The sequence below is a fragment of the Rhinolophus sinicus genome, chromosome 7 (genome assembly GCF_057876585.1).
Source record: "Rhinolophus sinicus isolate RSI-liver-muscle chromosome 7, RSI-T2T, whole genome shotgun sequence".
NCBI lineage: Eukaryota > Metazoa > Chordata > Mammalia > Chiroptera > Rhinolophidae > Rhinolophus > Rhinolophus sinicus.
The window spans coordinates 1281374-1543038 of record NC_142507.1 but is presented as its reverse complement, the minus strand read 5'-3'; the positions used below and the strand labels follow the sequence as shown (position 1 = coordinate 1543038).

Below are 261665 nucleotides of genomic sequence, written 5' to 3'. Positions count from 1 at the left end.
AGTAAGACAGAGATGATAGAGATAAAGACAGAGAGATAGACAGATGATAGAGAAATCTAGAGGTACACGGAAAGACCCGATAGAGATAGATGGAGACAGAGAACATCATGAGAGGGATCATAGGCGAGCAAGAACGCCAGAGGACCAGGTGGACGCTTCACGATCTTTCTTGACAGAGCCTCAGAAATCACAGTCAGCTCCATTGCATTTGTCAATCACCAGCAAATCACTAAGGGGCCCAGATTCACGTTGGGGGAGGGATTACACTCCACCCCTTGATGTGGGTGTGGCAAGGTCACATGTCAGAAGAATAATTGGGATGGAAGGTATTGCTGAAATACAATCTGCCACCAAAGGCAACCAACAGTACATTCATATGTCATCCTCTAAGTAGTGTACCAAAGGGTCACATCATGCTTCTTTTCCTTTAATACCCAATCTGGAAATCTCTCCCATGTTAACTCTAGATCAGACTCATTCCAGTGATTTCAGGGCATTCCATTACGTGAAACCACTGTTATTTTTTAAATTACTGTCATACTTACTCATGGAATTTTAGGTTATTCCTTTTTTTTTTTTTTTTGCTGCTATTAGAAAACCACATTGTGATGAATATCCTTTTAGATATGCTCCTGGACTTTTGCAAGATTATCCTTGTGGTGAATCCTTTGAAATGGAATTGGTTAATCAAAGCATATCTGCTTTTAAATTTGTGATAGATATTGTCAAATTAACTCTCCAAAGGCCATGCTAATTTACATTCTTATCAATAGTGTGTGAAAGTGCCTTGTTCCCACATCTTGGTCTGCATTTGGTATCATACAACTTTAACATTTTTACCAATCTGACATGGAAAATAGTATGTCTTTATTTTGATTCCAATTTCTTTATATATGAGTGAGGCTGAGCATTTTTCCTTAAGCTTACTGGTCTTTTAAAATTTATTTATATTTTTTTTGGGGGGGCAATTATCTGTCCATATTATCATTTCTTATTAATATGAGCCTTTTGAATATTACAATTAGCTTTTTGTCTGTCATAAAAATTGCACACTTTCATCCACTTTGTCATTTGCTTAAGGTATTTGTTTGTCATAAGTTTTTAAAAAAATTTCTGTAATTTAAGTGATTAATCTTGTATGTTTTAGTGTTAATATTATGTCTTCTCATCAAAATTGTAAATACATGACTTTACATTTTTTCCTAGAACTTTAGTAACTTCATGATTTTTAACGTTTAAGTCTTTGAAACAAATAGAATTTATTTGTTCTCCACTACTAATGTATTGATGAGGAAAACATCACCCAGAGAGGGTAACTGACTTCCTTCAGTCAGAGCCAAAACAAGAATCACAGCTTTTTGATATCTAGAGTCTGACATTTCCATTAAGGATTGGAAGAAATGGAAGCCATCCTGGCAGGTTTAAGTAGGAAAGGAATTTATTTATTTTTATTTTTTAAAGATTTTATTGGGGAAGGGGAACAGGACCTTATTGGGGAACAGTGTGTACTTCCATGACTTTTTTTGCAAGTCAAGTTGTTTTCCTTCAGCTTCAAGTTGTTGTCCTTTCAGTGTTAGTTGTGGAGGGCACAGCTCAGCTCCAGGTCCAGTTGCAGTTGTTAATTGCAGGGGGTGTAGCCCACCATCCCTTGTAGGACTCTAGGAGTTGAACCAACAACCTTGTGGTTGAGAGCCCACTGGGCTCATGTGGGAATCAAACTGGCAGCCTTCAGAGTAAGGAGCACAGAGCTCCAACCGCCTGAGCCACTGGGCCGGCCCTGGAAAGGCATTTATTAATGGAGCTTACATAGCTCACAGAATCTCCAGGAGAGTCACAGAGGAGCCACGATGTTTGGTAGTCATGATTGCCCAACCACACGTGGAGGCTTCTGTAATGAAGACACTTGCTACTGCTGTTTCACAACCGGTGACAATTGGGCTGGACACCAGCGGCTCTATTACTGCCACTAGAGGCAGCCAACTAGTGAGTATTACACACACACTCATATGTCGTCCTTTAAAAAGCTTACCACATACCTTTGCCGCCTCACTGGCCAGATCAACTCCCCAGGGTGCAGCCTCTGTTTTCACATTGCTAAATTGCAAACCCAACTCCATGTGATGCATTCAACTGGAAAAATTTAGGCCCCGTGTTTCTGATTTTGGTGCAAGTGATCCTGGGAATGCAGAAAATTGGACCTAAAATAAGTTGGCAGCCATGAAGGTTCACTTCAGCCTGGATCCTTTCTCTTCTGATTTGATACTAAGTTTTATGTCTTCTTTCTTGGGAACAGAAATATCTGTAGCCTACATAGTTACTGACAAAAGTAGAATTTTCTGGTACATCATGGAAGTCAGAAAATCCTCTTAGGCTTTTTTATTAGGAGACAAAAAGCTTGAACAGATCTACTGGTTTTGCCTATGATATGCAGATGAGGCAAATGGTACTCATAGTAGATAATTTCAAGTTGAATAACTTGTCTGAAGTTGTAGTTTTAGAATTCAGCATAAGCAGAGTTAATTCATATATGATTTAGTTATTTTTACTCAAAACATAGGTCCAGTTTAATACATACTTGTTAAACATCTGTTGTGAACTAGGCCTTGTGCTGCTCTCTACAATCACGGAAGTTGGGAGAATGCTTTTACATCCTATAATAACGTTTTCAAGTTATATAGTTTAGTGTTCAGAAAGAGAATGAGAAAATACAATTGTTTGTATTAAAAGGATCCAGTTTTGGCAACTTTTGAGGGTCTTTTGAACCAAAGCATATTTACTTACTACCATGAAGTAATTGAACTGTCATAAAGAAATTATATAGTATATAAAATTAAATAGAAGGATTCATCTCTTACAGTACCCTACTTGTATATTGAATTATTGAGTGGAAAGAAAAGTATTGACAGTAGACTTGTCAGCTTTTAAACTATGCTTTTCTTTATAGAGCTACTAAACGTGAAGTAGTTTTGAGAATGTTTAGCCTTCCTAAGTCACAATTTAGACATTCAGTTGGCACATATGAGGTTCCTACCCTTATATTTATTACTTTGACAACTTTCATTTATTACTTTGACTACTTTCCTATAAACATGAATAGTTCTTAAAGAGCGTCACATCCAGGTACATGAAAACAGAAAGAGTCTGTAACAGAAATGCAATAAGAAATTCTAATCGCCCTTTGGATTTCCTGAATTTTCATGGAAAAATCTATTTTGAAATTGAATATCTTTTGATTAAAAAAATAATTATCATCAACTCTATTATCAACTCTAATGAAGGGTATTTTGAAGTGGGTGAAATAAAACAGAAAGTAAATCACTTTTGTCTTCGGTTACCAGGGCTGCATATTTTTCTGTGGATGAGTGTTTGGGAGTGGGTCAGTTATGGTCAGGTGTACAGCTGGACTGCAGTCAATGAAGAGAAAAGAAGTAGAGGAAACAGAAATAAGTTACAAAATATGACTTATAAAGATCACATCCTGTTCTTAACACAGAATCATTATTTTAATAAAGATTCTAAAGGCTTCACAATAGCACAACTAGAATTTGACTCAGTAAAATCAAAGCATGGCTGTGCATCTATCTAATCATTTATCCTACATTCCAGAGAAGTGCCTTAGAATACACTCGATCAGTGTGGTGACAGGTTCCAGGATTACCAAGATTTTGAGCAGGATGCGAACACGATTTTGGACCTTGTCCAAAGCACAGTGGTCGTGGCTGTGCTCTCATTGAATAGTCTCGGATGAAGGTATTCTGGGCACTGAGAGTACGGATGCCTGATCTGTTACGTGAGTTGTTACAATTGCCTTCAAACTGGTTTCTTCACTTTAGAACCTCCTCCCTTTAATTCGTTCTAAACAGAGCTGAGGGGTTAAGCCTCCTAAATCACACACTTGAACACTTAATACTTATGCTAATAATAATAACACCAACAGCAATAACAACAACATTGAATTGCTTTCCATTTTCTTCTGAATTTCTTTACCTAGTAGCCACAACCCTTCCACTTTCGACCCAACTATTTTCACTTGTATTTCTCACTTTTCTCTTTCATGCATCCTATGTGCTTTCTTGTTTTATTCCCTCTTCCCATGACCTCAGGCTTTTCCATCCCTATCCTTTTATGTTTTTTCCCTTTGTCAGAAAGCCGATTCTCTCTAATCTTTGCCAGTTGAGATCTTGTCTATCATTTAAGTCTCATCCAAAATTCTATCTTCTCTATGTTTCTTTCTCATATTCCCTGATAAATCAACTCCCTCTTATGAACTGAGTTTTGAATTTTTTTTTTGTAGAAACAAGTTATCTGAGCAAAAGTTTACTTCTGATCTAGTTGTTTTCTTCTGCATAAGTTCATTAACATAAGACATTTTGTAGAGACAGGCTGATTGGATTTGGCTGGACTCAGAAACTTTAGCTGTAGATGGAATATTTTGGACATTATCATCATTGATTTACACAAGGTCCCCACTTGCTTATTTATCCCCCTCATCCCTATTCCCTTTTGCCATTTCCCTCTGCTCATATAATATGTGCATAAAAGTACATCCTTTATTTATGTGTTCTCAACTGTTGCTTGTGTACAGATATATTTAAATGGTTTTCTGCTATGCATCCCATTTTATTTCTTATTTTTACATCTATGTTGCTATGTGACCATGTAGTCTACTTATGCTAAGCAAGGCCTCGTACCTCCATATGGGGCTGTTTTTCAGTTGGTATACCCATGTGTGTTTATTCAGGTTGTTAAAATATAGAAATGTCTCCACGTGGATTGGTAAATGCTGTCTACTTAGGGTCTCCTGCGAGCTCCTTCCCTAGATCTCTGGTTCTCTCCACAATCCAGCATCTGCAGGGTTAACCCCAAGCTCTCTTTTGGGGGGCGGAGAAGTGGAAGGTCTGTAGGAGCCTGCCCCAGTGCCATTGCTGCTATTCATTTTGACTGACTGGGTCTGATGCCGTAAAATTTGTTACATATTTTGAAGATCACTCTGATTGGTGTGAATCCACCACATTTCGCTCATGTGTTTTTCCAGTGACAGACAACTAGATTGCCTCCAATTTGCTGCTGCCTCAAACAATGCTTGATGAGCATCTTTGTATGTTACCTTACGGACATGTGTGAGAATTTCTAGGGTTGTATTATCAGACACAGAATTTCTGGGTCATAGGTTGAAGCTAGGTTGCTGACTGACCCATCATTGTTCCACAGGAATCATCAACAAAAGCCCAGCAAAAGCAATTTCCTTTTAAGCGGTGTAGTGGGATTTTCATACCAGGGGTGCCAAAAAAATGTGTACAAGTGGACATTGGTTATGGAATAAAAACAAAACAAGGGGTGCCAAAAAAATGTATAAAAAGTCAGTCCTGAAACAGGCACCACAGGTCTGTGTTACTGACCCCCCACGAAACACCCTGGGCTTCAAGGCTCCGGTGAACTTCCCTCGTGGGCAGCAGCGGTGGCACTTGCCACACAGTTTTGCTGGGAGAATTAAATGCAGATATAGATATGCGACTCCCCTGAGAGAAGACACCTGGAAACTTGAGTCTGGTTTCTCCTAGAATTTGCCCCATAAGCCTTTTTCCTTTGCGATCTTAGTTGATATCTTTTGGTTATAATAAACCAGAAGTGTGAGTTTAACAGTTTTTCTGAGTCTGGTGATCTTCCTAGTGAATCATTGAGCCTGAGTGAGGTCTTGGGGATGCCTGACTCAGACCCAAATTTCATCCTTAAAATACTGAAGAAGAAGAAATTCAGAACTCTAAAATACTTACAACCAAATGCATAAATAAATATAATTTCAGAAAAAAGTCTTTCCTTCCTCTCCTTTTAAAGTTTCTGGGAAAGCCTGGTGTGTGGGAAGTTGCGTTAACCCGCGAGGTACTCTGTATCTCAGTGCATCTCGCACTAGTCCCATTAGAGGGTTGCACAGCATCAGATATATCCATCCAACTCATTCTGAGTCGATCTGATCAGGGCTCAGCAACTGCGATCGGAGGGGGGCATGGTCAAGCACCACTTTGCCACACTTGATAAGGCTCACTGTTCACTGTTGAGAGAGCCATCTCAAGGAGAGAATTGGAAAAATAACACCCTTTTACTACTCATTACTTGAGTTGGCATGGAAACATTGCTTCAATAAGTTGGCATGGCAACCTCCTTCTGCATGATCCTGAAGGACCAGAAGACGAAGGCTAGAAATTTTGGCACATATTTCAGGTTGCTGGTTTCCGATACAAAGCAATACTTTCCTGATTTGGATTCTTATTTTTTCTCCTATTTATAGTTGCATAGTTTTCTTGAAAAGAAACATTTCCTGCTTACTATTCTGGATTTATTGCTTTAACTTTAGCATTTAGCACAATCATTTTGCATGATAATTGTCTTTGAGGCTATTCAATTTATTTATATAGTAGTCATAGACAATTTTTCTCTTGGGCTAATTCCCATTGGCTAAATAGTCAACTTTGTATTCTCCATAATGTCAAATATAAAACATGCCACAATATTATTATTTTTTTAGTCTGCAGATAGCACCAAAATTCTATTACTTAGGTAAAAAACATTCAGGTGAACGCTTGGGTAAACAGAGGTCAGTCAGTGTTGACAACACTCCGTGCACACTCAGTGTACTGGAACTAGTATAAATTCGGGAAGAATGGTTCTGGAATAAAGACAAAATATGAATTGCTTATTAACTCTCAGGAGTTGATAATTTCATGGTTTGTTATCTGTTTAGCCTAGGTTAGGTTGACCCATATGAGACTGCCATTTCTATAAGTTTAAAAGTACTGAATATTAGCGATTACATACTCAGTAGACATTTATTGAGTATTTAACATGTCCCAAGCATAGATACAAGGTTAAGTCAATAACACGATCATGGCAAGTTTCCTGTCCTATGGAGGAATCAGTCTAGTAGTGAGGGAGAAGTACATAAAATGAAATAGTATAAGCTTCGTGTTGGAGTTTTGAGCACCTAAGTGTGTTCTGGGAAGGAGGAAATTAAGTATGTCAAAGCAGAGAAGGTGATAGTTGGGCTCAATATTGAAGGAGGGAAGAGGTTTTTATAGGTGGGAAGAACAAGAAGTTATGAGATAAAGTTGATTAGACATCAGGAGAGGTCACAGACAATGGGCATGTCATTCAGATAAAGTTTAGTGACTTCATACAAGTATTTTTAAATAGATGAGTAGATTGATGAGTAACGTTGTACAGGTTACACTGACATTTTGAATTAACTGTGGTTTTAAGGGTTCTAACTTTCCCTTTTATTAGTCCACGTACCTAAACTGTGAATTCAAGTTGAGAAATTTGCCTGGCCGTGGTACACAAGAACGATAGAAATATATCACAAATAAACCCTGATATTTCTGGAGATTTTTCTGCAGAAACTCAGAATTTTACTTAATCTGAAAATGGAATTACCTGCTATAAACAAAACTGAATTTGAACACTAACCATGTTCCACTCTTTTTCTTTTTTTTATCTGGGAAGGCACACGTTGTCTCAAACTTTCAGTCATTAGGCTAGCTAGATTATCAATTATATGTGGTTTCCACATTTATGCCCAACTTACTTGAACCATAGAGGAGTAGTTTAAAATGAAATTTTATTTTCTCTGGACGCCACCTTGAGTGTACGTGATTTTGGAGTGGGAGGGAGCGAATTGGGAAGCACTGATGGACATATTCCTATGCTGTCATGATGGTGCTAAAGGTCTTATCCAGGATGTTTGCAGGCAATCAGGAAATGTCTGTCTTTCTCCGCATTCATTTGGCTTAAACATGTACAAGGACTCTAACAGTGTGCTCTGTCAGTACGTACATTATATACTTCCTTTGTCTGTGTTCCTTTCTGTCTTCTATCTATGTGGTGGGAGGTTTTGTTTAGCCAAAATCACTTACTACGTTATCAGTCCTGTTTAAACGTGTGCATAAAATGTATACAAATGACAGGAAAAGACTGGCAGACGACTATTGTTGCTAAGAGTTGGAGGCTTTAGTTACTATGACTGTAACTGAATGTGGCTGCTCACCCTAGGAAAGAAGGGGTTAAACGAGGCATGCCAAAATGTCTCACATTATTAGTATCTGCACTCCAGGAATACAGGACAGCTGTCCTCTGAAAGCTGGGGCACCCTTAATGATGGAATGACCCTCTGAGCACTGTGGTTATTATTGAGATGACTGTTTGTTACCCCTCCTCTTCAGAGAGTGTTGTGGCTCCTGCCTAGGATATGGCCACTGAGTTACAAATGCCCATCCACTGAGAACAGAGTGGGGTGATTTACACCAAAGGGTGGGGGTTGAGGGAGAGAAAAAGATGCCAACCAATGGCCACCCTGCAATTTATTAATTGCCTGAGAAGGGACAGTAGGTTGGCCAGACACACCAGTTTTATTTGGTTGAGTTTAACACTCTAGAACTAGGCTACCCCTCTACCCAAATGATATAAAAGTATTTATGGCCCTAGAAAAAAGGGAACTTCTTATTGGGGACAGGGATAGTGAGGAAAAAAAAAAAACGGTGAGAAAGAAGTAGTCATAGTGTGGTCGCTGGGGGACAAGCCATCTGAGGGAGGATCTCTCGGCTTCCACATTTGCCTTCACGGTGGCGCTTCATGTGTGTCATGTTACCCAGAGCAGGTGTTTGGTGAGCGTGCCCCAGGGAGAGGCAGCTGGGGTTTCAGTGGTCCACAGGCCCGTCTCTGCAGCAGACAGCCTGGGTCTGTGTTTGGATGGATGTGGCTACTCCAGCCACAAGCAAAGACAGAGGAGACGTCGGAAGACGGATGTGCCCTACACTTGATTGTGTGTTTGGGGAATGGGAGAGATACTGGGACTTCCCCATTTAGAAGGAGAGATCCCTTTCTACTCATTTTTCCCTGGAGGCATGAAACACATTTTTGCTGAACATCTTATAGGGTTATGTAGAGAAAAACAACTCTGAAACAGATAATTCAAGTGCTTCTCTATGAAAACTTTCAATTTGTTCTGAAATTTAGACAATCATCTTCATATAGTATTCATAATATTCTACTAGTATCTTCTTTTGGAACTCAAAATCAGGAAGAAAGCATCTAGTACAAAAAAGTTTATTTTTTATTTCTGGTCAAAATACCCTTAAAATTTTACTTACAGCTCAGTTCTTTAAAGAAGTAATTTTTAACGCTTTTCTGTTTTTGTCATGTTGTAACAAAGAGGATAATAGCATGGAATTGAACAGTTTTGACAAGTAAGATTTCTGAGTCCAGTTAGCAAATAAATGGCTTCTTGCTTTCTTCCTCATTTTTTTCTTCTTCTGGAAAACATGTACATTTATATCTTATTTTTTATCTTAGATTAAATTCACATCTTTTCCTCTTTAAAATGCCTTTTCTCTTTGATTCTTTTCAGCAAATACCCACATTCATTTAACTTTCTGTCTCGTCTTGCGAAGCCACTCTTATTTGTGGTGCATTGTATTTGATGTTGGGCTGGAGACGTGGCCTGTGTTTGTGAAGAACTTGTAGGAAGTTAAATATATGCTTTCCTTTCTCAGCCACCAAAAGCAAAAAAATCAATGGTGCTTTTTTTCTGACTTTAAACATCAGGACTCAGCCACAAGCGACCAGGACTTAGATCTAAGAAATCTGCTTTCTAATCCCAACTCTGCTACTTACTGTAAATCAGTTGTACAAGCCACTCAATCTCTGAGCTTCAGTTTACTTACATCAATGGAATGATGATTATAATTCCTATTTACTTCGGAGTCCAATGGGATAACATTGGTGGGAAAGCTTCATAGATTGTATTACATATGAGTGAAACAGTATTGCTGTGGTATTTTGGAAAGGCCCATTGACTGCATTGAGCCCTTGAGGACCTAGATACCTCTGATGACTTTGGGTGCATTGAGTACAAATATTTATTGTCTACTCTGTGCCAGACACTGTTTGATGGGCTGGAGACATACCACGGAATAAAACATGTTCTCCAAGAGTTTAGGCAAGATGAAGTGGCCTCAAGTGGCTTTAGAGGATTAGAAATGAGTCTCTTGTCCCATGGGGATCTTCCAGAGAGAGAGAGGATACGTCCAATTAGGCCGAGCCTCTGCAGTAAAGGTCTCAGTCTGTCCTCGTCATTTCCAAACTGCTCTTGTCCCAGAGAACAAGCTAACATGCTGCGTTTTATTGTGGCCCTTTTGGACCTCACCTGATTCTTTGGGTTGCAGTGAATTTTGTTCTCTTGGCTTCAGTATTACCATGTTTCTCGGAAAATAAGACCTAGCTGGACCATCAGCTCTAATGCATCTTTTGGAGCAAAAATTAATATAAGACTGGGTTTTATATTATATTACATTACATTACATTATATTATATTATATTATATTATATTATATTATATAAGACCCGGTCTTATATTATAGTAAAATAAGACTGGGTCTTATATTAATTTTTGCTCCAAAAGATGCATTAGAGCTGATTGTCCGGCTAGGTCTTATTTTCGGGGAAACATGGTAGCTCTTTCCCCATGCCTTATCTGCTTTTGACTCTTTCTGATGTCAGTTGTGTGCTTTTGTCTACTGATTGTCTGACTTTAACGAACAATTGTGAGTCATTTATTCTGATTTAAGCCACAAATGAATTTCACAACCATGCCCCACTCCAATAATCCCAAGGACCTCGCCTTGTTCCCAATTTTAAAGTAATGGGAGCATTGTAAATTCACTGTCCCTTCTTTAGGGGTATTTATTTCAGCAGTCCAGTTTTTGACCAAAAGCATCAGATCACCTGAAGAACAAGTGTAACTGTGGGGACAACGTACACTGTATTTAGGAGGAGGCAGTGCTGAATACTCCTGAGTACTCAATCGTAATTTCATCTTTCCCATTTTGCTATGCAGAAGTTGTATGATTATAATTTTAAAGGGCACAAATATTAATAGGAAGCAGGATTATTTATGGGAAAGAGTGATGCTGTACCTTTTTATACTATTACATTATTGTGAAAACTCAGGTGATTATTAGCTTATTCATGTTTCTCTAGTTCGTATTCACCTATGAAAAAATCATATAATAATTGGCTTAAGAAGTACTTCCCTTATCAAAGTCTTTGGGACCTATCTAACCATCAGTGAATAATAGCTTCTTCACCCTAACAAATTTATTCCAGTCCTTTGCTCCTATGTGATGAATGTCGTGAGGAATTGGAGGAAGGCTAACTCCATCTTCCAGGACCAGAATTGCATGGTGCAAACGCTGTCAAAGACACAAAAGAAGAAAGAGAGTCCACATCGTTAAAGTGATGGATATAACTGATACCCAGAGGTAATTAGAACTATCACTGTCTTGGATCTTTTCATTTCTTCCAGCAGTAGCCACAGATGGTATCATACAATCAAATATTTTCCAGTGGTGCATTTACACAAAGGCTCAGCAACCACGTCCGTGTCTGAGGCTGCCCCAGTCAGACTGGCAGATAGGTGCAGAGACCAGCGCAGCTGGCTTGTCAGAAGTTCCCTCAGAAGTTCCATGCTTGCTGCCGGTGCCTGGTGCTGGTTAATAATTCTCTTTGACTTGCTCGAATCCTTAGTTTGCACTCTTGCCTGGGCTCCTATTGTCCTGTGACCTGCCTGTCTTGCAAGTCACTGGGTTATTCTACCTCACTCTGTGGGGAGGAATTTGAATGACTATTCCGCTGCTCATTCTGGGACCCTCATGTTGTAATGTTCCCTTAATTGAATTGAGGGAAAGAAAATTACTTACCGGGTTTAGTACTTTTTCCCCCTCTGTATAGTTTCAATTTGAAGTTAGGTACTTAGGTACATCTTTATTCTCAAGATATTTTAGTGCTGAAGTGCATTGCAATGCCTCTTAAATCAATTGGTCCATAAGTAGTAATTCTAAAACTGTAAGTCTTAGGAGATGATCTCTTTTAACTTAAAATTGTACATTTGTTGAAGACTTAATTGTTTCAGATAGCTGCTATAATGTTTTCTGAAATTTGCTTTTTTGTAGAGAGTAATTCACGCAACACATTAAGAAGGTAAATGCTCTTAGGAAAGAAAAAACACCCAATGACTTCTCCTTGATGAGAACTTAAATTCGAAGGCCAAAGTTTATTGGTAATTTTTTGTTTCTTAACTTTTCATAAATAGACAGATATGACTGGAACCTAATAGCAACTCCAGACAGATTTGACAATTTACCAGGAGACCACAGAGTGACTTTGATGCTTTTGAAAATGTAGCTAAGAACAGACGTCTCAACTAGGGTCATCATCAGTCAACTGTTCAGCTTGACAGTCCTTTTTCAATGTGTAGCCAGGACTGCACTGGAGTATTGTTTTTTCTTTGAAGAATCTTTATGCTGTTTTCCCCAGAGCACCTGCTTTTAAAACTTAAAAATAGATATGGCATTCTAAATTGGGGCTCAAAACATGTCTTAGACTTGATTTCAGATCAATAAGCATAATGTAATATGAAGTAGTGAGTATAACCTTGATGATCTTTTTACGGTTTTTAAATGATTCATAGACTGCTAATACATTCTTAGCAATGACTGATGCTAATGCAACCCCACAACTTTTAAAATCAAGTGATTTCTTTTTTGAGCAGTTGACAAACTAAGGAAAGAATTATTGGTGCAGGTGATTTCAGAACACCTGCAGTGCAGTAGGAAAACGGTGATGGGCATGGGTCTCTTTGTCCGTCCCACTGGGAAGCCACAGCACGGCTAAGTTGAAGGCAGGCAGTTTCCAGTACACAATTCATTTTCATGGCCCAAGAAAGAAGTACACTTCAAGCTGAGAGATGAAGTCCCAAGCCCAGTTCCCAGTTGAAAAGACAGAATAGAAAATGATCTCAATCAGTTGAATTTGCTAAGAAGTGCCTGACACACAGTCCAATTGTGATGAAAGTCCTCTTAATTAAATTGCCAGTTAAGTCAAAAGTAAAATTAATTCTTATTTAATCAAGAAACAACACATTTATGTAAATTACACTGAAAATCATTAATAATGAAAAATGTAAAAATAAAATCCGTAAGACAGTGCTTTGAGAATTTTAGAAAAATAACGTGGTTAGGTCCGACATACACCAGTAGTAAAGCTTTGCGAAGGTAAGCTTCATGAAATATAATGAAATATAGCAAGAGTTATGGTGAGATCTTGGGATATGTAGGCAAACTCTTTTCTCAAATAACCAACCAGCCATCTGGAATGATGCTATATATCATCTCTCTCTCACACCCACATACATACGTATCACTCTGTATATCTATAGTCTAGCTATCTCTGTATATACACATCGGTATCAGTCAGGACAGGAGCTCCCCTGGGAGGGGGCATCCTTGGGAGGGGCAGCTTTGTCTGTAGCTGAGTCTAAACCTGTTCTGCCTCTGGCAGTCTGTGTCCATGTTCATAAATATCATTGTACTACACCAGCTTAGCTGATATCCTCGGACAAAGCTGGTTAGAAGCAACACATTAGCAGGAGAGAAGTTGCCACATGAACAGATGCAAGGAATCACTGGCAGAAAAATTGGAAAAAATTCTCCCAAACTAAAGAATGAGTCCATTTACATAGATTTTGACAGCATTACACACCTTAATAGCTTCCAAAGGCACTATTACATTACTATAGTATAATAATTGATGTTCTAATGATAATTTTAAATCAACAAGCACATCAAAAATCTATTCAATATCTTCTGTTATTTGAATGAATTTTAAAATATTTTTGAAAGATTTCCATCTAAAATGGTGAAATTAAAAAAAAAAAAGTTTTGGTGCTTAAAAGTGTAAGTTCAGTTACCCAGAACATTTTTATTGGTCTTTTTATCACCTGATGATACTGTTTTCTTATGTGGCTGTCCCCAGGGTGAGGGGCAGCAAGCACGGGTGGTTTTCCAGGCGCGTGGTGCACGCACAGAATCAGTGGACCACATTGTGCAGTGTGTTGGGGGGGCGGGGGGGGGGATAAAGACAGAGCTGGGGCGGCGGGGAGAGAGTCCAGAATCGAGCTACTAGTGAAAAGAGCCAAATCGAAGTTGGGGGCCAATTTGGGAATGAAAAGAAGAGAGAAAGTGGGGGCAGCTGGTGAACAGGGGTTACTAGAGCACACGGACAAGGCAAACCTGAGGTATTTGCAAAGCAGAGGATGGGTGCTCCTGGGGTTGGGAGTGCAATTCACACACCGACCTGAAGAGGGCGGCATAGGATGAAGGATACAGTAGAAAGAGCTGGCGTAGGACCACATTGGGAATTACAATTTGTGATGACCCGGGTAGTGTATCAGTTTCCTTGGGCTGCTATAGCAAAGCACCAAAACTGGGTGACTTACCACAACAGAAATTCCTTATCTCACAGTTCTAGAGGGTACAAGTCCAGAATCACGGTGTTGGTAGGGCTGTACTCTCTGTCAGCTGTAGGGGGAGTCCATCCTGCCTCCTCTGGCTTCTGATGTTTCCTGGCAATCCTTGGGGTTCTTGGCCTGTAGAAGCATCACTCCAGTCACATGGTCATCTTAGCCCCGTGTCTTCATGTCGCCTTCCCTCTGCAACTGTCCCAATTCCCCCTTTTTAGAAGGGTACAAGGCATATTGGTGAGGGCCCATCCTAGTGGCCTCACTTTAACTTGATTATCTCTGAAAGTCTCTGTTTACAAGTTAGGCCACAGTTGGAGATACTGGGGTTAGGACTTGTTGAAATAAATTTCTAGGCCCAAGATGGAGCCACTTCTGCTGTGGTGCCACGTCACTGCAGCAGAAACTCAGATAACTTTCATGTTCTTGTAAATGATCCCATTGACCAGAAAGGCAAAATAGCCAATTAATCACCAACTGCCAAGAATCTGTAATGATTTCCTTGTTCTAAATAAGGTCAGATATGCAGCCCCAACCAATTTGAGCTGAATGCGCTTCCCTTATTCCCTGGTTGCTATCTTCTGTAGAAGCTTACGGCCCTGTCCCTTGTCTTGTGGAGAAAGTGGAGACTGCCTGCTCCATGAAGCCTGACCTACAGTGTGCTTAGATAGACTAAGTGGTCCTCTTTAAGTATTTTAACAGATTCAAACTTAACATTTCGAGGGGGACACAGTTCAACTTATAACACGTAGAGTCTCATCAATCCTACTCCATATGCTTTAAAATTTCATTGAGTTCTCCCAGGTTTTATTATGTTATTTATCATTTTCAATTTTTGATATTATACATTTTGTCTTTTATGGAATTTTTGACTATTTTATGGAAAGTTTGAAGAATTATCCTGGAGTTGGTACCCAGATACCATTGTGAACTATATCGTTGCTCTGTTCTCTCGAATGTATCTCACATGGTGATTTGGTAGCTTAAAGGAAAAATGGAAATCAGATAAGTTAGAAGATTAGCAATGAGTTGATGAGGTGGATTTGTATTGTGTCACTGGGTAAGCTCAAATCTCTATAATAAATCCCTTATTCCATATATCTCCTAATGGTTCTACTTCTCTGATCAAACCCTGACTGATATAGTTGATAGAGGAAGCAGCAGTTCAAGCTCTGAAAATCAGCTAGGATTTTTGCTTTTTTCTTTTTCTTCTTCTTCTTTTTTTTTTTTTTAGATTCAACCCATCAAAAAAGTGAATCATGTACAATTTTGGAGGACAATTTGTTATATCACAGAAAATAGATAAAGCATCAGAACTGATGTGCTCCAAAGCTGTGCTTCATCCAGCTTGTGCTGGATAGTTGTTCCTGTCTTATATTTAACCTAATCAAGTCAGGGATGTGCTTTAGCTCAGCCCTGTCATTGGCTATCAATCTGTTCTATACTTGTTGCAGATACCATATAACAAAATAAGGGTTAATAAAAATATTCAAATGGGCATCAGCTCTCTGTCATGTCCCCTACCATTTACTAATGTATGAACACATATGCATGTTTTTGTGCAACGCTTTGTGCCTAGCAAGCACTAAGACGTAGTTTTAAACAACAGCAGCCACCAGACAACAAAAGAAACCTGGAAAAGTGTGAATGGTAACAGGCTTTCTTTCTGAACAATAAAATGTGACTAATACTTCTCTAGAGAAAAAATGCACAATGGATATTTACCTAAGTAATACTTTATGCCAAAATAGCACAATGATTTATAATATTATAGACCATTTCAGAAGTTGCTACAGGACACCTCGTGCAGACAGTGAATTGTGTGGTGCAAATTATAGTGATTTGTGGGAGTGTGGAGTGGAAGACTAGAGCGATAAAGAAAGAAGAAGAATGTTCTTCTTTGAATCACTGCGGAGAGCATAGCTCGGCACATGTTCCCAGACAACTTTGGATAGTACTCTGGATTGAAGTTCAGATCTCTGAAATGTCACCCCTAAATGGCAATGAGAGGAGGAGGGGACCAAGATGATAGGGGGCTCATTTAATGTTATGAGTGGTACCTCCGTAAAAGTCACTGATGGTGTGGTAAAGTGGGAAGCACTGCAAGTTATTGGGTGAAGAGGGAAATAATATTCACTCCTTAAATGAGGGAGGGAAGGGACACCAAGCAGGAGGCAGAACTTGGTTGGGCAAAGAATTTGTAATCTTTGCTTCAAGCATGACTCTGTTCCTAATTCATTACATGACCTTGAGAAACTTGACCCTAGACTGGATGAAGCAGTAAGTCCAATTCCGTCTGCCGCACAAGTGAAAAGGAGAATCATATGTCGAGCAAACAGAAGGTACTCAGTAGGCTCACCCCAAGAAGGAGGAAATAAATGCTCATGCCGTTCACAGGTTCTGTGAGCTGGAAAGTAAGGGTGTGTCCAGGACAGGACTGGACAAGGAATCACGTGCCAAGCACACTTCTGTGACCCTTCTAGTGCTCTTCTCGGCAGTTGTGAATATAGCCAAGTGAATCTCTGAGAATATCTAAGTCACTAGAGAAACTGCAAGAGAGGGAGAAAGAGAAAGGGGCATTATTTTTTTCCTTTTTTCAGGTCAGGAAGATATGGTTCACTTCCTCCTGGGCTTACAGTGGATATTGTACTTCTAAATTTAAATGAATTTTGAGCACCTGCAGAGTAAAATGTGAATTCAAAGTAATGTATCTGGAGAAAAGTCAAGAGACAAAACTAGATTGTGCATCCAAGGAAGGCATGCCAGCCAGTATTCACAGCACGCAAGAACCACGGGGCAACACTTGTCTATGTTAAGAACACTTACTTGCTCAAATTTAAAGGGAATTCCTTCTAACAAGAGGCATTCGCATTTGTGATAGGTCTGGGAAAATGACGGTTAAACATGTTTTCCTTTGCTCAAGTGGTGCTGAGCTAGTGGGCTGAAGAGTCAGCCAAAATTTGAATCCTGGAGGTGCATTTCCATGGCAGGAAGACCTGGGAAATTATTTATCATCACCAAGACTTGTTTTCAAATTTGTAAAATGAGAATACTATCAGTTTCTGTCTCATATCGTTTTGCAAAGATCAAATTAAATAAGAGATAATACATGGAAGTCACTTAGGTTGGCAGTGGGAATACAGTCCACAGATGTGATCGGTCATTCAGTTATTACTCTTCTGAGATTAGAAATTCGAACAGAAATGCAATGAGTTTGCCTTCCCTCACCACGTTACGGAGGTAAACTATGATCTGATAAACTCAAAGAGCTTGGAGCACAAATGGCTTTATGACTTTTCAGAGTGAATTTTGAACAGACATTAGAAAAACTAGGGCACTTCATAATCTAGTGAAATGAATAGCTCAACATGCTATTCTGGTTAAAATTCTTGGTAATTTTGAATTCTTCCTCTATTTTATTTAGGAAAAAATCTGTCTTCAGTGGGAGACTCCATTTGTGTGACTGCCCATAAAGGGAAAGAATTTTAAAGTCAGCAAGAGGATATGTTTGTAAAGTTGGTGATATCTTGAATGTGTTTCGAATAATTTTATCTGAAAGCCATCATGGGAACTGCTAATACCATCAAATCTGACAGGGGTTCTGATCTCCGTAGTTTTCCAGACTATGTAGCTGTTATAATGTTTAATTATTTCCTTGAACAGTTGATTTCATTTAAGTTGTTTTTCATTTACACTCATCAAAGTTGATAACATCTTGCTCATTTTGAACAGTCATTCTCCATGACTGCCTTTCCTGCTCAGTATTTATATGTATTATAAAAAGGGCTGGGATGGAGTCTTACTATGATCCTGTTGGTTAAGATTATTCAGAGTTATTTAAGAAAGGTAGTTTATTTGTATGTTTTAAGAAAGCATTTGTCTGCTGTTATATCTTTTGAGAACTATCCTCAATTTTTAAAAATCAAATTGCAACTAGATTCGTCTTCATGAGTGATTTCTATATTAAAATGACATCCTTATTTATACATGAGATCCCAGAATAATATAATTATTTTCTGAAGGATGTAGACAGAGAAAGCAATTGTTGGGCTTCATGGATAGAATACAGTTTCATCATCGTGAGGAAGGAGAGGGGGCAGGTATCCTGTGTCTCATCTTTTCCTAATCCACCCATTCTTCACGAACTCCTCTAAATCCCGTGTCAGGTGCAACCTCTCTGGTCCTTTTGCTAGGGGTGAAAAAAGTAAGACCTGCTCTGCCTTTGGTGATCTTCTCAAGTTAATTACCTCTACATATCTCAGTTTTCTCAGCTAGAAAATAGGTCTTATAAAGTGTACCAACCTCATGGGGTTGTGAGGGATAAATGTGTGTGGAGTGTCTAAACTGATGCCTTGAAAAAAGGTGCTCATTAAATACTGGCTGTGTTATCAGCACCATCAGTTCATTGGAATATGATAATTAGAAGGGATGCTTTACCCTGTGTAGGTAGCCATGGGGCACAGTGGAAATATCCTGTTGTAGCTGCTACAAGAAGGGTCTCTGATACTCAGTGTAAACATTTAGTAGGCAGGAAAAGAGCTCTGGACCATGGAAGACTGGTGAAAGGAAGTCTTCTTTCATCTACCCCAGACTCAGGCTTGCCATTGATTCTGCTGTATCTGCTTTGTGGCTTAGCGTTTCCTTCTTCGCTCCTACTACCCGCTATAGCTCACGAAGCCGCTTCCTAAGTTCCCCCGGACTGGGAGGTAGTTGTCCCTGGTCGAGACTTCCCTTTCCAAAAGGCTGTGCACACACTGTGAGGTTCTGTGCGCCCAGCCTATCAGAGCGCGCCCTGGGGCTCTGCTTTGTGACCTGCAGGAAAAGTGCTCCTTTGCCGCTCACGGAGGCTCTGCTCAGCTGCCGTCGAGCCAGCCAGATGCCTCTGTCTTCGTTGTCATCAAACTTGCTGTCCCACATGACAGCCCTGAGGAGTGTGCCGCCGCCTCCACTCCGCGGTGTCCCAAGTGAGTGGGGACCACGTCCAGGCGCGGCCGCTGTTCTCTGGGGCTCAGCCCAGATGTAAGAGGTGGCGGGCCGCTGGGTCTTCCTGACGCCCCCGAGGGACGCGGGAAGAACATAGTTGTGCACTTTCTGATTTGTCACCGGGAGCCTTTTCCGTTCTCTAGGTCCCGAGATTTCCCTTTGTCCCGTGAGGGTCTGTATCAACTCTCAGAGCTTCAAATAAAGACTTTTAAAGCGGAGAGAAAACAAAGGCGTAACGAGGCCACCCGGCTCCCCAGCGACCAGGCCCCTTGTTTTTTGGCAGGTCTTCCCGTGACTTCCCAGACTCAGTCTTCCTGCCTCCGTGAGCTAAGTAGTACTTATTTTTCACTAGGAGAATTCTCATTAAATTTTTTTTAAGGGAAAACAAGAGACAATTCCCGTTACTCTTGCTCTGACGTTTGTTCCCATTTCATTTTATTTTTATTTTGTCGTCATTGATTTACAAAACCATAAGAATTCTAAATATACAGGTAAATATTTTGAAGTTGATACAATTGACCTTATTTTCTTATTTTATATGGTTAGTCTAAACTCAGAACATTTTTCTCATGCCTTCTTGCCATAGCCATCAAATTCGCAGACCTCTTATTTGATCACTAATGTGCTGATTAATAATATGTAATAGTCCTAGTAAAACATCTTTTAGATAATAACGGTAATAATTGTGACCCTTTCCACTTCAAAAAAGCATTTACTTTATTGAATAGGAAATAAATGAATAATAAATGAATAGTGACTGTTAAGTAAAACATTTACTTTATTGAATATTATTTTATTGAATATGGGTATTATTTTAATAGTAGGGTACACTTAGTATTGATTGAAGAAGTTAGCCCATCTATTATTTTATCTTCCTGTGAGACTTAGCTCTACTAAATATATATATATTTCAAATGAATGATCCTAGTGTCCAGGGAAAAAGGTGTCACAGGCAGCAGTTGACACCCTTTGAAGAGGTATACTTACGTTTTGAACAGTGTCAGACAAAGTTCTTATGCTAAACCAAATTAGTTCCTACATATGTTACTTTAAATGTTTGTATCATTGTGAAAAAATTTTTGAGCGTAGTCCCAAGTTTTGTAAATATTTCAGTGAGAGTTGAAATAAGTATTAAGTGTGATTTTGCCCAAACCCACAGCTTCCACTATACAGGTTTTATTTGTACAAAAGAAAAAAGAGTCCCCCTAAGGCAACTTTTTTAGCAGCCTAGGAAATGCAGTAGCTGGGAGTTAGGAGATCAAATTAATTTAGAATCAATAGGATGAGACATGTGCTCCCCTCTGCAGTGTCTCCCAAGGACACTTCACTTGTGTGAAGTGATTAAAAGATGGAAAATCAGGAGCAATTTAGATCTCGGCACTGAATAGAGCATAATGGGAGGAAGCAGAGCCCCGATTTCCCCTTTAGAGGTTCCCACTTGATGTTCTGTCTGTGACTTCTCTTTGGAGACGTGCCCTGCTTGCTTAGTAACCGTGTCTCGGTGCTACTTCTAGCATGTCGTCAATTTCCCTTAGCAGGCTCTGTCTGTCACTGCTGAAACAATGATGTGGAAGCGATTGTGAGGATGCTTTCCATCTGTGATAGGACTGGACCTGAATTATAAAGGAGATATAAGGTGTCCTGGGTGTAAACAGGAAGGTTCAGTTACGGACCTCACCAATACCCAGCTATTGTCTCCATCCCTGTTTACTTTAGAAAAGGTTAGTCAGGTTACGTTTAGTGAGTCATGGCTGCCTTCTCTATCAGTTTTGTAGGTGAGTAACGTTGACTGAGGACTTTCCATAGTGGTGTGTAAGTATTTTGCACAGTATGTTGTCATGTCATTTATTTCTCACAAGAACATTATGAGGTCGGCTATAGGCAGAGTGATGGATGGCCCACAGTGAATCTGTGAATCCGCTATGCTTCGTGGCCGGGGAAGTAAGGCTGCTGATCACATGACCTTGAGACGGGAGAGGATCCTGCATCACACGGCGGGCCCAGCGTACTCACAAGGGTCCTTCCTCGTGTGTGGGAGGGGGAGGCATGTCAGTCAGGGCCAGATGACCCGGTGGCAAAGGCTTGGCTGGCCATTCCTGGCTTCGAAGATGGAAGGAGGGGGGACATGAGCCAAGGAATTCGGTGCCTCTAGAAGCTGGAGAAGGCAAAGGAATGGATTCTGTCTTCGAGCTTCCAGAAGGAAGGCAGTCCTGCTGACAACCTGACTTTAGCCCAGTGAGAGCTGTTCCAGATTTCTTACTCTTAGAACTGTAAGATGATCAGTCTGTGTTGATTTAAGCCAGTAAGTTTGTGGTAATTTGCTACAGCAGCCATGGAAAACTCATACATGGTCCGTTTTGCAGTGAAGGGTGCTAGGGCTTAGGTTTCCTGCTAAGGTTCTTGCAGTTGTCCTTGCAGTGGGGAAACTGGTCATAGTATCCTCCAGGCAGTGAATTTTCTCCACTCCTAACACCAACTGCAAGGGCAGCAGCACCCCAGTTTCTTCCTTCCTAACACCCTGAAATGTGCTGCACATTTCACCAGGTAAACGACATGTATGCATTTGTTCTCTCTGGCATTTTGGCTACATCGGCACTCTTGATTTCAGGGAGAGAATATAGTGCACATCTTTAAATACCCTCCGGTCCTGTCTTCTGACTCTGAAACTCAGACTCCCAGACCCCAACTAGTTAAGCTTCCTGAGTCACTTGTGTATCTTTTTCTTGCAAACTTCCAAGTCTTCTCCTGTAGTGTCTCTGACTTGTGTCTCAGATTCTTCACAGCTTCCTGCCCTGGGAAAAAGATGATTGGTCTGAAAAGCAAAAAAGACATGATGGATGGGACAATTAAAACAATTCTGGGTGAGAATTGTTGTAAAAACCTTACAGTTAGCAAAGCCTATAGTGGTTTCCCCAGCTCGTGAAGCGTCTGGTTTAGGTACACATATGACCTGTTATATTAGACATTGATCTCCTGAGGAGACAAAAGGAATGAAAATGTCTTAGAATTGTTATACTAGAAGGCACGGGCTGTCCTTGAGCATTTGGCTGCAGGAAACCCCTCTTACGCTTAGGATAGGAGTGCGGTCTAGTTAGCCGCCTTTGTTTGGATTCACATGTTATGCCTCTACTTTCTTTATGCTTTTTAGGCGTATCCTTTTGAGAAAGGGCAATTCCAAAAATGCACTTCATATTTTGACCACTAGTTTTCTGGGAGAAAGAATTTCTCTGCTTTAACAGAAGGGTTTTTGTTGCTGGTCTTGTTCCAGTAATAAAAAGGGTCTCAGCTTCACGAGATATCTGTAGGTGCATTTTGCTTGTTCCAAGGTATGAGAACGTAGACGGGGAAGAAGCACACAAGAGCCGAGACCTTCAGGGAAATTAGACACATGACAGAGCTCCTTCTGTGAGTGTTTTCCTTGGCTCTCCTTTCATTTTATGGCGTACATTTACAGAAACGCTGAAAAAAAAAAACACCCCAAAAAACACGGTCATCATTCCTAACCCTTCAAGGGCATTTCCTGTAATTTGAGAGCCTTTCAGTTCTTTAGTAGCCAAAGACGAAAGGAGTTTCAAGATACAGAATTATCTGGAAAAGTGAATATTTCTCCATTTAAAAACTTTAAACCATTCAAATCCTAGGAGTGCAAGCTAGAAAAAGGAGGGGTTGCCAGTGGAGAAGAAAGACAGAGAAGCAAACTGTGTAATGTATGAGAAAACAAGGCTGAAAAAAAAAAAAAAAAAAAAAAAAAAACAGCTAAAAGAGATGAAAATGGATATTTCAAGAAGGAATAAAAGATGGCAAAGATGGTTGAATGTTTGTGCATGTCTCTGTTTGTATAATCCATTAGTCCCTATGGCCATCAGATAATTTAGGAAAGGAAATACGGGAAAATTGTTTTTTCAACTTTACTTTCTACTGTAAAAGTAATTTCTTTTTAAATCTCAAAGGAGAAAAAGGTCCCCCCACCCCAACCCCAGCTCAGGCGGTGTCTCTCAGAAGCACTGCCCGCATTAGTCCTCTACAAACATCCCTCCGCCATCCAGACCGGTCGTCCATCACCTTGGACTGAACTGACCCCGGTCTCCCTTCCGACATACAGTGTGGACTGCATTACTTTTCTGATATGATGATTTAAAAAGGAATTTGAGCATGTAAAAATTCCATAGGTACTGTTTCCAAGTTCCCGGAATCACTGTACCCAGGGAACTCATGCCAACGACTCTCCATCAAGTTTGCAGATCATCTGGCTTTTCGTAGTCCCGATGCCACTGTCCGGTCAGGGATCACTATCATCATAACAAGTGTCACCTAGCCAGCTATTGACACCCTACCTGTATCTGGGCTCCAGGGAACAGAGCTGGAGCGTTCCCACGTGAGGGGGAAGTTACTCCTTGAGTTGCACCATCATACTCCTCACCACAGTCTCCTGCCCCCGCTCCTGCTTCCTTTTTATCTGCTCTCTCTGTTGCTATTATTCCAGTTCCTCGAAGTTCTGCTCAGGACTGGCATCTCCAGTAGGAAGTAGGCCCTTCCTTATCTCGGAACTTCCCTAGCACTTTGTCTCCACCCCTGCTATTACTCTGGTCACCTTTCACCTCATGTCAGGTACTGTATGTACGTGTGCCTTCGGGGAAGTTACGATTCTGATGAGATGAATGCACGGAGATAAGTCGTTATCCTTTACGCATCTTTGTCTCTCCAGTGCCTAGCACACAGGTGATTATTAAATGGAAAGAAGAATGAGGAAATCTCACATAATTTATGGGAATTTTTGTGACTAAGTCTCTACTGAAAATTATTATGTAAATAAAATATGCATCAGGCACAAGAGAATATTGAAAAACTGAGTAAGTTATCATATTTGAGTATTATTATTTAGCTTGCTTCATCAAAGAAATTTGGAAGCTTTTTTCTTTGTGTTCTGAATTTAACTTCCGTTAGAATTATTTCTTCCATAAAGATTTGACAGAATTCACCTGTAATAACACCCTTTTTGGTTGTTTGGTACATTTGTGTCTGTATGTGTATGTGGCAGAGAGTGTGGTAAGATTATTCTCTGTGTCTTTCAGAGCAATTGATATATTTAGGTTTTCTCTCTTCTAGGGTCAATTTACGGAATATTCATTTTCTTGAAAAAATATTTTTAGTTGGAGTTTTAATTTTTTTAGTATATAGTTGTATAGCATACTCTTTTGATTTACTTTGTAGTGATGTTCATAGTTATTTCCCAATTTTATTTCTGACATTGAGTACTTAACGACATTTTTTTTTTCTGGTTAGACAAGCCAATAGTTTGTTTTTCCCTTCAAAGAATCAGCTTTTGAATTTGTTTACTTTTCTACAGTTTTTCCTCTTTCATAAATTCATTAATTTCTATTTTTCTGTTTTTTCCTTACCATTTCCCTCATTCAAAATTTATTTTCCTAAATTCTTGACTCAAATGCTCTATTCTTTTGATTTCATTCTTTTTCTTTGCATGCAATATATAGTGGGCCTTATATTAATAAAGATAATTGTTTTTTTTAAATTGCACCATGGATTTCTAAGTTAAGGATTAACTTTGTATCCATCTTTTATATCAGCTTCTAATCCTCTCAGATTTACTCTGGTTAAAATCCTTGATTTTATCCCCATTACAGGGTTTTAAGCCCCATCTACTTTTGTCAAAACATATTTATTCCATCTAAGACATATTTATGAAGGGAAAGCAAGATGGGAAAACAAACATAAACTTAGTACTCTTTGAAACTCTTTAAGCTTTATCCCTGTATTAAATTTGATCACCAGAAAAGCTCAATTTCTGGTCTTTACAAAGTTACAATTTCATGTTGAAATCTTTTGGCTTTTTTGTTTTTATTGAAACTGCTTCAAAGATAAGCTCCATTAAGCTGCTCAACACGCTTTATGAAATGATCCCTTGTGACAAATACCTCTTGGAAAGGAGGATCAGTGAAGAGGAAATTTGTGGTGACTTGTAAAGTGTCCTTATAGGCTGTGAGTGCCACATAGTCTATCCTGGATTTGAGTTGTCTTGGCTGTGCAAAGCCTAGTGTGAAGCCTTACCTTCAAGTGCTGTAGCTTTTCTCAGGCGATGTGATTTTTCAGTTTTTCTATTCTTTGCTAGCAATCCTTAGACATAACATCCATCCTGTGAGTTTTATTTTTTTTTAATAAGGTATTTTAGCTGAAGGATGAAGATATTTACTTTCTTAAAGTCCTTTTTTTTTTTTTTAAGGGAGAATTTCTCAACTCTTTTTGACCTTTTCTCAGATCTCTATGGTACCACCCCTCTTCCCTGTCCACACCAGTCACCAGGGCTATTTCTGACCCTGTACTAAACTGGGTCAGGAAAATGTACTAAACCAATAGTTGGTAGAAGCCTTTTCTTAATCCATGTATCTAAAAATCTGCTATCATTAAGGTTTTATATAATATCCCGTATTAGAAACATGAGTATTGTAAAAGTATTTTTGATATAATCTAGCTGTAACTTGTCTCATTTAAAATAATTATTTCATATGATGAGAAAATGCAGTTAGGTAATTTTTGGTTTCCTAAGGCTTAACTGGGTAATGTAGACAAGAAAATGCCTAAATCATGTAATTAGCACTTTCATGTTTATTAAATGGTATGATTTATGTAGATAGCAATCAGTTTTTTGTTTAAATTTCCCTTAGTTCAATTTCTTATTTAGGACAGTGGTATCTGTTATCGATTTTAATTTTTATATCAACAAAGGCTTAAATAAAATGTCAAATTTTGTGATTTAATTTAACCTGAAATTAAAATGGATACCTTTGGACATATCAAATGCCAATTCTTCATTATTGGAATGTGGTCAATGAATATATTTTTTAAAGTTTTAGAAATGCTTTCAGCTGCTGATTTTCTCAATACCTTTTCAAGGAATAATGTGCATGTTAGTGTTTATTACCGCTTTCTGTTTTATGGGATTTCTAACAGCATGCCTTCTCCTGGAGTAAGTAAGGAGAGGGCCAGTGAGGTGAGCGCCCCTCATTGTAATGATGCTGGTTATACTCACTACTCTACTCTACCATCCTTCCCATCTCCTTGCAAGGATGTCAGTTCTTTCGGGCACTGAAGGACCATCGCTGTTAGTCTGCTTCTTGGCTGTGATCACTATCTTTCTTTTTTTTTTTTTACATTTATTGGGGTGACAATTGTTAACAAAATTACAGAGATTTCAGGTGTACAATTCTGTATTACATCATCTATAAATCCCATTGTGTGTTCATCACCCAGAGTCAGTTCTCCTTCTATCACCATATATTTGATCTCCTTTACCCTCATCTCCCACCCCCCACACCCCCTTACCTCTATTCTTCTGGGATCTTGTGTGATTTGCTTACACTTGAATTTCAGAAGGGATTGCAAACTGAATTCAGATACTGAAAGGGGCCTGCTTAGGACTGAATCAGAATTGCCAGAGAGAGAGAGAGAGAGAGAGAGAGAGAGAGAGAGAGAGAGATCAAGAAAACTCGTTTTTGAATTGTCACATCTGGAGTTCTGGAACCAGTGTACATTCTAACGGTATTGGATGGGGATTCTGGAAGGCCCGCTTCCAGAGGAATGACGTTATATGACACACATAGAAACTCCAGCTTTCACTGGAAGTAAACAAACAATGCCAGACCAAATTTGACACCAATGAAAAACATTCAATTCCTTCCTCATTTTAACCCCCCTATTCAATTCTGCTTGCACGTCAAAGACTGTTATTACCTCACTTTCATAGTCATGGAATTCTTTTACTATGATGAATGTTTGCAATTAAACTCTATTTACACAGTTGGTTAATAAGATTACAGAAAATTACTCACGTTTTTAATTGATTTTTTTTTTTTTTTTTTTTTTTGCAGGCCTGAAAATGTCTAAGCACATTGATTACGGTCAGTTGAATGCATTATGCCACACGAGAGGACTACAAAGCAGGTAAGATATTCATGCATTTCTTTTTTGTCACTCAAATGAATATTGATATGTTTATTTCACGGATAAAGTATAGTAATAAAGCATTGTTGACTCTCATAGATACCGGATTTACCACACAGATAAAAAGATTTGAAAACCGGAGGTTATTTCTCCAGATGGAAGAGGCAGAATATGTATGTCATACTTTAGGGAAACAATTTCCTGTGAAACAAACATAGCTCATCCCTAGCCCTGTCCTTCCTACTCCTTAGAAAGCAGTCACAGGGGAAAAAGCTTTAAAAATGTGTGTGGATTGGTATTGAGATGATTTCACATCCACCTGTTTATAACTGACGTGAAGTTATTTTAATCCCCCTGCCTGTGACAAAGACGAAGACAAGGTCGTTTTCAGCAGTGAAGTTCTTTTGCTCTAAGAAGGAAGTAAGTGGTGTCTCCTTTGTTGCCCATCAGCAGCCTGTGGCCCAGCTACCGAGGAGCCCAGCCGGGGCCTTAGCGATAGAGGACCTGGAGAGCAGCTACTTCCAGGGGATGCGTTTAGACTATAAATACTGAGAGCTAGCGAGGACTGTTGGAGACTTTCGGTCTGGGCATGGCACACTTTGTTGACCTAACCTGCTATCTGAAGACTGTGAGACTCTCGTCAGCAGTGGCTCTAACCTGCGTGTGCATCAGTCTTAGGAAAAGATGGGACATCTGCCCCTCCCTTGCCAAGGTGACTCTGGTTGCCGTTGGCCCTAAAGTGCACTGGTCCCTGGACTGATAACCCTGGAGCGGCCTAGCCTGCCCACCAACACCAGCCCCTTCGTTCCCTAGCAACGTGCTCTAGCAAAGAGGGACTTGTTTCTAAAACTGTGAGGGCCCCTGGAAGGCAGCTCTGGATTGGTTAAAGCTCTCCCAAATGCTTCCCATAAAAAGGTCCACCTCAGTTAAATTTGGAGTTTATTCCTTTTCTGTCCCTTGGCCTGGAACAATAGCATGATTAATTTATTATTAATTTTGAGTATGTTATTTCTTTATTGGCTCATTAAGCGACATTATCCTGTGCGCTATTGGCTTGTGAAATTTCCACAGTGAACATGTGTTAAATAAATTGCTGGAAAATGCAACCTCAGTCTCTAAGCATAATTTGCCACCCGGAACAAAACAGAATGATTGAAATCACAAATCCTGAATGTATAGGAGATGCCGAGTTGAAATATACTGAAGCCAAAGAACTGGGAAATATCATGATTCAAAGCTCAGGATCTCTTAGATATGTTATATTTGAAGATATAATTTTAAAAATCTATTTTTCTTGCCAATGCATTCACCCAAGTTGGATTTTTTTGAAATTATCAAACTAATTAGTTTCTTCAGTATCCATCAGTGTTCATTCACCTTCCTTCACTGAGAGGACCTTGCCTCATCTTTTATGGGACTGCTGAGAAAATGCCCTAAGTGTGCAGACTTTCTCTAACTTAAAACATTTCCATATCACATCCCCTTAACTACTTATTTCTGTATTTTCATCAATCTTCCTGTTCTTTATTTCTCGGAGAAAGGGAGGAACGCGTGCTTCTCCGATGTTCCTTGGATGTCTCCTAAGAATGGTTTTCTTCTGTGCACGCGTGCCTCTTCCTCATTCAGCACCTTTCCCTGTCTGATAAAGAGTTAAGTACTTGCCCTCTGGAGTCGGGTTGCCTGGTCTGAACCCTGGCACAGCCACTTACCAGCTGTGTGACCACGGACCACACTTTTGTACTTCTTTAGGCCTTAGTTTCTGTATCTACAAAATGGGGAAGATAGAATATCAGCTGACAGTTGTTTTGTAAAAGTTAAATGATCTGGTAAATGGCCTAGACTAGTGCCTGGTACATGGTAAGAACTAGCATGTTTTATTATTTAGGGGGCAATATATCCAGAAACTTAAGAGAATGAGTTTTGAATTCAATTCAGTTTTCATTTGTACCTTGTATCCTCTGCTTCCTAGTTATATGAATTAGGCAAATTATTAAGTTTTCAATTTCTGTATGTGTGAAATGGGCAATAAAGTATACCAACCTTGTCAGGTTGTATAAATATACAATGAGACAAAAACAATGTAAACATCTTAGTATAATGTTTGGCACATAATGAGTATCCGACACATAACAGGTAAATGTGTAAAATAGAGGATTATAGAATGTGGGTTCCAAATAGAAAAAAAAGGAAAAAAGATCTTGGGAAAGTTTCCAGTGATATCAATGGTTGGATTTAAAAAGAGTAGATTTTTGGTCAATGTATCTCTATAGTGTGAGAGTAGGAATGAAAATGCCAAATGCCATATTAAATTACATTTATATGGCATTACTTGAATCAATTAAGTTAAATAGTATTCTTAAAATATATAGTATTCATTTTGTTTATAGAATTAATAAGATGTTTTAGGAACTTTGGCCAAGAGAAAAAAAAGCTGTTAATGAGTTACTGTTTACACTGACAATGAAATAAGAAAAGCCTTCTCTTAAGGATTTTTATATTCACTACTACTGTGTTTCCCCGAAAATAAGACCTAGCTGGACACTCAGCTCTAATGCATCTTTTGGAGCAAAAATTAATATAAGACCTGGTATATATTATATTATATTATATTATTATATTTATTATATTATAAAGACCCGGTCTTATTTTACAATAAGACCGGGTCTTATATTAATTTTTGCTCCAAAAGATGCTTTAGAGCTGATTGTCCAGCTAGGTCTTATTTTCAGGGAAACACGGTATGAGGCAAATGTTGACTAACATGTTTGTCATTGTTCAATTTTAAGTATGATCATTTTTGATAATTATTGAATTGAAATAAGCTGTCAAAATGAATGTTTAACATTGTTAAAAGTTGTAGTGGTGTCAACTGAAAATTGAATGAGGCAGATTTGCCAGAAACAAATATCATTACCTGACACAGAATGACAGTGGGCCTTGTTATTGACATTTTAAATATTTGAAGTGGATTGAAACCTGGCTGCAATTAGGAATCACCTGGAGGAGGAGATTTAAAGTAGAGAAGCCCACTCAGACTCCATCACCCTTAGAGATCTTGCTTCATCAGGAAAAGCGTCAGAAATCTGCACCTTTAGAGGCACCCAGACAATCCCAGCGATCTGCTGGCTTTGGGAAACGCTGGTCTTTCGGTCTAACACATCTTTATTCCCGCCCTAAAAAAATCGTGCACAAGATTTTCGTAAATCATTGCAAAGATTCAGATAAATATACTTTCCAGTAAGGTATATGTAAACTACATGTGAATCATTTTGGAGGAATTTTAATTATTTGGTGTGTTTTATGCAAGACTTGACTCAATTACAGAAATGCAAGTTTTAAGAAGGCTCAACTTAAAATTAAATTTTTAACATAGACATTGCCATAAATTTGATATTCTTAAACTAGTTCTCACCGAAGCACATGATAGACAATTTTTATAGTGGGTACTTTTGAAGCATAAACTATGTTTCACATTTTTGTTACTTGCTTCTTAGATTAGATAGTATAGAATTAAATTGTATATATTGAAATAAAGATCTTTCCTTTGGAAGCTATTATCTTATTTTTAAAAATTATTTATTTCAGTTACAGTTGACATTCAATATTATTTTAGTTTCAGGTGTATAGCATATTGGTTAGACATTTATATAATTTATGCAGTGATTCCCCTGACTAGTACCTACCAGGCACCACACATAGTTGTTGCAATATTATTGACTATATTATGAATGCTGTACTTTACATCCCCATGATTATTTTGTAACTACCAATTTGTGTTTCTTAATCCAGTCACCTTTTTCACCCATGGAAGCTATTATCTTATGATACTTACAATTTAATTTCTCTCTCTCTCTCTTTCTTTTTAAAGCTGGAATACGTGCACCATCCTTTCAGTTCACAATAAGTTTATAAAGCAATATCCTAAAATATTTCTGCAGGGGAGAAACAGACTGCCTAAGCTTTTCAAACAGGAGGGACAAAGGTAATGACATCTTATTTTGAAAGTAGGGTTGACGTGTGTGTTCACGATGCATGAAAGAGCAAATGGAACTCAGCCACTGAGATGCTTTGATTAGTTCCCAGCACTCCATACTGGGAGTAGCCAAGGAAGTAGAGATCAGTAGGGAAGGGTAGATTCATACAATCACTTTGGAGGAATTTTAAGTATGTGGTATGATAATTGGGACTAACAAATGTGTGTTGCTTCCTGAATATTATCATTAAAATGAATAAACAACTAGCCTTATCGAATAAACATAATAAGAGAAAATACTATTAGGAATGAGAAAGATAATATAATAAGTGATAGAGAAAACTAAGAAAATTGTAAATTAAGATATAGTACTTTATGTAACAACGCTAACTTGATAATCTAGATGTCATTGGTTAATATTCTAAAAAATAGGTCCTAAATTTATTCAAGAAGATAGAAATTTTAAAAAAATGATGGTGTAAGTAGAAGTTGTGAAAAGTATGCTTTAGAAGTATTTTTTGATGCAAAAAAAAGGGGGGGAAATTAAAAACCCATAGCTCAAGTAATATCATTAGAAGTTCCTTTTAAGAAAACGTAATTTCTATGCAATTAAATTTTCCTGGAGTATACACATTGAAAAATAGGTTGTAAGTTTGCCATGCACACATAACCCTGATATAAAAATTTAACAAGAATAACACAAGAAATATCAGTTTTAGTTATGACTAGATAGGCAAACATACAAAATAAAATATTAGCAAATGAAATAACACAATAGTGTAGTAGCAAATTTGTACATCATTGTTGCCTTCATCTTACGACTAGAAAGAAGGTTCAACATTAAAAAAGCTATTATAATTTTGTAATATTAGTGGTTCAAAGAGGAACTATACGATACCATCTGTAGATGATGAAAAAGCATTTGATATGATTCAGTATCCATATCTCACAATAAAAGTAAAATCATGCTTTTATCTGTAATGTGTGTAGTAAGGGGGCTGTTAAGAAATACAAAACATTTATATGTTCAGCTAGAAAGTAGCAATCTACTCTAAAGTAGCAATAAAAATACCTTAAACTGAATTAAAATAAATTTCATAAAATGTATTAAGAAATTATAAATCTTCTCTTGGCTTAGCTTAGACCGGTCCTAATGTAATGTGAGGTACCCACATATGCCCAGAAGATGGGAATAGAGCTCAGGTAGCTCAGAGATGCTTTTGGCAGAATGAAATCAATGAGGAACCATGAATCTTAGCAGACACTAAATGCCTACATGATTAAAATGATTAACAGCCTTTATCTGTTATCACTGTCATAGTCAACATTTTATAATTCATTTAACACAAATGTCATGTGACAGATAACCCTAGCAAGACTTGGAAGAATGGCATCTGCCTGGCCATGGGCTGCTGGTGAGAATGGCTGAGGTCAGGGCATTTGCTGAATATCAAAGGAAGACAGTCATGTGCAAGAAGGGTAGATGTCCTTCAGACACCGTTAACTGAAATGAAGAATCCATCAGAGGGAATCAGTAGTAGATTAGATGAAGCAGAAGATCGAATCAGTGATTTGGAAGGCAAGGTAGCAAAAAACACCTAATCAGAACAGCAAACAGGAAAAAAAAAAAATCCAAAAAAAAAAAAAAAAAATGAGGCCAGTTTAGGGGGACTCTGTGACAACCCCAAACATACCAATATTTGCATCATAGGGTGACCAGAAACCATGAAGTCCCCCAGGAGCCATGCCACTTTCATGCAAATAAGTGGAAGGTCTGGCTGAGACACAGGGAAATGATTCTACTTGAGCAAAAATTGTGAGGGCAGGAGAAGAATGAGATGAAGGGCTGCTTGGAACTGTGATCATTATCTGAAATTTATTTTATCCATGGATCAGGTAGACTAATCCTTTCTAGATGAGTCAGAATGCCATGTTAGACAGCCAATAGGAAAAGTTTCAGAACAACTTTGATTTTTGCCTTTATCAGCTCTGGCTTCCTTTGTCTTCTCTGGAACACCTTTCAGGTTTTCTTTTGAATCTGCAACTCCCAGATTCAAATCCCTAAACACTCCAGAGAAACTTTTGTTTTACTTTGCGGCCTCAGTTCTTTCTTATTTGACACCGTTGTTGTTATTATTCCATGTAATGTTTATCTTATATTGAACTTCTTTTTGTCTTCTCGTGTATTGTAGTAAAGGTGAGTAATCTATGATCACTTGGGTTTTTATCATCTCCTCCACTATTTTTTTCTTAAGGATGGACAATGTTTATTAGATTATTTACCCTTAGATTTTCAGTGACCTCTTAATAGGAATGGTTGGAACTAAAGAAATGAATTGGAAATGGTCATTCATTCATATATCTCTTGGGCACTTAAGTGTATAACATATTATAGCACAAGAATAAAGTATGGTGGCTGCTTTGAAGATGTTCATAATTTACTAATTGAAAACAAAAGTTAAAAAAAGTACTTATATCATTGGTGCTAAAAAAAACACAAAAAAACAAACAAGTGTTTGGGTGTAAAGAAAAGGGTGTTGACTATTGATTTGAAATATTTCCCTAAATTATGTACACCTAACTTACTATGAAAAATGTTTCAATCACTTAGTTGTAATACCTATAATCAAACTCTGTATGTAGAAAATATTTTATGTACGCTAATTTTTAGACTTAACACAGTGAAGTATTTAACTGCACTACTAATGATTGAAAAAAAAAAAGGCATTGAAAAGGATGACATTTTAATAATGTATTAAAATGCCAAATTATTTCAGAACAGTGCATTTCTACTCTTGACAACAAAGTAAACATTCATGTTAGTAATTTTTGTGCGATATGCAATGCTGGAAAATATTATGTTTCCTTTTCAGAAACCCTACTAAAGGCACGGAAGAAAGTCAGCCCCAGCAAGTTGAAGACGGCTCTCACGATATAGCTGTCTATGTTAAAAAAGCACGAGGGGGCCACAGTCTATACAGATCCAAAGAATCCAAAGAGCAGTTAGAAGAACTCCTGTCTATCTTAAAGAAATTGTGAGTATTTTTAACATATTACTTGTCGTAGTTGAAGAATTCTTTTGAATGGCTTCTTATGTTTTTCAGTTAGTTGTTTGCAGCTACGTGTACTGCAGCTGTAATCTAGTGCTAATGGTTCATTCAGGAGGAGACTTGGTTTCTAGATGAATGTAATCCTTCATGGCATATCACGGATATATGGGTGATCTAGCCACTTGTGGCACATCATTTTAATTTTAAGTTGCAAGCAAAATGGGTGTTATGTACTGATTACATTAAATCAAAATTATGTGTAAGATTTCCTTAGCTTATGGTTATCTGTCAGTTCTTCAGAGAATTTAAATGGTCTTCCCCATCACAGGGATTTTAAAGAAACTTACCTCATATTCCCTTTAATTTCCTGGAGTGCTTTATGGTATGGTTAGGGCACAGCTGCCTGAAGAGGAAGGGGGAGGGGAAGGAGAAAGAAGGAATTAAATCTGAGTAGTGTCTGGTTACCAGAGATGATATTGGATTTATGATTAAAATTCAAGTTAAAAGGGAACCCTGGGAAAAGGTGATATTGGAATTGAGATTGACAACAGGAAAAAACAAAACAAAACCCAAGAGTAAAAGTGTTAAGACTAGAATTGTGCCTGAAAGAAAGACCAGTAGCATGAATGAGAAATTAATAATCTAGCACTTATACCTGGAGAAATGAACTAAGAATTTTATGCTATAAGCACTTTTCTTCACAATTATAATTGCAAATTAGAGAAAATGTGATCAGAACTTTCAGGAAATTTGAGAATGATCAGATTTGTGATGCTTTTGCTCATAATAACAAAAAATAAATGCAGCAATTCCTAGTCACTTTATGGGGAAATGGGTGTGAGAGTATTGTAGAGAAGGAAATCATATCCACCTGCCATGCAGGGGTATAATTAAACGGGTAAGTTGTAAAATAGGAAATTTAACTGGAATGTGTTCAGGGAATATGTTAAAAATATCCACTTTAACTGGTAGAAAAATCACTAAAGCCCTGAAAATTATAGGAGCTATAGGATGCTACCGCCACTTTCATTCCATTAAAACATACCGCTGATTAAAATTGCATTGAATTACAAATTTTAAGAGTCTAGACATACTCATGAACCACTCACTACAAATTTCAGATTGTGCTTGGCTGCAGGACTTTCTGTGGTGATGGTAATCCATTTTTCTGAAAATAACAGTGAACAATTTCCGTATAACAAAAAGGTTCTGATCTGCGATGTAAACGGGCTCAAGTGACTGTGGTTCTCCCGCAAGGTATAAAAACATGGAGGGTAAAGCTAAGGCTGAAGTCACGCTGGAAAGCACGAATGGACAAGAGTTCGCTCCATGGTTGCAGTGGACCAAAGGGAAGAGCAGGAGCCGTGGTGGAAGACCGTTCCAGCACAGGGAGGAGAGACGAGAAGCCATAAGCTTCCTTCCACATACGCGATTTCTGACTTAACCCTCACAGCAGTGCTTTGAAGGTGACATGATAAGCTGCTACGTAAAAGAGCAATGCGTGTGCTAAATCCACAGTCTGTGTCTGCTCTTCTGCAGAACGTGTGTTTTATCTTATCTCCTTGGTGCACTAGTGCGTTCACTTCCTATTGCTGTGGGATGAATCATCACAAACAGCGGCTTCAAACAACATACATTTAGTATGTTTCTGGGCAAGGTTTGGCCGGGTTCTGGCCTCATGTCCTACAGGCTCCCATTGAGGTGTCTGCCGGGCTGTGTTCCCATCTGGGGCGTGGGTCCTCTGCCAAGCTCACCTGCGCTGTTGGCAGAATGCAGTTCTGTGCGGCTGTAGCACTGAGGTCCCTACTTCCTTCCTGGCTGTGAGCTGGGGGCTCCTTTCAGCTCCTGGAGGCCCGAGATCCTTGGCACGTGTCCTCTCTCAGACCTTCTCACACTGGAGCTTCAGTCTTCCAAGCCAGCCAGGGAGTCTGTCATTCTGCTCAGATGAATTCTTACCTGACCTGAGCACGCGCCTGCACATACGTGACCTTTGCCACATTCTGGTGTCAGAAACAAAGCCTTGACTTTGCCCCCAACCCCAAAACTCAGGGAGAGGAAATTTGGCAATACTATAAATCTCTTTGTGACTGTTAATCACATTTGAAATAGGCTACGTGCTTTATGTACACACACACGAGAGTAGTTCAACTAAAATCTGTTCATTGATGGCTAAGTTGTCCGGTCAGTAGCTGTCGGTTTATCTCTGGCTAACGGAACCGTGAGTAGAGCGGTGTGCTACTTCAGTGATGTGACAACACGTTTTTAAAAGCAGCACTTTACAGTCTCTAAACGTCTTCACTTTGCTATCCTGCCTACAATTAATATTGAGTAACAGTAGCCTCTTTTGAAAGAAATGCAAACAGGCCGGACAAGATTAAGAAGCTATTGATTATTGATGAGTTGGTGTGATTTGGCTTAATCATGCTGATTACTTAACTGGCACTTCAATTCAGCAGTTGTGAGTAAACAGCGCTCGTTGGGAGGAAGGGTAAATGATTGTGAAACATTAAAATCGTTGGAAAAGGCACATCTGGGAGATGTCACTGGAGAGGAAAGGTTTGAGCAACTAGAGGACAACATATAACTGGGATGTGTGTGCAGAACAGACAGTGGGAGGGGGAGATGAGAGAGAGAGAAAAGAGAGTTGGGAGACCTTCTGTTAAATAACGTATTTTAAGGCATATGAGATTGAATGTGATGTGAGTTTATCATGTGTGTTAGTTAGGTTTTAGACTGTAAGCAACAGAAACTGACTCTGGTTAAAAAAAAAAAAAAGAGAGAGAGGAAATCTGTGGGAGAGTATTGACTGGCTCCCCAAATGGAAGAACTACCAGAGGCTGGAGATGACATGACCAGAGCAACTCTGGAGGTCTCTCCAGGATGCAGCTTTGGATTTTGTCCGCGACAACTGTTTTCACTGGGGTTATTCGGCTCACGTTTTAGTTTCAGGGGTAGGGAGTCAGATTGCTGTGGTTTGTGTTTGTTCCCACCCCTTGAATAAATGCTGAGGGGGCAGGACACCTTGATTGACAGCTTTGCTGAGTTTACCTGCAATTGGTAAAGGGATGGCATTTCAAAAGAGAGTTATTTCGGAAGGAGGGGGAGATAAATCATGAATACACATTAAAAGCTAAAACATAACTGAAATTTTAATTTCTAAATAATTGTGATTGATTTCATTTTTCACTCATGAGTTAATGAATTGAATGAACATATACTTTTGAACTCATCTATTTCCGGCAATATTCTAGGCGTTGGGACTGCAGTGCTGAGCACACACTATCATTGCCCTCGTGGGAAGCTTACATTCCCACGTAAGAGAGAGAGAGAGAGAGAGAGAGAGAGAGAGAGAGAGAGAGAGAGAGAGAGAGAAAGAGAGAGAGAGAGAGAATGAACACACATAGTATGTCAGTGACAAGTTCTAGGAAGAAAAACTAATGCAGAGTAGGGGGTAGACATGATGGAAAGGACCAGAGAAGTCCCCTCTGAAAAGAGCCTTTGATCGGATAATGCAATGAGGTGAGAGAGCTGGCCAGTCCCATGTCTCCAAGCCGTGCCTTCCAGGCAGAGGACACACATGTGCACGGAGGTGAGGATTGTGCTGGAGTGTGGGTAAGAGCTGGTGCCAACGAGGCTTCAGAGGAAGGAAGGGACCAGGTCGTCACCCAGAGTCTTGTAGGTGTGGCAGGTCTTGTGTCTCGCTGTGACTGGAGGACGGGAGGGACACGTGGGGAGTGACACGGGATGGGTCATGTGTGCAGTGTTGGCTGTGGGTGCCAGGAGGAGATTTCAGGTGGCCCATAGGTGAGAGGTGACGTGGCCCAAGTTCTGTGGTAGGGAATTTGATATTTGATCTGACACGTAGAGTTTGATTCTGTTTCTGTTTCAAAGACACAAGCTGGTCTCAGTTCACAGCCTGGGAGCCTCAGATGCTCTGCTCAGCTGGCCACTAACAAGGAGAATGCTGGGCCCTCACGTTGGCCCTGGGCTGCCTTGCCTATACCACCGCCAGCTTTAAAAATGCAGCTATAGATTGCTTTGGTGAAAATAATTGGTTTCTTTATAAATGACTAATTCCTGAAAACAAAGTGACATGCCTGTGTATTTGTGGCAGTTGTAGAAAGGGGAGGAGAAGAGACAAACTTATAAATGAGCTGTGAAAAGCAGTTTAAGATCCTCCGAGGAAACTTGCCCCAATTGTTTCTTCTACTACTTTCTCCAATTAAAGATGTTTCCTTTGAAGGAATGAGGCATCTGAAGATCATTATGTTTCCAAGGAGCAGTGAGGCGAAGCCGCTTCTCAGGGGCGACTTGGAGGAATGGCTCCCTGAGAGCACATCAGGAGTTTTGCTTTCTAAATGCAGGCTGTTTAAAACCCAAGAGCCATATGGCTCTTCCACTGCTGTGTCCCAGTGAAATGGCAAAGAGGATGAGGAGCTGCGATCTCAGACTATCTGAGGGGGTATATGCAGATGAGAGAAAAACATTTTGTGCTGCTATAATTCTGTTAAAAATACAGAGCTTGGAGGAAAACTGACTGAAATTGGGAGCCTTTCCCTAGAAAAGAAAGCCTTCATCTGAAGCTCAAAGGGAACCTAGGTTAATAAAGAATGGTGTGAATACCAAAAGTAATTTAGGTTTCTGACAGGAGCTGATCATGTATGACATAAGAATGGGAACTGAAGCAGAGCGTTATTTGTGTTAAGGAGATGGGTTAGCTAAGGTCAGGGACGAAAAGCCTAAGGGAAGCAGGTTGGTAGTGGAGCAGAGGAAGGCACTGCTCTTGGTCTGTCTGTGGCAGTGGGAGGCAAAGTACATCCGGGAGCACAGACTGCAAAAGGCCTGGACTGTGGAGTCAGAAAGAACTAGGTTTGAACTGACCTCCTCTAAATACTAGTTGTTTGGCCTTGGGCAAATCTCTACCTCTTGAAGCTCATTTCACTGATGTGTAAAATGGGCACGATTATTAACCTTGTAGGATCACGCTGTGATATATAAGTTAGAAATGTAAGCCTTGTAGACCCTTCGTACATGTCAGTCATCCCTTTCCTAAACAGTCTTCTACATCTGGAGAGGTTTGAAGATAAAAGACTTGGCGATGTATTTCCTACAGCTGGAGTGTAAAGGGGTCCCTGGTGTCTCAGAATAACAATGTGTTCCAATTTTTTATTCCTTCAAGAAAGAATATGCACATGTCTTTTACAGTTTATGAATAAATAGCAGCTATTAATTATTTATCATGTATTTACATTAGTTCACAAAATTGCCAGTGGTATTTTTATACTGGAGTTTCAGAAATTACTATTTGGTCACAAATTAACTAACATTTAAAATAATTGTACCTTTATACCCTTGTTCTATTGTTTGGAAATAAGCAAATATCCTCGATTATAATATGTCTTGTAAAAATTATTTTTTTCACTGTGTAGATATGTCTTATCCATTCAGGTGGCTTAAACAACGGAAATATGTAAGTGTAAGGTCAAGGCACTGGCAGGTTCCGTGTGTGGCGAGGGCCCTCCTTCTGGGTCATAGATGGCCGTCTTCTCGCTGTGTGCTCACAGGAAGGAAGGGCTGAGAGATGTCTCTGGAGTCTCTTTATAAGGCACGGATCCCATTCCTGAGGGCTCCATCCTCATGACCTCAGCACCTACCAAAGGCCCCGCCTCCTAATGCCCTCACATTAGGGATTAGGATTTTAACACAGGGATTTGGGGAGGACTCAGACATTCAGTCCTTAATAAGATGTATGTTATTTCAACATAGATGTGCTGCTAAAGCTGAGACTTCTTGTCTTGGGTGACCATTTCATTTTTGCATTTCAAGTTAGAATCGTTTTTTTTCCCCATAGAAATTTACCAGTTTGTGTATTTTCTTTCTCCTTATTTTCCTGTTCACTGATTCTCTCTTTAGCTGGGTGAGTGATATTTTGGGGATGTTAATCTGATTTCTACAGTTCTTAATTTCAGTTACTGCATTTATCATTTCTGAAAGTTGCCAGGGGACTCTTTTTTTATAGTATACAGTTCTTAGCCAAAATCTTCATATTATCATTTAAGTCCTTAGACATTTCAATCACAATTATTGATCTGTGATGGAATTTTATCACATTTAAAACTATTATGTACTTGGGGTAATTATCATTTCATTGAAATTTTTCCAGTCTTATGCCAATTTTGTATGGATTTAAAAATAACTTGAGCTTTATGGTGTGCTTTGATATCTGGTAAGGTAATTTCTTATAATTTTGGAAATTTATTAAATCTATAAAATTGTAACTTTCTCATTCAGGAACATGATGTATATTTTACATTTATTTTACTCTTTTGTGACTCTTATTAGAGTTTCATATAGGTCCTTTATTTTTTTAGATAATTTCCTAGCTTTTATATCTTTTTGTGAAAGTTATAAATAGCATTATTTTCTCTTTTTTTCTTTTTTCTAAGTTCAGTTCCAAAGGAGATTTGTGGGCAAAATTTATTTGAAGAAAAACTTTTTTCTTTCAGTTTTATGAAGATATAATTAACATAGAGCACTGTGTAAGTTTAATGTGTTCAGCACAGTGACTTGATTTAATGTATTGTGAAGTGATTACAATAAGTTTAGTTAACATCCATCATCTCATATAAATAAAAGGTAAAAAGGAAAAAAAAGTTTTTTTTCCTGGTGATGGGAACTTTTAGGAACTACTCTTTTAACAACTTTCAAATCATTGTATTTTCTACGTGTTGGTAGTGTATGTGAAAGCTGTTTAACTAGGTTTATATATATTTATAATTGGCTGCCTTACTGAACTTACACATATATTAATTCTAATATTTAAGTTGACTTTCTTTTAATTATTTTTAGATGCCATCATACTGTCTTGGAATAATCATTATTTTATTTCCTTTGAAAAACATATTCTGTTTTCATTTATTGTCTTAATGTGTTACATATAACATTACAATAGCATTAAATAAATAATTGTGGGGATAATAAGCAGCTTCTCATGTATTTTGTTTTAAAAGTATTCTGCTAGTGATTTATCAAACTTGTTCTTGGTTTAAGGAAGAAAATATGCTTTAGAACAGAAGCATTCTTGTCAAAAAGTCTTGAGTTGAAAACCCGGCTGGCACATTGCTAGATATGTAACCATGAATAATTTATTTAACCTGAATTTCTTTATTCTTAAAAAGGTGGTAAATATATGTAGTTCCCAGGATTTTTATGAAGCTTAAAGACAGTGCATGTGAGCATACACACACACACACACACACACACACGCACGCACACACACACACACACACACACACATACACGCACACACGCACACACACCTTCATTGTTTCCAGCCCGCTCTGTGCCCCAGCAGGATGACCTTTAGAAATGGCATCAGCCACTCTGCCTGGACACCTTTTCTGGCTGCATGCAGTACAATGGGGACACTAGAAGATGAAAATGGGTGGCAGGAGACTGAGGTCGCCGTTGTTATTCCCCTGGCTCCACGCAGACAAGGTGGGCTGTGTGGCAGTCGCCCTCCTTCTACAGCTTCAGCCCTGTCAGGATAATAACAGCCCCCCTTTCCCTTGCGCCTTCCGGCCTATGAGTGCTAACAGCTTCCTGCTGTCCCTGCTCCCAGTTCCCACACTGGTCCTGCACTCCCTGCTGGGCGTCCTTCAACTCTGTCTGTACTTTGGTAAATAATCCTCTCATGAAATTCCTCTTAGTTATGCCTGGAGTGTGTAATCTCCTTCCTGTTTGATTCACTATGTGCGTTGTTCTGTGTATACTACACACACACACACACACACACACGACGTCTGACAGTGAAGTTCACAAACTCACCCTAGAAAAAGTACTACATGCCTCATTGCTGAGTATCACTACAGTCACCTGCAAAGCACTCCCTTTGGGGAGCTGTGCACTGACGCCAGCGCCTAGTCCACCCTTCAAAGCAATTTTGGAACTCTTTTTCTGGAATGGCCATCAGAGCTGTCATCCATCATATTACCCTTGATGTCCTGAATGTCATCAAAATGTCTTCCTTTCAATATTTCCTTTATCTTCAGGTAAAGAAAGAAGTCATTGGGGGCCAGATCAGGTGAGTAGGGAGGGTGTTCCAATACAGTTATTTCTTTACTGGCTAAAAACTCCCTCACAGACAGTGCCGTGTGAGCTGGTGCATTGTCATGATGCAAGAGCTCCTTTGGGACCATGTTTGCGCACACTTTTCTCATGCCAAGAGTTTCAGTTAAGATTTTCCTAACTGTTTTTTTACTGATGTTTACTTGCTCTGCTATGCTTCTCACAGTCAGCAGATGATTTTGATGCGCAATTTGATGAATTTTTGCAATTTTTTTTTTGCCAGTTCTGCTCATTACTGGCCTCCCTGACCTCTCTTCATCAATGACGCGTTTCCTCCAGTCAGAAAAACATTTAATCCATTTGTACACTGCTGTTTTTTTCATGGCATAATCTCCATAAACTTTGCTTAACATGTCCTTGATTTCATTTCTATTCTTGCCAAGTTTAACAAGCAATTTAATGTTTCTTTGTTACTCTAATTCAAGCTGAGACATTTTCGCGACGGCACACAAAAACTCGCAACAACATAATGAACACCACTCAGCAAGACACCACAACACATCATCAACATGAGCACAGCTGTGAGACACTGATATACCAAGGTTATGAAACCTTACCGAGCTGTTTGTACAGGGCTGCCAACGTAAGTGCACGGTGGCGAGTGCGCGAACTTAATTGGCAGACCTCACGCGTGTGCGTGTGAGTGTGTGTGTGTGTGCACGCTCGTGCGCACGCCTCCACTCCTGTCCACTGTTCACCTGCCTCTGTGATATCTTTCTGATACTCTAGGTCAGAATCTACAATCCCGTTTGAGGCCCTACTGGCAGATGTGTATGTAAACTTTTCTCTTAGCACCATACCAGAAGTTTATTTGCATGGCACCTGTTATATACACTCTTGTTATTAAACTGGACTCTCCCTGAAGGATGGGGACTTGTCTCCTCATCAGTGTTTATTCCACAGCTAGCATATAGCTCCTGGTATACAGTCGGTACTGCAGAAATAGTTACAGAATACGTGAATCTAGTTATGAGTAGAAGTTAATTCATACAATCTCCATTAGAGCTGAAATGTGGAAAAGATTGTAAGCTACAGTGACTCAGAAGTTATGTTTAGGGTGAAAATAGGTCTTAGGTGTTTCCACTGCCCTGACATGATTTCCTTTCAGAGTTGACACTCTGTTTTATATGACCACAGGGCTTAAATAGACAGGAATTAACAGTTTGATTAGGGAGCTCTTGACTCTAGTCGTGGTAGAACGGAGGCCGACGGTGGGAGGTTTGAGGAAACTTTCGTTCTTGCACTGATTTTAAAACAATAATCTACTGATTTTAGATAGTTACCTGATACCATGGAATTTTAATTTACTAACATATATTCTGGAACAATGTAACTTTTCATCTTTTTATTTACTTGAAGAAGTGTTAAGATATATCTTCGAATCAATTCAAGTATTGAATCTTTCAGTGAGTTATTAATTCAGAAAATCAAATGAACAGTCATGTCACGTTTTCCCTTTTGCAGTCTCCAATGCCGTTTTCATTAATCACTGAAAAACAAGAATGTTTGTTTTCTTGTATATTTATAATACGGACAATATATTTTTCCTTAGTTTAAATAAGAAAGTGTCACAAATGAAAACTAATAAATAACACTGACTATCTAATTTCAAATGATTACTCTCCTAGAGCTATTTCTTAATAGATAGATATTTCAGATAAATTAGGTTTTCAGTAGAGGAAAGCGGTGTTTGCTTGGTTGTAACCCGTCTGATGGAGGAGGTCCTGTAGCATGTATACTTCTGAGGCCCTTTCGGTTCTGAAGGCTGCCGTGGTCTCAGAGCCTCAGCCTGGACCACCTGCTGTTTGTTTCTCAGGTTCATTATTTGTATGTCTTTCCCCCCACTCTCTCTTTCCAATCATTAAGTTTATTTTTCTGGCATGCCAAGTAATATTAGTTTGTAAGCCAGACACTGAGTATGAAACATTGTAGAGACTCTGGATGATGATATCTTTCTGGGGGGAGGATAAAATTATTTTCTGACAGAGAGAGTAGGAGCAGGTCACCATGTTGCAGTCATAGTTGGAGGATTTAGGGCTGATTCCATTTTTCCTGGGGCTGGTTTAATTTGTTCTGCCCTTATTCCTAAAGTATACCTTTTGGGGTTTTCATTTGAAAACATGGGCCATTTTCTAGGGTCTTTTCCTTCTTGGCAGTCCTTGAATTCCAATATTTAATCTCCCTAGCATAGTGAGAATGTAGAAATCTCTGCTCAGATTTTATCCTGTTAGGTTTTATTTTCTGTTTAGCTTCACGGCCTCTGCCTTGTGCAGCTCATGAATCATCAAATGCCTTGAGGAGAAAGCAGTGAAAACTCGTGGGCTTGCGTCTGAGTTTCCCTGCTCTGCATCATTTTGACTCCTGGTCCACTTTGGTTTTGATATATTCAAAATTCTGTTTTTGTATGTATGCTACATTTATCCAACTTTTATGATTTTTCTTTTTTTCCTGTTGGGGGTGGTTATCTGAGAAGAGCTACTTTATCGTAGCTAGAGCAGAAGGACTTGTTTAAATGTTCATGTACCATCCTCCAGATAAATAAAGAAATAGTCGTTAAAGGGGTAAACCTTTATTTTGTTGCATTTGAATAAGAACAAAATACGCAGTTTGATTTAAGAAAAACATTTTGTTGAAAGCACATTTTTTAATTTTCCATTTTGAGAATTATAATACTGGATATTGTCAGTTTGTTCTAGGACAACAACTTAAAGAATAAGCATGAGGCTCACAGAAGACTAATTGAAACTCTGGAGAAGATAAACAATATTAGACCAATAGCTCAGATAATTAACATTAAGAAAAACTGTACATGAAATAATTTGTGTTTGAAGGAGGAGAGCAAATTAATTGGAGTACAAACGCTAAGGAACACCTGGGAACCGTGTTTGTGGACTTTTCTCTATGAAGCTAAGAAAATTCTAGTGCTGGAGTATAGATAAAGCCACGCAGGTGACCATCTGTAGAGGACATCCAGATGTGCTGTAGGACAGTTTATTGTGCTTTGAATTTGAAAGCTATACAGAACTAGAAAGACCATGATTAATGGCAGATGAACGGGCAGGGAAATTTGTTGTCTAACTTTATAGCAGAAATGTTGATGATTTTGTTGGGTATCTTGATGCTGATTTTTGTTGGGGGCAAGGTTGTGCACAATATGTGTAGCTTGTCAGACATCTTTTATTCTTTCAAAGTACTTTTATAAATGTTCGTTCAATAACCTCTCCTACCGTCTGAAAATGCTTTTGTTATCAGTGTATTTCTATTCCTATTATATGTCGATGGATTATTCATAATGCATAGACACAAAAAGGTGTATGGATAATTAAATATTATCTGGGAGCTATATTTCTTACATGTTTCAGCTACTTTGAATTACAGATATTCTCGTTTTTTGTTTTTTTGTTTTTGGGGGGGGGCATTCCGATGGCTACATTTTATTTGATCAAAGGTTAAAATTTAGATTCATTGATTTAAACCAGTGGTTCTCAACTGGGGACGATTTTGCCCAGGTGACATTTGACAAATATCTGGAGATATTTGTGGTCATCACACTGGGGTGAAGGTCCCAGTGCCACCTGGAGGGTGGAGGCCAGGAAAAACTCCTTAATACACCGAAGTACATGTGGGTAGCCCCTTACCACAAAGCATTTTGGGGGCAAAATATCAGTAGTGTCAGGTTGAGAAACTGATCTAAAGATAAAATTAATGTAAATAAAATGTTAGAGAAAATACACATAAATGTACTGGTCAAATTGGTAAGCATTATGAGTGTCTAACATTTACCTGATATGTACTTTTTCAAAGTGAATAGATGTAGCTCTTATGTGAGAGAAAAATTAACATAACATTTTAATAAATGAAAATCAGTATTTTTTCATGAAAAAGAGTTTAATTATATTAGAAATGACAGTAACATAACAGCAAGAATATGTGCACGTCAAGGGCTGCTCATATTTTGACTTACAGATTGATTGTAAAATTCATCTCAGGAAATATTTAGCACTAGTTTGTCATCTAAATGATTGTGGAGAGGTCTGAAATGGGGAGATCGTATCTTTCTCTTGGTGAGAAGAGAAATAAGAAGTTATGTCAAATGGCCCAGTGAGGCAAATACAATGAAAAGTAGTTCATCTCAGGTGGTTCCGAGTGGCTTACTCTACCAGAAGGAAGTAAGGAATATGGGAAGCTTTGAGCTTTGAAGTTTGTGCTTGAACTTTCAGATGACCTTGGTTATACTTTGTTTACTCTGGACCATAAATTTATGAAACCTACAAATTTCTAGGTGAGCACGCATTTATACTCTAGCCTTTTGTAATCATTACTGAGATCCTAGCTCTGAAATCATCTTACCTGTTTTTATCCTATAGATTGTCAATTCTATTACCCACCCTCCCCCAAAGTGAGGGGGATAAATACCAAATTTATTCTTAGTAAATGTCAACTGGTAATGATTCTGAAAACATTTAAATAGTTTATTAGATAGAGACAGTTTGAAATTTAAAGACAATTTGAATTTGCTTGCTTTGAGCCATCAAATTTGGATTCCAAACTTGCCAGAAGGGAGGGAAGGGAGCTGGTATAAGACGAGAGCGATCCTGCAAGCCCAGGCATTTTCAAGTATTTGTAGTATCTAAACCTTACAGTAACCCTAGGATGTGGATATTGTTATCACTATTACATAAAAAGAAACTGAAACTTGTGTTCTTAGTGCCACTCAGCTCCTAGTTAGGGAGATGAAACTTGAGCTCAGGTCCTTTGAAGCAAAGGATTATGGTTGTTACTGACTGAATGTGTGTGTCCCCAAATTCATATGTTAAACATTAATCCCCAAAGTGGTGTTATTTGGAGGTGGGGCCTTTGAGAGATGGTTAGATCATGAGGATGGACCCCCGTGAATGGGATTAGTGAAAAGAGACCCCAGTTTGTGCTTTCTAATCCCCTCACCTTCTCCCTCATCCCCACATCCCTCCCATCTAGCTACCATCAGTTTTTTCTCTATGTTTCTGAGACTGTTTCTGTTTATTTATTCAGTTCTTTAGATTCCACATAGAGGGGGATTATCACTTTGTGAGGGGTGTGTCTAACTATTACATTTTTTTTGTACACCTGAAACTAAAAAAAAAAAAACCCACCAAAACAAAACAAACAAACAAACAAAAACATCCCAGAGAGCTCCCTTCTGCCATGTGATGACACAGAAGATGGCCGTCTGTGGACCAGGAAGTGGGCTCTCACCAGACACTGAGCCTGCCAGCGCCTTGCTCTTGGATTTCCAGACTTCGAAGTGTGGGAGAAAAATCCGTGTGGTTTATAAGTCACCCAGTTTATGGTATTTTGTTATAGTTGTCCAAGCCAACTAAGACATGGTCTTTCCTCAAATCATGCTTCCTCTATTTGACAGAATATTACACTTAAGTGGATGACTTCACTGAATCTGTTTTCTGAGCGATTTGCCAAGGATAACGTGAAAAACGCACAAACATTGCCGATGAGGGACTCACAATGCAGACTTTATGGATCTTGTAGATGGAACACACATGTGCATGTTAAAAATAAAGATAGACTAAGAGACCGTGACAATAATACCTTGACAATACCTTTAATATGTCTGAAATACGTAAAATAATCGTCTCTTACATGTAGTTATAGAATTTGCAACCTACTTTATTTGATAATGTATTTTTATTTCCTCTGTGTGATCTTTGAATCTGAAAAATTAGTGTCATGTGTCCAAACACTATTTTTTTTTTTTTGACTAGTTGAGGCTTTTATATACATTCATTGCTTCTAACATATTTTTAACAACAAGAAAAATGAAACATAACTACTCTTAGGGTGAGCGCAGCCACAATCTGATACAGTTCTGGGGTCAGGTAGCTGGGCACATTTACCATTAAAACCAGATAACAAAACCCCACAGCAAAAGGAAACCAGCCAGAAGTTAGCCCCCATGAGTTTTTGCTTCTTGTTTTTAATATATATATACATTTTTAGAATATTCTGCAAATCCCAGTTTAAACAATAACAACAACAAAAACAACAATAAAAGACAAACGGCTTTATATTAAAAATGTCCATGTTCTTCATTTGTTACTTCTAAAACACTATTTTTATAATTTGTGTTTTTGCACTATTCCCTCATTCTTAGAAACCCTTAATGCTACTTAATTTATACAAAACAGTAATCCGATCATATGTTTCTTAGTAAAATTCAATTCAAGTATCCAATTACCATCTTAACCCATCTCTTCCTGTATTCCTGAATGCCAGTTGGGCTTAACCACACTGAGGTAGAATTCCTCACTCCTCTCCTGATAATGAGCATGCTTTGTTAGTCTGGCCTGACCGGCCAGAAAACCTGGGCTGTATCATTCTTGATACTTATTATGGCATCTGATAATGTTCTTGGAGTTATTTGTTTTGATCATTAATTGAACAGGTATTATCATATATTTTAGCTTCAAATTAAACATTTTATGTTGAGATAGACTATCTACCTCCCCCCTTTTTACTTCGTCCCTCCCTCCCTCCTTCCTTTTCTTCCTCCTTCCTTCCTCATCATAGAGTATAGGGTACCTCTATTTGTTAAACATTCACTTTAATTTGAGGGGAAAATGTGATATTTCTAATCTTTAAAAATATTTGTGTGTAAAAGTATCTATTCTAAAACCTGTCTAATCTTCAGATGATAGGTTTATATTTTAAGATGAAATATGGGGTCTATGGAACTATTTTGTGATTTGAGAGGTTTTTGGGCCCAATAATCACTCCTGATGTAGAAACAATATCAGGAAGCAGAAGAGTAATATTAGAATATTATAGTAAGTCTCATCAAAATGACTATGTATGAATGAGAGGACACTTTTAAAAAATACTTTTGTAATATCTACTCTAATTTGAAACATAAGCAAATATTTGGTTTTAAATAGGTGACTTAAATAGAAGGGGAGAAAAGCATTTGTTTGTCCTGATAATTTTTTTTTTTTATAATGTGTTCTCACATCTATGTCCCAGTCTCCCTCTTTTTTCTTCCCCATTTTGAAACCTGAGTATGTTTCACCTAAAAATATTCTTTCAGATTACATGAAAAGGGAAGCACAGTGCATAAGAGCCCAGACAAAGAACGAGAAAGGGTCTCACAGTATTGTATTATAGGTTTTTTAGTACTGTTTGGAAAAAAAAAACATCATTGGGAAAAAAGATTTATGGAAAATAATTTGTATATCATTTTATGTCTTAATTTAATTTTTAATTAGTTTATTGGTATAATTGTTGTATTTAAATTGTAAGGTTATGAGATTTTATTTTTAAGATGTATTTTCATTTTGAGGGATTAATTTCCTAAAATACAAAGCCTGAGCCTATTAACATAAAGAATAATTATAATCTATCATAAAAGTGAAGACTTTGACTAATTCATGTCAATCGAATTTTTAATATACTCTGATAGGCACATATATGTGTCTTCTGCATTCCATATAGAAATTGGAGTCACAAATCAAGAATAAACGTGATAAATTTAGATACGCATTTTCTTAGTGAATGCTGTACATTGTTCATTCAATTTAACACATCTGCTGAGTTTTCAGGATTATTATCATCATATGACAGAGATGCTTAGTAGTCAAGATAAACATTTCTAAAAAAAAATTTTAAATGCTTGATGGCACTAATTTGTTTTAAACAGCTTGCTAAATGTTTTATGGCTGCTGGGGTTAAGGGAAGTAACCATGGAAACTGCCTCACAATGCTTTCTGGTTGAATGGGATTTAAAATATCCACTTAAAAACATAAACACTTTGACAGCTGTAAGAATATTTACATTTTCTCAAATTTTGATTTGATGGCATGGCTTGGAAAATGGGAGAAATAAGCATTAAAACAGAAGTGGTTTTAGACATTCTTGTAATTCTTATGAAGTACCCCAGCACTTCGGTTTATCTTTATACACTGGCCTACTTTTGGGGAGGTATTGAAGGAACTTGGAAAATTATAAAATTGCAGCCATCTGACCTGGCACACGGAAGCCGTCTGTTCCTTGTTCTCTTATCTCCATGGGCTCCATTTCTTTTGCTCATTCTCCCCTCCTCCACTCTCCTAAGCTACCTGACTAAATATATTTTCAATATTTCAAAATGTTTTGCAGTACAATTATCAGTGTACTTTGGTGCGCTCAGAAGTTACTCAGTGATGTGGCATGTCATTAGTATTCTTGAGAAAAATGCACGTTTGTCACATCATCTGAAGCAGGACCTGCAGGGATTCGGCTGCACCCCCGAACGCGGTGGAGGGAGACAGCTCCGGCCCTAGTGTCTGTGTTCAAGGCAGGAAGGCAGGAAGGAAAACAACTTTCCCAGAAGCCCTTTGCCAAGCCCCATTTCTGGTTGTTTCACAGTTGAGTCTTATGGATGCTCCTAGCTTTAAAAAGGTTTGGAAAAAATATAAACAGGCCTTTCCACCATCAACATATAATGAGCTATGGCAAAGGGACAGGGGTTGGAAATCGCATGTGTGTAGTCAATCAACAGTGAATTCTCCCAGGAGATTAGCGATGGGAAAAATGGTGAAGTCAGAAGTGACATTGCATTTTAGTAAAAAATAAAAAATCACCAAATGATCACTTTTGAATATAGAGTGCCATGGAAATGTGTCCAAAGAGCCCTGCTAATTAGGCATATGACTCTTAGGTAGTCCTGTGTCAGGCAGCAACCTCCATGTTTGCTTTAACAGGCTGGCAGGGTGGGTCACAGTCTCACAGCCAGGACTCCTGGACCTGATGATGGGGGCTGATTGGGGGTCTCACAGTTGGGTATGCAGACTTGCACCCCGTTTTCAGTAACATGCCTCACTCTGTCTTCTGCCCAGAACCTGCACACATCATGCCCATCGACAGTCGTCGGGGGGTGGGAATGTAGCCTTCTGCCTGCGTGGGACGAAAAGGAAATCTCGAGGTCTAAGATTTTATGCTCTTGTTCAGTCCGTATCCCATCTTGGTTGTTTAGCAGTGCCCCCTCCTTCCCACTATGCCTTCAGTGATGCCAGTTCCTCTATTTCCTGAGTGTTTCCTGCGGTTTGTGTAGTACATCTTTTACTCTTGTGGGCTTCTTCCCAAGTGTACACTTTCAACAGAACAAAGAAAATTGAAACTTACTTACTATTGTCCACTTTGTTTTCATTTTCTAAGATTTTGTGGACCTCTCTTGTCTTCTTTTAGCTCTTCATTCAGAATTTGTGCTTGTTTGAATTTGTATATCTTTCAAAATTCTTTTATTTTTATGTTGTGTTATTTCAGGAGTGAAGATAATATATATCTTCAACCTGCTGTGTTCAACTGGAAGTTGATTACCTATTGAATATTCATATTTTAATAATCTTTGGTGCTGTTATGGGTATAGGTCTTTCAAATTCAAAAATGATTTTTTTTTATTTTACAGTGCCTACCTCTTCCTGAATTTGTCTTACTGACTTACTTAGTGGATGACCATTTACTTAAGTATGTTTGTATTTATAGGTTTTATCCTTTTCCTTAGGTATAATCTTGTTTTGTTTTGTTGTTGTTGTTTTGTCAGATTTACCACAGGTTTATCTGTTTTATTATCCTTTAAAAAAAAACCAAAACTACTCTTGGTTTTATTTTCATTTCTGTTTCTTTCTTTTATTTTTTTAAGTATTGACAAATGCGTTAATTTTCTTCTTTGTCTTAATTCTTAACATGTAATTTATTTTTATTTTGTGGTTCCTATTCTTGATTGTTGAGTTGAATGTTTAATTGACTTATTTTTAATGTTTTTTACGTAGGGTTAAAATAACAAAGCTTTTCTATCTTCTACTGAGATGTGAAATGTTATATTTGATTTGTAAGTATCCCTCCTATTGTTAATTTCTATGTGGGACATTATCGTGGTTTCTAATTAAAACAATGTATTGTTTTAGATTACCAAAGTAACACAAACCTGTTTTAACATTCACATATAGAAAAGAGATTATATTTTTAGGGAGGTTGTAGGCAATAAAAGGTACAAATAAAAAATAGTAAAAAAAATGCTACAGCAAAAATAAAACAATAAAATAAACTAGTATCGTCTGCAGCTGTAAACACTGTGAAGGAAAAAGAAGAACCTGTAGGAGTGGGGAAGACAAGTGTAGACATGCTGTTCAGAAAGGCCTCTTTGGTTTGTTTGCTAAGAAATGTTTGAGAAAAATCATACAACTTATTTTTATTTTTTTAATTAAAGTTTATTGGGGTGACAGTTGCTACTAAAGTTACACAGGTTTCAGGTGTACAATTCTGTATTACATCATCTGTGTGTCACATTGTGTGTTCACCACCCAGAGTCAGTTCTCCTTCCATCACCATATATTTGATCCCCTTTACCCTCATTTACCATCCTCTGGTAACCACTAAACTATTGTCTGTGTATATGAGTTTTTGTTTCTTCATTTGTTTATCTTGTTCTTTTGTTGCTTTCAGTTTTATATCCCACATATCTGTGAAATCATACGGTTTCTCGACTTTTTCTGTCTGACTTATTTTGCTTAGCATAATAATCTTAAGATCCATCCATGTTGTTGTACATGCCACTATTTCATCTTTTCTTCTGGCAGAATAGTATTCCATTGTGTATATATACCACATCTTCTTTATCCATTCATCTATGGATGGACACTTTGGTTGTTTCCATGTCTTGGCCACCATAAATAAAGCTGCAGTAAACATAGGAAGACACATATCTTTATGGATAAATGTTTTCACATTTTTTTGGTTGATGCCCAGAAGAGGGATTGTGGGGTCATATGGTAATTCTATTCGTAATTTTTTGAGGAACCTCCACACTGCCTTCCATAGCGGCTGCACCAGTCTACACTCCCACCAACAGTGTATGAGGGTTCCTTTTTCTCCACAGCCTCTCCAACACTTGTTACTATTTGTCTTGTTGATGATAGCCATTCTAACTGGGGTGAGATGATATCTCATTGTGGTTTTTATTTGCATTTCTCTGATAACTAGTGATGTTCAGCATTTTTTCATATGTCTATTTGCCATTCGTATGCCCTCTTTGGAGAAATGTCTCTTCAGGTCCTCTGCCCATTTTTAATGGGATTGTTTGTTTTTTTGTTTTTGAGTTTATGAGTTCCTTATGTATTTTGGATATTAGCCCCTTATTAGAGGCGTTGTTTGCAAAAATCTTCTCCCATTCAGTTGGTTGCCTCTTTATTTTGTCAATGGTTTCTTTTGATGTGCACATGCTTTTTGGTTTGATATAGTCCCATTCATTTATTTTAGCTTTTACTTCCCTTGCCTTTGAAGTCAAATTCATAAAATCCTCTTTGAACCAAAGGTCCATAAGTTTAGTACCTAATGCTTTTTTGCAGGCGGTTTATTGTTTCAGGTCTTAGGTTTAGGTCTTTGATTCATTTTGAGTTCAATTTGGTGTGTGGTGACAGATAGCAGTCTAGTTTCATTCTTTTGCACATGGCTTTCCAATTCTCCCACCACCATTTATTGAAGAGCCTCCATTGTATGTTTTTGGCTTCTTTGTCAAAAATTATTTGTCCATATTTATGTGGGTTTATTCCTGGGTTCTCAATTCTATTCCATTGGTCTGTGTGTCTGTTTTTCTGTCAATACCATAGTGTTTTGATTATTGTTGCCCTGTAGTACAAGCTAAAGTCAGGGAGTGTGATACCTCCAGTATTGTTTTTGGGTGTTTTTTTTTCTTAGGATTGCTTTGGCTATTCGGGGTCTTTTGTGGTTCCATACAAATCTGATGATTTTTTGTTCTATTTTTTTTTTTTTAAATGCCATTGGGATTTTGATGGGGATTGCATTAAATCTGTATGTTGCTTTGTAATATGGCCATTTTTAACTATGTTGATTCTTTCAATCCATGAACATGGAATGTCGTTCCATTTCTTTGTGTCTTCTTCAATTTGTTTTAAAAATGTCTTATAGATTTCAGTGTATAGGTCTTTCACATCCTTGGTTAAGTTTATTCCTAGGTATTTTATTCTTTTTGTTGCAATTGCAAAAGGAAATTTTTTTTTTAATTTCTTTATCTGAGATTTCATTGTTAGTATATAGGACTGCAATGGACTTTTGTATGTTAATTTTGTAGCCAGCGACTTTACTGTATTCGTTTATTTTTTTCTAATATTAATAGCTTTTTGGTGGAGTCTTCAGGATTTTCTATATATAACATCATGTCATCTGCAAAAAGTGACAATTTAGACAATTTAACTTCTTCCTTCCCAAGTTGGATGCCTTTTATTTCTTTTTCTTGCCTGATTGCTCTGTCTAGGACTTCCAATACTATGTTGAAAAACAGAAGTGATAGGGGACAGCCCTGTCGTGTTCCTGAATGTAGAGCAAAGGGCTTCAGTTTTTCACCATTAATTATGAGATTAGCTGAGGGTTTGTCATATATGGCCTTTATTATGTTAAGGTATTTTCCTTCTATACCCGTTTTATTAAGTGTTTTAATCATAAATGGAGGTTGTGTCTTATCAAACACTTTTTCTGCATCTATTGATATAATCATAAAACTCACTTTAAAACAAATATGTGGTAGGCAGAATTCTCACACGGCCCTCTTGGTCTCTATCCCTAGTGTTACACCCATGTCTCCACTTGTGTGTGGATGGAACCTAGGACTTACTCCTAATCTATAGAATATGGCAAGGGTGATAGGTGTCACTTTTATGATTTTGTTACATTTTGTAAACCTTAATATTAGCGACTGGAGAGAAAGATTCTCCACCTTGGAGAAGCAGCCAGCCATGTTGTGAGTGCTTATGGAGAGGGTCACGTAGTAGGGAACTCATTAGGTGGCCGCTAAGACCAGAGAATAGCCTCCACCTGATGACCAGGAAGAAATAGGGGTCCTCAGTCCCACAAATGCAAGAAAATAAATTCTGCCAACCCCTGAAGGACTCTGGAGTGTGTTCTTCCCTCATCAAGACTCCAGGTGGAAGTGCAGCCCATCCGACACCTTGATTGTAAAGACTCTAATTCACAAAAGATTAACAAAACTTGAGGTCAAGAAAGCTTTCCCGATGAAGGAAGAAGCTGGTCAGGAACAGATGCCATGAAGGGTGTGAACAAGGGGAAATACCCTACTGACTCCCTTTTGCCCCTGGCTTATCCCGAGAGTAATTTGGAGAGTCCAGCTTTCAATAGCAATGAAACTCAAATTCCTCTTTTAATGCACGATTCCTTTCCAAAAAGCCAAAATCACAATTGTCAAGCTGGCGATAAAACTTTCTGTGGCTACTCACAATAAGTATTGTCCTGGCTTCTCTTGTCCTCCGGGAAGAATGTTCCGATCCACATCTACCAATCAGTGCTGGCTCGCCTGGAATCAGGGCCACGCACCAGACACGCAGGAGCCCTGAGATAAGACCTGACTAAACAGGACCAGTGTCCTAATCAGGGCTAATCAGTCATTTCAAGTGGAAAATTCATTTGGATCTGGCTGACTAGGATTGCGCTGGCAGCAGATTGCAGAATAATACTGCAAACAGTGATATTTTTATGGTGCTCTATGATCCCCATAAATTGCCCATTTATTGTTTTCCTTCCAAATCTTTCTTTCCTAATCATAAGGATTTAATCCTCCTGCTCTCCATCCCCACTGACCTCCCAGAATGGTTTTATAATCATTTACACTCATGTTGAACTTACTAATATTTTTAATGGCGCCTCTTTCACAACTTGAAATAGCTGTTTTGTACGAGTTCATCAGGCCTGAATATGTTATGTGTGCCCCGGTCTGTGAGTGAAGGAGTGTGGGGTAAGCTGATGATAATTCAAATAGCTTAATTTGTCATCATTTCATGCATTCCATGCAAGTGTATTTCAGAGAAAACTATTAGAAAATATGTTTTCAAAATAAACTGCACTTTTCCCCTAGTAGTTACATATATGTGTAGAAAAGAAGACGCAGCTCAGACAGAGGGCCACACGACTGTCCTAATGGCTTCTCTGCAGGCATCTCCCTGATTACCCCACTCGGCGGTATGTCCTGTCAGCACAGCTAAGTCTGACAGTGAAAATGAAATGATCGGTGTTATTCAGGATCTATTTTCAGCTGAGCAGTGATTGCTGAGCACAGATAGTCGTCCAGTGGTGAGAGTAGGCCATTAGTGACATCACGGATGTGACACCAGCCAAATGATCGTGAACAGAGATTGTTGCTAGCCAGCAAGTTAGCTCCCAGGCAAGTGGTAACATTCACTCAGACACATTAGCCAACTACAGAGGTCCGCAATGACAGCTAGGGTTAGTACCAATTTCCACAAATCACCTTTCTGATTCAAGGTGAAGTTAATTTCCATGAAAAATTCTTGACAGTGCCAGCTTCTTTCAACACTCATTTTAGGCTTGAGAAAAATTGACACATCAGTGCCCGTGTGTGTATCTGTGTTGTGTGTTTGCATGTAAGTGGGCTCTGTTTGTCCTCTTCCTAGACTATGCCTAAATTATTAAGGAAAAATTAAGATTTTAACAGCTAATATTGGGATTGCTTACTGTAAACCAGGTGCCAGGTTAAAGTGCTTGAAACATCATACCTTACTTTCCCCTTAAATATCATAGGGTTTAATGTAGACCTTGGGGCTTAGGTGAAAAGCATTTTGCAACTCCACAGTTCAAAATGAAGGACATATTGTATAAAACAATATATGTGGAAATAAAAAAGCATTTTAGCTGATTATAGCCTTAATATGCGCCATCTACTGGTATGGTCCCAAGAAAATTAACACACAGCTGTATTAATTGTATCATAAGGGAAACACAGGAAATTCCAATATTCCAATGCGCATTTCACCCACTTGGAGCATGTGTCTACTTCCGGTTGTGTTCTGAAAGAGAGATCGGCAAATTGTGGCCCATCGAGAATAAGACAACCATAATAGTGAGTGGTCTACAAGCTATCTCGTATGACGAGCAGTTCAAGGAGCCTTGGAACTTAGCTAGAGATGAGAACAGACAGAGTGGTACGATAGGTGATGGCGAGATCTCCTTACCGCAGGGACTGTGTACCCAGAGGGAGGAGTGTTGACTGAATCAGTGTCATCAGGGCTGTGACAGCGTGTATGGACTCCGCATGGATATCCAGTTGCCCCAGCACCAGTTCCTGTAAAGACCACGAGTTTTCAGTGCTCTGTAGTACCCTCTTTGCTCTAGATGAAGTGCCCGTACCTTCAGGTGGTTGGTCCTGGCTTCTGTTCTCTTATACAGTCTATTGGTATAACTTTATGCCAAAATTGTATCACCTAATTAACTTTGTAATTAGACTTGATATCTGATAAAGTTCTCAAATCATGTTCTTTAACGTTGAGATTCATAGCTATTCTTATTCTTTGAATCTCCCCATACAAAGTTTACAATCAAACTGATTTCCAGAACAGAAGATTTGGGATTTTGATTAGGATTGCATTATTGGTACATTGATTTGAGGAAAATTGACATATTTTTAATATTGATCTTCCAACTTATGAATAAATTTGTCCTTTCATTTATGTAGATCTTTCAGAATTTCTCTCAATTACATTTATAATTTTCTTAAGATAGGACTTGATTTTTTTGTTGTTGTTAAAATTATTTGTAGGAGTTTCTTATTTTGATGCCATTGTAAATGGTATCTTTTAAAAATTATATTTGATTTACTCAGGCTGCTACTATATGGAAATGCAGTTGATTTTGATATAGCGACCTCATATCTAGCACCTTGTTAAACTCACTCGTTAATTCAAATAATTTATTTGTCACGCTCTAAGTGTTTCCTATGTATATAATCTTTATCATCTGTGAAGGTAGAGAATTTTTCCCATCTTTCCTCTCTTTATACCATCTCCCAACAGCATTGTTACATCACTGGTTTTATCTTCAGTGAAATGTTGCTCTTAGCAACCAGGATAGGGATCCCCCTACCTCATGCAAACTTTATTACAGATGTTAGTCTGCTGATATTTACCCAAATTCCAACATCTGGTTTTAAATCAGTCAGCTCTCTTGCTTCCTATTTAAAATTTTCTATATTCTGTTTTTCTCCTATCTTGTCTTCCTTTGGATATTTCTTAGTATGTGATTTTCCAGTATATTAGCTTTAAAATGAATAGATTGTTTTATCCTTTTTGTTTCTCTAGAAATTACTGCACAGATCCTTGACTCGTCAAAGTATAATACTAATTGATACTTTTATTCTCTTCCTAGGGGAGGAAAGGGCATTAGAATATTGTAAATCCACTCTCCTGCATCCTGAATCACACGTTATTTTTTCATACATACTAATTTCTTTATTATATTTTAAGCTCCAAAGATGTTATTTTACAGTCAATCTTATATTTTTGTTGCTCTTTATTTCTATTCATATACCCAATTTTATTTGTCTTTTAGTATTTTTTTTTATTCATATGTTCCATTTTATCTGAAGAATACCCTCTTAGTACTTTTTTGGATGACCAATTTACCCAATTTCTTTTGTTTGCTTGTTTGAAAATGTTATTACCTATCTTCATTTTTAAAGACCATTTTCTTTGGGAATGGGTTTACTGGATTCTGCTGTGGTGTAGGTAAGTTTTTTCTTACTTATCTTGTTTTGTCCTCCATGGCTTTTTAAATCTGAGGCCTGTTGTCTTCTATCACTTCAGTAAAACAGGCATTATCTATCCCAAATTTGCTCTGCTCCCTCCTCTTCTTCTGCAGCAACACTTACATTTACGTTAGATCTTCCCACCTCCTCCTCTGTGTCTCTGCCGCTCTCTGTTGTCCATTCTTTTGTGTCTGCACGCTTCAATTGGCCTTTTGTCCTCTGATCAGCTTGGTGTATAAATTCTACATCTATGTTATTTTTCTGTCACTCCCATCTTTCAGTTAACTTGGTTGTTGTGTTTTTTTAGTTTTATAATTTCAAATCTTCCATATACTTTTTATGGATTTTTCAGTTCTCTGCAGAAGGTTAGCTATGCCTCTTTTTATGCCTCTAATTATGCCTCTTTGAAACATAGTAAGTATAGTTTGTTTTATAGCCTATGCCCAATAACTCTGATATCTGGAGTTGTTATGGTTTTATTTATATTGTCTGTTTTTCTGCTGTTTTGTTGGTTTATGATGTCTTTCTCCTTCTGGGCCTGATTATTTATTTTATTTTATTTTATTTTTTTTATGTGCCAGCCACTGCATTTGAAAAATTGTAGAAACACTGTGAGCCCTAGTGATTTTATCTTTCTTCAGAAAGATTTACATTGCTTCTGCTGGAGCACTAGTAATCTAGACTTCTTAATTCAATTTAAAGAACTGGAATGATCTAACATTGGGCTATAGTCCCTCTGTGGTCCTATTTCTAGTTTATTCTTACTCTGAAAATATAGCCCTTTGGGCTACCAACCGATTTGTAGGGTATTTACTAGGCAACTTTGAGCAAGCCTAGCCTCCAATTTCTGTTCCTCATTTTCCATTTCAAAACTTTAGAAATTGGCAGATTTCTAAGAGAAAGGCAACTCCAAATCCTGGGCTCCCTTTTCTTCATGGCGTTATTAGCCCTCTGATACCTTCATGTAAATGTTTTCATGTTTTGTCCAGGCATTTGAGTTGCCTCCAACTTTTCCATCAGATTTAGGAGTAATCTGGGGCTGGCCCACAGACATAGGCCTTTACATGGGGATGCTGGACTCACACCCAGTTCTCTCAGACTCGGAAGCACATATTCTTAACCAACATGTGAGCCTTCCCTGCTGGCCCCTATGTTTAAGTTCCCAAGAACAATGCACAGTGACTCCAAGATGTGTCCAGAGTCGTACAGAGGACCAGAGGCTCTGACCTGCAGCACGGCGCTGCATCCAGGCTGAGGCTTCAGCTCTGCAGGCTTAGAGGTCCAGTGTTGTCTGCATAATGGTGGTTGGAATTCTTGGACACAGGTCACAATGCCGAGCTCATGGAAGGTAATGTGTAAATCAAAGCACCAACTTACTCATTTGTAGTTAAAAAATCAAACTATCATGAAGGCTAGAACGTTCGTGTCAGCTGTTTAATGCTTTCAATTACTGTTGGTAAATGACTGATAAAAGATGAACTGGAATCAGAGGGAACAGACAATCAGAACAAGAATTATTTGGACGGGACGTGGGCTACCCCAGTCCTGGGGCCTAGCGTGCGTTAAGTCCGGGGGCCAGAGAGCCCTCTTCCCTGGATAAATTTCGAGGCTTCCATTTGCTACGCGCTGGGTGGCCAGCTTCTTATCCTAGTGGTGCCTTCCTGAAGAAATATCCGGAACACTTGACTGGAGATTGGGGTATTACAAAACCTCTTAAGCAAAAACTTACAGGCACTCTTGTTTTGTTTCTATAGTGACCGATTGCAGGGATTGTGTGGGCGGGTTAATTCCAGAGAGGGGTTATGCACGTCATTGTTGCTGGATGTACTGATAAACCCACGTATTTAGAACGTCACAGATTCTGCAAAGTGCCTCTGTTAGATGTAATTTAATATTTTAAAAACTAAATAGTTACTTCAAAAATTGGGAATAAAGTGATATATGTTTATGTTTGTATATGTTAACACAATCATTAAGTTTTATTTTATTTTTATATTCTATAATCTAATTGTGTTACAGTCTGTAATGTGATCACTTCTTCATGTCTTCAAGCTAGAGAGTTGGCATCTCTGGGTTTTGTTTGTAAAATAAAAGTCAGACTAGATGACATTGAGGGTTTCTTCCAGATCTAATATGTCATGATTCTGTGATTCATGTAGATTTGGGAAAGAACACTGCACTGGTACGTTTTTTCTCAGCTACAGTGCGGTTGCGTGCCACCGTCATTTGTGGGAGGCGCACATAGAGGCCCCGTCTCTTCTACAGGATGACGCACTTGAGATTGAGCTCATTTGTTTAGAGACGGAATATTAAACATGCCTACATCTGGTGCTCTTCTGTGAACAAAGTCTTCAAACATCGATAATTTTACTGGATTAATCCCAGTGAATAAACGTGGGGAAACATGGATAACAAATCCAAGGAGAAAGCACAAACTTTTCTCAGAGGGCAGATGTGCTAGGTTTTAAACACAGAGGTCCACTCTGATGATTGTGCCATCATCATGGGATTACTCAGCCTCGTGGTGGAGTTTTGATTTCAGCTTTGAGGTCTCAAACTCCCTGGGGCTCCTAGAAAGCATCCCTTGTACACAACTGGGAGATTTCTCCTTTGATTTTTGAAGACGTTATTAAGTTTTGTGACATGTAGTATTCTTGAGCACATTTCAATAATTGAAAAAATTAATAAGACCGATAAGGAAGCTTTTAAAGTAAAAGCCAGTTGTATTTAGTCATAAATATTTAAATCTGTTCCCATGTTGTTCCTTTCTTCAGAGTAGATGCTTTTAGAGATTTCACAGCACTCTTTTCACTTTTCATTCTTCACAAATTAAAATTATTGAGCAGAGCCATCTGTTTTCACTCAGTACTTATCAGTACTTAGTTCATAACCTTGTGTTTTTTAATTTGCCTCTTTAAAATGTGATCTCCACTAGTGTTTTATTTCTCTGTGTAATTTTTTTCATGCCTCGTAATATACTTAGTGTTTTCACCCAAAGACAATATTCCTCTCCAATAAGGAATTTAAATAATCACTCAAAAATAGAAGAGACTAGTTTGACCTAAGAATACTTATCAACAGAGTTTTCCTTGGAAATAATTACCCCCAAATACTGAGTAACTGTTATATACTAAAAAGATACACAAATAATCTCTACAGCTTTAGCAAATTAGACTTTGAAAATACGTGAAGCTTTCTGAGGTGTGGACCAGTAATCATCTTCTGTTCTTTCAGTATTTAATTGCTTTTTTAATTGCATCAGTGATTCTGACCTACAGCACAAAGCAAGCGTGATTTCCTGGGTCACCCATGCAGCCTCGGAAGCTCTCAGAGATGGATGCCATCTTCTCATCATGTTCTGACAAAGCTCTTAGTTAGCTCACAAATGACTTGCACACACAGGGGCCCTTAAAATGTGTTTTCAGAGAATAAATGTAATGATGTTTTAAGTAATATATTCTTAAAATGGTAAGAAAAATCCTTTTTCTAAACTTTTTTTAAAAATTTTCAGTGGGTTAAAAAGTCTGAGAAGGAAATATCAATTGCTTTTTAATTTTAACCTAATTTAATCTTCACAGCAAAACTTTGAGGTGGGTTTTTTGTTAAGAAACGTAAGAAAACTGAGGTTCCAGGTGATGAAATAACTTACTAATATGTCAGTGTTTATATGTGCTCTCGTTATGTGTTCTTAGGCCAGGATTTTAGCCTGAGCCTGTCTAGTTAATCTTGTTTGTGTTTTAATAAGCTTATCAATTTTTTTTTCTGGAACCAAGGGGTATATCAATGAATAAGTACATGTATAAAATTATCAGAGGGAAAATATAGTTGTTCAGAACCCGGTTTGTTGGGTTTGATGTTCAACACATGTAAACCATCATTAAAACCTACTACCATGCTTGGTGTGTAAAATGCTAAAGAATTTTCAGGTAAGAACAATAAACACTAATTCTAAAAATAGAAAGAGGGAGTTAGGCAAGACAGTCTTATTTGTAAGAATTGGCGATTTCTGAGAATGGCATGATGCATATTGTGTGTCTTCTCAGACCCTCAAAAACCCCTATCTGGTTTCTTCAGCGGTGGCTGGAGGTGATGGTCATCGTGGCGGAGTGTGTATAAGTGAGGACTAGTCAAATTTGGAAGATTTGTTCCAATAAAGCTTTGTAAGACCTAAATTATTAACACCAATTTTGCTATCTTTCAAAGCATGGATCTATCAAATGTTTTAGTTTTCTTTCTTTTTTTTAAATCTCAGCGTATCTAACTTAAAAGTTTGCATTTCTTGGAATAAATGAAACCAAGCCTCTCTCCCTCACCCTCTCTATCTCTCTTTCCCTCCCCTTCTCTCTCTCTCTCTCCCCCTCCCTCCCTCCCTCCCTCCCTCCCTCCCTCCCTCCCTCCCTCCCTCCCTCCCTCCCTCCTATCTCTGTCTCTATCTCTGTCTCTTACAAAGCTAAGCATAGGACCTTTTTTATTTGTGTGTTAATCAGGCATTATATAGGTACTAATTTTAGCCATTTATTTTGTTCATGGAATTTCTCCAAAGAATGTCTTTTAATTAAAAGAAAGTAAATTACATAAATGGAAAGAGCATTAATGCAGAGCTCAAAATTTTTCACAAGAATGAAACAGCAAGGTAATCAGCACCTACTTCAAACAATAGAGCATACCAGCGCCCCAGAAGACCTGTTCTTGCCTTTCTGAGTCACCATACTCTCTGTCCTCCCAAAATAACCAGTTGCTGGATTTCTAATATCATAGCTTAGCTTTGTATGTTTTGGAACTCCTCTTATAACGGGATCATGAAGTGTGCATTCTTTGGTGTGTGACTTCTTTCATTCAACATTGTTTATGAGCTTTATCCATGTTGCTGTATGTAGCTGTAATTGGGCTATTCATTTCCATTACCGCATGAAATTCCTTTGTCTGAATATACCACGATATATTTATCCATTCTACGCTTGCTGGTCAGTGGGCTGGTTTCCAATCTAGGGCTATTATGAATAACACAGATGTCTTTTAGCTCACACATGCGTGTACTTTTGTGTATATGCCTAAAAGCGACACTTAGATTCTAGTGTAGGTGAGATTTTAACTTTGGTGGATACTACCAATTGGTGTCCCAAAGTTGGAACAACTATTTCAGATCTAACTGTTGTGTGTGAGTTTCTGGAGGTGGTGGTCATCGTGGCGGAGTGTGTACCACATCCTCCCAAAACTTGATATTGATTGATCTTTAATTTTAACCGTATTGGTGGGTGTGGAAATATCTGATTGGGGTTTTAGTATGGCCTTCTCTGATTATTAACAAGTTTGAGCAGATTTTCATTTGTTTACTGACAATCAAATATCATCTTTAATGAAATCTCTGTTCAAATATTTTGTCCATTTGTAAAATTAGATTGCATTTTTCTAATTGAGGAGATAAACTCTTTGTTGGTTATAGTGTTGCAAATATCTTCTCCCACTGTGTGGTTTTTCAGTCTCTTAATGTTATTTAATGAACACAGGTTTTAATTTTAATGGAGTCTAATGTGCTGATCGTTTTCTTTCTGGTTAGAAAATTTTGTGACTTGTTTAAGAAATATTTTTCTACCAGAGGTTTAGGAAGACATTCTGCATTACCATCTAAAGTTTATGGTTTGTTTTTCACATTTAGACCTATGATTCACCTGTAAATGTTTGGGATTTTATCCCAGTTAGAGAGTAATCGGGGGTGAATTTGCACCTTTATAGTATTTAGTCTTCCCATTTATGAAAATCTTAATAATTTGTTTCTCTGTTAATTAGACATTTTCTAGTTTCTCTCAATAATTTATTTTTTCTATATTGAATTTGATAAATTCCTTTGATTTATATCAATTTGATCTTTTTGATGCTACTATGTATAGTATCTTTACTTTTTTTTGTTTGTTTCAGATCTGGAAGTACAATGGATTTTTATATTGACCTTGTATTCAGCAATGCTAGCACACTATTTCTGTTAAATTTCCTTTAGATTATTTTGTATTTTTTACAAGTGTAATCATACTATTTGCAAACAATGACAGCATTTTTTTGTATTTCCTATTCATATAAATTTTATTTCTTTTCCTTATTACATTGGACCTACAGTCCACTGCCATTAGGAACAGTGACAAGTGGCATCCTTCACTGTGTCACTTATCAGAGGGAAAGCTTTCAGTTTGATGTGTGATAGATGTTTGTTTTTAAACATATTTCCTTTATTAAAATAAAGATGTGACCTTGTATTCCTGGTTTCCGGATTTTTTTTTTTTAATGTGTTGAGTTTGATTAAATTATTTTTTTCTACATTTATTGAGTTGATCTTATGGGTTTTGTCCTCCTTCATTCTGTTAATAATGAATTACATTGGTAAGTTTTTGAAAATTAAAACATCACTGATTCTTGTTATAAACCCAACTTGGTCTTATGTGTTATCTTTCTGATTATTACTTGGGTTAGTATGCTAATATTTCATTTAAGATTTTTTGGACTCATTTTCCTGAGTGGATTTCATCTCTAATTTTCCTTTCTTTGTAGTGTCCTTGGCAGGTTTTGTTTTGAAGGTTATACTGGCCACATAAAATGAACTCTGAAATGTTTCCTCCTATTCATTTTCTAGAAGTATCTGTGGAAGCTTGGGCATTGTGTGGCAGTGTCATTCAGTGGTTAGGAGCATGGCTCCTGGCTCTTCCAATTACTCACCGTATCCTTTTGGGAAAAGCACATAACTTCTGGCTTAGTTCGCTCATCTATATGTGGGAATAATAGTAGACTCTATCTCTTGGGAATTTTATGAGGATTTAAACAAGTTGAAATTTGTAAAATATTATTATTTAGAATATTCTCTGGTACATAGTAAGCATATATGAAGTTAGTCACTCATTTAAAAATATTCAATGAGAAAAAAAGTTGCTTTTATTTGCACTTTTGCAACTATTTAGACAGGTAATAATATATAGTATTTGTATATGAACTGTACATATACGGGCATTTGGGGAATAGTTTTTTTTTTTGTTTATTTTGTTATTTAGGGCTTTAATAACCCAAAGTAGAGAGAGACTTCTTTAGCCCATGAGTTTAGCTCCTGTCTTTCAAAGTTCCCCTGACATGCTAAAGAAAAATACACATGCCGGTGGTATAAATCAGGATACATTACACATGCAGCAACTTCAAGACATTTCTGAAAGATGTGCAGATGGGACCAGAGAGAGGGAGGCAGTGGCTTGGCACTTCTGAAAAGCTGTAACATCCAGCATGAATTGTGTGGGAGCTACAGACGAGCTTGAGTGACAGGGCAGGGAGCAGCGAGCTCGGCTTAAATCTTTGAGCATCGCCCTGGTTTCTAGAGTCCACACAGTGGTGACCCATGATGGTAATGAATCACAGCCTGCATCTGCGTGTGTTCAAAGGGCTGATTCAATGTGCCCCGAGATACGGGCATCCTCCTACTAGGACGTCTGGCTGGTGTCATGGGTGGGCTATACTTTTTATAACTTAAATTATAAGGTGCCTGATTGTAATAAAGTATTAGCTAGTGTTATGGAAATGTTACTTCCATTAGTTAACTACTCACCTCGTTATATACAGTGAAGTCCTGAGTGTCTTCTGTTAGCACAGAGTAACTGAAAAATTTATTTGAGAAACTTAGGAACGAACATTCATGGTAAAACATAGAGATTTTATGAATTGACTTCTTTGAGACTGTCTCATTGTATGTGATTTGAATGAGGAATTGAGTGTTCTAAAGCTTCTCAGCTTTGCTGATGTCAAAAAGCCATAGAATGTTCGCTCCTTGAAAACATCACGAAAATAACCTGTTGAGGAAACAAATGGGAGTTTATTGCTCCTGCAGAAAGGCAGATAAGTAGTGTCTCAGAAGGAGTAGGAGAAAGGCAAGATATTTATGGATTTTTTTTTTCAGTTTGGGCTTGACTAGGATTCGGCAAGGTTCAGGGGATAATATTTTATGGCCTATAGACCCAGAGAAGCCAGTGTTTGTAAGTGAGTCTTGGAGAGTCCACGAGACTAGTTCAGCTATCTACTGTTTTTAGATGAGTACTTTCAGAAATTTCCTGAAACACCAATTGAATGTATATGCAATTTGACTTTTTGGGGGAAGAGATCGCTGGAATTGTAATGTTACTGTTGACAGCAGTGTGTAAATGTAAGTGGTTCCATTTCTCAGAGCACTGCATGTGTGTATAAAATACCCATTCCAAGCCAAGTCACAAGGAACAAATGCCATGGGAATAACTTAATAGATGCCAGAGCCAATGGGGAGACCAGACTGGTTTTGGTGGGGGGGCGCAGGGTTCGCAGTGGTCGTGATTCAGCCTGGGTCTCAGGCAGGCTTGTCCCTGGCTCCCAGGAGTGGGACTTTCTCCGTGATTCTGGCCCCACCCAAGGGGAGGGTATGTCTGCTTGTCTGGACCCAGCGCCTTTTCCTGCTCAAGCCCAGAGATGGCAGGTTTTATTGTGTCTTCACCGCAGTCCGCAACTGCAGTGGGATGGTGGGGTCTGCTGCTTCCCCTCAGACGCCGGGCGCTTTGCTTTAGTTCCACAGCTGAGAGAGGGCACAGGGACCCGGGCAGGACCTCACTCTCCCTCAGCAGCCGTGCCTCTCCTTTTCCATGGCTTCCTGGGAGGGGCGCTCTCTTCATTCTGTGCCACCACTAGACTCTCCCCTGAGGTCCTGGGCGGTCAGGAAGGGGCTGAGAATGGGCGCGAACTCTCCATGTGTCCAAGGGTTTTATACTCTCACCACAGTCCTCCCTCAGCCCTTTCAGAAACATGTGAGTGGCTTTTAGCTGGATTCTTCTTATAGCCACGTATGTGCCTCTTCCTCGCTTGCTCTGCCTCACTAACCTCTCTCCTTGGAGGCATCTGACTTTCCTCAGCTCTCAGGTGAGCTTTTGCCCTGTGGCCTCAGCAATCTGATTTATTTATTTATTTTTAAATGCTACTTTTGTAGATTATTTGGCTTTTCATTCTTTTCAGCTTTGTATCACTGTGTTTCTCTGAAACTAAGACCGGGTCTTATATTAATTTTTGCTCCAAAAGACCCATTAGGGCTTATGTTCAGGAGGTGTTATACTAAAAAATCATGCTAGGGCTTATTTTCCGGTTAGGTCTTATTTTTGGGGAAATGGTAAGTTGGAGCAAAAGTAATTGTGGTTGAAAAGGTTAAAAATAATTGCAAAAGCTACAATTACTTTTGTACCAACCTAATACTTGCTAAGTGGCGTGCAAATAGGATTTTAAAAAGTACAGAAGGAAGGTAAATGGGCAGTAATAGAATATTTTGTAACAAGTGTATGGAGATATTTCTAAGGCAATGTTTATTCATGTTTTCAGATGGTACTGTTTTGAAATACTGTCCCTTGGGCAAGACAAATATTATAAGCCTGCTTTTAGAGGCCAAAACATTGTTTTCAAAATGATAGTCTTATGAAAAAGTGAAGGACTCTTTAAGTTATGGGATTATATTTACTGAAAAAAGAAATTATAGATTCAGTGTCAAACCATAAAACAAAACGAAGTATTAAAGCGATACATTTTTATGGCCAGTGTTTAGTGTTCGAGACACCCTGCGATATGGCTGAATCAGGTCCTTTACAAGTTCATCCATTGCCTGCACTCAAACACTTCAGTTGCACATAAAAGAAAATCCAACTTAAGCTGCCTTCAACTGCAAAGGAAATTCACTTTCTCATACAACCCGCCCTCTGAAGGCAGTAAGAGCTTTGAGCACAGGCTGAGCCAGAGGTTCATGAAGCTGGACAGGGCTTGGTGGCATGCCTCTGCGATCCCTCCCCTCGGCCTTCCTTCGGATGTCAGCGTCATCCCTTGTCAAGCTGAGCCACTCCAGGCTGAGCCAGAGGTTCGTGAAGCTGGACAGGGCTTGGTGGCATGCCTCTGCGATCCCTCCCCTCGGCCTTCCTTCGGATGTCAGCGTCATCCCTTGTCAAGCTGAGCCACTCCAGGCTGAGCCAGAGGTTCGTGAAGCTGGACAGGGCTTGGTGGCATGCCTCTGCGATCGCTCCCCTCCGCCTTCCTTCGGATGTCAGTGTCATCCTTTGTCAAGCTGAGCCACTCCAGACCTTATGTTTGGGCAAAATGCTGTCAAACAAAGGAAGAGGGCTTGGCCTTCAAAGCAGAAACTCAAGGTCCACTCTGTTGAAATCAGTGTTGGTCACACGCCTACCTTCTGAACCAATGACTGTCCCCACGGGGATGCCATATGCTTCTGGATGGGCCTCAATCAGGATTGTTTCCTGGAAGTGGCAGCAGATTCAACTTCCTTAGAATAAAATCGAATGCGGATGAGTATTAAGAATACCTGCGAAGCAGAAACATGGTTGCCATGGGAACACCTGTACCCATTCTGCACAGTTTTCGAGTGCCCAGTAGGTGCAAGGTTCCAAAGTAGAAACTTTGGAGGTCTGGAACACACAGAGAAAACACACTGTCTACATTCACAATCGAGCAAAATATGGTAATATATGGCAAAATGCAGTAAGCGTGCTGTTGCGGGGTATGGGCACAGCAAAGTCTTGGCGATTCTTCATTTTACAGATGAGGTAACTGAGATGGAGAAGCTGAATGAACTTAGCTTCTTTGGCTTTGAGTCTGCGGCTCTTTCCATCAGCCTGTGTTTATGCTGAAAAAGAAAAACATTGTGATCACATTATGTGCACATAGTCGTTTGTCACTATCAGCCTTTTTGAAGTGATAAATTAGTTGCAAAAGTTCTATCCTTCTTTCCAAAGGCCAAATTATATGTGTGCCTGCTTAGGAATGTAACTTTCAGATTGAAAGTCATATTAGTTTTATTCCCCTCTGGTTCAAAGACATTTTTCAAATGTTTCACCTTTGCCATTGCCACCTAACACTTACGAATATTAAGCGATGTTAGAGGTTAATGCACTACTAATGATAGATTGTTGTAAGTCAATTGGCCCCTCTTGGCATGAAATGCCCAACAAAATGCTCTTTTTATGGCAATGCTAAGTGGTGTTAGTTATATTGTGCCTGACTGAGGACATAGGATGGTTTGTATATACACGTGACATAGCTGTCTTTCAGGATAATATGAAAAGAACATTTTATAAATCCTTCCATAAATTATTGGTAATTTTACCACTTTTCCTGTACCCTGACATTCATAGTTATGACTCTCTTAAGTAAAGCTTGTTTTTAAAATAGCATGCTAAATAATTTAACTTTTAATACTATTTAATCAAGACACTAAAATTACACTTGAAGGAGATATTTTTATATGTTAATCAGTAATAGTATTACGATTAGAAAAACGAGGTAGGAGTAAATTTTAACTTTGGGTTTACTAGCTTTTGGTTTCCAAAGACTCATCAACCCCACATCTCTTGATATTAAAGGTAAAAGAGTATTTTTTTAAAAAGAAATGAATCAATATGCCAAGTCTCCTTGAAGGAAAATTGAAATGTTTAATGTAATATAACTAAAAAAATAATAAAGCACTTATATTCTTGATATTCTGGTGGACAAGTATAAGCAAAAGAGAATTTCTGTCTTAACAAAATTGACAATCTTATAGAAGAAATAGGGCACGAACGTAAATAAACGTATACAGTCACGTGTGATATGGGCTGTATGCGTAACACACAGGATCTTAAGTACACAGAAGACATGACTTCACCAAAGGAGGTTTAGGGAGGACGCGAAGAGAAGAAAGTTGTTGGCTCAGCCTTCAGGAGGCTCAGTAGGAGATGGTGAGATCATATTGCAAAGATTTGAGGGTAAGGGGCAGGTGAGAGCATGGGTTTGGAATTATAATTTATTCTTGCTTTTTCTCCCCCAATTTTTTCCTTTCCTTCAATTTAAAATTTTTTATAGTATTAGATTTTGGTAGTATTGAAAATTTCACTTGTTCATACAGAATGTCTTTAATAGCTCGTAGATATTTGATAATACAGCTCGTTAGTTCCTCAGATTAGGTATTCAGATACAGTCTTAATTTACAGGTAGGAATAGGAAATTCAGGTTGGACATATTTCTTTTTATTTTCATTTTATTTGTCTCATTCTCCTATGCTATTGATTTTCTATAAATGCAAATGTAAAGTGAATACACCTTTATAACATTTTCATTTTTAATCACTTGATTCCTCTGCACACCCTTTCAAAGAATGTAATGTTTCTAGTATTTTATTTAATTGCCGTTTAGTTAGCATGCAGTTTGTGAGTGAGGGGGATAAATAATACACAAGAGATAAGCAAGCAATGATTTGAGAATGTGCAAGGCAGTGCATGTTTCATAAAGATAGCTTCAAATAAGATTATTTCCTTTTTGTTGTTCTCTAATACGTTCTCTGGAGAATGTTAATTTATCTTGAGTAAGTGCCTTGTGTAGAAGTTAATAACCTGCTAAGTTGGTTGACTGATGACAATGCAATGTTCACCAATATCTGCTGAAGATGAGGAAGTGATTGGAAATATATTAATTCATCAGAATGCATCAGTTTCCAATGATCTACTGATTCACAAATAATGGATTTTTTTTATAATAACACACTGATAGTTAGATTCAATTGGTATAAAACATCTACAACAGGATTCTTAGTTTGCTTATCTTCAAAGTTAATTATTTTTATTTTTAATTTTTTCAACTTTATTGAGGAATAATTGACAAATATAATTATATCATTAATGTAGTTAGTGAATGTCGCGTGACCAGTGGAGCCTGTCTGAATTCTAGGTTTTTTACGTTAGTTTGTGTGTTAAACGCTTCCGGTACTGATGAGTATGTTTGTTCAGTCTGTTCCCTTCTAGGCAGTTGAGTCCCCTAGGCATGCGGTAACTAGTGAATTCACGGCTGGCGCCACTTCAGAACACACTTGCCCCACCTGGTATCCGCCACGACTTTCTAGTTTTCTGAGCGTGGCATCCATGACAATCTGCCTCTGCCCCCCATCCCCACCCCTCCCTTAAAAAGGGGAAGGATACTCTGGATTGGGCAGGCCCGTGGTGCTAGGAATTCGGGTAAGCAGAGGTATTCAGTGCTCAGACTTCCGGGATATGGTGCCTTGGGACTCGCTTTGCCACTTTCCTTCTCTCCTGCCCAAGGAAGCCAGGTCAGTGAGAAGAGCTGGAGGCCACTGCGGGTAGGAAGGGCCTGAGCTTTGCATTAGGCGTAGGCTCTTAGCACAGGCTCTTCTCAAGCTGTAAGCACATGTTTCCTGTGCCCGTTACCCTTCTTGTTTCTGTCTTCTCCAGTGCTTCCTAAAAATTAAATTGATTTTTTTCAGGTTTGCTTTCATAGAGTGGTAGAAATAATCACTAAAAAGTAGGAAGGAATGTCCTATTTATGCACTTATTCACTTCATAACGAGAGTGCTAATTTTCAACACTTTCCAATCACTTCTAGCCCTGAGATGTCTGATGACATACCTGGTCCCCTTGCTACAACTATGAAGTGTTTTCTCCTGTAATTCTTGTGTGCACAGAGGCTGTGGGACCCCATACCTTTATCCAGAGTCAGATTGCCAGGGGTCTTTGCCCAGTTCTGTTAAATCCACCAAAACAATTTATGCATCGTGAGCAGGTGTCTACAGCCTACTAACTCATCACACTCACAACAGCGAACACTCTTCATCAAAACTGTGAAAGCTTCATGTTAAATGAAGGTTAATTATGTTTCCCACTATGTTTTGTTTTCAAAACAAAGTGCAAAATGCAGAGCAAAATAACCTAGAAGCTACACATGAGAATTACCTTTCCTTCCCTTTTGGGGGCTAAGAGGTTGTCTGGTTTGTTGTTGGATTTCTGGAAAACGCAGCACTTTCTTAAGCTAACACACCTGACCGCCTGCACTGAACATAGTGAACTGATTAGGTGATAAGCCTGTGCTCTTTTGGAAGCTTCTGATTTGCATATCGTCCTTTTCCTTGTTTTCCTTCACTCACGTCGGATGTCTTTTCTCTCTGCTATTATAACAATCGCTTTTCTTTTTAACTTGCGATTTTTGCATCATGATCACCAGATTATGTGTCTGTGCCCTCCACCAGATTGCCTGTTGGCAAGGCAACGATCTCCTGTCCTTGTGACTGGGCCTGTGGTGGCCCTCAGTCCTTACCTTCCAGTGAGTGAATGAGTCACTGTGCACTTGTTCTTGTCTTTGAAACACCCTTCACTTCTTTGTAGTACTGAATAGGACCATCTCAGGGGTTGTTAGGCGACAGTTGTCAGGCAATTGGTCTTTTTCCGCTCCTGGAATCACCCTTATGCTCTGAGGCAGTCAGTCCTTGGATGCATTTTTAAATACCACTGTGACGGACTGTTTTGTGGGAAGTCAGGCTCCCATAATGAATACAATCCCGACTGCGTGGGATTCTGGAGGCTGGAAGTCCAAGGTCGACGTGCTAACCCCTTCAGTTTCTGGTGAGAGCGCTCTTCTTGACTCATATGTGGCCCCTTGCTTGAGTGTCCTCACATGGCGGACAGACTGAGCTCTCTGGTGTCTCTTTCTATAAGGAAACAAATCCTGTCATCTTTCTTTGAATTCTGTACTTAGATTGTTTAAGACTAATTTTGGAATCATTAGTTGGGTTCAAAAATGAGTCTGAGGAGGAAAAAAATATTTCTGCAATTGACCAAAGAAGAAACAGGCTCATGTTTTATGCAACACGTGCGAGGGCACATACCTCCCAACGGGGGAAGCTGCCTCATACCCAAGAGAGACTGACGCCAAAGATACTGTCTTTCGCAGAAACGCTTCAGTGTGCACCGAGGAAAACATTTGTTTCTATACTTGACAAGCACCAGCCCTGTCTTTATCAACCATTAGAAATAATTATAGTCTTCACAGTGGGGCAGAAAGCAGTTTTCTGCTTTGATGTATGTCTTGTAGGGAAGAATAACCTTCTAACGATGATTTTGACTTCGTTCATCATTAATTTTCATCATGTTGAGCTTTGCGTCTTACTGCTGCCCTCTGAAGAATTTTAGTGCAATGCATGCTACTGCAGATGTGCATCCACAGGCTGGCCTTTGACTGTGCTTTGCCTCAAAGCTTCTTCTGCGTTGTCTCCGGCTGGTGTTCCTGCAGTGATCCGCAACTAAGATTTGCACCCATGACACCCTCACCGCTAAATTAACTTCATCAGCTGTCAAATTCCCCTGGAGTCGTCATAATTCTGTGTTGTGACATGCAACCCTAGTAAAGTATTTTAAGTGGTTTGAAGATTGATGAACTATACACATGTATGTCTGAAGAGGAAGTAACATTGTATGCCACCCTTTGCAAAGCACTATAAAAAAAAATCCCTAGGAATGATCAAGACTTATATGAGAAAAAAAGGTACTATATGCTATGATACATTGTTATTTAAGCACTCCTGTACAAAATTATATAACTCATGAATATTTTGTGTGAAAAGAATGTGGTGTTAGAGAGACTTGGGTTCAGATACTGGCTTCTCTACATCTTGGTTCTATAGCCATGAAAAAGCCTTAGTTTGCTCCCTTCTAAAAACTTTAGGTTAACAACAGAAGTGCCTTGCAGGTGTTATATTTCACAAATATTAATGAAAATTTTTGACAAATATTCTATTGACCAAATATGTGGCATATAATAGTGCACAAGGGAGGTGGTCTTGGCCCTCATGACTTAGAGTGTTAAGTCTCAGCTGAATCCCCAAATGCTACGATGAGTGATGGAGATCCTGGGGACGATACAGGACCAGCCCAGACTAGGGGTGCGCGGTGGTTCTGAAAAAGCCAGAGAAGACTTATTGAAAGCCAAGCCTGAGTATCTGTTGTCATGAATATATGTTACCCGTGTGGGGAGAAAGCCTATTACTGAAGACATGGAACCTGTTAGAGGCAAACAGAGGTAGTATTATGCAGAAAATTATAGAACGTATTAGGAATTGGGACTTTATCCAGAGGTCAAAGAAGTCATATAGGATTCGATTCATTGTTTATTTATTCATCCAATACCTGCTCATTACCAAATTTGTGTTAGGCACTATTCTGGCTTCTAGGAACATGGAAGCAAACAAACAAATAAAAACCCCAAATTATTATCCTCATACTTACATTTCAGTGGGGAAAACAACCTGAATATAATAAAGAAATGGATTGTATTTGCTGCAAGAAAGTCAGTGCTATTGGGGAAATCCAGATGTAAAATATGGGGCAAAGCTAAGGGCCTGCAGTTTGGAAAAAATAATCCAGAATGGCAGCCACGTCTGAGCAGAGAGGAGAGCAGGGAACCGGTCAGAGAGGGCCAGACTGTACAGGCTGTGCAGACGTTGTAAAGACTGTGGCTTCTACTGCAAATGAAATGGAAAGCCATGGAACAATTTTTTGTTTGTTTGGCATGACAGTAAAATTATCCTTTATATTTTAAAGGGGTGACTTAGCTACTGATTTGAGGAAAATAGTGGGGTGGCAATGGTACAAGTTGAAAAATCAATGAGGAGGCAATCACAAATATCAAAGCAAGAGATAAAAACCAGGGTGTATTTGACCTGCTTCAAAGCAATCAGTAGACATCGTCTTGGATATATTTTTAGGTTTGAGCATTTAAAATATTACGACATTTTGAAAACATTCAAGGAAGACCTGAACATTTTTGTTTTACCTGAGCAAATGGAAGTTTGGAATAACCAATAATGGCATTTTGAAGAATGCAGCTTAAACATGTCTCGGTGATGCAATATTCAGAGTTCAGGCTTTGACATAATTAGATTTGAGATCTCTAACAGATTTTCAAGTAGACCTGGTAAGCAGCGAGTTAGATATGTGTCGGGAACTCAGGGAGAATAGCTATACATTCGAGCATTTTTAAAACCACTTGATTGGTTGACATCACCAAGGAAATGTTTGTCGACAGAAAAAAAGAAGTTGCAAAATTGATTCATGGCAGATGTTTAATGTTAAGAGGTCTGGAAGAAGAGGGAAAACCAGGAAAACAGCCTAAGAAGAGGCCAGTTAGGGAAGAAGAAAGCAGAGGAGAATATGTTCCTGGAAGGCAAGTGAGGGAAGTGTCCCCAGGGCAAGGAGTCAGATTCTGCTGAAAGTTTGAATAAGTTGAAGACTGACAGTTGACCATTGGATTCGTGGATGTGGGGCCACGGGTGATGCTAACACATTTTTTTCTATAGAGTTGGGGCTGTGATTTTTGGCACTAGAGTGTCTTGTCATACTAACCAGTCCAAAGGTAATAATATCTGGATAAAATATTTTAAAATGTCTTAAAACAAAACAACCATTTGAAGGAGCTGGAGAATAACCCAAAATAGGCAGAAAGTAGAGGGAATTGGATCTTTGAAACATGAAAACTAAATTAGATGAGATTTGTGTCTTCGCAATTTTCTTTTCTTTGCTTTTTGTCTTGATGGGACTTCCCAATCTGGGGTGGGAATAGCAGTCTTAAAGGCTTAAGTTTTCAGAGGCCAGAGTTGAGATCTGGTGGAGTTGCTGGAAAATTGAAGCGAGAAAACCACAGATGAGATGAGCCTAAAGTAAAATACTATTGCTATGATTTCAAATAAGACGTCACGTAAAATTGTGTTCTTTGTCTCTGAGGTCAAACTGGGATGTGTAACTCTACATTTTTTTTTCAGCAGTTACTAATTCTTGGGGGGGGGGTACTTTTTTCCTTCACAGGCTTTCTTTTTTCAGCTTTATTGAGGTATAATTGACAAATAAAAACTGTAATATATTTAAAGTGTACCGTGTAATGGTTGACATACAGATACATCATGGAAGGATTCTTGTGGGGCTTTTAAATTACACAGGTGAGTGATTCCAATTTGGGAGGTTATGAATTAGTGGGTCTGGAAAGATAGCGGCTATTGGTGTTTGTGCATTATTGAAAACCTTCACAGATGGTTCTGATACATACTCTTCAGAACCGATACGCTAACCTCCTCTTCAGATTGTTCCACGTTCCTTTATTAAACGAGCTTTGGGGAGTGTAAGGGAGGAAAAGCTTAAGAGTTCTCACTGAGAGAACATTAAAACAATCCCAATATTTGGGGTGTGAGATCATTTCCATTCTTAACCTACTTCGTATATTTGGAATTTTGGTACTGTCTACATATAATATACGACTTGCCTTTCCTTCACCTGTAATCCACTCCTATTTTTATGATAACAGTGGCGTTTCTGGTTTGTGTGAGGATGTTTTATAGCTTTCCTTGGTTTGCAGTGAAATAACTCTTCTTGGGTTTTAGTTCCTTTCATCTGTTGGTGTATGTTACAGCCAAACGACTGTTTTGGCCTCTGTAGGCACACAGTGGAGGCCTTCATAAGTAACAAAACAGCATCTGATAAAAGCTCTTTATACAGCTGGCAGGATGTTATTTTGATTTACCCTCTATTCTGCTTATAGATTATCGTTTTTAACTAACTGACGAGTTAATGTATTCAGCTTATCCAAGTACATAATCAAAACTAGATCCAATTACAGCAAAATTTGGAATATATGAAGATGGCAAAGAAGTTAAGATGAAATTTAGGACATCTCAGCTCCTGTAAATTATGTTATTGTCTCTGGTTGCTGGGAGATAAATAAAGGCGGCAATGAAATCCTAAGTGTATCCAGCTGCAGGGAATGGTGTGCTTCCAGGCCGCCAACCCTGAAGGGCAGTTCAGTCTGAGCACACGTCCCTTTGGTTGACCTTTGACATCAGTATTTCTGCGCAGAGACTGATGGATAGTGTGTTTGTGTGAGTAGCTTTGGCACACTGTGGGTAAGAAAGAGGAGCACTGCACACGCTTTGGTTTACATCCGATGCGATAGAAATATTTACCATATTCGGCTCATGTAACACTCATAACACAGACCTGTGTTAGTACGCCGGAGCTGGGAAGAAAACATGAAAGTCAGACTTTGTTCTATGCAGGATCCTGCTAGATGGGTGTCAAGATGATGGGTAATGAAAACGAACAATATGTTCCTGTCCTGCAGTTTGTTTACAATTTGTCTTGTCCCCAGGCCCCCTGTCCCTGACATTCCAATTTCTCCTTCCGGCTGTTTGACTCAGCAGGCAAGTCATTAGTCACTGCCAGGAACTCTGCTCGTGTTCTTCTCTTGGGGCCCTTTTCTCTTCCTAGAGAGCAGACCCCCTGACCCTGTTGGGAGCCCTCCCCTCACCCGTCTCCAGGGCTGTGGTGTGCTGACAGTGCTTTCAGGAGGTGTAGAGTTCTCTGTCGCCGGCACCCACTTGCTCCAGTGTGAGCGTCTGCCCTGTGGGGGTCGTTGTGGGGTGTGGCGGGGATTCACACAGAATTCTTACCTATCATGGATCCCTGCGTGTGTGGGATCTGCGGGCGTCTGACCTAAGCACGCGGACAGCTTGGATCTGCTCCCACACCTTTCCTGCTCTAGCCCCACTCACAAGGGACGCGCGCAACACCTGAGAAATGGGTCCGAGTCATAACCCCAGGGGGATGCACGCCCCCTCCCACATCTGAAGAGGCCCAATAGGTGCTGCGCTTCTCTCTTTGTGGGTGACAACAGGTGCAGGTGCGAGAGCTGGCCCTTCACCCCGGAGGCTTCTCCCAGCGAGCCTGACAGTGACCTCGGAACCCTTTGCTGATGAGGCGGGGTCCCCTGCCCTCTGGAGCAGGCTGTGACCAGGGCTTCCAAAGTGCATGTCACTTGTTTATCAGGTACGACTCACGTGGTATGGTTGACAAAGGGGCCTGTCTGTGCTGTGGGACTATGTTGTGACTGAAGGTTAAATTAGACCTGGTGCAAAACAACCAATGTACCAGGTCTGACAATTAAGTTCTTGAACTTGTTGCAACGATGTTGCTAACCTTTTTTAATATCAGAGGGATTCTTCATTATGAATTTGTGCCAACTGGACAAACAGGTAACCAAGTTTACTATTTGTAAGTGCTGAAAAGGCTGCGTGAAAAAGTTAGATGAAAAAGACCTGAACTTTACGCCAACAATTCATGGCTCTTGCATCACGACAATGCACCGGCACACAGGGCACTGTCTGTGAGGTAGTTTTTAGCCACTAAACAAATACCTGTATTGAAACACCCTCCCTACTCACCTGATCTGGCCCCCAATGACTTCTTTCCTTACCCGAAGATAAAGGAAATATTGAAAGGAAGACATTTTGATGACATTCAGGACATCAAGGGTAATAGGATGACAGCTCTGATGGCCATTCCAGATAAAGAGTTCCAAAACTGCTTTGAAGGGTGGACTAGGCACTGGCATCAGTGCACAGCTTCCCAAGGGGAGTCCTTCGAAGGTGACCGTAGTGATATTCAGCAGTGAGGGATGCAGCACTTTTTCTAGGATGAGTTCGCAAACTTAATTGTCTGACCTCATATATGTGGTCCATCACGTGAGAATGTCACATCGTAATAATTTAGGATAATGGAAAGTCAGGAGCAATTTTAAAGAATGAAAGACACTAACAAAGCTTTTTAAAACAATGTCTATCTATTTGTTTATGTATGTAACCTGTGTATATAAAGACAATCTGTATATATGAACATTCACTTCTTCAAAGGCTTTTAGAGGACACAAAGCACTCCTTGCTTTAGAAGTCTGTATTTAATCCACATATGGCCTTGATTTGTTCTGCTGCTCACAAGTTATGAGGATTTTCTAATGCTGTCAAAATATTACCCACATCACACAGACACAGTAATGGAGAAACTCCAATAACTTTTGATGGCTGTGTAATGGTTTCGAATGTTAATATGGATTATGTTAGAGGTTTAAACCACTGCTCAAATCAATAGCACTAATCTGATTTCTCTAATTCAGTTCTGCTTTTCATTGAAAGAAGACTGAGTATATATGTGTGTGTTTATTGCAAGAAATATTTGTAAGTGGGCACAGCTGTGATGTTTGTGAGTGTGTAAGGAGAGCTTGTTTGACTAACACAATTTTACTCTGTGTCTGGAATCACTACGCTGAGCACATAAGATGTGTATCTTTATAACTTAATGAAAATTAAAAACAGGCACAGAAGAAGAGGAAACACTGACATTAAACAAAAAAATGTACATTTAGTTTTTCACATTAAAGATGACAACAGCTGTTTATCATGTAAGTATTTTTAGAAAAAAAGATTACTTTTTATACACAGCTTTAGCTATATTCCATAATTTATGTTAGGTTATTTTATTATCATTCAATTTAAAATATTTAAAATTTTCTTTCTTGAGTTTTCCTTTAACCAATTATTTTTTTCAGATGTGTTTTTTTTTTTTTTTTGGGGTGGGGTGGGGGGTTGGCCTTTATTTAAGATACATTGTTGTTATTGATTTCTAAGTTATTTCATTCAGTCAGAGAACCTATTTTGCAGGATTTTAATGTTTTTAAATTTATTGAGACTTGTCTTATGGTTCAGTATTTGGTCTATCTTGGGGAATTTTCTGTGTGCCCTTGAAAAGAATGTGTATTCTGCAGTTTGGTCTCGGGTGTAGAGTCTTGTAATTGTCAAGTAGGCCAACAGGGATAATACTATTTGAATTACACATGCGATTGCTATTAACATCGCAATTAATGTGGAAGATACGGCTATTCTCTTCTGTGGAATTGTGTGCTTAGAAAGCTATCACCCATTCTGGGGCATGTGAACAAGAAGGATACATTGTTATTGCTGATGATTTTACTCCTTATTTTATGGGAAGAATGGGGAAAACATACAGCTGGGAAGAGTTAGATAAATAATAATGACGGGATATAGAAAAAATCTGTGCTCTAGGAGGAGGCTTTTAACTAACAAAGAAAGCTGTTTGGTGGTCAGTGTGTATTTCATCCATGCGGTAGTAGAGTAACATGATAATCAGCTGATTCAGCTTCTTGTTCTTGAAACCCTTGGGGAAAAAAGAGAAGAAACATAATCCCTATTATATTTTAAATTCACCCCACTTAAAAACAAAAATATCTAATTAAACTTATTTCTTAGAAAACCTGCTGTCTGTCCCCCTGACTGTCAGCAGAGAGTTTAGTCGGCACAGAATGAGGAGGGACGTACCATGTCCGGTTAGGCTTTGCTTCTCACCAGTTTAAGAACACAGAGGCAGACAGTTTTCTTCCTGTTGTTCAACATTTGATTCAACAGCTTTCACTTAGAGCCTGCGTTCTGGCTGTTAGTCTGACAGAACAGGAGGTTACAAACCGAGTGCAATGGAACTTAGTGACATGGAACAGCAAGAGGACACCTTGGAGGCACAGGATGTGAGGTGTGTGGCCGTCCATGGGGAGCTTACCAGTGGGCAGTGAGATCCTTCCAGTTCCCTGCTGGGTCGCTCTCAGAGGTGTCTCAGTGTCACCCTAGAGGAACAAGCCACGTTCGTGAGGTGGTGACTGGTGCGGGCCTCACCTACACCCCCTGGGTGCTCATGCACGTGGCTGTGTCCTCTGTCCTGCTGCTCGCTGGCAATAGTGCGTCGTCAGTCCCCGCCTGGTTAACAGCTGTCAGTCCCTTCCCATGGGCTAGATAGCAACTTCCCCAGGAAGTCCTCCCCGGCTCCTCAGTTTGGGTCGGTGCTCCCCTTCCGCATTCGCACGGAAGTGCAAATGTAACCTGGTATTGTAACCCTCTGTTCCGGGGATTGTCCTCGCCACGGGGCTACGGGATGTATGAGACAAAAGGCCACATCTGTGTGTGTGACTGCCGTCTTCCAGGAGAGGTCCTGGTCCGTAACGGAGTCTTAATAAGCGCCGATGGCTGAACCAGGAAATGGATGTCAGTGAACGATTCATAAGCCATTCATAAGGCGAGTTAATTATGATTAACTGTAGGAGGCTTTATTGAATAAGAAAGATTGAGCTTCTCCATGAAAGAATCGTTGGGAAAAATAATGTTTAAATTAGCAGGTTAGAGAAGAGAGAATCTGACGCCTTTCGGATGCGGTCATGCCCTCTTTTTCACACTTCTTCATTCTAAATCTCGGGGTGAAGGAATGATGGTGTGAAAGTGTAAAACCTTCACTTTTTATAATCCCTGCAATGCCTTTGTCTACTTCTTAGTTTTGCCAGCGCAAGCTGGGTGTTGGCTTTCCCTGGCACAGGGAAGGGAGGTCGGAGCATAAATATCAAGTGCAGCAGAAACAGTTACGGGTTGGTCATTGTTCTTACTATTACTCCAAAGGTGGAAGACAGACTCTCTCATAGGGCTGGATGAAGAGCCGAGAACAGAATAGGGTAGGGGTTGCGAAGGGCTGTGTCTCAGGGAGGAAGCTGCCCACCGCAGAGACAAATCCCAGGCTTGTGTGGGAATGTGAGGGCAGGGGGGGGACGCCGGTAGCCAGCACGCTCCTGAGTTTCGTTTCCCTGAAGCATGTGAGCAATGTTTGGCCGCAGGAGAAGACACTGTGCAGTTGGCCCGTGTAGGGCGCCATTGGTGCCACCAGCGACAGACCTGCTGCCAGCACGTTGTGGGGGAGCCACTGCAGTGTCCAGTGAGCCAAGGAGTTAGCTGAGCTGGCAGCTCGTGGTGGCCGTGGACGCGGCAGCCACAGATGGCAGCACAAGCAGGCCTGAGGCCCAGAAAAGCTGGTGTGGGCGGAGTACAGGCCACGGGCATGTCTCGCTTCACCATTTGCTGATGCTGTGAGAATGCCAGCCCCTCCGCTAGAGCACCAAAGCCAGAGCCTCTCGTGGGAGCCAAGGTCCAGGGAGCAGACCACCAGTCAGAATGACCGTTACCCACCCTTGGTTGGCGTGGGGACTTGTACTAGTCCTTTTAGGAGAGACGAAAAGTTACATTTGCACTTCTGAGTGCTTGGGGCAAACATGTCTCACTGGCTGCACTGGTCTTGCTTGCTGCATTGGTTTTAGCAAGATGTGAGCTCTAAAAAGGAGAGGAAGATGCTTTTGTAATTACTACCCACACAGCACATTACTCTGATGCTGACAGACTGCTCCTCCTCCTTGGTGGCTGGGTATGTGGTGACTCCCCCTCTGCGTATAGACATTCCTACTTAACCAGGGGAGAGCTGAGGCTGTTATGTAAATTGATCTAATCCGCGTGGTAAATGGCATGAATAGGATGTAAATTTGGGTCTATTTTCCTTCAGAGAGTTTGCTCTTCTCATTTATTATTCTAGCCTCCAAGAATTGATACTTCCTCAAACATAATCTGTTTTATTTTCTTACTCACTGATGGCAAATGACTTTAAAACATTGAAGATAAAGCTTGAAGATAACTATTCTCTAAAATATTAAATCTGAAAGATCCTCCAGGATAGGTGATTTGTTCATATTGAACAGAATGATTCACGGAGATACTGATATTTATTAGAGTCTTGATATGGAATGAGATTACAACAGAATTTTTGTCTAGAGAAATAGGGGTTTTTGTTGTAATTTTTTATATTCAATTCTTAAAATTATTGTGTATCAAGAGGTTTATGTTAAAAGTATTAAAAATTCGAAGATTCAGGCATTTCAGTTGTTAAGATACCATAGTATATATAATCAGAAACTTTAATAAGAAAAAAAGAGCCACAGGGTGAAATGGCACAGAGCCCCAGAAAAGGTATAACTTGTGACTATGTCTAGCAGCCAATACTCCACTTCACCTGCAGGACTCAGCTTGTTCCTGGGCCTTGCCTTCCTGTGGTAAATACTACAAAGTTACTTTGTGGGTCTGCTAAATCTTTCGCTACTTTTAGCAAATGCTAAATTTTTTTAAAAAAGTTATAAAAGGAACATGTCTCCTAAAGTCTTTACTTTCTGAACGTTAAAAAATAGTATGTCACCATTGTTAATTATTTTTGAACATCCACAGGTGTCACAGTTCCTAGATTGGTCTTCACTACAGGGTTTTTCAGAATCAATATACTGAGTGGAAATGACCTTAGTTTTAAACAAGCTGTCTGTTCTCCATTTAAGTCTGTACCTACCACATAAAAATTGATTCTCCTATTACAAAATCTTACTTTGGCTTATTTCCACACCCCTACTATGTGTCCAGTGATATAAGGATCTAGAAATCGTTGCTCTAGCCACTAACTAAATGGAAGGGCATGAGTTATCTTTGGTGTTAATTTCTTTATTCCCTGAAGGGGAGGGAACTGTATAAACATACATGTTTTTATTATTTTCTCTCTGGCAATCATATCATAACAGGTTCATGCAGTACCTGTGTGGACCTATCTTCTAAATCGTCAAAAAAGCAGAACAACAGCCAGTTCTCCTGTAATAACTATAGTCCAGTTAATGTCTATTCCATTTAGGGCAGATGGTTTTCCGACCATTTTTAATATTCTCTAGGTTTAGAAATTTCCTAAATATACCGTATTTCAGTAATATATCCTTTATTGATCTTCATGTATTATATTTTCAAATAATAATAGTTTTAAAAGGTGAAAATATAAAATAATCATAATAATATTAGATAAGTGAAGAGCAACAGATGTACTATTAACCTACTGTGTAAAATGAAGGACAAGGTCCTGCAGGAACACTCATAAAAGTTTTAATCTGACCTTGTGTCCAATTATGTTTTATATTCTGAAAAAATGGAAACAATCTCGTTTTCAATTTTACAGTACTCAGGACCCACACTACATCTTTGATATGTGTTTAATACCGGCCATGCGCACAAATTACATTTATAAGGTAACTATTTCTTTAAAATTGGGTGGATTCATGGCAAAGGTTTTAAAAGACTCCTTTAACTATGAAACATTTAGTTGCATAAAACGAATTGGAACATTCACATTCTGCTGTTACACCACTCACCTTTACTTTTACTTGAATGTGTCTATCTATTAATGTACTTGTTAAACATTTATTTAAGTCCAAATGCTTGGCGAGAGAGTAAAGAGAAGAAAGGGGGTAGTGAATGAAGTGAGGTCATTGGGTCACCTTTAGAAAATGAGTGGTAAGGTTGTGTTTGGCAGAAACGTCAAAATTTGAAAGAGCTGTTACAGCAAATAAGAAGGAGTGCTGTATATCGGTGAGTAAAATTTCTGTAAAAAATAGCGAGGTTGGGAATAATCAAAGAATGAAGTCCTTCATCACAGTTATATGATATTTTGCCAGGAGCGTCAAGCAAGAGTAGATAAAATGAGCTGCAGGCTTTTGCAGCTCAAAAAGTGTTGCGAGTTACCGAGGAGGACTAAGAACCTGCGAAGGGTAGGACTTCGGACAATTTCGTTGAAATGTTTAACGATGGAGTTCAGGGTGGGTATGGAGTCAAATGATGCCAGAATTGCTGAAGCATTCACAATATTTAACTTAACTGTAGTGGACTTAGCTTAAATACATATAACTTTGTTTTTTTGCAATGTTATAAAAAGTTTAGAAATAAAATGTAAAACAAATATAAAAATCACATTAAATTGGTCCTATATCATATAATCAACATTTGCAGCAATGTGCATTTTATCTCTTTTTCAGGTTCATAATAACATAGAATTAATCAGCTTGTGCACAACTAATGATACGTTATTTCTTTGCTTCTAATCCATCAATAATTTTGGAGAAATTTAGATTAAAAATAAATAGGATTCCAGAGACAGACTGAAAAGTCTGGTGAGGCATTTTCACTATCCTGGCTGTTCAGTCAGTCATTTTCTGACAAGAATTTCAGGAGCTAAGCAGAATGCAATGCAAAAATACAAAGCGATACAGAATTTGAAAGAGTGGTTAAGAAATATGGATGCTAAAATGAACACTAATATCTAACTAGAGCTCCCAAAAGAGAGAATAAAGAAAATGGAAGAATGGCAATATTTGAAAACATAATAGATGATGATTTCTCAGAGATAATTAAAGACAAATATACAAAAAATACTATGACAATGTCAAAAGTAATACTTACTTGGGTGCTTTGTGGTGAATTTACAGAACAATGACAGTGAAAATTTTAAAAGCAGAAAGAGAGTAAAAAGACACATCAATGACAAAGGAATGAAAAATAGGCTGAGGGTCGATTTCTCAATAGTATAATAGGTACCAAAGGACAGTAGACTAACAGTCTTTAAATTCCTGAGAAAAATTTATGTCATGTTTTGAATTCGTATCCATCAAAAATATCTTTCATTGATTAGGGCAAAATAAAGACATTTTCAGAGACACAAAATTTAATCCATGTTCACCACAGGAAGTTTGAAAGGATGTATTTTAGGAAGAAGTGAAATGATCCCAGTCCCCAGGTTGAAAGTGCAAGAAGTCATAGGCAAATAATCTGAATAAAATTTATATAAATAAGATAATTATTGTCTCTATGAAATTATATTGATCATGGTGGGAACAATAATTTTCAATTAAATATACAGGGTTGGAAATAAAAGAACAGAAAACAACAGTAGGAGAGATGGAGGCTGAGTAGACTTAAAACCATTTTTATTATTGTGAGAGGTTTGGAGATACCGATTAACTTCAAATTCGGTGTATCAAGAGGTTAATTAATACATCTTCCACAGAACGCGCTATTGAGAAGGGTTTGGGAATTCTGGGTCCTGGAAGTGTGTGAATCTTTCCTTTTATTCTGACTCCAGTTCATGGGGTACCGGATTTTCACGAAGTCCCGAGTTACACTTAATGAAAATGCTGAGGCTCTGTAGTCAGAGGTCCCGGTCCAGGCTCGTGCTGGCTGCTTCCGCGTGGCCGCCTCAGCTACCTTGTGGTTGGTACAGAACAGTTTTGGGGTATGGTTCATGCCTTGAGCTCAAACTTTGGAGATGTTATTTTCTATTCCCTTTTTGTTTTTCTTTTGGAAGGTGGAGTCCTGACTCATATGTTTTGGAATTTTCTTTAAATATAAATGGTACTTAGATTCTGTGTTGCCAAAACCTTATAGAATCTAGTGCCCACTCTCTGATTTATAATTATTATAACGGACTTTTTATTTTTTCAAGTGAGTTACATTTCTGTTGTTGCTACTCACTCTCCTGAAAATCCTAATATGTTTTCATGTAAATAACATTTTTATATACCGCCATTACATTATTTTAAAACTATTAATCAAGTTCTCTGCACTAGAACTAGGTACCCAGTTACATATTTATTTCTATGTGTTTACTTTTTAAATTTCCTAATCTAGGTTGATGTAAGCTTCCCCAAAAAGGTATCATCAAATAATGAAATAGGTATTGGTAAGTCATTTCTCCAATATCTTTCATCTCAGATTTTCAGATTATGCTTTAAACCTCACTCAGGTTGTTTAGTGACCACATTGAGTCCCACGTCTTTAAATATCACCTTTATGCTGATAAACATAAAAGGACCCAAAGCAAATTTCCCTCCCGCTCTTGTCTTGTCCATTCAGCAATCACGTTGTACCGTCACCCTGCTTACCCCACTCCAAGTGTAGGCATTACCCAGGCTTCCTCTTTCCCTCACTCCTACCTCCATTGGCCCGTCCTGTTAAGTAGACGTCCCAGCAATGTCCTGGGTCTTTTATTTCTTTCCATCTGCAAGTCACTGTTATCTCTCACCCCGACCGCCATAATTCCCTCCTCTTCTCTCTGCTCCCACTCCTGCTTTCCCTTTGCCAGAGTAGCTAAAGTGGTTTTTAAAAATATATATTTAAAAAGTACAAATCAAATTATGTTTATCTTCTTCTTTAAATCTTCCAGTGGGTTACTCTGACAGTTAAATAAAGTCCAGATTCTTTGTCCATCTACAAAGATCCTCGCTCCCATCTCTCCATCTCTACGACGCCTTTGGTGGTAGCTGTTTCTTCATCCTGAAATTCTCTGCCCCCATCTTTGTAAGACTGACCTTAGTGGTGTTCATAGCTACGACTAATGTCATTTCTCAGAGACCCTTTAGACGACCAGAGTCACCCTGTCACTTTCTATTAAACTATCCTTCGTTTTCTCTACATAATATATTGAATTACCAGATATTTTCTCCTCTGTCTATTATCTGATATTCTCTACCTAACCCCTGTACCCAGAATATAACATCCATGAAAGCAGCAACCTCATACTTATTTTTCACTAGTGTATCACCAATTCCTAGAAGAGTACCAGGCCCTTGGATCTTGTTCATTAAAGTATCTGTTGCATGCATGAAGAAATACTTTTCAGCTATTTTTAATTAATGCATTTTATTTATATGGACATTTTTATTAATATGATTCTTTGTTAATAACAACTAGTGGTCTTATCATCCAAAAATTAAAAGGTACATTTCTGACTGCATTTGTAAATGTCTTATTAAATGTTTGAATTAACATAAAATTAATTTGAAATACTGCTCAGAGTAATTTCTACTAAATTGGTTGAACTTTGAAAAATTCTAAAAACTGTATAGTAATTTATTTCTGTCTAGTCACACAGAATTTGAATATGATACAATCTAGCCTATTTTTTAGTACATGAAACTGTGAACAACCTCCAGAATGACAAATTTTAATCTTGAGCACCCTAAGCAAGGAAATGAAAATGTCAGGGAAGATCCATTTATTAGCAAATTCCTCTGCATTGAAGGATGGATTGAACTGTGTTTTTTAAAGCTGTATTACCCTTTAAGTTTTTTCACATTTTTTCCTTTCTAATTGTTTGTGATTATTCTTGTTTTCATATTTTCAGTATAAACTTTCTCTGTTTCATGCAGAATAGTTTCCTGAAAAGAGTCTCTGAAATTTTTAAGCTACTTTTTTTTTTTTTTACACATATCCAATTAGTTTTTTCTTTGACATTTTAACATTATATTGAAGGAAATACATCATCAGGTAGGAAACTTTCATGTGTTTTCAAATAGCCATCAGATTAACTTTTGTGTAAGTACCTCAGGAAAATATTTCATCATTCTGAATAGTGCTTTTATAAATTAAGTATGTAAATTAGTTATATTTCTTACTTTGAACCTTGTCACAATTTAATCTTTTTTTTTCTTCCACTGTGGTTTCATGCTAGGTAGTAGTCTTTTATAAAATGTTTACATTTTTCAAAAACTTTCTTGCCTTAGAGGTGACTTGGTTTGTCATTAAATTAATTTGGAATTACTGTATATTGGATTTTATTTAGTTTTTAAGTTTTTTATTAGTTTCAGGATTACAAAACAATGCAACAGCCAGACATTTCACCCCCCACAAAGTGACAACCCTCCACCCGAATCTACTGCCCCTCTGACATTGTTTATATCTATTACAATTCCGTTGACTCTATTCCCTATGCTGTACTCCATATCCCATGACTATATATTAATATACATTAAATTATAGTTGACATACAATTATTCAGCTTCAGCTTCAGGAGTACACTGCAGTGGTCAGGCATCTACATAGCCCATGAAGTGGTCTCCCTAATAAGACAAGTGTCCATCGGACACCCTACAAAATCTTTACATTATTGATTATGTTCCCCAACCTGACTTTCATATCCCCGTGGCAATCTTGTGGTTACCGATTGTGCTTTCTAATCCCCTCACCTTCTCCCTCATCCACACCCCCCCTCCCATGTAGCAACCCTCAGTTTTTCCTCTATGTCTCTGAGATTGTTTCTGATTAGATTGTTCATTCATTCTATTCTTTAGATTCCACATGTAAGTGAGATCATGGTATTTGTCTTTCTCCGTCTGACTTATTTCACTTAGCATAACATTGGATTTTATGAATAAACATGTATACATAATTATACACTTAAAGTTGGTCATCCGCCATGCTATCCTGAAAGATTTATCATTAGTGTTCTTTATTTTGTAGAAAAGAGAGTCACTAGGTTAATGACTTTTGCTAAGACAAAGCTAGGAAGAGGCAGAATTAGATTCGCACTCAGAATGCTCTGTGGCAGCCCTGGGGAATGGTAATGTAGAGGCACCAGCACATGAACACGCTGCGATGGTCTTTCATTTCTGGACCCCAGAGTCCCTGTGGCAAATGTGGCCGGCAGCCCAGCACGCTGGTGAGTCACGGCCTGCCCAGACCCCAGCTCTGCTGACCAATATGATTGTATCATGTTCCAATGACTGTACTGGAGGCGTCACGGGTCCCCACGGGTTAGAATCAGGACTGCTGCATCCCCTGCGCCACTTAACAAAGAGCCTCCACCGCCTGACTATTCATTCTTTATCCAGCCAGGGTGAGCTTTTCAATATGCCAGTCTGGGCAGTTACTGCTCGGAATAAGGCCTTTCGATGGGTTTCCCTTTCCGAAGACAAAGTCCGAAGTTCGCGGCGGCTCCGATGCCTTGCCTGTCATTTTAGCCTCTCTTTACATCTAACACCCGCATCGCCCTCCCACCTGCGACCAAGTGTTTCCTGAGTCCTGGATCTGGACCTTTGGACATGCAGTTCTTCATACCTGCAGCGTGGGACCCTCCCCGTCCCCCGTGCCCGGCCGAGTCTTCAGGTGTCGCTTTACACCCCCCCACTCCGGGGATGTTTTCTGACCCCCCCCCCCCCAGACTGGGTATGTCTCTGTCTTACCTTCCAACACAGAGCTTTGCCTTTTTAACACTGTCACAGATGGAAGTTGTGTTTAATGTCTGACTTCCCTTGTGAATTTTGTGTGAGGCAAGACCATATTTGTCTTTTTCTGTGTTGCATGCTACCATGTAGAACGGTGCCTGAAAACTAACCATTCACAAAAGTATTTGCTGGATAAAGAAAGGAATAGTCAGGCGGTGGAGGCTCTTTGTTAAGTGACCTCAAAAGTCCAAATGTGGGTAGAAGCCGTCGTTTGCCCTTCTGAATCCAGTATGTAGTTAATATATTCTTTCGAGCACAGAAAAGAGAAGCAGAGTGATTAGGAATAGTTCAGGGCCTGTCAGCTTCTTCTACAGAGAAATCCGTTTCATCAATTCTGTGTCGTGGAATCAGCTCTTTCAAATGTCTAAGCACAAAAGATGCAGAAAACCATAAATAAAAATTCTAAACACCTGTGTATTTCAGAAACCCATGATTACCTTGTTTACTGCTGCCAAGTGTGTTCAGGAAGCAAGATTACAGGTGACCTTTGAGGTGTTTTGACACCTTCCTGTGCCCTTTCTGTGTGACTGTTGTTAACCTCTCAGGACTTCGGCTGGAGTTTATGAACAATGCTCACAGGTGCTCTCTGACAAGACACCTGTCCTTAGAATTCCCAAAATTCTCAAGTTGGGTGTCGGAATCACAAATACAGAGATAAATTAAGCTATTTTAATCCCAGTTAGCAGCCTAGTTTATTGTTTTCTTCAGTCCTGTCCCTGTGAAATGAAGGGAAATCTGCTCTTTTACTCTGCAGGTACAGACATTTTTTAATTACTCTCCCTTCAGAAGAAAAAGCCCAGCCAGCCTCCCCAAACAAGGAGAGACATTAAAAAAGAAAATCTATTTTCTAATCAAAGTTTTTGTTTGTTTGTTTTTTAGCTTGAAAAGAAGCGTTAAGGTTGCTATCACTGATCTTTTCAATTTTTAGCTGTGTGTAGGGATGGAAAGTGAACCCAAGTCAGGCTGTGACTCCAATGTCTGTACTCCATGAATGCCCAAACCCAAGTTCTGGGAAAACTGGTAATGATCAACATTTGTCATATGAATTTGGACGATCAAATAAAATCAATTGTTATTCCATTCATTCATCCTTCACTGATTAGGCAATTCACAGAAGTCAGGCAGAAGGTGGTGAGCATATTAATGATTCATGACTCAAGAAAAATTCAAGTACACACTAGAGTCCAGGAAAATACTTTCAGAGGGAGTCACTTGAAAACATATAGGAAAATGGATGAAAAATGAAATTTAGGGGGGGATCACATTTTTAACTGTGTCAAATAATTTTATAACTGTCAGAAATGCTGCTTTCAAAGATGTTAAGTAGGCCTGTTGTACACACGAGTATGTCTGCATCCTCTAATCAAAGTGGTCCTTTGAGCTGGATTTTTCTATCCTACTAATCTGTGGTCACAGAACATTTAATCTAATGTTATGTGCCTGCTACAACCCAAGGACTTTAGCTGTACACTTTCTGAAAATGCTTGTGTGTCTCAATCATAAGGGTATCCAATGCCAGCGAGTTTGGGGGTCCTGGAGGAGCTCCTGTGTCAGGGTGCACAGGGCATATATTTCAGGGACAGATGTGACCTGATGTTTCAGGCTCCATATACTCCGTTCACAGCTGATTACCCACACTGTTATTTTACCATTTTTTTCCCTAGACTGTAAATTTGAGCCAATTCCTACATGGCCTCTGATCTAGGCTCATGATTGTACTTTGCTCTGGGTCTCTCACTTCATGCTTTATTTTTTTCTGCCTTTTTTCACTGCACATTCAATAGCAGCCTGATTTCTGATCCTATTTTCTTCTTATTGTTGCTTTTGCTTAATAACTCGACCTTCACTTAGAGGTAATGAAGACCTTAACCTTGACAGTAATGAAGCTTAAACTGTGAGACTATGTAAGCAATGTGTAACAAAAATTATAAGTATAAATCTAATAGAGATACACAGGCAACTGATTAATAGAAGTATTATATTTTTTCAGGATTTTGTGATGTTTTAAAATTATCCAGCTCTTAGAAATTTGTGATTTGTTGTGCTTTGTTCTTTTTCTAAATATCCACATTTCTACTGACTTTTTTAATTTATGAATTTGTGTTCTATTAATTGTATGTGTCCAACCTAACAAAGCCTGGAGTAGTCCCTGCCCTAACTCAACCCCATAATTCAAAATAAATGGAAATCACTCTGGTGAAGATTTGACTTCGTGTCGTGACTAAGGGGGTGGGAGCCTGGGCTCCCGTGAGCGATCACGTGGGGTAAAATCCGGGTCTCCTGATTTATTACCTTTGTAATCTGGGGCAATTACTTCACACATCGAAGCCTCAACTTGCTAATTTTAAAAGGAGGAGATTGGATTAGAAAACGTTATTCCTTGTGGTGCCTTGTAGTTGTGTGAGAATAAAGGGAGTGAAATATTCCCTTTCAGTGGAAAATAACTGATCCATGTCGCAAGGAACCTTGGATCTCTTGTCATTGTACGTTAGCCCTGTGGGTTCCTCATGGCTCCTGCAGCTGTACCAGCGAAGCTGACCTAGCCTCCCATTCCCGAAACTAGGAGGGTTCTGCTTTCATTGACTTTCTTTTGGTGCACTCAATGTAAGGTTTAGTTTGAACAAAGTCCTCTGTGACTGCTTGTGTAAGTGTGTATTTGAACACCACTGCTCTTGACCAATCCTTGTACAAAGAATCACATGATGACATTAGTGAAAATATTAAAAAATTGAAAACAAGTGGTGATCTATTGTCTGTTTGACTCGAATCTTATATGTAGGAATGGTAAGACATGATTTAAAAGAAAACACAATGAAACTGACAACAAATTCTGCCTGTAGATCAGAGATTAAGCATCCAGTGGAAATAAGAAATCAGCAAGAAACCAGTGGGAAAAAGATAAACTTCCTTCAAATTTCTGAGATATTAGAGGATTATTAAGTTTTTCTCAGTCGATTTCTGTTTGGTTGGTTGTTCATGACCAATATTAAAAGAAGGTATCAACTCAAACAGCAGGAGGATGTGATAGGAAACTAACACTTAATTCTATGTAGACCTCCCCAAGGAGGTCTTTTATTGTCTTAATATTTTCATTGTTTTTTATAATTAGAAACAATGACCTGTTTATAGCTGCTACTCAAATTCTTAGACAAAAGAGTCTTAATCCCTCTCTGAGAGCTCTTTAAGTATGTGAGTCAGCTCTATTCCCAGGTATGTTCACTTTCAATTAAAATTGTTTTATGATAAGACCTAGAGATATTTCCTTTGATGTTTACAAATCATTGAGGAGTAAAACATAGTCATTATTTCTAAAGTTTACTTTCAATTTTAGAGGCCTTAATGGGCCTTCTGGCAATTCTTTCTGAATGAAGGCTTTCCTGCAATCAGAAGTACTCCTGTTTTTGTTTTTTCTGTTGAGCACAAATGAACAGGAAACTGTCTTTTTGTTAACCTAATTTCTTTCTCTGCAGCTTTTGTATAGTGAGAGTGGCAGAAAGCAGCAGGAAGGCAGTAAGGAAGGAGTAGGTATGATTGTATGTAAAGGAAGTTCCTGCCGAATAATAAAGGTAGAGATTGAGAGAAGTGAAGGAAGGCCACATTTAAAGAGGAAGCCAACACCAAGTTTTCAGAACTGAATGCCTCCATTTGCCATCCTGAGGATGTAAACGTAGGAGTGTGTGCTAGAATCAACGGAAAAGTTGTGGGTGGATTTCAGGACTGGGACGTGTTGATCACTGGGCAGCCTGCAGCCTGGGGAACCCTTGCGATCAGTACCCAACGGGGCAGCACAAACAAGGTGGAAATGGTGGTGATGAGAGCTTAGATGGGGTGAATTACCACCCCATCTGCTTCATGATGGTCCAAACATGGTATTCCAAATGTTTGCAAGTTCTTGAGTGCCCATGCAGGAAAGGCAGAAGGAAGCTGACAAATAGGAATTTCTCAGGAGTAGGATTTCTGGAGCAATGAGGTTAGCTGTAAGAAATAACGTTTTGTGTGTTCAGTCAGAATATGTAAATTACAAGCCCATTCCTTTATCAAAATGATAAAGAGCTGTGACTTTTGAGTGGCTGCCAGGCTTTAAACATTATTTTTTCTAATCTCTTCTGTTAGTAGCGTTTTTACTAAATATTTTCGATTGTCCCACCACCAATGGTCACATGCACTTCCCTTGTCCCTTTTCATTCAGTGCTTGACATATATGGGTGTTGATGGAGAATCTGAGATTCTCTGGAGTGCAGGCCTTCCAGAATGGCAGAGTGATAGTCTCTGTATATCTGTTCCGTCATAAAAGCAATGAAATGCTGGCAAAAATTGTCAAAATAATTTGGGTTTTTTTTTGCAGAACTGAAAATCAAATGCTAGCAACAATATGAGGAGCAATTTATTCAAGAAAAATGGTGTAATTTTGAGAGAAGAACAGGGTTTTTGTCTTGACCGGTTTTAATCCTCCTGTCTTTAGTTCTGTGGTCGTCTTGAAACCAGCAGCCTTGCAGCCCTGGAGGGGCAGGCTGGTTAGGAGCTCCTCAAAAAGCCCCACTCCCGGGGCAGTGCCACAGTGAGGCTTGTCTGGCAGCTGCCTGCAGAAGCCCATTCACAGGGCATTGTTGTTGGGTGACCCTGGGGAGGAGGGTCAACATTATATTATCCAGAATATTCAGTTTTCAACAAAAATTATGAGACAAGCAAAGAAATAACAAAGTGTGACCCAAATGTAGGGGCAAAAAAAAGCAGTCAACTGCCAACAATGTCCAGAGAGATTCAAATGTTGATTCTTAGTAGATAAAGATTTTTTACATCAACAATTATGAATAAGTTCAAAGAAAGAATGGAAACTGTGTCTAAAGAATTAATGGAAAACTTGACACCACATAACCAGCCCATCAGCGAAAGTTGAGGGACGCTCTGGTTCAGGCACTTAAGGAAATCTCTGAACAGCCATTAGATGGTCACTAAGTGAAATAAGCAGACACCGATAGTTGCACAGTGTATGGAAGACAGACTATAAAATTAAAGGAAAGTATGACAATGATACCCCATCACATGGGCTACATCAATAGAGACAGAAAAAAAAGAGAGAACCAAATACAGACTTTGGAGTTGAAAACTACAATAACTGAAATAAAAATTTCACTAGAGAGGATCAACAACAGAGATTTAAACTGGCAGAAGGAAGGTTCATCAAACTTGAAGATACGTGAATTAAGAATATTCAGTCAAAGGAGCAGAAAGAAAGAGAATAACACTTTTAATAGAGCCTTAGAAATCTGTGGAATATCACCAAGTGTATCAGCATAAACATTATGGGCTCCCAGAAGGGGAGGACAGAGAAAAGGGGTAGAGAATATTTGAAGAAAGAATGGTCCAAAACTTCCCAATTTTATGAAAAGCGTCATCTATTCATCCAAGAAGGTCAGTGAACCCCAAGTAGGATAATAACAAAACACGTAACTTTGCTTTTAATGCACTGAGTTTTCTATAAAAAGAAGGTACAGGTAATCTCCTGAAGTGGAACGTTTTTGGATGTTCATCTTAATGTTAGAAGAACAAATTATGATTCTAAAGCTGATTACCAGGACAAAACATCACAGGTGTTTGTCAGGAGCCCTTAAATGAAAAGGAAATATAAATTTGGAAGCTCAAAAATGAAGAATTTCTTGTTTTGTTTTGTTTGTTTCTTTTTTTCTTTTTCTTTTTGTTTCTTTGTATTTGTGCTCTGGTGTCTCAATTTGCAATCTTTTTTCTTTTCTTTTTTTTTTTAAGGCCCATTCACAGGACACTGCGTGAACACAACACTGTATGGAAGATGCTGAAAACAGTTCCAGATTTAACTTCTCAGCTAACTGATGAGCATCTGAAAATACTTAGTAAGAGTGTCATTTCCGAAACCTGGGTAAAAGGCAGCACAGGTAACAGACCAATCTCAGGGGACACTTGGCAAGACAAAATTAATATCACCATTTTGAGTTCTCTGTTGTTATAATACTCATGATTTCACTTGACATGATAAAAATGTACTGCTTAGATGTATCTCGTTTGCAAGTTTGCATGTAGTGAGATGAATATCATTTCATATTTTAGTAAATATATTTTAAAGATATACTCTAGTGTTTCTCCACCTTGAGCACACGTCAGAATCATGCAGAAGACTTGTTGAAACATTGCTGTGTTCAACCCTTAAAGTTTCGGTTCAGAAGGTTTGGGATGGGGCTTAATTTTCATTTCCAATAATATTCCAGGTAATGCCGCTAGTCTTGGGACCATCCTTTGAAAACCATTCATTGATACACACGTTGACTAATAGTCTAGCATTGGTTTTCATAGTTAAGACAGAAAGCGGTCAAAGTGATTATTTGATCCGCACACTGCTCCGATGCTGGAAAAAGACCTCTCCAGACAGATTTGAGGTTCCCAATTGTAACTCCTAATCTCTTTGCCAAGGATACATTGGCTACATTAGTTTAACAGAGGCATTTTATATTTGAATTTTGGGGGCATACAAATAAATACACACAGAGTCACACACACATCTAAACCAATAGAGTTCAACATCATTTTCTCAATACATTCTTTGTATCAGGGATATTCCTTATTTATTCCTCACAGTAACAAATAAAAGTAGATATTATGATTCTCTCCAGATGACGACCCTAAGGCACAAAGTATTTTGCAAACCATTTCTGACTAGAATGGAATTTCAGACATACTAGAGCTTTAATGCTAAACTCATTCTTGGCCCATTAGGCCACTGGTTTTCTGAAGCGATCATGACATTTAAAATCTAACTGGAATTTTGGAAAACATGTGTCTATTGAAAAGCTTTACATATTTCGAGAGTTTTCCCCCTATGGTCCTCTCTCACAGTTAGTTTCGTTTAATCTGACATCAAGCTGGGAAAATTAAATCAGGAGTTTTGCAGAGGAAATATGGTGTCGAAAGGGAAGAAAGAACAGCATTCAACATTGCTCTGCCGTTAGCTTGAGGATAGTAATTGAAAAATAGTTTTATCATAAATCCCTGTAATTATATTTATCGTGGTAAAATCTATGCCGTGGATGCTCTTCAGTAGATGATGGACTGCACACGTGGTGAGATATCTATGGAATTCTAGGCAGTGGTTAAAAAGAATGAGGTACATCTATGCATAGTGACGTGGAAACTTACTAAAGACAGCTAAATAAAAAGAGAATGACTGTAGAGTTATATAAATAATCATATGTTCATAAATACCTGAAATTATATATACACATATGATTATTATAAATTGTTATATAATATATATATTCTAAATTATGTATACATTATATATTATAATACAGAGAATGCCAAAAAATGTATACACATTTTAAGAAGGGAAAAAACTGTATTAAAATTACGCTGATGGTAATGACTTTGAGCACCTCTTGTAATCGCAGAAGTCAAATGCGACTTGTCTTCATCTTTTGTTATCGGTATATATTGAATACTACAATTTTAATACAGTCTTTTCCTTTCTTAAAATGCCTATACATTTTTTGGCACCCTCTGTATTTATTATATATTATATGTATACATATATGTATATATAAAATACATAGGAGTAGATCCAGAAGGACAGTCCAAAAATACGTATTTTTAATATTGTTACCTTAGTGGAGGTGAGAGGAATTGAGAGGCAGTGAGTGGGAGCAGTGAACTCTTTCTTCTTCATACATTTGTGTTGAATTGTCCATAATGAATATATAGTCATTTGTCAGTGTTTGTAACTATTTAATTTATTTACAAAGGTTTTAATATTATAACTAGAAGCAAATATTGTGTTCTGATAGTATCTTAATAACTTAGGTGATTAACTATTAGAATATGAACTTTCATTCCTTGATAAATATTAATATCAACTTTAATTGATCACTTATATATTAAATAAGGCATTCTAGCTCACATTTCGATGGGGCATACTTTCAAACATTTAAAAATATTTAGAAGTCTCTGTGTTTACATCTACTTGTGTCAAAGTTCTTCTCTAGCATTTTTAAGACGTCTTATTCTGACAGCTCAGATCTGTTTCACCGTCAAGGTAGTCAACTCATTAAATATCTACCCTCTGTAAATCTTTTTGTTCATCCAGCTTAAAAAACAATCCCAACAAGGTATCTTTTGATCCCTTGCCTTTATTCATGGAAGCATTCCTCTCCGTCTGCTGATATTTCAACTGTCCCCCTGTCGCCCCTCATCACCAGGCTGCTGACTTTCAATCTGCTGTGCAGGCTTTGGTTTCTTGCCTGCAATTCCAACATCTGTTTGTACCTTCTGTCTCTTTTCTGGCCACAGGTTCTCTGGAGCTTCAGGATTTAGGGCAGCTTCCTCAATTTACCATTCCTCACGCAGCCTCTCATTCGGTTTTCTTAAACAATAAAATACTAACAGAGATGATATTATTAGGATTTGAAGTACTGAATAACCCATGTCCGTATCTGCAGCTTAAGTGAAGATGGTACTAAATCATGATGACTATATTAAGATTGCATATGTTACTATAATAAAAATACTTTATATAATACAGAGGGTGCCAACAAATGTATACACATTTTAAGAAAGGAAAACTATTAAAATTGTAATACTCAATATATACTGATAACAAAAGATGAATACAAGTCATGTTCAACTTCTGCAATTACGAGAGCTGCTCAAAGTGGTCACCATCAGCCTCCAGACACTTCTGATTATGGTGAACCACTGCTTGGGCAATGTTTACCAAAGTGTCCACTTGTATACATTTTTTTTGGCACCCCAGTATATATTCCATATAGTAATCTCTATATACTATGTAGGTATATAGTACTTAATTCAAATGATATCAAGAGACTCCCATTAGATGTCTTATTTTCTGGCCTGGGCAGGGCGCATTTTTATGATTGGCAATCTAAAGCTCGTGGAAGCTGAAGTAATTAATTTGCTTGAGAATCCAATCTAGTGGCTAACTTAGAATTAGATTATTGATCAAAATTTTATTACTTTCTACCTTTATGTTAACATTGAAATAGTCCCATGAAATGATTGATATAAGGATTTTTTTTCCCTTCTATTATCTGTATCTATCATCTGTATCATCCTTACTCCGTTTTCTTTACTTGAAGTCCATTAAGTTTTACAGTGTTATTTCTCTTCTCTTTCATCTTATTTAATTTTACTCCCAACTTTCATCAGGTTATATCTCAAAAGTACCATAGCCCCTCACTTTAATAAAATTTAATACTTATTTTTAACACTGAAAATATATTCATATTACTAAATTTTTACCATTAACCTGCATAGACTTATTTTTCTGTTGTGATTTAAATTTCACTTAACATATTATAAAAACATCGTAGCTAAAGCTCATGAAAGATTGTACTGAGCATCCCTTCCACATGTAAGTTAATTATAATTCAAACAATGTGTCCTGAGAATAGAAGTCATCATCAAATAACCGAGTCCGGCCTTAAAGACCTTGGCCCTTGAAGAATGTGCATCGATCCTAAAGCGGGATCTGCTTTCACTGCAACTGAGGTGTTTCCTGTGATTTATGAGGATCGTCCTTGGAAGCTGGCCAGAATCTTTTCCAGTCTTCTTGCATTGTGAGGACCCAATTCCGTTTCTGCCTTTCCCTACCCAGGAGATAACTGTGAGGTTTTGGGAAAAGAACACAACAATAACAACAGCTCTTTAATATCAGGAAAATGCCAGTGGCCTTTGCCATGATGTTTATCTCTGTCATTGTCGTTTTGAATGTTAATTTCTAAACAGTGAAATTTCTAAGCAGGGATGATATGTGAAATATTTACTACCTGATCAGACAGGGTTTTCCAATCATAACAAATGCCTGCTCTGAGCAGTTACAATAAGGGTATTGGGACACATCACCAGAACTAGAAACGCACCCCTCCCTCCCCCACACCCCCCACACAGTTTCCTCCATTTCTTATCCTGGAATATTTTCAATTAATAAAGATTGCATTGTATAATTGTATTACTCAGTATCTAAAATTTCATAGTTTTTAAAAAACCTACTTGATTTTATTGGAAAATTGTCAGAATAGAACTAATATTTATTCACTTCTCTAGGCTAATTCTTGGGTTGCCATATTTCAGAAGAGTCGGCAGCTTTGTCCAATCAGGAGTTATTTTTAAATAAGCTTTTTATGTACTTTAGTCATATGTGCAAAAATGCAGTGTGGTATTGGGCTAAATGATTAGGAAAGAAAATTGCATTGAACTGCTTCCCATTTCCTACAATAACATGAACATAATTCATTTACTTAACAGCTATGTATTAAGCGTTTGCTATGTGCTGGTGACTGTCACTGGAACTTATTTTCTAGTGTGGGCTACAGGAAATAAACAACAAATGAAAACATAATATGATTTCAGGAAATAAGTTTTATGAAAAAATAAACAGAGAAGGAATTAGAGGAGCTGGAAATTGGAAGAGGAATTATTGAAATGATTACAATAATATTAATTACATATTTTATATAATGTTTACTGATCTAGTGCTTTCCTAAATACTTTATAAGTACTATTTTGCTTAATCTTTTCAAAACTCTAGGAAGCATGTGTTATTACTTCATTTTGTATAAGAGGAACTTAAGAAACAAAATAATAAGCTAGACAAGGTAATATGGGGAGAGTTTTCAGATAATGCATCTATATAAATGCTATGTATATATGCAAGGCAACAATTGAAAAATGACACTTAATTTACTACTTAAAAGACAGTAAGGCTTTGGAAAATAATATTGTCTTCAGTGTTTTGGACAACATTTTCTAAAGTGTTCATGGAGTTCACCTACAGATAATATGTGTTAAAACAAACAGCTGCAGAAATAAACTAACCAGAGAAGCACTTTGGGAATGGTAGAGTGAGGACCTCCAAAGATCCAGAGATGGAATGGAAAGACTGGCAAAAACTGTCAGTATCAACTTCTTCATAATGCTGGAAGAAACCCACAACAATCCCAGGAGTGTTTATTCAAGAAAACTGGTGAAGTGTTGGTAAGAATAATGAGGTCTGTGGCACTTTTGCTTGCCCTGTTCCTACCATACTACAACCCAGCCTTATAGCCATGGTAGCAGCAGCCTAACAGCAGCCTGACTGAGGCTGCCCGCTGAGGGAAGCAAGATAGGTTTGGATCGCTTTCAAAATTTTAATCCAAGAGATTTATCATGATTTGACCTGTCTTCCAGGAATAGGCCATTCACAGAGCCTGTATATTAAAAAAACAACAACAAAAAAGAAGATCTCAAATCAATAGCCTAATCTTCCACCTTAAGAAACTAAAAAAGAAGAGCCATCTAATCCCAAAACAAGCAGAAGGAATGAAATAATAAATATAGTGGACATAGTGGAATAGAGAATATGAAAACAAAATAGACAAACCTTTATTTAATAGACAACCCATGAATCAAGAAAAACAGAGAGAACATTCAAATTACTAAAATCAGCAATGAAATAGTGGATATCACTATTGCCCATACAGATATAAAAAGGATTATAAGGAAGTACATTAAACTATGCCAAAAAATTATACAGCTTAGATAAAATGCACAAATTTCTAAAAGATACAAGCTATCAAAACTGTCACCCCAATAAACTTTAATTTAAAAAAGAAAGAAATATTATTGTCAAAAGAAAAAAAAGACTGATTCAAGAAGAAATGGACAATTTGAGTAGCTCTGTTTCCAATAAATATATTGAATTAGTAACTTAAAATATTCCCACAAAGAAAAGCCCAGACAGACCCAGATGGCATCATAATGAATGAAGTCTACCAAATATTTAAAGGAGAATTAATACCACAAGCAATAAATCATCTAAAAATGAAATTAAGAAAACAATTCCATTTACAATAGAATCAAACCCATACCCTACTTAGGAACAGATTTAACAAAAGAAGTATAAGACTTGTATATTGAAAACTACAAAGGCTTGTTGAAAGAAACTGAAGAGCTACATAAATAGATATCCAATATTTATAGGTCAAAAGACCTAATGTCTGTCATTAAGATGGCAATATTACCTAAATTGATCTACTGATTCAACACATTTCCTAACAAAAATGATAGCTGTGTTTTTGTAAGAATTGGTAAGCTGATCCTAAAATTTTTATAGAAATTTAGAGGATCCAGAAATTCCAAGACCTTCGTGAAAACAAATGGCAAAGTTGGAGGACTCACACATCTGATTTTAGAACTTACTACAAACCTGGAGTATCAAGACAGTAGAATATAAGAATAAAGATAGATTTATAGATTCATGGAATAGCATCAAAAGTCCAGAAATAAAACTTTAACTTTATAGTCAATTGGGTTTCAATAAGGGTGTCAAGAAAATCCAATGGTGGAAAGAATAGTCTTTTCAATAAATGGTGCTGGGACAACTGAATACCCACATGCTCATGAATGAAATTGGACATTTCACTCATACCCTATACAATTATTAGCCCAAAATGGATCAAAGACCTAAATGTAAGAACAAAATTATAAAATTTTCTTAGAAGAAAGCTTATAAATTAATCTTTGTGACCATGGGTTAAGCCATGCTTTCTTAAACATGACACTGAAAGCACAGTGACCAAGGAGAAATCAGATAATTTGGACTTCATAAAAATTAAAATATTTTGAGCTTCAAAGAAACAATGAAGAAGGTAGAAATGAAAACCTTGGAATGGGAGAAAGTTCTTGCAAGTCATATATCTGATAAGGGTCTGATATCTAGACTCTGAAGAACTCTTATAGATCAATAACAAAAGGACAATTAATCCAATGGAAAAATCTGACCAGGAACATTTCACAAGAAGATATGCAAATGGCCAATAGGTACATAAAAATGCTCTATATCATTAGTCATTAGGGAATTGTAAATCAAAACCACAATCACATACGACTTTGTACCCACTAGGACAGTTTAAATGTAAAAACTAGACAATAATTAAATGTTGTTGAGGATGCAGAGAAACTGGAACTCTCATATGTTTCTGGTGTGGTTATAAAATGGTGAAGCCACTTTGGAAAACAATTTGAAAGCACCCCAAATGTTCAACATGAAGTTACCATTTGACCCAGCAGTTCTATTCCTACGTTATATACCAGAGAAACAAAAACATTCTCGCTCAAAACATGTACACAAATGGTCATAGCAGCTTTATTCACAGTAGCCCTAAAGTGGAAACAGCCTAGATTCCCATCAACAGATGAATGGATTTTCTGTAAATGTGGTATGCCCTTAGAATAGAATATTATTTAGCAATGAAAAGGAATGAGGTACAGATACTTGCTACCATCCGGATGGATTTTGAAGACATGCTAAGTGAAAGAAGCTAGTCACAAAAGGCTCCGTATTTATGATTTCATTGATATGCAAGTCCAGAACAGGCAAGGCCATAGAGACCACAAGATGAATGGTCCCCAGGAACTTGGGGTGTGACTGCTGAGGAATATCAGTTCTTTGGGGGATGATGAAAATATTCTAACATTAGGTTGTGATGGTGATTGCACATCTTTGAATATACTAAAAAGACACTGAACTGCACATTTTAAAAGGGTGAATTTCATGGATTAATTCAATAAAACCTTTTTTATCTCAATAAAAAATTCACATACTTTTAACCACTGATCACTTTAGAGTGAACCCTTCAGTGGCATTTAGTACATTCACAGTGTGTGGAGCCCTCGCTGCTGTCTACTTCCGAGACATTTTCATCTGCCCCCAAATGAACCCCTGTATCATCAAGCAGTCACTTTGCATTTCCCTTTCCTCCAGCACCTGGTGGCCACCAGCCAGCCTTCTGTCTATGGATTTACTCATTTGGACATTTCGTTTGTTTAGAGCCACACAATGTGAGAACTTTCGGTTCTGGCTTCTTTTACTTAGCCTGTTTTTGTGGTTTATCCACATTGTATCATGTACTTTATTCCTGTCTATGGCTGAATAATATTTTATTGTATAAGATTTTAAAACTTTTTTTTTTTGAGCTATTTGAAACTACTAGAAACTTCTGCCAGCTCCCGGAGATGCCTGAAATTTGAAGTCAATTTCCCTTAACAAGTCTGTTTAACATTAAAAATATAAAACACAAACAAACCAACGGAAATGACTTTTCTGAGGAAATAGATTTGAGAAATGATGATTTAAACAAGGTTAAGTCATTTTTTAAAATAGCAGTACTTTCATATGCCAACGTGTGTTGAATATTTCCTGTGCATACATGAAGTTACTTCTGATACATAATTTACCTCAGTGTTTTGTTTATTTATTTTCCCCTCAGGAAGCAGCTCTGTGCAACATACTTGGGGGGATGCTCATAGGAGAAAGTTTATTTCTCTCTTATTAGCGTTTCTTTACTACCTTCTATTAGAACATAATCTTAGTTTTGCAGGAGTACCCCTTTCATGCATTTGAAGACTTGACAGGCAGTCTTACTAGTTCAACTCTAGTGAAGGGTAGAAACAAGGCTTTTGAACCCGAAGCCTGTCTTTTGCTCTCTCTCACCTTTTGTTGCCTCTTTAACAACAACAACAACAACAACAGTAGTAAATTCCGTAGGCAAAATCAAACTCCTGTGAGTCTATAGTATCACGGAACAGTGTTTTTTAAGGCATTATATCAGAGAGCTTTACTAGGGTGACAGGTAGCAGTAATCGATACCCCTCTTTGGTGAATAATGGAGCATGTCTACTCAGATGATGGATCATGGGAAGCAACACCAGTGTTTCTATGATCTTCTCTAGTGTGAGAACAGTTCTGGCTGGTGAAGCTATTGTCCACCATCAGAAGAATGGTTCTTGATGGAATATATTCGTTTTGTGGCACCAGCCTGGATTTAATGTTTAATGTAACATTTAACCTTTTCAATGTCTACAGAGTATACGATGACCTTTTGTAAAAGTGACACTAATAAGAGGGTTAAGATGATTTTATTAATGGCAAAGGAAAATAAGATAGAAATGTTTATTTTAAAACTTAAAATAGAGCATTGAAGATGTGATCATGTTCAGTTTTGATAAAAGTTAGCAGAACATGTAAAATAATGGAGTCAGTGGGTCAGCCGGAAGGGCTTCCCACGAGGCAGACGACACCCGCTCTCCACTTTATAGGCCAATAAGAATTAACCAGGTGATGCTATGACTTTATTAATCCAGCTGTTGCTCTGGAAAACATTTAGATCTTTTAGAATGGTTGCTTTCAGCTGAAGGCTCTGTGGACCAGAGTGAGAGATCCATAGCAAGGAATTCACAAACATGTCTGCTTTAATCAAACTTTGTGTTTGGCCTTTAACCTTTTGAGAAGTCACAGCCAAAGTGATTAATTAAACTTTCCATGATTAGTATTCTTAATTCATTTGGAATGTGTATTAGTTCAACTAATACAAGAAATATTTTAAAATAATGAGGTCCCGAAGAAGAAATTTCTCCAAGATCTATGAAAATATTTATTTTGCCTTTTCACGTCACAGAGGTTGGCTAGATAAATAATTTTAGGAAACTTACTCCTGACTTGATTTTTATCAAATTCTTTACATTTTCAAAGTCTGGGAATAAAGAGTTAATGCCATTTTGATCCACTTTAATATCATTTTAATTCTTATACTCAAGTTTTTCTTTGATGCTTGGAGTACTTTTTTTTCATCCTAAAAATTATATGAAATAATTTTGTGTATATTCAAAACCTGAATAAGAAAGGTATATTATATGTTCCTTCCCATTGCTTAGGAATTTTAAAAGCTTATGTTTATCTTACATAATTAATAAATATTTTTTTGTCACAATTCATACATTTAATACCACTTTGTGATTTATAAGTAATAATTCAATGGTTATTTTGGAGCTTAACTCTACTGAAATTTTTTTCTAGACATTTTTTATGGTGTTGATATCATTTGTCCATATATTTAAGGGCTGATTTTGGATGTTACATGAATTCTATCTGAGAATTTTCTGCAAATTGTTCTGTTATATTTCATGCTTTTTTCTTGATTCTTCATTTTCAACTCAATTATGCCATTTTTTTTGTTTGAATGACGATTTTCTTTTTTTCTCCCCTAGTATTTGTATAAAGATGTCACCCCAAAGTTCATTTCATTCTGCACATATTACTGAAAGTTCTTTTAAATTCATTTATTTTCAAATCTCTACCCAACTAATTTTGATAGGTTCATGCAGAAACCATCTACATTAATTTCAGGAAAGAATTGACAGTTAACGTCTGAACTGAACTTTGTAACAAAATAGTTATAATTCTTTCAATCTTCATTGAGATCCTTTATAAAATTTATAAAAGTGTCTTCTGTGTGTATGTGTATATGTACACATATACACATCTATATGCATGTACACATATAACATCCTGCATATATATACACCTATATTACACTGCACACACACTCCTATGTGTGTATGTGTTGTGGGTTGGCATGTTTGTGTGTATCCTTCAGATGTTGAAATTTATTTGAAAACCTCCAGAAGTTAATGTACTTTGTAACTTTTGACGTTACTTAATTATTTTGAACCTTACTTTCTTCCCTTGAAAAATAGACTAATGATAGATGACACTCGTGATTATTAAAAGAATCCGTGTCAGAGCACCTGGCGCAGTGCATGGCAAGCAATTGATGCTCAGTCTGTGATAATTGTTCTCCTTGGCAAGTGTAGCACATTTGGGGAAGGAACAGCTGTGTTTCCATTTTTGGAAATCTGTAGAAAGGTTTTTCCTTTATGAGCCATTTTTTTTCTTGTTTAGGTATATTCTACCAACCCAGTTATTAAAATATAAGACATTAATCTTATGGAGAAAACCTAGGCAAGGGTATCGTTGCCATTCTAATCAAGCATTATTATTTTGCTCAATAATTAACACTGTCCTTTTTGATGAGCTTTATTTAAATTACTCTCCGTTTTCTTAGGAACAACTATACAACTAAATCCCTTTCTATACTTGTTTTTGTTGTAAATATTTATACCACAAACATGTATTGAAAGGTACACATATATTGCTTATTTTTTAACATTTTAAACTAACATATATCACTTTGACATGGGCTTTCTTTCCACTTAAAATGGAAACGTATCTGTCTATGTCACACATATAGTCTTACTTTTTACCAAATTCAAACCATGTATTACTACCAACTATATTTTGAGAGAAAGAGAAGGAGGGGAGGGATAGAGAGAGAAGGAGAGAGAGAATGCAATGTGACATGGACTTCCAAAGGCTAGCCTAGCAAGGGAGCCGCCGTGGGTTGCATTTACTGCTCCTGGGTCCCTGAGCGAGGGCAGGATGTTAAATTTTTCGGTGCCCTCAGTTTGCACGGTTATAATAAGGGGAGCATCATAGTACCTGACTCATAGGATTGCTAAGAGGACAAAAAAGGTTAATACATGCAGTGTGTTTGGAAGAGTGTCTGGCTCAAGGCATAGAAAGAGGTAAAAAACGTTTGCTGTCATGTGGTAGTTGCTCATTTTTTTCCTACAGTTTCCCCCACAGTGTTTGCATCACATTTCATTCTGTTGAGATCACCACAGCATGAGGACATTTCACCCCTGAACCCTTCAGTGTTTACCTACATTCAGTATTTGTTTCTGGTCCTTTATTTTTTTAAGGTAAAATTTACATAGAGTAATGTGCATATTTGTACCTTAAGTGCATTGCTTGATGAGTTTTGACAAATACTGTAACACAAACTCTTAACAAGATGTAGCTCTTCACTGTCACCTCAGAAATTTCTCTCCATGCTTCTTCCAGTCGCTCTGTGGCCCACCTGCCAGAGGCAACTGCTTTTCTGTTATTTTTTTCTTTTTTCCTTTTTCCAGTAAAAGTCAGTTTTGTGCCAACCATTTAGAACGTTATAATGAAATCAAACAATGTATACTTTTGTGAAAGCCTTCTTTCAATCAACGTGACATTTCTGAGATTCATTCATGTCACATGAATCTATGGCTCATTCATTTTCGTGGCTGAGTAGTATTCCATTTTATGCACACACCAGAAACGTTACACATTTTCTTCCCTGTGGACACCTGAGCTGCGTCCAGCTTTTAGCTATTATGACAGAGCTGCTACGTAGTGACCTTCTAGCACGTTCTTGTAATTGGCCAGAATCCTTACTACTCTCACAAAAGGTTATCTTTTGCCTTTACCATGTGCTGACTGCAATGTAGTTCTCATACAGCCTCCCTGATCGCTATTAAAAAGCAGTATTTCTGACGTGGCCTTGCTGCACACATTCAGTGTCTAATAAGAAGTGATACGGTGCTGTCCAGAAAGGAATCTGGTTTAAACTCAGCGCAACCGCTGCTTTGGAGAAGGCTGAAGACGCTCTCCTGTGGTCACCGAGCACAGACAGTGACCAAGAGAACCCACTGACGTGCACTACGTTTAGAACAAGCAAAGAGGGCAAGCAGTTGGCATCACTCAGGCATAAGAAGACACACAGTTGTCCCTGAACATCAATTTGTAAAGCTTCGATAGCAGGTTAATAGGGAGAGTGTAAGAAAAGATCTCCTCACACCCTGGACTCCCGTGCTCCAATCCTGTAAAGAATTGAGAAGTAGAGAGAGCGCATCCGGTTCCCATGCCTACCTCTGAAAGGACAGGCTTCAGACGAATGGGAGCTGTTTTAAGCTGAACTCAAAATGCTGCTAAGTGCACAAGCCTGCCCGACCTACAGGCACATGGCCGAACTTGAGCAATTGGTATCACGGGACAGACTGCGGAGCGTTGCGATGTGTAGTCGGCGAGATGCTGGAACAAACGGGTGGATGTGTCCACACTCTGCTTCACGAAGTGCTGAGCAGTCGTCAGCGTCTCCGGAGCAAAGAGGAATGAAAGTCAGCAGCAGGTGTATATATATTGTTGCTAAGGTAAAACAGGCATTTCTGAGGAGAAGATACACATTTTAAAAAGTTCAACGACTTCTCTGGCCCTGTTTTCATGGTACTGTCAGAAATCTATACTGCGATATGTTACCATGGTCCTGGAATCTGTCAGTTCCCCAAGGGCACCGATTCTGCAGTACTGTCAGAAAAGAACTCCACAAATGTGGAGGCATGTCTTAGTTCTTGCTGTTTGAGTAAATTATTCCTGAATGCCTAAGTGCTACCTAAGCCATTGTCACTGTCTAAAGTGCGAAGAATCTGCCAAAAGCACAGCACGTGGGGAGTGTGTGCTGCTCGTGTGTCTCTCAGAGGCCGGTGCATAAAGCCTGCAGCACATCTCTTGGTTTTGTTCTGTTTCAGTGGTTGCAAATGACGGGCTTTATGTGCTGCTGCAAGGCCTCGCTCGGCCTCGAACACAGATGCACACAGATCTGATTGAGGAGAATGAGTCCGCAGCCGCCTTCAAACCTCAGAATTTCCACAGCTTCGTTTTCTGTGACGACTTAGAAAACGCTGCACTTGCTGAGATGTACGTGCCCCCATGTGACGCACAGGTAAGAAATGAGGGTGTGCTTTTTCCATACGCAACAAGGTATCACTAGTGGAGAATTTTCTCTCTTTCAGATACTTAAATCCAAATATCTTCAGTGAGTCCTGAAATATTTAAGATAATATGTGTTTTAAAAGTAAACATTATAGTGTTAATATTGAACTTGAAGTTTGTTGAAACAATTTAACGAGGGGAGGGTGCCTCCTCCAGCAACGTGCTGCCCACTGGCAAGGGGTGGGTATACATTTGGGAATGGACACAGGCCTGTGTGGCTGAATCACTGAACGGGATAAGGGACAGGGGACAGGTGCCTTGAAGGGCTGGGAGGACAACGGACAGATCGTGAAAGGCCTTTTCAACCAAAGTAGCATGTGTGCTTAGCGTGCTAATCTCAAGGGCAATGCCGAGGTTATCAAGGGGTCGATTTCATTACATCAGGAAGTCTTACTTGAAGCAACTCCTTTACTTGTAGGTAATACTATCTCAAGACTACCAGGTGATCAAAAAACAAAAGTTCAGCATCTTTCTGGATCTCTGGGTGCTCCAGACGGGGTCAGGCCTGCTCTGCCTAGAACCGTGACTGAAAAAGCCAGGTGTAGATTCCAGGTGTCGAGATGGTCCCTGCAGAAAACCAGTTAACACCCCATTAGTTAGCGCTGTAGAAGCACAGCAGACCCCGAGCAGCCCAACTGCTGCAACATGGCCTAGGCCTGTGGTGGGCTGTGCCATCCCGTCCAGGTGGCTCAGTGCTCTCTGATGGCTGCGCCATGACAAGGTCACCTGAGGACACGTCTCGGAACGCGTCCCCGTCCTTAGGCAGCACATGACTGTCGCTTCAAATCAGGAAGTGTGATGCCTCCAGCGTTTGGGTTCGTCAAGATTATTTTGGCTGTGCAGGGTCTTCTATGGTTCTGTATGATTTTGTAATTGTTTTTCTACTCCTGTGAAGAATGCCACTGAGCTTTTGATAGGCATTGCATCGAGTCTGTAACATCACTTTTGGTGGTATGGACATGAAAATGTTTTTCCTATGAATTAAATTTTATTTTTTTTATTGAGATACAATTGACATAATACTGTGTGAAGTGTAACTCCTTTGCTACAATGTTTGGATATATCTGAATGAATATTTACATCCACTGACTGTGACATTCGAGTTTACCCCACGAGCTCAAAAAAACTTTTCCCTCTACTGTGGAGTTCGAGTGTATAGGCATAAAATAGTCAAACTATCAACTTTTTATTTTTTGTGGATTTTTGACACGTTTTGAAAAAACTAACTTGAAATCAGTTAATGTGTACAATGTTGTATAACATGTTTATTGATACATTTATGTATTGCAATATGATTGCCACATAGCGTTAGTAGCTAACACCTGTGTCGTATCACATATTATCATCTCACTTTTTTTTGTGGTAAGAACAATTAAGATTTAGTCTCTAGCAACTTCAAAGTTTATAATAGAGCACTGTTGAGTATAATCCCTATGCTGTGCAGTAGATCTCCAGGGACATTGAGCTACGAATTGTGAGTTTGTTCCCTTAAACAACATCTCCCATTCCTCCACCCCCCGCCCCTGGTAGCCACCATTGGACTGTTGTTTTTTACCAGTTTGGCTTTTTCAAATTATCCACATAAGTGAGGTCATGCAATATTTCTCTTTCTCTGTCTGACTTGGTTCACTCAGCGTAATATCCTCGGGGTCCATCCATGTTGTCGCAAATGGCAGGATTTCCCTCTTTCTCGTGGCTGAATAATATTCCATTGTGTGTATATGTATGCCATTTCTTCTTTCTTCATCCATCCACTGACGGACACCTAAGTTGTTCCACATCTTGGTTATTGTGAATAACGCTGCAGAAAATGGCAGTGCAGATATCTATTTCCTTTGGAAATAAACTCAGAAGTGGGGTTTCTGGATCATATGGTAGATCTATTTTTAATTTTGGGGAGAATTCTGAATTGCCTTCCATAGTGGCTGAACCAGCTGACATTCCTACCAACAGTGTATAAGCGTTCCCTTTTCTCTACATCCTCACCAACACTTACTCCTTCTTGTCTGATAAGAGCCGTTCTAACAGGTATGAAGTAATTTGTCGCTGTGGCTTTGATTTGAATTTCTCTGATGATTAGTGATGTTGAGCATCTTCTCATGTGCCTGTTGGTCATTTAGATGTCTTCTTTGGAAACGTGTCTCTTTAGTTATTTTGCCCATCTTTTAATTGGATTGTTTTTGTTGTTGTTCTTATTGAGTTTTATGAGTTCTTTATATATTTTGCATATTAATCTCTTATCTGACATATGGTTTGCAAATATTTTCTTCCATTATACAGATTGCCTTTTCATTTGTTGATTGTTTCTTTTGCTGTGAAAACTGGAACTTTACTGAATTCATTTGTTATTTTGATTATTATGTGTGTCCTTAAATCTAAAACGAATCTCTTATATACAGCATATCGCAGGCTCGCTCTCTCTTTTTTTTTTTTTTAACCCATTCAGTCTCACTGTATCTTTTTATTTCAGGAGTTTAATCTATTTACATTTAAAGTAATTATTGATAAATAAAGACTTAACTATTTCCATTTTGTTACTTTTTTTCTGTCTCCTCTGAAGTTGTTTTGTTCTCTGGTTGTCTTCATTATTTTATTTTATTTTTTGATTTTTTTTTCGGTAGTGATTTGCTTTGATTCTTTTCCTTTTGTGTATATTGTAGGTTTTCCTTTGTGGTCACCTCAAGGCTTACATAAGATATCTCGTAGTTATAGCTATTTAAGTTCATGACAACTTAACTTCAATTATATACAAAAACTCTACATTTTCACTCTCCTCTCATTTGAGTACTTATAATCAGCGATTACTCCTTTTTATATTGTATATCTATTAATGATTTTTTGTGATTATAGTTATTCTTAATATTATTTTCTTTTAACTTTACATTAGGGTTTGAAGAACTTTGTATGCCACCATTACAGTGTATGTATCTGAATACATGTTTACCTTTAACAATAAGAGTTATGCTTTCTTGTTGCTATTTAGCCTGTTTTTGTTTCAATTTGAAGAAATCCTTTTAGCAGATCTAGTGGTGATGAACTCCCTCAGTGTTTGTTTGTTTGTTTGGGAAAGCCTTTGATCTCTCTCTCTCTGTTTTTTTTTTTTTTTTTTTTTTCCATTTTTAAGGACTAGTTTTGCCAGGTATAGTATTCTTTATTGGTAGCTTTTCTTTCAGTAATTTGAATAAATTATTCTACTCTCTCCTGGAATATTTCTGCTGAGAAATCCACTTATAATCTTATGGGGGTTCCCTTTATTGTGACAAATTGCTTTTGTCTTACTGCTTTCAAAATTCTGTCTTTGAGTTTTGATAATTTAATTAGAATGTGCCTTGATTTAGACCTCTGTACATTTCACCTGTTTGGATTCTGTGGGCTTCTTGAATGTCCATGTTTATTTTGTTCCCCAGACTTGGGCAGGTTGGGGAGATTATTCCTTTAAGTAAGCTTTCTGCCCCTTTCTCGCTCCCTCCTCCAGGAGGCACGTGTGTGCATTGGTGGTGCTGGGTCCAGGGTGCGCGTGCACTGGCCCTCAGGCACCTCAGCAGGGCCTGCTCTGCCGGGCATGCAGTGGCTCCAGCTCCAGAAGGCACAGCGGCAGGGGCTCTGTCATCTCTGCACTGGGCTCCACGCTGGCCAAGACTGTGGCAGGCCTCCGGGTTCTCGGTGCAGCAAGAGCTGCTGGGCTCACTCTGCTCTTCGTTAGCCCAGGCGGAAGTCACAATGCAGAAGACTCCTCATGTCCCTGGACTGTGCCAGCCCAGGTAATGGATGGCACAGCTCAAGTGCTTCCTTCCTTTTCCTAATGGCCATTCTCAGGTTTTGTGCTCTCCTGAGATGCTGCAGTTTCTTAATTGAAGTCCAGCACTCTCCAACAGCGATTTTGTTTATTATTGTTAAATCATTGTTTTGTGGGTGATGAGGGCTGAGTGGGACCTCTTAGTTCTCCATCTTACTGACGTCTGTTGTGATTTACTATCTTGGCTAAGGTGGAGGAGGGTAGGGAGAAGACCACCTGGTCTTTACTGATGTCATAGCTCCTACCACAAAAACCAAGAAACAATGTGGGGGAATCTCCCAAGCATATATTCAAACTATACATTCAGAGTCCATGCACGTTGTTATGAGTTGCATGTAATGACTCAGTGGAACCACTGTGAAGCAGACTTGGGCCAAAACTGTGTTTCTTGTGCATTTTCCATGTTTCCTCACTGTAACAGGGACATAAAGCCAGTTTATGCACGCAGGGTTTAAAGCCACTAGTCCCAGTTTCACGGTTCAGTAGAATACTTGCCAGGGTTGTGAATCAACCTTATCTGGAGCTGTGCTCTCCTTATAATTAAATACTGGGCCAAGTCCTCAGTTTTTTTCTGTCTTGCAACTGTGGAAGAGGAGAATTTTTTCATGTGTTGCCGTGGAAACCATGGATTACATACCTCACCTTAAGCTGATGATTGATTTTCCTCAGCCGTTCATTCTTTCTCCAGTGTATTGACATCCCCCGGCAACAGTCATTCTCTTCCATGGTGCTTATAATTCTCACCCCCACATCTCCAAAGTCTGAGATACTGTAGCTTTAAGTGCATTCTCTTCTGCCAACGCCCCATCGCTGTTCAACACCATTACAAGTTTTATCAGTTGTACCGCGACCCTTGTCTGACGCTGAGTCCTGCAGTGAAGGGTTTCTGTTGCGAGCTGGCTGGCAGGCAGTTCCCAGCTCCAAAGTTCTATTTTTTGTACTTCCGATAGAATATTGTGAAAAAAGGGTAGAAATAAAGGCCGACAGTTTTGTTAACTGTCAGCAACTCTAGAGCTGTTGCTCTCACTGCAGTCTGCTGAAGGACAGGTGTGTGGCTGTTTACTGAAGTTATTTCAGATTACCGTACATTTAAATTATGCTTACTGACACGGTCCCCTACAGAAAATGTCAGTTACGTTTATAAAATATGGGGCACTTTGCCTGATTTTAGTAACTGACCTTTCTGTGTATTTATTTAGTGGGACTTTTGCAAATAAAAATATTACTACTCCCAACCACTTGTGCTTAGAAGAGTATTTGTAGTTTTTCACAAATAATCAAAGATATATATATGTGTGTGTGTGTGTATATATATGTATATATATACACACACACATATATATATATATTTTTGTTGTTGTTGTTGTTGTTGTTGTCTTTTTCCCCATTATTTCCTTTTTTATTGCGTCAGAGAACCAAACTACACAGAGGGAAAAAAGTCATAACATCTTCACTCTTCAGTTTTACCCTCTAACAGTTTCATTAACATGTTGGCATCCTCTGAGCATAGTGAACATAAGGTGAAAAACGCACTGTCTAGGATCAAAATTATTTTTCAGGACTATAGTCCAGAGTAAGAGCTGTCAGGTTACACACACCCGCTGTACTTACTCCTACTACAGATGGAAACTGGACTAAACACAACAGCACACTACAGACACGGAAAGAGGTTTTGTTTTTGCTTTTCTTGATATTGGTTTATTTTTATTTTTTAATTAAAATGTATTGGGGTGACACTGGTTAGTAAAATCACATAGGTTTCAGGTGCACAATTCTGTAATACGTCATCTATATATCACATTGTGTGTTCACCACCCAGAGTCAGTTCTCCTTCCATCACCATATATTTGATCCCATTTACCCTCATCTACCACCCCTCTCCCCCCTTACCCTCTGGTAACCACTAAACTGTTGTCTGTGTCTGTGAGTTTTTGTTTCTTTATTTGTTTGTCTTGTTCTTTTGTTGTTTTCAGTTTTATATCCCATATATGAGTAAAGTCATATGGTTCTCAACTTTTTCTGTCTGACTTAAAAAAAAAAAGATATTGGTTTATACATTAAAGCAAAAGCTTTTTTATTATAGTGCAGACATATGTCATAAGAGCAGTAGTGTAGCATAGCTTTCTGAGATCAGTTTCTTAAAACAAACTTCCCTTGTTTGGCCACTTACCAACTGCTATAGTGGACAGCTTACTTAGGACTTAATTGCTTCATCTAAAAAATGGGAATAATAAAAGTATCTACCTCAGGAAATTACGTGAAGATTACATGAGAAAATGCAACCCTGTTTCTGGCGCAGGATATGGGTTTAATAAATAATAGTGTATTATTATTATTATTATTGCTATTATTAGTATTGTAATTGAATCAAATTAAGAAAAAATATTAAGCATATTGCTACATACTGTAGGATAATTCACTTTTCCCCAATTTTTACATGGCTGCTAGTCTGGACTCAATCAGGACCTTACTGCAAGACCTGAAAATACTTGCACCAAATCAAATCTTACTAGGAAGGCCATTTCCCAGATATGACACATGCAGTTGGTCTTCCTCAGTAATGAACTTACTCAGGAGGTCAGGAAGTATTTCATTTTCTTTTTCACTTGAGAATTGTTGCCTCTTGAGTACACACTGAGGTGCCACAGCCATGGAAGGAGACACTTATATACTATATGGAGACACTGTGTTTTCTTCTCCTTTTTCTTGCCTCCGAATCATGGCACAGCTCTTTCTTTCTCTGACCCCATATCTACTGATCAGGTACATAGACTGTCCCACTTCACTAGTTAATTCATTAGAATCTATGTTCTCATTCATTGGTTAGGTTGTAAGGAAGCTTAGTCAGATTCCAATGGGAATATCTGGCTAATCTGTGATCTTGAGATTCACCTTTGGATCTTGCTTCCCGTGGTTATGTGTGTAACCATTACTGCTATGTGTAATAATGTGTGCTTTCTGTCCACAATTTAGTTTTGCTGTAGCTATCTAGCCTTATCACAATCTGCAAAATTTTACTTCATTACCTACCAAATCGAAGTATGTATGTCTCTATCTTATAAGCACTTATATGCTCAACAGAACTTATAGGACACCCATATGCATCCATATCAAGAAGGGACTATACTCTAGTTAAAGAGAGAAGGTGAAGAACAGGGGAAATAATCACTTCAACTTGAAATAATAGCGGCAACAACCGTAAAAGCACAGAACTCGGTAGGCGGCACTGCCTGCCTGAGTCCTGGCTCTGCTGGGTACGGCCATGTGACGTAGGGCATGTTCCTCTGTGTTTCGGATGTTCTGTTTCTTCACTAGTAAGACTGGGTTAGTGGTAGTAGTAACACTAATAATACGTGCCTCAGAGTGCTGTTCTGAGGATTAAATAGGATGATTCATGAAAGAGCTTAGCACCAAATAAGGACTCGGAAATGTTCTTCTTTGATTATTGTAATTAGTAATAGATAGGAGTTAACAAATCCACTTTGTAAGCAATCATTAATATTTGAGCGTAAAGGAAAGAGTAGTGCATTTGGAAGGGTGCAGATAAGGAAGACAGATGGAAAAGATTAGGTTTTAAATGGATGACTGAGCAGAGAAGGGAAGGCATTCTCTCCGGTTATAAATGGCTGCGAGGAAAACTGAGCCAGAATTCACAGAATATTTTTGGTGTCAATGAATAAACTATATGACTAGAATAATAAATTCTTCTAAGGTGATAATTTGGAGACAGGACTAGAAAAATAGGTAGGAGAGTAGAGGATCTTGAATTTGAGGCTTAAGGAGTTTGTACTTATTTGGACACTACTTGAAATCATGGACATTGAGTTATACCCACAACAGCATTTAACACAACAATTTATATGTGGCATAGTTTTGAAAGAATAACAATGGAAGCATCTAGCATGTGCCTAGTACATGAAGAAGGAGAATAATTACGTGATTACTGCTGTGGTCCAGGAGTAACATTATAAAGGCATTAAATACACACTGATTGCATTCTTAGTTTGGGCCTGTATAAATCAAGTGGTTAAAGTAATATGATACTAGGACCAGTGCATAAAAGAAATAGAATGATATTTATTTTTAATCATCTTGAGAACTATAATTAGACCATTTATACTCACGTTAAAACAGGTAAAGACAGTGGTCCTACCTCCCATTGTAATTCTAATTGGGTAACCAGAAATAATAAGCACATGTGCTTAGTTTAATTTCTTGCTACATAAAGTTACTTGGTGATATTTAGATTCCCTCAGGTGTTTTATGGGAATAAACCCTCTCTGAGAGATCTTCTTTATTGGCTTGTATTAATTGCTGTCAGTCAATAACTAGCTGTGTGAGTGAGGATGGGATGATGGTGGATGCGGGGTGGGCACTGGTAAAACCCACTTTCTGTCAGTATATATGAGTATGCATCCTTAATTTGGAATGAAAATATTTTGAGCAAGTTAATCACTCAACCGTTGAATCCCAATTTTTCAATCTCCCAACTGCAAAATATTTCTAATCTGTATTGTAAGCACAGATTGAATCTTCCTTAGCTGAGGGTAATTGAGTCATGAGGATTTTCTTCATACTGCCCAATACATTTCAGGTTTTATCAGACACTTGGAGAAAATTTGGGGGGACTCCAGAGGCATTGATAAATGGTTGTTCTCACTTGAGAAATAATCCATCTTTTTCATAAGGCAATTGAATAGCAATTTCTCTGTAGATTAGGAGTAAAACTCAACCAATCATTTCAAATGGGAATTTATTTCAGTTAACTTTAAGTTCTGGGCCAAGCAGAATGTTGGGATATCCTGATGAGTAAAGCAAAGTCATGTTTGATAAGGAGAAAGAATTTATCTTTGAGGTATCAAATTCCTCTTACCCCAGATTTATGAGAATGGGTGCTGCTTGACTTTCTGGGTTTACTGTTCTCTAAGAACAATTGCTCTCACTGTTTTTCTTGCTTCTGTGAATCCAAACATTCCCCAAGGGGTCACTTCTAGCCCAGACTTCTGCCCATCTGCTCCTTCTCTTATCTCACTTATACACAGACTGTCTTGATGGCTCTCTCTAGCAAGCTTAAATGTTGGTCTCCATGGAGACCTATCCCAGCCCCCAAGGTGAAGGTGGCTTCCTTGATGTCAGGCAGTTTCTTTTATTCCTGTTGCCCAGTATAGTGTTCCAGGACGTTTTTAGGGGTTCAATAAGAATAAATTCAATTCAGTTGAACTTAATTAGACAGAGCCTTCAAAGTATCAAAGATAACTGTGAAATTAGTTTTGATTCAATTAAATTGCAAATAATAGAGGCTTTAATCCCCACTGATTTAAAGTTCCTTTTTATATACATTTGTTTTATCTTAATTGATATGTTTAAAATATACACAATTATTTTTTTAATGAAATATATATAAATATTATAATGGTCAAATGTTAAAAAGGTCACTCAGGCAATATTTCTGCTATAATAATGGATTTGGAACTTAACATTTAATTGTCTCTCCAGTCCTTTAAAAATTTACTAGAGATAACTCATGATTTATTTAAAATGTGAAGATATTTCCTATCATTACTACATACGGTGGCTTTTTATTTTCATAGAGAGTTCAAGTGTAGAGTGTAACTTAAAATAAATATTACGTCATAGCAAATTTCCTACTATTTAAAAATAAATTCAAGGAAGAGTAGACTTGATACTGTCCAAACCTAGAAATAAGTTTAAACAAAGAGGTAAAGACTTGTATATTGAAAATTACAAGACACTAATGAAAGAAATTGAAGAAAATACAAATAAATGGAGAGATATTCCATGCTCATGGATCATAAGAATCAATATTGTTAAAACATCCATATACTCTAAAGCAATCTACAGATTCAATGCAATCCCTACCGAAATTCCAATGGCATTTTTCAAAGAAATAGAATAAATAACTCTAAAATTTATGTGGAGCCACAACTTCCACCTCCAAATAGCCAAAACAATGTTGAGAATGAAGAACAAAGCTGGAGGTATCACTCTCCCTGATTTCAAACTGTACTACAAAGATAGAGCAACTGTATGGTACTGGCATAAAAATAGATACATCGATCAGTGGAACAGAATAGAAAGTCCAGAAATAAACCCACGTATATGGTCAATTAATTTATGACAAAAAAGCCAAGAAAGAACATGCAATGGAGAAATGACAGTGTCTTCAATAAATGGTGTTGGGAAAACGACAACCACATGCACAAGAATGAAGCTGGCCCACTGTCTTATATCATACACAAAAATTAACTCAAATGGATTGAAGACTTGAAACCATAAAACTCATAGAACAAAATATAGGTGGTAAGCTCCTTGATATTTTTTTGAATCTGACACCAAAATCTGTTATAAAAAAGATAAGAGATGACAAGTGTTGAAAAGGATGTGGAGACAAGGGGACCCTCGTGCACTGTTGGTGGGATGTAAATTGGTACAACCACTATGGAAAACAGTGTGGAGGTTCCTCAAAAACTTAAAAATAGAACTGCCATGTGACCCAGCAATTCCACTTCTGGGTATTTATCTGAAGAAATCCAAAACACTAACTTGAAAAGATATATGTACCCCCATGTTCATTGCAGCATTATTTACAATAGCTAAGATATGGAAGCAACCTAAGTGCCCATCGACAGACAAATGTATAAAGAAGGTGTGGCTAATATATACAATGGAATATTATTCAGCCATAAAGGAATGAAATATTGCCACTTGTGACAAAACTATGCTAAGTGAAATAAGCCAGACAGAGAAAGACAAATACCGTATGATCTCTCTTATATGTGGAATCTAAAAATCCCAAGGCTCATACTCGTAGATACAGAGGACAGATTGGTGGTTGCCAGAGGTGGGAGGTGGGGAGGTAGGAGAAGTTTAAAAAATTATAAGATGTTCTTACAGATGTTTTATTATAAAAGCAGTAAAGAAGAGATGTTTATTGAAGTATGTTGTCCGTTTGACAATGCTTTTTAAATAACATCATAAAATAAAAGGACACATAAGCATTAACTCAGATATATCTCATTTCAAAAAACATGTACTTAATAGAATCAAAGCTTTCAATTAATTTGTTTTATATTTCCCCCATCATTTTTTTTTTTTTTTTAAGGCTGCTTCTCATTTGACTACTTTATTTGGAAGGCACCAAAATATATTCAAGTATGCTATTGTTTTTCTCAACTTTTTAAATAGGAGCTAAGGAGCTTAAAGGATACACAATTTTACATTTATATAGGATTTAAAGTAGGTGTTAATAGTGTAACACATTCTGAGGTAGAGAAGTAAGCGCAGCTTCTGGTTTGTGAATGTTTACATGTCTGCTGTGAAATGACTGTTTCATTCTGTGTTCACTTTACTCTCCTGCCTTCGTCTGTTTGCTTATTATTTTATAAGGTCTTTGAGTATAGTAGTGATTTAACTTTTCTTTAACCTTTGTTACCTGTGTGGCAAATATAATCTTCCAGCATGTTATATGGCCTGTGCTTTTACTTGATGGGTCCTTTGTCAGTATACACATGTCCGTGTTCAGGTAGTCAGATGTCCTGGCCTCACCTTAAAGACCTCAGTACCTCTTACCATGATTTTATAAAGATACATTTAAAAAAAATTCAGTCCATACCTTTATTGATTTTACTTTTACATTTAGAGCTTTTGAAAACCTGAAATATTATTTTTCAGAGGGTTTACAAAGTAACTGCAGTTTTTCAAGTGGGAGTCCATGTTGACTTAATGCTACCACTAAATTTCTAAATAATTTTAATTTCTGTTTTTGACTTTTTCTTTGAATTATAAATTACTTCTTAAAAGTGTTTTTAAATCCTAGTTGCATCATTATATTCTTTGCTGCTACTATTACACATTGTTTTGTCTGCTTGACTTGTCAATTCTGAAAATTTTCTATTAAAATTATCCAAATGACATTATGAGTTAATGAAACTGTACTCATAGTTTTAAGGTTTTCTTTTTTTCCCCTTACATTATATTTTCTTAAATTTAACATTTTAAATATTTTCTTTCAATATTCCATTTAAAATATTTTATTTTTGGAACATTTACTATGTATATTTATTTTGATAATGTTTACTTTCCCATTAGTAGTATTTATGATGATAAATCATTATTGAGTACTTACAATATGCCCGGTGTTTATTTAAAACTTATGATAGGGGTTAAGTAATTAAATATTTTGAAGATATTAATAAAACAACTTTGAAGTAGGCATCGTTATTTTTATTCTGTTTTATAGTAGAAGAAGCCAAGGTAATAAAAAAATCCAATAAATTCCTCAGAAATATACAGCTCAAAAATTGTGGAGTTTGGACTCAAACCTAGACAGTCTGGTTTTGAAGTCTGTGCATTTCACTGTGTATAACCTGTCCTAATAATCACATTTTCATCTTTGTCACTTCTCCTCTTCCTCCTTTGAGGAGTCTCAAAATTTATATCCAATATCTCCTAGATATCTGTGTCTCCTACTTTTTTACTCATGGTTTATATTTCTTAACGATTTTGCTGTTTTGTGTTGTAAAAGATTTTTCTATTTAACTTCCAGGTTACAAAATCAGTGTCTAGAATTGTCCGTTTTTTTCAGTTCCTTTACGAAATTTGCTAAATTTGAAAACTCATGTTCCCTTTATTTTTGAGTCTAGAAACTCCTTGACTTGTATCATCGTATCTGCTTAAGAAACTTTATGACTCTTTTAAGGCTTTACTTTTGTGTAGAGCAGTTTTAGGTTCTCAGCAAAAGTGGGAAGAAGGTACCCCCGCCCCCACATGCACAGCGCCACTTAGCAACACCCCCAAAGTAGCAGTACATTTGCTGCTGCTGACAAAGCTACATGGACGCTGCGTCATCACCCAGAGTCTATACTTTCAGCTACAGTTTTCCCAGGCTCTTGCTCATTCTGTCTCACAGGGCAATTCACATCTGCGTGCTGAGGGCATTGACATAGTTTGTCCATTCCAGGTCCTTCAAGCAGCTGTGGCATTACAGATTGTCACCCCCAGACTTCTGGGATAGATATTAGAAAAGCAGGTTCCCGCCTTCCACGAGTCTGTAATTTGTTCCCATCCCACCCAAACTGTTAGCAATAAATACCCACTGACACCTCAATGCCACCGCCATGCAAACACCCACGCCATCTCATGTTTTCAAGATTGTGCTTTTATTTTTGTAAAAATTCATTTTCTCCTTAGAGAATTAAGCAGGAGAAGGCGTTCCAGCTGCCATTAGCCCCCAGGCATATATTTGGGAGAGAAAACCTCTCACCTGTAAGGATCACGCTTACAATTTGCAGTATTATACAAATATAATTTTCAGGTCAGGCAGGCCCATTTTTCTCCGGAAGGTTTCCAGAACCACTGCCTTATGATTGCAATTCCTTTATTTTTTTGCAATTACCTTGGAATTCTTCACTATTTCGATTTTTAATTTTTTTCTAACAGACACAAAATGGTGAAAGGATGAGAGTAAAAGTGCTGGTAAAGCCTTGCATTACTAATTTTTCCACTGCTCCTGGAATAAGCTTATTTATAGTTTTTCATTTCCTAAGTTATCATTTCTATGATCTTTCTCTCATTGTTCATATTGGGAATGGAAGCTTTTGGGTATTAGCAAAGTAGATAATGCCAATATCTGTCAGAATTTTTGACAGTAACATAACTTTGAGTATGGTCTGTCACTTTTTGAATATAAAAGATTTTTTCTTCTTACAGTTGAAATCCATTTCATGAAATTTGGTTAGAGAATTTGGACTTAACTCTGTTACAAGTTAAGAAAGTTTTGAATGTGTGTAATCTAAACCCCTATCAATAATGGCTGAAGCAGTAAGTATGTTATGTCACGTGTAGGAAATCTGGAGATAGATGGCTCAGGGATTTGTTAATTTAGGGCCACATGATGTCATCTGGTCTCAGGGGCTTCCCCATCTTTCCAATCCTACCATCTTAGTACGTCGGCTTTCTTTCTCAGGGTTGCTCCTCAGTTGTCACAATTCCAGGCATTTCTGCTCTTTACCATCACCCAGTCTGTTATATTTTGTTACGGCTTCCAGAATGGACTAAGACAGTCTACCTTTCAGCTCAAAATTGACAGAGGTGGACGTGATCATCATTATGAACTTAAACTAATCAAGACTCAGCCTCAAGGGCTTAGTCCGTGATCCCTGGGCACTTCTCAGCCTGATGCCCGGACAGAATCAGGCTTCTGTTAGCAAGTAAGGCCGGAGTAAGGAAGTGCTGTGGAGCAGATGAGTAGGTGAGTGTGTTTCTCACACAGAATTCTCAGGAGTTAGTTTGACAACATACAAGCCGATTTAATCATCCTGCAGCTCAGCAAAGCCGTCATAAAGGCAAGGTCCTCAACACCATTCGTGTAATTTCAGTTCCCTAGTTTTTGTGGTATTGTCTTCCTAATATTTTGAGTATTGAACTTGGCTGGTGCTTTAGTACTATGACGAGCTTTCTTAGTCGTTTAGCGTTTATTCTTTCCAAGTGCTACGGCACTACTCAGAGGCAGATGGCTGGGACTTGTTTGCTCACGCTGTTTCTCTAATTTCCTCTTTAGTCTCTTAGGGCCACCAAGGGGAGGCAGAAGTTCGGGTAGAACACTCACTGCTCCCCACGCTGGCTGGCTGTCAGACACCATCTCGGACGTCAAGAATGCTTCTGTATTTATGTTGTTAATATTATACTGCTGAGTAAGGTTGAAAATATTTTTTCAAGTGGTGAAAGTAGGTAGATTTGAAAAGCATTGTTGTGGAGTCAATCCCAATTGTAATATCTGTTGAGCAGATTCATGCATTCCCACATAAATCAATAATGTGAGTGTTTTTGGATGCAGCAGCCAACACATGAAGTCATTTAGATTAAATCCATTGTGTCCTTTCTGACATTCATTTCTATTTTTTTCATGCATTTATAGCCAGAGTTACATTTATTATTATGATAAATATGGTTCCATTGTGGTTCAAAATATACTAGATCTTATATGGGAAAAAGGAAATGTCTTCTTCCTTTTTGTGTTTACATGAAACAAACTCCCATTCTATGAAGTTGGTTGACTATTTAACATCAAACAGTGATAATTGACTTTCAATATTTTGTTAGTACAATGAGAATTTTAACATTATTCAAAATCTATTATGTTCTTATTTCAATGATTGTATTTGCATGAAGAAAGACAATTTCATATCTGGGCTTCTTTTTAATCAGAGGAGCAGTTAGAATAAGTTAATAGAAGCACACAATTTATTCTTTCACTGGTTATTTTAATGTAGTTAGTTCAACAAGCCTTAAATAGTCACCCACTCAGTGTCATGCGTTACCAGTCGAGTCTTGGTGAAGCAAAAAGCAATTTCACATTGTTCCTTTTCTCAAATTAAAGAAACTAATAATAAAATAAAATAAAATAAAATAAAATAAAATAAAATAAAATAAAATAAAATAAAATAATAAAATAAAATAAATAAAATAAAATAAAATAAAATAAATAAAATAAAATAAAATAAAATAAATGCTAGTATGCAATCTTGAAAGCTTTGTTAGATGTTGTGGGGAATCCAAAACTTAGACGAACTTTTTTTCTTGCCTCTAAAGAGTTTACAGTGTAGCTAGAGGCTGAATGCATCTACACATACAAATTATATGACAATATGAGAGAGTCTCCGTCAAAGTGCTAAACAGTAGGACAGAAAAGTCTATAGGATGTCAGTGGTGGGGAGATCGCTACGGGCTGAGTGTCCAGTGATGCCTGTTGAGCAGGGGGAGCTGTGGTGACTTCAAGGACAGTCAGATTTGACAGCAGAAAGGGAGAGGGAACACTAATTTTCTGTGAAGAAGTCTCTTTTAAGCAATGATTTCAAAATGGAAAGGAGCAAACATCTGGCAAGTGTGCAGTTGGCAAATTCATTGGTAAATGAATAAAAGGCAGGTGCAGAGAAGGAAGAGAGAGGAGCGAGGAATTAGAAAGGCAGGGCTGGGCCAGAGCCAATGGCAGTCTCAACTGAATGCTACGGCAGTAAGTTTGGTTGTCTTCTTTGTCCTGTGCTATTCACAGGGACACTCTCCATCCCTCTCCACCTTGCTCTATACCCCGACGTTAGCCTGTGGGTAGAAAGCAGGAGGGCTCTTTTGCCCACTGGTCTGCAGCCGGCTTCACCCAGCAGACAGGAAGGGGCAGGAGAGTGCCGATCAGGGTAGTTAGTCCCTGCCCCTCTCTGCAGTGTCACTGGCTGACTCCCACCTGACAGTCCCAGCCCCTGTGACATGGCCCTCTCCACACAGTTCTTCCAGTGTTCTGGTTCTCCCTTTTCAGGTGTTGGGGGCAGGGACGGGGTGCCTGTACCCTGCCCTTGTAGTAATATATTTAAAGTGCTGAAAGAAAAAATCTACCAACCTAGAATTCTGGACTCTGGGAAATGATCCTTCAAAAGTGAAGTCAAATCTTTCTCAGACAAACAAAACGTGAGGGACTTTGTTGCTGGTATACCTGCCTTACAATCAGTGTTAAAATGACTTCTTTAGAGAGAGAGGACATGATATAGGTCAGAAACTTGGATCTCTTATACATAAAGAAAGGTAGAGTATCGGAAAAGGAATCGGTGAAGGTTACTATCTTTGTTTTAAAAATGACAAAATGAGATTGGAAAGGCCAAGAAGTAACTTTCCCAAGGTCATGCAGCTGGTAAGTGGCAGAGCCAAGAATGGACCTGATGTCATGGCGTTGTTAGGGGGATTCAGTGAGCCAGGACTTGTAGAGTCCTGAGGATGGTACCTGCTACCAGGAAGCATTTTATGTCTCTATTAAGTAGAATAAGACAAAAGACACAGATATTGCAAGATTAATGTGTATATAAAATATCCACTTTCTTATAATATGGCCCATGACTCCAAAAACATGATTTTAAATTAAGAAAACTATACTCATGTGCACGTGGAAAAAAACCACAATTACTTGAATAATCACGTACTTCCACCTTTGAATCCAAGCACCCTGGTGGCTGTCCCCCTGGCCAGCTGTGGGAACCTATGCACGTCACGCTCCTCACCCAGCCCAGACTGCTGTGCGCGTTGACACAGGACATGTCTGCCAGGGCAGGGGGCTCACAAGTGGATGGTCTGTTTCCTCTTCAGCGACTCCATCCCTTCCTGACCTCTTTCAGACAAGAGATTGGAACAACAACATTCTGTTTCCCCATGTCTAAAGATCAGTCATTTTGAGGAAAAAAAAATTTTTGGTTCGATACAGTAAATTTTTCTCCACGAGTCCCATACATCTTTCAAGGTGTTTTTTTTTTGAGTCTTGACCCCTTGTAGAAACACATAGTCATAAACCTTTTGAAGCTGGCTTTGTGTTTGGCCAGAAGTTCCTCCAGCAGATGCCCTGCCTGCTGTTCTGGTTTCCCCGGGAGTTATTTGCTTCTTCCCGCTGTTTCAAGCAACAGCCTGCATGTTTTATTTAATGTCCTTTGACGACGCTTTGTAATTGTGCTTTCTCACTCTACCATTTCTTCCTTGGGAAGCAGCTGAAATGAAACCACCAATTATTTGAGATGTATCTGAGTATAGAGATACTAGGGAGACCAAGCACTTTGTTTTTTTCGTTTTTTTCATTTCTTTTGTATGGGACTGGGTTTGACCATGACAAGCATTTCCTTGGTGACTGGTGAGTTCTTCATGAGACAGTGACTTCCACAGGGGTGAGGACACCGGTGAAAGTTTCACAGGCCTGAGGTGGCTGCTTTGCTCTACCTTGATGAGGACAAAAAATCTAAGTGCATTTAGGTCTAGTTCAAAAACCACGCTTTGTCCCTAATACAGGATTTGTTAAGCTCAGTATGGAGGATGGCTGAACACTGTTGTTATTAGATTCGTAAAATATAAAACAACTGGACTCTGAATGGCAAACACATTCTGATGGAGTCTCAGGATAGGCTCCTCCCCTTTAGGAGCATTCCTTTTCAATTGCAGATTTAATTCTTTTTTCTTTCCGTGCTTTTAAGAATTCCATTAACATAAGTAGGAAACTCAGTCACTGAGTCTGTGGGGTCTCAGTCTGCTTGTGACCATGGTGAGCAGGTTGCCTCCATTTCCTTGCTGAGAACAACTGTAAAAGCTGGATAAAACCAACGACACAACTGTTTGAGATATTTGAGAGCAAGTAGTGAACATGGATTTGAAGGGCCACGGCTCAAGAAAGAAGTGAAATGCATTGTTTTGAGCCAGACGTTTCTGTTGCAGTTTTTTGAGGCATCTGCCAAGTAGTAAGCATCGTAGGGATGAGCAACTCAACAGAAGCGATGGATCGGAGCTCTCAGGAGTCTTTGAGCACCAGAGTGACAAAACTACCCCAGCAGCCAGGATGTAAGGGGCCAAGATACTAGAAAAAGGCAGTCAGAAGCAAGGGGGCTTGATGTGCTTTTCTCTCAGGCATGTTCTTATTCCTAAGCTTCACGGAACATGAGGCTGCAAACCTGTAGGAGACCTGTCTGTCTGTGTCTGTCTGTCTATCTGTCTATCTGGAGCGAGAGAGGCAGAGGCAGAGAGAGAGCTTGAGAGGTATTTATTGTAAGGGATTGGGCGTGGCGATGTGCGCCATGAGCGTTTCTCTGTCTGCTAGTAAGGTCCAGCGTGTTTCTTTTGTGTGTGGTTTATTTGGTTGTTCTCTTCTGGAAATTATTTTTTAAAATAATTTGTCATTTCCTACAATTGTTTGCTTTTGTTGTTGTTCCTATTCTTTAAGTCGAATTATAGGTTGTTTATTAGATATTTTAGATACATACTAGTAAAGTTTCATCACTTTATTTTTGTCATTGTGTTTAAGTTTCTTGTTCCATCCACAGAGTTCCAATTTCTATATAATTAAATTTGCAATTTGAACTAAGAAAAGCTGCATAAGAAGATCATGTATATTAAGTGTATTATTTTCTTCCTTTTTTCTTTTCAAAAAATATATATCGAATGGCCACTGTGTACGAAGCACTATCGGAGGTACTTAAAATGAATCAGTGAATAAAACAGATCTAGTCTTATAAGTTACTTTCTTCATGAAATGATAAAAATGGAAATTTTTTCCTTGCGTTGCAGGCATGACATTGGCGGGAGAAGTATGCCACCCGTGCCAGGCTGTTCAGACCCCCTCTTTCACAGACCTGGAGCCTGACCTGCACGCCTCCCCTTGCAGACCTTCCTAGACTTCTCCTGTCACCACACGGTGTCTGGATGGTGATGATTGTTAATGAATTAAAGTTGCCTTCGGTGTTTTCACAGCTCAGACCATGGAGTACCTTTGGGACCCTGGAAGTTCCAGCTCAGGTCCAGTTGGAACCAGAGGAGTACTCAGTGGTTACCGAAGAAGACTGTGAAATTCTTAAGATCCCTGCAAAGAATTATGCGAAGTTAAAATCGGTATGAGCAAATCTAAATATTAACACACTAAATGTGGGTGTAAATTCAAGCTAACTTTTGCCTCTCTGACCAGAGGATGTCCGTATCCCTTTTATTTTTTGTTGGACTTGACCTGTAGAGTATAAAAATGTGGTTTATTTGATGACCATCACTTAAACCTCCGATGGCGATGGGTAGTTGAAGTGGAAAGAAAGGTCTCTGGATATATTTTATGTACAGTTTTGATCGTTTTTGGTTTTTCATGAATTTAAAATTCACTAATTCATTCCACAAATGTATGTGTTGGGTGTCAGCAGTCTGTCATCTGTGAGGGATACGAGAGCGATTGGACAGACATACCCCTGAATCTGTCCTGTCCGCCTTAGGAAGAAAGTGCTTGGCGAGGTGGGCAGCTTCTTGCAGAGAAGAAGCCAGAGCTGCAGGAGGAGGTGACGGAACTTCATTCCGCCCCTTATTCTGGTGTGTGAAGACAATGGTTAAACTTCAAGTGTAGCAACCTGTTCTCTTTTAGTGCTAGCTCAAATGTGTCCTCCCGCCTGGTTCTGCTCCCGGGATGGCAGAGGAAGTCTGTGTACGTGATGAGCTGGGAGGCCCCGCGGTCCCGCAGGGCACTGGTGGAGCCGTGGCTGGCAGCCCTTGTGGAGGGAATGGGGACACACCATTCTCTGGATTTAGGTCCCTAACAGTCGAGGTTCCTGCTGATACAGCTGTGTCAGTGTCTGTGGTGCAGTCGGCTGTCTCCAAATTCAACGTCCTTCCAATCCCTGCCTTCAGAGTGCCTGGCTTTTAAAACAACGTTTTTGTTTTTTTCAAAATATCGGTATTATTTAATATTATCAAGTCAATGATAACTTTTGAGTTTAGTCTTGACTCTGACAGCAGTTTTTAAAAATGCTAAAACATTTATAGAATCTAAAAATGTTATGAAAGGTGGGAAAATATTATGAAAGAATTGTGGTCATAGAATGATGTGCCTCTAAAATTCAATTGTAGTTTTGCTAATTTACATCATATAAACTTTATTTTTCTTTTACTGTCGTTTATCTTTTTTTCTTCTTTTTAAATTACTTAATATTGAAAATTTGATGATGACTTTTTTTTTCCAGGAAAAAAGACGACTTAAAAAAAACCAAATAGTGAAATTAATTCAAAAGTGTCCGTATTATGAGGAGTGGCCAACTTTATCCATATATGATCTAGTTCTGCTTGTTCAATGGAAAAAATTTCCTCCAGGTCATGGTGAGTTTAATGCAATTTTGGATCATTTTTTTACATAACATTATATTGTTGCAATTTGTAATTTTTCATAGTTTTAATGTTTTAAATACTGTATCTTCGCATGAGTGTTTCTGTAATTTATTTAACGTTGTCTTTGAATTGAACGTTGAGAGCATTGCCTGTTTTTTCTTACAAACCATTCTGTATTGGCCTGAGTGTGATCTGACAACGGCCGTAGTTCTACACCCTTCCCTGCTGGCCCCACCCTGACCAGACTGAAATGGAGAAGTGCAGTGAGCACTGGGAGTCCTTTGCCTGCTCTGGTTGAACACCTACTTCAGCAGCCCGTTTGCTGATGAACACCTGTGCTGTCCTTATCAGTGGGAAATGCAGTGATGGGAGAGGTGAGGCCAAGTTAACGTAAGGGGCAGCCACAGGAAGCATCTGCATTGCCAGTATCCGCCTGGCAGTGATGTGTGGGTCTCCTGGGTATGTGTGCGCCAAGGGGCAGGTGGCTTTGGGTCCTGGTGTGCTTTTTTTTCTTTCTATGAGCACCTACTATGTAAGAGATGCCAATGGCTAGGGATTGTTCGTGCAAGACCCACCTGCTGAAGCCCTGCTCCCCTGTGTGGTGCTGTGTGGAGGTGGGACCTTTGGGGAGTGATTTAGTCCTCAAAGTGGAGCCTCTGTGATAGAATCAGTGGCCTTCTAAAGAGACACAGGGAGATGATCTCTCTCTCGGCCACGTGAAGATGCAGCGATCCGTCTGCAAAGCCGGAAGTGGGCTCTCCTCAGACACGGGACCAGCAGGCACTGTCATCTTAGGCTGGCCAGCCTCCCGAACTGTGAGGCAGGTGTTTGAGGCCCCCAGGCTGTGACAGCCCCAGCTGACCGAGACCCCAAGCGGAGCTGTGGAAGGGGGGCCAGGAGTCCTTCCTAAGGACTCACTGTCACTCCACAGAGATGGTCCCACACTGCAGGGGCGGGCAGCCCTACCTGGCACTGGCCCAGCCGCACTCGGGGGCCAGTACCTGGGTTATAATGGAAGAACAGGGTTTGAAAGAAGTGCTTCCACCTCAAGCTTTCAGGGCCGTAATTGTAGTGAGAGTTATGGTGCCGGGAAGAGGAGACCGTTTCTGAATGAAGTTTCAAATTCAAGTTCTAAAAAGAAAGCATCTGAGTTGTGAACTCTATACTGAGGCTGTTCCAATAAAAAAACACGTGGCCGGGCAGTTATGGGATCTGGCTAAGATGTCCTTCCAGGGGCTCGCTATGTAATCGTGAGGTTAATTCAGCATAGAGCTGCACAGAGGGGAAAATACGGATCATTAGAGGTGAATGTATGCTTGAAAAACTGAGATTTCCTAACAAGCCTGTTAATTTGGTGAGATTCTAAACGCTGTCCTAAATTTGTACCAAATTTCTTTACCATACTGGTATTTATATTTTATTTATCTTTTTTTTCAAATACAGCATCTAGCCCACGTTTCTCCAAATATATATTTTTTTCTACTGCTTATAAAAATTGAATATTAGTCATGCTCCATTTTTGTTCATGAAATATTATTCCTAACGAGGTATAAATGCCATTTTATTTTTTTGGCCAATAGTACATATAGAAAGCAAGTAGTAAACTGATCTGTGAAAATCTGGGAATGGAGTATTTCTGAATTCAGCATTTATTATACAGAAGCAGTTCTCTTAAATGTGGGTGTTTTGGATTTATTATGGTATGGGTTCCCCATTTTTTATCAGAAATTTCAAACCTTGGTCCATGTCTCATTTTCATGGCTCTTTTGTATGTAAAAATAATATCTCAGCCTTACCAGTGTAGCAGGATATTAATATTTTTGAGATGATTAAAAAGGAGGAAAGAAACCATAATCAAAGATATTTTTAATTATGTGAGCCAAAAGAATACGAAATTTGGAAAAGGGGAATCATTAAGTGCTTTTAATGTATTTTATTACAAAAGATGAACTTAATCTGTCTCAGTCTAAAATATCAATCTAAAACATTTGAATTTAACATTAAAGAGTTAAGAAGATACTGACACACAGTTTCTTAGTCTGATGCTGGATTCAAGTTCTTTTTGGCAAATGTCTTAAAAAATAATAGTGGAAACTATCTATTGCATTGGACAATCTGTGATTATATTGAATAAGTCAGAAGTAACATTATTTTACCAACCATATAAATATGTGGTTACATTTATTCAGTTTTAAAAATAATTTATCCTCCTTAAGGAAGGATGACAATTTCACTAGATTATCTTCAAAGCCTCTTTCAGCTCTGAAATACTATGACTCTTATAAATAAACATACCTAGGTGAAGAATAAGTCCTGTCAACCTAATCTCATTTTCTTTTATGGTAGTGACAGACTTGATATATCAAAGAGAAACATTAGATATAATACTTCTTGACTTTACTCGAGATTTATTTTGAAGTTTTATCTGAAAATGTAGAGAATGTAGCTCAAATTACGCAGTCATTATCTATGTTTAAAATTAGCAGTAGTATGATTTCCAAAGCATGATTAAGTGTGTGTTTTCATCTTATTTTAGGAATGTGTATTGGAAGAAGTTTCAGAGAGATTTAGTTAATTATTCAAAAGGTTGATGGAAGTTAGGATTAATCTTGGGCAATCTGTGAAATAAGTGAAGCTTATTTCTGGCTTTGTTTCCTTTGTTACCTTGAGTCTTCCTACTTTTGCATCATGTGCCCAGGGGACCTGCCTCTGATGGATGACTCCAGTGTTGCTTGTAATTTGGGCCTGTCTGGTCTGTATCACACCAAGTAAAGGGGTGTTTTTCCAACGTGTGATTGGCTAGAAAATGGCAGCCAGTTGATCGCACTAATCAATCTGCTTTCGTGTGTATTATACGTGTAAGAAAAAAATTGGTAAATTGGCCTCAGTGATCTTTTTCTGTACATTTTATTGTTACCCATATTGTCATTCCGTATGTCCGTCTGCTCCATCTTTTCCAGATAGGATTTGACACAGCAAACATAATTACTAGAGGCATTAAGAAAAAGTTTAGTTCTGAAAAATCTAGTCTTCCCAAATCAAAAGTGGAAACTTTCAGCCATAGAGTATGTACTTTGAACCGCTACCAAATGGAAGTTGCAAGTTCTAGGCCCTAAATCCCAACAACTTTTGACGTCAGTCTCTTGCAGATCCACTAACTCTGCAGGGTTTTATGCTCTGACCCCACGGCATACTCTTGTGCATTCTAGGAACAGGTTGTGCTTACAGGTGCCGTTCATCCCACGTGTCTCTGTCCCTCCATTCCGCCTTTACTGGTCTCTTTTGCAGTAACTGAGTATTTCCCAGTGCAACATATTATTTCATGTAGTAATTTTTAAGTAGACTTCACTGTTTAGAGCAGTTTTAAGTTCACAGCAAATCTGAGCAAAAGGTATAGAGATCCCCATGGACGTCTGCCCCCAATCTTGCACAGTGTCCCCCACTGTCGACATGAGGGGGGCGTTTGTTACAATGGATGAACCTGCACTGAAACCTCATCAAGCAAACCCGAAGCTGACATTAGAGGTCATGCCTGGCGGTGGGCGTTCTGCTGGCTGGATGAGTGTGTAATGACATTTACCCACCACTGTAGTATCATACACAGTAGTTTGCCCTGAAAACTCTCTGTGTTCCACATAATCATTCCTCCCTCCTCCCTAACCCTGGCAACTACTTATCTTTTTACTAGTTTTTACAGTTTTGCTATTTCTGGAATGTTATATAATTTGAAACATACAGTAGACAGCCTTTTTAGACTGGTTTCTTTCACTTAAAAATATGCATTTAAGGTTCCTCCATGTCTTTTCTTCCTAATGCTGAATAATATTCCAGTGTCTGGATGAACCACAGTTTATTTTTACAGTCGCCTAGTGAAGAATATTTTAGTGAATTCCAGGTGTTAGCATTATGAATGAACCTGCTGTAAACATCTGTGTGCAGGTGTTTTGTGTGGACATAAGTTTTCAGCTCCTTTGGGTAAACACCAAAGAGTGTGATTGCTGGATCGCATGGTAAGAATGTGTTTAGTTTTCTAAGAAACCACCAAACAGTCCTCCAGAGAGGCTGCACCATTTGATTCCCACCAGCACTGAGTTCCTGTGGCTCCACGTCCTCCCAGCATTTGGTGGTGTCCATGTTCTGGATTTGGGCCATTCCAATGGGTGTGCAGTGGGGTCTCATTTTAATTTGCATTTATCTAATGAGATATAAGAGAAGCTTCTTCTGTGTGTTTGTTTGTGATCTGTATATCTTCTTTGGTGAGGTGTCCATAAGGTCTTTGGCCCATAGTTTTATGTCATCTTCTAAGAGTTTTATAATTCTGCATTTTACCTTTATGTCTGTGATCCCTTTTGAGTTAATTTTTGTGAACGATGTAAGGTGTGTCTAGCTTCATTCTTTTGCATGTCCAGTTGTTCCAGCACCATTTGTTGAAGAGACTATCTTTGCTTCATCGTCCTGCCTTTACTCCTTTGCCAAAGATGAGTTAACTCTATTTATGGGGTGCATTTCTGGGCTCTCCATTCTGTTTCTTTGAGCCATTCGTCTATCATTTGTCTAGGAATCAATACCACACTGTCTTGATTACTTTTTAGTAAGTCTTCAACTTAGACAGTGTCAGTCTTCCAACTTGGCCCTTCACCTTCAGCATTGTAGTGGGTCTTCTTGATCTCTTGCTTCATCATATAAACTTTAAAATCACTTTGTCAATACCCATAAAAACTGTCAGGACTTTGATTGGGATTGCGTTGAATCTATAGGTCAAGTTGGAAAGAAATGCCATTTTGACAATTTTATCTTCCTGACCCAAGCATGGAATATCTCTCAATTTATTTGGTTTTTTATTTCTTTTATCAGAGTTTTATAGTTTTCTCCATATAGATCTCATACATATTTGTTAGATTTATGCCTAAGTATTTCATTTTTTGGGTGCTAATGTAAATAGTATTGCATTTTTGTTTCAAATTCCACTTGTTCATTGCTGGTTTACAGAACTAACTTTTGGTTTTGTTGATTTTCTCTATTGATTTTCTGTTTTCAATTTTATTGATTTCTGTTCAAATTTGTATTATTTCATTTCATCTGCTAACTTTGAATTTAATTTGCCTTTTTTTTTCTATTTTCCTAAATTGAAAGCTTAGAGTATTGATTCTAGCTATTTCTTCTCTTCTAATATATGCATTCAATGCTATAAATTTTCTGTAAAACACTGCACCCACAAATTTTGATAAATTTACATTTAATTTGAAATACTATTAAACTATTAATTTTCAAATTTTTTAATTCAATTTTTAAATTTTAATTTTTCATTAACTTATTTACATTTTAATTATTTTGCCATAGTTAAATATAATTAAATTTAAATTATTAAATTGCTTGAGATTTCTTCTTTGACCCATGTATTATTTAGAAGTGTGTTGTTCAATTTTTATAAGTTTTGAGATTTTTAAATTTATGTTTCTGTTGTTGATTTCTCGTTAATTCCATTGTGGCCTAAGAGTAGACATGGTATGATTTCTATCCTTTTAAATTTGTTGTGTTTTGCGGCCCAGAATGTGGTCTGTTATGTTGAATGTTCCATGCGAGCTTGGAAAGAATTTGTCTTCTGCTGCTATCGGATGGATTAATTTATAGATGTGCATTATGTGCAGCTGACTGATGGCGTTGGATTCAGCTATATCCTTACTGATTCTCTGCCTGTTAGATCTTTCTCGTTTTGAGAGAGAGGAGTTGCAGTGTCCACATGTAACAGCGGATTCATCTGTTTCGCCTGATATTGCTATCAGTTTTTGCTTCACCTATTTTGGTGTTCTGTTAGCTCATATGCTTTAAAATCATTGTTTTCTTGAAGAATTGACCTCTTTATCATTATATAATGCCCCTTTATTACTCACAGCTCTCCTTACTTTGAAATCTGCACTGCCTGAAATAATACAGCTACTTTCATTTTTTTTGATTAGTGTTATCATGGCATATTTTTCTTCACACTTTCTTTTTAACCTATTTGTGTTTTTATAGTTGAAGTGGGTTTCTTGTAGACAACATATAGTAGGGTCTTGTTTTTTGATCCAACTAACAATCTATGTCTTTTAATTGTGCGTTTAGACCATTGACATTCAATGCAATTATTGATATAGTTGGATAATAGCTACAATATTTGTTACTGTTTTCTATTTGTTATCCTTTTTCTTTGTTGGCTCTCACTCATTTTCTGCCTTTTGTGGTTTTAATTGAGTAATTTAAGTGATTCCATTTTCTCTCCTTTCTTAGCATGTCAGATATATGTTTTTAAAACTCCTTTTCATGGTTGCCCTAGAGTTTGCAATATACATTTATAACTAATCCTAGCCCTTACAAATAACACAGCACCACTTCATGAGTAAGGAGCGTACCTTATAATCACAAAATTGTCCTCCCTCCTCCACCTCATCCCTTGTTATTGCTGTCGTTCACTTCACTAATACATAAGCATAGCTAAGCACACAAAGATGCATCAGGATGCATAATCAAATACAGCGCCACATATGTAATTTTAAATTTCCTAGTAGCTACATTTAAAAAAGGAAAAATAAGCAGTGAAGTTAAGTTCAGTATATTTTAGCTCAATCGATCTATTTTCAGTAGGCAGTCAGTATAAAATTATTAGTTAGATACTTCACACGAGTTTATTTGGTACTTTGCGTGTTAAGTCTGCAGTCAGTGTCTTGTAGACACATAGCAGGCTTCTGCTTTGTCAGACCCTGTTTCAGACGCTCGCTCCGTGCACGTGGCCAGTGGCGCGTATTGCTCAGCACAGACTTACAATGCACTATACCTTTCTTACGTTTTTTGAAAAACGAAAAGAAAAGGCAAAAATATTGGTGTAATGGATTTACGGAACTGGATTTTAAACTACTGACAGTAAAGATGAACTATGTGGCTGCTTTTTAAAAGATCTTATAAATCATTTTAATGACTACTTCCTGAAAAGTGACTACAGCTAAGAAAGTAAACCATGTCATCGTCACTTTGTTTTCCTTACTGTGACCTTTGAATATCTGAAATTTCCCTGGAATTACACCTTTACGTGTGTGTGTGTGTGTGTGTATGTGTGTGTGTGTGTGTGTGTAGGGTGATGGTAATCTATCCCAGGAAAATGAAAACATTTTACATGTACTAGTTGTATTTTAACTCTTAAACAGACTGTATGACACTCATAAATGGATATATTGGGACACCACACATTTTTTTCTTCTTAGATGTTAAGGGACCTCAGAAACGGATAGTTCTACTTTACAATTATTAATGTAAAATTTATGCAAACTAAACTGTATTCTGTATGTATCAGGGAACTTCATATTTAAAGGCATTCTATAACAATTCATTTGAGAAAAGAATCTTCAAATCACTTTATAAGTCTGAGTTTTCATATTGAGATTATATCTACATTACTATAGGTTTTTGTAATAAAGGTAATTTGATATTCCAGAAATCTAGGCCCTACTTGCAAATAGATTCTTTATGCTGTGTCTTTGGAACCTGTAATGCCCTCTCCTCCTGCTCCCCTCCCCAACACCCACCCAGAAAACTGTATTAGCTCCTTCGGTTCCCAGGGCAATGCATTGAGCTGTTGCACCTGTTACTGCTACCCCTAAGTGTGATGGAGGACTTCAGTGTCCTTCTCTGCTTCTGAATGTCAGACGGGACCCCTCACCCACCAGCACTGCCACTGACCACAGAACGACCTAAACGGCTATTCCTATAGCTTCGCATGTACACCGGTTCCTTCATTCTGCTGAGACAGGAACCACAACTGCTGGGTAAGGGAAGAATGAACACTTCTTGGACACCTTCTCTCTCTCAGCTACTTGCTAGTTGCTTTTACACAGTGTCTCATTTTCTCCCATAAACCCTCTCTCAGGTAGGCATTCTCACTTTCTACCAACAGCAAGAAACATGGTGAGGGGAGCAGAAGCTCCAAACTTAGCTTTGCCAGGGTTAGACTTCTTTGATATAGAAGAACTGAAAATAAAAAATCTAAAGGTATACATTGAGCAGTTGAAAGCGAGGCATATTGGTTTCTAAAAAACTGAAAATGTGCAGATGTACTGGTATGATAGAACCTGTCAGTGGTAACTTAATTGAAAAAAGTGAGAACATCATATAAATGACTTACAGGTAGTTAAGCATTTTGTTTCAACTTAAAATACTATGGATTCCTTATTTCCCATGTTTTGATGGTGGGAGAAGGCCTCTTTGAGTCTGGATCCACATTAGAGATCTGTATTTTTTTCTATACCCAGGACTTCTAGTATTAATTCATTTAAAGTGGAACAGGAAATAAAATCTCTTGTGAAGATTAAATTTTGTTGTTTCTCCCAGGATATATCTTACTTTATATCTATTTAGGATATTTTCTTTTGCAACTCACAACTATTAAGCCTTTCTAATGGATTCACCTTCAGATTTCATGGAAATATGAACTCTTTCACATGGAATATTTATTGACTTAATATTAGATTAAGATTTATAATTACAATGAAAATGCAAATGACACAACCAGCATTTGGGACAAACAGGACAGAGTCAGAGTTGTTAGAATACAATTCGTTTGCTGGTAATTGCAGCCCGCGAGGGTGCGAAAGGGCAGATGCACGGTGAGACAGCGGGTCACGGGTGATCACCAGTTTGGTGCATCTGTTTGTTGGATGCTGGTTAAGAGAACACTGGCTGAAAACCTCAGTGATCGGAGCCTCGCAAGGATATTTGTGGGTTCTAACTTTAATATGTTTCATTAGATATATTTGCATTTTTAGTGACAGAGATTAAACTTACTGAATCAAGAAAAACAATAATAAATATAAGCAGTGCGTTGGTATATGTAACTGGGAAGTTCAGGAAAGCCTGGATCCAATACCTGGACCTGTTCCGCTTGACTCTTGTTCCAGTCCTTGGTTCTGTTTTGCTTTGTGTTCACTCCCTCCTAAAGCGAGTGTCCCCGCGTTACTGCAAAAGTAGCTACAGGACACATTTTGTCACAGCCAACAATCTCTGTGAAAACGTCTCTTTTCCTGAGTGTTCCAGGAGAGATCTGGTTAGTGTGACTCACTGGCTGGGCTTGCGTCACACGCGCACCCTGAAAGCTTCACTCTGGCTAGGACGTGGGATCTGCTATTGGGCGGGAGCTGGATTGTAGCCCATGCTGGAAAATGGTCCAGCGCTCCTGACCCACCTGGCTGGTGGTGGGATGAATGTGTCTCTGCAGAGAGGCTGAGACAGCAAACATTCAGGCTTGCACAGGTGGGTCTGCAGCGTTGGGTTCTTTCCTCCACGCAGCACTGGGCAGAAAGAGTGAATGGCCTCCTGTGGGGCCCTGATGCTCTGTCTTCTTTGTGACTCTTTTTCTTCATGACCCCAAACCCTCTCTGCATCTGCATCCTACCATAACCTCCATCAGACCTGCCACTTCCTAAAAAGAGCCGTTGCTAGTAGTTCTTTAAAGCACAGATTTTCCTGCCAGTCGTTCAGAGGCAATATTGCTTTGTGTTTTTCTATTTGCAACTGCCTTTATTTGACTTCATGAAATATTATCCCCAGCATGAATTTTCTGGAAACTGTAAAATGACTCTTGCTCAAGATTATTATAAGAAGAATTTTGTAGGCTTCCACAGTTTTGACAAAGCAAAACACTCTATCTGTGTCTATTTCTGTCTATATCTATCTAAACTCTATGTCCATTGCCTCCTGGGCTGAGCCATACCTGAACAATTTTCCCTATTTTTTGAAAGCAAGTTACTCTCTTGTACTTTGTCTCTGCAAAGCACCATCACAGAGCTCTGAGATAATAATCTAGTTTGAATAAGCTGGTGCCTTGCAGGTGCAGTGCTGTCGTTTTAACCATTCTCCACCACCAGGTATGTTACACGTGCACAACCTGTGTTCTCTCAGGACGATGGACATATGACTAGTTCATCGCTTTGAATATTGGTGCTACTGAACTTGTAGCAGTGGTGTCACTGGACATTTGGGCCCCAAATAAATGTTTATTCAAAGTTACCCGAACCACTAGTTAATGACAAATGAGCAGACCTTCAGCTCCTGTGGAATATAGTGGATATTTGCACTGCTTATAAAAAGAGAGAAAAATAGGACTGTACTAGGGCCAATCTACCTCTGACTCCAGCATTCTTATCCTGTTTTAATGTTTTGCATTTCTACATGCAAATGACAGCCACGTGAGTAATTAATTATTCATAAGCCCATGTATTGATTTTCAAACTTCGATAAAAATAGTGTTATTTGCATATTTTTATTAAATCTTGCATTTATAAGACTTAGAAGTTTCAGATAATAATACTCTCATAAAAGTCCTTTGTTGAAACAAGACAAATCTTGGATCAGTAGAGGGCAGCCGTGTCAAAGACCTGTATTTCTCTTCTGGTCTCTTTAGATTCCTAAATCTTAAGGAGCTTTTATGAGATAGTTACAGCTATGAGATTAATATTTGCTCTGAGAAAAATGTGGGCATTCATAAATTTAGGCTTGAATCCATAGTAGTTTTGCTGAAACTTCTCAAGTAACATAATATTGGTTTTTGAATTATTTTTATTATTTAATTTTTGACCATGTTTGCAAGGGTAGTACCATTTTCTGATGTTTAACATTAAGTCAATTCTTCCCCCAGAAAACTTGGCTAAGCTTTATATTAAAACACCATGTACCTAAATTTTATTTTAGATAGGACAAAGCGATGCTACACCTGGGAGATTTGCTTCTTTTTGCATGTACTGCATTAACAGGAATCCACTTATGTTTGTTTGACAAATGTTATTTTAGAAAGTGTTGCTGGAACTTATCTGGAAGTAATATTTGCCATAGAATGTGAAATATAAATCAAATTTGGATTGCTATTCAAGAATAAATGACTTGTGTCTGAATAATGTGACAATAATGATTCAGGCATTTTACATGGAACAGTTTTATGTGCTCACACAGTTATTCTCAAGAAGTACTTTGGCCTCTTATGTATTCATGCCATTGGTCAAGTACTTAAGACAGTTTTAAAGAGAAGGAATGTAATGTACATTACTTGAAGAAGTCTTTCAATCATGAAGGAACTGCAATAGTGTTTAATGCATGGGAACCACAAGAACATCATGCAGCAAACGATCTCAACCACTTTCAGTGACCTGCGTAACCTTTGAGAAGAAAGGGATATTTTTGTTTATCGCTGGGAGATCTGATATCTTACACTTTGTTCTTGTGTTCTCTTTGCTAGATTAAAAAAGCTATATGCAACTTTTAAAAATTGTTTGTCACTAAAAATAGAACTGTGTTAAAAAGGTGGATTTGTTACATAAATTTAACATCCTGAATATTTTAGTCACTTATATAATGACAGTAGAGAAGGTACGTCGGTAACTGAAATAATTTGAATAATGTACACCAAGACAAAATGGCCTTCATCCCCATTTTGTATCTTGCATTTTCTAGTGTAAACTGTTGTTTTTGATCTCTGTCTGAGAAGACCAATTATAGCAGTCTCTTCTGGAATATTGGAGACATTCTAGCTAAGAAACACACTGTAATCACAGTATGAATATTTTAATGTGCCTAATATTAGTTAATTTGATTAAATTTCCAAGGAGCTGATAATACTAGTGCTCTCCTTCAAATTTAGTGTAACATGGAAACTAAAACTGACACAGATAATAGGAAAAGATTATTTAGGACCTCAAATGTGAATATCAATATAAGCATCCTGAAAATTATATTGGAAAACATAACCCAGCAGCACTTTAAAGAGCAATACTCTAAAACAAAGTTTGTTCATTCTAGGAATTCAAGGAAAACTACCTCAATATGGTTTTTAAAAACCTACTAAAATATAGATCGGGGAGAAAAACTGTAACCTCATCTTCATGCATTTCACGAAATCCTGGCACATATTCCTAATACAATAAGATGGAAACTTCCACAGCATGATAAAGTAATCTAAATCTCAGAAACAAAGTTAGCTGCATTCCTGACAGTAAATATCACAGGCGTTCTCATTAAAGTGATGAGTTTATTAACATTTTTAAGTAAAATAAAGAGTAAGCATGAACTTGTAAAAGGAGAAGGTAAAATCATCATCCTTTACTCGTTATATTATTATATAGTTGAATATTTGTGTAGTCAATGAGAAAATTATTACGAATCATGGAATTAAGAGAGGTGACTGGTGGCAAGATTCGTATTTAAGTTTTATTTTATAACAGCTAATTATAAAATTTAAAGGAAGAAGACATTACATATACAATGGCAACCCCAAATATTAAATATCTAGAAACACACTTAGTAAGAAATATTAAGGTGTTACATAAAACTCAATTGAGTGACATAAAATAAGACAGTAATTCAGGTATAACTCATTCTTGCATAGGAAAGCACAGTATTGAACGATGTCTTTTTTCACTAAATTTATTAGCCCAATGTGAATTGAGGAATATTTTTAAAAAGTTGATTGTGTTGTTACTAACGTCTATGTAAGAAAATTAAACAAGCAAAAAAACTTTAAAAATACTTTGAAACTACTGAGAAAATGTAATATAAATCAAATATTCTATTTGGCAGGCAGATTACTTGAAAGACTAAGGGAGTAAGAAAAAAAACATGGCAATTTTGTATACTATAGAGGTATTTCAAGAGTAGGGAACAGGTAGTTTATTGAATACGATTGTTTACAAGTAGTGAACAGGTTGATTAAAAATCCTTAAGTAGACTATATTATAACATTGCTATACGAAGACATTGGCAAATTCATTTTCTAATCTTTGGTGAAGGAGGCCCTTTAGAGCATGACAAAAAAAAGTAACTGACATAAATTGAAATATTAATCACAGAGTAATAAAAATTCAATATTATGCATGGCAAAATGTTCCATAATGTACTAATATGCAAATAGCAAGCTGATAATATTGTACTCATGAGAAATAAATTATTTTTAATGTAAAAATAGCTCTTATCAATGAATTGTAAATTCTCAAGTCGGATAGGGAAGAAGAAAATAAGGGTGGGGGGAGAGAGAAGGGGGAATAAGAATGAAGAAGAGAATGAAAAGACAGTTCCCAGTGAGTAAATAGAAAACTAAATAATTCAACTTCACTTATAATTTTGAAAATTCAATTTTGTTTAATTAGCTTTACTACCTATCATATTGGCAAACATTCAAAATGTCATTAATATATAGGACTCTCTAGAAAGTTAGAAAGCAAGAATCTAATGCATTTTAGGTAAACATGTCAGTTGGTATACAATGTTTCAACACTAATTTGGCAAAATCTCTAAAAAAAATCTTTATATCACCAAACTCTATGTCTAAAAATTTATACTCTTATACCAGGATACGTGCACTATTTTATTCAAGGATATATGTACCATAATTTTAATTGCACTTTTCTTTGCAGTGGGAAACAAATGTCCATCAGGAAGGGGCTGGTGAAATAATTTATGGAACAGTCATAGAGCGGGACGCTACCACCAATACAAAGAATGAGGCAGATCATATGTGCAGATGTGTATAGGTAGCCAAGATACACTGAAAAGTGCCCGAATGTGTGTAGGGATCGATTTTAATTGTATATAGTTATTTACTATATTATATCTAGGTATAACCATGCAGCTATACAAATATAATTGATATACATTTTTAATTACATAAAATACTTTATATAGTACAGTGCATATTTAAGAACATCACTGGGTGAGGGAAGTCACGTAGGTTTGAATTCTGGCTGCTCCACTTTCTACTTGTGAAGCTTGAACATACTATATAACTTCTCTGTGCCTGATTTTTCTGCTTTATGAAATGGGGATGATAATGGTACTTATCTGAGCAGGTTGCTACAGTATGTTTTGTGTGTGTGTGATCTGTCTGGTTTGAGATCTATCAATTTTATTCATTTTCTCATAGAACCGTCTTTGGTTTTCATTGATTTTTCTGTATTGTTTTCCTATTTTGTGTTGATTTGCACTTTTATCTTTATTATTTGCTTTCTTCTGCTTATTTGGGGTTTAATACACTCCTGTAGTGTCTTAAGGCAGAAGCAGAGGTTGTTGATTTGAGACTTTTTCATTATTAGAGCCATTTGATGCTGTTCCCTCTAAGTATTATACTTCTGTAGATATATACATAAATGATGATATGTTGGTCTTCTTGTTCTCATTTCCACTCACAATGCTTTCTAATTTTGATTTCTCCTTGACCCATAGTTTGTTTGGAAATATGTTAAGTTTCCAAATATTTGGGGTTTTTCCAGTTAATGATTTTTAATTTAATTACATTTTGGTAAAAGAATTTGAATACTTTTAATTTTATTGAGACTTGTTTTATGGCCCAGAATATGGCCTATGTGGTAAGTGTTCCATGTGCTTTTGTAAACAATGTGTATTCTGCTATTATTGGGTGGAAAATTAGTTTCAATGAAATATGGACTATTTTTAGACATTATTTCTTCAAATACTTCCTCTTTTCTTGGGTAACCCAATTATATGTATATTAGGCCCATTGAACTTGTCTCATATTTCATTATTTCTCTGGTGTGTGTGTGTGTTTGGTTTTTTTCCTCCTTGTTTCATTTCGGATTATTCCTATTACCACATCTTCAGTTCACTAATCTTTCCTTCTGCACTGTCTAATCTACTATAAATCATATCCGTTATATTTTTCATATCAGACATTTTAGTTCTCATCTTTAGAAATTAGATTAGCATCTTTTTTCTATTGTTCATGCTTCTACTTAAAATGGTCATTCTTTCTACTAGCTTCTTAAACATATGGGATGTATGTGTAATAAAGGTTTCAATGCCATTGTCTTTTAATTCTATCATCTATGTCATTTCTCGGCTGCTTTCTATTTTTTTCTTTTCATTATAAATTACATATTATGTTTCTTTGTGTGTATTGTCATTTTGCATTGGACTCCAAGTATTCTAAACTTTATTTTGTTGGGTAACGGATATTTTTTTATTTCTATAAATTTTTTTTGAGCTTCATTCAGGGGTAAATACTTGACAACAGTTTGATATTTTCATATCTTGCTTTTAATTTTTCTTAGACAGAATCAGAACAGGGTTAGCTTGGGTGTATGGGTTTTTTCCACCTCTTCTGCATATTCTACTTGATGCACCATACATTTTTAGGGCTTGCTCTCTGGCTGGTAGAAAGAGAAAATCTCCCTAGTCCTGTATACACGTCAGAGATTATTTCCTCCCATTATTTCCCAGTCTTGTAAGGCTTCCTCACATTCAGGGTGTTCAATACACACAATATACTGTCTGTCAGACGCTGGAGGTATTCAATACAAGAATGAGATTTAAATACCTGAAAAAGCACTCTGAGGAAAGAGGAAGGGGGGAGAGAGAGAGAGAGAGAGAGAGGCAAGGAGGACAAATAGTCGTGATAGTTGGCCTCAGTCACGCCTTAGCATACCCCTGCCCTTTTGGAAGTAGTACCCTAACCCTTCATTACACCCAAACTGAAGCATTCCAAAAGGGTTCAGGCTTATGGTATAGAAAGAGGAGAACACGGGTAGTGAAAGGACTTTGGAGCACCACACTTTTAAGCAGTTAAAAGAAGAGTAAACCAAATTATGAGATCATAAAAATAAGACCAGTATATGTATAGTAGTGTGTGTACCATGCAGTGCTAGTATAAATCAAGGGAGGAGATTATATGAGGAAAGAGTTGCCCCCCGCCATACAAAGAGAACACGAAGGATAGTGACTGAGAAAAGTTGCATTTTATTTCACATGTAGAACACCGCTAATTACCTTCAGAAGAGCAGTGTAGGATTGTGGGGCAGAGGAGGAAGCACGGCAGCAGTGATAAGCGAATGCCTGGTGGGGAAGGGGGGATGGCCAGTGTGGACAACCAGGCCGGGGCTGGGTCAAAGGGGCCGAGCCTCCGGTCGGTCTGACTTGTTTTCACAGGTTCTAAATTTGCCTCTGGTAGTAATAAAACCAACAGGTCACACTCTTCTCCACTGACTGTATTTATAGAATTTTTTCCTTACATACATAGAAATCAGAAGGCTGTACTCATAAATCAAATAAGCTGCAGGAGCTCCAGATGAGGAATAATAGAAGGACACGTATAAAATAATCTCACATCATTGGAAAAGCTCTACTAGACAAAATGATTTAAGAACAAAACTATTACCCAAATTTTGTAGCCACAGAAAAATGTACTTTCTCTCAATTGAAAAATAATACATATATTGAGCTATAGAAAGTTAACATAATTTAACCTTTATTTAATTCTTTCCACTTCAATTAACAAATATTGATTGATTACAAAATAACATTGCTCTGTGAGAAAGAAATTAACAGTGAAAATTATATAGTTTGAAAATAATAGAGACCGAGTTAACCAATTAGGAAGGGGACTCTATATTGCCTATAAGTGTTTATATTATGCTCCAATAGGTGAAAAAGGTAATGTGTATGAGCCCACATATTTTATTCTGATGTCCTTTCAGTAAATTATTTTTTTTTCTCTTCTCTTTTTGAGTAATTGCACCATTTTAAATGGTTTGAATAAAATTTTTAAAAAAATTTGTCCTCTAGCCTGGGCTTCTTAGAATAGTGACATGTTCCAAAATCAATTCCAAATTTTACACCATATGAACAAAAAATATTGAGTGTCTGCTTGCTTTCATTGCATGAAACTGTCAATATTCTTTTAACTCCAATAGAAAAATAACTGATTTTGAACCGAATAACATACAACTCATCTTAGACTTACTTTACTTTTCATTATTTGCCTTGTCAAGTTAAGCATATTTCAAGAACACAGTTAATGTGTTTCATGCATGATAGGAGGTGATGCTAATCATTTAATTTAATAATTTAGCAGGTTACTTTTGTTTCTACAACTGCATTTTTAGATAGAAAGGGCAATAAGATCAAGTCTTGATACTTAGAAAATAAAATATTTTCAATACCTCTAAAAATTTGACTGAAAATATTTCTGAGATTATTTTTAATTGTCCCTGTAAACACACCTTGTGTGATTATAACTCTGGAGTTTAGACAGAGAAAAACTATTTTGTCGTAAGTTAAAATTATGTGTCATATCTCTTAGATCAATGATTTATTGACAATATCTCAAACAACTCAAGGAATTTTTGTTCATAGGGAATTGTGTGTGAGTGTGTGTGTGTGTGTGTGTGTGTGTGTGTGTATGTTACTCAAGATATGTTTCAATGGAGAAGTGATGAAAAAAATACTAACTTGGTAGTTTATCTTAACACCAATTTATTTTTTATTATGGTCAAAAACACAAAGCGAGAGACCTACATAACAGTGTTAAGTGTACAGTGTTGTCACTATAAGCATAGTATTGTACAAATTGATCTCAATTTGCCTTATATGTGATGAGTTGCTACTTTCGAAATTCTCTTTGTGACATGGTTTCATTATGATGATGTGTCTGTGTGTAAATTCTTTTAGATGTATCTTAGTTGGAGTGAAGAAGGCTTCTTGAATTTGTATGCCCATTATTTTTTCTCAACTTTGAGAAGTTTTTAGCCATTATTCCCTCAAATAGGATCTCTGCCACTTTCTCCTTTTCATCTCTTACTGGGACTCCTATGTTTCTTCAATATTTTTCTTTTAGCTCCTGTGCCTCAGTAAGTTCAAAGGTCCTGTCTTGAAGTTTGCTAATTCTTTCTCTTGTCTAGTCAAGGGCTGTTAGTCCCTCTAGTGAATTTTTCAATTCAGTTACTTTATTCTTCACTTCCAGAGTTTCAGTTTGGTTGTTCTTCATAGTTTATCTCTCTGTTGATATTCTCATTTTATTCAGACATCGTTTTCCTGATTTAATTTAGGTGTCAGCTCTCTTTTAATTCATTGACCATCTCTATGATGGTTATTTTGAATTCTTTGTCTGGTTATTCATATATCTCCATTTCTCTACAGTCTGTTGTGATTTAATTTGCTCCTTTGAGGAGCCCATATTTCCCTGCTTCTTCGTCTGCCTTGTTATCTTCTCTTGGGACTTTGAAATTTGAAAAATCAACCACTTCTCACAGTGTTCATGTCCATGTTTTGCACAGTCAGGACTTGCTCCAGTCCGCCCAGTGAATTTTCTAGGGATCTTTCAAGCCTTTTCTGGGGCTGTGCTGTCTGGGCCGCCGTGTGCTATGCCCTAAGGAAGAGGTCTGCTAAGTGCTGCTAAGGCGTGTCACACTGTGTCTGTCTGTGGCACTGCAGACTCTGGTGCCTGGTGATCACCTTACTTTTCAAGGGACCTCAACCTGGCACCATTGCTGGCAGTGCTTAGATTCAGGCAAGACAGAACTCAGGCCCCTGGGCAGCCTCCCAAAAGGTCAGAGCATTGTATTTAAGTGCCACTTCTTTCCCTACCCAGAGAGAAGTTGGGAGTTGGTCGTTTCTCCACCATGATCCACGCCATGACTCGGGAGGGACTCTGGCAAGAAAGGGCCATGCGTTTTCCCACCAGGTTTTATGTGGTTGGCTTTGTGCTTGCCTGGGATGTGGGAACTTCTTAACTGGTTCCTGGATTTTTCACAGAAGCAATTTATGTCATGTTAACGCCACTTCTCTGATGGGAAGCATCAGAGGGTCTGGGGCTGGCCCACCATCGTGCCTGCTGTTTACTCGCTGGACATATTTATGAAACTTATGCTGTATTCTTTGTCATTTAATTCATGCACTTTCATTTTCGTAATTGGTTTCTGGAGATTAATTTTGTCTCTCTGTTACGGTCATTTCCCCATGTTTCCTCCTGCTCTTTGTGACTTGATGTTCGTACCTGCACATGTAAAGAAACATCCACCTATGGGCTGTGCTCATGCAGCAAAAGACCTTCACCAGTCAGCTCCGCTAGAATCAGGGCCTCTCCTGCCTTCTCTCTGGATTTGTGCATGTAGATTCCTAATTAGGGCACTTTGCTGGTTATTTCTCTAGGACTTTCTAATCCCTTGCTCTCTCTAGTGTCTGTCTACTGTAGCATGGGTCCTCTAAAGCAAGCAGAGGCAGGCCACCCAGTTCTAGTTTCTTTGTCAACAGCCTCCATGGTGCTAGAGCATTCCCGGTTCCATCCGTGGTCCATCCAAGAGAGGTGAGGTAGAATCCCATCCACCAGGCAGCCCCCCAAAGCAGAACGGGGGAGGCAGGCACCTATTCTCATTGGCCCCAGTGAGAGAGACCACCCAGCCCTTGTTGTTCTCAGTGGCCCGGCCATCTAATTAGGAAATGAATGTATACTCAGTGCATTCATTTCAGGAAAACAAGATTAGTAAGCATGTGTTACATAATTATACTCTTATAGACACAAACTATAACCTTTTCCTACGTTTTTCCAGGTTTTTAATTCAGAAGCAAGTAGCTTTTATATATTTAAAATTGACTAGTATACAGTTAATGAAACTCTTTTCCAATGGCCATTATAAAATGAGCATATTCCATATCAGTAACAGTTTTAAAAGTTAATGAATTTTAGTAGAAGCTGAATGTTTCCTGTGAATTATTATAATTTATTTAAACACTTCTCTATTGATTATTATTTTAGTTGCATAACATATCTTACATGCTTGGTTTTGAATACTTGATTCATAAACACTTAACTATTTACCTGATTATTTCTGTAGGAAAATTTCTTAGAATTAGAGGTATTTCTTCGATGTATATAAATATATTCTATCACTCTTGAAACGTGATCTAAATTTATTTCTTATAAAAGCCCTAACAACTTTTTAATACTGTTGCCTTAGGTTTTTATTAGGGTGTTAGCTTATACAAGACACTAGCGTGCAGGACAATGGTGTATCGTGTGTAACAGAGGAAGTAGGAATCATTGAGAAAGGTTCGTTTTTTTGTTTTTTTATAAAAAGAATTAGTATAATAATAATCTGCACACATAGGAGAGTAGATTAAGTTTGATATTTAACTTGGCTTCATGTGGCAAAAATTATTTTAAATGGATTAGTTAAGTTAAAAATAGGACAATAGGAAGAAAATATGGGTATACAATTTATTTTGAGTGTAAAAGTAGTAAGATTAAGAGAAAAACAATAGTTTCAGGAAATTCAACAAATAATATTATAAAAGAGCATTAATATGAAAGAGTTCTTAAAATTTAATAAGAAAAGCATTAATAGTCCACTTTTTAAAATGGAAATGAGATTTATCATATCTTTTTAACTTGTTTTAAAAATGGTAAAATATTAAAAACAATTCTCACACTTTTTTGTTGGAATATTGTGCACAACACTGAAGGCTGGATCATCAGTAGGTGTACTGAGGTATGATTTTGCATAAATATCCTATAGAATTATTGAACTAATTTCAGTGTGAAAAACTAGTGTTCTGAAGGCATGTAATAAAATCAATCTCTTTATGCAAATGTTTTACCCACACTGGTTCAGATTACATTAAACCATACCAAGGGAAATATCTCTTGAATCAAAATTATTGTGAAATTAATGAAGTCAATAATTCTCTCATAATGAATACATTTCATTGTCATGTACACTCGGTACAAATGATAAATGTGTCGTACTGCCATGTAGGTCCTTGGGCCAGTCCGTTTATGTGTGCTTAGTCACCTCTGAAATAGTGCTGCTTCAGTGATTGAATGAAATCAGTATGGATACTTAGGTCATGTCCGAATGAAGTAGCTAATCAGCGCACCATTGTTAAGTGGACAATTACCATGATTAACTAGAATTTGTGATTAAAACACATGATTGTCAGGTGAAAACTTAGAAACTTTTTTCTACACAAAGATGAAAATAATTTTCTTCTATTAACTTGGTGCCATTTAAAAAGCAGTGTAGCTTGCAGGTTAAGTTAGATAATGTCTTTGGTCCTCTAAAGAACCCTGTGAGATAAAGACATCTTGCTATTTCATCTGAGAACAGAAGTTTGATTCCAAATGTCAGGCTAAACACAATTGCTTACTTGTCCTAACGCACACTGTCTCATTGAAATGAAATGTATACACCTATCTGTCTATTTAACTAATGTGTATGTCAAGATTCATCGCAGTGCTGGAAAAAAGGAAGGGCGTTATCAATGAGTCAGAAATATTTTTGGAAGGTGGTCATCATGCACTCCTGTGTTATTTCAAGTGTTTCCGTCTGCCTAGCATCTTGTCCATCACTGGTACGTCACCTAAATTCTTCTTTGGTAATCAACGGCTCCTGCACAGGAGGAAGTTCTGTGGATCTGAAACGGGACCCACACTTGCTCGACACTAGTTTTCCCTGGGGAATAAAAATCTTGAGTACCCCACTGAAACTGTGGCAAGGGAAACCACAGATAAGGGGGGACTACTCTAGATGTTGTGTTGAGAGCTTATAGTATCTTTACATGTGTGGGAATTTCTTGAAGCCTGGGATGAACGTTAATTCATTTAGAAGGAATGTGTTTCCCCTTTTTTCCGGGTAGAGTTGTGAAAACACAGTATAATTTAAAATGAGTGTTTAGTACCTCACAAGTGGTGTGGATTCTAGCCCCAGTGCTGGGAGCTATGGTTAATCATTTTCAGAGAGACTTTCTCTTTTTGCTTTTTCCATTCCATTCAGCACCTGGGCCAGGGGAGGAAGATGTCTCCAGGGAGTCTCTGGGAGGTGGCTTTTCCTAGTTCACCCGACAGGATGGCCCGCTGGGCATTAGGAGGGAATGTCCACTTCTGCGTTATTTTTTATTTCCTATGCAAAGTGACAGGTACTTGTTAAACATGAGGCTGTCTTAGATATGCAGACATTCTTTACAAGAGTGACCTGCTTTAATGAACTCAGAAGGCATAGTATACTTGGAAATTCGATAATGAATGATCAGTTCTGATGTGCATTTCTGTTCCGGATGTGTCTCTACTGAGCCATAAATGCTATTTACCTGCCTATATATAAGCATTTCTTAACAGGGAAGAAGCAGTGTTTAATATGATCTAAAGTCTCTTTAGTATGGACCCTTACAGAAATACTCAGTAAATGCAAACCCCTTTCTAACCAAGGTCTTTCTTAATAACATTATAGAAGCAAACTAATATATCCATCTTCAGATAAATTTCCCCAAGTGGAATAGGAAGTCAAATAGTGTTCACAGGTGCTTTTCTTTTACGTCGTTCTATTTCTCGTGGTCCGGTTTCACAAGGACAACTGGCACCCACTCAGCTAACGCGTGTCCTGCCTGAAGCCGCGTCAGTCTCACTGCCGCTCAGACGCACTGCTCTCCAGAACCGTGTGTCAGCCTGTTAAGCAATGGACTGGCGTTGATCGTTAGTGAAGAAGCTGTCCTTCAGCAGCCTCCATCACTAGTTTCTATGAACCCTGAGGCCTCCACTGACCCAGTGCTGATGCCAAGAGCCAGGAACGAACTATGCCTCTTAGCGTGACTTCCGATGGATCTGAAAGTGGAATAAAATAGTTTTATCAGACTGACTCAAAGTGACTATTTCCTGCCATGCGATACATGACAGAAAGAAAAATAACAATGCCTGATATTCAGTTTCTATGAATAATCAGTTTCCTTATTTTCTTCTTGTTATTATTTACCTTTATGATAAAATCAAGTTTGTTATATTTTCCATAATGGTCTAATGCTTTCAGGTTTTAGAATCTGGGTTTGAATCTTGATGAGGCTCTTTAAAACCTAATTTTTAAATACAAATCATCTCTATTTCCTGAACATTCATGAATATGACCTTTAAATAATAATAAATAAAGCTTTATCTACACAGTCCATGGCTAAATCTTTTCAATTAAAATTGTGTTATAATCCTTTGGATCTTTATGTTGTTTGTCATTTTCTCTGTAACCCCAGAGGAATGAATAAAACTAGGAAACACATTGGGGGGGTGGGTTGCAGGTTGACTCTTTTACAGGTAATTGGTATGATTTTTTTCCTAGTCAAAAATAGTAACATTTAAAATTTCTTAAGTGTGGTGACACACATTTTTGGTAATGTCATTGAACTCAGACTGCTTACCTAGATGGAAAGAGTTGTGCTGAATTGTCTTCAGTCAGATGAACATTTGCACTGATTCTTAGAAAGACCCTAGACCAGGGGTGTCCAAACTGTTTTCAACATTTTTCACCAAGGGCCACATGCGAAATACAAACAGCCGGGTCACTCACTCGAGGTGAAGTACGTATTGCCTCACCTGGTTTATTTAAGTAAACTAAATATATTTTTGGAATTTGCTGTGGGCCAATTAAAAATGGATTGTGGGCCGCAGTTGGCCCGCTGGCCGCAGTTTGGACACCCCTGCCCTAGACAATTACTCAGGCGGCAGCTCTCTCCTCCATGGAACGAGACGGCCTCTCAGGTGTTGCTGCAGTGCTTGCCTTGTTGCCTTGCCTTCCACACAAGGTCTTTATACCATGTGTGCTTCTCTATGATCTGCGGAGGGCTTGGATTTTGATAGCAGACTTATGTAACGCAGTGCTGAAAGTTAGGAAGAATGGGTTTCGTTTGTATCTGTTTAAGTGCCTCCTTTCCTCACCCGTAACAATTGCCAGGATGCCCTGTGCCTGCCTTTATGTCCTCTTGGTTGATGGAAAAAAGTAAAGCAGTCTCTACCATCACATCACCTTTTGGTAGAAGACTCTTTCCCTTTAAGAGTACGGTCTATGAGAAAGTTTCCCTTTGTCTATACAATTTACACATAATTCTACAGACAGATTATGCTTTGATATCTTAAGATAACTTTGTAATATCATTGTTTGGCTGCAAGAAACATAGTATAAGACAGTATTATCATAATAATTTATTTAAGCAAAGTGATAATAATTAAGAAAAAAATAAATGATTGGTGACAGTAGAATAACCTTTCAATTTTTTATTATAAACTTTGAGCTCTGAATATTATATCAGGAAAGAGAGATGATATATTCTCATAAACATGGCAGCAAAATAATTGAAATGCTACTTGATTTATCTTAAAGTATTTTTCCATTTTATGTTTGTGTTTATTTTTTGTTTGTTTATGGTAAATTACGTTACCGATAGTTACCTTGTTCCTTTTTTAACTATAATTTTTAAAGAGCTATGCTGTTCTCTACCTTATTATTTTAGTAATATCCATCATTTTTTCTCATTTGATATATACTCTTATATAATGTGAAATAAATACTTTTGAATAATCAAATATTTTATTTTTTAAGTAAAAATAAATATATTGTTTACTTTATAAAATCATGGGAATGATACATATGTGTCTATGTTATCTCTGTTATGTTTAGGGTTTTCAGAAAAAAAATTTGATATGCTTCAGAATGAACAAGAAGTAAACTTGAAATAGTAATTTTAATTTACATACGTTAACTGATTTTATTATTTCAATTAAATTATGTTGATAATTTAAAGTGTTATATAGATTAGGAGATTTTTAATTAAATTGCTTTTGAATACATACGAAGGTATTTTCGTGCTCATCGTCAAGTACATCTTGGCCTTAGGGTGGTTTCACAGATTTGAGCAAAAAATACGGATACTAATAGCATGATTAATTTTGTAATACTAGGGGCCAGGCATCATGCTGAGTACGGTATGTGAACTTCATTAGCTCATGGGGATTACAGAACAAGGGCTGCTAATTTTGCCATTCTAAAGCTGAACAACCGGAAGTGCAGAGAATGTATATCATTTGTCTAGGGCCACATACAAAGTGGCAGGGTAGGGCTTCAAACCAGTCCAGTGTGGCCTCAAAAACCTTGCTTTGAGTTCCGCCTATGTTTGGTAAGTGCTAGGGCTGGCTCGAGGCGCTGGCTCCGCAGAGCCACATCTTCCATATTCAGGGATTTGGTGAGCCAGTGGTTAAACCAAGTGCTGTTTGAAATTAGGCCTGGTGGGAATATTTCCCATGAACATCAGCAAATGCCACAGATGGGGCTTGCTGCACCCTGTACCTCACCTCCCCGGAGGTTACTGCACACCACTGGCTGGACTGCGGGATCTTGCCTGCGTTTCATACTACGTTGCACATACAAATATCATATACTGCCTATAAACTGGCATCTATTAAGAAATTAATCCTTAATAGTTATTGATTAAATGTCATATTTTATTGTCAGAATGTCTGAAATAATTTGTTATAGAGAAGAATGTGTGAAATAATGAATTATCTTTCTTTTTTATTTTCAGTGATAGTGGAAAGTGGAAATATAATTTCTTTTGTGGCTTATATTAATTCTGGATATTGTAACGTCTATAGAAATATTGTAGGACTTGCCAGACTACAGTCAAAAAAAGTGGTAAGTTTTAAACTTATGTATTCTCTTTAATCTATTAATCGACTCTCATGAATAATGAACATCTTTTCATTTGCTTATTGGACATTTATTATCTATTTGTCTTCTTTTGTGAAATTTCTGTTCAGTTTTTTGGGCCATTTTTTGTTGGGTTTCTTTTCTCCTTTTTACTGAATTGTGAGATACCAGAATGTAAGATAAGTTGTAAGATGTGCTGAGTGGTGAGACACGGAAATTGACCAATAAGCACATTAAAAGATACTGATCTTATTCGTCAGAGAAATACCAATTAAGACCACAGCAAGGTACCACTATAAGCAGATCAGATTGGCTATAATACACTTAACATATGACCCAGAAATTTCATTCTGGATATTTACTCAAGAGAAATTAAAATATATGTCTACAAAAAGACCTACACGAATCTTCATAAGCCCCAAACCGGAAGTAACCCAAATGCCCATGGACAGTCGAATGGGTAGAAACACTGGAGTATTCCTACTGGGGAATGCCGCACCTCAATGCAATGAACTAAAGATCCCTCTGAGAATATGGATGAATCACAGCAGAGCAGGCTGGCCAAAGCGTCAAACCCAAAAGAGTACATTCTGTATGATTCCAGTTTTATGACGTTCTCGAACAGGCAAAACACTAATGCAGAGTGGTAGAAAAGTTAGAAAGAAACTAACCCTTGGCTCGTCAGGCCATCTTCAATGAACTCAATTGAACATGTAAACTTCGTTGAGTTCTGTTGTTCAAGTTAGACTCAGTGTGAAGATTTTCCATTTGGAAAAGTGGCAAACCTTCAAGGCAGACGCTGGCTTTTGACCCGAGGATACTTAGAAAAGAATTCCAGCTTTTTGGAGTTCCTGTCATCCTGCTATCCTGAGGGCGACACCCTGTTTTTCCTTTGTGTTTTTTTTTATCTGACTGCTCACCAGCTCATCCCTGTGTCAGTACACCCCTGTTTGAGCTCTCCCTGAAAAAATAATTTGGACTTTCAGCTTTGTCTCCAGAACCACGCATACTGAAAATCCTGAAGGCCCTTTTCCACAGAATTCCTAGTTCGGACCTAAATTATGAGTTCCCTCAGTCAAACTCACTTTCCATGTTTCTTTTTTAAATGGGACCAGGGTAAAATTCCAGCTTTCCTGTTAATCCCTTCCCTTCTGTTCCTGGAGCTCTGCTAATTTTTCTTATTTTGTGTTAGTTCAGTACGTGTGCCTTGTAAGGGGCTGAGGTAACAAGTGGTAGTTCATGAAACATACTCAGCTGAGCTGTGCTTATAAAACGGTACCCTGGGACTGAAAAATGGAAAGTTCCCTATTTCCCAAACATCGCGGAGGATCGAAAAACTTAATTTGCACATCACTAAACGGCGGTGGTGTCGTGTCTTTAGTTACCTTAGGTAGGCTGACGTCAATTTATTATGGTTCAAATATAATTTAAGTGCACGTTTAAGTAAATGCTTTCTCTGATTTGCATGAAATTGCAATTTATTTTAAATATCATATACCTAAATGGTTTATGAACAGTGTTTCTGGTAGTAACAATATTTGTCCATTATATGTAAGTGATTTAAGTAAATATCAGTTATCTATCTCTCTTACAGAAAAAAATTCAAAAACTTGTTTATATGGGTCAACTTAATGAGAAGGAGTCCTTTGGTGAGATTAGCGTTCTTCTTCAAGTTCCTTTCACGTGCACAGTAATTACCGGAAAAGAGGTGGAGATGGCAGTCATTGAAGACAAAGCTGTATTTGGTAAATGAATACCTTTTTAACAATGTTAACTGTGATATCATTTTGTTTATTGAGTTTTTGACAAGAGTAGACATATTTCACAGACAAACTGGGACACTCAAGTAAGTACTCAAGGTGCATATGTGTTATTTGTAGAGGCAACATTTCTATGGATGGCCCTCTTTTTAACTTCATATTCTGTCTGATTTAATTATGCTGTTTTAGAATATATTAGCAATATTTCAAAAGGCTTTGATTTGAAATTACTGAAATCTTTCTTCTAATTTGCAAGTTACCATTAATAGCAACACTCCCTCCTTCTCTGGAATATATTTTGGTTTTTCATCTCTACAACTATCGCTTCTGTGTTTCTGGTTCAGGTCAACTATGTGCTGTCCTCTCGCGTGTGGTCTGGACCAAGTGTAGATGAAGCTCTAGGCCTTGTACGTAGGCCCTTATCTAAAATATTAGAACTTAGGACTGTGAAAAGAATAATAAGCTTGCAGCCACCTGCGCTTGGCCTTCAAACATTATAAATACTCAACTAGGATATGCAATTAAGTATAAAGGATAAATGAATAGGGGTTAATAAGTCATAACATAATAGGTTATTGGAGAAAAGTATGGTTTCATGTATAATAAAACTCAAAATGTCAAGCATTGAGTAAGGGATAAGGGAAGATAAACTGAGAGAAATTAACATGGGTGAGAGATTTGCTTTAAATAAACTCAATTAGGAAGATTTTCGTGATTATCCATGTCTGATGTGAATGAATCCCCTTATCCTGAATTTCAAGCATTTTTGTGTCTCTTAGACAATATGTACGTTAACTCTATTCGGCTTAACTTCAACGTCATGTCTTCATTTTTAAAAGTTATACATTTGAAATAGCACATTTGATATATCTGTATATATTGAAATATATACATTTGATATATTTTGTTTCCTTCTGTGACATTCACATACAATCCCTCCTCAAAGTAAATATCACTTAAAAATAATGACTAACCGCCATTTAAAATTATGACATTCTCACCTGATAGAGTTTGAGTTCTCTTTTCCTGTACTAATTATGGTAACTGGTGCAGGCAAATACACTGTGGACTCTTTTATGTAAATCAGCATTTCACACATGAAAGTGCCGCTTTCAAGCATGTATTAGAATCTTCTTTGCCATCTGGCAACCCAAAATTCAAATAGATGTGTAGCATAAGCTTTGGTTGTGTTTTTGTGTGTGCTGTTCTTATTTTACATTTCATTCTATATTTTGTTCAGTTGGGACTGATGTTATAAAGCTACTGACATGCTGTGTGCCTAATTAGTTAAACATTCCCTCAGTGGAAATGTTCTTGAGGATTGTATTTAGCTTGTTTTGCCACAACTTAGAAGGAAGTAAAATATTCTATTTAATTTCAGAGTCCTTTTATTTCTACATTCTAATTATTTTATTCCAAAAAGTAAAAATTAAATTAATTAATGAAATTAAAATTAAAAGCTAAATAAGTTTAATAAAAAAATAAGTTAATTTTGCTGAGTCACCTTCACACATGAACAATGATGATCTTTAATTTTGCATTTTCGTGTTAGTTGATTCTGTTTCCATTTATTCCACTTCTTCTATCATCTGAAATAGGGATCCATCTCTGTAAAATAGCATAGGGCAGAACCCAAGGGACAGTAAATTATGCCTTAAAAATATCAAGTTGAAGATAAATGAAAATGTTAAACTAGAAGCAGAAACATGAGCAAAACCCATGATATGTCATCTTGCTATCAAGATGATATTGTTGTTTTTAGCTGTTATATTACTTTGGTATTAGGAATAGTTATTTATATTAGAAGTGGCTGATTAAAAATAAACAAAAAATAAGTAAAATGATATGTTCCAACAGAATCCTCAGTCACACGTTGATTACATTGCCTGCACTTTGTAATCTACCAGAGATTATTATATATGGTGATTTTTTTAGAATTGTAAAATGTATTACTGAAAAAGTAAGTTAAAGATTATATCTTTTATCAAGTATACAGATTGCACTCTCTATTTGCTCCCATTAAACCATATTAAATAGCCAATATCCTTTAAATGATCCAGTTTATTAATAACAGTAAATATTGAAAGGGAGCAGTGCATTCACTATGCATATACCTGGGGATAGGCAGAACAGAATCCAAGAAACACAAAGGACTGCATAAATGTGAAAAGCTTTATCTGGAGGATTATGTATAAAGCTATCTATATACAATCATAGAGGAAGACATATACGATAATTAGTTTTGCATTATTTAAAAGGATTTCAAGAGTGATTTCTTTCCTCACTTAGGTTGTTAACTTTTGGAAGCTAGGAAATAACTTGTTTTGTAATCTTTGTACATACTTCTCAGACCTTACCTTCAGCATCTAAATAAAAATGAGAGTTATTAAGTTTAAGCAAATACAAATAGACTTTATTTTCAGTAAATGCCACTGGGAGTATAGTTTGTCTGATTACTTCTTTTCTGAAGGTAATATATTTTTGTCTAGATGCAGCAGTGATGAGTCACTTAGATTAAAATTATGCGTACCAACTATTTTAATTTTATTGATATCCGAAATTCTCATCCTACCATTAACACAACTGTACTCCTTTTGTAATGAGAAAGAATTGCTTTTTATATATAAGAAAAGAATTACCTCTGGTATTATCATATCTCATTCAGCCATGCACGACTGAATTTAAATTGTTTTTTCCAAAAGGAAAATTCCAATTCGAAGGTGACATTGGTACTATTGACCTTAAACAAAAAGCCAGCCAAATATCTCCAGCAAAATGGGTTTATTTGGGAACAACCAAAGATTGCAGTGGTAACACGCAACCATGGCAGGCCACCAGCAAGTCCGCTAAAACAAAGGAGACGAAGCTCTTTTATAGAGAAGGGGAAGTTGGGAGGGCTCTTAGAAACAAGAGTCTTTCCTGGTGTGCTTCGTCATTCACTAGGGGCTGAGAGCTCCCCCTTCTGACAGGAAGACTGTCCAACCCTCATCTTTAGTAGTGATTCTCTTATTCAAAAGCCTAGGGAACCAGACTTTTTAGTATAGATAGGTCTGTTAGGCAGTTCAGAAGCAATGCATGTATTCCTATGAAAAAACCTAATTCCCAACACAGCAGTATTTTTCCTCTGTGATGAGGCAAGTTATAAACAGGTGTCTCCTTGGTAACAGTGTTAATCAGAAGAGCTTAAATTCTCGAACGATTTGTCTCCTTTTTCCTCTTTGTTTTTTGTTTTTGCTTTATGATAAAATTTTGATATGTAACACATTTCCAAGTTAAAAATAAGGTATGATACTTAGAAGTATTTTTTCTCTTATGATGCTTTTTCACTCATTACTAATAATGTTAAAAATAAAATTAAGTTGAGTACATTTTTTGTTTTGTTTTAGACCAAATTTTGAGTGAAAAAGTTATATTTCACAGAACTGTTTCTCAGTATATTACTTTATTCCATTAGATAATTTGTAACTATATTAAAGAACTCCTTTGTTAATGATAAAACCAGCTAAAGTTTTTGAATATCTTGCAGACATTTAAAAGTAGTTCTTACTTTGAGAAATTGTTTATCTTATAAAATAACACGTATCATATCCATATATCATATACATAATGAAGAAATGATATCAGAAAATAATGTTGACCTTGATATTAGTTTGATAATATATATTTAGCCATTTATAAATTTTTTAGTTTTTTGTTTTGCAAAACAAAGTTAAGGTTTTCACTTGAATTTGGTTTTTCAGTAAGTTGTTTCAAAAACAAAAATATTAAACCATTTTAATTTATGGAATTTTGGGGAGCAGACTTCATTTTAGGATGTTGTGAATGGCAGAAGAGATTTTAGCTTATTCTAAGAAAAGCAGCAACGAGATGTCAAATACCATATTACCAATTTCATATTTGCCAGTGCTCTATCTTATACGACACATGAAACCACTGTTGTTCTAATAGGTGTAATCCTTGCTCAATCATGGATTCAGTGATTCAGAGTCTGTGTGTGCCCCTCAGCCATAAGCTTACCTGTGAGCAGTAGTGTTTGCTAGTGATGAAAACCATCTCTCACAATTCTGACATATTTAGTTTAAAATATTTAAATATAATAACTTTACATTTCTCTTGCAGAAAGATGTTAAAAATAGTATTATCCTGGGTTTTTAGATGCCTCCATTAAAATGAAAACACAAATAATTATTGAATACACAATAAACAATGAGTTTGTTGGTCAAGTTCAATTCCCAGGAAGCATTCCCAAAGCAATTTTATTATGTCTCTTACGTTCTCTGATTTTTTTTTTCTGTGATAGAAGTTCTTCCCCCACCCTTTAAAAACTCAGTCTAATGATTTTGTGATCATTTATGTCTTGAAATACCATATGAGCTACTTGTAGTTGCCAAGTCATCTGGGCCGAGACATTACATCTAGCCTGTTAAGAAGCATGTATTCAAACTCAGCTGAAGGTGGATGGGCTTGCTACATGCTTGTGGTAGTTTTCTATTGCCACCTAACAGATAACCATTAATTTATCAGTTTAAAGCAACACTCATTTACGGTCTCACAGTTGTGTAGGTGCGATGTCTGGGCAGGCGTGACTGGGTTCTAAGAGTGTCACACGACTGTCTTGCTGGGCTGTGATGTGGAGCTGCTGGAGAAGAGGCGTCTTCCAAGATCACTCAAGTTGGCAGGATTCCATTCCTTGAATCTGTAGCACTGACGCCCCTGTCTTCTCGCAGGTTGTCAGCCAGGGGTCACTCTCAGACACTAGGCGGTTCCATCGCCGTGGCCCCATCCAGCGCAGCAGTGAGGAGCTCCCTCCCGTCTAATTTCTCTCTCTCTCTGAATCTCTTGGACATCCTCGCTCTGACTGGGACAGACCCACCCAGACAATCCCCCTATATTAGGGTCGACTGGTTAGTAAACTTAATTACATCTGCAAAATCTCTCTGTTGCATCACACAGCCTAATCCTGAAATACCGCGTGTTCTGGAGGCCACCTTAGACTCCTACTGCCCAAATGCTGCAGGTGTGTCTGCGTCTCTGCTTCCTCATCCCCACCTGCAGCTTTCTTCCTGTGGTTTCTGATGTCTCTGCTGTGGGGCCAGCTCGGGGACCGGGGAGAAGACGGTGAAGAAGTCATAAGGGCAGTGAAGAGGTCCTTAATTGAGCGTAACTTTTATAAGTTGGCTTCTCACTTTCTGTGCTTGGCAGTTGTTTCAAGCCAACCATTTCCTCATTGAGTGCCTTTGAGGGTTTTAGAAATTCCTTAATATTATGAAGGGACCTTTCACTTGTGATCCCTTAATAGGGGAAATTCATTTTCTCCCTTGGAGTCCAGATTTCTTTCGGTGAGGCCACTGCGCTGTCACCCCCACCCCCCACTTCCCATGCGACCCTGTTGGGACTCCCCGTGTCTCTCCTTCGTGCATGAGTGCACCTCTGGTCTGCATCGAAGGTCTGCAGAACACAACTCTCCCACATTCTTTGCAAACTTGGAGAGTGCGGGTCAGTTCCAAAGCAGCCACTTCCATAGCTTGTTTGTCAGAAGTCAACTAGTCTGTCACTTACCTTTAGATTTTTCAGAGTAGTCAAAAAATAGTGTCATGTGGCTTTTGACTTCTGGAAATATACGTCCAGCTGTCCAGGTGGTCCTGCTGAGGTTCTCACTTTTACTGAGTGATGTAGGGATGTCTGTCCTCAGAGCAACTTGGGCGATGGGGTGCTGAAGATTAAAACAGAATCCTCCAAAGACATCCTCGTCACGATTCTCTAACAATTTCCATTCCCAACCATTGTCTACCCTCAGTCGGGAGGGCCTTTGGAGAGTTCTAGTTCTCATGTTTTAAAAAATGAGTACCTTGCTATGAAATGTACTGCCTTATGCTCTAAGCTGAGTCCCTCACTTTAAAATCTTGAAACATTCATTATGCGAGTATGCTAGGCATCCGTCTACCTACTTTACATGCTTTCTCTCATCAAACTTTCACGACAACCCATGAGACATGTGCATTTAACATGTGTATGTTTTCATCTATTGACTATTGGAAATAATACTGCAGTGAACATAGGGGTGCAGACATCTTTTCAAGTTAGTGTTTTTAATTCCTTTGAATAAATATTCAGAAACGGAATTGCTGGATCATATGGTAGTTCTATTTTTAATTTTTTGAGAACAGTGCAATCCAAGATATTTCCCACTTTTCCTAGATTCCCAGAAAGAACAATGCCAAATTTGCCTTTAATTGTGGTAGCTTCCTTTACCGAGATAAACTCACGTTTTTATTAATATTTCTTCCTTTCTCTCCCTGCCGTCCATATCTGCTACTTTAATCAATTTTTACATGTGACTACATGTTTACCTTATATCAGGTTCGTTTCAATAGCAGACGGATTATAAATTTAAAAAGCATATAACTGTATCAAGCATCTGATGTAGAAGTAGATGGATGAGTTCTCTCGATAATAAAGAAAGAGTTTTGGTATTTTTTAATTAATGTGTTTAAATATTGGCTGGTATTTTTCTCTCCTGAAAGAAGGAAGTGTTATTGGGAACTAGACTTCTCTGAAAGTGATGATTAATGACCAGTAATACTTGTAGTGACCCAGAATTATACAAGTGTCAGCTCAGTGGGTTTAGGTGAAGCCACCGACCACAAAGGTGATATTGAAATAGATGGTTGACCCTGACTGCAAGTAACGTGATTTGAAATGCAGCCAGGCAGAATTCTGGTTTTAAAGCGTCATCAGAAGCAGAGTTCTGAGGCATCTCCTAATTCCCTGGACGTGAGGCATTTTGGTAACAATGAGTTCAGTTTTAGTCCCGAACCTGCATAGATCTTGATCCTTCAATCTTATAATTATATGATGCCTGACTCAGGAATTTGTTTTCAGCAAAAGAGTTGGATAACAGGTCATATAATGTTATAGATACTCGACTATCTCACTTAGAAAACGCATTGTCTCTTCAAAATTGTAATTGCCTGTAAATAAGAGGGAATTATTATAAATTTTTGGCTCATAGGAAATTACCGAAGCATACCATGATACCTTGCTGGTTTAGCAGAAAATACAATAGTAATCTGATATCAAGTTCAAGCCAACCAGAATATTAATAAAAATTTTGTACTTCTTAAACTTATTTCAGAATTTGTTCACATAAAATTTCAGTTTCTCTATAAATCCTATGTTTCGATAGTTTTAGAGAGACTCCAAATCTATGTATACAGAAATATAATTTTAGAAACTTATAATTACATTGTATTTTCTGATGCTTTAATATTTTTACTACAAAACCTTACTTTATTGTTAGAAACTACACTGGTTTGCATCTTATTAATTCAGTGTTAAAGCTTCTGATAATTCTAACTGTGCTTTTATAGTATAGTATTTTTATCTTTTGGTTGCTTATATTATTTGGCAAAGCTAAGCCCCTACAAAGTACTGATCCCTTGAAAAATAATTCATGAAAAAGAAAATCAGAATACAGGAAATACTGCACCCCATCTGTTAATGTGTACATGGCCATTATAGCCACTATGTAAGATATTGTGTCCTAGTATTTTTCTGGAGTATTTCTGATATTGCATCTTGACTGATTGTTAAATGTTGACTCTTACTCATTTCTTTAGAAAAGCAGGTAATTAAGTAAAATGTGTCTTGTAAGTAATTTGATAAAATCACTTCTATTGACAGAGTTATGCACAAATAAGAGAAAGATTGCATTTTAAAATCTGACTCCTTGAACCAAGATCCTGATAGGACATTTTTAGTAAAAGAAACTATCGTTGAGGATTTTGTTCTCACTGCCGGTATTTACTTCTACCATGCTCTGGAGCAGTGTGTCTGTGTGGCTGCCTAGAGGTTTCCTCTCCTGTACAGAGAAAGGTTGGATTCCCAACCCCTCTTGTGCTTAGGCTGGAGCTGTGTCACTGGCTCTGGTTAATAGCATAGAGGGAAACTATTATAGGCTGGCCCTGAAAGATGTCTTCCACCGTCTTCTGCACTGTCTCAGGTGATGTGCTCCCCCATACCAGAATCACATGATGGGGGCACCTGGACCCTGTGACCCTCTCCCTGGATGGGACTGCCCAGAGAATAGCTCAGCCGGACACATCTGCATTAGACTTGGTGCAACTGTCAAATAAACACATTTGTTGAATGAAGCAGCCAAGATGTTGATTTGTTTGTTATAGCAACTAGCAAGTGCTGCTCTGAGTCATACAACTGGCAAAAATGCAAGATTTTCTGAGGAGTTCTTTAAAAAGTAAAAATTTCCAAATTAGGACATAAAATGAATATACTTTTCATGATTCTTCTTCTTAACATTTAGAAATCTTCTCAAAAAGAATTTCAAAGCATATTCAGGAATAATAATATATATGTGCATAAAAAAGGTATAGGGTAAGTTTTAGAATTATTTTTGGACACTATCATAAGAACATCATATATACAAGAAATAGCAGAAACGTAAATTCAGCTCTTTTACAAAATTAACACGCTTTAAAAATCTCTTGACAAAACATTTCTAAAAATAACTTATAGCTTAGTTACATATTTCCCTAACATAACCAATGCCCTGGAGTAAGCTGTGTGGTGTCTGTTAGCACACAGAGGAGAAAGTAGAATTTAGCACATTTCAAAGAGAAAGTAAAAGGACAAATCTACAATCAAAATTAGCCCCAATAGACTATGTCAGATAACATCCACCAAATTTAATACAAAATGACCTAGAGATATTTGCAGACAAGATTATCAGTAAATCTACTGAGGAAGTTCACAGCGGCCATCTTTTCTAAGCGTGTAGAACTCCTTGTATTCACTCTTTATATTCAGTGTGGGCATTATACAGAGGCTCTTCTCTTAGAACGGATATCATAATGACTTAAGGCTATTGGATTGAAATCTTGGTTTAGAAACCGCAGTCTCAAAGAAAAGGATGAAATGCCTTATAACATGCAAGACAAAACTTACATCCTTTATTTTTAAAGTACCCTTGCACATATACAATCCCACAGAAATTGCTGATAGTTGCCATATATCAGAAGTTAAATTTGAGTTAAAATTTTTAAGGGCTATTCCACAGGAATACTGGATCCCTTCCCTACTACTTTCCTGATTGCTTGTGGGAAATACATTCATGATCGTATATCCATCTATTTTCAGGCTTTGGATCTACTGGAAAGATGTTGGTAAGAGTTACATAGATCTCTTGGAGAAGGAATTACACTTTCTCTGTCAACATTTAATAGTTTACTATTTAATTATATGTTGGCTGAAAATTAGGAAATTATGTAAGAAAAGGAATCATGACATCAAATGAGTGCTATGAAATAAGTGTGTCTTTTTCTGGGCCATTGATGGGAGAAAGACAACGAAAATTCAGGGAAGAAACTGTAAATACCAGTGAGAAGCCTGGATTGCACCTTGATTGTTCAGGGAACAGCAAGTGAAATATGTTATCCGCCAGGCTCCCACTAGCCCAATCTGTAATGGAGTTAGCTGAAGAAATGATCAGCTGAATGGAGGGGAGGGTGCAGTCAACTCGTCCCAGACTTAAGGAATCATAACAATAATATTAATAGTAACAGTATCAATGGTCTCAGATGATGAGCTACATGTTGATTTTCGTGGACGTGACCAAAGGGTAGATTTTGTCCTCTGTGGGCTGGACGTGATATTTGATGACTGTGCTATTGTACTAGGGACGATTTAAAATCAGAACTGTCTTAAAGATCACAGTTTAGCTTAGTGATCAAAATAAGATTCCTAGCAATACAGAGCACCATTAAATGTCAAGTAATTGTTCCCAATTCTAAGCATACCGTCTGTTTACATGAAGTGATGGTCAGTGAGCTGGGGAGTACAAAGAGGTCGGATGGTTCAACTTTATATGGATTCAGACCCATCATGCAATTTAAATTCAGAAATCTGAATCTCAGGGAGGAACCAGCTTGCGCTGCCATTTGCTACTTGTTTATCTTTTTTGCACTTACTGTTCGCATTCTCCCTTTTTATTGTCTCCCTCTTTCTGTCTCTCTGTGTCCCTCACGTCTCTCTCTGATACATGCCACACCACACACACACACGCACAAATGATAAGACAGGCTAGGATAATTATTTATATTGTTTTATCGGCCTTTATCTGCATATCCAAGGCTGTGAAGATGGTGTTTGGGCTTTCTTCACAGATGGTGTGTGGGCTTTATTATCAGAATATTTAATATTTAAGGGCTTCTGTGTTTTACTTTTCTGGTTGGAGAGTTTAGAGGGCGGCTATCCATATATCAAAAGGAGACATAAATTCTTACTTATTTTTTAATGAAAACATTTAGTTCAGGTTTCAGATAATTAAACTCATTATTCATTTGATTAAGCCATTTTGATTTAAATTTTTTTTATGCCTCTTTCTCTGCTAACTCCTAATAAAAAAGAAACAGGTAAAAAAGAAAACATCATTTTTTACGAGGGCTAAAGAAATACCTCTATTATTTTCATTACTGCCATGATGAAGCAAATCAAGGTGGGACATTATTTATTTCCTGTTAAGACACTAAATCAATTAGTTGAATTAAAGTAAAATGATACTGTTTTAATATTATGTTCCCACTTTGCTTGGTAAACATAGAGCAACAGCTCAAAGTGCTCTGCTTAATGCTTTCTCACTAAGAATATAATGATATAAAATTAAATATATGCTTTGAACTTGGCATATATGACTACAGACTCCTAGATAAAGATTTAACATGATAGCACTTATAGAAGAATTGATTTAAAGATTATGCAGATACATAGTTACTTGTGTGTGTGATATGGCTTGGAATTGTTTTGTTAGTAATGAAAATAGTTTTTGTTTGTTTTTACTGCTCTTTGGCTTTTAGAACACAAATTCTGGAGAAGAGGGAGAGAAACAATATTTAAATGTGTGTTACATATAATACAACATATTGACTCATAAGTCTTCAAGTGCAAAGCTAGTGTTTTATTCTGTTTGACTTCCTTTTTGTAATATATGGTTTTTTTTTAATAACTATGATTTTAACATTACTGTGGAACAAAACAATATGGTACCTAAAAGTAGTAAAAATAAATAAACAGCCTGCCTGAAAGTAGTAAAATTCCTCTTTAGATCTCCCCAATTCCCATCTCGAGGTAAGAAAACTTAATTCTTTTATTTCCTTCAAGACTATAAACATACATTTATATGAGTTTATATATATGTGCAAACTTTTAAATACTAACACAAGTCGGGCTTATTCTCATAAACCGTCCGTAGTTTTCTTCAACGTGCCTTTCTTGACGGTACGTGTGGCTTGTGTTGCTTTTGGAGTATGTGCCCGTCTAATCTACTCCCGAGGAACTGGTATGCGCGGGCGTGTGGATGTGCTGTGGATCATTGCGTGTTCTTTGGAGCTGACATTTACATTGTGCATAAAATGTTGCTGTGAAAAATGGCACAAGTCCTCGTATGGCTGCGTTTCATGTGCACTGATGTTTGCGGAGGTGCATGCGGCGGCGGAGTCGCCCAGCCAGGCGGCGTGCGCAGTTGGACATTGCACATCGTGTCACATTCCACACCGAATTCCGCTCCACCAGCGGAGCGTCCAAATCCGTGTCCCCACAGCGGCAGTGGGCGTATCACCTTTTCAGTGTTTGCTCATCGGGTGGTTTAAAATGACCCTCATTACCCCTGGCTTCTGTAGCTGTGAACCTGCCTCTTGTCTAATATGGATTGTTCACGCCCAAACCCATCGTCCTGGGGCTTTCCGGTCGTTCCGGGCGCGCTCCGAGCCTGCAAAACCCTGGGGAGCCCCGGGCACCTCCTGGCAGGAGGCGGGCAGGTGGCCTGGCCCCGCGTGCGCCTCGAGCACCTCCTGGCAGAAGGCGGGCAGGGGTCCCGGCCCCGCGTGCGCCCCGGGCACCTCCTGGCAGAAGGCGGGCAGGTGGCCCAGCCCCGCGTGCGCCCCGGGCACCTCCTGGCAGAAGGCGGGCAGGTGGCCCGGCCCCGCGTGCGCCCCGGGCACCTCCTGGCAGAAGGCGGGCAGGGGTCCCGGCCCCGCGTGCGCCCCGGGCACCTCCTGGCAGAAGGCGGGCAGGTGGCCCGGCCCCGCGTGCGCCCCGGGCACCTCCTGGCAGAAGGCGGGCAGGGGTCCCGGCCCCGCGTGCGCCCCGGGCACCTCCTGGCAGAAGGCGGGCAGGTGGCCCGGCCCCGCGTGCGCCCCAGGCACCTCCTGGCAGGAGGCGGGCAGGGGGCCCGGCCCCGCGTGCGCCCCGGGCACCTCCTGGCAGGAGGCGGGCAGGGGGCCCGGCCCCGCGTGCGCCCCGGGCACCTCCTGGCAGGAGGCGGGCAGGGGGCCCGGCCCCGCGTGCTCTCGCGGCCAGTGAGTGGGGCCCGCACGGTCTGCTCCGTGCTGCGAGCTGGGCGTTTTGTGCTCCTGGTAATGGCCCTGGTTCCCGCGGCCCCGAGTGGACATCTGAAGTGCCCCCCGGAGAAAGTCCCTGCCACTCACACAGACTGCCCGCAGCGGGAGTCACCGCGCTGCTGGTGTGAGTGCAGCGTCAGTGAGTCCATCAGCAATGTTTATTAATAAGGTGTCATTAAACATAAACACCCACAGAACGCGGCTGTGGACGGATCAGTTGATGGAAATGCTGTGACTAGAGGTTAACAGAAACCCGCTCTTGTATTTCCCTTAGGAGTAGATGGTACGCGTTTGTACCAGCTTTACGGGACGTAAGTACCGTGAAGTACGGGAATCAACTGTACATCATTTTAATTTGCATTTCCTTAATCATTAGTGTTGTGGAACACCTTTCATATATTTATTTGACGTTTATATTCCTCTTTCTGATATTACCTCTTTACAGCGTTTGTCTACTTTCATTAGCTTGTCCCTTTTGTATCAGTTAATATGAGTTTTCCCTACATTAGTAGCACTGATTTTGTCACATATATTGGAAATATTTTCCTGTCCATCCGTTGTCAGTTTGCTGATATTTTCAATCACTCCCTTTTTTAATGTAATAAGAGTTACCGCCCTCTCCTGACAGCCACCACCACCACACATACTCTGTGGATCCTTGATTTTGTGTCAAATGTGCTATATGGTTTTTATTTTTTAACCTAGTTTTTTGAATTATCTAGAATTTTTTTTAATGTAATGCAGGGATTATTTCTATCCCCAACTATTATGCAAAGCTAATTTCCCCAATTTTCTGTATTTGATAGTTTATTATTTTATCATTGGTTTTATTTCTTTTCACTAGGTAATGATTTTATTTATTTTAAAATTTATTGAGGTGACATCGGTTAATAAAATCGTATAGATTTCAAATGTACATTTCTATAATACGTCATCTATGTATCGCATTGTATGTTTACCACACAAAGTCAGTTCTCCTTTCCTCACCATGTATTTGACCCCCTTTACCTTTTTCTACCTCCCCACCTCCCCCCTTTCCCTCTGGTAACCACCAAACTGTTGTCTGTGTCTGTGAGTTTTTGTTTGTTTGTCTTGTTCATTTGTTGCTTTCAGTTTTATATCCCACATATGAGTGAAATCATACTGTTCTTGACTTATTTTTCTGTCTGACTTATTTTGCTTAGCATGATAATCTCAGGATCCATCCATGTTGTCACAAATGGCAGTATTTCATTTTTGCTTATGGTCGAGTAGTATTACATTGTGTATATGTACCACATCTTTAATCATTTATCAGAGAACACTTTGATTGTTTCCATGCCTTGGCCACTGTAGATAATGCTGCAATGATCGTTGGAGTTCATATATCTTTACGTATAGATATTTCCGGTCTTTGGGGATTGACCCAGGAGAGGGATTGCTGGGTCATATGGTAATTCTATTCTTAATTTTTTGAGGAACCTCCATACTGTTTTCTATAATGGCTGTACCAATCTATAACCCACCAACAGTGTATGAGGGTTCCTTTTTCTCCACAGCCTCTCCAACACTTGTTATTACTGGTCTTGTTGATGATAGCCATTCTGACTGGTGTGAGGTAATATCTCATTCTAGTTTTTATCTGCATTTCCCTAATAGCTAGTGAAGTTGAGCATTTTTGGATATATTTGTTGGCTGTTTGTCTTCTTGAGAGAAGTGTCTGTTTAGTTCCTCTGCTCATTTTTTTATTGGATTGTTTGTCTTTTTGTTGTTGAATTGTATGAGTTCTTTATATATTTTGGATATTAGCCCCTTATGGAAGGTGTTGTTTGCAATTATCTTCTCCCATTCAGTTGGTTGCCTCTTTGTTTTGTTGATGGTTCCTTTTGCTGTGCAGAAGCTTTTTAGTTTAATATAGTCCCATTCATTTAGTTTTGTTTTTACTTCCCTTGACTTTAAGGTGAAATTCATAAAATCCTCTCTGAACCCAACATCCATAAGTTTAGCACCTATGTTTTCTTCTATGCAATTTATTGTTTCAGGTCTTATGTTTAGGTCTTTGATCCATTTTGAGTTAATTTTGGTGTATGATGACAGCACGTGGCTTTCCAATTTTTCCAGCACCATTTATTGAAGAGGGTTTCTTTTCTCCATTGTATGTTTTGGCTCCCTAGTTGAAAATTATCTGCCCATACTTATGTGGGTTTATTTCTGGGTTTTCAATTCTATTCCATTAGTTTGTGTGTCTGTTTTTCTGCTGCTGCTGTGCTATTTTAATTATTGTTCTTTTGTAGTATAAATTTAACTCAGGGAGTGTGATACCTCTGTCCTTGTCCGTTTTTCTCAGGATTGCTTTGGCTATTTGGGGTCTTTTGTGGCTCTATATAAATGTGGTGATTTTTTTGTTGTTTTGTTTTTTGTTTTAAATGCCATTGGGATTTTGATGGGGATTGCATTAAATCTGCATATTGCTTTGGGTAATATGCCCATTTTAACTATGTTGATTCTGCCAATCCATGAACATGGAATATTTTATCATTGGTTTTGATGCAAATTTTTAAAATGTATTTTTTGCCTGTTTCTAGACTCTTGATTATTTGATTTGTTGCTTTATTATGTGAAAAGTTATGATACTGTTTTAATTATTCTTATTTTATAGTACGGCGTTATATTTGTTAGGGCCACTCCTCTCTTGCTTTATTTTCATCTTCTACATATATTTATTTATTGTTGTGCATTATTTCTTCCAGAGCTGCAAAGTTTATGTGTTCTAGTATTGAGCAGGTAATGTTATTTATACAAGTCAGAGGAGTAAACTGCATCCTACGACTAGAAATGTTTGCGTAGCTTGTTGAGTATACCCACTTTCCTGCTTGGGTTGCTTCATCTGTCATCTTGACCCAGTTCCCCTAAAAAGGTGGCACTCTTACAAAGCCCATTTCTGGGTTGTTTTGTAAGGGTGAGATCAGAGTGCTGGGAACTACAGCTGAAACAGAACTTAGAAGCAAAACAGCGTTTGCCTCGGTTGTTGCCAGGCAGTTCGTGACAACAGACAGACCTTATCTCTTTCTTGCTTAGTGTTGGAGATAATAGTGAAATTACATTTTTTATTCGCAATCTTCAGGATTCCATGTAGATTGCCTTCCTTTTAGCAAAACGTGGAATAAACACACAGATGCGATAGTGGTCATGGCTTCAGTTGTGCTATTATTAATTGATGATTAAGTTATAATCATCAATGTCCTGTAAGTTTTAGGCGTCAGCCTCTTTTCATTATGGTCTGGATTATACCTGTGTTATAGACAAACACCTCCAAGTACTCCTTTGTTATATTAATAATTTTGAGGTATTTTCATATCTTCTGTCCTATTTCCTGGAGCCATCAAAATATTCACGGATGGATTTTGTTAGTTAAACTTCTTAAGAATTGAACTGTTTTTTCATTTCTGGAACCAGCTCATTTTTTCCCTATGTGTTGACATATACTAGGCACTCTATTTTAGAGCAAATATACCTCCAGAGAAACAGAATTTCCCTGGTCGTATGTAATCTGCTTGTGGGCCAGCTTGTTGATCTGCATCAGAAATGTAATAAACACTTTGTATCTATGTTTGAGTTGTATAAAGTTAACGTGCATTAAATAGATATTCCCATGATCCCTCTGCATTTTCTCAAATGCTGTTGAGCATATTTTTACTCTCAGTTGCATACATTTCCATAAAACTATAGATCGCTTTACATAATCCATCTTTTCTTTAAATCCAATCCATCCTCTTTTATTGTATTCCAAGCATGCCTTTCTTCGCTCCAAGTCCCAGGAGACCTATAGCATTGTACATATATAACATATAATTGCCTATATAATTCCTTTGCCTTAGAAGTTGCAATTCACCATGTCACCCACGCTCAGTACATTAAGCGGTAAACATATTGTGCCTGAAGGCTTCTACGTGATTTTCTTAAAGTTTCTCCTATGACTTATTGGGCTTTAACTCCATTGTTAATAGTCTTTTCAGACCAAGAGAGGCAGTAAATCTAAAACAAACTTACAGATTTTACTGCTATAACTTTCAGACCCACCTATTCTCCTCCGAGGAGAAAAGTGTTCCCTTGTTCAACTTGTCAGATTGTTATGAGTCAATGATTAATTCTTTAATTAAATCAAGGAGAATTTCCCCCCCTAGAGATTAAAGATACTAAATAACATTATTTATTTCCATTTATTTGGTCCATTAAAATGAAATGACTGTTGTGTGTGTGTGTGTGTGTGTGTGTGTGTGTATTTATTTTTCTGTCGCTTCACTAGCTCAACCTGAGATGATTAAGTAGACAGTGGTTATTTTTGTTATTATTGGTGTTTCTTTTATATATAAATATGAATCATAGACATTAACAAGAAAGGATTTTAAAGCAGCTATCAAATATATGCTAGTCCTAAGGATGCTGGGATGGAGGGTGCTGGGGCTGCGGGGGCTGGGGCTGCGGGGGCTGGGGCTGCGGGGGCTGGGGCTGTGGGGGCTGGGTCTGGGGGCCTTGGGTCTGGGGCTGTGGGTGCCTGTGTCCTAAGGCAGCCTTGTTGCTCTGCACAGGCGTGGTAGGATTTTAGGGTCACTTGAACACTCTCCCTGATTCCCTTTCCAGCTCTCCTCAGGGCTTCCTACCTCTTCAATCTGTGCCTTTTAATTCCCTTAATGGGGTATAAACGTATCTAGAAGAAGTTAGTATGATTTTGTGTTTTAGAGCTTTGGCTTTGACATGAGCCTGGTAGGTTCCAGATCCTGGAACCACGTGGGTATTATGGGTTCTCTGGATAATTTGCGCACCCACTCTGTAGCTCTCTGTGCCAAAAGTTGAGTCAAATGGGAGGACAAGTGTTACTCAAAATAGTTGTCACTTGGGAGAGCCCAACCCTGAGCCATTCAGGAGCTGCTCCGAGCCCGAGCCCATCGTCACATGCTTCCTAGTGGGAGGTCATAGGGTCTGGAGCTGCTGGGGTGCTGGTCGGACATTTACGGCACTTTGACAGCGGTTATGTTACTCAGTTGGTGAGGAAATATTTCAGTATTTTAATTGGCTCAGCTGAACTGGAGTCACCCAAAACTTATGGTTCCTGATAGATTATTTACCTCAGATCTTTTCCGGATACATTTTGATAAGGGAAAGACAAAATCAGATCCCTTAAACGGGTGAACAAGAATTGGAGCCCCGATAACACGTCGCCTACTTCACAGGTTAACAGTCAGTGGTCACGCACCAGTGTCGCCCTAGGTCCGTTGCCCCTGGGGGGACAGCCTGGTTAGGCCTCACTTCCCTCCCTGTCTGCCTGAGTGACTCCAGGACTCCCTGATTTCATGAGCTGCCAGTTCCTTCCACCACGAGTCTCTTCAGTTTAGGTTAAGCAGATTTCATTTCTCTGGTTTACAATGGAGAGTGCTGCTGAAGAACCCAGTACCAGGAACTAGTGCAGCATTGATCTGCTGAACGACTCTATCATTCCTGTGTAGAAAATTGACTTTTTTTTTTTTTGCTATATTTGGTTAAATGGCTTGTCGGACATTTGGAATAAGCAATGTCTCCAGGGACTTATTAGGAAAATATCAAGATGTTAAGTGTGTTGATTAGTTCTTATGGCCATCATTAAGATTTTTCGAGAAAGAGATAAGGAATATCAAAAGACAGTTTTATAATAAACACTTTTTCTCCCTGTTGTTGCTATCCAAATCGACTGAAATACTGACCATTTGATTCTTTGCAATGATGGGAAATAGACTATAACCCAAATTTAAGGTCTGATATACTGAGGCAGACAGAGTTCTCAGAGGATAAGATTAGGTAAAAGATAAATCTGGACTCTTAAGCCTCTTCCAGAAACCTCTGGCTAACCCAGTGGTTCCAACCTTGGCTGCTTTTTAAAAAATAATGATGCGTTGTTCCCAGTCCCTGCAATTCTTATTTCATTAATTTTCCTTAGAGAGTGGTTTGAGCATTGTTTTTAAAACAGCTCCCTAGGTAATTCCTGAAGAGCAATTCTTTCTCATTGAAGAAGTTTCTGGAATGTAGCCTGGAGGTCACAGTCATATTCCAGGTTTTGAGTTATCTCAGTTTGAAGCCATTAATTTGTGAACTAGAGGCTGGTTAGTGCAAAAGACCTGCTGTGAGGAAACAGAAATTCTTGCATTCAAAAGCTGTGCATAAATGTGATCTTTGGGTGTTGTTGTTTCTAGCCAACTAAATAAACCTGAAACAAACACATTGGGATCTTATTGAGGTTTTTACGATAATTATATTGAAATGAAATGTGACTTTAGTGTTCTGTATTTTGATTCTGTGACAATTAAATGAACTACTATGTGCACATTACCTGGCGCCCCACACAGTAGGCAGTCACTACAGGGCAGCGATTTTTGTTGTAATTGTGATCAGTGCCGTTCGTATCTTTGCCGGTCCTGCTCCTCACAGGTGTCACTGCCATTGCGAGCCAGACACCAGGTGTTGTCTAAGGAAGGCCAGGCAATAACTGCAGCACGATGTGACCCGCAGCACAAACAGCACTATTTCAACAACAAATGACCGCGATTGGCTGTCAGGTGTTTTTGTCATGTGTGCTTCAGGCTCCCTGACCCACCAAGGGCCCACCTAGGGCGTGGGTTGGGGGCAGCGTTCTGGGAGGGACCCAGCCAAGGACGGTTTGACAAAAGGCAGCATTGAGAAGGGGATGAGATCCGGAGGGAAGGATGGGGCAGAGAGGCCACTCGGATGGAAGGTTTAGGCCAAGGGGATGGGAGTCAGTGTGGGCGGGGGCCAGACATGAAAGCGGGCTGAGCTCAGAAGCTGGGACAGCTTGTTCATGGTGCCACACACTCTGGAATTAGTGATTTTGTCGCGTCTGTCAAACTGCAGCCGTTCCAACATGGATTGATCGTTTCCTTTCGTCATGGCTCTGTTCCCTCCGTTTATACTTTGGTACTTAAAAAAAAAAAGTTGTTATCTATCTTTCAGTTCCAGTATTCTTGTTCTTGACAGAATTTAAAACTAAGTGCTACCCCACTCCCAATATTTACTCCAGTCTTTATTGGATGAGACTCGTGGTGCTCACAGAATTTGGCAAGCACTAGTTCTTTTTCTTGAGGCAAATTCCTTGAAATCAATGAATATAACTCATGCTGGCCTTAAGGTAGCCCCAGATGTCTTGCTCATAGGTGTGTGTGTGTTTTGATTTAATGTATGCCCTGTGTGGAAAGTTGTCTGTGTATTTGGGGAAGGTGGACTCGCCGATGTCATCTTCCCAGCACGTGAGAGTGTGTAGTGACTGCAGCCCTGGGTTTACTGTCTCGATCCTTCTTTGGCTACCAACAGATCATCCTGTGTATTTCATCATTTCCTGTGGGCTTCAATGTTTTCCCTGATGGAGCTACATCTGAAATGGCATCTTTGCTTCATTCCTGTACACATCTTTGCTGAGGCTGCCCCTTCTCACTGTTGGGGCAAGTGTTTTGGTCACAACCAGCCTGAGTTATATCTGGGAAAAGGCAGAAAGGAATTTTTGAGTCATACAGTTTCTATTACACGTATCAATGCTGGGTTAATGAAAAAATAAATCATTTTCATTTATTTGGAACGTAAACAAATGATTCCGTCTGAAGTTCTACTTGGAGAACTTAATATACTCAGTGATTGTTGCAAAGAGGAGAGGGAATAGGTATAATACAATAAAAGCAGGCTTGGGGCTGAGAGAGATTTGAGTGCAAACCCAGTCTCAACACTTAGAAGCTATGTAATATATCTAAGCCATTGTTTTTAATCAGTAATATGGCAATGACTTTTACTACAAAATATCATTTTGTAGATTAGAAATAATGTATGGAAAGTGCTTGGCAAATGGTAGGCATTGTTATGGTTATTTACAAAGAAATGACTGGGTAAGAATATGATGCCTCCTAGAGTAACACGCCTAAGAGACATAGTCTAAGGTGATGGGACGCAAACATTTCCTTGGATTTTGTTACAGTATCACAAATGCATATGGCATATATTTAACAATAATTCACTAATGGTTTCTTATTGCCCAAGACATGGTTACCAATTTCCTTCAACTTTAATTTTGCGAAGGACCTCACTGAGCAAAAGACTGCAAGCTCGATTTTCTGAAACAACGCGTAGAAGGAATAAAGCCGGGTGACTCCATAAGCATGACTCATGCTGTGCATCTCTTGGAAACTCCATCGCTGAGGTGTAGAATCATTTGGCATGAAATGTGGCTAACCATATCAACAGCAGAAGGAAAGGTCACTGTTGAAGAGAATCTGAAACGATTTCAGCTTATATTGTGATTCACAGTAGAAATATTAGAATGACTGATATCTATTTCACCAGTGAAAAATTTTGATCTGGTAAACACCAAACATCTGTTATCTGATAACAATTAAAGAGTATTTAGGGAGATTAATCATCCAGTGACAAGTTGAAATTCCTGAACATTTGCATCTTTCTTTCAATGTATTTCTCTGAGGACCTTGAAACAGAGCCCTTCTTTTAGGATTCATTCAACTACAAACTTTATTTTGATAACTTGTAGCACTTGAAATGTGTCTTCTTCGAATTAGATAATCATACAATCTAGAGGGAATTTAGAAAACCATTCATTTAATGACCTGTATGCAAGAACATCATCTAAGCTATTGATCCCAGTCTTCGTTCATGTGTAGGAAACATTTTTTAATGTGAAGATATTTCTTAAACAGCTATACTATGATAGTATCATTGATAAGTATTGATTAACACAACACCTGATAGCAAAAAGCTACTATAAATTCAGTAACAAGTTAAGTGATTTTGTATTAATCAAAATAAATTCACAATGCATTTTTAATAATAGCACATGTGAATGAAACATATCCATTCACTAAAGATACTATTTCACTTATACATGGATTTACGTGCCCCTGGTATTATCTCCATGGCTGCCCACGTTCCACAGCTCCAATCTGAGAACTAGGGCATACATCAGACTTTCAAATCACCCAGAAGCTCTTACCTGACCTCTCCCAGTCATTAATAATGCCTGCCTGTATCTTTAAAGTTAATCATTAGTCTTACTGGCAATTCCATGAAGAAGCTTTGCTCATTTTTAAGTTTTTTTATAAGGAAACGTACTGTGTGGTTTAGTATGTGGGCTCTTTTACTCAATATTGTGTTTGCAAGATTCATCCATGTGTTGCTTTTGTCAGATTTTGTTTATTTTTATTGCTAAATATTATTCTCTTATCTGAATATACTACACTTTTTATCAATTCTATTGTGAGTGGACATTGATGTTGTTTCTAATTTGAGTCTATTCTGAAAAATACCACCATTAACATTCTTGCATTCTGGTAAATGCGTTTTACTGCACATATTTCAAGTGGACCTATTTCTCAAAATGAAATATCTAGGTCAAATTTATGTATAAGTTCAGCTTTAGTAAATGATTTAGAAAATGATTTTTCAAATTGATATGTACACATTTTCACTCCATCCATCAGTCTGTAAGAATTCTCATTACTTCCAATACTTTCCATTCTTGGTATTTTCTGTCTTTCTTGTTTCAGCAATTTGGGTAGGTAGATAATGTTATCTCATCGTAGTTTCAATTTGCATTACCTTAAAGAATAATAAAGTTAAACAATCTTAAAATATATTCATTTGTGATTTCGATATCCTCTTTGAAGAAGTGCCTACTCAAACCATTTATCATTTGAATATTGACTGCCCTGTATTTTTACTGATATGTAGATTTCCCCCCCATAAATTATATACTCATACATGAATCAGATGTAGATATTGCAAATATTCTATCCTATTTGGCTTGAATTTTTTCTTAATCAGAAGAGAAGTTCTTAATGCAGTCATTAACCCATCATTTCCCCCTATAGACATAGTCTTTTGTGTTCTTTCATGAAAATACATCACATTCTAGATATATATACTTTTATTGTATTACCTTTCCCTTTGGTTCTATATTGTACTTTGAACTTTTTTGAATATAGTTTGAATTTTTGGTAATTACCTCTTCGACTATTATTTCTATCTCATTGTCTTCTTTTTTCATGGGACTATAATGGTATGTATCTTTTCTTAATTTTTTTCTCTGTATTTTCTAACTTCTTTTATTCCCGTGCTTCAAGTTGAGCCCTTTCTTCAGAGTTATCTTGAAGTCATGAATCCTCTCTGCTACATCTTCTTGTTAATCCCCCCTATCAGGTCCTTAATTTATGCGATTTTATTTTTTTAGTTCTATAATTACCTTGTGATTTTTATTTACAGATGTTAGCTGTTTACTAAAATTCTCTATCCCCAAATATGTTTTCATGAAACTATGAATCATAGTGATTTTAAAGTCCTTATATTATGACATTAATATCTGGATCACCTTTGAATCTCATTCTATTTTTTCATTTTATTTCTGTCTCTTTACTTGAGTGTGTGAATTGATCTTATGTTCTGATAGCCTGTAATTTATGATTGAATCCTAATCATTGTGTACAAATATTTTAGGGATCGTTTCCATCTCTGGATGATGTTGTCTTCCTCCATAGATGATTTACTTTTGCATATTTCAGACTTACCTCCTGAACCCAGTACTGGAGCTGAGCAAGTTCAAACCTGGGTTGCAGTTTCTTTTGGAGGGCTGGTCCGTTTCAGGTTTGCCCTTATACTGTGAGTGGAGCCTTCTGGAGCTGTGTACTAACCTGGCTCCTTAACTAGCGCTGAGCTCTGCCTTTCCCTGCACTGGAGGGCCGTGAAAAGGTCTAGACAGCTTCTCAACCTCTTATATACCACGCTCGGCTTCATTCTCAGCCTCCAGGCGTTATCCCACTTAGGAATCAGCAGGTGCCAGGAAAGAAAACAGTGGCACCAAAGGAATGGTTTCATTTCAGCATTTTCCTTTCTGAAATTCTGTCCCTTCAAATCTTGGTTGTCTGATTGCTTGGTTGTCTTGGTAACTCTCTGATGCCTCCTAAGAGAGTTAATGCATTTTACTCAGCTTTTTTACTTGCTTCTTCCAGTAGAGCTGGTCTGAAACAGGCTAGTCCATCATAACCAAAAGCAAAGTCCAAAATATAATATATTGTTGATAGGTTAGTCATAGCTTGTTCTACAAGAAACTGAAGATACAACTTTCCATTTACTTGATGTCACAACTTTCTTTTCTAACTAAATAGCATCAATTATTTTCAATTTTCCTCATGAGGGCGTGTTTCTAGTTGGCCTTGTCTTTGCTAAATGTCTTCCCAATGCATTCCCATTTTGAAATGTAGGGCCCCAAACTGACCATGAACTTCTAGTGCACAGCTGACTAGTACAGAAAGTAACAGAATTTCGACTCCTACTACTTATACTTGAGATTCTACTTCATTGAGATGTTTTTCTAAATCCTTTCCAAGGACTTGGCGCTATTTTTCTCTTACTATTCTGCTCCCATAGTACTTAGAAATTTTTTGTATCTTATTTTAATTTTATAATTACTTGTCTATCTCTAGCACTAAAATATATAGCTATCCAAGACCAGAGACTGTTTTTATTTACGCTTATTTCTGGCATATAGTCAAAGAGAAGCATACGAGTATTTACTGCGTGAATACATAACTTACAAGTCCATGTTTAACTTACGTTTCACTAAAATATACCAACTCCTTTTTCTTCGATAGCCATGCTCAGGCATTTCATAGGCAAGATTAGTCTCAATGTGTCTTTAAATATATCTTTGTTTCATTCACACATATATTTGAAAACTCATTCTATAAATCCTTACAGACACTGAGCTATTGCCAAAAGCCGTTCCTTAGAGATATATTAATGGACACACAGTAAGTAATGAGCCACCTATCAGTAGATTTGTTGAAGTTTTATCAATAGGCATTTATTGATAATTTTTTAGTCTTTTCTTGTCATAAGCATTTTTTTTCATTTTAGATTTTTTTACGTCCATTCCTATAATAATTGTAATCCAGTGATTGCTGTTTTCTGAATTCCCACCAAGTTATCTCTACTGAAACATTCCCTGCGAATTAGGTGAATTTTTCCATGAAAATAACCACAGCTGTATTGTGATAAATGCTATCTTACTGACGGTAGAAACATTGTTTTTCTGTAAAGACTGATGAGTGGCCATGAAGTACACTGAACCCTAAATAATATTGTTTAAATAGTATGCAATTTTCCAAACAGATGATTTTGATTGTATAGGAGAAATATTTGACATTTTTTCCTTATTGCAACTGGATGGAATTTTATGAGGATTACCTCAACATTCATTAGTGCTTTTCGGGACACAAAACCCCTGGATTGAGGTTCCCTGTTAAATCAGAGATGACATTAATATCTTAGGTTTATAATACTAAAAACTTCAGGAAAATTTTAAACAAGTTTTTCTCTTTAAATTGAAATGCTTTTATATTTCATTATGTTCATTTAGGCAAATTGGAAAAATGACATTCATTAAAAAAAATACTGTCTATTTTCTTATAACATTTGAATTGCTCTCATATACCATGTGATTTTATATGTGTTCCTTCTAAATATTAAAATTAGGGTGAAGGGGCATCTGTGTTGAAAGCTAAACATAAGAGCAACGAAAGCAAACCGGTAATCAGCATATCACTCTGGTGAGCCAGTGTGGCAAGGATTCTGTTTCTCAGATGTTAGACTAGTGCACAAGTGACTTTGTTTAGACACGCCTGAGTCCTGAAACTTGGAAAGACACCCGGGACGTGTCCCTACCCAACAATTATTTTCCAAGTGGGAGTGAGACCAAACTTCCGATGGTACAATTACCAAGAAAAATATGAACTTGCATGATATCCTAAGAGGCATCATGTTTTCACATTTCTGTTTCTTGCTACTTTAAATTTCTTTAGCTATATTTTGAAATGATTCAAGTTTTCATTCACCTGGAGGATGGTTTTATTTTCACCACCTCGTGTCATTTGTGTTAGTTATTTACTTTGGTTGATTTTGAATTCTAATTCACTTACACACCTTGACTTTTAATTTAGGTTAACATTTTCATTTTAACCTAAACAGCTAAAGCCACTGCTGGTATAAACGTTTGCGTTATTATACGTGTCAAATAGCCAGGTTTCCTCTTGCCTTTCATTTTCTTGAATTTTGTTTTGGTTTTGCTATTCTATTTGAATGCGTCTACCATATGAACACTTGGAAGTGACTACTATGTACTGGAAGGACGTGGGTAGGATTAGGAAAGCAGGGCTTCCTAGAAATATGCTAATTATATTAATTAATGAAATATTACTGGTTACGTACTATGCACAATCAGATTTGAGTTTCCTTGTCTTCTTTCTTGGCTCAGACAGTTTCATTTCTGTGAGTGTTCCCTCTGCCTGCTCTCTCTCTGGGACCACTGAGGCTGCTCCGAGAGCATGTCAGCTCCTAGCTTCCACACTCAGCATTTCGATTTAGCAAGTCTGGGCTGAGGCCCCAAAAGGTGTTGCTCTGATGAGACCCAAGTGGCACTTACGCCACTGGCCTGAGGATCACACCTGAGAACCGCTGCCTCATAGGATCTTTTGTGGCCACAGGTCATTGCTGCAGATGGTCTCAGGAGGGCCTGTGTTAGGCTTCTGAAGTTGTGTGCAGTGATGAAATCACAGGTGTCCTGTCAAAGGGGCACTCAGAGTCGGAGGGCTCATCCTGTAGCTCCTGAAGCCTCGCTGGTAAGATCGCCTCCTAAAAACCTAGGCAAGAAGACATGAAGATGTCCGTAGTGGAGTGGAAGAGTCAGTACTCTGTCTTCTCAGATGACTTGATTGTGTGTATAGAAAATCCTTAGAAATTCACAGAAAACCATCAGGGCCAGTCATGAAGTACTGATTTATGCTGTGACATGCTGTACCTTGAAAGAATTATGCTAAGTAAAAAAGCCAAACACAGAAAGCAACGAATTATATGATTCCATTTGTACGACATATCCAGAATAGGCAAATTCGTAGAAACAGAAAGTCGGCCAGTGCTGCCAGGGTGTGGGGCAGGCGAGAACGGGGAGTGATGCTAACTAACCATAGTATTTGTTTTCAGGGATGAAAATATTCCAGAATTAGACAGTAGCGATGGCTGCTCAATTTCATGAACATACTAAAAAACACTAAATTCTACACTTTTAAATAGTGAAAGGGGTTCATTTTATGATGTGAAAATTCTATCTCAATAAAAAAAAAGTAGGAATGTATAACTGTACATTACGTTATATATTTATAAAAATGTATCCTATCCTCTATTATGGCACATTTCACCACATTTCAGATGACGTTATCGTTCAGAATTTGGATCCAGAAATAAAACAAAGAGATAATTAAAAAGTTCAATATGTTTGGAAATTAACACACATACTTCTAAAAAGCAGTAGTTAAGGATACGTCACAGTGGAAATAGAAAAATAGTTTAACTATAATTTAAGTGAAATATTAATTACACATGAAACCTGTTGATTGTAACTTATGTCATCATGCTTGGAGCAAAAAATTAGTAGTTACAAATGGAAAAGCAGGAGGCGTGAAATCAAAGAATTCACCAACTATTTCAAGGTATTAGAAAAAAATAACAATTTAAATAAAATAGTTCAAAGGAAAAAAATAATAAAAACAGAATTCCATGTATAGAAAACAATCCAACAGTGGATATAATTAGCAAATTCTCAAGATGACTCTGAAAAAGAGTAATGACACTGGGACAGCTTTGGAGTGACTTACACAAAGACAGCGAGGTAGGGAGGTATGGTGCGAGTGGGGGAGAGAGAGAGAGAGAAAGAGAGAAAGCAAGGGGGAGGAAATCTGTTGTCCTCTTAGATATGAATAAGGTGAGCGCGCTGCCAATGCTGACATTGAAAAGCCAGAAGAAGCTACGATGAACCACACTGTATGTCAGTGTTTGCCTATTGAGATAAAATGGATGACCTGCTAAAAAAGCAAAACCTTAGACAATCTTCAAAACAAGAAATACAAATAATTTTAGGTCTAATAAAGGAACTGGATACTTCATTTAAATTCTTCCCACAACGGCCCATTTGGTTTAGTAATCTGTGAACTCTACCAAACACTTACGGAAGACGTGCATCAATTCTACACAAACCCTTCTTAAAGATGGGAGGAAAACAGTCCTAAATTTCTTTAATTGGCCTTTATACTAAAACCTGGCAAAAACATTACAAGAAAAAAAATGACTGGCCAATCCCATAAATAAGTATATATGGAAAATTATAACACATTGAATCCAGAAATATACACAAAGGACTATTTATCGCGACCCAGTTTGGCTTATTCCAGAAATGTAAGGTTAGTTTAATATTTAAAAATGTATCAGTATATTTCACTGTATTTTCATAATAAAGGAGAAACACCCTATAATCATTTGTCAGAAATCCTTAGTTTTTCAAATTGCTGTTCAGTGAACCCGGACACAGTACGTTTCCGTAACTGTTTATGAGGTTTCAGAGCTGCATGTAAGTGCTGTAGTGAACATGTGTCACATCTTTGGGAGGCTCTTCCCAGGACAGCTGGCTAACAGCAGGGCCGTTTGACGCACTCTCTGCGCATCAACGCAACGTGACTCTCAGCTGTCCCTCCTGAGCTCTCTGAAGGAAAGGAAACACTTTTCTTCTGTGGCTCTCGTAATTACTGAAATGGAATCACAGCCTTTCTGCACCCACCTTTGCAAAAGTATGCCTCTTTCCTTCTAGAAACGTTGGTAGAAAATGAGTGAAAAGTTGTGTATGTGTCAGAGTGTGTCGGCTGCTATTCAGAGATGGCATCTGCCCGCTTGCAGTTCCTGTCTGTAGCTGTGACTGAGGGGGAGAGAGGCAACCCACCTCAAGTAAAATCTGCTTGTCCAATGACCGCTCACTCCCAGACTAATTTGCGGTTTTTTGCTATTCAAACACAATTTAAAAGCTAAAAGCACACCACAATTTCCCAATTTGAATTTAGCTATGTATGCCTTTCTCTGACATAAATCCCTTGATAGTCTAGATTATTAACTAAATGCAACATCATGATTTGGGTAATCTAAGGTTGGTGTAAAAAACGTGAATATTAATACTAACATCTGTGATGATGATGATATTCCAATATGTTCTACACCCATCAAACCAAGGGAAGAACCATGTAGTTCTGGGTTTGGCTTTATGTTATGTTAATGAAAAACAATAGCAGAAACCATACCTGTAACTTACAGTGAGGTAATTATCCATTTTCTACCTTTTTATTGGGACAGACCATGGCTGAAATCTTGGCCATGCCACTTGCTTAAATTTTATGGAGGCATCGACTTCTCATTGTAAAGTAGTTGTCAGAATACCTGTCTTGTAGAATTAGGTGAGGCTTACATGAGATACCATGAAGCAAGTCAGGAGTGGTGCCTAGAATTTAATATGCACAAATTTCAGTTTCCTCAACTTCCTTCTTGAATCAGACAACTTCATTTCTGTGACCCACTCACAGAAGGAGAGCTCCTTAATCTATATCTCTGGTTTGATCACAGTTCTGCCTTAACCAAACGTGAGCAAAGACATAGGTTTGGACAAACCAGTTACCTTTTCTCAGTGAACCAGCTCTGATAAATACGGGGGACATCTGGTGGTTTCCTGCCTGACAAGACTGTGCAAACGTGTCCTGTGAAACAAGGCAGTGATGGACACCATTGGAAGTTGCAGGGGAAGCGATGAGCAGTGGGAGAGGGTCCCTGTGGCCCCAGGGCACGAAGCCAGTGCCTGCTGTCCTGCTCCTGAGCCCACGTTGAACACTCAGTGAGCCATGCCCTTCGAGGCTGCTGCAGTGTTTCGTATGCCCTTTTCTAGGCATGCGTCTTTTTACTTTAGTTGGTGTGAATGTGTTCTAATCATTACAGTCAAATGATATTGACGCCACTCATTTTTAAATTCTGTTATTTAGAGCAGCTTTTGTTCGTTTTCAAGGTATTAAGTTACATCATGATTTTTTTATTAATATAATTTTTAAGTGGACTATAAGATTGGTTAATAGTTTTATTGATGTCATGTAGTGTGTTTTGAAATTGACATCTTTGCTTTAAATACATGTGTGGGTTCTTCATATATTCCAATGTTGAAGAAAAACGAGAATACAAAGGTTACATAAGCCTAAGGAGGAAGAATGACTAGAACAGCTTAATAATTGGATGGATTGCGCATAAAATACCATGGTCCCAAATCTTATCACATATTAATACTTGTAAACTGTCATTAGAATGCTTTAACCCTAGTAAAAAAAACAGCTAATTAAAAGGCTGAAGTTATTTATTAATATTATGTAAAAAGAAGCAAAATGTTCACTGATAGTCAGCAAAGACTGGTTCTTTCTGTCTTTCCGCACAGCTGTCCCCAATGTGTTGACTCTCATCCTCAGTCTGTCTTTTCATGCATCCAAGATGCTACTGCAGACTCTGATCCAGCACAGCCTGTCCAAACATAAGGGCAGAGGCCCTTCCTAGACTGTTTTTAAATACCGGAATCTAGATTTCCCCGAAAGTTCCCCACCACACATCCTCTTAAATCCCGTCAGTCAAGTTTCTGGTGTGTGTGCTCTGCTGTCTAAGCAGACTTGTGAATACTTACTTTCCCTTTATTCTCAGCCTTGCCATTTGCATGATACATTATGACTACGTTAGGGTTAGTCACACGCCTATGCCTTAGGAACAGAGCATCCTGAAAAAAAGCAAATATTTGGCATTTTTAGCCTCTGTTGTAGAAAGTGATTCTGGCCAGGAGTAAGGCAATGGCTTAGGGGTAGGGAACCAATAACGTCTGCCACATGTCAAGTAGTAAACAATTTCCAGTTTCTGATTATGAAATTAAACATTGTGCTAATTAGATTACATAATTTATACTAAAATTCTCTGATGATTTGGGTGTCTTTGAATATGAAGTTAGGAAGAAGTATCACTGAGTCAATTTTATTACTAGGAGAAATCCAATTTTGTCTTCTATATCAAAATATCAATAAAGGTAGGATGAGCAATTTCTCTACCTTTTGCCTATTTTTTTATTACTTTTGATGAGATTCTAAATATTTTCTGTGGTTTTCCTCTAGAATTAGACCCAGTGACCCAGCAACTTATGCTCCACACAGCTAAACCAACGTTTGGCCATCTCACAGATGTAAGTAAAACATTCAAGTTATAATAAAGATCACCATGGTAATTAAATGCATATATCTATTATGTTTTCATTTTAGTAGCCTTGCTACTAAAATGACTATAATATTATCTACTCTCTACAAAATCATGAAATAGCATGTTTGTAAAACCTCTTACAATGATCCATCCACCTTCTTATGTGTTTTAATATTACTTAAGGTAATATTTTGGGTAGCATGGAGATTTATAACAAGCTACACAAACTTTCATAGCCTGTCTCAACAAAAGTATACCATCTAATCAGTCTTACATAGAAGAGCTTCGTCTATTTTTTTTCTTCTAGGAGTTCTACAGTTTCAGATCTTGTGTTTTAGTCTTTAATCCATTTTGAGTTGATTTTTCGGTATGGTGTGGGATAAGGGTCCGATTTCATTCTTTTGCATGTCTGCGGTGTGTGACAAATGGATGCACCTTGAGGATCTTATGCTAAGTAAAATAAGCCAGTCCCAGAAGGACAGATACTGCATGATGGCACTTACATGAGGCGTCTACATTAGTTAGACTCATGGAAGCAAAGCCGAGAATTGTGGTTGCCAGGGATTGGAGGAGGGGCCATGGGAAGTTGCTGATCAGGATAAAAATGTCAGTTATGCCAGATGAATAGGGTCTAGAGATCCTCTGCACAACACTGTGCCTACAGGGGGGACGATGGCATTACACACCTGAAAACCTGTCAGGAGGGTAAATCTCATGTTGAGTGTTTTTACCACAATAAAGTAAAAAATAGTTTTACATTTTTAAGAACAGTACAAGCATTTAAACAGATATTCCAAAAGCTGTGAATCGGTATGTTTTAGTGTTAATGTGTCCTTTGGATGTTAATAAAATATTACATGTAGTTGCAATAAATATACTTTATGCCAATCTCTATAAAACTTGTATTTATGATATGCTATAGGATGCAGAGAGGAGATTTAGGAATTAGACCACATTAGACTATTTAGTTAGTTCATGCCAGAATATTAATAAACAAGAAATGGGAAGAAAATCGTGAAGATTATGATGCAATGAAGACTATGGAGAAAGTCCAAATCGGTAACATTCCAGAGAGGTCTGGGGAAGGCCAGATGGCTGGATAGTATGGCCGCATGTGAAAGGCAGGCAGAGCACAAACCATGGTTTGGGGTGGGCATTGGTAACAGGTGTCAGACCGTGATGTGAGCAGACCAAATGGTGGAGAAGGCCACGGGGAAATTAAATGGGTTGCCAGTTGAACCAAATAGGGTCTCTGAGGACCAGGAATTCCCAAAGGGAATTTATAAACACCAGCTTGCTTGTAGGATCGTGCTCAGGGCCAGGCCTCCCCTGCGTCTCCCCACAAAACCCTCAGTGAAATGCACATGATTCATTCTGATGCTTGAGCGTTTCCGTATGGTTGAATGTGAGCACATGTTGAGTCCTCCTTTATGGCTCAAGTGTGATAGAATAAAGGTCCCCCAAAGGGCACAACATCTGGGTCATATTTTGAGAACTCATCTGAGATTTGTGAATTAAGGTATAGCTCTCACCTCTCAGATTTAATTTTGGATTAAATCGTCATGAGGACAGTGAGTCAAGAGTGTGTCCTCACTATGGTTGCCAAACGGTACAAACCGTGATGGCTGTTGGCAGATGACATCATAGAAGATGGACGTGGTGAGATGAGCACTTGCAAAGTGCACAGTTTCAGCCTGAGAGAATCAATAAGGGGCTAAGTACATGTACCATTTCATATATTTGAGGAAGGGAATTTTGAGGCTAATAATAGGCGTGGGATTGAACCACAGTAGGTAACCGATTTCTTAAGATACTAAAACCTTTCCAGGATTGTAATAAGATGTCCATGGCAGATGTCACCTGCAGGGGTGGAACTCCCTGGAGATAGTACTCCATTGGGTGACGTGGCCATCAATTAAGTGTTAGCATGGCTTGTTGAGGTCAAAAGCTATGAGGAATAGAGAGAAGTACGGGGAGTGTACTGCCAGTGACATGAGAAAAATATGTTGATTTGCGGTTAGAACTCGCCACAGGAGTAGCGAGTATGAAGGAGAGAAACGAAAGCGATTAGAAAACCATTTGCAAGGCCAGTGCTAGGAATTATGTAAAGTGCGCGTGTCTCTGTTTTGGAGGCAGTATATTATAAAGTGGGAAGTAGCTGAGATTAGGATACAGGGTTCTGATCATAATTCAGAAAGACAGGTCATAAAAGACTCCTACATGTAATTTAAAACTCTAGACTTCGTACTAAGCATTGGGAAGAGATGACGTGGAGGACAGGTTGGAACTACCCAGAGGCAGTGACTTCAGAGAAATTAATAAATTAGCTTTCCTGGAAAGAGCTGAATTCATTCAAAACCAAAGTTCTGCCCCAGGTCTGCCTCTCAGTAAAGCTGATTGGGGAGAAGGAAGAGTATTGGTAATAATGCTTGTCCTCAGTGGCTAGAACAACCTGTAATAAAATCATCTGCAGTTCACTAACGGGCGCAGCTGCCTGAGGTCGCGAGGGCTGGGCGCAGGAAGAACCTGGCCCCCAGGACTTGCACAGGAATTGCCCACTGATTTAATTCTGCCCGGGTGGTCATGCTACACGGAGCTCATGTGACCACCTGAGACGCAAAGAAGCCAATGTCAGAAATAAAGGACTTTGCGAGCCTCTGGGACGCAGGAACACGCAGCTGTTCACTTCGGTTGTTTGAAGGGTGAATTCCGTATTCTTGTCTTAGGGAAATGAAGTCACGGATGAGAGGGGTTGACAAGTAATCAGAGACACCCGTGTTAGGAGCTGGTGCGGGCGGAGGTGGGCGCGGGCTCTGACGACGCACTGTGCTGAGCAGGGCAGGACTGAACTTCCGAGTTCACCTCTCAACTCCCCTTTTGCAGCAATGATAATTACATATTCCCTGAGCTTGAGATAAACCCACTGACCCCTGCTGACATAAGTCCAGCGTCAAGAGAAGGTGTTCTGTGCAGCTAAGGCCTCAGTCTGGAACAGGAAGCACTACCCCCAGAACAGGCCATCGCCGAGGCAGCTTCATTCTGTAGCTGGGACAGGGTCTGCACCAGTCCTCCGAGGTCCCTGGGTGTAAGGAGGAAAGCCTTCTGTTAGGAAACGTCTGCAGAGCGACTTCTTTTTGATGGGGATGCAGATAATTCTCTGTGGGAAATCTATGAGAACAGGAGAGTGGGGTGCACCAGGGCTGGTGGGGGCAGGACATGCGAGGAAGGGCTGGCGGGCTGGCTGGAGCTGCCAGCCTGGGGTGCAGCGATGCGGGCTGTGTGTCCTGAGGATCGGAGCAGAATGGGGACTGTGGGTATCAGAGCAGCAGACAGTCAACAGGCAGCAGAAAAGTCAGAGTGCACCGAGGAGACAATGCTAGGTGGGTAAGTGTGGCCAGAGAGACTTGGAAGGAAACACACATTTCTACTGAAACTTGAAATTGTTTGCAGTGGTGGCTTTAAGGTAAAAGTTCTGTTTGTCCTTCATCTCTTCAATTCCTTCCCAATGATTTTGTGTGAACTTCTTTGATGCTGAGTGGAGGAAGTTGCCAACTCCAACTTTCAGTTTGGTGAGGCGAGAACAGATGTGCATACAAAGGCAGCCCATGTGTTAACCCAAACAGCACAGAGACAGAAACCCCCTTCATGTTCCAATGTGTTAACGATCATACAAGTGTGCGTTTTAAATTCTGTATTTGTCACTGAAGCTGCTTCAAAGTTTGCTTCCTTCAGAGGCTTCTATTCCTCTGCTTTGCACAAACTAGTATCATTTTGTTAATTAATTGAGACAGAATCAAAGTTAAAAGAACAGAATACATATCCGAGGAAAACACTTGTATCTTTTTTCACTTTATTCACACTGATGGGCATTTTTCTACAGAATTATTTGGACTAGTTTATAAAAATGAGGAGTTTCAGACACAGCTCAGTGGTGCCTGCATAATTATTGGAATTTTAATGGAAGCTGAATTCTTAAACATGTTTCCACAAAGAACCAGCTTCAGAATTCATCATGTACCTTACTCCCCACTCATCTGCTCATAGTGTATTCAACTGTCCTGTATTGACGTCTACAAGCTCTATCGTTTTACCATTCACAGCTAATCTACAATTGACCTAGAGTTGGTTTTCTGTATGATACGAATTTAAGGTCCAGTGTTTTGTTTTGTTTTTTTTCCATATGGATATCCAGTTGTTCCAGCTCCATATATTGAATAGACCATCCTTCATCCACTGAACTGCATTGCCACCATAGTTATACATCAGCTGACTACGCATGTGTGTCTGTGCATTCTCTATTTTATTATCCCCACACCAATGCAACAAGGGCTTAAGTTTTGAAGAATATATATATATATATATATATATATATATATATATATATATATATATATATATATATTGTGTTTTCCCGAAAATAAGACCTAGCTGCACCATCAGCTCTAATGCATCTTTTGGAGCAAAATTAATATAAGACGTGGTATCATATCATATCATATCATATCATATCATATCATATCATATCATATCATATATCATATCATATCATACCCAGTCTTCTATTATAGTAAAATAAGACCGGGTCTTATATTAGTTTTTGCTCTGAAAGACGCATTAGAGCTGATGGTCAGGCTGGGTCTTATTTGGGGGGAAACACGGTGTGTGTGTGTGTGTGTGTGTGTGTGTGTGTATTTAGAGTAAATCCGTCTATTTTGTTTTCATGATTGCCTTGTCAGTTCCCGCCCCCCTTTTTGAATTGTCATTAAAATTTCACCATGAAATCACGTTATCAATATCTACAAGATAACCTACAGAGACTTTAAGGTTTCCAGTAGTCTTTGCTCTTCAGTGGTTTTATTTTAATGCACTTACTTTTGGTGGCTTTTATTTCTAATTAATCTGTTTAGGTTGTAGATTGTTTTGAATCTGTGGGTTCATATCTTTCATTAATTTTGGAGAATTCTCAGTCAGGATTTTTCCGAATAATGATTCTGCCCCATTCTTTTTCCTCTCTATGTCAGATTCCATTTAAATATATGTGAGGCATTTTCACTCTATGTGTCTTTTCTCTTGGAGTTCCTTTATTATGTTGCAATATGTTCTCTCTATACCCCTTTGTTGAGAGTTTTTATCATATGTGAGTATTGAATCTTGTCAAATGTGTGTTCTGCAATGACTGAGATGACCCTATGATTTTCATCCTTCATGTTGATAGTTTGCTGTATCACATTAACTGATTTGTGGATATTGAACCATCCTTGCTTCCCAAAAATAAATCCCACTTGATTATGGCATATGATCTTTGAATGTATTGTTGAATTTGGTTTGCTAATATTTTGCTGAGGATTTTTGCATCTAGGTTCAGCAGGTATATTGGCCCATAATTTTCTTTTTTGTGTGTAGCACCCTTGCTTGGTTTTGTTATCAGGGTAATGCTGGCCTTGTAAAATGTGTTTGGAAGTATTTCCTACTCTGCTACTTTGTGGAAGAGCTTAAGAAGTGTTGGTATTAATTCTTTGAGTGTTTGGTAGAATTCATCAATGAAGTCATCTGGTTCTGGACTTTTGTTTGTTTTGAAGTTTTTGATTACTGGTTCGACTCCTTGCTACAATTTGGCCTGTTCAGATTTTTTTGTCTCATCATGATTCAGGGTTGGTAGGTTACATGTTTCTAGAAATTTATCCATTTCTTCTATGTTGTCAAATTTGTTGACATAAATCTGCGCATAGTAGTCTTTTATGATCCTTTGCATTTCTGTAGTATCAGTTGTCCTGTCTCATCTTTCATTTTTGACTTTATTTATTTGAGTTCTTTCTCTTTTTTTCTTGGTGAGTTTAGCTAAAGGTTTGTCAATTTTGTTGATCTTTTCAAATAACCAGGGTTTAGTTTTATTGACCTTTTCTATTATCTTTTTAGCTCTATCTCATTTATTATAACTTTAATCTTTGTTATTTCCTTCATCCTACTAACTTTGGGCTTTGTTTTTTCCTTTTTTTCTAGTGTCTTGAGGTGTAAAGTGGGTTGTTTATTTGAGACTTTTCTTGTTTCTTGAGGTAGGCATTTACCTCGCATCAATCCCCAAACACATGTTTTTTAAACTTTGTTGTTTGGTCCAGAAATAAAAGCCAAACTACTCTTTTCATCCCTGTAGCCCAATCTGGTTGTTAGGTCAGGTGTGTATATTCCTCATCAGCACCATTACCTTTCAAAAGATGATGGCAGCCCTGTTTTAGTTCCACTACTCTTAAAGCAGTTGGATTTATACCAAACAAGAAAAAAATAAAATAGTAATAGTACAAAAAGCTGTCAGGGAGGATAACAGAAGTGACTGTCATTCACTCTACTCACTTTTGAAGTCAGTGATTGAGACTGTCCTAAACAATTATTTTGGTTACCCTTTGCTCAGATCTGTAAGTTTTCAAACTGTCTTTTAGAAACAAATTTCAAAATCCTTCTACATATTATGCCACAATATATAAAAATGTAACCAAAGATTATTACTAAATTATTTCAAAAATTATTAAAAGTTTTGAAAAGTGGTGTTGGATCTTTTTTAAACTCTGTGGTCATATGTACTCATGAGCACACACGTGTGCACACAGGACACTTCCTAATGTAAAGTGAAAATATGACACCTACTACCTCGGACACTCTGCAGTGGATTGTTGGGTTAAGCCATGTTATCTGATACTTGTGTCTATCCATATTAGGTTGCTTTGGCTTTGCTGAATGATGTTCTTTGCCATAGTACAGCCTGATATTAGGGTGTCAGTACTAGAAATGTGAGAGCATTTCTGACTGTATTAGACTGTAAACATGGAGGTGTGGATGCAATTTCTAATATTCTTTTTATTAAGACACATGGGGAATGTTTTTTTTGGTTATAGTCCCAGGGATAGATCTTTTCCTGAATGAGCAGTTTGTTTTCATTTCAAGGATACTTTGACCCATGAACTGAATCACTGATCCTTCTTTGTGTTGACTACTAGAAAGCTTTGGGCAAAATTTGTATCCTATCTCTGGCAGATGGACAGGGATATTTGGTATGCTTTACATGTATTCAGGTCACCGCTGACACCATCTCCTTGTCCAATCCTCATTTTCCATCTGTACCAATTTTCTAACCCAGTCCTGATTTATTTTGTAACGCTGTATGTATTTTTATAAGAAAACCTTTTTAAAAAGCCAAATCAGGAAAATAAAATGAACTGATTTCATATTAATCACTATCATCTAGTGGCAACTGCCTAATTTAAATCATTTTACCTTTAATCAATATTGCCAGCATGACATAATTCTGTAACTACATAGTATATATACTACCATATTATTTTATTCATGGTTCAAGTAAGAATGTACTAAAGCAATATAGAAAAATGACCAAGATTATTACTAGAGAATTTTTATTTTATTCATTTTAATGTGTGATAAAGGAGACTGGGCAGAGGGCATTATTGTAATATTAATATAATTCAGAAAATAGTTTTAATTAAATGGATAAAACCCGATCTTTCCCTTTATATATTATCTAAATAGACTGAATAGGTTGGCATTTAATTTAATTAATCATTTGACTTGGTTAATTTATTCTATTACATTTCCAGTCCTAAATGTTATGACTGCCATGGATCATCCATACTACATAATACCTGATTTTTAAATTTTAGTTTAATCTGAAATGTTCTTTAAAAGAAATATAGATAATAACTGTAAACACAGAGGAGTTTTAAAAGACTTAATGTGACTACCTTATTTTATATTCCAATCAAACTAATTATGAAAATAAAGTTTAAGAAATAAAAAACAAATGTTATGTTGCAATATGAAAATTGCTCTGCTTCTAATTAGAACAAATATTATGGTCTCTGAAAGTTACTCTTGATTTAATATGCTTTTCTTTTCATGCATAATTATTGTGAGAAATCATTCTGTTTTTCAGAAGAAACATAACAGAGCAAATTTCTAGAACTTGGCAATAATTTCTGCCTTTTGAAAAGAGGTTTTTCAAGTTTCCTGGAAATATTTCCCTCATTGGAACTTTTTTTTGCATAAATAATTTTAAAACAATAAAGAGCATTTGAGGTTCTTTATATTTTTTTAATTAAAGTTTATTGGGGTGACAATAGTTAGTAAAGTGTACAATTCTGTAATGTATCATCTATATATCACTATTATTTTAACAGGAGTTTTATTTTTGAAACTATGCAAGAGAGTCATGCTATTGCTTTTATAATGAAACTTTCATTGCCGCCAATTACCAGGTGTATAAGGTGCCATGTATTGTTGTTTGTAAACTATATGAAGTGCAGATAGTGAATGCATGTTGGTGACTTTGTGGCTGGTATTTCATGTACAATTAATGATGTTAAGCTTTTCCTGCTGTGCCCTTAAGAAAGTCATGTGCAAATGATTCAATCCGTATTTAACAGAATGACAGAGGTGTTTACCAAAGCTGCCCTGCTTACACGTGTTGACAACCCCAGGAAGCTCATGGCCCCCAAATTCCCGCACAATTCTCTTTATCAGAAAGTCAAAGCTAAAAATGTCACAAGAAAATACACAAAAAATTTCACAAGAAAATACTATTCCAAATTTGCAACTTGGAGTAGACAAAGATTTATTAGAGAGAAGACAGAAAACGTTAACCATGTAAAGAAAAAAAAGTGATAATTTGAACTCCAAAATTAAAAATTTCTGCTCCTCTAAAATTAGATAATGCTAATGTTTTTCCAATTGTCAATATATGGGGGGGGGGGGGGGGTACTGACCTGTATACTTTAAAAGTATAAATTTTGTTGTATGCAAATTATGTCTTAAAACTCTCAAAAAGACATGATCAATAAGATAAAAAACATAAACCACATGCTAGGAGAACATATTTGTAAACTGTATGTGTAATAAAGGACTTTTATGCAGAATATAAAAACATCACTTATAAAAGAAAAAAAAAGGAAGACAAACTAATTAAAACATGGTGAAAGTTTTGAACAAACACTTCACAAAATACCATATACATATAGTCACACAGCACATGAAAAAATGCTTAACGTAAGTAGTCTTCAAGATAATAAATAATAAAACTACAATGAAATATCACTACACATGTAATAAGTCAGAGAGATTGACAATAGTAAGAGATGTTTAGGATGTGAACTTATCAGAGCTCTCATTGTTGGTCAGAATGAATTATGGTGCAACCTCTTTGAAAAACAGTTTGGCAAAATTATGGAGGCTCTGAATGATGTTATTTTCCTCCAGAGCAAATTGAATTATTTTTCTAGTTAGCAGGAAGGTTCCCGGAAGATTACCTTGATGTAATCATGCCTGGTCTATTTTCAGGTTGCCCTTCTCGTAGTGTGTAGACTCCCAGTGTCTTTTCTCAAAGCCAGGGGCTCTATTAAAAGTGTTTTCTCCGTGGAGCTAACCATTTCACAAATATCGTCTAAAGTTGTTCTCAACTAGAGGGATAAAATTAATAAAGTTATAGTCCTTTTCTTTAAGAGATTCACAATTAACAAGTTGAGCATGGCTAACATTAATACCTGTGATATATTGGCAAAATTAGTTCGTTTTAGGGCAGTTGGGGAGATATTATGAAACTACTAACCTACTTTTGTTTTCAGTCTTCTTTAGATTCTGAAAGTTAAAAATATGTAACCTCTCAAACTCTATTCACTGATGACATCAGTAAATTGGGCGGCCTGCCCACAGATTTTGTATATCGTTAATCCGTTAATTCTCTGACTTCTTTTAGCCTCTATAGCAGGGCTAGGATGTATTCTTGCCAGGAACAATGGGACAAGAGAGGGGAACAGTGGTTCCATAGGTAAGAATTATAGACAAGTGTAGATGAAATAATTCTACACGAAGCATTTTATCTAAGCCCTGAAGAAGGAACAGGCTTTGCCAGATGTAGGTGGTAGGAAGTGGTAAGATGGTGTGCGAGGTCAGACAATTAAGTTCGCAAACTCATCCTAGAAAAAGCACTACCTACCTCATTGCTGAATATCACTATGGTCACCTTTGAAGTACTGCCCTTGGGAAGCTGTGCACTGATGCCAGTGCCTATTCCATCCTTCAAAGCCATTTTGGAACTCTTTTTCTGGAATGGCCATCAGAGCTGTCATCGTATTACCCTTGATGTCCTGAATGTCATCAGGATGTCTTCCTTTCAATATTTCCTTTATCTTCGGGTAAAGGAAGAAGTCATTGGGGGCCAGATCAGGTGAGGAGGGAGGGTGTTTCAATACAGTGATTTGTTTGCTGGCTAAAAACTCCCTCACAGACAGTGCCCTGTGAGCTGGTGCATTGTTGTGATGCAAGAGCCATGAATTGTTGGCGAAAGTTCAGGTCGTCTAACTTTTTCTCGCAGCCTTTTCAGCACTTGCAAGTAGTAAACTTGGTTAACTGTCTGTTCGGTTGGTAAAAATTCATAATGACTAATCCCTCTGATGTCAAAAAAAGGTTAGCAACATCATTGCAACAAGCTTGTGAACTTAATTGTCAGCCCTTGTATAGTTAGAGCACCACATGAATCACTGATGACGAAAAACACAGGTTGAAATGGAGAGGACATGCTGGGTATTCATGGTAGACAAGTCTGAAGAGTGTCGAGTCATGTTTTGCAAGTGAATTGATTTCTGTGTAGCCAGATCTCTCCCCCCATCACTAGGGTTCCACTGGGGTTTTTATGTAGCAAAGTATAGAGCATATGTTTCATGAAAATCCCTTATGTAGGAAATAGTTGGGGTACGAATAGAGGTAGGTTTGGTAGTGGTTACACATCCCAGATCCACTGAGTTGAGTGACTTCCATGCATACACTCTGAAATGATGTCATAAAATGTAGCTCCTCGCTGATGGAACAAATGTAATCTGTAACCTCCACCTGACACTGGCCTGTGATCTTGGTGGAGGGGTATCTATCTCCGTACAGTCACAAAGCGTGACCTCAGTAAGAGGGCTCCTAGCAAGCGTCCTATTTAGTTTGTTGCAGTATTTTTTTTTTTTTTCCACTTGCCCTGACAGAGCTCCAGTCCATTGAACTTCTGGGCACACAGCAAGGGACATCTGTTCAGTTGAGCATTTTGTAATTGATATGTTAATTAAAAATGACTTTTAGCTTTTAGCATTTTGTTTATTTTTCATGCTACATATGCCTTGCGGCATTTCACTCTGGGTGTTGCCTTAAAGATCTCCAATACAAATAAAGAAAGCAAGCTATTCATTATTGCTTCCTGACTTAAAGTTGTACATGATGTCACTCTAAGTGCTTTCTTCCACCTTTCTCTGGCCAGAATATTCTGGGATATCCTCCAGGATAAAGATTAGCTCAGTGGGGTTCCTGCATCTGTCACATCTGGACTATCTCAGCGTAGCCTGGCCCGGGTGCACGCAGGCGGCCTGACAGCTGCAGTTTCCATCAGTTGTGGCAGCCTGCTTATATTTTGCAGCCCCAAAGCCTTTTACCTACTTTCTAATGCAGGATTCTGGTATAGTACTTGTATTACTATTACTCACAATAACACCAACCGCAACTAGTCAGGAAAAATTACACTAAGCTAGAAACCATTCAGCATCTGCGTGGAATGCAGGACAAAGGAGACCCCAACCATTCCTTTGGAATCATGGTTTTTAAAGAGATGATATATAGCTTGTGAGAAGAGATAGTAAAACTATAAATAACAATAAATTGTTTATTGTAACAATTTATTGTTGTTACAATAAAATACAGAGTAACAACAACCCAAAATGGCAATGAACCTGCCTGAACATATACATAACCTGTTGGCAGTTTTTCCTCTTTTTGTCCTATGCAGCCCCGAGCAGAAGGGTTGTCCTTTTCTGAAAATGCTGAAGGTTGATGGGTTAGGGGCGGGGGGCTGAGCTTTAACATAGTTATATATTAGACAGTAAGGTATGAAAAAATGTAGATAATGTTTTATAGACATACACAGATAGATGTAGATATACAGAAGGTGCCAAAAACATGTGTACACATTTTAAGAAAGGAAAAGTGTCTTAAAATTGTAATACTCCATATATACCAATAATAAAAGATGAATACAAATCACGTTTGTCTTCTGCAATTACAAGAGGTGCTCAAAGTGGTTCCCATCAGCGTCCAGACACTTCTGATTAAAGCGAACTACTGCTTGAGCAATGTTGAGCAAAGTGGCCACATGTATACATTGTTTTGGCACCTCTGGTATAGTATTTCCCAAAAGAGTTACACTTTTACACTTCAATTTAAACACAATGCTTAATATTCTAACACGGACAAATACATATATATATACGAAGTGTGATTAAAATATATGGTGAATGTTCAAATTTAAAAAAAAAATTATTACAGTAAAAGACACATTGCCATTAATTCCCCTCTAAATACTCCCCCTGGCTTTGAACACACTACCCCATCGTTCTTGCCACTTTCTGAAGCAGTTCTGGAAGTCCTCTTTCGTGAGTGTCTTTAGCTGTGCTGTCGTGACTGCCTTGATGTCCTGAATCAATTCAAAATGTTTACCTTTCATGGTCATTTTGACTTTGGAGAAGAGCCAGAAGTCACATGGTGCCAGATCCAGTGAATGAGGTGGATGAGGACACACTGCAATGTTTTTATTTGATAGAAATTGCCATATACCAGAAGCGATGTGTGACATGGAGCCCTATCATGATGGGGGATGATTTACAGCACACTTTAAAACACGCCTTCTCTCAACTGTAGCTCACACCCGACTGACTGCACCAAATAAGTTGAAGTTTGTCACACACTGTTACTAAAGTTTGATGTGCAGATTCCTGTATTGAAGATCTTTGTATTTCCATTGGATGGCACTTGGCTGCAACATTCACCATATTTTGTGATCACAACGGAAAGGCTCCATGTTACACATTGCTTCTTATACAGCAATTTCTGTCAAATAAAAACATTATGGTGTGTCCTTATCTATCTTATTCACCGGGTCTGGCACCGTGTGACGTCTGGCTCTTCCCCAAAGTCAAAATGATTCAGGACATTGAGGCAGCCACAACAGCGCAACGGAAGACACTCACGAAAGAGGACTTCCAGAGCTGCTTCAGAAAGTGGCAAGAATGGTGGGATAAGTGTGTTCGAAGTGAGGGGGAGTATTTTGAGGGGGATTAATGGCAATGTGTATTTTATTGTAATACATTTTATTTTTCATTTAAACATTTGCCGTATCTTTTGATCACACCTCACACTAGAGCTCATCTGGTAATATTTACTAACTGGTTTACACTTAAAAACTGAAACCTGCACAATTCTGTGACGAAGTTGCTATTGTTAAACCTCTGTTTTCAAGATAAGGAAATCAACGTACAAGGAAGTCAGATAAATTTCCCAAGGTCACCTTGTTGCTGAGACTGCGGCTAGAATTTGTAGCCAGGCTGTCTTGTCTCAGTGGCATGCACCTACCAGTCTGTATTGTGCCTTGAGTCACCCATTCTAGCACGCCTTTTTTTAAAAAATATATTTCATACTTTGGAAGCTGCAGGTAAAACTTAACCCACACTTTTCTTTAAATGCGGCACCATTTTGTTTTATTTAATACAGCTGACACCTTGTAGTATCTTCCTTTATTTATGTCTTGCATTATTTAATATTTAAAATGTGTAAGCCCTGCATCCCCAACAAGATGATACATTTTTAAAGGAAGGGTGATACTTTTTTATTTCAGAAACTCCACAACAGCACTCAGCTGTTGTGGAGTTTCTTAACAGTAAAAAGGATATAATTGATGATTTATTAACATGAGGTGCGTATCTTTTTTTATTTCCTTAAGTATGCCTTCTTTTTTTTTTAAAATTAAAGTTTATTGGTGTGACAATGGTTAGTAAAGTTACATAGGTTTCAAGTGTACAATTCTGTAATACATCATAAATACATACCTTTAACTGATTGAAAATGAAAATATGCAGTGAATTACTATTTCAGTAGTTTAGCATAAGGATTGAAACTCATGAAATGTGTCAGGCCATCCAGGCCAAGTCACATTTGCTAATGATTTCCCATGTGATCCAACCAACCTGATATATTTCTCATAAATGAGCCTGTCTACAGCTCAGTTTCCCTCAGTTGACTTGCATGCATTCCAGACTCTCATGGACTTAGCTCTCAGAACCTTCCAGCAATGACAGATGGACGAGGTGCTAGGGAACTGCGTGATGTTGCTTACAGATCACATCCATTCAGTAACTGCAAATTACTTAGACAGTCCTGCATAAATTTGAGTACTACAACCTCCAACTTCCTCCCAAATCAAAAGCCCATTCATGCATATCCATGGCTTATAGGGTAGGGTCCGAGTAACTTCACTGACACAGACCCATCCATGATTTGGCCCTGCTGGCTTCAGGGAGCTCTCCTGCCATTTACTCTGTTTACTTTCTGCCCCACTAATGCCAGATTGCCCAAATGCCCCATCTCACCTCACACCTCTGTGTCTCTGCCTATCTGTGTTCTCATCTTATTGGCCAAGTAAGGAAGGCCATCTTCCAAATCCCGTCATGGGAACTATTCTTTCTGACGCCCTCCCAGTGCTACTTGCCTGCCAGGAAGGCTCTTCTGTCCCCTCCTGATTCTCCACTGCGTCTGTCCCTAGCATATCGTGTGACTCCTTCACCTGTCATTTACAATGACCTCTCCCTTCTACAAAACCATAAGCTGTTTAGGGGCAACTGTGTCTTCCTGTAGAGCTGTTAGCATTCAGTGAACACAGGCGCCCGTCCCCCTACTCCAGCCATCCTGTTTTATGAGTGGGACTGAGCACTGTCAGGGTTACAATGCTGTTTTTATATTTGGAAAGTTAACTGATGTTTTACTGAGAATTATCAAAGCATAAACCAGAAAACTCTTACAAGTGTAGTGAGTGCCTTAGTTCAAGTAATGTATTTATGTGTCAGTTCTGTATTGCAAGAAATAAAAAGGCCCATATGCTGATAATTCATGTTCTTGTAAGAATTAGCATTGAATTGGTTTGATTTCCTGTCTTGAAACAGAAGAATCACATTATTCTTTCTCAGATTCCTCTTGGTGCTCTCCTGAGTAATTTACGTGACAGCACATCTTTATATACCTACATTCTTGTTACAAAAATTCCATTTTGTGTGTTCCTAGAACTGTTTTTATTTTTATAACTTTCCTCTCATGCCTTTCGTTTTTATTTCTTTGTACTTTTTAATGCTTTAAGATAAAACCTCAGCTCAATCTTAAAGCTTACAGAATAAATCATCGGTTATATTCTTTTTACTATTCATCTGATTCATTTTTAAAAATATTTAGTTATGTTTTTAATTCCTAGAAATGTAATACAACATCAGCTATACCTATTAGGACCCATATATGTCATTCTTCTTGAATTTATGTCTATACGTGCAGGTGAGAGTCCACACTAGTAATGGGAGTGCTTATCTTCAACCCAGCTGGGAACGCTGGACAAGCCAAGGCATGCCTTCTGCTTACAGGAACCTCAGCTGTGCTGGTCATGTGGGAAACGGGCAGCAGAAGGAGATGGCTGAGTTTACTATCACGTGCAGCCGGGCTCTTGGTCCCTTCAGACCCTACTCTGGGCTCTTTCAGAATTAAAGCTCATTACTCACCATTCTAATGTGGAATTACTTTATCCCGAAGATCCATACTGAAGGCAGCCACACTGAGTGAGAAGAAACATTCAAAGAGGACACTTAGTATATTCATTGACTGGCTAGTCTCCCAAGTAAATATTCCTTCTGTAGGAAAGGCATTATTTTATATCTAACATTGATTTGTTTACCAGATACCATGTGGTGTCTATCTTATATAATATCATACCGGTCTGTTCTGCTCTCAACACTTACATTCTTCCATCCATGTCAAACTGGGTCTACCTTATTGGATATTCACCCTATTTAAAAGCCATGCATTCCCTCCAGCTTGGTGCTCATAAACGAGATATTAGGAGCAAGTTTAGCAGGAGCATTTAGGTACTTGAGAAAGCTTTCCCCTGAACATAGTTCAGAGTGGACATGTACATTTGGCATTTCTTTAGTAGTAGGTAGCTATATAAAATTGAATGGCAAAGATTGACATTTTTTTCTTTATTTTTCCAGTTCATGGGTACTCATTTTTTCCATTTTCATTTTCGTGATAGCTAACGGAAGCAAATCTATTTATTTTGTTTCACCACAATGGAATGTTAGTCAAAGACGCTGGGCTCTGTATAATGATGAAATCTAATATTAGGCTTTAAAAATAATTACAACTATTTACTGGGTTAAAGAGTGTATTTTTCAGAAGCTATGAGACTATTATAAAAATTTTCTGTACATTATCAAATGCTAAGTAGGTGCAGTTCTCAGAGTAGCAAAGTTCTTGGGATAAGATAACTCGAGGACTTTTATCTCTTATGGTTTTGACTAATGTTACTATAAAATAAAGAAGATACATTTGTTTATACAAGTTTAAAATACTTCCTGCACATAAAAATTCCAATGATTCAAATCCTAATAACTATTTTGTTCTAGTAACACATATATATTTCTTTTTCCTGAGAAATTGAGGTTGCCACGTGAAATTTCATTAGATAACAGTACCATCTTTTTTTTTTGAAAGGATAAATACAAGTAACAATATGAATGTAGTAGGCGCCTAATAAATATTTGTGTCAAATTGTGTGATATCAGGGTTTATGTATTTTCTTGATGTATAAACTAGAAAAAGAATGAGAGAGAAAGGAATTGGGGAAGTGGAAAGAGAAAGAAAGGAGGAAAAGAGAGGGAGAGAACACAGGAGGGATAAAAAAAGATGAAGGAATTAAAAATAGAAAAATTTAGGGATTCTAGGTCTGGAAACTTCTGATGTCAAATACACTGTAATATATATTCTAAATATATATTTATTATATGTAGTTATTTGGAGTCATTATTGTTTTTTGTATATACATAGATGCATAATTCTAAATGTAGTGAAAATTAAAAATAATGAGATTTTACCCCCAATTGGTTTCTAGTAGAACAGATTAACATGTTGACGTGATATGAAATAATTCCTTCTAAACTGTGAAGCGATACAATAAATGGGAAATACACACTTTTTTCCAAGTGTCAAGGCGTAAAATGTGCTGCTTTATCACTGGGTTGGCAAACTGTTTTACTTGTCTCATAGGTACATGTCAAGTATTTCTCACGATTCAGACTATATCTTTTTCGCTGAAGCTAATATAAAAAGTGATTTCTGTGTTAAGCAGTTTCACATACATTCTTTGTACGCATTCACAGTGGAATTACGGTGCCAAAATGTGAGCTCTGAAACAAACAGCTGGTTGTACATAGTACGAGTGTCAGTTGATTTTTTTCAGTTTTAGCTTGCTCTCCAATATAGAGAGATAGATAGACAGACAGACAGACAGACAGACAGACAGATATAGATATATATAGATATAGATATATAGATATAGACAGCAACTAACAGAAAAAGTGTAGGAGCGCTTCCTTTGTCTTTCCCCGCATGTCCTCCCCTCCCGACAACCCCGTCTTCGAGCCACAGGCCCATCCCGGCAGCTGCGAGGGAGGCGAACACGGCAGCAGGAGCACGTGCGCTCCGGCCGCGCGGCGAGGACGCAGGGCTGCGCGCGCACGCACGCATGCTCAGTCGCTCGCTCGCAGAAAGGCGCCACCAGGCGCGAGACCGCAGAGGCCGGGGCTCGCGGTGCGTGTGGAGACAGGCGCCATGTTGGAGCTCGAGCCGCGAGGCCCAGGAATCGCCCCGTGTGGGTGTGCACGTGCCAGCTGGGTGAGCAGGGCCCACCCCCGGCCGCGGGCGGGAGGGAAGGCAGGTGATGGCTCGTGGTCACCTCAGGGATGCAGATGTGGCGGGGAACCCGAGCCAGGCCGCCCATGTCGAGGGCGGGGGTCATGGGAGGAAGAAGGGCGAAGCCGGACCAGCCCCGGAGTGTTGCAGTGGAGTCGGCAGCCCTCAGTCCGTGGGTCCGTGGGTCCGTGGGTCCGTGCACGTGTCCTGGCTCCCGCCCTGGCCAGGCTTGCGGGCAGCGCCGCCCCGCAGCGGGGACCCCCCCGGCAGCCCCCTGGGAGCTGGAGACCAGGCTGCTCCACCCGGCCTTCGGAGAAGGGGGATGAAGGGGACGACGTGGCGGAAGTGACGCTGCGAGCGCGAGGGAGGCCTCTGCGAGCGACGGGCTGATGGCGACGGGCACAGAGGCGCCGGCGCGGTGTCGCACTGGTCACCTCTGGAAAAGTGAATGATGGCGGAAGGAATTATAACCCGTTGAATAAAATTGAAGACCGTCACGCCAAACTCATATAAAGAAGTGAGTGAATGATTGAAAATTTGAAGAGGAATTTACACAATTTCAAAGTAACTCCCCATAAAATACACCCTAATTACAAAGGGAAAAAAGTAACATTATGGTGGAAAGCCTGGCAGATGCCTTCTCAACCTAGTTATCACACTTTCCTGATTCTTCTGATGGCTGTATGGAGGAAAACGTCCCTGTTTCTGGGAAATAGTGGCGCATTTGGAGATGATGGATAGGGTTGTTTTAAAAGAAAAAGCAAACTAAGTTCAGTAGTTATATAATGTAAATGCATGAAACTAACCAATAGAAGTAATAGTGACAATAGCATGACAAAAATTTATGAAAGGTAGCAAAGTGGTAGTGGGAAATACATAAATGTGCTAAATTTTTAATCATTAATAGGCTGAGTGAGTAGAAAAATGTAAATTTGATACATCAAGACACAGATTCTTACAATCCATGGAAAACAATTTGGGAATGTCTGTCAAGGTTAAAAAGCCGCATAGCCATTGACCCAGAATTTCTGCTTTGGGGAATTTATCACACATGCTGGGACGCATATGATATGATGTATGTTAAAAGTTGTTCAATGTAAGATTGTTTGAAAGAGTGGGGGGTTTTGACTCTCCAAATGTTCATCAGCAGAGCCTGGTGAAATAAACAGTGGTACGTTCGTTCAAGAGATACCAACGGACTAGGGAAAAAAATGAGGTATTTCTCAATGTACTGCCATGGAAAGATCCATAGGTATTATTGTTAAACAAAAGGGCAAGAAACAAAGCAGTACCTATAATATACTTGTACAATGTTTAGTGTAAAAAAGGATGAAACATAAGTCTATATTTGTAATTGCCTATATATGCGGAATTTTGAAAAATAAATCTGGAAATTAAACAAGAAATAACAATACCTAGAAGATACAGGAAAGGAACAGAATGGGGTTGAAAGACAGAAGGGAGATTTTTTTCAGACAAGATCGGGCGCGTTCAGGGTGGTATGGCCGTAGACAAGAGATTTTTCATTATTACCTCTTAATTTTTAAACCATGTTGACAAATCACCTATGGAAAATTTAAAATTGGATAGGAAAACAATAGAATAGGAAAAGTCTAAAAGATAAATGTGGTAGGCTGAATAATAACACCCCAAAATGTTCACAGCCTAATTCCTAGGACTTCTGAATATGTTATCTTAGGTGACAGAGGGACTTTGCAGATGTGATTAAGGTTGTGGACATTCCGTGGTGGAGATTATCCTGGTGGGACCAATCTGATTTTATGAGTCCTTAAAAGTAGAGAACTTTTCCTGGCTATGATCCTAGAATGTTTCTATGGAAAATATGAACTTCAACCCCAACTTCACTCTATACAAAGAAGATGAAGAATTCAAGACAGATCAAACATTTAAACATAAAACCCAGAACTGTAAAACTTCTAGAGAAAACATAAGAGGTATCTTTATGACCTTGTCACAGATGGGCATATGACAGAATGTGGAGCTGGTGACACCAGTGTATATTGCTGGTGTCAGTGTAAAATTACACAACCAGCTTGGAGGAATCTTTGACCATTTCCTTAAAAATTAGACGTATATCTACCCCATGACCCAGAATTTTCACTCTTAAGCATGTAACACAAAGGTCGAAAGGAAATTAATCCAAAAATATTTTTATAAGGATGTTCATAGCAGCGTAAGTCTTAATAAAAAAAAAAAGAAAAACACAAATATCCATCAACAGAAAAATGAATCAATAACGTGTGGCCCATTAATATAATGAAATACTACTCATCTTCTAGTGGGAGGAAAACCTAAGTGTACCTTCGAAGTACTCCCCTTGGGAAGCTATGCACTGACATCAGTGCCTAGGCCACCCTTCAAAGCAATTTTGTAATGCTTTTTCTGGAATGGCCATCAGAGCTGTCGTCGAATCACCCTTGATGTCCTGAATGTCATCAAAATGTCTTCCTTTCCATATTTCCTTTATCTTTGGGTAAAGAAAGAAGTCATTGGGGGCCAGATCAGGTGAGTAGGGAGGGTGTTCCAATACAGTTATTTGTTTACTGGCTAAAAACTCCCTCACAGACAGTGCTGTGTGAGCTGGTGCATTGTTGTGATACAAGAGCCATGAATTGTTAGTGAAAAGTTCATGTCGTCTAACTTTTTCACGCAGCCTTTTCAGCACTTCCAAATAGTAAACTCTTTGTCCACTTGGTACAAATTCATAAGGAATAATCCCTCTGATATTAAAAAAGATTAGTAACATCTTTGCAACAAGTTCATGAACTTAATTGTCAGACCTTGTATAATGTCAGCTATTCCGTTGGAATTGAGCCAGGAGAGTCCAAACTGAGCAGATGATATTTGTGTAGGGTAAAAATGGGTAATGGAGGAAGCCACTTGGGATTTTTGGACAAAAGAGATTAAGAAATTTTCTTGATATTGCAGATAAATTACTTTTGCATATTATAGTCTTTTATTTTGTTATTTTATGAGAAATAGTATGACAACAAAATTAGTTATGGTGTAAAAAATCGAATGGATCATTCCTATTATTTTCAAAAGGAAAGTAATTTTGGCATCAGTGTAACGATTGAAATGGGGGAAGATATCAATATCTAATACATGGACCAAATGCTACTCTTACGAACCATGTGATGCTACCAGAAAATCTCACACTCACTGGTCAGCAGTTCTTCCGCAGACAAGAGGGTCTAGGGTTTCCACTCCCTACCTATATATAGTGTGTCACCCTGGATATCCACTAATAGTGAACATCTGGTTTTTGTTTTCATTGAGAGATGTCTCATTTGGACTGCCAAAAAGGAGCAGGGTCATTAGTTGGACAATGTGGCATTCTCCAGCAGCTTCTCCTTGCACGAGAAAGAATAACGTCAGGAAAGCAACAGGCACTTCAGTTCTTCCGCATGTTTCCATCACACAGCAATCGTCACAGGCGTGATTTCAAATGAGATCACCAAACTGTCCCAGATCTACACACAAAAACAAAAGTAGTTCACACAGCATTTATCTCTTGGGAATCAGGGTAAAGTGATAGTTTCTGAATACTGAAGGAAGAACACAAATAAGGAACAAGGTAAGATACTGAGGCGCCTGCTGAGTTACCCAGGTTTGAGTGATGTTTGGTGAAAGTGAATAATCCATGTGACTTACTCTCCAGTCATTTGTTTCTTTGATTACTGACTCTAACTTACTGTTCTTCATGTTGAACAACTAGAAACACTGTTTTATGTCAGAGACCATACTGCTGAAGAGAAGTAGCTGTCACACATTCTGTCTTTAATACTCTTATTATATATGTAATGTATGGAATCAGATTCATTATTGTTTGAATTATTTTGATCATACAGAGGCTGTAAGGGACTGTTACAGGTTTTGATATGAATTGTTGGAATGTTAAGTGGTTCTTTTCTGCCTAAGGAGTCTGTTTTTCTATTCATGTGTGTAATCATGTGCTTCTAAAACATGTAAAATGTCATGGACATGTAATCGTGTCCTAAAGTAAAAACATCCTTTTCCACTTGGTAACCAAAAGCTCTGTAGGAGACTTAGTAAGACAGTTCATGGTTTTTACTATATGTATATGTGTGTGTGTATATATATATATATATATATATATATATATATATATATGTACATATATATACAGTTACTGAACATATATGTGGACCTATATCTACTCATTATGTCCACAATTTGAATTTACAATACACCGAAAAAAGATGATATACACCAAAGAAATGGATTACCAATCTTCCAGTCTTAATGTGATATAGCACCACAAAAATCATGTTGGCTAAATATTTATTTAAAAAAATAGGGAGCGGGTCTAATTTCACCCCCTGCTTCTTAGTTATTTTCTATTTTACAAAATGAAAGTGTTATTAAGATGTAAGAATTCCTCGAAAGTGTGTGTGTGCGCGTGTTCTGTCTATTGATAGAAGTATAATTAAATTATTTGTATATTTGGTAATTATTCTTATAAGCTGCCAATAGAACTGTGTCAAGATCCTGTTTGTCTTGGGAAATCTGACTGCCTTCCTACCTGACACGTTGCCTGTCTCTGTACCATGTGCCTGTCCAACTCCTCTGCGATGATATGCCAGCTGCCCACACTTATACATGCTCATAGTTTGCTTTGATTATAAATGTGGTTGGAATCACAGTACAGAATGCTAAGTAACTGAAAAATTATTGGCTCATTTAACCAATCTAATCTTCTGTTTTCTTGTAGGAGGATGTCAAAAATGAATATTTGCAAAAGGAACAACAAAAGGAATGGAACGATTTCAAGGTACAATACTTACTATATATTGCAACAAAATATATGGGATGATTAATCATCCTTTCCTTGTGGTGCACTATATTAAATTAGTGATAACCTTTTCAGAGAGCATGCATATTATGGGAAACAAAGTAATTATAATAAATGGATGTTAATGAAAATGCTTCTATTAAAAAATAGATTTTTTTAGTTCCTTATAGCTTAATATAGTGTCTTGTAAAAGACATGTAAAATTGTGGTATCTCCATTTTTTCCTCAAAATTTAAAGGGAAGAATATACATTAAGTACCCACTGTGTGCTAAGCAATTTATATATGTTGTGCCATTTGATGCTTTTACCTGTAAATACTGCTGCTTGTATTTTATGGGACAGGAAGGTAAGGGCTGGAGAGACTAAGAAACGTGGTCACGCAGTTACAGGGGTAACATGGGTCGTTACAGTAACCACCAGTAATCCAACTTACGTTTGCCCAGTTTCAATGGATTCTTTACAATTTGATGATGCTTTCTGTGAGGGCTATAGAATGTGGTTGGCGAGTGAGGATTAAACTCTATTTTGTAATAGATGTGAAAGTAAAATTAGTGATTGAGGCGATTTGCACACTGCTATTGGGATCACTCCAATTCGGGGCACGGCCAATGGCATTGTTACTATTATCACCATTGCTGTCTCCACCTTCACTCAGCCAGTACCTTCTGTAACATACACACAGTGGGGCAAATCCTTTAAAGGTCTCATTGTGTGTATCTTTAAGTGTAGTTAGAAACAAAAAGAGGTAACTGGAGATTGTGGAATGGCTGAGACACATAGTCTCCAACATATGTAGGAAAACAACCACAACGTAAAGATGTAAGACAGTGTGTCACCTTTTAAAGGAGCAGCCTGTTTTCTGGCTGACGTGGTAGAATGTGGTATGAGGCAGTGTGCCATCAGAGAAAGTGAAAATAGCAAGTGGAGATTTTAAGTAGGGCATTTTATGTAAAAAAAAAAACCCAGACAAATAAACAAAACAAATCCAGTGGCCTCCTGACACAACTAGAAGGAAGAGGAATGGCTTTTCAGACAGCCCAGTCCGGCCGTGGATCGGGGACCTCACAGGGAAGGATACTGTGTGACTCTGAGCCCAGTATGTATGTCTCCTTCGTGCTGTAGGTGTGCAGGGCAGGGTGTGATCGCTGACCCACTTAGGAAGCAGGCTTGTGTGAGAAAAAGTTTCCAAATATTTATTTCTGTTAAGAGGAGAACAGTGAGGCAAAGAGTGGGATGAATTACCACATTAAAACACTCCCTTCCCTAACGATCTGTGCTGAGGCAATCTTTGGCAGAGTGTCGGTTTGTTCTTGTCATGACAAACTCCCCGTTCTGTGTTCCTCGTCAGCTGGTTCTTCTTCATTCGTCCCTCCTTGTCAGTCAGGGAACACTGACTCAGGTCCCATCAGGGATCCTCTCTGCTCCAGATATCATAACTTACTAAACAAGTAAGACAAAGTCAGCTGTTGAATAGTATCATATTTTTCTTTTTGAATTCTAGATCTTTCTAAAATAAAATTTGATCATCTCTTTAACCCTATACACAAACACTTAAAAGTAAGTAATATTTTAATGCTTTCAAATGTTCTTTAAAAGAGTCGAAATCTGTTTTTAAAAACTTGCATGTGATTTTGTAAGAAGTGAGCCCCTCACAAAATGTCCTGACCTACTGAACTTCTACAAATTCTCTAAAAGGCCATTTTCCCCTCTCATCTGAAACCCCTTTGCCTGAACTGATTGGCAACTGCTATTGTCATGTCCCACGACAAGACTGGGATTTCAGTGAGGGCCCAGAGAGAGAGACGGGCCCAGTGCCTGTCACAGAACGGAGACTCAGGAGTTATGAAGAATGAATGAATGCAAGACCTACCTTCTGCCAGTAGATGCTTTTACTGCCGCAATGGCCCAGATTGAAGGTGCCATGACTTTGTTGACGTCACCCCAAATTTATGATGGCGGAAGCCCTGGAAAATCTGAGAGCTCAAGGCCCTTCATTCAAGCTGCCATTTCTTTAATGATTTCCTGGTGTCAGATACACTGTCATCACATGTGTAGAAAATGATTCATCGAGCTCAGAGCTGGATACCTCACACTCTCAAGTTTAACAGGTCATTGCGGGAACAGTTTATGGCGAGCGGTTCCCAGAGTGGTAAACGAAGCTTGTTGTTCATGTCCCAAGTCCTAAACCCTATATGTTTGGCAAATTTCAGTTCCTCTGCCACAGGAAGTCTTGTTGAAAGTGTCCGGTTACCTAACATCGGCTGGTTGGTCCTGGCAGGACGGCTGTTCTCGAGCCAAGGACTTGTGGACCGTAGCCTGGAGCTGCTTTCTTCCTGGAGCATGTGTGCCGAGGAAGGTGGCACTGCTAGGCGTTTGGGTAACTCCTCGGAGTGGGAGCACATCACATTTCACAGTTTGTCGGCATTGTACGCACAGGAAATACCAAGGGTAGACGGTGAGCTCTCACGTTCCTGCTTCCTCGCCCAGCAGCTTACGCAGTGTAGATACTCTGTACACGGTCTCTGATTGATTCATAAAAACCGAACTGAAAACCAGTTGGAAAGTGGATGGAAAAAGGCCTACTTGGACACAATGGTGTGTTACTCAGTGTTTAACAAACTACTCCCCCTCCCAAAACAAAACAACAAACCCTTGGTTTGTAGAATTTGCCGGTTTTCATGGTGTAAGTGTCCCCACCACAGCCAATTTGCAGCTCCCAACGTGACGTCATTGCTGTGCAGTTGGGGAGGGATGTGCACAGCAGGCTCTCCTGGGACCTGAGCTGCCCGGCACACGAGTGGCTCCTGGCGTCTGTGACATCATGTGCAGACCTCATCTACCAACAAGGCCCAGGAAGCCGTGGCTTCTGATTTAAGGACCTCACTGGAATAAAGGCAGTGATGAGAGTGAGGGAGCCATTCCAGCAGGGCTGGTGGGAGGGCTGGAATCAGGAAAGGGAGGAAGCGCTTTTGCTCTCAGGGAAGGTTAAGCAAAGAGTAGAAATGGGGAGGGAAATAATCACTGCTCAGTATGACTAGCACCAACCAAAGCATTTGCTGGATTTGACATCTGTTCTTTCTATACTTTCTGGTTCTTCTAAGTTACCTTTTCTGATGAAAATTGTTCGGTATCCGTGCTTATTTATTTGATTCATTTTGCCAGCGTATCCCCGGCAGACCTGCCACTGGACTTCCCTGCCTCCAGGGACCCCCTGCCCCTCAATGTCCTGCGCAAGTTTCAACGCCCCAGACATTCAGCTTTCATTCTTAATCTTCCCTCCAAGGGCTCCATCTCTGACCGTTCATTCAGCCAGGTTGTTGTACTCTTCCAGCACAAACCCCGCTTGGGTTAGTGCCTATGTTTTCCTCACTCCTCTTCACCTTCAGCTCTCCCACCATGTCACACCACTGCCACTCGATGGCACAGCCATCACTGCCCCTGGTTCCCACAACTGGTCCTTTCTTAGAGGACGTTGATGGTCTGTAATTCACAGCTACATCCTTGGCTATATACTAAATTATTATTTTATCCGTGTGTCTCCCTCTTTTTGAACGTGCATTTTAGGTACTTGCAAAGAGAGACCATACAGAACAGAATAGTGTAGAACACATAGAGAAAGTAAATACTTAGTGCTAAATTGAATATAGAACTGGAAAAAGAATGATTTGACAAACGAATGCATTTCTAATGCCTTTATCAGATTTCACTTTCATATCCTAAAATATTTGAATCCTTTTCATAGTTTGAACTAAAAAAATGATATTATAATAATAGTTGTAATCTATGTAGTTCACTAAAAGCTATTCTCAGAGTAGGAATTTTTGTTTTTGCTTAATCTAATCACCTGAAATGAAATAATAAAATATAAATCAGAGTAGAATTGTAAGTCAGAGTAGAAATCCATTTTAACATAAAAAGAACCGAAACAAATAAAAGCGCTACAAAATTTAGAACAAAATTATATTTCAAAATATCTACAGTAATTTTTCTATATTAATTTTCAAATTATATTTAGAAAATTTTAATGTAAATATTCAATAGGTTGCAAAAATAAAAGTCCAAAATCATGGACTCTATAGTTTGTAGCTATAATTTTCATGGGTTAAATGGTTTTACGAATTTTGGAAACGGGGTCCAGTGAGCAGAGACTGGTAGTCTAATTTTCAGTGGACATATTAAATGATTAATGGTATTTGATGCAGTTGTTTAGCTTTATTTTAATCAGTCTTTATACTTAATCAATCTAAGAATATTAACTGCCTTGTACTTCAAAGAAGGGACACGATGGGTACAATTTATTGCTTATCTCCAAATTGTGCTGGAAAAACACAACTCAAAAACAACTCCACAAAAATACCAAGAAAACAAAATATTCTCACTCACTTCTGTTATAACCAGTATAAGTTGTTTCTTGCCTATAAATCCAGAAGCAAACGCACATAATTCTCTGGGGGACAAAAAAACAATTTTAAGTAAATGTAAGTGTCCAAATGCCCTAGCTGCATCTGTGTTTTTGATTACTGACATGTGTTTAAGTCAGCATTCACACCAGCTCTTGGGCCCTAATACCTCGTCTCCACTATATTCCTTCAGTGAAATTTAATATGAGTTTCGTCTTCTCATATAGCTATATTTCATTAGTTGCTTTAGTTCCCCTCATAAATCCTATTTTCCTTTTTAAAAATTATTTTGTTGCTCTCTTCTGGACCCTGAATGACTAACATGAGACCACTAGATTAAATTTCACTTGCTATGCTAAGTCTCTGTGTACTCAGTTGTTACATTCATTGACCTGATGCCTCGGGCTAGTCTTAATGATTAAAATGGAATATATTATAATAAGTGAAATCTTTTTTTTTCTATTATATCAACTATTACTTGATCTTTTTATCGTAATAGTCATATTTGCTTATTCTTTTCCTCAGTGGGATTGTTATAAAAAGAAACATTAATCGTTAATCCCCTGAACTGTAGCTATAGCTTTTAAATGAGATACTAAAGCTGCTTTTTGGGGGAGGGGCACCTCTCTCATCTCTCTTTGAGAACATTGTCTCATTATTTGAAATTCTCCTTCTGTTTGGCTCCTCTAGATTTTAGGCCGCTTGAAGGTAAGATCTTCCGTTTACAGACGTCTGTCTAGAACTAAACACAGTGACGGTGCTTAGGCAGGCCTTCAAGTGAGCATTAAATGATGGAAATAGGCGATTATCTGCATCATTCAAACAACTCATTTTCCCTCACAATGTAAAAGGAAGAAAAAAGTCACACAATTTGCTAATAGTTACTGAGCACTACTTTGTGTGTGGCTAGGTAATCGGCAGTGAACATAAATGAAATAGTCCCTACTTAAACGCATCTTCTGGACCTCTCTAATGGGAGGCAGAAAAACTGGGGGAACAGAGACACACATAAGTGCGCACTTAATGTTGTGAGGTCTCAGGGTGCTGTAAGGGAGGAGTAGGGAGCCTGTGAGATGGGACAACACACTTGTCTGTGTGTTTGTTTTTTTTTTAATTTTATTTTATTGAATTTATTGGGGTGACAACATGGATGGATCTTGAGAGTGTAATGCTGAGCGAAATAAGTCTGTGTGTTTTCTTTCACCTGCATTTACTTTACTGTCTTGCTTGAGGCTAAACCTAAATCCTTAGTTATATTGAGATAATTTGTGGTTTTTGATGCCATTCTGTTACTTTTTATATTCCTCCTTATTTTTTCTTAATTTGTCCGTGTGAGTATACATATATATATATATATATATATATATATATATATATATATATATATATATATATATATCAGGCCCAATACATTTTTTGTACGGACGATAGTCATGTAAGCTCTACCCATAGAAAAATAATTCTAGATTCTCAGATTCACTTATTTTTCTGGCAGATTAATATATCCTTCAATTCAGTACTTTAAGATTTTCTTAGAGATAACTGTAAATGAGGTACTTTTCTAGTTTTAACTGTTCCTTTTCTATTTTGCAACACTTCTAAAATGTGGAAGTTGCTAGCGGTTGTAAAGCTTTTTTTTCAGGGCTCAGAATTTACTTTAGATCTCGATATATTGTGTGGGACTTGTGGAGTGTCAACATAATACAATTCACAATATTCGAAATGAACTGGTTGTAAGGCCCTTATTTTTCCCTTTTCTATGGGAAAAAGGTTTTAATGCTAATTTTGTGCATTATGCATTGAAATGTCTTATCTTGAAAAAAAAATATGTAATTCAATGATTCTTCCTTTAATGTAAACCCTAGTTTCCATGATTCTTAATGTAAAGATCTAAGTATTTCTTCAGATCGATCATAATTCAAATGTTGTTGAAAACACTGGTTGCTTGCATAGCCTCTGTCTGAATTGTGCACAGGCCCATTCCTATGTGCTGTGCACAGGGCTCGTGTCCGTCTGTCAGTGGTAGGAGCGTGGGAATTCAGCCATGAGATTCGGGCCAGCAGAAGTCAGTTCCGGCTTCAGGCACTTCCTGTGACCCGGGGCGACGTCATTATCACAGATCTCAGAGTGAGGAGCCAGCACACCAAGCCCAGTGAAAGCAAAGGTTTCAAGTCCATGTGGGGAGACAGTGTTTGGCATTTCTGGTCTGTTAGGCTGCTTGCTTTGAAGTTAGAAAGGCAGGCTGGCCTAGAGCATGAGGGAAAGGTTGACAAATGGTTGTCTCTCAGGGTTTGGCACCATTAGCAGTGTAGACTTCAAGATGTAATTCCTACCCAGGAAAGGGTGTGGAAGGAGACTGTTCTGTGAGAACCACAGTGGTTTTCCAGGTACCAGGACAGGCGGTGGGGTCACAGCATGGCAGTGACAGGGTGTGCGTGTCGCCAGCAAAGGGTGCTGAGGAACGCTGCAGTGAGCAGGGGGGCCGACAGCCCTTCCGTATCTTGTTTCCGTTCCTTTGGATAAACACCCAGAGGTGGGGTTGCTGGGTCATAAGGCACTTCTATTTTCAATGTTTTAGGAGCCTCCATACTGTTTTCCACAGTTGCTGCACCATTTACATTCCTAGTAAGAATGCCAAAGAGTTCCCTTTCCTCCACATCCTCGCCAACACTTGTTATCTTTTGATGATGCCATTCTGACAGGTGTGAAGTGATAGCTCACTGAGATTTTGATTTGCATTTCCCTGATGATTAGTGGCGCTGAGCATCTCTTCATGTACCTGTTGGACATTTGTATGTTTTCTTTGGAAAAATGTTTGTTCAGTTCCATTACCCATTTTTAATGCAAGTATTTTTTTTTTTATTTTTTATTTTTTTTTTTTTTGGCTATTGAGTTCTTTACATATTTTGGACGTTAACCCCTATCAGATATATGATTTGCAAAGAAATAAAAGGCATCTAAATTGGAAAGAAAGAAGTGAAACTCCCTCTATTTAGAGATTGCATGATATTATATATAGAAAAACCTAGACTCCACAAAAAACTGGTAGAAAAATAAACAAATTCAGCACATTTGCTGGATACAAAATCAGTATACAAAAATCAGTTGTATTTCTGTACACTAATAATGAACTATCAGAAAAAGAAATTAACAAAGCAGTCCTGTTTACAGTTGCATCAAAAAGAATAAATTTAATCTAGGAATAAATTTAATCAAGGAGGTAATAAACCAGTACACTGAAACCTATAAGACAGTGATGAAAGAAAGTGAAGAAGACACAAATAAATGGAAAGGTATTCCATCTGTGCTCATGGATTGGAAGAATTAATATTCTTTAATTTTCCATATTACCCAAAGCAGTCAACATTTCAATGGCATTTTTCACAGAAGTAGAACAAAGAAGCCTAAAATTTATATGGAACCAGAAAAGACCTTGAATTAGCCAAAGCAATCTTGAGAAATAGTAAAGCTAGAAGCTTTACACTTTCTCATTTCAGACTGTATTGCAAAACTATAATAATCAAAACAGCATGGTACTGGCCTGCAAACAGAATTGAGAGCCCAGAAATAAGCCCACATGTACATGGTCAGAGAACTCAGGACAAAGGAGCCAAGAACATATGAAGGGGAAGGACGGTGTCCTCAGTAAATGGTGTTGGGAAAGCTGGACAGATACATGCACAAGAATGAAACTGAACCATGTCCTACACTGTACATAAAATTAACTCAGAATTGTTTCAGAGTTATGTTTAAACTTAAACGTAAGACCTGAAACCATAAGACTATTAGAAGAAAACATAGGTGTTAAGCTTCTTGACATCAGTCTTCGCAATGACTTTTTGGATTTGACACCAAAAGTAAAGGCAACAAAAGTTAAAATAAACAGGTAGAACTTCATCAAAGTAAAAAAAAGCTTGTCCACAGCAAAGGAAACCATCAACAACATGAAAAGGCAAGCTATGGAATGGGAGAACATATTTACAAATCCAGTAAGTTTTATAATAATGTTTATAAATGCAAGAAAAGTGTATGAGGGACCCACACAAACATCTGTTAAAGAACGTGTATTTTTGTGGGCGCCTAAGTAAAGACACAGCTGTAGCCAGGACACTATGCACACGTTTGTGTGTTTTATTTCTGTCCTGAGTGCTATGTGTTTGGTGATCTATTTGCCTCTTATATTTCAAAGATTAAAAAAAAAAGAAAAGAAAAAACATGTAGACTGAGTTCGTAAATAGACTGTTCAGTCTCCTGGAGAAGAACATCATTTGCCACAGGACGATCGCTGATCTTCCAGTCTGTGGTCCCAGGAGGGTAACGTCCCTTGCTCCCTGCCCTTCCCCACATCTGTCTGGGGGGGGAACCCAGTCATCGTAGTGGGCCTGCTCTTCTGATGCTGAGCACCCACTTCTCACCTACTGCTTTGCTGACAGACGCCATCATCAGGGAAATGGAAGAGCAGTTTCTGGAGAGCAAGTCCTTGTGACAGTGACGCCCGGGGGACCGAGTGCTCTCACAGACGCACAGGCAGGGAGTTCCCCCTGGGCTGCATTCAGGGTGTGGGCACATGCGGCGGATCCTGCCCTGTGCTCACTGTGCCGTCTGTCCTCGTGCTCACTGCATTGCTTTGTGACAATGACATCTTCTTAACATGAGTCACATGGCTAGATTTTTGATAGGAAAACCTGCTGGTTTCCATAAGGTCTGGGAAGAAGGTGGATAGGGAGGCTGTTATAATGTTTTTGTTCATTTTCAAACCAAGCAATCAATCTAAAAAGCTCTGTGTGCAATGTGAACCACAGATGAAGTCCTGAAAAGTGTTTAAATTAATTTTCCAGTGCAGCGGAAAGAATGGAAGTGCTGTGATAGCAGCTTCTGCATTTCCCCTTTTTGCTCCCCAGAATCAGCCAATACCTCTCTCTCCCCCTGTCCCTCTCCCTCCCTCCCTCCCTCTCTTCCCTCTCTCGCCCTCTCTCTCGCTTTCTCACTCTCAGATATGCTTTAATTTACTATCCAGTAAGCTCATTAATTCCACTTGCTCAGCTTTGTTGCCAAGCACATTCATGAAGAAAAATAGAAAAAGTAAGAGAGAGGTTCTGACAGGCTGCAGCATGGATGGGCCTTGAAGACATTCTGCCAAGTGAAATAAGCCAGGCACAAATAGTGTATGATCCACATAGGTGAGGTGCCTAGAGCAGTCAGAGTCCATCCTACAGTCAGAGACAGAAGGTAGGAGAGGCAGCCCCCAGGGCTCGGGGCGAGCAGATGGGAGCTAGTGTTTAATGGGGATGGTTTCAGCTGGGAGGATGGAAAAGTTTTGGAGATGGATTCTGGTAATGGTCACACAACAATGCGAGTATACTTAATGCCACTGAGCTGAACACTTAAGGATAAAATGGTAAATGTTACGTGTGTTGGCCACAAACAGAGACAGGCCGAGACAGGCAGAGAGACACAATATACAGGCTTAAGACAAGTGAGTGCATTTTACCATATTCTAATTCCCTAATTTTGGAGAAAGATTTTAAAAAAAATTATTTTAGCTGTCCTTGATAATTAAAACTTAATGGCCTAAATTGAATGAGTAGTAACACTCTATATCACCAAGTCTAATATAACAACAATAAATCAACAAAGTCTAACTTTGACTATTCTTGAGCAATAGCCCTTTAAAAAATGGGTATCTAACAGAGTACTGCCAGCTCCATTGTGTGTATAACGGAGCTTTAATGGGAAAATGTTTACCATCACTGCAGAGAAGAAGATAGAATGCTTTCCATGCAGTTGGTAGATGATGTAAGAATAGGGAAGCATTTGAAGAGCTTCTTGAAAAATTTCCAGAGGAAGTGGAGTCTTATGTGTTCCGCCAGAGAGAGGAGCCATGTCCCCTGCCCCACAGGACCAACTGAAGTGTCATGCGTGAGAGAACGGTGTGGTACACCTGGACGGGGGGGACACAGCAGTGTCTCAGTGACAGTCAGTCCGGGTTGAGAGCGGTGGCCTAGAGCTGAGCCTGCCGTCTGAGACCACGCAGAGGTCAAATGCTCCTCCTTGGACATTCAAATGCATTAGGCCCATGACATGGACAGTCTTCTGCAGGGAATGGAAGTGACATCCAAGAGTGGCTCAGTACAATGTATCCTAAGTCCAAAGAGTGAATTTTGGAGTAGATTAAATTTAACTTAGACAAATAAAAGGATTGCTATCTTTTTATACTCTATGGTAGAGTAAAATTTAGGACCATTGAATGAGTTTACTCTTCCTGAACTGCTATTAAATGTGTGCTTTATCTTACCACCAATGGTGTTTGTCTATACTTTGAGAAATAGATTTGTTTCATTTGGAAATGGCTGCCCTGATATTTATAAAATATCATTTTAACTTAGCTACCTATAAATTCATAACTGTTTGGTGCTAAAGTATAGTAACTTCTATTAAACAAGTGTTCTGGTTGTTATTTTTCTTCTGTCTTGTGACGTGTCCTTTGAACCAGCTTTATTGGTCCTCCTTGCTTTCCTTGCATCTTTTATTGTAAGTTATCTGCAATTGTTTTTGCAAGTACAGCAATATAAATAAAAGATAAATAACAAAACATAAAGCAGTTTGACACTAATGCCAACAAAATATTATTTCCATTGGTATGTGCTTCTGACATCAAAGCATCCACGATTCATATTCCCCGTATTTATAAATTTCTCTGACATTCTGCTATCCTTTTGGTCAGTACTTTTCTTCACTTTTACTTTTCAGTTATTATTGTCAGGTCCTAAGTTTTATGGGTTTTTATAACTATTTAAATAGGTAATGTTTATAGATTTTATTGTGTGATAACAAAGAGAAGACTGAACGAGAGTCAAATCTGGGCTTTACCACTGTTTGTTTGTTTGTTTGTTTATTTATTTATTTATGTATGTATGTATGTATTTATTTATTCCCATCTCCCCACACCCTCTCCTTTGGCAACCGTGAGCTTGTTCTCCTATCTATGGGTCTATCTCTTTTTTGTTTATTTGATTGATTTTATTTATTCAGATTCCACATATTAGTGAAATCACACAGCATTTATCTTTGTCTGACTTATTTCATTGAGCATAATACCCTCTATGTTTATCCATATTGTTGCAGACGGCAACATTTCATTCTGTTTAATGGTTGAGTAATGTCCATTGTATATATGCACCACCTCTTCTTAATCCATTCATCCATTCAGGGACACCCAGGCTGCCTCACATCTTGGCCATTGTGAATAAAGCTGCGGAGAACATATGGATGCATGTGCCACTTCAAAGTAGCACTTTGGGTTTCTTCGGATAAAAACCAGAAGTGGGGTTACTGGGTATTTTTTTGTCTTCTTATAGCCTTTGTTTTAAAGTCTTATTTTGTCTGGTATAAGTATTGCTTCCCTAGCTTTTGTTTGTTTGTTTCCATTTTCATTAAATAACTTTTTCCATCCATTTACTTTCAGGCTGTGTGTGTCTTTTTGATCTGAAGTGAGTCTCTTGTAGGCAGCATATGTAAGGGTTTGTTTTCTTATCCACTCAGCCACCGTATGTCTTCTGGTTGGAACATTTAATTCATTTGCATTTAAAGTAATTATTGGTATATGTGTAGTTATTGCCATTTCATTATTCGTATTTTTTATTTTATTTGTCTTAAAGAAGTCCCCTTAACATTTCTTGTAATGCTGGTTTGGTGGTGATGAACTCTTTTAGCTTTTTCTTGTCTGTGAAGGTCTTCATCCTTTGATTCTAAATGATAGCTTTGCTGGGTAGAGTAATCTTGCTTGTTGGTCCTCGCTTTTCATCACTGAATATTTCCTGCCAATCCTTTCTGTCTGGCAAAGTTTCTGTTGAGAAATCAGCTGACAGTCTTATGGGAGCTTTTTTTGTAGGTAACTAACTGCTTTTCTTTTGCTGCTCTTAAGATTCTCTCTTTGTCTTTAACTTTTTGCATTTTAATTATAATGTGTCTTGGTGTGGGCCTGTTTAGGTTCATCTTGTTTGGGACTCTCTTTGCTTCCTGCGCGTGTATGTCTATTTACTTCACCAGGGTTGGAAAGTTTTCTGTCATTATTTCTTCAAATAGGTTTTCAATCCCTTGCTTTCTGTCTTCTTCTTCTGGTACCCCTGTGATGCGAATATTGGTATGCATGTAAACTATCCTCATTTTTTGGATTCTTTTTTTCTTTTTGCTGTTCTGAATGGGTGTTTTCTTGCTACCTATTTTCTCAATAGCTGATTCTATCGTCTGCTCCATCTAATCTACTATTAATTCCCTCTAATGTATTCTTCATTTCAGTTATTGTATTCTTTATTTCTGACTGGTTCTTTTTTATGTTTCTTTCTCCATTTTTATGTTTTCTATCTCTTTGTTGAAGTTTTCCCTGAGATCATTGAGCATCCTTATAACCATTGTTTGGAAATCTGCATCTGGTAGATTTCTTGTCTCCATTTTGTTTAGTTCCTTTTGTGGAGTTTTGTTCTGTTTTTTCATTTGGTTCATGTTTCTATGTTTCTACATTTTGGCTGCCTCCCTGTGTTTGTTTCTAAGTATCAGGTAGATCTGCTATGTCTCTTGGTCTTAGTAGAGTGGCCTTATGTAGTAGGTGTCCTGTGGGGGCCAGTGGCTCAGTCTCTCTGGTCACCTGGGCTTGGTGCTCCAGGTGTATCACTTACATAGGTTGTGTGTGCCCTCCTGTTGTAGTTGAGCCTCGGTTGGTGTTTGCATATCAGTGGGAGGGATTGATCCTTGGGCTGATTGGTTGTGAGGACTGGTTGTGACTACGGTGGAGGAGCTGTGGAGCAGGGGCTGATCTTACAGAGCAGTATTTGCTTTCACAGGGCTTTCGTGCCTCCTGAACCTGCCCTTTGGGTGTGTTGTCCGCAGTGGCAGCCGAGTGGTGCTTCAGCTTGACCCAAAGCTGGCTTCTGGTCATAACAGTCCCAGCGCCTTTTGGGCATGACCCTGCCAGAAGCCAAGTTGCCACAGCCTGTGCCCTGCCTGGGGCCTCTTGGCATGAGCCACAAAGCAGTTTGCAGATGGCTGCCACCAGCACTGGGCTTGAAGGTGCCTGGGAGAGGCCAAGCCTCAAACCAAGGCTGGCTGGGCTTGGGGCTGCTCAGCCAGAGATACAGGACATGCCGAAGGCAGATGCTGCTTGTTTGGGTTTTGTGAACCTTTGAGAGATTGTAGGAAAGTCTGTAGCATGAGCCAAAACAGGCCACTTTTATGGAAAGGCGCTGGAAGCAGCTTGGATAGGCCCTTAAGATAGGTGGGGAAGGGTCTCTGGGAATCACCAGGGTGGGGCAAATGGCATCAGCCAGGACACTTGATGGAGACTCAGATATGGTGCCCGCCTGCATCTACATTCTGGGAGGGGAGGAAGGCTCAGCAAAGGAATAATGGCTTCTGCCAGCACTTCTGTCTGGAAGTAAGCTGCCCCTCCAGCCCTTGCCCTGAAACCAGACATGTCAGTTCCTCTCCATATGTCCCTGGCACATTTTGAGCTGCTGCCCCAGCACTGGAGCTCAGAGCAGGTGAATCCGTCAGTGGGTAAGTCCATATGTGAGCCTTTTAAAAGGATCATCTGGGACTCCAACTGCCCTCCATCTCACTCAGCCAAAATCTCCACAAGTTTCCACAGCCAGAGTTATGGGGACTCCCTGGTGCTGGAACACTGGGCTGGGGAACCTGATGAGGGGCTTGGACCCCTTGCTCTTCTGGGTGGGGGGAACCTTCCTAGCTGAGATATCCTTCCCGATTTTTAACCTCCACACATGGGTATGGGATCAGTCCGTTCCCGGTCTCGGCCCCTCCTGCCACTCTCAACGTGGCTTCTTCTGTACGTCCTTAGTTGTAAGACTTCTGTTTAGTTAGACTTAGGGCGATTCTCAATGATGATTGTTCTGTAGTTTAGTTGTAATTTTGATGTGGTCCAGAGAGGAAGCAAGCAGAGCATTTATTTACTCTGCCATCTTGATTGGAAATCTGGCTTTTTAAATTGTACATATTTAAGTAACATTTGATCATTCACATCAATCCCGGGAGTCAACTAGAATTTTTTATTAAGAACTGTCTTAGTGTCTGCCTCTAAAAATCAATCAAATACTCCCTATCTTTCAGAGTTGTGGTAAGAGTTTAGTGAGATATACTAGACTATCAACACAAACCTGTTCCCTTTACTTATTCATAAATATCAGTTACTTCCAATAGCTTTTCATTCTCTGCTTTTATAGGTAAAGTCAATATAAATAAAATTAAAGTAGAATAAGACGTTTTTATAATATTGTCATTTTCCAGATTAGGCTAAATTTTGCCCGGGACAAATCAGCCCACAGGCCTCAGTGACTTTCAGCAATAAAGTTTCACTTGTCACCCACTGGCCCAGCACTGGTTGACGGCATGTCCGCAGATGGCGAGACTCAGAGTGCTGCTTTCATGTGGGGAAAAGAGGAACCATGTAGGAAACCCAGTGCCTTCTGAAACTTCTAGGAAATGGCACAGCTCACATCTTCTCTCACTGTATTGAACACAGCCAGTTGCGTGGCCACCCCCACTCCCAGTATCAGGCAGAGAAGTCTAAGCCTCCTCCAGGAGGGCACCTTAGAGAGTCGCCTGTAGGAAGAGGGTCCAAAGAGAGGCAGAGAGTGTGTAAGTGATAAGACGGCTGTCCCAGTTAGTATGAGTTTATGGTCTTGACACATGACGAAACTAGGACCAGTGATTCCTTGTTATCTGCTTCATATCAGCAACGGGAGGATAGATTACATGACATACGTAAAGAGTTTAAGGATTTCAGAAAAACACGCTTTAGAAATTCAAAGTTATAATTTCTCATAGCTTTGTTTTTAAAACTTCAAAAAATAATTAGCTCGAGTGGGAAATAACTCGTAGATATTAATTTTGAAAGTATTTTTTTAAATAGAAATTGTCTATAAATTACATTTTCTATAGATTTGGGTTAGGTGAAAAGTCTATCCTTAAAAGTTAAGAGATTTTTTTTTTTGTTTTTCTACTTGTTTTTCTATAGAATTCATGCCATTCGTGCTGTTATGTCTTAAAGTTTAGGAGTGACAGGATTAATTGTCTTTACTCATCCTTTCTTTCCAGGATAAGACAATGAAAAACACCTTGTATTATAATGGAATTATTCCGGGCTTTGGAAAATGGGACCATTATTGGACAAGCATTCCTAAGAATCTCAAGGACGCTCTAGTCAGTTATTAAAGAAACCAGCCCGTAAGCAGCTGGGGACGTCAGCATGGGCTGTTGAATTTCATTTAGTTTATTATTTGTAATCACTGTCATGGTCTACGAAATTACCTTACACTTCTATTTATTCCTGCAGACAAGCTTCCTACTAATTTATTCATATAAATACATTCCTACTAATGTATTTACGTTGGATAACTGAACCTTCTTTCATTTTTTTTCTGGTTGTGCTGTATTAGGGTTTTGTATCATAAAAAGAGATAAAATTATCTTCCTTAACAAGTTGTAGAGGACAAAAAATTTAAAACTAAGATTTCTGACATCTAAATCCCAATTAGTTATTTAAATCAAATACCATGCTTTCACTCATTTAGATTAAGTATAAGGTAGAAACCAAAATAGGAAGCTTATTGTTGCTTTTCAAAAGCTATAAAACTGTAGTTTTTTACTACATTAAACTTTTTGGCAAAGCACAGCCTATTTTCTGTGCATTTGATAGTATATTTAACACAGCTTAGTCCATTTGGGCTGCTGTTAGTTTGTCAGAATCCTACAGACTGGGTCTTATAAACAACAGAAGTTTATTTCTCTTTGCTGAAGGCTGGGAAGTCCAAGATGAAGACACTAGTGCCAGAGGCCGGAAAGATCTGTGGGGCCTTGTGTCTGTGAGCACCGAGTCCATTCACAAGGGCGCCACCCTCAAGACTTAAACACCTCCCAAAGGTCCCGCCCCCTACTCCTATGCCATTGGGCACTGGGGATGCACACATTTAAACCGTCGTAGTATGCATGTAGAATTTCTACCCAATATATTTACAAAGAAATATATTTTGTAAAGTGAAACTTGAACAAGAGTCAAAAATAGACTAAAAATGTGTAGCTCTGTAGCACTTCATTTACGACCATCACCATTTTGATCCTTTTTCTTTTGTGCCATGGGGCCTTCTAATTTCTGTACCATTTCCTGCTATAGAGGACTGTCCTGGATCTTATGTGACACCTCTCACTGCTTAACCACTTGAGGTTCACACTTCTTATTTCTGAAAATTGATGCTTCGCAGTAATAATTTCTCTGTACGGTTTTTAAGCAGAAATAATGATACAGATAAAACAGTCTGTTCAGAATATCAGTAGAAATCTCAGTTGGCTCCTCTTTCTCTGGTCAGAGGCAGGGGATTGGTAGTTTCAGAGTGCATTTTGAAGGTGACTTTCACCCATGCAGGCTTATCTGATAGAACGTTTTAAAACACCATTCTGATGATTCCAGATGTCTTCAAGTACATAGCAGTTTCACATTCTCCCAAAGTTTGCCATCCAAACAAACTTTTGCCCTAAAATTACAGCAAGTTATGGCTCTCAGGGCTTTAGAAGCAGTTCAAACAGGTGTTAGTGTGTCACACCTTCAAACTGTTCAGCATTGTTATCGCAGATGAGTCATCCAGCACCCCTTTATGGAGTGTTTAATGCACGCCAGGCACTGAACCAAGCAAGGGAGATTAAAATATAATTAAAACGTAGACCCTCCTCTTGGGGCTTATCCAGGCTTAGAGAAAAAGATGTGCGTAAAATCTGTAATTATGTGATAAATGCTACCACAGCTCTCAGTGTGATGGTGTCATCCAGAAAGTAGTGATCAAATTATTAATTTTTTCAGAGGACACTTGGTTATTAAGAGATAAGAGTTGAGTCCTTAAGAGAAAATAAACATCTTCCCAAGCACATCTAAGGAAGGAAGACTTTCCAGACAGAGGAAACGGCGCTGCAGAAGCTTGAAGGGAAAACACCTACGTGTTTCGGGACCAGGGGTACTTGGGCATCCCTAAACCTGGGGCTGGGGAGTTGGCATCAGCTCCGGGAGGGTCAGGCCACCTCCGCGCATGCTGCCCAGGCTGTCACAGAAGGCCTCGCACTGGGAAGGCCCGTGCTGGCTTCTGCGTTGTCACCGTGCTGAAAGTCTGACTCATATTGAGAAGGGGCCCCACATTTTCACTTTTCCCCGGGCTCCCAGTTTTGTAGCTGGTCCCAAGTGAAATCCTGATTAAACGTGCCTGCTGTACAGGAGCCTCGTGTTTTGTGCTGCGAGGCCTCCAGGGTCCTGGAATGACTGTCTGGAGGGAGATGATATATTTTAGGGAGATGACACCGGTGGAGAGGTCAGAAGCAAGAACGCAGGAAGAGAACAGTAGTGAGAGTGCCAGTGAGGTCCGATGAGGGCTGGCATGAGCAGTGCTTGTGCAGTGGGCAGAAAGGGTCCAGCTTCAGAGACATTCAAGAGAAATGGAAAGGGTGTGGGTCAGTTATAAGCAGGGAAGAAGCGAGAGGAAATCTTTGTTCCTACCAAATTGCTTTCTCATGTTCTAATCATTGAACAACCTATGATGGGGAAAGCTAACTAGCAATTGTGTCCTTCTGTCTGGTAATGAAGCAAACAGGAAATCTCTGCCCTCTAAGTGCCCACCCGCAACTGTGATAAAGAGCGTGCTGTGTGCGCCTGGGACCGTGGGAGCAGATCTGATCTGAATCGTGTGGGAACTCAGACTTGACATAGCTGCAGATTTTAATTATTGTCAAAGAGTAAGACAGGTAGAGACAGAGTTCAATATGCCAACAAAAATAGGATATTTATAAAAGGAATGTGTGCAGATGGATGGACAGATAGACACAGATAGATTCCTGGGAAGTTTGTTTTTACATTTATTGTTAAGGTGGAGCGTATCCTTCTGCTACCAAAGTCAGTCACAGAGACGTCCATTTCGCTGCGCCCAGCCCCGGACCTTGCTCAGACGTGCCTGCCCTCGGTTGTCCTCTCCCGCGTCCTCAGAGTCTCCTCCACACTAGATATTCCCGTCAGCACAGACATGGGGTGTCGGGCCCTTCCCAGCCGTGCTGCCAGTCACTAACCCTCTGCTAATGTCCCTGTGAAGAGACCTCCTCTTAACACCGTCTCACTGTCCTGCCTCACGTTCAGTCCTCACACCGTGAAATAGTCCTACTCCTGGACACAGGTGAGAGGATGATATGGGCGCATTCATATGCTCTGCACTCCAGTGTGGCAGGTAATACTCCACGCAGCCCTCTTTCCGGCAGAATCCAAGGCAGCGGTTAGCCAAGGGGGCGAGATGGTACATTGAAGAATTCTATATATATCACTTATATGTATATACACACATATGGTAAATATTACAATTTTAAGACGTGTAATGACATTCATTTTCATATACCACGTGAGTCCTGTGATGGAGAAATTGGAATTCTCTGTCTTCTTTCTGGCATGAACTACAGCCCAAAGTAACCTCTACTATGTCCAGGCTTGTTGTTTTTTGTTTGTTTTTTTGTTTGTTTTTCAAGTAGAGAAGAAGTTAAATCTTCAATAGGATCTAAAAATAGAAAACATCTATTTTCTGTGATTTTTTTCAATCTAAATGGTTTCTCTGGTTAAACCCATGATGATAGCATGACAATACTTTTGTGGCTCATCTTTCTCTTTTTAAAGATTTCAAAAGTATTCAGTAAAACGTCCATATGAACAGCCACATTATTTACACACATCAACTTATTTCCTAAGTAATTACATTATGTAATTGCCGCTGTTCAATATGCATGAAATGTTTTCTCAGATTTTGTGATAACCAGACACAAGGTGGGGGAAGGCTTCTAGCCAAATTACATCTCGGTTTGCTCTGCATATTAATCACTGTGTTTTTATGTAGGAAGTAGAGAGTATTGGTTAATTTGGTGAATTCATTAAATAGTGATCAGTTAAGAAAGTCTTTACTAATAATAGTTAACATAAGCAAGAACTTAGGAGACTTCAAATGGATAAACTTACTTAATTATCTCAAAAATCATATGACGTAGGTTCTATTATCATTCCCTACTTTACAGATAAGGAAATGGACACACATGGAGGTTAGTATTTTAGTAAATATTGATAAATCTCCGTTTGTGTTTGTCAGTTTGTTTCTGATGAGGATATTAAGGAAAATAAACCAACCAGTATTTACTCTGTGGAGGCTTCAGTTTGCCCCCAAGTGAAATGAAGCCGAGTCTCTGGTCTATCACGAGATCTCATTCATTGCTGTAGAAAAGAAATCTCCTGCATGGTCCTGGAGAGGTCCGTGGTCCTCCGCCACCATTCTCAGTTTGGAATTGTGTTTGATCTGAAAATAGCATGAACAATAGAGGCTTTTACTAGCGGTCTACTGCTTTTCTGTTTTAATTTCTTCCATGGCCTGCTGGTTCTTACCTTCCCTTTATAAATAATACAGTCTTGGTAGAGGCCTTTTAAATCTTTCATGCTTACAAAACCATGAAAATAGATCAGCTCACGTACAAACCGCTGTCTGAAGGTGCTTTTCAAGCTGTTGTCTTATAAATGAAATGAAATACAGGAGGTGATGCCTGTTCACGTGAGTGGGGAAGATTGCCGGTCGAAAGGGGTGTGAATTACCATGAAATTATAGAATTAGAAGATAATAGAACCATCAGGGCCTGAGAAACCTTCTGTTCCAGCCTCCTGCCTAAATTTAGGCAGGTAAGTGGCTTACATACTTGGAGGAGATATTTTTTCTGGTCTCTTTTTTAATATCTCCAAGAATAAAAACTCCAAAGCCCACCAGAGCACCTCATTTGAATGATGTTTGGTTACAAAAGGGAGGAAAAAAGAAAAACTTTATGTAATATCAAAATTGCCCCTCGTTTATATTAAATTACTGTTCATTTTTTTCCCCCCTCTGGACTGAAGAAACACGAGTCTTTTCATGTTTCTTCTTAGGACCTCATTATATCTTTTTTGACCATTTCGTTACTTGTGACTGTCTTTCTAGGTTCTTCGATAATTTTTTAAATGGAATAGCCAAAATTGAAATTTTTACTAGAACAATGCCACACAATAATGTTGTACTCAACCACTGGGCATTTTGGTGATTTTGAACGAAACAATTGAGTTTTGCTCTTTTTCGTGTTTTCCTTCCCATTTTTGTCTAACGTTAGTGTTCCTACTATATTAACCGTCATTTTAGGATCTCTTATTCAGAGACCGGGGGGGGTATCTTTTCCTTCGACAGAGTCTTAATTAATGTTTTCCCTTCACAAAGGGTCAATGATAATAAAAAGGATTTTGTCATTTTTTCCCAGCATGTAAATTTGTTCCTGCTATGTAATTGGTCTTCTCCTTTTAACAGTCTTATTTTTCAGAGCTTTTCATAATTGACTACATGTTCTCTTTGTCTCTAAATCCTGTGCAATTTTTTCATGGCACTTTTCCTATATTCATTGAATTTGTCATCTTAAGAATACTGTCCCTCCTAAAAATCTTTTAAGTGATGGGGACGGTCCTTTCATTGTGAAAAGAAAACAAATGATTTAGAAATGGGGTAGGTAAAATTTTACCATTTCCCTCCAAAATGTGATTGTAGGAAAAAATATGAAGACCCTAATTTGTGCCTGTTTTGTATTTTGTAACCATTAGTAGTTTTGTGTGTGTTGTAACTATTCATGGTATGTAAACTTTACGATTATGAGCTGTTTCCACAGATGAAGTGCAGTAGCGTTCTGTCGAACTTAGAAGAGAAGGACATGACTTCACAGAGACCTCGAAGTGCATTGTCAGGTCTCTGATCCAGGAAGGACGTGAGGTGATTCTCTGTGCAGCAGCAAGTTGAAGTAGGCAGTCACAGTGTGGGGGTCTCCGGAGTTAATGCAGATCAGTGGGCGGAGGCAGGATGAGCAGCCCTCTCTTGGTCTCAGAAAAACATACAGAGAAACCAGGCTTCGGAGAGGCTGCTCGGAACAGCGCATCTGAAGTGCGGCTTCATTCCTCAAGCCTTCTCTCCACCTTCCAGTTACACGTTCCTTTCATGATTTCTCATTTTCCTCAGCAGGTTTTACCCCTGCCATGGTGCTCTGGCCTGAACATTGCTGGCTTGGCAGAGGGAACCCAGGGCTTGTCTCCTTACCTTCTCAGGCAGCCCCAAGAGGGCGTGCTCTTAGCAATGAAGCGACGTATGGGGGGCCACTGAGAGACCCCTCTACTGTAGAGCGGGAGAGAAAAGTACTGCTGAAGACGAGGACTGCCTCCCATTAGGTGGGACTGAAACATGCTGGGGAGGGAGAGCTGGACCTGTTATGATAAAAAGGTGTATTATCAAAACCGAGTTGTTTGTGCTTTATCTTCACATGCTGTCTGTTTTACCAGTCCTTAAGATGCCCATCTGTGGAGTTATTGGAGCTTGACATTGAAATACTTAGAATCACTTGAACAATAATGTAAAAATGAAATAGTGTCACTAAAAGTGCTACCACTCAGTTATTATTCTAGTTCTTGTCACATAAATTCAGTACCATTCTTCTGTTTAACATTTGTTTTCTTGGTATTATTTGTACTCCAAACCCCCCCACCCCCAAGAATTGACTTCAACAAGTTCCTGTTGAATATTTCCACATATTTATCACACAGACACCTCAACCTCAATATATTCACTAAATTCACGATTTTCTTCTGAAAATTGTCTCTTCATCTTGTGTTTTGTACTTCAGCTAATAGCATCATCATCCCTTCACATGTTTTACCTTAGTAGTTACTCTTATTATGCTTTGGTTCCCAGGTTAAACACTGGGTCAAGTTTCATCAGGTGTACCTGGCATTGACTAGATGTGGCCAAGACATGGGTGACGAAAATACGTCCGCTCCTACAAATTTGAAGTAGGTAGAGGGGTAGTGAGTTTTGGGAAAGGTGCTCAACTTAGTTTAGGATGAGTGGAATTTTCAGTTTCCATGTCAATATAGGTAGATGTGTCTAGGAGGACCATCCAACTCTAGGCATTTAGAATTCAGATGTTAAAAATGAGGACTTGGGAGTTGACTTAGTAAGAGCCCATTACATTACATTACATTGGGCAAGAAGCTTATAAGCCCAGTGGGACAAGGACAGGGATTCAGTGATGCCCCAGAAACACCTAGAATCCGAAACACAGGTCACAGGAATCTCCATGTCCGTATTCCACCTCTTCTCTGCATGAATATCGTTCTGTGAACATTTTCTTTGGCAGATTGTACATTTCAAAGGTGACCCTATCAGTGTAGGTCCCATCCTACGTGGTCATTCATAAGGTTGAGACTCTCCATCAAAAGGTAACGTCTGCTCCCTCACCTTGCACATGGGTAACCCTTTACAACTATTTTGACCAGCAGAATGAAGCAAAAATGATAGTGTGTTACTACAGAGGGTAGGTCATAAATGGTGATAACACTTCCACATGACACTCTGCTGCTCTCTTTCAAAACATTCCTTGGGAACCCTGAGCCAACATAGGAGAAGTCTGGCTATGCTGAAGCTGCCATGTTGAGAGATTTGCCATCTGGAGAGAGATCCAAGGAAACCCAGCTGTTCACATACTCTCAGACTAGGTTCCACACATGTGCATGACAAATCTTTAAGATGAGCCCAGCGATAGCCACCATCTTCCTGGAGCTCGGAGAGATGCTGAGGCATCCTTGTTTGTTCATGCCCTCAGAAGTGGGCAGGGTTCCTGTCTTTACCAGTTTGAAGCAGCCCGTTGCCCCAGTTCTGTGTCTGTCAAGGCATTGGACTGTTGTCATGCTTTTCCTACTGGGGCAACAGCTATAGAGGGTGCTGAGACCGCAGAGGTAGAGGGGTAGATGCTAAGCTTCCTTGCACAGGCATGGGGGTTTTCTGGAAACGCAGGCCTCCTGAAAACGTACTGGGCTGTGGAATGAATTTCATTTGTGGGAATTCCCCTGGATAATACACAAAGTCAGACATCTTGTACTGACATGTAAATTTGGATTTTGTTTCTCTTTTGGCTTTAAGCAACAGGCCTATAAAGTCTATTCTTTACTATTCCAGGTTAGGAGTGGCTTGTTTTATTGTAGCTTGGAGCATCAGAAATAAGATACTTAGATGTGTGGAGGAATGGGACAGAAACTGCTATAAACTTTTGGTATCATTGGACCTTCAATATAATGCACATTACTTTGGTAAATATAACAAGTAATATAATTTGAATTATTAAGTGATTAACCGTCAATTTAGGAGTGATGACTCTGACTACATAATGTTTTTAAATTAAGGCAAAAGAAAAACAACTTAAAATTATAACTGTTTTGGAAACAGAGTTAATATGCAAAGAATTCTCCCAAGTAATGAAGAAAAACCTTAATAGCCTTTAGGAGAAACTCAAAATATTGAACATGCAATTTATGGAAACAAATTTCAAAAGTCATTAAGCTGTGAAAGTTTTCTTAATGTCTCTCATAATTAAAAAATAAAATAGTTTAGATTGGAAAATATTAAAATAATTAGATTACTAATTCACAATTTTTTTCAGTGATATGGAGCTATGACTGGAATATTACAAAATTGTAAAAATTATTTTGAGAGAAACTGGGTAATATGTATTAAAACCTTTAACATGTTTAAATTCCAGACTAATTTCTAAACTAAATCTCAGTTCTGCATGCAGTCTCTTATAACTAAATCCCACACTTCCTGCAAAGTCAAGGTCTCTGCTAATGTGCTCTCACAAGTACATAAACCTTTAACATGGAAAGAAGTTCTTTTCAGTATTATTAGTAGCAGTGTACTCATCAAATGAGTCAATCATTAGACTTACATGCCGCCGTTACAAGGAAGCTGTTAAAATAAAGTTCACATGCTGCCAACAGGAGGACAGTGTGGAAAGCAGGTTGCTAAGTCATCTTTTGTATGAGTCCATATGCATGTAATGTAATTTAAATATTTGTACACAGTATACAGAAAGACACAGACAGTTGTTCACAGGCTAGTTGAAAGGGATAGCTATAAAGAGAGAAGCAATTTGAATTTTTTATACAAATTTGAGGGTGTTTTGCAAAGACTGTGTATTTCTTTTCCAGTGAAAATAGCACCAAAAAAGGAAGTGTTCATGTGCTTTGGGTCTTAATCAAAAGTCACTCTTGGAGAACTCACCGACTAGCTCAGAGGTGTAAGTGGAAGCAGCAGGCCTTAATCCCATTCTGTCCCCATTCAGTTCATGTTGGTCACTTAGTAACGTGGTCCTAGAGCAGCAAAGGGAGGAGGGACGTCACTGCTGCTGTTCCAATCCCTGCGGGTCACAGCGAAGGCAGCTGAAAGCCAGTCATCAGGTGGGCTTCCTAGTCGGCAGGTTAGAGACACGTGCCTCGTGTGCCCGTCCTGCTCTCCCGTCACTGAGTGCGTGTGTCTGTCTGTATACACTTTCTTTCTGGAATCGTACTCATTTAATATGACTCATTTTTCCCATAACTCTTTCCCCCCTAAAAAAGTGTGATTTCATCCCCCTAAATCTTCCCAGAAAAAAAAAAGAAATTGTGATTTCCAAATAAATTTTGGAAACAAACATTGCATGCAGTATCCCATTTTCCATTTTCAGGTTTTTTCTTAATTTCCCAGAGAAATTGAGAGTTCTGAGGAGTCTTGTATTTAATATCACTTGATACAACTATTATTTGATAGGTAATATCAGAACGAAGATTTCTTGGCTCGCATCTTGGCTGGTTTATCTTACTGCTGATATTCATTCACTTGCCCTTTGTGTTTCGTTTCTCACATCATGTCTTTCTGTTTGAAGAATAGTACCTGTCGTTAGGGAAGGTGGTCAAATGAGTTCAAGTTAACACCTGAACTTTTAGTTACTGGTCTTGTATAATCTCACCAATATGAAGGGCCTTTTCAGGCCAACTAAAGTAATTTATTGGAAAATTATAAGTTTTTAAACTTACATAACTAGTTTATTATAGTTACCAAAGAAATAATTTGGAATGATCCTTTTTATTAAACGTAAAACATATGCTCAGAACAGCCATGATTTGTTTTCTAGAGCTCTCTCAAAACAAACCTGCTTCCTCTTGGATAGAGAAGCCAGCAGAAACGCTTTTCTTGGTCAGAAGCCTTATGTAATGTGTCACACTTGTCCTCTGTTGTCCACCCAGCCCTATTGCAGCACCACTGTTGTCTTTCGCTCAAAGTCAAGATCTCGAGTTCTTACTCAGGAAGCCAGCCTTGAAATAACCTATGACAGCTGGAGGGGCTGACTGTAGGTAGATTCGGGCTGTTCTGACTTTTAAAAGCTAAGCCTTGATGTTGTTTTTCAGAAAAGCTTTGAATTTCACCTTATTCTTTCTAAGCCTCCTGTCCTTAATTATGCACAAAATGAAAAAGTAAACAAACTCTCTTATCAGTGCGGTTCCTGAAATGACCCAGGTGTGTATGTGTGTGTGTACATGTCCAGTATTCAGTCTAGCCCCACCCTCAGTATTTGCTTATAATTAGAACAGAAAAGATAAGTAAGCTGATATAAAATGAGTCTGATTCAATGCTATGGTTTGTCTATCCATTGAGGTTTATATTCCACCACTTCTGCTGGGAAGTACAGGATTAAGTAAGGTGCTGGCTTCCCGATTTTATAAACAATATTTTACATTTTATAATTTCTCTGTGTCTGACCTTCCAAGCTCAGTATCATCTCAGACTGAGTTCCTTATTAACTGAACATAATTCTTTCTTGTTGATTTTAAAGAATCTGAAACTCTTTTAAATAATTAGATACAGGATTTGTACAAAAATACAGATTGTTTTTTAAAAAACAACTAATTAGTGTACTCTTCTCCACAAGGTAGCTTTCTAAATTATCCATTAGGATATATATTTGAATTGTGAAGTCAGGACTTATTTTTTTCTTAGAGGAAAGAGCCATTAAGAATTAACATAATTATAAAGCAAGTTGGGAAAGCATAGACCATACAGATTTGAAGGGATCCCTGAAATTGTTAGAAATATTTGGGCGGTTTCCACAGCAATAACTGAGACCTCGAACTGTGTCAGGACATTCAATATTTGAGAGTGGAGGGTCTGTACAGTTTCAGGGTACCAAACATTTGCCACCTGTCTAACTGACATGGGCTTAGTGGGACTTACATGTGGTTTTGGATCTGAATCCGTAATAATCTTCCAAGTTCTCTCACTTGCAAACAGATTGTGTTGTCGCAGACGCGTGTGCACTTGTTCTCCCTCGGTCATGTCACTGTTACTGATGTGGTACCACGTTTGATGTGATGTTACATTGTGTAATATGTTTCCAGCTGTCATCTTAATAGTCACATATCAGACTGTTGTGTTACAGCATCTGCTGGAAACAAAGGCTTTCCAGAGTGTTTTTGCTCCTAGATATGTAATAGTCCTTTTTCGCCTTTCATCCATGTTCAGCCTCAAGGAGAATGGATACCAGAGGCTTATGTTTCTGCTGGCCAGATGGGGGGTGTGGTGGAGATGAGCTTATCGGCATGGCAACAGTTCCCATTATTTTTGTCTTTATTTCACACATCCATTGACTATCGTAAACGCATACACATACAGACATTTCAACTGAACCATATGTGAAACATGCAGCTCAGTTAATAAAAAGTTCTGATGTTGGTTATAATGTGGATAGCTTTGATTCTACTTCCAGACATTACTAGAAAGAGTTTACAATTTAAAAAAAAGTCCACGTTGGATTTTTGTCTTATGTAGGTATTGGAAGTGCTAAAAACAAAAGAAAACAAAACCCCCGATTCCTGATTTTCCTTATGTGTGAATGCAGTTTGTGGAAGACAGTGATTTTCAGAGTATGATGCTATAATCAGAAACCTCAACATATCTGAATCATACAAAAATGCAAATTCTGGGGCCTAACCGGGACCTGCAGAGTCAGAAATCTGCCCTCTAAAGACCAGTTGCATGATTCTGATGCCCATTCCAGACTGAGAAACACCACTGGGGTAGAATTCTGAAAATAAGTTCTAGTTTTCTAGATGTTTGTTGGGAAGCTGCTGGAAAAGCTACCCTGAGACACAGGTCCCATAACTGACCTCAAAGGTAGCTTTCTCGCAGCCAGCGCCGGCCCCCAGCGCAGTTCCTGGGGAGATGGGAGGAGTGGCTGCATGTCAGGTACTCAGTTTACAGTGCGGGAGCTGATTCCCTAAAATGGAAGCTGGGAGGCGTTGGACACCACACTGGTCTCACTTTTAACATAAAAGTGAGACCAGTGTGGTGATGGACGCCTGACTTGGGGTGTGCAGGTCTCTCATGCACACTGTGTGTGCCGTGCGTGCCGTGCGCTGCTTTTCCTCAGTGTGTGCAGAGCCTCGGGACACAGGACCCATGCCAGGCGTCATGACGGATTTCCATAGTGGAACCTGTTCACTACAAAATGCTTCGGTCCCAAAACATATTTCGTGCCAGAAATGAACACGGGGGCTAGATTTCCTACTCATCGTTTTCAAAGGCTTGTTCCTTCTAGGAGTGCATCCCATGTGACCATAATCTACATATGTGACTGTCGCTCTTAAGTCATTCGTGTCCATTTTGACAAAATAAGCTGTGGAAAAGAAAATAGATTTTCAGTATATTAAGATAACCCTGTATAAGTCTTTAATCTTATTAGTAAATTAACTGCGAGCTGAACTGAATTCATGTCTAGCTGCCTCATTTAATTCTTCAGGAGCAGATGTAAGAGAGCATTTCTGTACATCTGCGAGCCAAACATCGATATCCCGGGCTAGTACTGTTTTTACTAGCATATCTTACAACGCTAGTTTTCAGCAGATCAGTGATTAATGTAAATTGAATTAATGAACATTCTTGTACCTAACAGTAAACCGTTGTTCAAATAATTTTTACAAGTTTTTAGAATCTTGACTCTAAGGTGGACATAGCACATACTACCATCATTATTATGAAAATTGATTCAGCCTATATTCAATGAATATGAGTTCTGCATGTATATGAAAAATAGCTTGAGTAGATGACATGGTTCTGACAAGAATGCTAATTCTGTAAAACGACAAGTGGATGTGCAAATGTAGAAAACACTAGGGCAGACAACATGTAGTAACATAAGGTAAAATATATCTATCAAGAAACAAGCGGTGTTTCTGGGACGAGCAAGAGTGTGCATGATAGTGGTAAACATGCGGAATGAGAGAAGGATGCCAGGGAAGTGGGGAGGGAAAACGTAAAAATAAATACAGGGAAGAGAAAGGAAAAATGTCATGAATGTAGGTGTGAGCAGCTCATAAATGGTGAATCGGTATTAATTTATATTAGCAGATGTTTTCAAGCTATTTGCTAAGTGACCACACAACTATCAAGATGTGAGAGTGTGTTGATATTATGTCTCAATGGAAAAGCAAACAGTCAGAAGGCAACTCAAGTGTTTATTATTTGAACATGAAAGTCTTCCCAGCTCATAGCCATTTGTGAGGTCTCTATTTTTAAGCCTTTCTCTTCTTTTCTTAAAAGCTTTAGGTTCCCATTATTCCTCCATTTGGATTTGTTAAAATAAATAATCACAAAGAGACAACATTAGAAACTGGACTGACGGGGATGATCAGAACAGGACACTGTTCCTTCCAGTGTGATCAGGGTGTTGTGGGGCCCCAACGGGTCTGTTGCTCTGCTCCCGTGGAATGAGTACTCAGGCGTGCATTTCTCTCCTCCATGTGGGGGGTCAGTTGGGGATGAGAGCTGGTGTGACTGGTGGCCGTAGAACAGCCCATGGCAGTTTCCTACGTGGTTGACCCAGAAAGCATCCCCTGAAGTCTGTGTTTCAAGAGCATTTGCTTCAGCAGAACTGGGCCTGCTGTCTGTGCCAGAGGTGACTGAGCATGTGGTGTGTCATCTGCTGGTCACCAGGAGGGACGGGAGTTCCAGACTCTGTTGGCTGGACGCAGGCATCAGAGACCTACAGCTGTGGGCTGCCCGGCCTGCATCGGTTGCACTGAAGCCCTGGGGATACCCAGGGAGCCGAGGAGGTGTCCGAAAGGTTGCTTGGCCTGGATCTGTGCCTTTCCCTTTGGTAGGTACAGAAGAGCAGTCTGTGGTCCCAGCCATCCGACGATTTCCGGTTAAAATGGCCTGCCTCTCCCGTAAGGGGAAGGGCCCACTGCAGTGCTAAGGCCTCTGGGAGGAGAGGCAGCAGAAGAGGGTAAAACGAGTGGAAGTGAGTTTTGAGATAATCCTTTCTTATCATTGGAGAGGGCCTTGGATTAGTTACCACTAAATTGTTTCATTTTCTCCATTTTAATTTTATGAGGAAAAGAAACAGTTGGAAAAGCCAGCCTTAGTTCCTCGTAGCCGTTAAGAGGGTGGGAAGACAGTGCTGAACTGAGGGAGACGCCTTCGGCCACGTATGTCCAGGCTGACAAGTTAGGAAGCTTCTGTCACCCTCAGTCTCTTCTGTTGTGCGGTGGTGATAACCGTGCACCCAGCTTGGTAGGATCCGGTGACAGCACACGGGTTCCTGGTTAGAGAGCTAAGAGCAGAGCCTGGCACTACCGGAGCGCTTGGTAAATGCCGGCTGCTCTTCTTTTCATCTCCTCAGGCACTCACTTCATCATTTGTTCAGTACTCGGAATGCATGACCTGTCAGTGCGCCACGGACTTTGGTTTTATCTTAGGGTCGGCAGCCCAGGAAACAGACTTAGTTGAAAATGTTGAAAATGTGCATGCAGCAAGCTCTGGGGCACTGATGTGTGAACTTACGTGCGGCGGTGGGCACAGGGAGGCTGCCCCCATCTGTAACAGGGTCACACGGGGACCTGATGGTCACGGTCAGGTGTCCCTGTCGGATGGTGACTCCGTTTCCTTCCTGTGGGTCTCCCGGCACAAGGAGGCTGGCATGACCAGTAGTAGCCGGAGCTTCAAGTTGAGCAGAACTCTTGCTGTGATCCATGGTGAGACGTGTTGTCCCTTCTGAGGGGAAAGAAGTCTAAACCTCAAGAGCCCCTTGTTTCGGGAACAGGAAGCCCAAGTGTCCCAGTTCGGTCACTATTAGTGATTAAGTGGGGCCGTCCCTACGTCCAACCCGTGGTTTCCAGATCCATGTATTGTGCCCATGGGGACCCACAGGAAATCACACTCATCAGTTTGGAGTGCCCATCGTTTCGTGGGGGATGGTGCCCCAACCTCACAGGGTGGCATCTCCAAGCCGAAGCCCCAGCTGAGCCCTCACCTGACCGTTCCATTTATCTGCTAGGCTGGCAGTTCCTGAGGGATGGGTTTGTAATGAAGCCAGAAGATCTCGTAGGCACATACCCACTGCAGTGCCCTTCTGGCTGTCAGCTGGGACCCATGGTCTGAGCGGGATGTTGTGTCAGCAGGTCACACGCGTTAAGGAGTTCACATGCTCTGCAGCTCGGTTCTCTTCTCCTCTTGGGACTCCAGTTTCACATGCGTTAAACCTTGTCACGAATCCCTATTCACTTTCTTCTGTATTTTCATCCTGTATCTATTTGTAAATTATTCTAGAGACTCGATTCCATCTTGTTTTCTAATGATCTTTTCATCTGTGTTAGGCCCAACCACTGAGATACTCGTTTCTGTTATTTCAGTATTTAGTTCTGGAATATCTATTTGATTCTTTGTTTACAATTTCTAGTTCTCCGTTTCAGTTCTCAGTCTTGTGCTTCCTTAACATACACAGCATAATTATTTCAGGTCTTTGTCTGATAACCTTCATTTTCTGCATTTTCTGGATCTTCTTCCATTGTCTGTTGTCTCTCACTTCTAAGTTCCCTCTCCGTCCTCCCCTCCCTCCCCGCCCGCCCCTCTTTCCCTCCCTTCTTCACTCCCTGCCTCCCTCTTTCCCTCCCTCCTCCACAACAGGGCAAGAAGAGGAGCTCTCATGCCCTCCCCGCCTTAGCCCGCCCTCTGAGGTCATGGCCCCATCAGTCCCAGCCAGCCTGCTTGCGTTCTGTTCTTCAGCAGGACAGTGTCTCTGACTTTCTGTTCTACTCTCACCACAAAGGGAAGTCCACTGCACGTTTATCACCAAGGTCATCTCAGAGTATTTCGAGTGGGGGTGTGTGTGCATGTATGGAGCAGGGTCAGAAGTTGTGTTTGTATGTATATGGTGTGAGAACCATACCCCCATGGCTGTATCTCCCTGTGTCCCACTCCCACCCCCCAGCTCATTATTAAGCACATATTTTGATAGGGGACTGAAACCAAGGTGCCTGGTCAGACGTGAATACGCGGCCTGACAAGTTTGCGAACTCGTTGCAACCATGTTGCTAACCTTCTTCAATGTCAGAGGGATTATTTGTTATGAATTTGTACCAGCTGGACAGTTAACCAAGTTTGCTATTTGGAAGTGCCGAAAAGGCTGCGTGAAAAAGTTAGACGACCTGAACTTTTCGCCAACAATTCATGGCTCTTGCATCACGACAATGCACCAGCTCACACGGCACTGTCTGTGAGGGAGTTTTTAGCCAGTAAACAAATAACTATATTGAAACACCCTCCCTACTCACCTCATCTGGACCCAAATGACTTATTTCTTTACCCGAAGATAAAGATATTATTGAAAGGAAGACATTCTGATGACATTCAGGACATCAAGGGTAATAGGATGACAGCTCTGATGGCCATTCCAGAAAAAGAGTTCCAGAATTGCTTTGAAGGGTGGACTAGGCGCTGGCATCAGTGCATAGCTTCCCAAGGGGAGGACTTCGAAGGTGACCATAGTGATTTCAGCAGTGAGGTATGTAGCACTTTTTCTAGGGTGAGTTCATGAACTTAATTTCTGACCTCGTATTCGAATGACTAAAGACAAGTCAGTTCTAAAATGCTGAGACAACTCTATTGATGTTGTGTTTATGTGATTATAGTAACATTCATCCCAGGCCGACAAAGTATTAAGTGATGACTAGATATTGCTATATACGTGTAAGTGCGTAAAATACCTATTTGGTGTTTTCTCGTTTTTGCAGTCCTTACCTAGTTTTCAAAACCATCCTGAGCACTTATTTCTGAAGTGACTTAAAGTCAGTCATCAAACTTCATGTTTATAAAGCATTATGATAAATAATAATATGAAATAGTTTTAATTTATCTGATTCAAATTATGATACACATTTCTTACATTTAATTATCCATTTGTTTACAAATCATGCAAATTAATTTCAAGTAGACAACTACTAATAAGAGCTGACAATTCTCTTTGCTAAAGTTACGTTAATTTTCATTTGTCTTGAGTGGTAGGTAATTCATTTTACCACTCACACTACAATTTTTTATCTACTTTCTTATTTTTTAGCAATTTTTCAAATGCTTGAAAAGACCTTTTTGGTTCAATCTAATAACTGAATGCCAGAGATTTTTGATAGACATTTTTAGCTCCATATTTTTTCTTTTGGAATTAGAGCTTCCCATATGTTAACATTCCTTTTGTCACTGAGCATTCAAAAATATGAATAGGACATAATGCAATTTTTAGCTCTGTAACAGCCTTTGATAAATTTTTGCATGCCTTTCTGGCCATATGTACACACAAAGGGGAATGGATAAGTAGAGAAATTCTTCCAAAATAGCTGATAGAAGAAAAGTCTTGTTTTCCAAATATAAATGTGTCAGAGAAGCACCAGTGTTATATTGTGTAAAATAATTAGCGTTAAACAACATTGTTTCACAAAGTTCTGTTTTACCAAAGCATTCTCATGCTTAAATGAGGTATTACATGTTGTGTAAAATTTTCAATAAACTTTAGCACCTTTTCTTAGGAGATCTAGTTATGAAATCCAGTGGCACCATTGTAGAAATGTGTGCGCTGCTGCGTGTGGCCCCGAACGTCCCCGAGTTCAGTGTCATGTAGGCAGAGCTTCCCCTCCTCCACCCCCACGGCCTGGCAATTGCTCACGCTCACCAGGGTCTCTCTAGGAGCTGCCCACGTGGTTCTTAGCTCACTTTCTGTCTCCTCCAGTCCAACCTTGAGGTTTTTTTCTTGTGTGTTTTGGGGTTTTGGGGACACAAATCTGATCATTTGATGATGTGACTAAGACTCCAGTTATGCGCTGTCGACTCCAAAGCTAAGTCACCTTAGGGCGTGCGTGCCCCTCGCCAGCTACCCCCAGCCGCCATCTGTCCTATCCCTTTTCCCCATCCCCACACGCATGCATTCTGTGCTGCAGTCAAGAATAGCTTAAGGTATTTCAAGACCCTGTGCTCCTTCACACCTGTATGTACTTAAGGATACACTTCTACCTTGAATTCTCTGTCTTCTTTCTGTCCTGTGAAGTCCTGTGAACCCGGTCTCAGATGATATCTCCTCGTTTAATTCCTGTCCGACGATAACGTGGAAGAATGAATCCTGTCTCTCCTTTTGTTTCCATTGGAACTTGCTCTTGTCTTTATGTTCCATCAACATTTCCTTTGCTTGTTTCTGCATCTTTTTTTCTATCTCGGCACATGCACTTTCAAGGACTCAGACCAGATCTGTTTCATCTCTGCATGTCCACTGACTGCCTCATGGCAAACCCTGCACAGCACACTGTGTGGCTCCTGTATCTTTCCTGCTGGTTTCCAGGAACCAGTTCAACAGTATGCATTTCAAGATTTCAGATATTTTATTATTTTTTGTCTTTGTTTTTGTTTTCTTTTTGTTCAACTGAAGGAACTTTACTCAGAATTTGCAGAATACAGACTTTTCATACTGAATTTCTACATTGCTTCAAGATAACAAACAATACATATATGATAATATTCTTACTAGATGAAGACATGGATTTAATTTCTGAATAAACTCATCCTGGTAAATACTACGGAGTCCATAATTAACAGCGAACTTGGTTTGACATTTCTTAGTGAGGCTATCTCATGTGTCTCATTCAGCTTAGATATTTTGGATAATATGAATAGCATTTTAAAAACCATTTTTCAGAGCACTTTGAAATATATATCCTGGCAATGATACCCACTTCTTACCTCTCTATCCCCACTTTGTATCACTGTGAAACCTGACACTTTAAATGATTGTCTGCCTTATATTTTTGCTAAGAAATGTCCATGAATATTATGACTTTAAACAGCTGTCACTTGCATCTCTATATCTTTCATAGAATATTTACATCAAAACCTTGTCATAACACCTCTTAACTATGTCAGAATTACCATAAACTGCCCTGTGAAATTAGACTGACTGAATGGTTTTGAGTGGAAGACATTTCTAATTCAATCTTTCCTTAAAATGGATACATATCTTTCTTGCATTTTTCTGTTACGAAAATTGCACCACAATGCAAGCACTAGATGGTGGATGGTACTGTGATGGCGTTAGTAGAAACCACGTAAATTTATGTAATGACTCAACCAGTTGAATCATAAGTTCCACTTATTATGATACTCACTCACAGTTTGAAAAGAATGCATGGCTCCACTGGCAGGTTTAGGAAACTCCCAGGATTTCAGACTGTTCTGGAAGACTCTCTAGGCTGAAACTGCAGTTGGTTATGTAACAGCCATGTTGCCTTCATTCGTACACTCAACAAGTATTTATTGAGCAGCTACTATGTGTCAGGAACGGAATAGGTGGGAGCAAAGGAAACATACCTGGTGCCTGACACCTTCTAAGAGAGGGTGGAGGCGTTACATGAGAAAATAAACACTTAGACACTTTAATTTGTCATCAGTAGGCCCATGGGGAACATCTTACTAGAGATGCTTTCCGTGTTTTAAATTAATTGCGTACGGTGGTAAATTTGAAGACATTCTATGTGAGGGTTTTTCTTAGTTGATGTGTAATTGACATATAGCAGTATTAGAGCAGAACAAGACTATGAGTATCTCATTTACATATTTACGTACAGATATTTACACATATCCTATGTAATACCAAACTAATTGTTACATAAACAAAGTCAATTTAATTAAGAAAGTTTTCTGATGTTTCTGTGTTTTCACAATACAGTTTCTTGTACTTCTTAACCTGCCCCAGTGCCGTGGACTTGGGTTGCTGTGGAACGCCCTCAGAACTGTTCCCAGAGCTGCTGAAATGGCCCCGTCAGGCACTGGTTCAGTCAGTGGGTGCACTCACAGAGTGACCCCAGCTGTGTGTCAGGGTTATGTGAAGCAGTGGGGTCATTCAGTTCTTCCTGGACTTTGGTAACTTCTTTGGCCTACGAACACTGTAAGAGGTATATATGGGTACATGTAGGAACCCCCTAAGGATTTTCCAAATTAAATAGAGGATAGTATAAGAGAAAGGTGTGTGGCCTGCAACAGTACATGGATGCCAGGATAAAGGATTCTTTGTAAAAGTCACACTTGTGGGACGCTGGTCTGCAGTCAGCACGTGTGGAAATCCAAAGAAGGGGAGAATGAGAAGGACTCTGATAGAAGAAGTGCTGAGGAGTCATGAGGCCTGACCCGGGGAGAGAAGAAGGGGATGTAAGTTGTAACGTGAACTCAAGGAATGAGAAACACAATGGCCCCATGTTTCGCTTTATGTTCTTATACAACCCTCCTGAAGACAGAGTTGGGATTTTCTTTGTTCTGTGTGAATTTGTGAGTCCAAATTGTAACACCTATTAAAAAGAGAAGGACAATTCCTTTGTCTGTATTTGAGTATGTAGGAATGATCGCTCAGAAACGATGCATTTCCAGGGAAGGCTTCATGCCAAGAAAAGAAAAGAGCTAGTGGTTTGGGGCAGCTGGTTGTATTTATCAAGCCTGGGGTTCCTCTTGTGTGGCGGCTTTGCCTGAGTTTTCAGTTGTGTGGTTCGCTAATAATATGAGAACAGAATATAATGGGCAAGCCAAAAAACGTTCCATTATATAGCCAACAAATGTTATGTCTGTGCCAAAATATATGGCTTTTTTTACATCATACATTATAAAAGTATGATATCATTTAAAATAAATAGTGTGCAAAAAAAGGGAATGCCTAGTAACATATCTTGCTGACACATACAAGGAATATTTTTTACTAAAGGCAGCTTGTGATTTTTTAAAAAAGAATAAGCCATCCATTATTTTTAATCACTAAAAATCAGTCACACAAAGAAACAAATTGGTTTTCTGTCTACATGTGCATTTTCCATTCTAATCATGGAACTTATCTTTTTTGCAGTTGTAATTTGATTTCATTCAGTGCCTGCAAATGCCTTAGAATCATTTTTATGAGTTATTTCCTACAGAGTTTGATTGTGTCTGAGGGCGGATACATGTGATAAATGGTCATATTGGGAGGTGTGGGCAGGGCTGGCAAGCAGAAGTGGATTCTGAACGTTGGGTCTTTGTTTTAATTAATATATTTGATTTCATAGAAGTTACACTGTAGTAAGCCCAGTGACCTCATGCAGAGTTGATGAGTCACGCCCACGTTTATCTACCAACGGGTCCCATTGCGTAGGGGGTCCTGGTACTTAGAACCTTTGCAGCCGTCCTCCGCTTCCTGCCATCAGGGGTCAGTGTGCCAGGTGTTTCTGAGAGTGTTTGCCTCGTGGGTGGCATGTACAGTTTAGACTGTACTGATGAGAAGCCTTCATCAGAGAACTGGAAGCTGAAAGGGAGCGAACAGAAACCCCCTTCTCCTTTCTGAGGCAGTAGGCTGACTGCGGAAAAGCTGTGACACGTCAAATCTCTGAGCCGTCCGCAGAATCTGAGTTTACAACTGTGACTCCTCCAGGCTTTACAGTCGTTTGTTAAGATCTACTTGCTTGCATACTGTCCCTTCCTCTGTTAAAATTGGAGATAGTTTCTGTGTTACTGGTTGAACCCACAGTAATACATGTGGCTGCAATCTTACATAACATTAAGAGAAGTCACAGTGTAGAAAGGAACAAGCTGTTTGACCTGGGTCTGGCATTCATTTTTGATTTAAGTCCACTTGAGAGTTGAAAAACCACAAATAACTACTAACATATTAAAAACATTTTCATAATCACGACAAGAATATATCTTATCAGCTTTGTTTGCCAGTTCTTGATTTTGTGCCACGTGGGAAAGGCATCCCTACTAAATGAAACATGCCCTGAGTTCTCGTTTCTGGGCACACCTTAAGTTACTTATCCCAAGTTAGTTTTTAAGTTGTTAAGTGACGTAAAACTGAAATATATTTCATCAGTAAAGCCTTTTATGGTTTCTTAACATTATCTGTGCTTTTTTTTTTTTAAGTGACTAGAAGCAAACAATTATAATCTATTCAGTGAATACAAAGTTTGATTCTGATACCTCTTTACTCTCTGACATATAACTAATATGAAAACTGACTATGTTGCCAGAATAAGTTACTTGCATCGTTGATATAAATATAGTAGCTCTACCTGGAAAGGATATGGAACATGTGAAAAGAATGAGGACTATTAAATGACGAACAGAATGCATTTAGATACAAAAAACTGTTTCTGCATAAGAAGGTAGCAATCCAGGGAGTAGAAATGAACTAAGTAACTTACCCCGTGTCAGAAGAATAATTACATACAAAAACTCCATAATATATCATTATATTTACAAAAGAAAATATGTAAATCGCATCTCTCCAAAAACAGAGAAGTTATCGTTCATAATTATTGGGAAGGCAGATCTAGAAACAAAAGAAAGAATTTTAAATTTAGAAGCAATTTTTAAATGGCATCTGTCTTAGCTCAGGCTGTGATAACAAAATTCCATAGACTTGAAGGCTTAAATAATACACGCTATTTTCTGACAGTTCTGGAGGCTGGGGACCCAAGCAAGGTCCAGCTACACACAGGCTCCATTCTGGGTGAGGACTCTCCTCCTGGCTTGCAGGCATCCGCCTTCTCCATTTGTCCTCACATGGTGGAGAGAGGTCAAGCTCCAGCCTCCTCCTCTTATCAGGGAGTGAACGCCATCATGGGGGCCCCACGTCCTCTAAACCTGCTGACGTCCTAAAAGACCCACCTCCAGATATGTGGGGAGTTAGGGCTTCAACATAGGAAATTTGGGGGAACACAAACATTCGTTCATAACAACATCTGTATTTATAAAATTGCTACCAGGTGCAGCAACATTTTTAGTGCCACATCATATGTACATCAAAGCATGTATTTATGAATAAATGGTGCTATATCAAAGTGTCCTCAATGGCTATGCAGGCTGAAGAGGCAGTTAAAGAATACAAATATATGTTTAATATGAGTGAAACAACACAAACTTCCCTGTCACATAATACATACTAATCACTGTTAGTTTAAATATCTGCCCCGGTAGCAAGCACTGTGCTTCGGGCAAAACAGTCCGTAAACGCTTCGTTAATGATAGGTCAGCCATTGTTATCCAAAGGCTGCCAAATGGCTGCATGGTGGAGCCCCGCGTGGCCTTCCTGAGTGACTGAAGTGCGCCCTGCAAATTCAAGTGGTCCCCAAAGACTAGTACTGACAGCAGTGAATTTCCTTTCTACAGTTGACCAACCAGTACAAGTTAGAATTTAAATCAGAGTTCAAATGCATCTGAAAAGCCCGTGACCCTGGTAGAAGTTTTCTTCAATGACTTTGCATGTAACTGATGACATGCTTTTTGGGTTGTATTAAAAGAGCTCACTGAAATGTGTCTCAGCCCTCTGTGTGCATTACAAGACTCACATGATGCCAGGAAATTTGTTACATTCAGGATTGTGCAGAAAGTTTTGATTTCATGTAGCTAATGTCCACATCTGAGAAGTAGAATTAATTTCAGGCACCATCATCCAAAACCTTCGACGTGGTCATGTTGTAATGTCTTTCCCCTAGTACAGCTGTGTCTCAGGGAAGACAAAGAGAAGGCCTGTCTCAGCGCGGTTCACTCCTAGGCATTTGCCCCACACTAAGCACAAGCTATTCCTTATCTACTCATAGGTACACTTTGCCAAGTATGAAAGTTTAAATAAAATCATATAAAGGAAAATGACCATCACTCTGGAACAAGCACCCGAAGGGAAAACTCTCATCAATGTTTACATTTTGGCAGAAAGAGGTAAAGTAAGAGGACAGAAAGAGACATTTTGACCATTTCCTTCTGTTTTATGAAAACATTCCAGACTGATAACACATTGTGACTGTGCTCAAATACAATTTTTATTGCAGTTTTTATCTCACTTGACATTCTGTCCCCAAGGAGGGAATATATAAACTGCATTTCTAAGTCATGCAGTATTTTACCCTGGAACCTGTTGTTACAATGGAATCTTGCTCAAACACGTATTAAGAAACCCAGATGTAGATGTTCACTATTATTTGTTTGAAACTGACGTTCTGTTTTGTGGTAGGGTAGTGCTTTTGTTCTCATTTAGCTAAAATTTTTCTAGAAGTTTTGCCATATGATTGTTACATAGCTTGCCTTCATCGACCTGCTCTGTGATGTATTTTGTTAATAGATCTTAATTCAGATCTCCATTGGGTTGATTTTGGAACAAATTTTCTTTGCTCATCGTAGATTATTATCTTAATATTAATTTAATTTAACATTTTTCTAAGCAGTATTGGTTGATACCTTTTAACTGGTGATTTTGTTCATGTTTTGGTGTCAAGATACTGTTGATATTAGAAAATACATATGACTATTTAAAATTTTTATCTGCATTCTCAATCTTATCTAGGATTTTTAGAAGTATCTTCTAAAAGTGATTTTCACACGACCAGTTTTGCTGTATATGAATGGATACAGAGTAATTATTTTTTTCAGTAAAAATTGAGAAAAACTGAAAACAAAGATTTAGTAACCAATAGGAAATTATTACTAAACATAGTTCCTGTGTCTTCTGATTTTACATTTGTATCTGAAGCAAAATAGCTGTTGTTAGGACCTGTGAAAGGTCTCAGGTGTTACCATGTTTCTAAGCAAACAAGTTAGTCTGCGCTGGTGTCAGGGATGCTGAAAGAAGACACGGGACTCTCGGGTCAGAGACACGTGACTTGTCACTCCTGTCACAGCAGCAGATGAGCTTGTCTGTCTGCACTGACTCCCAGCCCCTCGTGTCCCACAGCAGCCCTGTGGAGCAGCCCAGGGAGGTCTACACACCCAGTGGGCTTTGTCCCAGTGAAGGGACCCTGCTGACAGAAGCCCATCTGAGACAGAGTTGCTGGCAAACGCCCTGCACCTGTGCCTCCTAGGGAGAGATTGTCTTCCTTTTTCTGGGCAGCAAGCAGAGCTGCCTTCTGCCCCGTGGGAGACACCATCTCCGCCTCCCAGAGCCATTCCGTAGAAAGACATCCTGGAAAAGCTGCCAGTTCTGTGACTCAGAGCAGCTCAGAAGAGACTCACACGATGGGTAGAAACATCTAAGGAGAATCATCTCACAACAAGCATCACTTTTCTTCTGAGTATATTAGATTGGGTCTTAACTATATAATCTACCCTTTCCTTATACCCTGTATATCTCATATTTGCAGTTTTTTCTTTATTTCTATTTTTATGATTAAATTTATGTAATTTTGCTTGTTTGCACAAAGAACGTAATCCTGGGTGAAAGTGCCCATCAGTCACTGAGGGTCGATTTGTGTACATCCACTCTGTGCATGAGCCGTTCCTTTTTATTTTATGACGTATAGCTTTCCTTCTAAAACAGTGTTTTATTCTTACCTGACAATATTTGAAATTGAACAGCTGGCGGAGTTCCCCATCTCGTTAGCCAGTAGCTATCTTAGCCACTTGTGTGTCCACCCTCAGGGAGAGGTTGCCTCTGCACAGTGCTGTCAGGGAGTCACAGAGCGCTTCACGTTAGCCTTCACCTTGGTTCCTTTTCTTTTCTCCCCCCCCCCGCTCCCCCCACCCACTGCATATGAGGAAATTAACAAGCACTGGCGTCTCCTTTCAGTGCCCTGTGACAGGGAGTGCAGTCGCAGGACCCCCTTCAAGCACAGAGCCAGGCGGTGGGGGCAGAACAATGACCAGAAAAGCAGGCCCTGTGCCCTTGTAAGCTGGCAGAGTGGTGCGTAGCGATCGTGGCGTGTTTTTTACACTTGCAGTTTTGCAATATTAATAAGATATTTTATTTATTGTTCCTCACTGGACTGTAAAGTACATAATAACGTAGAGTACGTTGCCCATTAATAACAATACTCCCCACACGTTGCCGTGCTGTCGTTCCCCTACCCCAGATCTCAGCCGAAAGGAGAGCTTCTTACTATCTCAAAGTACTTACTCATTAGTTGTCATGGTTAGGTGGCCTTACTGCCTCAGCTGCTTACAGCGTACTGAATGCTGCATTTCATCTATTTGGGTAAGCTTTTCTTATTTTTTCTAGAAGGGAGTCTTGAGGGACTGCTACCGAATGTCTCTGATTCTGAAACATACTCGTGTGTGAAGACAACGTTTTACACACGTAAGAATGTAGTCAGTTTTTCCAAGATTAAAGTGACTATCTTTCCTTTCTCTTATTTCATTCTGACTTCTCAACTCATGGGAAGCATTTCTAAGAGATATTTATTTGTCATTTATCACATAGTGACCAGAATTATGTTTATCTAAAAACATTATCAAGTCATTGACCCATTTTACAGACTCTGGCTTTCCTATTTCCTGTACTATGTTGTATTCCAAGTGTGGGGTTTAAGATCATTCAGTTACAGTTTTCTGGAATTAAGACACATCTTCCATATCTACACCTTCTCTATACTCCTGCCCTAAAGGTCACTTGTACTTGGGAGCTTTATACGTGTGTCATACGTCTGTGTCTTTATCTAGCACTTCCAGCCAGAGAATTGATGGTTAGACGAGATGACGGAAAGGGAATTAACCAAAACCATATATTTAAAAATTGTAGAAAACAGACAGAGTGACATAAAGAAGGATAAACAGCATATACATAGACGGGCTTTGTAAATAGGTTAGGGAAAAAGAAATAAACATTCACATTCACAGAAATAGGAGGATCCAAAAAATATTGAATTCCCTGAACTGTTTGGAAACAAAAGAACCCAAGTGATAACAAGAAAGAAAAGTTGAAACAATCTTAAGTAGCAATTATTACAGTTTAAAAAGAAGTTACTCCCAAGAGCTATTATGAAAACAGTAATTTGAAATCGGGCACAGAGCCATGAGTCTGTTCCTAGGTCATTACAGGAATTCATGTCAAGTTTACAGGACTGCTACTGTATAAATTATAAGTCAGAGAAAATGCAGAAGTCGAAGTCGTTTTTTGTCTTAAAAAGAGAAGGTAGTGGGTGCCTGGCTGTGGCTGCCCACCTGGAGATACTGTTAGTTTGGTGCAAAAGCAATTGCGGTTTAAAAGGTTAAAAATAATTGCAAAAACCACAGTTACTTTTGCACCAACCTCATAATTCCAAGCAATTTGACTTAGAAAATGCTAATGGTTGTGGTGTGGTCACGATGTGCTAGTTAGGAATACATTCAGCCACAGTGTTTTTATTGAATAAGCACAACATTAAGGAATTAGGGAGAGAGAATGAAACGTACATGACTTTGTGGATTTAATAAATACGGAATCATGTTATGTTCTGTCACTTTGTCTTGGAAAGTGCCCCACATGTGTTGTCACTAAGAGTGGAAATTAAAGCTGTCGCTTTTCGGCATGAGGGACGGGTCAGAACACAGCCTAGCATCACGCAGCACAGGTGTTCACGTTCCTCATGACCTGCGCGGGATAGCGAACAAGGAACGTGCCCATTGATGGAAGGTGGACCGGCGTGTCTGCTGGGAACTGACTGTTTCATTCTGTGTTCACTTTACTCTCCTGCCTTCGTCTGTTTGCTTATTATTTTATAAGGTCTTTGACTATAGTAGTGATTTAACTTTTCTTTAACCTTTGTTACCTGTGTGGCAAATATGATCTTCCAGCATGTTATATGGCCTGTGCTTTTACTTGATGGGTCCTTTGTCAGTATACACATGTCCATGTTCAGGTAGTCAGATGTCCTGGCCTCACCTTAAAGACCGCAGTACCTCTTACCATGATTTTATAAAGATACCCTCTATGCTCATCCATATTGTTGCAGATGGCAAGATTTCACTCTGTTTAATGGTTGAGTAACGTTCCATTGTATATATGCACCACCTCTTCTTAACCCTTTCATCCATTCAGGGACACCCAGGCTGCCTCACATCTTGGCTAAAACAGAACGTGATAACTGATTGAAAGGTAGACGTGCCACAAAGTCCGGCACATTTCAGGAGCGGCCAAAATCATGATGAAAATGGGATCATGGTTATTAAGCTTTGTGCATGTAGGCTCCAGGGACGTCACACAAAGTCTGTCAGTTAGAGGAGATCAGCAATGCCTGCCCACACTGGGGGGACATGAGTGAGGCTCAGACCCAAACTGTTAAGATCAATAAGCAGTTTATTTGGAGTTTGTACATTGAACGTGCTACCTTTGGGGCATAAATGAGTTCATGGCTGGTAACGAGGGGACAGAGTCCCAGAGAGCAGTTTCCAGACTTGGCCTCACATGGAAAGGTGCTGGCTCGGGTAGCAGATGGCCATCAGCTGTGACTGGTAGGCCGTCAGCTGTAACCAGTCAGCCAATTAGCCACTGATATAGGTGCCGGCTGCAGTGGGGAGTGGAGTCGGTTGGTCGGCAGGGAGAGAAGCAGGCGGCAGGTTGTGGGTCGTGTGCATCCAGCCGCCAGCGAGACTGTAGTGTGTGACTCCCCTACCTATGGCTCCATGGGTGTTCCTTTTTGGCCTCATCATGTCCTGCGTTCTTATGTGGGGAGCGGGAGCTGAGACCCCGCAGGCTGCCCTGCATGACACGAGCAGTGGTAAGTTTATGTACATCTTTTTTTTTTTTTTGCTTTTCACTAGAAAGAGGATTTACTGTTTTCAAAGGAGGAAAGAGGTAGTTTTGCAGAAGTGTGTATCACAGAGGTTTCCTGTGTAAGCATCCATTGCTGTAGCCCTCATGGCGGCGTCCACCTCACCTGCTGCTGTTACAACATGGAGGGTGACGTGAGACTCTGTAACTGGCAAGCCCGGAGTGAACGTCACACCAGGCATTCGCAGTCTTTGTCTCCCTTAGTTCATTCATATATGCAGTTTAAGAAAGCGTCTGCCTCTTATTAGGTTTGTAAAACGTGACCTACTCTTGATTTTTAAAAAGATGGAGCGCTGTTAGTTCTTCAAAATAAATCCTCTTCACGGAAACACTGAATTAGAGATTTTTCAATAAGTTGGGATATTAAATTGCTTTGATGACAGAGCATGCGTGTATAAAAGAATTTCCATTTTACGCATGTCTGATTCTCTGCCTCCCTCCAGTAGTTCTGTTTAAACAGATGTAGCACAGATGTGGAGACGTCTGGCAGGTCAGCGCAGTTCTGCCACGACCACACTCAGCTTAGGACTGTGCACTTTTGACACCTAATTGTTAAGCAAGGACCCTTCCCTGGAAAACATTTAGTATATGGCGCCAAGTGATATGTTTCCACTTGCTTCGTGCTTCTTTCTAATAAGTGTTTTCACATGTGCTCTCCAGAAATGTTTTGGGGCTCATGGTTACTTTTTATTTGTTTTAGAAATGTCGATACACTTCTCATTGGCTCTTAGGTCATCACCTACTCAAGTGTTGGGGACGTGATGAATTCAAGGCAGGGGATCGCTTTCAGTCACCTCCACTTTTTTCCTCTCCAAAGAGTTTTGTGGGTTCATTCAAATTACAAGACAGTTGTTTCAGTCGTGCACATCAAATATACCATTCCATCAAGTTCTTAAGTCTTTTTTCTTCGCTTAGATTGCATATGTCAAAGAGAAGAATGAAGCTGCTTTCAGCATAGTGTATAACCATGGGAGGGCCTTCATGTGGCTCCTGTCTTCATTAGCATAAGTGCATAGCACTGATTATACATTTAGTGTGTGCTGTGAGTGGCCGAGTGAGTGTGTGTGATTCTAGGGATTTTTTGGTAGAGGAGAGAGGATAGAAAATTGGAAAATTACAGATTTTGAAATTTTATTTTTGTAGTATACATTCATAAACCTAGCAATAAAAATCTGCAGTTTTTACTTTAAATCATCTCTCTGTTTTTATGAGCCAGGTAACATTTATGAAACCCAAGACTATTTTATGAAGCCCCGTGTCTGAATATGTATAACTCTTACCCAAATCGGAGCAAACTAATCAGATTTACAGCACTTTGCAGGGAGGGGAAAAGCCGATTGCACCATTTCATTCAGTGCTGAGAGTTTGGGTGACATGTGACAATAGGGGACTTCACTCCTGAGCAGCGGAGGCTGTGTGATCCCTCATGTGCTGTGGGAGGCTGTAAAGCCAGGTCGCGACAGCAGCCTGAGTCACTCCCCAGCCCCTCCAGCCCGGGCGGGAGCAGGACCCAAAACAAGGCAGCCTGCCCGTCAGCCAGTCTCCGACCCTGTGTCTCCACCTCGTTTCTTTAGACCCATCCGCTGTTTGTTTATCTTTGTAGCGACTTTCAAATTTCTTGTTGAAGTGGATTTATTGGCCTCATGAAATACGAGCATTGCAAGGTTCTTGGTTTTTTGGTTGGCTCGTTTGCTCTCCTTCAGAAGATGTGTTTCTTCCTGAAAAGTTGACCTGTGTTTGTGTTTGGAATCAGCCACCCACCCCCATTTTAATCAGATCGTGGTAATCGTAAATAGCACCCACACCTCCCCGGGGGACCAACAGCACTGACCATGAGTCTGTGCCATCTCTGCACAGGACAAAAGACCCCAAGGGAATGTTCCAGCACTGCAGGCTCCTGAGACTTTCCATCACAGATAGTCAGGAGTCTCAGGATTTGCTCCAAAATCGGACGGCTGTCCAGTGTTTCCCTGAAGAGGCGCAGACACTCTCCCAAATCATTCTGCATGGCAGGCAGCTCCCTGTGGGCTTCTGAGTCCTTCCCCAAAGGCGCCGCGTGTCCTTCTGAGTTTCCAGCCAGGCTGTTGTGGGGCACCTGCCCCCTGACAGTGCCCAGATGCCTTGCGGGTCCCCAGAGGCCTGCACACAGTGGTGGGACTATTTCTAATAGCGGACGAGAGACAGAGGCTGACAGAGTATCTGTAGGGACTTCTTCAGCTCTGGAGTATTGTAAATGTTATGGTTCAAGGTGGGGACCCTGGCTGCTGACCAAGTGCACCTTTTCACCTCAGTTCAAGCATCGGATCGAATGCATATATTTCTGTTCTCTCACTGTTTGCCTGTGTGTCTCTGCCTCAGCTCTGAAGCAGTTATCCCTCTCCCTCTGCCTCTTTCTGTTTGTCCACAACTAGTTCGCGAGCACTTTCTCAGATGTACTTAGCTTCTCCCTGCCTGTGTGTGGCAAGTGGAGGGTTTCCTGCCTTTGGGGTGTCTGTACCAGAATGTGGACTGATTCAGTCCAACGCGGCATGTTTTTACACTGTTAAACCACATGAAAAGATGGCTTATAGAGATGCTGAAGCACCTTGCTTCCCGAAGGGCAATTTTCCATTGGACCTATTTGATTTTAGCTGGAACTTCCATGTGCAGAAAAGTTCCTTTGGTCTTTCCCTCCTCAAGTTGTAAGAGACGGATAAAGAGTGGATTGCTTTGACCCATTGTTGAATTCAGACCGGACCAAGGAAAGCTAGATGATTAGTGAAAGATGCTGCCAGAAACATCACGGACTGTGATGCCTGGCCAGCCCTATGGCCCCAAGCTTCCTATTCGGAATAGAACGAGGAATTGAACTGTAACCAGCTTCCCAGCTGGTTCTTAGGCACACGACTGCCCTGTCACTGCACTCCAGCCAGCAGCCAGCAGTCTAAGGGCCTGCCCTTCCTGGGTCCAGGATGGCCATGGCCAGATGGCCAGACGGTGTCCAGGCAGCTCAGGTGGAGCCGTGGCTTCCCCACCATTGTCAGCAACCTCTGTCTTTCTCCTCTTCCGGTGAGAAGGGAATGGCCTTTGGAGCGGGAGAGCGCGCCCCTTCGGGCTCCCCTCAGGGCGGAGGATCTGAGAGGCTCCCCGTCAGGACGTCAGAGCCTTTGCCACGTGCTGCTGCTCGCAGGGCTACTTCACAGCTGCTAGCTAGCATTTACTTCCAAATATCAGAATTAAAATTCAAGTTCTTTTTCGGTGAGAAGAAACTCCCAGCCTCCCACCGCAAGTATACTCGTAAGATAATAGACCTTGTTTTATGCCATCATAACTTATTTTTATAAAGTTTATTTAAACATAAGGGGCACCGTCTAGTTATGTGGGTCTCAATAATTAAGATTTAGCAACCAAATAACATGAATTAAGATTTAGACTTATTTAAATGCAAGATCTGAGGTCCTGGTTTTTAAATCAAAATGACTTACAGCTTTTATCCCTTATTTAATTTTTAGTAAAGTTTCCATTAATTTACTTTACATAGGTCTTAAGAGAGCAAACACTAAAGTTGTAAAGATAAACAATTGTTATTAATTTAAAGTTGAACTGAGTTTGCAGTAATTGAGTTACTATTTCTTGATAATTCTATTAGGCGCTCATAATAAATAGTGCATTAAAATTCCTGGCCCTTTAGTTCTGGCCATTGAAAATCTTTGAGTAAAGTTTGTATTTTCTGATTATTCTTGCTTGTGCTATATCACAAGATTGAATTTAAACCTTTAAATATTTTATTTTGGAAGACATGTTGAATTATATGCACTCTATCTCTGCCTTTAATCTGTAATGCTTTGCACTGTGGCCTATCTTGTGGCTTGTTTTTAATCAGATTTCCTAACTTAACAAGGAGCTTAATCTTCCACCTGTCGTCTGCCTGTTCGTCCTCCACCATCTAGGAGCAGGGCTTCTGTCCTGGGGTGAGGACAAGATGAAAGGCTGAGTCTAGAATTAGGTCTGGCCACAGGCGACGGTGCAGCGCTGGTGGGAAGAGAAGTTGGGGGTCGTCTCCATGTGGGTGACTTACGGGCCGCTGTGTGGCCCTTCTTTCAAGCTGATTCTTCTTCCTCTTCTTCAGGTCCTGATGCTGTTTTCCGTAGGTAGGTCAGTAGGTCGGCAGGTGGATGGACGGATGGACGAACGGATGGATGGATGGATGGATGGATAGATAAGATATCTGTATATCTATATCTATATCTATATCTATATCTATCTATCTATATCTGTATCTATATCTATATACCTGTATGTCCATCTGGATATATCTAATCAATATCTGAGAGATAAATCTGAATTACACTAATTTCAGACTTGCGTCCCATTAAAAATAAATAGATGGATTTTGATATGTTTCTCTCATGTCAGCATTTGTTTTTTACATTACCCCCCCCACCATTTGGAATAGAGTTTATTCCCTACACCAATTAATTTCTAATAATTTGTGTTTAATAATGTAAACGGATTTTGTTGTGGTTTCGCATCAGGTGTTTGTACGACCTCCACATGATGGGGTGAGCTCACCGGGAGCCGGCCGCGTGTAGGGGGCCAGTAGGAGGGTCGGTGGGGCTCTGTCTTCACCACGAAAACAGCTGCTCCCACCGAGGGTTCGGGCATTCCACAGGGAGTATAGGGGCCGCAGAAGACCAGAGGTTATCTACTCAGCATCCTTCTTTATGGAGAGTGTTATCTGAAAATGGAACAGATAATCACCCGCTGCGAACAGTTTTGTGTAGCGGACTGCTGGAGCGCACGTCAGAGAATGGGCAGTGTGGTGGTGTTATCATCTCGTCGTGATTTAGACGTCCATTACCCTAGTGACTCGGTTTGCTTGTCTCTAAGGCAGGGACAGGGCAGTTTCTACTTTGTAGATCTGACTTGAAGGTTATGGAAAGGATTAAAAAAGGGCAAAACTCAATACTTAGTGTAAAACTCAGTAAGCGTTGGTTATAATTATTAATTTCATTAGAATATGTATCCTAATTTTTGAACTTTAAAATACTTGTTTTTAATTTACATTCAGTTAATTGTTAATGCCAAATAGTAACATAAGGTTTACAAGTGCCAATGTTCTTAGTTTAGGAAAAAAAATCCCAGAGCTAACACTGGCAGAAAATCCAAGGTACACACAAACAGCGAGGTGTGGGCAATTATTCTCATTTTGTTTATCTCGAGGGAAAATGCCTTTAGGTATTTAATGCCATATTTAAATATATGTTAAATGTATTTTGTATGTAAATATAAAACACATTAAAACACATATACAAAATAAATTCCCAGTTAGGGATTGGGGATTCTTCTTCCTATGTTTGATCCTAATAAACTTTTAATCTTCTTCAAACTACATCGGCCATTGTGAACTATCATTGTCTTTACATTGAGTGACTTATGCTTATCTTTATTTTAATGAAGACTTTGCAGCATCTTTTATGTGCTTCCTAATTGGGAAGTATTTTATAAACAACTTAGTAATATGATGATGATAATGTTCAAGCCCTTTTTCAATCTCAAAACAAAGTCATTGTTTCCCAAATTTGTGCCTTTGTTCCATTTCTGTATTAAATAAAAATGATAATGGCATTCTAAATTTAGTTTTGTGCTTATTCTTCAGTAGCCTGTTTGTTTATGGTGATATGAATTTTCTTTATTTTTAAAGTACAATTACTTTTTTCTTGAATCATTCTTTGTGTAGAAAGAGATGAATTTACTTTGCTTCTTAGCATATCACAATTGTCCTTGTAATACATTTCCTGAGATACCTAACTTACTGCCCTACTTTAGATAATGCCAATTTCAACAATTTGGGGGAAACTTGCACACCATAGTAACGAATTATTGAGAGAAAAGACGTTTGGATGTTTATTGTAATTTAAGATCCATTTTTCTTGCCACTTAGTTTTCTCCATACAGCAGCAATAATAATAATAATAATAAAATCCTGACACAAACAAGTCTTCATATCAATGAATTTGGTAAAGAGTGTTTTTTATTCTACTAAATTGTTCTACAGTAACAAAATGGATTAAAATTAAAGTCTAGATTAAAATTTAACCTCAAAGCATTTTTAAAGCCAAAACAGATTTTGCAAGGACAGGGAGGGGATTCATCAGCTCGTGCGTGGGGATTGAGGAGTCCTCTGAATGACCCACTTTGTTTCATGTCACCATTTTGTAACCAACCATCGTGGCCCAAGAAGCCACGGGCCCTGGTAATGTGGTGAGGGGAGTCCCAGTTCACAGGGCAGTGTCTGGTGTTTCAGAAGAAGAGGCTGATGGAAAACAGAAGCAGAGAGGACGTTACCACAGCCCGTTCCTTCGTCCCAGCACACACGCACGTGCACACACACCCCACATGCACATGAACCGCTCCCATAACATTTCCAAAAGTGTCCTCACCCAACAGGACGTGTGGTGTGTATCGCTTCCCCAAAGAGAGACAGCCCAAATTCATTCCATGCCCAGATACCTGTGGGCTAGAGATGTGATAGCCCACACTTTCTGGCATTCGTTTTGTTTTGTTCTGCTTGGTTTGGGCTAGTCAGTCTTAAGCAATTGCAGATGCTGCTTCTCATAAATATTGCAACTGGGAAGCTAAGCTGTAAACATCCTGAAAACACTGGACATTTAAAATGGAGGAAAAACCATCCACATGCATTAGAACTTCCATTGCTGAGTGACATTGACCACTAACCCCAGGCCTTTAGATGTCATGCTAGTTACGTCAAGAATCAAACAGGACACCAATCCCGTGGAAAACTGCGTGGTCCACAGTGAGGGAGACACGTGGGCCGTCCAGTGCCAAGGCTCCAGGACTATTCCCTGTCACACGGTCCCGTCCGGAGCCCAGTG

The 261665-nt window shown here is 38.8% G+C and overlaps 1 protein-coding gene across 1 annotated transcript; it reads left to right on the top strand.

Annotated features, from left to right (window-relative positions):
* The first annotated feature begins 19220 nt into the window (after window positions 1-19220).
* Window positions 19221-162221, top strand: CNBD1 (cyclic nucleotide binding domain containing 1). The gene is made up of 12 exons (XM_074319101.2): window positions 19221-19308; window positions 27211-27283; window positions 31152-31265; window positions 34130-34291; window positions 96193-96338; window positions 109681-109853; window positions 128982-129140; window positions 130247-130379; window positions 155520-155629; window positions 157239-157382; window positions 157749-157811; window positions 162132-162221. Exons 1-12 carry the CDS (start codon window positions 19221-19223, stop codon window positions 162219-162221), a joined length of 1455 nt encoding a protein of 484 aa, XP_074175202.2.
* Window positions 162222-261665: the final 99444 nt, after the last annotated feature.

Coding starts and splice junctions, on each gene's coding strand:
- CNBD1 (XM_074319101.2), top strand. CDS start 19,221: ATGCCTCTGTCTTCGTTGTCATCAAACTTGCTGTCCCACATGACAGCC. Junction 27,284..31,151: donor ACGAGAGGACTACAAAGCAG/GTAAGATATTCA, acceptor TTCTTTTTAAAG/CTGGAATACGTGCACCATCC. Junction 31,266..34,129: donor TTCAAACAGGAGGGACAAAG/GTAATGACATCT, acceptor TTTCCTTTTCAG/AAACCCTACTAAAGGCACGG.